The sequence below is a fragment of the Neopsephotus bourkii genome, unplaced genomic scaffold (genome assembly GCF_033783945.1).
Source record: "Neopsephotus bourkii isolate Nb327-2 ecotype Australia unplaced genomic scaffold, CSIRO-AGI_Nbou_v1 NB_414, whole genome shotgun sequence".
Taxonomy (NCBI): domain Eukaryota; kingdom Metazoa; phylum Chordata; class Aves; order Psittaciformes; family Psittacidae; genus Neopsephotus; species Neopsephotus bourkii.
The window spans coordinates 1,521,912-1,738,677 of NW_026900918.1; the positions used below are offsets into that span (position 1 = coordinate 1,521,912).

The window sequence follows — 216,766 nt, forward strand, 5'->3', positions numbered from 1 at the left end:
TGGGGTGCCTTAACGCTGCCTGTCAGCTGCGCCTGAAAAGAACAGGGCAATAAAACAACAGCCGCCTCTGTCTCCCTCGTTAAACACGGCACTAATTGGATGTTAATTTCTCCTTGCTCTTCTCGCTGCTTGATTGTGAGGGCTCTGCCGGGCTCTCTCCCTCTCGCGCTTTCCTTTCTTTCCTGTTGCAATGCTCTTGGCAGCTCCGAGGGACTCCGGACTGCGCGTTTCCCCTCCCGCTCGTGGACTGGAATAATTCAGGAGCTGGGAGAATTAAAAGAGACGAGGCGCGGGGGTGAACGGGGCAGGAACGGGGCGGGCGCGATGCATTTCCAGAGCTACGCTAATCTCCCCGTTTCCCATGCATTGTCCTGGCGACTTGGAGCCATTCTCTTCCCATTTGATTTCTGTTTTTCCCCCCCTTTTCTGCTTCGTGTTGGGCTGGGGCTGCTGGGCAAAAAAGAAATATATATATATGTTTAAAAAAAAAAAAAAAAGGGAAAAAAAGCATATAAAAAAAAAGCAAGCATGGTTCAATGACGACAAACCCCCAAACCTCCTCCCAGCTCCCCCCGTCTCGCCGCACCGCCTAACCCCTGCGTGGAAACAGGCGTTTTAGGGAGCCGGAGCAGGAAGTTGTTGTTGTGTGTCTTGCCCAGGTCATCCTGACAGGGTACGTGTGGCACGGCGGTGGGCGAAGGGGCTCGGTGGGCACCCAGCAGCCATCAGCAGCCGCCCTCCGTGTTGCCCCTTGGCCGCCGAGCGGCGCGAAGGGGGAGCAGGGGCCTGGGTGGTGTTTTTGGGGGGCCCAAGGGACAGGATGGGTGGGGGAGCGGAGGGGAGGGAGCAGGAGGCGGAGGTGGGGGGAGAAAGCGGGAGCCGGGGAGTAAAGTCCTACCTGGGATCGGTGCCAACTTCCTGCAAAGGGTTACAGACCCGCGGCTCGGAGAGCCCACCAGAGGCGAGTGCGCTCTTGTCACGCGTCCAAGGCGAGATGAAGGCAGCGGGAACAGGTACAGCAGATGCCGAGTGGCCTCGTTTGCCCGCCGAGAGCGGCTTCGGCTCCGTTTAAACCTCGCCGACGCGGAGGCTTCGGTGCTGCCGCCGGTGGGGGCCTTCGCCATGGCCGCACGAGGCCGGCGGGTGCCAAGGGTGGGATGGATGCATGGGTTGGCGGTGGCAGCGTGGGGGGGGGTGGGGGGTGCATGGTATCAAAAGGGGGGGCCTCTGCTGCTCGATTGCCTCCTCGCCGGTTGGATTAACATGCGGAAGATGCGCCTGTCACTTTGCTTACTGTCAGCGCTGGCTCGGGGCTGGGTGACGGCTTTGTTCGGTGCAGCCGGGGGAGCGGTGCCAACTCGGACTTGGCAGCAGCAGCCGGGTGGGCAGGGAGAAGGGGGCCGAGGGAGCGGGAAGCAGAGGGACGTGGCCGCAGGCCCATGCCGGAGCGCAGTGGCTCGCTCCCGGCGCGCGCTTCCCTCTCCCTCCCTCTCCCTCCCGCGCTCGCCCGCGCCCAGGCTGGTGCAGGCGAGATGAAGACGTGTTTTGTTTGGGGCTTTTGGCATCTCCCCAGCAGCGCTGCCAACGCCGGCTGCCCCCCTCCTCGTGCCTGCCCCAGCCCGCTGCGGCTCCCCTTGTACAATCGCCAGGACCCAGGTGCCAGGGCAGCAAAGGGATAAGGCCAAACCCACCCCCTGGCACCCAAAGCACCCCCAACAGCCACCCTGGGTGGTGGCTGCTCCAACCGCCCTCCATGGCGGGTGGGTTGTTGTTTGCGTGCAGGGTTTTTTGTCCCTTTCTGATTTCCTCCCCGCCATCGGCTCCCTCTCGCGCTGGGTGTGTGTGCTCCTATTCAAGCACCCGCCGCCTCCTGTCGTGCTAAAACCAGGAAGGAGGGAGCCCAGGGCTCGTTTCTGCCTGGATGTTGGGAGCGGCGATGGAGGCGCGAGGAGGGAGGAGAGGGACGGACGGGCGGGAAAAGGAGGCCGGGGGGGTGGGAGAAAATAATTCACCTCCCCAGGCCTTTTGTTTAACCTGCGTTGATGCAAAGGAAGGTCTTGGGGGGGGGTTCCCTCCCCTTATCCTTGCTTTCCCCTCTGTGTTGGACCCTTCAGGGTGTTATCGAGCCGAACGGGGCAACTTTCCGGAACAAGCAGTGTCGGAGGTTGGTTTGCTGGGAGGTGTCGGGGCTCATCCCGAGGGCGCGCGGCTCCCAGTGCAGGAATTCCTGCCAGCTCGCCTTTGTGCCAGCCTCCGTTGGCCTTGGGTGTCTCGTTCGGATGGAGCCTGGCATCCAGGCACCGCCCATTTCTTGGCGTTGAGCTGCGAGGAGAAGGAAAAGGGGAGAGAGCAGAGCGAGAGAAGGGAAAAAAAAAAAGCTGTCTCACTCAAACTGGCCTTTCTCGGAAAAGGATCCTTCCCCGGTGATTGTCCGGAGAAAGCGGAGCTAAACCCAGCCACCACTCCACAACAAACCCGCTCTCTTCCACGGTGCGTCTCTTTGCTGCCTTGGTACGAACTCGAACCTCACTCTTAATTTTGCCTTTTTAGGGTTTTTTTTTGTCCGTGCGGTTGGGTTTTTCTTTTTTTTTTTTTTTTATTTTTTGCCTTTGATTTGAAATAACGTTTTTTTTGCTCCTCAGTGGCTTTGTTGTTGCTGTAACCTGCCTCCTCCCCCCAAAAAAGCCCCCTTCCCATCGAGGCCCGTGGTGCTAAACCAGCCGACTTTACAATCGGTCTCCTATAGAGAGGGATCTATAGCAGAGAGGCAGGTCCCTACGGGCAGTGCTCGGAGCAGGACCGCAGGGTAGTTTCAGTCCCTGCCCTCACGCCGCCACCCGGGATGCCCCCAGGAGCCACCCGGGGCTGGGTGCGTGTCCTGTGGGTGCTGCTTTCATTCTCCAGCGGCCGAGGGGGGCAGAAAAGATGTCGAATCATGTCGGGTTTGTGATTCAACATGGCAGCCGCCGCTAGCGTGGTGGGAGCACGGAGCAGCCCGGCACACGCGTGCTCCAGCCGTGCCAGCGCAGCGTGGCGGCACGGGAAGGGTGGAAGGAGGGAGGGAAGGATGGGAAGGATGGGAAGGAGGGAGGACGCTGGTGAGGGCAGAGGAGGTGGATAATTTCATTTCATTTTGGGGGGGTGAATTAAACGAGGAGCGGTTGGGGAAGGTGGGAACTCCAGCGGGCTGGGTTTGGCAGCGTTAACTGTTTAGAAGCTGGCTTGTTTTCCGTGCTGGCAAAGCGTGCCCGGGCGGGCAGCACGGATGGGGAGATGCCCAGGAATGGGGTGGGAGGTTCTGCTGGTCCCAGCGGGTGAAGCAGCGCTCTGGAGGCCTTTAGGCTTCGGGAATGGCTTCAGCCGGGTGCTCCCGGGAGGAAGCTGCTTTGGGAAGGCATCGGGATCAACAGGGCTGCTCAGGGCCTGCAGCACCTCCTGCCTCGTGGAGGTTTGCGCCTCTCCTGGGTGAGACTGGAGCTCTCTGGGTCTGCCAGGCTGTAGCCGAGCCCAGGTTTGATCCCACTCTGTGTGAACCTGCCCTCCTTCTGTCCAACTGAATTCAGGCCCATTAGGGACACAACAAAAGCAGGTTGTTTGTAGGGCAGGGTCCTTCTGTCCCACCACCGTGTACTTGGCAGGCGCTCCAGAGCCATGAGAGGTGCCCTTCTTCACTAAATTCTGCCTTCTCTTTCCCCCTCTCAGCTTTCCCCTTCCTTCTCCCAAACCCCCTCTTTTAGTGAGTGACACATGGCCCTGCAATAAAGCCTTTGACCTGGCCACAAGGCACCCGAATGCCCCAGCCCTGCTTTGCCTCACATCTCAGCTGCGCTCCAGAGACATTCCCAAATCACCTTGGCTGCCCCTTGCGGCCCAGAGATGCTGTCCTGGGTGTTGAGCATCCTTCCAGCCCTGCAGTGAGCTGTGTGGCCTCGTGCACCCAGGTTGGGTGGCTGGGATCTGCCTCTGGACCTTGCTGCTCACTGGTGTGTCGTTCAGCACAGCCACAGGAAGGTTTTCCCAATACCCATGGCTGGTTTGGAAGCTGAAACTCCCATGTGGGAGCTGGGGCTGTGTCATTTGTGGGCTCTGAACCCGAATGCATTGGGGGGCCCTCTTCACTGGGGCACGTTTACACACCAGTTTATATCCAGACCCTTTATGCCAGTGAGAAGGCAGCACAAGTGTTTTGCTCATCAATCCAGCTTTCTCCTTGCAGATTATTTGTACAAGCAGGGCTGGGATAAACCCAGACCTTTCCCAGTTTGCTCCCAATCCCTATTGCTTCCCTGCGAAAAGCTGGTGGAGGGTGGATAGAAAAATCCCCCTAAAGCTCAGTGGGCAGCTCCAGAGGAGAGAAAGTCTGAACCTCAAGTAAGACACTTGTGACGTGTCCTAAGCAGAACATCTGGCACCCCTGGAAGAGCCACCCAGCCAAGGGCTGCAGCTGCTTTATTCCACAGAGCTCACAGCAAAACAGGGCTCGTGCTTCCAGAGCATGGCTCAGCAAAAAGGAGGAATTCTTGAAACTGGGAGCTGGATCCTTCCGCTGTTTATTGCCTTTGAATCCCAAGTGTGCTCCCAGGCTGCTCTGCTCCTTCTCCAGGAGGGAGACCAGGAGCCTTCCCCCAAGTCTTGAGCCCCATGCGGCTGCTATAACTGCCCCCAGCAGTCAGCAGAGCCACTCTGGCTTTGCACTGACGTTCCTGGGAGCAGGACCGGGCCTCCAGGGTTGTCGAGGGTGGCTCTGGGAAATCTCCTTTCCTCAGAAGGGCCAGGTCTGGCCAAGCAGGGTTTAGATTGGGATTTCTTATTTCCTTTCCCCATTTTTTTAGGTAACAAGCTGACAAACAGAAACCAGCCTCCAAGCAAAACACGTCCTGGTGAAAGCTGCCTGATTTCAGGTGCAGTAAACACTGTGCTCTGTGTCCACAGGCCAGGCACCAGCTGCCCCCATGCTGCCCCATCCCTGTAATCAGCTTTATCACTCCACTGACCACTTCTGGTGGGCAAAGAGGGTGTAAAAGGCAGGGAGACTGAATTTGGCCTTTGTTGACCTTTCCTCTAGGCATCCTCAGCTTTTCCACTAATTCTTCCAATGGATTTGGGGGCACAGGTTTAACAGGATCCACGTAGAAACACATCCAAAAGAGAGCTGATGCTAGTGGCTTCATGCACTGTGGGGGACAGTATCCAGAGGTACCCAGGTCTGATTCTCCTTCCATACCACCCCACCGCTGGTCCCCAGAAGAATCAATATAGTTTGGTTTCCTTCCTGCTTTTCTTTTCTCTCTTCCATCCCTAATTTCTCTCCACTTTCTTCTGTGGCACTGGTTTGTTAATGTGGAGCTGCTCATAGCTCCTGTTTATCTTTGATGTTACTTGGCTGCTGGGAAAGGTGAGGTCTGGGAGGACAGAGCGAGGTGGCCGGTTTGTTGTTGTAGGGTTGCTCATGGGCACTGAGCTGTGCTGTTTGGCTTTGCAGTTGGAAAGCCCAGGAGATGCACAGGGTTAATGCACGCTGGGGTTGGCATGCTGGGGGAGTCCCGGCCATGGACAGTGTAAGAGAAGTATCCCAGCAAAGGGCATGACCACCATGCTGCATGAAGTGAGGTCTGTGCAGTCCAAGAGGTAGGTGTTGTATTACTGTGGTGATGACACCCAAATATCACCCCGTATGGAACACGCTGTGGCTTTGGGAGGTCCACAGCCAGGCTGCGGGGTGGTGGCTTTGCAAGCACCGCTCCTGCTCATTCCCATCAGTGCTCTTCTGTCCTGTGGCTGCTGCCAGCACATCAGTGTCCCAGTCCTGCTGGGCTTGGGGACTAAGGAACAGCCCAAGGCAGCCCTGGCCTGTGCAGGTTTCTCCTCACCTGCAAGACAATGACAAGTGTTGTGCTTCCTCCTCCTCCTCCTCCCAGCTTGGGGGCTCTGTGGGGCAGCCATGACTTGATTGACTGCTCAGTCAGGATGCTCAGGGTCTGGTTTGAACTGGGATGGCTCGTGCTGATGTTTTAGTGCCAGGCCTGGGGACATGAATCAGCTTCAGCTGGGCAGGGACATTCTGGAGGTAACACCAAGAATTCAAGGAGCAGTTCTCCTCTCCTTCAGTCTTTGCTTGCCCAGTGCTGGGCACTGGCTCTGCCAAGGGGAATGGAGGTCAGAGCGGCAGCTTGGGATGGCTTGGGTGCAGGCAGCAGGATGGGAGGAAGCTGCTTTGCTTGCCCTAAAGGTTAGCAGTGAAGAAGATGCAAGGAGACTGGGTCCCAAAACGCTGAACTTGGAGCAATGGCTTGGGTCATAGCATTTGTCAAGCAGGCTGTAGTCCTCGTGTGGAGCCTCCACCAGAACTCGGGGGGGTCCTGATACCAAGATGATCAATAGCTTGAAGTTCTGAAATCCCCCAAGGCTCCTGTTAGTGGAAGAAGGATTAGGCTAAGACCCTGGGAGCTGAGCAGCCCCACAGGGAAGCTGCCTGGGATCATCCCTCTGCACATCACTGCAGCTGGGATGGATGCAGAAGGACACGGATAAAGGGGTCTAAGAGGGTTTTGCTCCTTTCTCCCAGCTGGCACTGCACAGCAGGCGATGAAACCCAGCCACTCAGCATGTTTCAGTCTCCCCGGAATAAGAACACAGCCAAGGTCTCCACCAGCATCACCTCCCAGTTCAGTCTGGCCAGTGGTCCTGCAGTGTGCTGGGAGATCACCTCTGCTGGTTTAAATCTGCTGAAGCTCCAGCAGCCCTGTGCTGATACACACACACTGCTCTCCACCCCAGAAGCAGCTGCATCTCAGCAGAGGTGTGGAGACACACGCTGTGTCGAAGCCCATTGCAGCCTGTGTTGCACAACCTGTTAGCCCTGAAATCTTCCCTGCTGTTCAGAGAGGCAGTGGCAAGAGAAGAGTCCAGCAATGAGCTCCCAGAGCAGGGAAACTTGAGCCGGTGGAGCCTGGCTGGGCTGGAGCTGACAGCCTGGATAGGGCCCTGGCTTGCGGCAGGATCCGGCCATGCCTCAGCGCTGTGGGAGCTCCCATCTGGATCTCAGCTCTGCAGTCAGGGCCCTCCCCTGCCCAGGGGATTAGCGGAGACGTGGTTCCCAGGGCGGGGGAAGGGGCTAATGAACAGAGACAGGATAACGAAGCAGGTAAGGGCTTCCTGTACTTTAGGGTTCAGGAGGAAATCCTGCAGCTGGTGAATCTGGATACGATTAGTGTCCATTTCTCCCTGTGTAATCAACCCATCTGCTCATCCCTGCGCATCGACAGCGCACGCCCCGTTGCAGGCAGATGCCTCCTGGGCACTGCTTTATCCGTGTCTGCCGTGGTCTCTCCTGGCGTCTGCTCCCTCTCCCTGCGGGGCTCAGGCCAGAGGGAGCCCCAGGAGACCAACAGAGCGGCTGCGACTGCTGCAAGCAGCAGCACCAAGCCCACGAAAAGCCTTCTCTTTAGAGGGAGGGAGAGCGGGCGGGCGGCTTTGAGCACAAGTTCAAAGTGATCTTTGTAACGCGCCGATAAGCTCAGCTCTACTGACGCTCCCTGTTCCTCTGGGCTCTGCTTTACCTCGGGCAGGTAAAGGTGGATTGCATTTGGCTGCCAGGGTTGTGAAGTCGCTATACAGTCCCCGCGTGGTCATGGAAAGGACTGGGATTTCAGCCCTGGTCTGTAGGGACACTGGTTAAAGTCGATAGGTGCTGGTGCAGGGTCCTTAGGGTTCAGTTCCACCTTCTTTTCCTCGGCAGCCTTGTCCAACTATGCAAAATGCACGTGGTAGCTCTGCATTTGCTTGCAAATGCCAGGCCAACATGGGGGCTTGGGCTGAAATGAAGGAGCTGATGTGTGGATTGTGCTCTCTCATAATGCAGTGGCTCAAGCTTGCATGGGTCTTCTGAAAGGTCAAGCTTGGTGACAGAGGGTTATAATTCCCAGTCCTGGTGCCCTATAGACTCCTGTAGACTGTGACAGCCTGCACCTGTATTAGCTCTTACTTGTGTCACGTTTAGTCATTGGAATGTCTTGAGGGATCCATTGTACCAAGTGCTGTCCACACACGGAAGATAAGGATTGTTCCTACCTGGAGCAGTTTCCGTGCTCAGCCCAGCTCTCTCCTGTGTGTGGTGTTAAGTGATCCAGGCACCTGAGCTCCTGCCATTTGCAGAATGCAAAACATCATTGCCAGCCAGAAACAATTTGAGGCATGCAGCACAGATTAAACATTTCATTTGCTTTCAAGGGCTACTTGTTGCTTAACTTCTAAATGCAGCCTGTCTTCAGCCCCTATTATATTGCTCTGGACTGCTCTTTGGATCCTAAATCTTGTGATTTTTTATTTGGTTTGGAATGCACTGATTTACCACTAAGGAATAAATGAAAAGCAAAAGAAAACAGCAGTACTTGTTTGCATAGGCCCTACATTGTTCTGTGTTCTGCTGCTGCTGAAACAGAAGTGATAAATCCTACTCCCTGGACAGAGAGAGGTTTTTGGGTGGTGCCTGTGTGCAAACAAGGCCAGGGAGGATAAACAAGCAGAAAAATCCTGGTTTTAGGAAATGGCAGTTGAGGATGGGCCAAAGCCAACACACCGTTAATTAGCAATGACATGTTGGTACTGTTTCTGCAAGGCATTTCTGCATCCACAAAGAGGGAAGAGAGATGGATCTGTATGATGGTGTCTGTGGTCAAACTTGGCTGCAAGCAGGAATCCGTAGAGGTTCTGTGTTGGAAAAGGCGTTTTGTAAGAGCTCTTCCTGTAGAAAACATGTCCACAGTTCCAGATGGGCTCAGCCAAAAGGGTGGTGGAAGTGTGCCTGTTGGTGTCATCATCACAGCTGCTGCAGGTGGGAGCATTCACTAAGCTTGCTTATTTTAGGGGGCCTGCTTTCAGCAGCAGCTCAGTTCTGAAAATGCAGCTCTGAAAAGGCAGCCTAGAGTACCTCAGAGTAGACAGAGAGAGGGATGCAGAGACTGGAGGTTCTTGTCTCCCTGGTTATGATTTTCAGCTTCTGTAGATTAGGCCTGTGCATTGTGTAACTGTGACACAGAAGAAACAGCGGTGCCAATGCCTTGAGTTTTCTTTTCCAGCTGGGGAGGAACCCAGCTAAGCCCTCAGTTTCTGAGCTCGCAGAACTCACGTGGAAGGAGAATTTAGTTTCACATTTGGAAATCAAACTCAACCTCGGTTCCCTGGGCAATCAAAACTGTCACAATTTCTCTTCCGCCCAGCCCGTGGGGACAGTCTCACTCTTAAAGGGTATCCTTTGGCACCCTGATGAAGTGCAGGATCTAGGTGGATTGCTGGGTTCATGCCTGAGTAAGGCAAACAACCTTCATCAGCTCCAGTGGTTGCATCTTTGTTGGAACCTTTCAGAACCAGGTTACAGCCTCCACTATGGGGTTTGGCTTCACTATTCAGGTGCTTCCATAGACATGTCTTTGGATGAGCTCAGGACTGGCCAAAGTCTAAAACAGTTTGGCTTGCAGGATTTGTTGCAGCTGCAGCTTCAAATCCAGTTTGGGATGGGTCCCAGTGATGTGGAAAGCGAAATGCTTCTCACTTCAGCAGGCAGAGTACTCTCTACTTCCATCCATCTTCTGGAAGAGAGAGGAGAAGCTGCCTTGGGTGTGTGCAGTCCTCCAGAGCAAGGTGGGATACGGGTCAGAGCCAGACTGCTGGGCATTGAGTAGCAATCCTGCCAGAGCCTTAGCTTGGTTTTCTCTTGTTTCCTTGGCCTGGGGCCTCAGAGCTGCGTCTGTGAGAAGAAAGCCAGTTTCATCTTCATCCTTGGTGGAAGAAGCAGGCAGGAAAGAGCTTGGATGGACTCTGGCCATTTGTGCTTCAGATATGTTGTGGCAAGAGTATGAATAATGCATGTAAGTTCAAGTCTTTTCTCTGGCTGAGGGCAAGCTACCCCAGCTGGTAAGAAGTGGAGGCCAAACCTTGTTAAAACCAGTATTAGACTTAGACCTTCATGAGAGCTAGTGCCTAAAGCGATCCCTTTGTTCAAAGCACACTCGGTTAATTAGTGTATTAACTAATTAACCTTCTCAGCATCCCATGTAGGGTTGTCTCCCAAAGGAGGAAACAGAGGCAAAGTGACTCACTGAGATTGGATGCAGGAGCTCAGCAATGCGGCTGTTTAACTCTGTTTTTTTCCCTTCCCAAGTGATTTTGTTGTTGCTGCTGCTGCTGCCTTATGTACATAGCTCCCCTGAGACAGGAATAGAGGAGTCCAAAAGACTCCCAAGAGAGTGCTCAGGCACAGTGAGAATGGTACCACTGAACAAACCTGGAGAAGAATCCACCCAAGTACCCAGAAAAGGCAATTCAGTTCACCCACATGCTCGCACCAGCTAAGGGAAAAAAGCTAAGACTGTTTATCCTCCTTCACAAGGGAAGTTTTTTTCTCACCAGCAAATGAGTAACCCCCCTTTGCTTCTTACATTTTCACCCACTCTAAATTTCATGAACCAGAAGCAAAAGGGTCAGCGTGGGGAGGTCATGTGAGAGGTGACAGTGGGGCTGTGTTTGTATGGGCTTACTGGGATGTGAACAGATAGGAAGAGTAAGACCTGAAGAGACTCCAGCAAACAGCCAGAGGGGAAGCTCTGATGTCCACCACCTCAAACACATGATGATGAGCAGCTGATTTCCACAGCTTTACAATGTGGTAGGCAAAACCAGAGCTAAAGCACAAGGATAGAGCTCTTCGGTTTGCAAGACTCATGACAGCATCACAGGCCCTTTCTTGTGAGTCCTGATCATGACCAGGAATGGGAGTCTTGTTCTCCTCCTGCAGCTCTGATCTGAAGTCAGACAGCGTGCTTTGCTCTACCTGCTATGCAATAGCAACCCTTGGCAGGAAGTGTATGTGCATAGAAGAATGAGAAGCAACTCCTGCATTCAATGATTTGTCTCCGAGGAAGACAAATGTGTCTCTGGGGCTTAAGTGTGGACCCATGTACCTTACCAGTCCTCTGCTGGTGGCTTTCAGATGAGTTTTGCCCTTCACAATACTGGAGGCTTGAACATAAGTTGGGAGTGTGCCTTGAATGAGACCTCTGGTGAGGCCACAGCAGCAGCACCTGAAAGCAGAAAGCAGCAATTCCAAGCAGCCTGCCCTGGAGAAAGGACTCCTTTCATGACCACATTTTAAGCTACCCCCAGTTTACCAAGCCCAGAATGGAGGCTACAGAAATATGCCCCTGCTCAGCACCTCCTCCCTTGTCCTTTGTAGAGCTCCAGCGTTTTGATCATATTCACACCTCCCTCTCCCAGCACAAACCATCTCAGCTCTCTCAGGAACCTTGGTGCACAAAACCTGTGCATTCACAATCTCCTTCCCCTTCTTTATGTGGTCAGGTATCTTCTCCTCCATGCTACTAAGCCTGCAAAGCACACACGCCCTCTTGTTTATTCTTATTCCCATCTTTCGTGCCATGCACACCTCCATTTGACTAAGATATACTGAACAAGAAGCTTGTGCTGAGGGGCCTTCTGCAGTTTTGGGTGTGCTGATATTATCTTCAGCCCCATGTATGTCCCTAACCCCTGCTGCTGCATCTCAGGACCCACCAGGAAGGAACAGCCTGGCAGATCTAGGGACCCTGTTAGTGGGGAAGGCAAAACACCCTGTCTTACAAATGCCTCTTGTCCTGCCTTGTTCATAGCGAGTTTTCACTTAGAATAAGGATAAAAATAAAGTTCCTCAGTTTGTCAGGGCTTTTCTAGAAGAGAATATTCAGAGCAGAACTTGTTTCTTATTCCTAGTTTCAAGCTAACATGCCGCATGTGGCCATTGCTTGATCTATTGCTACAGCCATCTCTAGAGCCCTTTGGACTTCATTCTGCAAAGCTGCCTTGCTGTTTTTCCTGGAAGAGTATTGCACAAGAAAATGCAATATCCTTTCAGTGCAAAGTTTTCAAGTGAGCCTTGCCTTCCCAAATCCTATTAAAACAAACCAGATTTGGAGCTTTCAAATAACTCCCAAATTCCCACACTACAAGGTTAGTATGAAGTGCACAGACCTACCTCCAAGATCACATGGATCCCCACCAAGCCCCTGTGAGAAATTAGGACGGGCATTGATAGAGTTTACTACGGGTGATGCGTGATTTCAGGGCCATTTGAAGACTAATCCATCACAGCCCATTGCTGAGCAATAAATCCATAACGTTTCTCACCTGGAGATCTTAGGTTACTTTGCTGAAAGTTGGTGAGGAATAATGGTTATTAAAACCAGCTTCAGATTTTAGGTTTCCTCACAGGGTAATTCAAGCTGTTGGCATCACGTTTCTGCTCTGAATTACTCTGCAGAGAAACTGCCCTCACATCTAACGAGATAAAGCTTAGCAGGTCCAACCTCCAGTGCTTAAATTTATCCCACATGAATATGCCACAAAGTGCCTTGTCCAATTAACAACCTTCCTCATAGGATTTTCCTGCAAGATCTGTAACAGCTTCAAAACTATGCGAGGTTTGGGCATTTCCAGTTCCCTGCATCCTTAGGGGATAGGGCTTGAGGCTGGGAGCTCTCACCCATCCTAAATCCTGGGAATAGTCCTGATTTACATCGCTTGTCTCTTCTACAGAAGCAGAAGGCCCAGGATGTGTTTGATTTGTGTGCTCCTAAGGGTCTTCCTATGCTGGCTGCTCTCACACAAGGTCACAGGGTGCTTGCCTTGCTCTATAAAACCGGTTTTGGTCAGGACTTGAAGGGACTTCACCTGAAAGCGGAGGGTAGGGCTCATCTGTGCAGCTTGTTGGCTTCTTGAGGAAGGCTGCTAGCTCGGAGCTGAGCCCTGTGCTCTGGGGAGAAGAGGGGTGAGTGATGCTTCCCTGGTCCCCAGGCCGTGGGCTGCAGGGGTCATTGCGGTGTTGGTTTGTGGAAGGGCAGAAAGATGAAAGCCATGGAGCTCAGGAGGCGCTGAGCAGGCTGGAGCCCCGTCCTCCATCGCTGCACAGCCTCACACTGCCTGGAGCGCTTGGGAGTGCAGAGACATCGCTGCAGGGCAGCCCAGAGCCTGCACAGGCCTCGGCCATGCGGCTCCGCTGCTGACACAGCCTTGTCCGGATGGGAGCAAGTGAGGAAACCTCGATCACTCCTCCCTCCTCACCGCAGGTGCCGGAGGGATCCGCATTGCCGAGGCCATGCTGCTGCCAAGCCGCTGTCCCCAAGGCCTCCTCGCCTGCTCCGGGTTCCTCTCCCCCTCCCCGCGGGTGTTATTTACACCGTTTCCTGCCCGGGGAAGTTCAGGAGTTTGATGTTCCCGGTTGGTTTCCGCTCTCCTGCCTGGCTCCCATCGGGAGCTCTCACAGAGCCCCAGCCCTGCTGTGTGGGCGCCCGTCAGTGCCAGCGGGCAGCAGGGAGGTGCCAGCCAGGCCTGCCCAAGGAGCCGTACCCCGGTCAGGCCGCACAGCTCGAGCTCAGCCGGCCTGGGAGAGCCGGCGAACCCGGCCCCACGTCCATCCCTCCGCATGGCCGGCGGGAGGAAGGCAGGACGCGCCCGGGCATCGCCGCCGAGCTTTTGGGTTCCTGCCGAATCGACGCCCTCCCCTCTCCCTCCCTTCTCCCCCCCTCGTCCTTCCCACGCGCTCCCGCCTGGCCTGCGCCTCCCCTCCCTTCCCTTCTCCCTCCCATCCCGCAGCAAACAAAATGGCTGCTGCATGGCCATTTTGTTTTCCGTCTGGAAAGGGGGAAGCCAGGACGCTGGGACTTGGCTCTTTTTTGGAGCCCAACTCTCCCGTCTCTACGTGGCACCGGCTGTAGTGAGAGAGGGGAAAAAAAAAAGCGAGAGAGAGAGAAAAAAAGGACCTTTTGGAACGAGACCAAAGTCAGAGGCAGAGAGTGGGTAGTTTTGGCGTATGTTGAGCACTGAAAATGCCTGGAATTGCCAAACTGAGCTTTTGTACTAGCAGCGTAACGGCTACCCGGTGCCTGCAGCGTCGCAGGGCTGCACGGTATAGCCGGACGGAAAGGTTTGTTCGCTATATTCAATAAAACAGCCCTCCTTTCTTCTGTGTTTATAAAGTACCAGAGAGCACTGTTGTCTCATTTGCTTTTGGACGGGCGGATGGCTTTACACATCGGCTTGGTATGATTAGAGCTGGTCAGTGCCGGACGGTAGCGTTTTAACCTGTTGTGTGTCCTCTTGCTGTTGGTGACTCTGATACCCGACCTTCCCACCGACCTGGATTTAACTGATGTGATCCGGAGGATCGGCTTGGTTTTCTGTAGCCATTTCTCTTTTGTTTATTGCCTTCTTGCCTTGAAAGTTTTCCTCTCAGGAATACAAAATCTTAATTTAAATGTTAAAAGAAAGAGCTGTTCCTGGCTTTTTTTTTTTTTCTTTTTTTTTTAAGCCCTCGCTTTTCTCACGGGGATGGAGCTGAACTGTGTTCACAAGCTGTTTACTGCACCAGCCTGTGTATCCTGCACACGTTAAGGTGTGATACACGACAGAGACGCCATCAACAGTAACATGCCTCGAAAAGTTTAAGGGAACTTGGTGCTGTTACCATAGAATTTTGAGCAGAAACGTGGCAAAAATACCACCGAAAGTGCCAAAATAAAAGTGATTTGGTGTTTGGTTTTTTTCAAGTGAATCTGCGTTTCCTGCCATAGCCTGGATGTCTTGGAGGTAGTGGCCACGTCTCTTCGTCCGCAGCCATTCGGATCTCAGTCCAGTGGCACGGGTGGGATCGGGCTCTGCTCAGGCATCGCTGTTGGAGCCATCGCCCTGCCTTCCCCTGGGGGGCTGCCCAGCCATCGGGAGAGGAGCGGACGCTCGCAGAGAGGAGCTGGGAGCAGCAAGAGGTGAAATCGCTGTTCTCGCATAGAAAGGTATTTGCTTCCGTGGCTGCTTTACCTTGACAATGTGGAGGACTGCATGGGCGGCGGTGGTCCCGGAGCCAGGGCTGCATGTGTGGGCGCTGGGCGGGCGGTCCGCATGGCAAATCCAAGGGTTTGGGTCCAAAGCTGCGGCAGGGGTGGACGTTAACTGCACCTTTTGTGGGCAACTTCGGAGCTGAGCATCGAGCAGGAAACAGGATTCATGGAGGAGCTTTATAGAGGGTTATAGGAAAGGATCTTCTTTCTTTGGGTTTTTAATGTACAGAATTGAGGATGGAGCAGGTACAGTTAAAGCAGGAAGATATTTTTTTTCTCTTACATCTCTTGATTTTTAGTATTTTTGGATATTTTTCAGTATTTTAGAAAGATCGCACTATGAAATAGCAGTAGCACCCGTTTTATGGCAAAAATTCTCGGAATTTTTTTCCCTCGGGAGTATAAATTCTCTGCTAATTTACAAGGAAAATACATGAACATTTAGAAAAACAAATGCTACCTTTGTGGCCACCTTCGTAATGGATTTATGACGGGTTAATAAAGGATAAGCCACATAACAAGCAGGTTACCGACACCTGTATTATACATGATAATACCAGATTCGCTAATGACGATCCAGATGTTTATAAATACCTGACAGGACTCAAGACAACCCCAAACAGATGAGTGGCTATTTATTAAGATACTTGCTAATTGCTTTATAGTAAATGCTTAAATGCTATGACAACGTTGATACGGAATACTACCTACGTCATGAAAAGAGCACGGAGGGAAAGCATTGCTGAGGCTATTGCAGGAATGTACTTCAAACGTTTTGACCTCTCTTTCCCTTTCCCTATGGATAACTCTTTTGCATCGTGATATTTCCATATCGGCCCCAGGATGCGGGGTCTGGAAGGACCGGTCCGCCCGGCCTGTGAGGAGTTAGAAGCGGTTTGTCCCCGTGGCCAGGCTGGCAGATGTCATTTGGTGCCTTTCCAGCGGCGCGGGTGTGCTCAGGATGGGGTTTTGGGGCTGTTTGCTGTGTTTTCGGTGAGCGGGTTTCTCGCAGCCGCGCGGCTCTGAGCACTGCTCTGTGCAGCCGCACACCGCGGCGGCACTGGGAAGCTGTTGGAAACCTTCCCCGCGCCTGTTTGGTTTCACTTATTTTGGGGTTCGTTTCGTTTGGGGTGGGGTTTTTTGGCTGTTTTGCTTTGAATTTACCCACTCCGGTGGAGCGGTGAGTGGAGGCCAGGGAGTCACCACCGGCCTCCCCACAGGCTGAGCTGAGGAAACAAAATGGCCGACAGGCAGCCATTTTGTGCCCATGCAGGCTTCGCCTTGGCCGGGCTGGTTCTGCCCCAGTCCTCCCATGCTCCATGAGGCTGGAAAAACTCTCGGCGGCTCAGGGCCCTGGTTTCCTGCTGGGAAGCCCTGCCTGTCCCCAGCATGTTTTCGCACCGATGCGCGGGGCCGTGGCTATACAAAGGCTGAAAGCAGTGTCTGCTTGTTAAGGGAGCGACTGCTGTTTTATGGTTGCCTCCTCCCCCTCCTCCTCCATTTCATTCAGTGCTTCTTAATAAACCAGATCAGCTCCTCCAAGCTCCGGAGCCTTTTCAGCTCCTCTCCAAGGCAGCCCTGTTCTAAAGGCAGAGACTTGCCCGTGCTCGAGCATCTCTGGTGTGGAGATGCTTTGAACCGTGGGGGACACCACTTGGGTCAATGGGCTGTCATCCTGAGCCCCCCTGCTGACTGAAGGACAGTCAGATCACCTTTTCCTCCCCAAAATGGGTCTGAAACCTCATTGGAAATGACTTTTCTGCCAGCCCGGAGCATCTTGCTGTGAAGAAGCATACTCATCCTTGACCTGCCAATGTGCCTCACCGCTCTAAGAGGCTCTGTGCATTAGGACTGTGCTGCGGCACATTGAGCACAGGGACCTCCCTCAAGTTCCTTGCAGACTTCAGTTCTTTTTCACAAAAATCACATTTGGTGAAGTTTGACGGATTCGTGTGAATCTGCAAGGGGCAAAGGGCAGTGCCACTGCCTTAGGGTCTACCCAGAAAATGGTGGATTTAAAACACATCCTTGTTCTCAGCAGTCAAGTATCCAAAGATCTTCAAAACCTGGGCTTAAATAACTTAGAAGGCAGTGAGAAGCTTTGGGGTGTAGGCTTCCGCCTCCTACAGCCCCTCTTGGCTGTTCTACCCAGCGGTTTCCATCGCTGCATCACATTCAGGCACTTGTAAATCCAGTGCTTCAGCAGAGATAGGCTAGAAGGGAAGGCTTTGTGTCTGGCAAGCAGGGCAGAGCTGGAATGCAGCTCTCCTTGGTGATTGCCATGGGATTTGTGCAGGGAATCTCTGTAGAGAAGGAGTTTGCACAAATCTGATGGTTGCACGGATATATGACTAATTCATAATGCGCCTCATTGAGCTGTTATCCAGAATGTGTGCGAGAACGGCTCTCCCAGGATCTGTGATTCTCCTGCAGATATTGAAACAGAACATCGTCTTTAACGTCTCCATCAAAGACAGTTGGGGGACATGGACATCAACCTGGCCTCACATGGTTAAGGCTGCCCCAGGCAAACCATTGCCCTGGCATTATGACCAGAGACTGGAGCAGGGCTTCCCAAGGCTGGATCCAGCGTCAGCTTTCCCATGGACTTTCTTTATGATCTTAGATAGATTTGCTCACCTCTCTGCTTCTCTTTCTTTCCCTATCCTGTGTCTTGATGGTGTCGACCTCAAACCATCAGGAGAGGGGCTTGCTGTCACTGCAATTGGTACAGCACGTAGCACGAACAAGAGTGACAGCGAAGCTAAGGCTAGGATGGTTGTAGGGATCCTTACCAGGTGTAGTATACCTAAATCCTCCTGTGTGACTCCTTTGTTCACAGATCCTGGCAAGATCAGGATTGCAAAGTCAGCAGCCGGGTATTCCCCAAACCTAGACTCATTAAGACAATTATTATAATTAAACCTCCTGTTTTCAGGATTACTGATCGAAGTCAGAAGGGATTTCCTTTTTTTGCCTCTCCATGTATAATTAGGTCTATGGAAACTAGGAGTTATTTAATGTAATTTCCCACCCTCAGTTTGAGGTTGGCCCAAACACCTCTTCTCTGCAATGGTAGCAAGAGTGACCTTTCAAATGCCTGGCCTATATATCTTCTATGTTTAAAATAATATAAGCCACCAGACTGGCAATCAGGAAAAATTGTTCCTCCAGGTCAGGTGCCACAAGTCTCTTTGGAGATGATGATTTCCTGCATCACCCAATGTGATCCAGACCATCCACATCCCCAGTCCTCTGCCATGGCAGCGATCATGGGCTCTCTTGCCACCATGGTCCCTTCTGGCTCAGGCCTGTGACACTAGCTTAATTCTTGGAAAGCTGAAACACTTCAGTCTAAACTCATTCTTGTGTCCCTGGTGAGGCAGAGGGGTCTGTGGCACACTGGATGGACCTTTAGGCTGTCTAATCTTGATGTTGTACGTGCTACCGAGGGATGTACAGCCTCTGTGCATCATTTTTTATGCCAGTAAAATAGCAAGAGTAATACTTCCCATCAGAAGGCTGTTTGGGATGCAAGGTACTTGGCACTGTGGATGGGCTGGGTACTTAAATGCTGTAGGAATCAGTCCTGCAACATTGATTTTTTGATGCTGTTTATACCCTGTCACACTGGGAGAGGCCTGGACCAGATGGCCTGGCACAGTAGGCCACCCTTGTGAAGGCTGGGTTTGTCAAAGGAAATTAAGAGAATTACCTGGACCGTGTTGAACACCAGTGAGAAGGACTTCAGAGAGCCCTGCAAAGGAACAGGGGCGCTTCCCAAACCTCGCTGCACAGATACCCTCCTACCCCAGCCATCCGGAACTGTCACCTCGAGGATCTCAGCTACCACAGCTCACCAGACCTTGGGGAATGTCACTTATTCAGCCTGTTGCCTGTTGGCTGGGGAAGCACAAAGCATCAGGCAGCCTCGGTCTCCTTGGGGACTTGTGCCTTAGCACCTGCCTGTCCCACCACAGCACTCAGCAGATGCTCAGAGAGCCTGGGGCCACCTCCTGCTGAGCTCCTGGGGAAGTCCTCCTTTGGGGCTCCATTGTGCTGCACACACAGCCCGCGTGATGTGCTGCATGTGGCTCCCTTTTCATTATGGCTTGCTTTCATCTCCAAGGGAATGATTTCTCATGGCAAAGAAGCTTTTTAAACTACCAGCTTAGTACCTTGCTTCTGTATTTGGGTGTACAGAGAATGAGAAAGTCTCAGAAGGTGAGCCAAGGGCTTGGGGGTTAGCCAGTCTGTCTCAGATCCATGCTAATACTGCCTGGCTGTGCTATAGCATTAAAGGGACACCAAGCCTGCATGTTGCACTCATTTGTTTAGGAAATGAGATCTGCCTTGATGTGCTCGATACCATTACATCTGCAGCCTAAAAGCTTCCTTGTAGTCAGTTATTTCTAATCCGCCCAATTCCCTGGAGTGCATAGCAGCTAAATGGATGGATTCTCTTATCTGGGCTGGCAGGTTTGTTCTAGATACAGTGTGTGTTCAAGAGGTGAGGTCAGCCTGGCTGTATGTTACTTGGCATCACTGCTGTTCCAGGAGAGCTCTGCTATCTGCAGGTATGGCCCTGGGTTCAAAGGGGAGGGCTGCCGCTTCCGTAAGCCCTTGGGTGCATAAAGTTTGTGATTGCCCAGGATAAAGGATAGCCCAAGCGGACTGAAGGAGGTTTCAAAGAAGGAAAGGGAGCTCCAGGACAGGCTGGGTATGAGACTCCTTTCCCTAACATCATGAAGTCTGATGGATTTTCACGTTTCTCTCCACAGGAGCTGCGGAGTAGCCAAGACCTGAATAAGGATCATCTCACTGCCTGAGAGTGCCGTGGTCCCAAGCTGTCCTTGAGGCTGAGGTAGTAGATTGAATAGTTGTGGAGTCCGGTCCTCCCTTTGAGCTAACTATACAATCTACTGTCTTTCCTAAGGAGACAGTCAGGTCTTCAGGTCTCATCATCTACACCAAGCATGGAGGCAGGTGGTGCAAGTAATGCAAAGCCAGTGATACGGTGTGCATCAGCCAAGACCTCTGTACTGCTCTGTGGAGGTGAGGTAGTAGGTTGTATAGTTTGGTGGGAGGGATTTTATCCCATTTCAGGTGATAACTATACAGTCTATTGCCTTCCTTAAAGAGCAGCAAAACCACCCGAGGACTGGCTCAGCCACATTGCTCCTGAGGCATCACTTCTCTCTGTTGAGGGTCCCAAAACACAGCACAGCATTGTTGAACAGCCCAGTGGCTCTTCTCTTACAGCATCCAGGATTGCGTTCTCCATGCTTCAGCCATGAGTACGGAGCCACCCTCCTGCACAAAATCAATCTGTTTCACGGGTACAAGAGAAACAACGACTTGAGCTGGTGCATCAGCTTCTGGTGTTCAGTACTGCTCTTTTTTTGCAGAGATGGGTTCAAGCTGTAAATGGTTTAAATGTGCTGCTCTTTTCTGGTCTATCCTCAAGTGTGAGGGGGAGTGGATGCTTTGGTACAAAGAGGATAGATCTGAGCACCCAGTTCTGAAGCCTGGGTTAAAAACTAGATCCAAGAGCATGCTTATCCTGTAGACTCAAAGCCTTGGGAGCCGATCCAATTTGGCTGGTTGGTCCCACTCAGGAAGCGCATTCTGGTTTGGACAAGTTCCCATCTTTCCCATGGTATAGAGTTAGAGGGTGGTTGTTTCTGGTTTGATAATCCATATCAACCTAACTCACTAATACACAAACCCTGGCGAGGAGATTAGGGCTCCTGTGTACTTACATAGGATAAGCCACTGATTCAGACTAACACCCTGTCCTAGAGGGGAGAGAGGTAAGGAAGAGATATAAGCCAAAGGGAGCAAGTCCTAATCCTTTGGGTTCTCCTAGGCAGGTAGTACTGTTGTATGCCAACAGACATGAGCAGACAGCCTGCTCCAGAGCTCTGGCACTTGACTGGGGGCAGGGAATTGTTATTTCTTCTCTTTCTTAGGAGCAGATGGGACTATCCCTCTGCTATATGCAAGAGCAAGTAGGATGGAGCTGTAACACGATCAGGGCTGCATCAGTTCTTCAAGACTGAAGGCCATCTCGGGCCATTATCACTGCCATCTCACTGCCATGGAGACGGGTGAGATCCGAGACATCGGGGAGCGAGGGCAAGCAGAGGCCACCTTCTCAGATGAAGTGGGAGAAAGAGACCTGCAAAAAGAAACTGGAGCCCTCCAATTCGACCCTGAGCAAACACACAGGGGGACCCAGACCTGACTGCTGGGGCCATGGGGCTCCCCGAAACGAAGCAGCTTGGTTAAGGCTCCTCTGCTTCCTGGGATAGGGTGTAGCTGTGGCGAGGCTGGGATGGGACTTGCTCAGGCTGGGCAGCAGCTGGTGGGTGGGGATGCCGCAGTGTCTAGTGGTGAAGGAATGCAGCCCTCACTCCATAAATCTGGCTCTTCAACAGTCCTGGCGACGTGCTGTGCAAAACTACAGCTTGGTCCTCTCAGATGCATTATTATCCTCTAGCTGCTTGCTAAGGGGCAGGGCTCCTGCCCACAAATTGCTTGGAAGGGACCAAAATAGCACCAGAAGCATGGGAACAGAGCATATCCACTTCATGTTTAACAAGAGGGAATGTGTTTAAACTCAAACCAGGGAAGTTCAGGTTGGATCTAAGGCAGAAGCTCTTCCCTGTGAGGGTGCTGAGGCGCTGGCACAGGGTGCCCAGAGAAGCTGTGGCTGCCCCATCCCTGGTAGTGCTCAAGGCCAGGTTGGACACAGGGGCTTGGAGCAAGCTGCTCCAGTGGAAGGGGTCCCTGCCTGTGGCAGGGGGTTGGAATTGCATGAGTTTTAATATCCCTTCCAACCCAAAACATGCTATGATTCTATAAGAACCAATCCTGTGTGTCCCAGGTGAAATCAGTTCAGTCCCCTCCATTGCACTGATGCTCATGCAGGGAATCTCGAGTGGTGAAGCTGCGCGAGCTGGAAGCCATGAATAAAATATTACTGGAGAGATTCTCTTCTGCAAATGAACTTGGTTTGACTTCTTTAAAACAGCATCTTTCGGCTGCCTTGAAGGGAGCTTGATTGGTGAACTGGGACATCCTGACTGTGTCACTGACTAGATTCTGTTTGACCAAGATCCTGAGCATGAAAGGGAAGCCACAGCTGGGACACGATAAGGATGTGGAACGGATTGAGTTGGTCAAGCAGCTAAGACCATTCATTTTTGGCTGTCAGTAGGTGCTTTCCTGGGCCAAGCCAAATCCTGTTGCGAAGCCCTAATCTTCTTCCTCATCCCCAGTCAGCTCAATGGGTGCAGGCTGGGCTTCTCTCTGCCTTAGGTAGTCCTTGCTGTAAGCATGCTCATAAGAGATACCACCAACAGGAGAACATGGGAACTTCAGGCTCCACCAACCCATCATCTTGTCTCCACTAAGGCACAGCTGGAGCTCAGAAACCAGCCAAGGCAATATTTACTGTCTCTAATGCTTCCTGGTGTACGGGAAAGGGCAGCCTCTGCCCAGGAGGAGGCTCAGGAGGCTTGTAACTGTGGATATATAGGACAGCCAGACTCACTGGCCAGGATCCCACAGCGCAGCTTGGTGGGGCAGCAATGCCATCACTAGCCACAATGGCAAGCAGGGCTATGTGCCTTCTTCTAGCAAAAAGAGGGGTTTTCAACCCAAACACTCCAAGGGAATTTGGCAGCCAGCATCACAGCCCCAGCTGAAACCCCTCAGGATGGGGTATGTGCTTCCCCAACCTTCCAAGTCACCATATTCAGGGGAAGCATCAGCATCCAAAGTCAAGCAACCTCTCTCGTTCAAGCAGCACCAGGCATATCCCTCTCCCTGCTGGGAAACAGGGCCCAGGGATGGGGAGAACCAAGCAGGTGGGGTTGATGCAGGAGCCAGGCCTTATGAACACCATAAATCCCCTGCTGTTAACCCAAATGGCCACAGCTGATGGTTAACACCCTCTCTTCCTCCCATCATATGTGGCCATGGGGCTGCCAGAATCTGGCAGCATCTTTGCTATGGTATTGGCTCCTTCCCTGAGGAGTTTTCTATCTGGTCACCCCAATACCAGAACATCCTTCATGCCAACTCCAGAAAATGGAGTGTCCCTTGCATGTTTTGTGTCCTCCCCTGTGCACCACACCACACCATACCCTGCCCTCGCCATGCAGTCATCTTCCGTCCTTCCCTAACCCCGCTTAATTTAGCACCCCAAAAGCCTGTGCACCCCAAAGCTCCCCAAATGCCTGTGCTGGCAGGGCTCAGCGCCACTGGGGTGTGCAGGGGGAAGAGGAAAGGAGAATTTCCTTTCTGGGGCTGAATTTTCTGTTACAAGGAACTCTATAAATAGGTCCTTGCCCAGGCGCGTGCCTCCAGAAATGGGAACCTCATGGAAACCAAACGGTAAGAGTTTTCACAAAGCTCACGAGCCCCACAATCATGGTGCAACGTTGGAATCCTGGCATTCTGCTGATGGGGCTGTGCTGATGCAGCTGCTCCCAGCCCCATGATGGCTCTCAGCAGGGTGGGGGATCCAGCACTGGCAAAAGATCAGGGGTTGACCAAATGCCCGGACTTTGCTGGGAGGAGAAATGCTTTTCTGCTCCTTTTGTCGTTTATAGGGAGTTTGTGCTATGCTCTCCTTCACCAGCTGTGGTCCTGTAGCGCTCCATCCCTGCCTGAACCCTCACCCCTCACATCAGGCAAACACCAGCTGCCTTGGCTCTATTCCTCTCATCCATCCTTAACCCAAGGCTGGATCTTTACCCTGGAAAGCAGCTCAACAGCAGGAGCCCAGCCTGCATCGAGAGCAGCCCCACTATCTTTCTCATCTGATTCTTAACTACATCTGATGCTCGGGATTCAGGGAAGCACCGAAGGGTTCTGCGGCTCGAGTTCGAGCTGCCCAGTTCTCAGCGGTGTCCCTCCCACTGCCATCTGCTGGTCCCCATTCCGCAGGGCTGGCACCGAGCGTGACCCGAAGAAACCCCGGAGGCAGCTGGTTTCCTGCGGGGAAGCTGGTGCTGCTGGGCTCCTGCTGCAGGGCTTCATGGAGAAGGGAAATGAGGAGCTGCAGGGCAGCCTGGCCAGGGAAAGCTGGGGGGAAAAGCCAAAAGCAAAGGCCTGGTGCCAGCATCGCTCCTGGGCGCTGAGTTGAAGTCTTACAAGGCCCTTTCCCAGGGTGCTGCTCACAGCTGGGGATGTCCTGCAGTGGAAGTGCTGCAGGAACAGGGAAACTGGGGACACACGCTCGCATGTAACTTCTGTCCCTGCTGCAAACATGAAAAACTGTGCTCGGGGGTGGCAGAGGCTGGGCAAACAGAACCCGCAGCTTGGATTTCCACTTTTTAACTCTGAGCTCTCTTCCTTTTGCTTTCCTTGCCCCAAAATTCCCATGGGACAGTTTTTGCTTTGCCCTCAGCTGGGCACTCGGGGAACATTCCCTACAGCATCCCCAGCCTCCTCCTCCTGCTGCTTTTACACAGGCTTCAAAGCATTAAGTTGCCCCCTTGTGAAAACTGGCTCCTGGGTGCTTTTACAACGCCAAACCCAAACCCCTGCAGCACCCCAGGAGTGATTCTGCCCAAGCTCACGACTGAGAGTGTTTCAGTGATAGAATAAGAGGGTCCCCGGCCTCCAGATCCCCCAGCGAGACACTTCACAGCCTTTCACCACAGGGTTTATTCAGTGCATGCTCTGGGGATGCACAGGACACAACATTGGAGGGGAGGACACAAATATTGGCCTTCAGGTCATTCTCCACCTCATCTGTTTAAGAAAGCAAAGGATGCAGTGACCAGAGAAGGGACTGGGTCTCCTATTCCCTTCCCACCACTCTGCAAGACTTGTCACATATTTAACACTCAGTGTGAAGGGAACAGGGACATGGAGGGGGGCTAAAACACAGTGTCCCAAACAGTGAAAGTGGTCCTGCAGCAAGTCCTGGAACCACTGGTAACCTCTGTCATCATCCCCTTGGCTCTCTCGAGCTCCAGTTTTCACCAGCACACATGCTGACTTATTTCTCCTGGACCCAGTTCCATCACACACAAGTTATACGTCAACCAGGATCTGTATCTGAATTCAAATACACTTCAGTTACGCACAGAAGGAAGCCATGCAGAAGGAAGCTCTATGAGGAGCCAGCAATAACTCTTTAGTGCTGAAGGTTTGTCTTGTGTGCATGCACAGAGGTGCAGGCACATGCGTATAACAGTCAAGGCACTGGACTAGGAGAGAGGAAGCAGCTCCAGTGCCTAATGGGGCTGCAGGAAAGCTGGAGAGGGGCTTGGGACAAGGGCCTGTAGGGACAGGGCAAGGGGAATGGCTTGAACCTGCCCGAGGGGAGACTGAGCTGAGCTCTTAGGCAGAAGCTCTTCCCTGTGAGGGTGCTGAGGCGCTGGCACAGGGTGCCCAGAGAAGCTGTGGCTGCCCCATCCCTGGCAGTGCTCAAGGCCAGGTTGGACACAGGGGCTTGGAGCAAGCTGCTCCAGTGGAAGGGGTCCCTGCCCATGGTTGGAGCTGGGTGGGCTTTAAGGTCCCTTCCAACACAAACCAGGCTGGGGTTCCATGATTCCATGGCTGTGGAATGGGTACATGCAGCAGAGAGCAGAAGAGAGGAAGGAGGCAAAGGCTGCAGCGGTGTGAGGAGGAGCAAGGAGAACATTTGGGTAGCACTGGCCATAGCTGTAGCAGAACCAGGAAGGAAATAGAAATCCTTTCCTGTGGAAAAAAGAAGAAGCCACTTTTTGGACAAGAAGGGAAGAGATGAAACTTCTCCAGAACTGAAACAGACACATCAGGAGGAGCAAAGAGTGCTGGGAGCTTATCCTGACAAACCCAACCACCATGTCTCATGTACAGACAAACAGCAGTGCCCATGTCTCAGTGCCACTCGGGTTTCCAAGTCATTCTGCTTTCCCTGGGACACGGTGCGGCAGGGCCGGCCAGCCACACGGGTGGTGGGAGAGCTCATCGCATTCCGTTTGGAAACGGACCACAAGTCCAGGCTGGCTGAGAGGAAAGGAGAAGCATCCAAGGTCATCAGCCCTAGGGCAGACACCCTCCTGCCCTTGGGTCTCCTCAGAAGGGGACCAGGTTCCTATGGGACTGCCAGCTGCCCTTGGCTCGCTGGGGCTGGAGCAGGTAAGGCAGCATAAGAAGAGAGCGTGTCAACCTGTACTGTCTATGGCATCTCCCAAGCCTACCAGGGTTGTGGAACAACCAGTGCTGAAGAAAGCCTTGGTGACCGGTGCAGGGACAGCTGAGGAAGACCATTCAAAGCAGAAAGCCCACCAGGATGACACTGGGCAGGAGGAAGAGCGAAAGCCCCATGCAGGTACTGGGGGCTCCAGCCGTGGGCTGATCCACGCTTGCCTGGTCAGAGCTTGCCTCCAGTTCTTCGGTGTCCAGGGCTCCTGCTGGAGGGAGAGGAGAAAATGGGGAGTTAGGGGGGGAGATGCGGACAGAAAAAGGAGCTCCCTCTCATGCAGGTCCATCGGTGACGTGCACCAAGGCAGGCGAGGTGCGAGGCAGCAGTGCAGCCATCCAGTGGGGCGGTTGGTGGGTTAGTGGGGAGCAGGCTGTAGACAAACCCATGCTGTGTGAAGGAGACATCCAACCGGCTCCTCTCAGTGTTAGAGTGGGGAAGAGCTGGTGCAAGAGGAGGATCCAGAGGACCTGGCTCCTCCCAAGCATTCTCCATGCTGCTTGGGGATCACGGAACGTCTGAGGGTCCATGCCAGGACAGACTCCACCATCCCCTTACCTGAGAGGGAGTTCTGGAAAGCAGGGCTCTGCCCTTTTTGGTCTTTGGCAGATGAAGTTAAGCGCAAGAAGGTGGGTTCTTCGGGGCTGAAGAGCACTGCCTTTGAGGGGGTTATGAGCTCAGCTTTGTTGAAGCCTAACTTGATCTCTGGAACTATTTGGCTGAGGGATGGAGGTGGGCTGGAAAAGGCCGATTTCTCCTTCCCATCCTCTTTGAGACCTTGATTTGTTTCTGGGACTGATTTGGGGCTGAAGGCTGTGCCCGTGCTTTCTAACAAGGCTGGATCCTCTGTAGTTAAGGGGCTAACAGGCTCTCCAGTGTCTACCTCTGCTTCTGGAGATGCTTCATAACCCAAGTGTGAAGTGGGCTCCAAGGAAAGAGATAGCCCAGTTGCCTCAGTAGGAGTGGGTCTTTCTGTTTCAGTGCGTTCTGGCTTTGTGGTTGTGGTAGGGTTTGGCTGCATCTTTGCTGTTGTGGTAGAAGCCGGTGTGGTGGTGGTGGTGAGTTTGGGCTTTGCTGATGTTGTAGCAGCAGGTATTGGCTTGGCTGTAGTAGTGGTAGGTGTTGGTGTGGTGGGTGCTGGCTTGGCTGCAGTGGTGGCTGTGGTGAGTGCTGGCTTGGTCATAGCTGTGGTGGGTTTTGGTGCAGTGGTTGTCAGCATGGTGGCCTTTGGCTTGGTAGTAGTGGCGGTGGGTGCTGGCATGGTGGGCTCTGGCACGGCTATGGCTCTGGTGGTTGCTGGTGCCATGGGTTTTGGCTTGTCTGGGGTTGGCACTGGGAGTGTGGGGGCAGGTTTTGGCTTGGCTGTTGTGATGGGGGTTAGGGGTGTGGGGCTTGGCTGGGCTGTGGTTGGGAACGTGGTGGTGATTGGAAGTGTGGTTGTGGTGGGCACTGGTGTTGTGGGTGCTGGCTTGGCTTTGCTTGTGGTGGGCTCTGGTTTGGTTGTGGTGGGCACTGGTGTTGTGGGTGCTAGCTTGGCTCTGCTTGTGGTGGGCTCTGGTTTGGCTGTGGTGGGCACTGGTGTTTTGGGTGCTGGTTTGGCTGTGGTGGGTGCTGGCGCTGTGGGTGCTAGTTTGGTTGTGGTTGATGCTGGTTTGGCTGTGGTGAGTGCTGGTGTTGTGAGTGCTGGTTTGGTTGTCATTGATGCTGGTTTGGCAATGGTTGTAGTGGGTACTGGTGTTGTGAGTGCTGGTTTGGCTGTGGTGGGTGCTGGTCTGGCTATGATTGTAGTGGGTACTGGTGTCGTGAGTGCTGGTTTGGCTGTGGTTGTACCGGGTACTGGTGTTGTGAGTGCTGGTTTGGTTGTCATTGATGCTGGTTTGGCTGTGGTTGTAGTGGGTACTGACGTTGTGAGTGCTGGTTCGGCTGTGGTTGTAGTGGATACTGGTGTTGTGAGTGCTGGTTTGGCTGTGGTTGTAGTGGTTACTGGTGTTGTGGGTGCTGGTTTGGCTGTGGTTGTAGTGGATACTGGTGTTGTGAGTGCTGGTTTGGCTGTGGTTGTAGTGGTTACTGGTGTTGTGAGTGCTGGTTTGGTTGTGGTTGGTGCTGGTTTGGCTGTGGTTGTAGTGGGTACTGGTGTTGTGGGTGCTGGTTTGGCTGTGGTTGTAGTGGGTACTGGTGTTGTGACGTGCTGGTTTGGCTGTGGTTGTAGTGGGTACTGGTATTGTGATTGCTGGTCTGGCTGTGGTGGGTACTGGTCTGGCTGTGGTGGGTGCTGGCCTGGCTGTGGTGGGTGCTGGTTTGGCTGTGGTGGGTGCTGGTTTGGCTGTGGTTGTAGTGGGTACTGGTGTTGTGAGTGCTGGTTTGGCTGTGGTTGTAGTGGATACTGGTGTTGTGAGTGCTGGTTTGGCTGTGGTTGTAGTGGGTACTGGTGTTGTGAGTGCTGGTTCGGCTGTGGTTGTAGTGGGTGCTGGTGTTGCGAGTGCTGGTTTGGCTGTGGTTGTAGTGGTTACTGGTGTTGTGGGTGCTGGTTTGGCTGTGGTTGTAGTGGTTACTGGTGTTGTGAGTGCTGGTTCGGCTGTGGTTGTAGTGGGTACTGGTGTTGTGAGTGCTGGTTCGGCTGTGGTTGTAGTGGGTGCTGGTGTTGTGAGTGCTGGTCTGGCTGTGGTGGGTGCTGGTGTTGTGAGTGCTGGTTTGGCTGTGGTTGTAGTGGTTACTGGTGTTGTGGGTGCTGGTTTGGCTGTGGTTGTAGTGGTTACTGGTGTTGTGAGTGCTGGTTCGGCTGTGGTTGTAGTGGGTACTGGTGTTGTGAGTGCTGGTTCGGCTGTGGTTGTAGTGGGTGCTGGTGTTGTGAGTGCTGGTCTGGCTGTGGTGGGTGCTGGTGTTGTGAGTGCTGGTTTGGCTGTGGTTGTAGTGGTTACTGGTGTTGTGGGTGCTGGTTTGGCTGTGGTTGTAGTGGGTACTGGTGTTGTGAGTGCTGGTTTGGCTGTGGTGGGTGCTGGTGTTGTGAGTGCTGGTTTGGCTGTGGTGGGTGCTGGTCTGGCTGTGGTGGGTGCTGGTCTGGCTGTGGCTGTGGGTTTTGGCATGGCAGCGGTTGGGGTGGAGGGCCTTGCCTTTGCTGTCACAGGGGCTGGAGTGCTCTCTTCTACAGTGGGCTCTGGTAAGAGATGAGAGGTGCAGGGGTTAGGGCTGCAGTCGCCTCCCTCAGCAGAGCCCTGTGCTGAGCGGGGCCAGCAGGACCCAGCGGGGCTGGAGCAGCAGCCGACCCCTCTCTGGTCAATGGGGCTGTCCCACCCCTGGGCTCCCAGCCTGGAGACCTCTCACCCCCCTCCCACCGCTCCCTGCTCCCCAAGGGGCATCCTCACAGGGCAGGGATTGCTGCCTGAGGGGGCTGCAGGTCCTCGTCCTCAAGGACAGGCTGCCAGCACACCTCGTGTCCCATGGTCCAGCCCTGGAACTGCTGCTCCAGGGCTTCCCAATGGCTCCAGCAGTGTTCCGAGCCTGGACCCCAATGCGGGGGTCCCGGTCCCACACGCGCCGCTTCTCTTCACCTACCACACAAGGAGTTGACGCAGACTCTGCCCTCGGGACACTGTGAACATGAGGGTCCTGCCCTGTAGGGCTTTCGGCCTTTCATATTACCCCTGCCAGGAAAAAGAAGTGTGAGCGGAGGGGGAAACACCCATCCCAGAGGAGGGGTCTGCTCCAAGTGGAATATCCCAGCCAAGGCAAAACTCAGGACTAATGTGAAAGCCAGGTCTTGGTCTCCTGCCACACTGTCAGTGCCGTTTGCTCAACAGCCTTGCACCAAGGCTGCTGAAGCCGTGGAGGCAGCTCCATGGAGCAGATCCTTCATCACCCCTAGAACAGAGCAGGAGATGGGCATCTGGAGATGAGATTTTGTCTCCCTTCTGCTCAAGACCCCTGAAGCCCTGCAGGAACCAACTGCTCTTGTTGGTGTCATCAGCTCCAAGCAAGTGGTCCCCAAGGCTGGTCCCAGGGCTTTGCAAGCAGGCACCCACCTCTCCTCCCATGTCCAACCGTTTCTGATGGTGCAAATGGGCATCTCCATCCAAGGTGACCCCTGCTGCCGGTGGGGAAGAGCGAGGCACGGCGCAGGGAGCGGCTGTTTGAGCCTCACCTACCGCAACATCAGCCCTGGGGAGCTCTTTGGGGTAACCCCCCCCCAGGTGTGTGCCAGGAGCTGACCCAGACCTCAGCAGCGGCAGTCACGGGCAGGGATCACCAGGAAACCCTTCCTGCCTTGGTGACCGAGCCAAGGTAATGGAGACCTTTCCAGGGATCGCTTTGCCCTGCTGCAAGGGCTGAAGGAAGGACATCTCCAGCACTGAAACCCCACCGAGACGCAGCGGCCCCGGGAGGAGGGGGACTTACGGGGGGTAATAGTTGCAGACGAGCAGGTGCATGCCCTCAGCATCGATCCCATCGATCTTCTCACAGAACTTTGCTCCGCAGCCGATCTGGTGCGTGCTGGCCCACACCACCTGAGGCAGAGACAGGGCTGAGGGTGAGGTGCTTGGGTGGAGGCAGATGGAATCATAGAGACATGGACTGGGTTGGGTTGAAGGGACCTTAAAGCTCCTCCAGCTCCAACCCCTGCCACGGGGAGGGACCCCTTCCACTGGAGCAGCTTGCTCCAAGCCCCTGTGTCCAACCTGGCCTTGAGCACTGCCAGGGATGGGGCAGCCACAGCTTCTCTGGGCACCCTGTGCCAGCGCCTCAGCACCCTCACAGGGAAGAGCTTCTGCCTTATCTCCAACCTGAACCTCCCCTGTTTCAGTTTAAAATGGTGCTCTGTTGGTGACCTGTCCCTTGGCACTGCTCTATCATTGCACCAATGTCCCCCTCATCCCCTAATGTGTGCCCCACATCCCCTCCTTACTTTAGCATTCAGGATCCTCTCTCTCGCCCTTGTCTGGACCACCCTGGGGCAGCAGGTTGTATATCCAAGCACCACAGCTTTCCTACTGTATTGTCTAGCCAGGTAGAGCATCCCCATCTCTACTTTGGTCCTGGAACCCTCTCTACATCCATACTTAGCAGCACCAGCTCTGCTCCTCCTTGCTCCTACCCAGCTCTGAAACCTCGTATCTCTGCCCAAGACCAGCTGGTGCCCAGGTCTGGGTAGCCCAAAAATTGCTGCAGAGCTTGTTTAAACAAAGCTCTTCTCCGAAAGGCTGGTCATGGACCATGCCCAGGTCCCTTGTACCATTATGATTCCTCCCTGGCTCCCCATCCCTTTCCAAAGGCTTTGGGAGCCCAACAGCCCCATCCCTCCACCCTGCAGCCCGGTACCTGGGTGTAGTGGCCACACATCTGCCCGGGGACACACGTGGAAGATGACAAGTTGTAGTATTTCTCCTCCCCGTTCCAGTCTTCCACAGCGAATTCCAGGTCCAGGATTGGGGCCATCGCAAAGAGGTTTTCCCCCCGGCGGCCCCTCTCCTTGTTGTGGTCCCAGATGCACTTCTCTGCATAGGCCTGAGCAAAGGCCTCCAGCTCCGCGTCCCAGCTCTGAAAGGGGCTCGGTGTCAGTGCCCAGGGAGGGATGTGGGGCTCTCGGCGTGAACCAGGGCTCACACCAAGGGCCCCGGTTTCCCCGTTCATGAGAACCTCAGCTCTCGGGTGTTAGCTTCTGGGTCAAACACGAGGTCAGTGCATCAGCATGACTGTGACAGCCCTGCCCAGAGCATACGGAGTCATGGAATGAACCAGCCTGGGAAAGCCCTTTAATCCCATCCAGTCCAACCCTTACCCCAGCACTGCCAAGGCCACCCCTGACCCATGGCACTGAGGCCTCGTCTCCACACTGTGTGAACACTTGCAGGGACGGTGCCTGCAGCCCTGCCCTGGGCAGCCTGTTCCAATGCCTGAGCACCCTCTGGGGCAGGAATTGTTCCTCAGCTCCATCTAAACCTGCCCTGGTGCAGCTTGAGGCCGGTTCCTCTTGTCCCATCCCTTGTTCCTTGGGAGCAGAGCCCAGCCCCTCCTGGCTCCATCCTCCTGTCAGGCAGTTGGAGGCAGCCATCAGGTCCCCCCTGAGCCTTCTCTTCCCCACACTGAACCCCCCAGGTCCCTCAGCCCTTCCCCATCACACTGTGCTCCAGGCCCTGCACCAGCTTCTAACATCATCATCATGGAGCATCCTCAACTTAGCACAGAGGAACCGTGACGCTGGATGGCAGAAGGGAGGAAACTCACCCTGGAACCTGGGGCCATCCCTCTTTGACCAGAGTGGGGATGGGAGGGAGCAGAACACAGCACAGAGCCTGTGAGCACACGCTCCCTGGAAACATCATCTGTCTGCTTGGATCAGAGGCATGGATGGCTGAAGGCTGCCAGGAGCCCCCTCGCCAGCTGAGCCCACCAGCCACAGGGATGTGCAGGAGGAGGAGGAGGAGGAGAGGTTTCCTCCCAGGGATGCACACAGGGAATCCTAAGCCGCAGCTGTTTGGACCATCCTTACACCATTGATGGAGACAGCAGCTCTGCTGGGAAGGCAGCCCAGCAAACACGGGATCCTAAAGGGGACCTTCCCAGTCAGAGCTAGGGATATGTCCAAGAGGGATCAGGGCATGGCCCTGGTGCAGGGCATGTCACCGTCAGGGTCTCGACGGGATGTGGATGAGCCCTTGAGCAGCAGCACTTAGGGACTAGAGGGGAAGGAAGCACCAAGGCACCTGTAAAGGGCACGGATGGTGCCTGAGCTCCCCCCATGGCCCCAGGCCAGGCTGAGGACAGTGGCAGAAACCCCCTTTGGGAGCGCACAGCCCTGGCACGGAGCTGGGTCTGTGAACAAGGACCCCCCCCTGCAGGGCTTGCCTCGCTCAAAACGAGATTGGCTTCGGGCTCTGCACCCCCCCATCACCATTTCCCCGGCCCCCGGAGCAGTGTCCCCATGGAAGCAGGGGCTGAGCTCGGCCGGGCACGGTGCCGCGCAGCTGGGAGGCAAAGAGAGCCTGAGGGAAGCGGGGATGGAGCTCTCCTGGGAACGCTCTGCCAAGGAGGTGCCGGGGCTGCTGTGAGCTCCACGCGTGCTGTGTGCATAAACCAACCCCTGCTCCGGGCCGGGAGCGGGCGCGCTGTGTGCGAGCAGGAGGGGAAAGGAGCATCCCGGGGCACAGGACCCCCAGTGCCAGCTTCAGCCAGGAGCAGCAGTCCCTGGTTCAGAGCGCTGCTGACTTCAGGACCTGCAGGGGTCGTTTCCCTCAGGCTCCAAAGCCCTCTGAGTCCTCTGTGCCTTGCTCTGGTGAGCATCCGTGGGACCGTGACCCTCAGGGTTCAGGCTCTGTGCCCTTCGAGTGTGAAGCCACTCATCAGACCTGTACCTGCACATGGCTTTTGCTTCATTTGCTCAGTGAGCTCCCATTTACCAGCCCACAAAGGTTTCATTCAGCCTGGACAACTGCTGGGGTCTGCTGCAGGCACGCTGGCACAGCTCTCTGTGACCAACAGCCGTGCTGCTCCTCTCACTGCTCTGCAAGCAGTGACAAAGCCCCTCACATGCTGTAGAACACAACAGCCAGATGTTGATCAAATCAAGGGGTGAGTAAGACAAAAAGCACCAGCTTCAGAGCTCGGGTTTGCTCCCGCTGCAGGCACACGCGATGGTGGGCACCTGGCTCAGTTTCCCAAGCAGATGGGGGAATCCTTCAGCTCCAAGAGCCACGCACAGGGATTTGGAGCAGGATGGAAAGCCCAAACAGCTGAAGGAGCTTTTTGTCATGGTTTTGGGCATGTTTGAAGTTGATGCTTCCTCCTATAGATAAAGGCAGCAGGTGATGCTCGCACAGCAGGACATCCTCCTCCATCCTCCCCATCACACCGAGCTCCAGCAGGCACTCACAGAGGGAGCTGCATCGCACTCGCACAGGGCAGCAGGGCATCCAGATCTCACTTAGGAACTTCCAGAAGTGATCATAAACATCTCTATAGGTGTGCAGAAACTGATCTCTTTAGAGGCATTGACACTTGGCTGTAACCCTACACAAGAATTGCTCTGCCTCCCCTAAAGGGAACCCCAATCCCTACAAGCATTAAGACTGAGGCTTGCACTACTCAAACCCCCTCTGGCATTCCCCTGCACTAAAAGCCACTTACCATCTTCAGCATGTCCATGGCAGGAGGAGAGACCTGGGAGCGATATTTATTATGCCCATCCAAGATAATCTTCTTTTCCTCTTCGCTCAGCGATGCTCCAGCATCAGAGCTCAGCTCCAGCACAGCGAGCAACAGGACAACAGGAGGAAGACCTGAGCTCAGCATCGTGCAGCCAGCTTCTGCTCTTCGCAAGCCCACGGCTCTGGCAGGCAGCTTTAAAGCACCTCCCCAAAGCAAGGAACACCCAACAGCTCGAAGACTGGGGAGGAAATGGCTTTCTTTATGAGAGCAGAGTTGGGAGCCACAGGAACACACCCAGCTCACATATCGGCCTTGATGGAGGAGCAGCAGCACGGCCCCTGCCAGCGAGTGCGCAGGGTCCGCTCCCCAGGAGAGACCCTGTGCCTGCAGCCTAACCCCGGCATGGGCGCTTTGCAGCCAAGCCTCTGCTGCTCCAAACCTCAGGCACCCCTGAGGCCCCCGGGTACGGACCCTCTTCCACCTCCTGTCCCGTCCCGTCCCTTCCCTCCTGGACCGCACTGAGAAGCCCCAGGCAGCCGGCAAAGCCCTGCTTTATACAAGGGTCCTCCCCTGGGCCTGGAGCGCAGCTGTGTCTGGAAGCGAAGGCAACGAGATGCAACTGCTGGGAAGGGTTTGGAGGGTGGAAACTCCCCAGGCGGGAGTCAGAGCCCCCCTCAGCCAGCCCCGTGTCTGTGAGCGGGGCAAGCAGCGAGGAACGGCCCCGGGGAACAGGGATCCATGGAGGGCTGATGCCCCCTCCCTGTGCCATCAGAGGATGAGAGGAGAGGAAGAACGGGATCCAGAGCTGAACCTGCCCCGAAGCAGGGATTCGAGGCCCGCAGCTGCGCGCAGGGCTGGCTGCAATCACAGGCACTGACCCTGCTGCGCTCCAGCCCCAGGCGGACTCCGCGGGGCTCAGCACCAGCCCCGGGGCCATGGAGCGGCCCTGGCAGAGCCCCAGCAGCCTCTTCCCCCCCATCTGCGCTGGTGCAAGCACCGGCTCCACTCCGGGAGCTGCCCTGGGAGCTGCCCATCAGTCACACGCTGCCGGCTCTGCCCCGGCCGGGCCTCACCACCTCTGGTTTGGACCACACCGATCACCTCTTCCCACAGCAGATCTCCTGCCCCCCCCTTGGCTTCACTGGGTCCAGGGTCTACCATGGCCTCGACAGTCCAATGATTCCAGCAAGCAGGGTCTGGGCTGACCTCTCAACAGGCTTTCAACTCCCAGTTTGTGCCTAAGAGCTCAGCTCAGTCTCCCCTCGGGCAGGTTCAAGACCCCCCCTGCAGCCCTGATCCAGCTCTGGGGCAGCAGCACCAGAGGGACGTGGAGCTGTTGGAGCGAGGCCAGAGGAGGCCATGGAGATGCTGCGAGGGCTGGAGCAGCTCTGCTCTGGAGCCAGGCTGAGAGAGCTGGGCTGGGGCAGCCTGGAGAAGAGAAGGCTCCTGAAGGGGAGACCTTAGAGCAGCTCCAGTGCCTAAAGGGGCTGCAGGAAACCTGGAGAGGGGCTTGGGACAAGGGCTGTAGGGACAGGCCAAGGGGAATGGCTTGAACCTGCCCGAGGGGAGACTGAGCTGAGCTCTTAGGCAGAAGCTCTTCCCTGTGAGGGTGCTGAGGCGCTGGCACAGGGTGCCCAGAGAAGCTGTGGCTGCCCCATCCCTGGCAGTGCTCAAGGCCAGGTTGGACACAGGGGCTTGGAGCAAGCTGCTCCAGTGGAAGGGGTTGGAGCTGGAGGAGCTTTAAGGTCCCTTCAATACAAACCAGGCTGGGGTTCTACGACTTTTGAAGGGAGGACAGCAATTGTTCCTGGAAGAAAGGAAGGACAGGCAGAGCTGTGGCACTAACATGGGAACCAGCCCAAACCTGACAAAACATTCCCCAAAATGTTCCTTTGGAATTTCCAAATGAAAATGTTCCAACTTTTCACTTCAAATGACACTTCCACCCAGAAAAAAGTGCCCTAAAACAGTTAAATACCCCCCAATGACTGACATGCAACATGAAAATGAACCAGGAAAGGGGAAAAAGCTGCATTAACAGTTGGATTTAATTGCAAAAAGTAAAAACTGTTTTTATTCTTCTTCCATACAAATCTCATTTATTTACACACTTTACAGGCTTTTCCCAAGTATTTACAAAGGTTGCAATATATTAAATTAGGACCATCCATAAAATTCTGCATTAAGTGCATATTTACATCCTTTTTTTCTTTTAATCCACCACTGGTTTTATAGCGTTCAGCATGAAAACAGTCTTTATGCATGTCCAGCTCGACTTCCCAGCACCCCTGAGCCCTTCTGACACAGCTCCTCTCCTTGAGGACAGAGAGAACACCAAAAGTAACCACTTGCCATGTGCTTGAACCTCCAGAGCAAAGGGGGAGTCCAGCATCTCCCGCGTTTAACTCATCAGGACAGTAAATCCTGTGCAAGAAGGAGCTTCCTGAAGAGGAGAAAGCAGAGCTCTACCTAGAATTTAGCAAGAGGTGAGAGTTTGGTTTGTGGGAAGCCAAAGCTCGTTGTGCACCCACCACAGTGGCCTCAATACAGAATGTATCCGGTTCTCCTGGGAGCCACGGGGCTAAACTCAGATCACGGAGCCTGGGATCTGCAAAATTCCCTCCTGGAGCAGCATTCCCAATGTGAACACAGGTTTAGAGGCAGGAGCATCCCTGCCTGGGATGGTGCTGTTCACAGAGCTCATCTCCAGTGGTGAGGTGCTCTGCTCCCCACTGTCTTACAGGACCTGCTGGGAGGGCAGCCACGAGAGCAGGAGGGCTCAGATCCAGCCCAGTAGAACCAGCATCTGCCAGAGTGCGGAGCGGGAGAAGGAACAGAGCTCCCAGGAAACCCATTCTGCAGGGCACTGCACAGGGATTTTGAGGCTGGGACCTGGAGAGCTGCCCTGGAGGAACTGGTGTGTGCAATGCCAGAGGGGAGGGGGAAACTAATGGGGAGCAAAAAGAGAATCAAGAGGAGCTGTCAGGCTGGCTCCCACGGGGGATGCTGGCTCCCTGGTGCTGAAGGCAGTAACACCCCGCCTTTCTCCTCCTTTCAGTTACCCTGAGTTCAGGACTGGCTGAGAGCAACAGGCAATGACCCTGCTTATGGAGACAGCTTTAAGCCAGAAGCCTCAGCCCTGCTGCCAGGTGACAGCCTGCCTTTGTACCCTGACAAGGAGAGGGATGATCCCCCCTCACCTCTGCCCACCAGGCTCTCGGGTAGTACCGGTCTCTGTGATTCCAGAGCAGCTTTGCAGCCTCTGAGTGAACAGAGCCCATGTCCCAGCTCATGGGTACAGCTCTGAAGCACACAAATAGGCTTTAAATAGCAAAGTTGCATGCATTGATTGGCACCCCCCCAAGCTGGCCAGGGTGGGAAGCGGGGATTGTCCAAACCAGCACGGACACTTGGATACAGCCAAGTGCCAAAGGGAGGCTGGAGCTGAGGGAGAGCACGTGGGACACCCCCCCCCCAGTGATTCATCTGATCGATGCCTCGATAGCTGAGGAAACAGCCACATCTCCCCCAGCTCAGCCTCAGCAGCTCACTGGGAGCTGCCAGGCTCTCTAGGGAAGCCACAGCCTCCTTCCTATAGCCCTTGCAAAGAGAAGCTGGAGCCCTGGGTGAGGAAGACAACCAAGACTTGCTTGCTTGATGGCCAAGGGGTCAAAACCTCCTTCTGGCCACCCCAGTCTTGCCACTTTGGCCTCACATCTGAGTTTTCCACCCCAGCTCCTCGCCCGTGCTGCTCCTCTGGCAGCTGAAGACAGGAGCTGCTCTAGAAGCCGTGCTACAGACTGGGGCTCAACAGTGGCCAGGGCCAAGACCGGCTCTTTATCAGCAGGAGAACGGCCCTCCTGTTTCAGTTTAGCAGCTAATTCCTTACAGCTTTTGGAAGAGGAAGAGAAAATATACTGGAAGTTTGAAAACAAATGATGTAAACCCCAAAGGGAGCACGGCTGGGACATATGCAATGTATCGCCTGGACACAGAGCTGGAAACTTATGCAGAGACCATAAAGTGCACTTGGAAAGCTGATCTGCAAACAGGCCAGATTCACCATCTTCTGTCCAACCAGCTGCAACTCTGAGGAGGGGGGAAGCAATACTTGAGAGCACTTTCGTTAAATAGGCACAAACCTGCCCTGGAGCCCTCCCCTTTTTTCCCCAGTCTAAACAGCAAGCACCAATAGATCCATTTTCTCTGCTTCTTCCCAAAGGATCCAGACAGCCACAGTGGCTTAGGTGGGACTCACAAAGCACAGGCATTTCACAGACACTTGGAGAACAGTCTCTGCAGCTTTTACAAGTTACATTCAAGGACACTTGGAAGTGGCAGCACCACCAAAGCACCCACAGCCTCCACGATCATAGGCCCAGCAGGTTTTGCCCATACGCATCTCTAACCAAACGGCTCAGGTGCAACCCCAGTGAGAGGTGAAGTCACCTCATCAGCCTTTGAATTTGACTTGAGAAGCTGCCAGAGTGTAAATAGTAACAGTCACTAACGAGGCCCTAATTCTGCCATCACCAAACCCCCAAATTTCCATTAACTAAGACCCAGGCTTTAAGAGGAGGGAGAGGAGGAGGGGGGTGTGTGTCTTGGCATGTACAGATTGCACGTAGTGTCACAAGTGGAAAACACTCCCCAAACATTAATTATACTGATGGCAATCTTATTAATCCAATTCCCTTTAATATTTTGTCACAAATTAGATCAGTCCTTTCCTGTCCTGACCCAGTCACGCTCTCCCCCTTTGGTTCTACCAGACCTGCTGTGTGTTGGTGCAGTGTTGAGGGCCATGCATCCAGACTGACACAGGTCCTGGGGCTGTTCTCATTTGTTTACAGGAGAAAACCAAGGGTCATGCATAGAAATGTTTGTAGTGTCAAGGCCTCAGACTAAAATCTTTGGAGCAGGAACTGTCCTCTGCCTTATCCTCGTCCAGGAGCCAGACGTGGTCATCCCACTTGGCAGCTTTTGTCAGAGTTTACTCAGATCAGCACAATGTTTGCTCCCATTCTCCTGGTCTCACTCAAAAGCAGAGGGTGGGCAGACAGTTTTCCAATCTGTCATTTCACATGTACCTCAAATATTTACAGAGGAAAAGGTTCCTGCTCCTGAGAACAGAGTTAACTCACTTTCAAACAAAACCCCTCCCAATTCCATATTAACAAGTGTGAGAATATGTCCTGAACCCCAGCCCTGGCCCGTGAGTTCAGCCCTGACACATCTGTAAATGATCTTCCACAACAGGATCAGACCCAAAGGATCAGACTTGGAAGAGCCCTCAGCATCCACAGCCTGCAAACACTGAAACTGAGCCTCTCTCGGGGCATTGCTGAGCAGTGCTCGAGCAACAGGAAGCAAGTGAAGGCAGCTTGGAAAGAACTCAGGAAAAACGAACGTTCACTCTGGCGACAGAGTTCCAGGTCTGGATGGAGGCGACACAAAGAAATACCAGGGACAAGGAAGTTTTCAGGTGCTCCTGTAGGTACCCTGGGCAGGGACACAGGCAGCACCTCCCAAAGCAAGGAGGAAACAGTGGAGCAGCCCTGGTGTCTGCAGAGCAGAATCAGGAGATGGAACTTGTACAGCGCTGCTCTGCCCTCAACCCCGTCTCCATCCTGAATTACGAGGGCCTCAGCACCACCAGCACAAAACTTGCCTTGGTATGTTTGTAGCAAAGAAAAAGCCCAGTTACGATTTGACTTACTCATAACCTGCTGACAGAGAAGCGCAGGAGAGGGATCACAAGACACAAAGAAGAGGCCTGAACAGATTATTTTGGTACAAGAACGATGCTGAGGGTCTCTGCCCTTAGGCTGCAGGGGTCATCTCAACCCTGGAGCATGGAGCAGAGATGGGCTTTGTGGGGCACACCGCTGAGGCACGCAGCTGCGAATGTGATGGAGATAGGGTGAAGCTGGAACACATCAATTCATTCCCTTTATAGAACTGGCCTGACAAGACAGGCTCAAAGCTTCCTCCTCAGGAGGAATGTACACACAAGTGTTACACACCCCCTCCACTCCCAACCCCCCCAGGAAGTTTCAGAAGTGCCATAGTCCACAAAGGACACAAAGTGAATCTCATCCTGAGAAATCCCTTTGCTGCAAACCCAGGGCTTACCTGACAGGACAGGGAAGGTCATAAATAGCTTGAGCTTCTCCCAAAATACATTTGGGGAAAGGCAAAGAATTACCTCAAGGGTCAGGAAAACAGTCCTTTTTAAACATTGTAAACATGCAGGGTGGCAAAGCTGCCTGCCCCAGCTCTATTCTCTTGCAAGACGTTGCCTTGGCTTCAAAGCTGAAAGTCTTCTTGTCCTGGAAGCAGCTCTGTTCTCCCACCCATGTCCTTAGCTAGCAGCTCCGTCACAAATCACTGCTGGCTCTGTCCCTTTGGCCCTGAAGCTCATCATCCAGTAATCTGCGCTGGCATAACCTTTGGGAGAGGCAATGAAGAGGCTGTATTAGATGAATCCATTCTTAATGACTGCTCCACTTCCCATCAGGTGATGCAGGTATGCAGAAGCTCTTTGGAAAGACACTGCCCTCTGTGACACACTGGGTTTGTGATACCCAGCAGAGCATCATATCTCATGCAGCCCACCCTGCTCACTTTTGACACTGAACATCACACGTATCCCAGTCCAGGATGATCTCTTTACTGGAACAAACGGGCACGCACCAGTTTGGAGGTGGTAATGGAACACAGCACCTTCTCAGGTCTCACACAGCAAAGACCCAGCTGGAAGCAGTCTCCTGACACCAAGGGATCTTCCAGACCCTGCATACTGTAACACCAGTACTCACCCAGATCTCCAGCTTCCAGCTCCACCTTGAACATCTCACAGTGTCCTCTGCACTTGTCCAGAGGTACAACAGTCAGGGTGAGCTGTCCACTTCCAACAGCAAAGAGGCTGTGCAGACTGTAGCTCTAGGATGAAAGGAGAACATTTCAACAGCTTTGCCAGCTTCTCTTGGCTCTGTCTGACCAAAAAGGGGGCAAGTCTCTGCCCTGCAGCAAGGTGACACAGCACAAACCACAGCTTTGCTGCTCTTCCCAGTTACCAGTAAGTCATACCTGAGCTCAGCTGCATGCAAGGTTCTTCCTCCCATCTCTGCCCAAGGCAATACAGGCTCTCTGCACCCACAAAACCCACAAGAAAGCAGGAGATCAGGCTGGAAGCCTCAAGTGTCACTACCTTCAGTGAAACACCTCGATGGCAGGTATCTCAGAAGGGTGAAACTCACTGCCCCAAACAGGTCCTACAGTGCAACTCCTCAATGAATTCTGTCCAACTGGGCAAAAAATGACTATCCCCTCACCCTGAAAGTGAACAGAGCTTGGACACCACTTGGGCATCTCTAACTGCTGAGGGAGATGGGCCTGGTGTACCACCTGCACAAAGCCAGACAGCTTCTGGGTGGCACAGCAACCTCGAGAAGCCACATTACACAGGGATGGACAGAACTCTAACCCCTAAACCCTTCTTGCCAGGATTGCATCAGCTGAAAATGTCCTGCAAATCCCCCAGATACTTGGAGCTACTGGAGGACAACAGTCAGGAGATAATGTCTCTGGGATGAATTTCTCCTCACCTTATTCCCCAAATCTGGGTGGCGGATGAGGAAGCAGCTCTCCAGGGACACTGCCTTGGGGAAGGACAGCAAAGAGGAAGCAGGGAAAAATTCCTGAAGAATCCGAGTTTTATTCACAGATTTGTTCCTAAACAAAACAACCCATATTAAAGAAATATCATGCAATGATAATGCTTGTGTTTAAAAGACAATTTTCTACTTCTTCACAAATACTCCTGCTTGATAAACAGCACGGCAGCCCAGCCCCAGGAGCTAGGAGCAAATTTGGCTTCCCAGCTTCTAAACCTGTGCTCCGTCCTATCTCCCTCTGTAGCAGGACCACATAAACAGGGAACAAAGATCATGATGGATGCCTAAAGTTAACTTCCCACCTTCTTCCCTTAAAATGATCTGAGTCATCAATCATATCCGTTAATTACAACGATACAGAGGTGGTACTGGACACAACCATAACTGAAACCACATGGCAAGGAGGGGGAATACAAGTCTATTCTCTAGGCCAGGGATTGTAACTGGAAAAGGCAGGGTGGGGATTGTTATTTTTCCATCTCAGTCTAGTGACATGATTAACACTCCTGTACCTGATCATCTGTCTAGCAGTGCTGCAGACAAGAAGTGCAGCAAGAAGATCCCATCTAAAGCACAGGCTCCACCATGCCCTTCTGTAGGTCTGCTTGAACCACGCTCCTCTGCTCATACAAACGTGCCAGGAGCTGCTGCTGGCTCCTGTGGAGCTCCTGCTCCATGCCAGGAGGCACCTCCTCACGTTCTCCTCACCCTTCTCCACATGAAAAGACGTTGCTGGGTTGCTCTGTAACCTTAAGGAGCTCTGAACTGTTCACATGGCTTGGAGCCACACTAAGGGCTTCGGCAAAAAGCTTTGAGTTAACAGCAACTCAGGATTAGGGTTGGCCATTTTTCCTGCACAGGACCAAACAGAAACTGCCTTCTGCTACTCCTCAGTGTTCTGCAGAAGTCATGGTATCCCCTCTGAGCCAACACTAATGGTGGAGGATTTCCACTGAGCAGACAGAGGGGATTAGAGATGTAAACCAGTTGCCTCAGGTGATCAGACCACAGCCCAGATGATTAATGTATGGCTTGAAGAACAAGACCAAGCAGTTACTGGGATATTTTTGTCTTGCAAAGGGAACAATACGTGAAGTCCCAGCCACAACACTCCATTTTTAGTGTAAAGCCTTCTCCTTGGGTTACATCAGTGCCAGCAAGCAGAGCCCATAACCCACTGCTGTTCCCCTGCTCAGTGTGAAAATTAAAGTGCAGCTCACAAGCTCCTGGTTGTTCATGTAGAATCACAGAATTAACTAGGCTGGAAAAGACCTTTAACATCATCAAGTCCGACCAAGGCAAAGAGGTTGGACACCTCTGCAGAAAGGATGTGTACCATCTATCACATGTTTGGTCTTTAACTCACCAGGGAAAGAAAAATGGGCAGCTCCACAATTCAGCTGAGTTTTCTTCTATTATAACCTCTGCCAGTTCTGGATCCTGAGACTGAAAATGTTTGAGTTCTTCATAGGAGAGATGCTGCCCTGTCTTAAATGACACAAACCAAAGATAAAAGCTGTGCACCTGATGCTCCCCCCCTGCTCCCATTTCCATCCTGCCAAAGAACATCCAAGAGGGACAGCCATCTAGACTGCTGTTTCCAACCACAGTAATTAGTCAGAGGAACAACTTGCTAAGGATGCACAGAACTCCTCACCCCCTGACATCTTTTGACTGGGGCTAAATGTTGTCTTAGATACATGTTCTACCTCAACCAGCAGTTTGTAGTTGAAAGTACTGGCCAGGGGTCTTTGGTTGGTGAGTTTGGACTAATCATCCAGCCTTACAAAGCACTGCATTACCTTGATTAGAAAAGGCTGAGGCCTCTGGAGCTTTTCTGATAGTTCTCCAAGGTCTGTCACTACCTGAAGGCTTTTCACAGCAGAACAGACTGTGCAGTTTGCAGGAAGCATAGAAGTGTTCTGCCTGCAACCTGCTGCCCACCAGTCCTGGCATTCTGGGAATGAAACAAGAGAAACGTGGTTAATAAGACCAAAATTAAATGGAGAGACTTGATGATAAATTCATTATCCCTACCATGAAACATTGAGATTTCTTATAGCTTCTAATGGCTGTAAGTTACTCAAAAAAGCAAGTTTCCCCAGGCAGGGAACTCATCACAGAATGTTTCCAGCACAGGTTGAAGATGCTGGAGATAAGGCTCAGGGTTGAGAGAAGCTTTATGGAAATGCCACTTCTCTGTACATACAGGCTAAGCTACCCCTTTACTATCAACAGAAGAGTGGCAACCACCACATATATTGCCATTCAAATGAAACAAGTCCACAGGCACAAGAGGAATCCACACATGTGATCAAGGAGACATTCAGAAGACAAAATTAAAGACCCTGGTTGAAACTCTCACAGGGTTAGCACTGGTGCCATGAACCCTGAAATCAGCCCCCTTTACTTCTGTGTTAACTTCTCTGTCCTGGGCAAAGCTTTCCCAGTTTCTGATGTGCAGAAGAAACCAGGGAATGCAGGATCTCACCAGGATGTGCTGCTGCACTTTCTAGTCACATTGACTTGAAGATGAAACAGGGAGAAAAGGCCCCTCATGAGGAACCCCTGAACCACAGCTATATTAATTTTCAACCCCAGAAATTGTTGTTACACCACAATGGGCTGAACAGGCCTATAATTCATGTTACAGCTTCAAATAGCCAGCTTTTATGTGAAACCATTACTTGATGCCTCCCTCCTCCAGCCTAACAGCCCTCCCAGCACAAACCAGTAAGTAACCATTAACAGAAGCCACATGTTGCAGCACTGAACAAACAGGACAAGAGCTGATGATGCTAAATTCCGCATGTGCTTCTATGCTAAAGGATCCCTAGGAGCAGCTAAAAGGTTGTGGCGCTAAGTTCATGACAGTGATAGCCCTGGTTCTGCAGCTTTAATCAAATGGGGAGATGTGAAGTGTCCCTGCCCATGAGAGGGGGATGGAACTGCATGATCTTAAAATCCCTTCCAACCCAAACCATTCTGTGATTCTATGATTCTAGGTTTAACTCAGGCAGTGGCAGCAAACCCACCAAAGTGGGACTGTCAGGGTGGGTCAGGAAAAACCCAAGGCCTGGGACCAAAGATCTGTCCTCAAAACAGGCCCATCTGTCCTCTATGGTGCAAGCACATGTCAAATCAGCTCATGACAAACCAGCTCATGTCTCCTGGCCATTGCTGCAGGCCACCCACTCAGAAACAGAGTGGATGGGAAAGGGAAAGGGGGGAAAGAAAAGACAGTGAAGCCTGTCTGAAAACTGAAGTTGGAGAAATGAGGATGCACAGTGGGTTTTAAAGGGAAAAAGACCCTGCAGAGCCTGTTACTGCCATCGTGGTTTCCAGCCATGCCCATGCTTCTCTGCATGGGTCATAACTGATGAACAGCACTTAACAGGAAAGCTTTTGTTTTACTTCTCCCTCTGACATCTGCAACAGACAACAAGGAACATTACAGAGGATTTAGGTTCATTGGGACATAACAACAAGGAGCAGATTGGGATTCATTTTGCTTTTTTCTTTCTATTTCCAATCTACTCCCAAATGCTGCATTTCCCACCCCACTGCTGGGATATGGACTGAAAGGGATCAGGATGTAATTCCTAATCTTTCTGGAAGACACGTCTACACTGCTTTCAGGGAATAGGGTAAAAAGGCAAAAGAAAGTGTAAAATCCTTATTGGAAGCAGAAGTCCCACTCCCATGAGAACCTGCTCCAACCTACTTTCCCTCCCTGCTCACAAGAGAAAAAAGGACATCTTTGTTCCCCTGCCTGTAAAAAGCTTCAATTTTACAACAACAAAACAACTCAACTCACAAAAAACAGCTGGTCAGGGACAGGAAACAAAAGGCTGAAAGATCTCACCAGAGGAAGGGCAGTTGCCATGAAGAGAACAAGAAAACTTATCTTATGGTCTGTTACACCGGGAGCAGCAATACTATAATTTCTCTCTGGGCAAAACTTAAGAAACCTCATCCCAGAGCATTAAGCACAGTTGTTCCTAAATTGTCTCCCTGGGCTCAGAGCAGGACCCCACGTAAGGGGATGCAAATCAGCTTGACAGTACAGAGCTTGATTCCTCTTTTGAGCCAGGCTGGGATATTTGCATTCTCAATTGCTTGATTCAGGAGGTGATTTCTTTGCCCCATGAATAACCCAAGCAGAACACAGTTGAGACGCATTTCAAATGCTGCAAGTGGGGTTGTGGGATCTCTTTTTTTTTTGTTGGTAATTAATCTTTTAGATTGATTGCTGAGGGTGTTAGTCTGTGCACCAGCATGTGTGTGACTGGCATAACAAGTACAGGCAGCGAGAAGCGCCTGCCCTGCCCATGCTGGGAGGGAGAAGAGACTGGGGAGAGGAGAGGGCACTCAGCTGCACACTGAGGACCACAGCAGGAGTGCATGGAGGATGCTGATTCTCTCTCCATTACCCTCCCTGCATTCCTTCTACATTATCACCCTGCCCAGACACCCTGGGGGATTGTTCCGGGTTAAGCCGAGCGCTGTCTGTCGGCACACACAGCCTGCTTGGAGACTGAAAAGATGCATTCTGCATCCCAGTGCAAGCGTCACACCACGGGGCCCATCCACTCACACTCAGCCACTGAAGTGCTGGGTGTGTGCAACCATCCCTATGGAGCTGAGTGCAGGAAAGCAGCTGTAGGACTGACACATACAACTATCCATCACGCAACACAAGCGCAGGCTAGTCCCAACTCACCTCTCCTCCCTGCTTGTGCTTTCTCACCCCCTTTTGAGGGGAACCTCAATTCCCCATCAGTCAGACCTACCTAATAGTTGCTTTTATGCTTTATTATCTCTCCAGAAGAGCTGTCTTCTTCCCTGTGTCAGGAGAGCTCCTAGCAGAGGTAGTGCTGGGGACTTCCAGCTGCTAACACAACACAGATGAAGAGATAACAGAATTCCTTAGCACACATCTATGATTCATGCTAGAAGCTTATGACTGCACTTCCCACTATGCAGAAAAATAATAATTCTCAACTTACAATCAGTTTTAAAGGAGTACTCCTCCCTTCTTGGCCATTTTCACAGAGGATTTCCCAAGTTTTTGGCTGTCCCCAGAATGAGAGGGGTGTGTGAGCACAACCCCAAAGATGCTGGGTGTGGACGATCAGATTGGAAGCTAAGAGGTTACTGAGAAGATCTGGCCCTGCTTCTGCCCATTGCAGCAAAGCAATAAACCCCATGGAAACTTGCCCACATAGATCTGAGGCTGCTCTGGTCTCTTCAGAGACCATACACAGGGTGAAATATCAGTCTGCCTCTGCAGCAGGTTCAAAGCCTTTGCTTTGAAAGGGAACCCTTCGCTCCTGCAGGATACACAGAGCCAAGGGCTGCTTCTGACCCTAATGAAGTGTTGAAATCAGTGTCCTGCACGTAGAACTGCAGGTGCTGAGGCAGCTGCTGGCTGCCCACAGAGCTGGTTTGCTTCCCAGCACTCAGGACTGCAAGGCTGAAGAAGCAGGAAGCCTGAGGAAGAAGGCAAGTGACAGCTATGTCTGCACAGGAGGGTCTGCTCCAGGGGAAGGGACACTCCCCCAAAACTTCACAGTCCCCCAGTTCTGTCCTTACCTGTTGTTGTCGCTACCATCACCCACGATAACTACAAGAAAGCTCCCCAGGGGGCTGCCTAATACATTAAGCAGTTCCACAACCTGCAATATTTGGTTCCAAATGCTCAATTCCTCTTTCCTAGGACAAAGCCATTCCCCAGTTACCACCTTATACCTCACTAGGGACCAGTGCTAGGAGTATCAAACTTCAACAAGCCCAGGATCATAGAATCATAGAATAGTTAGGGTTGGAAAGGACCTTAAGATCAACAAGTTCCAACCCCCCTGTCATGGGCAGGGACACCTCACACTAAATCATGTCACTCAAGGCCTCGTCCAACCTGGCCTTGAACACTGCCAGGGATGGAGCATTCACAACCTCCCTGGGCAACCCATTCCAGTGCCTCACCACCCTAACAGGAAAGAATTTCCTCCTTAGATCCAATCTAAACTTCCCCTGTTTAAGTTTTAACCCATTACCCCTTCTCCTGTCACTACAGTCCCTAATGAAGAGTCCATCCCCAGCATCCCTATAGGCCCCCTTCAGACACTGGAAGCTGCTCTGAGGTCTCCCCGCAGCCTTCTCTTCTCCAGGCTGAACAGCCCCAACTTTCTCAGCCTGGCTCCATACAGGAGGTGCTCCAGTCCCCTGATCATCCTCGTGGCCTCCTCTGGACTTGTTCCAACAGTTCCATGTCCTTTTTATGCTGAGGACACCAGAACTGCACACAATACTCCAAGTAAAGGATGAACTCAGGGCTCTCAAGAAAGACTGGATTGCACACTGGGTATTCACAAGACATTTCTTTGCCTGTTCTTACAGGTCCATTGTGCAAGCCTGGCTGTTCCATTAACACCCACAACACTTCTGGACTGTCCCTCACAGAATCCATTGTACCATCAAGAAACAGAAAAATACCTGTAATCAAGGTAGGGCAGCAGGAAAACCTCAGGGCTCTCAGAAAGCATGACCAGCTCTACACTGGGCAATTCAAAGGTAAGCTCAGGAGGGGGTGGACTCAGCAACTCATTTATGGTGCCACACTGACAGCCACAACCTTGTTACTATGTGCTAGATCCAACAGTGAGAAGATGCTGATCTCCACTTCTACAATATCACCCCACAGCTGCACATCTGTAAAAGTCAGGGGATTTTTCAAGTTAGATCTGGAGAAACACTTCAAAGGAAGGGGTTAAGACCTCAGCCTACCCTCTGCTATGACCATATTTTCCCCTTGGCCAAAGGGATGCTTCATGGAGGCAAATCTGACAGTCCATGGGATACCAACTTCTTCTATTTATTTTCATAGTGAAAGCCCAGTCACAAGCTGGTTCTTATGCTTACACAGGGCAGAGCTTTTTAGGAGACATTCAATCCCACCTGTAAGAGTCCCAGTATCCTGGGCTGCATCAAAAGAAGCATGACCAGCAGGGCAAGGGAGGGGATTCTCTCTCTCAGCTGCACGCTGTCAAGACTCTACCACCAGCATAAGAAAAGCCCCCAGAGTAAGAGGGACCTGGAGCTCTTGGAGTGAGTCCAGAGGAAGCCATGCAGGTGCTGCAAGGGCTGGAGCAGCTCTGCTCTGGAGCCAGGCTGAGAGAGCTGGGCTGGGGCAGCCTGGAGAAGAGAAGGCTCCTGAAGGGGAGACCTTAGAGCAGCTCCAGTGCCTAAAGGGGCTGCAGGAAACCTGGAGAGGGGCTTGGGACAAGGGATGTAGGGACAGGCCAAGGGGAATGGCTTGAACCTGCCCGAGGGGAGACTGAGCTGAGCTCTTAGGCAGAAGCTCTTCCCTGTGAGGGTGCTGAGGCGCTGGCACAGGGTGCCCAGAGAAGCTGTGGCTGCCCCATCCCTGGCAGTGCTCAAGGCCAGGTTGGACACAGGGGCTTGGAGCAAGCTGCTCTCGTGGAAGGGGTCCCTGCCCGTGGCAGGGGCTGGAACTGGATGAGCTTTAAGGTCCCTTCAACACAAACCAGCCTGTGACGAAGGGCCCACAAGATGCTCTGATGTCCAACTACTGTCAGCACAGAAAGGCTGCAGCTCTCCCTCCAGTTGGACAGATCTACCTTCCAGATGCTGTGTAGAGCTTCTCCATCATTTTAAGGACAGCAATTTGCAAGGTCTAGCCCTTAACCTTGAAGTGAAATTGCAGCCCATAACCCACTGTTACTGCTTTGAAGCCAGACTATGCAAGGCCAGGTTGTACCAGCTCCCGAGATACAAGTAGCCACTTGCCAACCTGGGACACTGCACACTTACAAATACTATACTCCTTAGGTAAATAGCTTGTTACTTGTTGTCCTGTGCCATTGCAGCAGGATACACTATATGCTTATCACCATGCCCCCTTGCTGAGATTTTACGTGAAGATAAAGCAATTTAGACATGAATTCTCGATCACAATCTATAATGTGGGAAGGTCTCGTCATTCTCACTTTACACAGACAGAAACGAAGAGCTGTAGTTACTGTATGGCACAGTTCAGGAGACATTTGGAGCACTTTGTTGCAAACCCAATGTTTCCCAAGCTCCATTTTGCTGAAATCTGTCACTAAGCTAAAAACTAATTCAATCATTTGCAATGTCATGTCAAAGTCAGGCTCAATGATGGGCTCCTGAGCAAGTCAGACAGGAATCATAAGGAATGAGTATTAATTACAGTGTGGAAGTCCTGATTAAGGAATGCATCACAGTGGGGGGTTTAAATATACACTACAAAGATGCACAGGTTCCTTGCTTCTTTCTCACATTGAACTTCTTTGTAGCTCTGAGTGTATTTAATACGTTTATGCCAGAAGAAAGCGTATCCCAGCTTGGTTCACCGCATTTTCAGGAACAGCCAGCAACAAAATAACAGCTACAAATAAACCCACCAAGAAACCTTTGTTTTTGTTCTGGGTAAAAAGTCAACAGCTCGAAGAGCTGCTCATTCATTTCACTAATGGGTAACGGCTGCTCAAACAACCAAAGGAGGATTAGTCAACCTCTAGCAAAGCACAAAAGTGATTTTGATCCAACGAAATATTGTGAAATCAAGTCTGCCTGGCCCAGCCCAAGAGGAACACAGTCCTCTGGGGTGAAAGAGCATTATTTCCAGGAGAAATCTGCACCTACCAATCTAGAGGGCAGGGACCAAGCTGTTAGGAAAGCCTCCAAAGTCCACTCCAGCCTGCACTTCTGGTTACTGCCCTGGAAGCCAGCTTGTGCTGTGCTGGCAGCGTCTGCACGAGCAGTGTGGCTCAGGGGAACAGCACGCTGCTGAAACAAATCCCTCCCACTTGCTGCCACTTGCCTGATGGTGGCTTCAGTCTGGATGTGTCTGTGTCACTAGCGCAGAGGGCTCTGCTGGGCTGCTGAGTGCCTCTGCAACAGGCCACGGATGGCACGCTCTCTTTCCAGGAAAGCAAACCCACCTGCTCCATAAATGAGGAACTAAGAAATTCTGAGAGCATCAAAATACAGAAGCAAAAGGAAGAGTTCTTCATGTTCCACATTACCACAATGATTTGCAGTTAGTTTACTGTCAGCAAATCCAAATAAACAGTCCACTGGTTGAACAGAGGCCAAAAGCAGTACATGAAACCAGCTTGGCACCACTCTGCCCTGCAAAGTCAGCCCGGTTTTTCCCCTTTGGACGAGCCAACACATGTTTGTCGGTTCCTTTCAGGCTGTATTATAAAAGCATTATTTAGACACTCATAAAAAAGAACAGATAAACTGGCAGCTGTGTGGCAATGGGAGCAAGCCCTGTGCAGTGCTGAGCCCACATCACACTCACATCCAACACTCACATCCACCTCAAAATGCTCCAGCCACCGGAGTGGGTGCATGAGAATATGCACAAACACAAGAGCAAACCAGCTTGACTTTGCTTAAGAAGAAACAAACAGCAAGATCCTTTGTGAGCAAGGGGAGAAGGTTTGCTGAAGGTAGCAAGCAGTTAGAAATCAGATCCTGCTTTACCTCCCAAGCCACCTTGTGCAACCCTTTTGTTCAGGCAGGCCTGTGCTCTTGGGCTCATGCATCACTGAACCCAGCAGCTCAGATGCAGCATGGGCTGCAAAACCCACAGGGAAAGCCCAGCTGAATACCTGGGGGTTCAGGCCTCGCTGGGCTCAAGCAGCAGAAAGTCCACCCTTGGGGAAGGCAGGCACACTGACTGCTCCCTTTCCACACAGAGCTGCATCACACTGCAGGGCTGCAGCAAGAGGGGAGGAGCGTGAGCAGCAGAGAGAAACGTGGCTGCCTGCAAGGGGTTAAGATCAGTAAGAAGACAGGACCTGGCCAGGGGCCAAGGCAAGCCTGCAGCTGAACTGAAGGTGGCCAGCCAAGAGGCAGAGGCTGCTGTCCTCTCCCTGTAACCCAGCCTCCTGTGACCTGTCCCCAGCAAACAGCTCTCACACCCACCAGGCCCCCTGACGTGACAGTCACAGACCATTCACAGGGTGCTGCTTCAACACTGCTCCTCCACAGCTCCTTTCTCCAAAATAGATGATGTATAAATCCCATAAACACGGTTTTAGCCCTACTGGTCTAGGCAAAAAGGGGTATTTAATACAAGGAATCTTCTCCAAGCTGGGGGGAACTTGCACAACACTGAGATACATGTGTGCTTGTGTCTGATTGGAGCTGTGCTGAGCAGCTACTGATCCAGTTGATTTTGAGCACTGCGGTGTACGTGGTCAGGACCAGGGCTCATTATTAGAAGCAAAGTTGGATTTTCTTCAAGGTCATTACAAACCCGTCTATCAATACACATGGAGACTGTCACGTTGTTGGACGAAAGCCTGTTCACCACCCATGACGTGCTCCACTGAGCTGCATGGAGTGAACTTACCACAGGCAGACACAGAAGTTAATGTGAGAGCAACTTCAGGGTCTGCTCATAATGTCACTACTCTGTGTGGCTGGCAGGGAACAGTCATCAACCAGCCAACACCAAAACTCAGATTTATATACTGAGAAAGCTAGAAGCATGTCACAGAGCTGTGAAGTGAAGAACCTCTGGAGAACAGAGTGACCACTACTGTGGTTTTAAAATGTCTATTACTAAAAAGAGAAAATCCCTTTTCATTTGGCTCCGATTCCTACAGACTTTGGGACCTCATTATATTTCTTCCCAATGCTTTCAGGGGAGAGGGAAGTAGCTGTACCCCTACTTTGCACCTGAGAACTGAAACACAGGGGGAATGCCATGGGCACGGATGCCTCACACTAGGCCGTGTCGCCCAAAGCTCTATCCAAGCTGGCCTTGAGCACTGCCATGGATGAAGCATTTACCACTTCTTTGGGCAGCCTGTTCCAGGGCCTCACCACACCCACAGGGAAGAACTCCTTCCTTATATCTAACCTGAACTTCCCTGTTTCGGTCTGAACCCATCACCCCTTGTCCTGTTGCTACAGTTCCTGATGAAGAGTCCCTCTCCAGCATCCTTGCAGCCCCCTCCAGACACTGGAAGCTGCTCTAAGGTCTCCATGCAGCTTCTCTTCTCCAGGCTGAACAGCCCCAGTGTTCTCAGCCTGGCTCCCTATGGGAGGTGCTCCAGCTCCTGATCATCCTCATGGCCTCCTCTCAACTTGCTCCAACAGCTCCATGTCCTTCTTGTGTCGGGGACACCAGAACTGCACCCAGTGCTGCAAGTGGGGTCTCACGGCAGCAGAGTAGAGGGGCAGGATCACCAATCTTAAAAAGTCCTTTCCATTCCAACCCTAATCATTCTATGATTTATCAGCCTGTGTCAGAGCAAAGGTTCCAGCTTACATAGGCCTACTTTCTCCTTCCAACAGCACTAGAAAACCTTGAGTTAACCCACATGCCCACCCAAAATCCAGTGTTCCTTACAGCAAGTAAAGCCCTGGGATCTGCAAACTCCTCACGTCCCTGGTGTGTGTGAAGCACTGATCCACCCGGCTCACCCCGCATGCTGCAGTGGCAAGAGGCGCTTCCCCAGCCCGGAGCAGGCAGTGGGACCCAGCGCTGGGGCTCTCACAAGCTCTGTGCAAACACAAGCTCCGGAAGAGCAAATGCAAACCACATTTCCACAAAAACTTCCCCAGCCAAAGGGACCTCGATTCCTAGTCCTGGGAAAACTGCTGAAAGAGAGGCACGAACTCAAAACCCAAGGGTCCAAGAGTCAGCTTTGAAGAAACAAAGGGCAGGAACATTAGTTTTAACATGGGAATTGATCTGGGGGAGAAAGCAGCAAACAACAGAGTAAAGAGACAGGCAAAAAGGAAATTTACTTTGGACCTAATCCTACAAACTTAACACAAGAGGAGCAGTGTCCACAAAGCACTCTCACCTCAGCTGCTCAAAGATCCACCCACCACCACCGCCAGACAGACAGCCCTCATCATCCACAGCATGGCTCTTGGGGTGGAAGGGATGAGGGCGAAGAGTGAAGGCAGATCACCCTGAGCTGGAGGGAGAAGGGAGCAGTACCCTGCAGCCCCGCTCTTCCCAAAGCCTTACCATCACTCTAACATGGAGCTTTGCCTCTTGGAGCAAATCAGGTATCCGAGCTCCCCTTGTTCTGCAACACAAACCTGGCTGCTCAGCCCACACCTACCAGGGGAACCAGCTCCACCCTGCAATCCTGGAGACAGGAAAGCTGCTCCAAGCCTGAGTAGGCTCAGGAGGGACAGCACAGCCCCAGGCCACTGCCCCTGCCTGCTCAGGCACTTGGAGGAAGTGAACTGGACCACCCATGTGCCCACACTCACTATGGCTGGGCTCTGTCCATATCGAGCTGAGTGGCCAGGGATGTCTGCCAGCACTGCCGGTGGGCCAAGGCAGCCTTCAAACTGCTACCAGGTGGCTTTCAACAAGAACAGCTCAAGCTGGATTTGAACTGGTGCCCAAGCACAGAAAGCTCCAAGTTTAATCCTCAGCCCCCTCAGAATCTTCATCTCCCAGGATCTACACAGAGAAAGGAAGAGGAGTCTGTACAGTGAGTCCTTTCTTAGCAGTTTTCTCTGCTGTTCAGTCTCTTGCACAGTGCCTTCTCCTGTGCAGGAGAACCCATCCATTTGACACCTTTGTTTCTGGGACCCAGTTGGGGCTGAAGGCTGTGCCTGTGCTTTCTAACAAGGCTGGATCCTCTGTAGTTAAGGGGCTAACAGGCTCTCCAGTGTCTACCTCTGCTTCTGGAGTTTCCCATGAAGAAAGGTTGTCTGGTGATCCCCGTGATTGTGACCATGGAGGTCTGGTTCAGCCCCTGGTACCTTCCCAGCCTTATGCTCACATTAACAAACAGGATGGCAAGATGTAGCTTTACCCCTTCCCTTCAGCAGAAAAAGCCAAAATTAAGGGCAAAATATTTCATCATGCACAAGGCAGGGCTGAAAGAGAGCTTGGGAGATCACTCAGCCCCATGACATGAAGCTCCCTCTTCCAGATCCCTGCTGGCTGCAAGCTGTGAAGCTGACACCAGCGCTACTGGGACAGCCCTGGTGGCCGCAGCTGCCTGCAAGAAGCCGGCACATGAGGGATTCCCACAGGAACCCAACCAAGGTTCAGGCTGGGTGCTGCACTCTTCCCTTCCACTAGCCAGGGACTAGCCCAGTTCCTTTCGCTGAGGCAGGGTCAAAGTCACGCCAGCCATCCCAAGCAAATCTGTTAACTGGGACACGCTGTTTTCCATTACAACCTAATACTATCAGAAAAACAGAGTGGGAACTGCCTTGTCCCCTCCTTTCCCCAGGGCTGGCTTGCTGCCCACCCTCTTGCTCATCACTTCAGAAGAGTTCCAGGACTCATGGAGGCATGGGGGATTTTATATACATTTAAACAACCTTGCAACCTTCCTCTCCATCCATCCTGCTGGCCCAAGGAATCTCCCTGGGCTCTTCCCATCCAAGGGGGCCCTGCAGCACCTGAAGGAAGAACCTGTGAGCTTTCTCCACAAAATTTCACTGAATAAATACAAGCATTAAAGTGCCCATTGATTTGCTTCCCCATACAAAAGTGGGGGGGTGTTCACTTGTGTCAATGCTGACATGGAGTAAATAAGCAGGCTAGTAATGTCAAGTGGCTATCAGCCATCTCATTGCCTTTGTTTTTTCCTCCCTGTGAGAGATCCCAGTGTATAAGGAAGGAGAGGAACAATGGGGATACCCCATCCCACCCCTACGACCCGAATCAACAGCAATCCCACATGTCAGCGGAAGAGAGGGAGACACAAGAGAAAGCACAGAACAGCACCGGCACTTCAGGGAGCCCTTTTTAGCTCCAGCAGGAAGGTCAGAGCCAGCCCAGACAACTCGAACACAATGAGCTGCCCAAGCTAAATATAAACCCATGGAGGGCTTGGAAACAGGAGTTTGTTTTTACAGTGAGCTGCGAGACGATCAACACTGTGCCACATCTCTGCCCAAAATAATTCACAGCTTTATCATTACTGACAGTCTTTGTGTTTTATCAGAGAGGCTGAGCCCATGCTCACACCCTTTTGCCAGCCTAAGTCAGTGGAAATGATTAACTGAGAACAAGAAATACTCAAACTTTTCCATTTCTATTACACCAGTCTAGGAAAATCTATTATGTTCCTGTCCCATGATGTGTCCACCTCAATAGGGAGCTGCTTATCTCCCTTCCTCACACACACACAACACATTACCCTTAATCCTACATTAACTGCTATAAACACTCTGGCTTTCAAGCCCACAGTCCTTTCCCAATACTCCACTTGGCAAAAACTACTTTTCCTTAAACCCGGGTCACATGCTGAGGTTTCTACCCTTTGCTCACAGATATCAAGATCTGGTTGATAAACTAGTTTTGTTTGCTTACTTAGAAATAGAAAGGGTGACATTTACCCAGCATAACTATCTCAGATTCTCCAAACTGCAGAGATTTTTAGAGGAAGGGGGACTCTTGTGGAAGAAAAAACCCTGAGGTAAAGAAAAGCAGGGAAAAGAGAATGTGCAAGAATAAAATTGTGAGGGTAGAGATCAAATATACCTCAGTGAATGGAAGGAAAAGAGCCCTAGCTAGAATTCAGGTTGCTATTTTTAAGTACAGTGGTAGGAAGAGAGAAAACCATGGTGCCATGCCAGTAACACATTTGTTATTTGGTGCTCAGGGAGACACTCAAACGATCTGCATGGCTGATATTTCACTTGGTATTTCTTGCGAGGTTTATGTTAGAGCAGAGAAATCATTTCCTTACTCTCAAGCATGTACTTCTTGGCAATAGGCAGAGAGAGCAGCCGGATATGACCGATGAGGGAGCCCCAGGCATGGGCTCTGGAGAGCGGAGCTTCAGGCGGCAGCGGGCTGTATGGCTGGATCACAAAGTAAACAGTCAGCAACACCAGTCCCAGGGTGAGCAGGCCCTAAGAGAGAAAACAGGCACAGAATTTATCACAGTGCAGCCAGCAGATGCATCTTCAGAACAGGACACACCTCTGGCTGCTATCAAAGGCTTGTGGTTGTGCACCATAAGATGAACACTCCAATTTTTGCTGTGGCTCCTCATTCAACTGCAGTGCTATTTATGTACACAGTTGTCACTCTTGTTTTATTGGTAGGGCTCTCCAAGGACAAAATCAAGCAGCCTTCAAACCCAGCTACACAACTGTGTTCATGGATTTTAGCACTGTAAGTGATCCAGCACCAGAGCAATGAGGATTATCTACAAACAGTTCCCATTCCTCCAACCTGCTTAGATCAAAGCTGGCACTGCTGCCACCCCTCTTTGCGCTGCTGCCACCCCTCTTTGCGCTGCTGCCACCCCTCTTTGCGCTGCTGCCACCCCTCTTGCACAAGGTTTGCAAGGCTTTGTGCAAACATTCGTCAAACCTCAAACCACTTTGGCAGAGTTGGCACCACTCCCTCCTCCATATCAGAATCCCAAATAAGCCTTAAAGAGATGACATGACACATTTCTCCCCCCCCCAGCCAAAGTCAAAGTGAACCTACAACAAAAACAAGAACAGAAACTGAACGTTCAAATTATCAGTTTCCTGCCTTATTTTACAACCTTCTATAGGATGTGAGGAAGAAAGTTTGATTATTTTTTTTCGGAATAGAAACCACTGAGTTGATTTAAAGGCAACACTAAAATATTAGTGGATATTACACCAGTGGGAAGGTTGTCATCCTTGCAGCAAACAGCTCAAACTTAGCCAACAGCAGCATCCTTTCACCCACTTTGCAGAGCTTTTCACAGCATCTTTTAGTTAAGCATCTCAAAACATTTTTCTAGCATTGAGCATCACGACAACAGGTTTATTTTATAGACTAGAAGGAGAATAAAGACAGGTAGAAGCTCGTGATAGGGTCAGAAACAGAATCTGTATCTCTTCATTATTCAACCCTCAATTTCCTTCCTTCCTTCCTCACACTTCCTCTGAGGGTGCTGACACTGGGAATCTTTGCCTGAAGGATCAATGCAAGTCTCCTTCTTTAATAATTTCGGGAGAGGAAGGTGTTGACATGTTAAATTTTCAGCACACATGAGCAATTTCAAAGCTCAGTCAGCTGCCTTCTGTCTTCAAACCAGCTCAAGGGATGCAGGAAGCTACACTTCACAGCTTTTTAAATTAAGAACTTGGGAAAATTCATCAAGAAAATGCAATGGGAAGTGAAAGGCTCAGGTGCAAAAGGAGAACTCCAACCCTCAAATGGTCTGTGCATACACAAAAGACATGGAATCATAGAATGGTTTAAGTAGGAAAGGACTTTAAGATCATCAAGTTCCAACCCCCCTGCCATGGGCACCTCACACTAGACCATGTCACCCAAGGCCCTCTCCAACCTGGCCTTGAACACTGCCAGGGAAGGAGCATTTACCACTTCTCTGGGCACCCTGTGCCAGCGCCTCAGCACCCTCACAGGGAAGAGATTCTGCCTTAGACCTAACCTGAACTTCCCCTTTTTCAGTCTGAACCCATCACCCCTTGTCCTATCGCTACAGTCCCTGATGAAGAGACCCTCTCCATCTTACCTTGTAGAGAGCCACCAAGACAGGATACCGCGGAGGTCCCCTTTGGGGTTCATTCCTTTCCAAGAGCTGCCTGATGAATTTCTCAATGGCTTTTTCTGACATCCCACACTGGTGGCCAGTCTGCCTCACCAGATCAATGGTCTCTGAGAGCTTGTCATAAATGCTGAGCTCGTTGGACAAAAGCTCCATGGCCTCCGATGAAAAATCCCTGTGGAGAGATCCAGTACGTTAACAGAAAACACACTCCAGCTGCACAGCTCAGCACCAGCATGTGCAGAGAAATCACAGGAACATCCCAATGCCTAAGCAAGAGGAAGGCAAAACCTCTTCACAGCTAAAGGCAGACCATTTAGCTGCAGTCCCAACAATCTCTGCTGGCCCTATATCTCCTAGGGACCTAAAGAAGCCATGAAATTTCCTGACAAGAGGAGAACTGCCTGAGATTCACAGCTTATGTAAATGAACAAAGCTTCTCAGAAATCAGTGGAACTCCAGTTATTCATCTATTCCAAATGAATCCATCCTATAAAGTGATTGCTCACCAAGTACAAAAGCCAGCAACACAAAGCTGATCGTCACACACAGCAGCCAAGCTAAGCTCTCCTGCAGCGCAATGTTAGTCGCTTAGTTTAACATAGATTTGTTTTCATTAAATCCCCTGTCAGCAATAGGACCAGGAGAGGGAAATAAACAATATGTATGGGGCAAAGTTCAACAATTTAAAATTTGTCTCCATTTTTGCAACCTTATGTCCAAGCCAACTGATTATTGAGTAACGGTAACATGATAGCAGCATGCTCTGCAGGCAGGGAAAGCTCTTGGGCTCCTCTGAGTTTGCCTGCAGGACGTTCACATGCACAAATGCAGGAGGAATTGCATTGTGAATCCAAGACAGAGACAAAACAACATTTGACAGCAAGTTATTTCCCACCATGAAGCTTGTAGGAACACATCTATGAGCAATCAATATTAAGATGCCAAAAAAGAAATGAGTTCCTCTACCACTCCCCTCCTCATGTGGCACCAAGAACAGCAGATGGGCTGAAGAAAAGATGCAAAGAAACTGCTGGACAAGCTAATAGCCACCAACGTGAGAACCCCATTGTTAGAGAGACATTTTGCTTTGAAAAAACACTGCTGGGGAAAGGAGCATCTGTGAGGTCTTGTTTTGCCTCTTGTTTCTAAGCTGGGAAAATCTGAACCTGATCAAACTGGGACAACAGAAACTTTCTGGGGAGCAGAGTTTAGCAAGGCATTGCCCTCGAAGCTCAGGCTGAGGACCAGCTTCTAAACACACAAGCAGCATAGAATCCCAGACTGGTTTGTGTTGGCAGGGACCTTAAAGCTCATCCAGTTCCAACCCCTGCCACGGGCAGGGACCCCTTCCACTGGAGCAGCTTGCTCCAAGCCCCTGTGTCCAACCTGGCCTTGAGCACTGCCAGGGATGGGGCAGCCACAGCTTCTCTGGGCACCCTGTGCCAGCGCCTCAGCACCCTCACACGGAAGAGCTTCTTCCTTGTATCTGATGATATAGATGATTCATACGCCTAGTTCACTGTTGAAAATGGTAACCAGGCCCCTGTCCCCCTTTTACTCTAAATACTACCTCACACCAGGAGCCAGCTCCTGAACACTTTGTGCAGCTTCACCCAATTCACCGACTTGCTCAGTGAAGCCTGTTACTGCACCATGGGAACTGTATAACTATCTGCATGGGTCTGCTCTGCACACACCTCACAGTACAGCATTTAAAAAGCAAAGATCCATTTGGCTCACTTGAGAACAAGCTGATAAGTGCTGCATAACGTGCTACCTAAACTTCAGTTTGCTGTGCTGTAAGTCGCTCTGACTGCTCCCACAGCACAAACCAGACATAAATGTATGTATGTATGTATATATATATATATATAAAGAATAAAGTTTTTCTTGTTTGGCAACCAAATTTGAAATATTATCTGCCTTAAAAAAACTGGAGGACAGCTTCCCCCCTAACCCATGGGTTCCTACAAGTCAGAACTCAAACAATGGTATTTTTAATACCTTTTTTCCTGCGATGCTAGGTACTATCATTAGAAACCAAACCCACTTTTCAACAGAGCTACCAGCTTCAGCAACTCTCTTCCCCCCTGATCAACTCCCTGTTCTGATTCTGCACATTTGTTTATATGATCCCATGGTGAATCAGATCACAAAAATTATGTGCCTGAAAAATAACCCGTTTGCTCGGCCCGCAGCTGCCTGAGCGCCCAACTCAAGCCGCTCGTGTCAGATGTTACATCCACATTAGTGTCAGATTTCTAGCCACAGCCTTAGAAAGGCCAGGAGAGTAAAATGCCAAATTAAAACCTCACCCCAAGCAGGCAAGGAGAACATGCTGCACTGCTTTGCCAGGTTAATGAGCTACCGACATTCCTTGCGTTCCGCACACGTATTTGTCCCAGATCTTCCCACCTGAGCAGCCCCATGGGCTACCAAAGCCGCCCCAAAGCAGGTTGGATCCTAAGTTCTCCGAGGCAGAGACCTCTTCTTGTCTGTAAAGCACCTGGCGGGCACTTGGCTCTGTAAAACATGCATTGCTTTTCTCCTTCGTTCATGTAATGCCGTGATTCACACAAGCAGGGGCCAGCACATCTGCAGGATATTAAGCGCCTTCTTCCCCCCAGCTTTTGCGATTGCTCTAGTTGCCTTGACACTGCAGCTGGTGTGCTCACTGGGCTGAGGGGTTATCCTGTTTCCTCTGGCTGCCGTGTGCCAATGCTTTCGCCTATGAAGCTCTCCCGTGTGGAATTCCGGCAGATTTCACAAGCTTCCAGGCATGCAAGGTCTGCCTGCTCTTGAAGCAATCACCCCATACAGAAATGGTGCCAAGCACAGTGATTTCCCCCTTTCCGAACAGCAGAAACATCCTATGGTGATGAAATGCTGAGGTACGTCCCAGTTCTCCCACCTCTGCATTTGTATTCAACACCTTTGTGTTCAATCCCTGCAAGTCACAGACGCTAAAACCCCAGCACAGCCCCTTGACAAACTCAAAAGTAACCCACATCTTCAGCTAGGAGATCAGGCATTACGCTCCCACATTGTTTTGAGAACAGATAAGGCCTTAAAAACCAAATAACAACCCATTATTTCCCTTCCTATCGCCACAATACAGCCGACAAAATAATAACAACAGACTACTGTACCCTCTTCACCATTACACACACATACTGAGCGAGCCTTATCCCTTGCAAACAGCAGCCCCTCAGAGCCAGGCCTCTTCAACTCGGGCACCCATATGCTACTGTATTCCCTTATGGACTCCACCACCCTGGCAGGAATAAGCAGCTCTCCACACACATAAGCAGCAGCAGCTCTCAGCCTGAAGGGTTTCCACCCAAGGGCCCAGCTCTTGGCCCCGATGTGTGGTGGGTATCAGAGCCAGGCTTTGGAAAGCTGAGTGTTTAGAGAGAAGCGCTGTCGGAGGAGTCGTTAGAAGGGAAAGGTGCTCGCCTTGCTGCTGAACCTGAAGCAGCGACACAAACACGATCCGGTCCCTGCTTTAGCATCGCTTGCGCGGCCTCCCTCAGCCCTGCTCGGGGGTTCAGGTCCCAGCTTCAAGCCCTGCAGAAAGGGACCGGCCCCGGGAGGGCCCTCGCTTCTCTCAAGCGGCAGCTCCAGCCGGGATGATTATATTGCTTTATAAGTCAATAAACTGCAGCAAAAACCAGCGCCCACCCGCACCGCCGGGCGCCTGCCGAGGGCCTCACTCAGGCCCGGGAGCCCCTCAGGCCCGGGCCCGGGCCCGCAGTGAGAGGCCGAGGCCCGGCCGTGCCCGCTGCTCCGGGCATCCCCCCCGCCTTCCCGGACCCCCGCCCAGTTCCCCCCCCCCCCGCTCCTTCAGCCGCCCCCGGCCTCACCCCGGCACCGCCCGGCGGCTGCCCCGCTCCGCCGCCCGGCTCCGGGCTCCTCCCGCCCGCGATGGAGGCGGGACACGGGGGCCGGGCCGCCGCTTCCTGCTTCCGCCATGGCCCGGCCAGGCCCAGCGCCCCCCGAGCCCCCGCACCCGGACAGCCCCCGGTGGCACTGAGCACCCCCAGCAGCCAGGTACCCCCTCCCCGGTGGGCCTGAGACCCCCCCCAACACCTACCGGAGCCCAGCGTGCCCCTGCAATTCCCAGCTCCCGTTTAAGCCCAGAACACGGGGACCCCCGGCCCTGTATCCCTGCGGCAACCCCCCAGCACTTACCTGAGCCCAAGGCCACCCTTAACTCCCCCAGCACCAGCCTGACCCCCCCCCCATTAGCCACAGACACCCCCAGCACCCTAACGCACCCCGTCCAGCACCCACCTGAGGCCATGGGTACCCTCAACACCCCCCAGCCCCTGCCTGAACCCCCAACACCATCAGACCCCCCCCCACACACACCTGAACCCCCAGCACCAGCCTGATCACCCTGAGACCTCCCCAGGACACCCCCCCCCAGCACCCACCTGAGCCCATGATCACCTTGAGACCCCCCCAGCACCTGTCTGACCCCCCATTACCAACAGACCCCCCCAAAACTGAGTTCTCAGCATCCTCAGACCCAAATCAGCACCTTCAGACACCCCCCCAGCACTCCTGAGACCCCCCAGCATCTCCAATGCCCTTTCATAGCCAGATCCACAGCACCCATGACACCTCTCTACCCCCCAGCATCCCTCCACAGCACCCACCCCTCAGCCCTTACACCCTCCCAAACCCTACAGCAGCCCCACCAGGCCCATTTACCCATCCCCATGGGGATGTGGGTGTCCATTCCCACAGCTCAGTGACAAGTGGTGACCATGCACGGGGTGTTAACCCCCTAAAAAGCATGGGAAAGCCCTAAAATGTATGGGAAAGACTTGCAGGAGTAAAGGGCTGGCGGATGGAGCAAGAGGAGGTCTCCAAAGCCATCCCTGACATGAAAAGCCTGGAAGAAATGAGGATTGAGGGGTCTCAGCCTTACCCAGCACCCCGATATGGGTGTCAGTCCTTAACTGCAGTTAAATGCATTTTCAGTCGGTGGTCAGTTGGGGCTGTGAGGAGCTTTTCTCGTATCTCCCCAGTCCCTTTTGAGCCTTGTTTCAGTTCTTGGCCTCAACAACTTCCTGCAGTGATGAATTCTGCAGTTGAATTAAACACTGCAAGAAAAAGTACTTCCTCTGATCAGGTCTGAACTTCCTGCCCCATCCATCCCAGTGCGGGAAGCGCGATGCTCTCTGCATCCTGATTTCCCTGCCTTTCAAGGGGAATGGGGTGAGATTCAGGGAGACGCTGTTGGGTGAGACCCAAAACCATGGGGCTGGGACACTGGAAGCTTTGGCCGATGATTTGTTCTGACTTAGCAAGAGCTCGGCTGGGTTCTCTGCTTTCAGTGGAAGCATCCAAGTGGGATGGAGGCAAACGCCTGCTGAGCTTGGGCCGGTATCCAAGATCTTCTGCAACCTGGGTTTGGCTGGGGCAGCTCCTCTGATTCCTGTGGAGTGCCTCGAGCTATTACAAATGGCTCGAAGGGAAACAGCCTGATTTTAAACCAGAATTCCTGTGGTCCAAACAAATACACATTTCCCTCTTGCTATTAATATCTCAACCCTTGATCTTCCTCCAAACACTCATGCATGCGTTTACCAGCTTGCAGAGGAGCGGTCCATTGGATTCTGGAGTGGGAAAGTTTACCTGGATTATGAATTATTGAAGGTGAAAGATGCTTGCAAATGCAGTGCCCTGGCCATACTTCCCGACATCCTTCATCGCCTTCCTGGCATTTCCCTCAACCTGGCAATGAAAAATCCATTTCCAGGTTTGGAGGGGAGCTCTGGAGAGGTGTAACACTTGTTTTATGCTTTGGGCACAAACTCAGTCCGTAATTTCTAGTGGAATTAGACAGACATTTCTTTCTGTTTGCTCTTCTGGGAAGCTTTTGTTTTGCAGATCTCTCTTCTGGGCCCTTTCCTACCTCCTCGTTTCTTTCTTTGCAGAAGCAGTGCTGCAGTTGGAAGGTGTTGCTGCATTTGCTGCCATCTAATGGGAGAATCAGGTTGAAACAAGAGAGACTGAGCTGAGCTCTTAGGCAGAAGCTCTTCCCTGTGAGGGTGCTGAGGCGCTGGCACAGGGTGCCCAGAGAAGCTGTGGCTGCCCCATCCCTGGCAGTGTTCAAGGCCAGGCTGGACACAGGGGCTTGGAGCAAGGTGCTCTAGTGGAAGGGGTCCCTGCCCATGGCAGGGGTTGGAGTTAGAGGAGCTTTAAGGTCCCTTCCAACACAAACCAGTCTGGGACTGTATGAATTCAGCTTTGGCAAAGTGTGCTTGGAGTTATATTATTTAAAGACAAACCAGCAAAGCAGAAATAGTGAAGATGGGCCCAAACACCAGTAAAAAAAAGCCAGTAAGATCCCCCAGATACTGAAGCCAGGCACAGCTCTCAGCTGAGGAACTCTTCCTGAGGAGCTGTGATCTTCAGGCTGCTCCATCAGTAAAATACCTCAATAATGAAATATGGTAAGAACTGATATGGAATGGGGGTGTAAATATATTGCATTAAGAAAAGAGGGTCTTTCAACAACAGAGCCAAGGGACGATGGCTTTTGGTTAGGAGCAGCCAGGGGAAGACATTTAGGGGATGGGATGGGAGCTTCGGTAGTACAGAGGCAACACTGAGATGGGGCAAGCGGAGGAGATAACTCATCTCAAAATGACTCATCAGTTCCTGCATCACTGCAAAGGTGTACCCTACCTGGAGAAGCTCATAACCCTGATCTTTCCAAGCATGAGCTTGATCCATCTGCATCTAGAAATCAGCATTGTTTCTACTGAGCGCTTTTGGGTATCACACAGAGCTGGCCCATTTTGAAGAGGTAATTCTGTGAGCAGCAGAACCAAGAAGATCTGCTCTCACCTGGCTCTGTGCCCTGCAGGTCTCTCCCGTGGAGATTTGTCTTGATAGAGATTAATCTTAAACTGCAATGTTTCCATCAATGGGGGTATTAATTAGTCTCAGTTAATCAGGCCTTTATTCACACAAGTCACAACATCTCAGAGCTTTGCAGTTGCTCCCCAACAGGGACTTTTGTACCAACAGATACAAATACACAGGCAGCAGGAGCTCCTAAGCCTTGTTTCCTGGGAAAGCTGAGCTATAACAGTCAGAAACACACAGAATGATATCCTTTTCTTTAGCATATAGTGTTATTAGGAAACCAACACTTGTCACTGTATTGTTATAAAGCAGAAACTGGCTGCTATTCTCCTCTGCCATAATGTACATATAGATAATAATGTCAACTAAAGGCAAACCCATCTGAGCAGAACTATTTCCCCCAAATTGCGTGAAAGCATGGTCTTTAAATACTTCTCCTTGCTGGAGGACAGGGCAAAACCCGTAACACAGAAAACCACTAAAACACAACAATTGTCATTTTATTTATTCAGTCTCTGTGTCTTTCTCTGCAAAAAATACAGTTCTCTGCATGAAGCTGTAGAAAGAAAAATAATTAAACCCCCCTTGAAATGTGCTTGTTTAGGTTTTTCAAACTGGGTTTCTTTTTGACCCCAATTCAGTACTTCATACAGCAGTCACCTCAGTGCAGAAGGGCAGGGTGCAGCAGCTTGCTCTGACCGCCTCACCCTGAGATCTGCAATAGTGCAAATATCTGCTCTGAGGGGAATGCAATGAAAAGGGCTCCTGCAAGCATTTACTTGCTCATACTTCCCACCACCCCAATGCTCTTTCTGTTATCCTGGATGTGGCTTGGGAGGTTTTACATTTTGTTTAAGCAGTTTTTAGCAGTTTTCTGTCAAGACCCATTGCTGTTCACTGGCACAATAAACCAGGCAAAAGAAAAACTTAACTTTACCTTTCCTAACTGCAGGGAGTTAAAAGTGCATTTAGGATATATTCCATATTCCATTGTTCCAGATCGGATTGCAAAGCCAGAGCAAAAGACACCACCTCACAGCAGCACCAACAGCCTTAAACCCCCTGTTTTACACACCAGCCTTTGGTGACTCCTGGTATTTATGTCTTTCATCCCAAGACTCAGTTTTGCTCCCTGCTGCTTCCAATATCATTGCAGCGTCTTGGATCCATCTAATTTCCTATTCTGCCTCTTTCCATAGCCCATTTTTTGTCTCCAAAAGAAAGCAGAAGAAAGAAAGTTTCCCAGCAAGTATTTACAAGGGCTCCTGTCCTCTGGGATGGTGGCAGGAGATGAGCAGGGAAGGGGATGGGTAACAGCCACTCCTCCACAAAGACTTTTGCTCTCAGCATCTGAGGGACATGAGGCCAGGTAGGCATATGGGGAGCAGAGATGGTGTCTGAAGGCTATTTTTATGCTTTTCTGTCTGTCACTGCAGTTTCACATCGGGGGGGGGGGGGTGTGGGGGGGTGTGGGGTGTGGTGTGTCTCTCCATCACCAGCAGCAGCTCTTTTTCTTCTGGGGTAGCTTTGGTACCTCTTCTGCCTTATTTTTCAGTTTATCCTCATTAACTTTGAGCAACCTGGGAGAAAAGGAAGCAAATTAGTCAAATATTTCCCCCATATTTTGTATTTCTGTGCTATTTGCCTTGACAAGCATTGTCAAGGGGGGCTCAGCGCAAATGAAAGGATTTAGGAGCCTTCAAGCTCAGTATGATTTGAGAACCATGGACTCTGCTAAAAAAGCCACCCTAAATCAAGCCACAGACAGAATTTATTGGCTGTCAACCAAGAGAGAAATCAGCAGCATCCTGAAAAGGGTTTTATTGATCTTACTAATTCAGGACACATCTTTCAGCACTTACCTGCAGCTCACCCCAACCATGCACATGCTGTTCTGAATTTTCCCTGAAAATGGGCACGTGGAGTCTCCGGTGACACAAACACACCAGCATTTGGACTTAAAAAAGTAGCAAGGGAGCCCATTAAAATCAGGAGAGATGGCAAATCCAAGCACACACCTCACCTGATCAAGCTGACCATGGACTCGGAGATGTTGTGGCCCGAGGCAGCACTGCATTCGTAAAACATGAGCTGATGCTCCTTCAAGACAAAGAGCACACATAGAAATGTAAAATTCTTAACACTTGAATAGCTTAATATGGGAGTAAATGAGTAATAGCCACAGGACAGTCACAGGGGAAATAGGAGGGACTCAAGGAAACAAATGACTCAGTAACTTATTTACAGGAATATGAGGGTGAAATCCAGCTTTTCTGGTAGCTGCAAAACCAACTTTTAATACCAAGGAAAAGGCGGACAGAATGTGATGTGATGCCCTTTAGTTAGTGGAGCAAATACGGAGATGTAACTGCATGTTCCCAGGTCTTTTGTGCCTGCCAGTGACTGCTTTGGGGAAAAAAGCATCTATCCCTTGTCCTGCTGTCTTCATTTGTGAAATCTGTAAATTCTCCCCCATGAGGGTGCTGAGGCGCTGGCACAGGGTGCCCAGAGAAGCTGTGGCTGCCCCATCCCTGGCAGTGCTCAAGGCCAGGTTGGACACAGGATACTGGCCCAAATCCCATAAAATTTAAGTTGATAAATGTGAGATTGTTCTCACCTTATTTTTTATTAGCCATCTACGTTGGAAGAGATTAATTGTACTTTAAGCATTTCATACCATTAAACCAGAATAATTTGGTGGTTTTATAATTTGCATGATGCTGGGAAGATCTGTGACACTTTACAGCAAAGAGAAGCAGAGCTGAAAATGTTTTCATTTATAGATCCAGCTCCATAAGCTGTTTTACTGGAGTGGTGCTGAGTCAGAACTAAGATGACAAGGAGAAAGCAAGGCAGAGAAGGGTGGAAGATGGGTTCAGAGATCACCTTTATGATGACCAATGCATGACAGGTAAGTTAAGGACTTTAGCCTTTCTCTGTGTCCCCAGACTGGTGGAATCCACCCTTAGCTGTCCTTGCCTAACTTGGGTGGACACGTCCTTTAGCAGGGCCATGCACCTACCTTGGCCAGGCGTTCCCCCTGCTCCATAGGGACCTGTCTCTCTGCAGCACAGTCAGTTTTGTTCCCAAGAAGCAGAATAGCAACTCCATCTTCTGCTCCTTCCTGGCAATTAAAGAGGGTAGGATCAGGAGCACATCTCAGCCTCCCTTGGTTCACAGCCGGCCACACTGTCTAGACACATCCTGGAGCAGTGTGAAGGATGCCCACAGATTTGGGCTGATACCAAAACCTTAAATTCTTAAATGAGTTTAACAGCATTTAAGAAAGGGATTTTATTTTTGCTATTAAATCATCGGACCTGGTCTATTAAAGGGCAGAGCATTGGAAGAGTTCACTTTGTGTTCAACTCCAGAGATGCTCTGGCTGAACAAGGTGACATCCTGTTTTGTTCTGGTGTTTTTAAACACTGATTTTGTACATGACTGGAAATCTCTGACAAGCAGTTTGTAATAAGACACAAGTTACCTCCCATTTCCCAGGACTCAAAGGGGACTATTCTTGATTTATAAGTGTTATCAAAATCACTTTCAATCCTCTGCAGTGCTTTTGAATTGAAGTTGATCATTATCATCATGTTGCTATTAACAAATTACCCTAGGAAACAAATGTGGGAAATGTGAAACTGTCACTATTTGAATTTAAATCCTCCAAGAAAAACTATTTTTAACCAAAACCAAAGCAGAATGCTCTTTACAAAGGGTTTGGTCACCCCAAGATGTCCATCCCTAACCAGTGGCAGAGGGAGAAAACACTGATCTCAGAGTCACCTCCAGTTCCAAGACCTTGGGGACAGGACGAGGTTTCCCTGCTTCACCCACCTGGATGCAGCTCAGCCAGTACTGCACATCCAAGAAGGAATACTCGGATGTGATATCGTACATCAGCACAACCCCATCCGCCTTCCGGAAGAACTGCTTGGTGATGCTGTGGTACCTGCGTGCATTTAAAATGGTCATTGATATGGTCTGAGGAGGTTTTCCCTAGAAGAAATATGGAATCCCAGTGGAAAAGCACATGTATAAAAAAGGCAACCCAGATTTTGCTCCTCTGCTGATCATAGAGCCAGCACGAGCAGCCTGATGCTTATTTTTATCTTAATTACTTCCTTTATTATGCTCTATCACACCACGTACTGTACAGAGTCTGTCCTTAAACAACCCTCCTTTGCTTAGCAGAGCCAAGGACATCCATATCCTCCAAACTACCAGAATGAGGAATACCAGAGGTTGCTCTCTGTAAGCAGACAACTCAGCACTCACCTTTCTTGACCAGCTGAGTCCCACAGGCGGAGAGCAAAGCACTTGTTGTCCACGATAAAGCTTTTCACCTGATAATCCAGTCCTAGGAGACACAAAAAGGGATATCTCTGTACTATAGAGTTCATTCCTATGACAGGAGATGAATGGAGAAGGCACATGGTGCAGGTATGACCTAAGGTTGCAGCACAAGGGGGCTGGTCTCAAGTGAATCTCTGGCTTAGATCTTTAATGGCTGGGGTTTGGAGAAGGTCTCTGATCTCATGATGAATAAAACCAGGTTGCTTAAGAAAGGAGAATAGAAATGAAAGGCCAAGCAAAGAGAAAAGCACTAGGGACACTGGTATTGGTGCCCTAGAGTGAGCAACAAGGACCAGCATCGCCTGCTGCAGAGCATCCAGGTGTGTTAAGTCAGTGCTCCTATTTGGTCCTTGGTGACAGGTTGTGTAGCACACCTGATGTGAGCTGTAACATGCCTGTAATGATCACCAGGAGCTTGTGGAGTGGAGGAAAGGGAATTGCAATGGAGACCCAAGCGGGTGCAGAGCTGTGCTGGAGAGAAGCTGGAGGAGACCTACCTACGGTGGCAGTGAGGTGCGGGTTGAAGGTGTCGGCATGCAGCCGGTACAGGAACGATGTTTTGCCCACATGGGAGTCCCCGACAAACAGCACATTGTAGAAGTGATCTGGGTCCAGGGGGGCTTTAGGAGAACCCCTTGAGGCAGCTCCTGCCCCACCTGCAGTGACAGTCCCTGGCTCTCCTGGACTTGGCTCGCCTTCCTGCCTCGTTTTCCTTCCAACCTCCTGCTTCTTCCATTGATCAACATCGAGGTCTTTGCTCTCTTCTCCCAACGACTGCCTTTGAGGCTGCATGCTGGCTGCATCCCCCAGTGAGCTGCCTCCAAGGACCGTCCCCAGCTGATCATTCCCAGCATCTTCTTCCTGTAGGACCCTTGTGTGAAGGGGTGATGCTGGTGCCACCTCTTGTTTTGGAAGCTCAGCAGGCCCAGCAGCTGCATTCTCTGTTTCCATCATGTGTGGTGGCTTCTCTGCCTGTGCTGAGACCTGCCCCTGGAGCTCGTTTTGGGCTGCCTGTCCTGAAGCACCCAACAGCTGCACATCTGGAACGAGAACATCCTCCTGCATCACTGCTTCCAGTTTTAGTGTGCTGATCTGTAATGGCACCTTGGAGACTGGGAAGGTTGGTGCAGATGCACCATCATCATGGCCCTGCTTTAGCCCTAGAGCCTGAGTTTCCACTAAACTCCTCCCCCCTGCCTCCAGCCTCTCTCCCTGCCCCACTTCCAGACCTTGAGCTCCATCCAGAGGTCTCCCCTCTGCAGCAGCCCACTCTCCCTGTGGTAATTCCAGTGCCTGGGTATCCTCCAGGATCTGCCCATCAGGACCAGTGACTGCTTCCCGCTTCACTTCCGCACCAGGAGCTTTGGGAGCAGTGGCACGCTCAGGACACGAAGTGGCCTCAGCTGGGGGGGACACATGAGCACCAGCAGCTTCCCCACACCCTTCTGCAGTGTGAGCTACATCTGAGCCTGGAGTGCGGCTCTGCTCCCCTTCCCGCATCCCAGCTGCACCCGCATTTGCCTCTGGGCTCCCTCCTGAGCTTGATCTGAGCTCCTCTGGCCCTGTCAGTGGCTCCACACTCATATCAGTGCTCTGGGCCTCCAGCCCATCCAGGATTACAGCCTTGTCCTGTGCCTGCACACCCGCAGCAGCCCCCTCTCCCTGTCCAAATCCTGCTCCCTGCCGATCAAGCACAGAGCCCTGCTGCAGCCCGTGTTCACCCTGCCCTTCTTCCCCATTGTCATCCTCTTCCACAAGCTGCATGGCTGCATGGTCCCACCCTCCCTGGGCTGTTTCTGGGCTGTGACCCCCATGCAGCTCCATGTCTGCCCAGTCCTCTGCCTCCCTTTCCAGTAACTCTGCTTTACCGACCTGATCCAGAGGTTGCACATCTGGAGCCACGCTCCCTCCCTGCTCTGTATCCAGGGAGCTGACCTCACTCAGGAGCTGCTGATCTGCCTCTGGGGTCAGTTCGAGCTCATCCACTTCTGCAAGAGTGGCAGCAGTGCTCTGAGCCTGCAGCGTGTCCAGGATTGCAGCCTCTGCATGGGGCTGCACACCCGCAGCAGCCCCCTCTCCCTGCCTCACCGCATGGGGGTGAAGCACAGGCTCCTGTGGCAGCCCACTCGTACCCTGCTCTTGTGCACCATCCTCAGGCTCCTCCATGTGCTGTAGGGCTGCATGCCCTCCCCCTCCCTGGGCTGTTTCTGGGCTATGGCCCCCATGCAGCTCCATGTCTGCCCAGTCCTCTGCCTCCCTTTCCACTAACTTTGCTTTACCGACCTGATCCAGGGTTTGCACATCTGGCACATCTGGAGATACGCTCCCTCCCTGCTCTCTCCCTGGGGAGCTGACCTCGCTCCAGAGCTCCAGATCTGCCTCTGTGCTGCCTCCTGGGGTCACTTTGACCTCATCCATCTCTGCAAGCATCTGCACACTTGCATCAGTGCTCTGGTCCTCCAGGCTGTCCAGGCTTTCAGCCTCCTCCCATGGCTGCACGCCTGCAGCAGCCCCCTCTCCCTCCCTGATGGCCACTCCATTGGGGTGAAGCACAGGCTCATGTGGCGGCCCACACTCACTCTGCCCCTCTTCCCCATCCTCATCCTCCTCCACAAGCTGCAAGGCTGCATGGTGCTCACCTCCATGGAGGGTTTCAATACTAGGACCCCCATGCAGCTCTACATTTGCTGTGGAATCCTCTACCTCCAATTCCACTAACTCTGCTTCATCCACCTGATCCAGAGGTTGCACACCTGGAACCACGCTCCCTCCCTGCTCTGCACCCAGGGAGCTGACCTCACTCAGCAGCTGCAGATCTCCTTCAGTGTTCCAGCCTGGGGTCTCTTTAACCTCATCCATCTCTGCAAGCACCTGCAGACTTGCACCAGTGCTCTGGTCCTCCAGCCTGTCCAGGCTTTCAGCATCCTCTTGTGGCTGCATGCCTGCAGCAGGCCCCTCTCCCTGCCCAAGTCCTGCTCCCTGTGGATCAAGCACAGGCTCCTGGGGCAGCCCATGCTCACCCTGCTCTTGTGCACCATCCTCATCCTCCTCCAGGAGGTGTACCACTGTATGACCCTCCTCTCCCTGGGGTGTTTCTGGGCTGGAACTCCTATGTAGCTGCACACCTGCCCAGGAGTCCTTTGCCTCCACCATTTCCAGTGCCTGAGCCTTAACTGGGAAGAGCCCACACAGGTCTGGGCTCCCCAGAGACGCTTCTGTTGAGGAAGGACCCTCGCCATGCACCACAGCAGCACCCATGTCCTCCCCCAGCCCCAGCTCTGATCGATCTCCCTCCTCCAGGGGCTGCACATCTGGAGCCACGCTCCCTCCCTGCTCTGTCCCCACGGGGCCAGCCTCAACCCATGGCTGCAGAGCTGCCCCCCCCTCTGCCCGCAGCTGCACATCGTCGGCTCTGCTGCTCTGCGCCTCCAGCGGTGGCACATCTGTTCCTGCTCCCCCTTCCAGCACCACTGCCACCGGCACCTCTGCACCGACACCCCCGCCTTGCTCCGCATCCCCCCGTGCACGCTCACCCTGTGCTGCTTGCACCTCCCTTTCCTCAGGTCCAGCTCCATGCTCAGCTTGGCCTGGCAGCACCTCAGCACCCAAGGGTTCTCCTTGGGGCTTCGCCTCTGCGCTGACAGGATCTTCCTCCAGCATCCCGGGGCCAAGAGCCGCAGTCACCTCGGGATGGGCGCTGTGCCCCTGGGCTGCTCCTGTTCGTGCCTCACCCTGGGGTGGTGGCTCTGGCTCCAGGAGCTCTCCTGCCTTCATTTCCAGTTCCTTGGAGAGCCCCAGTGGTGGCTGAGCCTCTTCCCCCAGCCCCGTGCCCAGGGGCTGAGCTGCAGCTGGGTGAAGCTCATCCATGCCAAGGCACTGGTGCACAACCAGACCTGCCTCCCCAGCCCCTGCTGACCCCAGACCTGCCTCCAGGGTTTCTCCCTGCCTTAATGCCACTTCCTCAGCTGCTCCCAGGAGCTGTGCCTTTTCCCAGCTAGTTTTTTCCTGCATCCATCCTGCTCCCTCCACCTCCATCAGCACCTGCTCTGCTGCCTCCGTGTTCTCTCCCAGTGCTCCCTGGAGATGCTCTGCCACCTTTAGCATCGCCTCCTTCACACCACCACCCCTTCCTTGTGGGAATAACATCCTTTGTTCCTCCTCTCCCTGCTCTGGCTCCTGAGCCCTGTGGTGCCCAGCTCCCGTGGACGCACCAGCCTGTGGCACATCTGGACCTGTGCCTGGTCCTTCTTCCATGTCTCCTTCAAACAGCTTGTGACCGGTGTGACCAGAGAGGGTCTCCTGTTGCACCCTGGGGGTTGTTCCATGTGCTGTGCCTCCCTCCAGCCCTGTTTGGGGCTCAGCATCATCCTGGGGGTGATGTGCGGTGTTTGCTGGAGCAGGGGGTGCACCTGGTGCCTGTGGCTTCAGCTGTTTGCTCAGGGCCGCTGTTGCATCATCCACCTCTCTTAGCAAAGAGCTCTGGTCAGAGAAGCATTCCTCTTTCAGACATTCTGGGAAGGGGTCCTCTTCCACAGAGCTCGCTCCCTGCGGGGCTCCCAAAATGCTTATTTCTGCAGGCAGCATCTCCCAAACCCTGGAAAGGGCAGAAAATGGAGAGGGTCAGCTCAGTCCCCAGCTCCCTCTCATACTCCTGGGCCAGTACCAGGGGGCCTCTGCTCTGCCACCTCACCCCATCCCTCTCCAGACCCACTTTTATGGGGATACTGGAGGCTTGCACAGGCAGTGATGGTGACAGGGGAAAGGGGGATGCCCACTCAAGGAGCCAGATCCATCGCCATATCCTGTCTGGGAAGTGAGCCTGTCCCTTCCCAGTCTCCATGTTCACATCACTGGAGATGAAAAGGGAACTTTCAACCAGATACAGCAAGTGCCTGAGCCAATGGAGTGATGCAGGGTGACAAACTGGGGTCAGCTCGCTTGATGCTGCGAGGGCTGGAGCAGCTCTGCTCTGGAGCCAGGCTGAGAGAGCTGGGCTGGGGCAGCCTGGAGAAGAGAAGGCTCCTGAAGGGGAGACCTTAGAGCAGCTCCAGTGCCTAAAGGGGCTGCAGGAAACCTGGAGAGGGGCTTGGGACAAGGGCCTGTAGGGACAGGCCAAGGGGAATGGCTTGAACCTGCCCGAGGGGAGACTGAGCTGAGCTCTTAGGCAGAAGCTCTTCCCTGTGAGGGTGCTGAGGCGCTGGCACAGGGTGCCCAGAGAAGCTGTGGCTGCCCCATCCCTGGCAGTGCTCAAGGCCAGGTTGGACACAGGGGCTTGGAGCAAGCTGCTCCAGTGGAAGGGGTCCCTGCCCGTGGCAGGGGTTGGAGCTGGAGGAGCTTTAAGGTCCCTTCCACCCTAAACCAGTCTGGGATTCTATGAAGGGTCCTGATCTCCAGATGGCTGGGAGGGAAAGGAACACTGAAAGGACTGAACATGGTGTTTGCCTGGGGCAGGAGGAGGACTTGCAGACCTCGGGGGCACAAGCTGAAGCAGCAGGCGTTACCCAGGACCCCTTACACTTGGTGGGTGCTCTTGGCTTTGGGCTCGCTGCTCTGGGAGTCCCTCCTCATCTGCATCTTCTTGCTCTGCTCCAGACTCATCTGCGGCAAGCAGGGTGGGAACAAGAGAGGAAAGTGCTTGATGAGGGGGTGCACCCACCTGAAACAATGCCAAGCTCCCCAGCAGGTATCGAGATGTACCCACAAGAAACCTTGGGGGTGCTTTCCCCCCCTCCCTTCCCACACATCTCTATGGCACCATATTGACCCAGTGAGAAAGCTTTTAGGGGAGTCGCTCCCCTGCTGCAGAAGCACCCCGTGCTCTTGGGCTTCCCAATGGTCCCAAACCAAACAGCACAATGCTCTGGAGCATGGACACCTCACCCCATCCCCACTGAAGACCCCAAATCCCAGCTGAAGTACCTGGGGGGACGCGGGTGTCTCGCTGGGCAGCTCTGCCCCTGCTCTGTCCCTGCAAACACAGAGCACAGGGATCAAAATGGCAGTTACATCCTCTCCACCACATCCACCCCTGCCCCAGGCTGTCCTCAGCCCCACAAGCAGGGGTGGGCTGGAGCAGGACAGCTTTTGGATCAGTGCTGGTTAGGTCTTTCTGAGTAGGGACATCCCCATCTCTGCAGGCACTGCCCTCAAAGAGATATGGTCCTGATAGACCTGGCTTTTTACTGATGCTTTTTGCCCCAAGCCATGGCTAAGTCTTCACAGACCACATAGATGGGGCCCTCAGTGACATGATTTAGTGGTGGCCTGGGGAATGGTTGGACTTGATGATCCTAAAAGTCTTTTCAAACCTGGCTGATGCTATGATGCTGTGATCATACGCTGCACTGTGGAGACCACTGAAGCTCTGTGAAGCCTCAGACCCATCAAACAGCACTAACCCCAGGAGGAAACCACGTGTGTGCACACGGTCACTCAGCCACTCACCCCGGCTCCCCCATGTGCTCCCAAGCCACCGCAGCCCTCACTGCCCGCAGGCGCCCGTGGGTCTGCTGGAGCTGCTGGTGGAGATGCTGAAGGTGCTGCTCCAGCACTCGCTTGCTCTCCTCCAGCTGCTGGTTCTCGGTGCTGGCAGCTTCCTGCGAGCTGCAGAGGCTGTGGCACCGTGTCTCCAGCTGTGGGATGGCAACAAGGACACTGAGACCTGCCAGGACCCCCGGGCAGAAAGGGAACTGATGGACACCCAGCTCCTCTAGACCTGGGGCCGTGGGGAGAAACCCAGCCTGGGTCCTTTGGGGATGGAGAGGAGCGTGGGGATAGGAGTGGCAGAAGTGGTGATGGAGGTTCAATGTGAGAGCTGCATCAGGAGCTGGTGGGGACAGACTGGGCTCAGCTCTATAGCACAGTGCTGCTGCTGCAGCCCGGCCCAGAGACCCCGCATGCAGGAAGGGGGACAGGGAGCTGGGGCCGGCTCACCTCCAGCTGCGCTGTGACCAGGCGCTGCACCTCCTCCTCGCTGGCATCCAGCACTCGCTGGAGCTCCGCAGCCCGCTGGGGGCTCGGGGCCGCGCTCTGGGACGGCAGCAGGGACATCAGCACCCGGTGACCCGCCTGGGAGCTGCCAGGGGGTCTGGGGGAGGGGAGGGGAGCGGAGCGGAGCAGCCGGGACCCACCTCCTGCTGCAGGCGCTGCTGCTCCCGCTGCATCCGCTGCTCCAGAGCCCCGAGGAGCCGCTGCACCTCCCGGCCGTGCTCGGCCACGCTCCTGCCGGGGACAGCGAGTGCGATCAGAGCCCCCTGCTCTGGGTGCCGGCCCCTGGGCGCCCACACTGCCCGCAGGGGCTCCCCCAGCAGGGATGTGCCCCGCAGCCGGGTTCCAGCGCTTTGGCCGTCCCGTGTGTGACTGCAGAGGGAGCCCGATCCCAGACGGCAGCTCCCTGCGGACACTGCTCCAGCCGCTGATGGAGCTGCTGGGAACACCCAGGGTTCTCCCTCCTTGGGTGGCCCTGGCCCCATCCTTCCCGTCCCACCCCTCCCTGCTGCCCAGGCCTGACTCACTTGTTCAGGGACTCCTCCAAAGCCTCCTTCTTGCTCCTCACTTCCTGGATGCGGTGCCTCACCTTGGCCACAAAGTCCTCCTGGTTGTCCAGGAGCTGGGGTTCATCCTGCCGGAGCTGCCGCCAGAGCTCCCAGACCTCCTGTCTGCAGGGAGAAGGGTGTTCTGTGTGAAACTGCCTCAAACTCCCCCCCAAGCAGGCCAGCTATAGGGCCCTGGGTCACCATGTGGGGTACTGAGTGCCCCTGCACTGGGCACTGGGGAGGCCGCACCTCGAATCCTGTGTTCAGCTCTGGGCCCCTCACTACAGGAGAGACCTTGAGGGGCTGGAGCGGGGCCAGAGAAGGGCAGCGGAGCTGGGGCAGGGCCTGGAGCACAGTGTGATGGGGAAGGGCTGAGGGACCTGGGGGGTTCAGTGTGGAGAAGATAAGGCTCAGGGGGGACCTGATGGCTGCCTCCAACTGCCTGAGGAGGATGGAGCCAGGAGGGGCTGTGCTCTGCTCCCAAGGAACAAGGGATGGGACAAGAGGAACCGGCCTCAAGCTGCACCAGGGCAGGTTTAGATGGAGCTGAGGAACAATTCCTGCCCCAGAGGGTGCTCAGGCATTGGAACAGGCTGCCCAGGGCAGGGCTGCAGGCACCGTCCCTGCAAGTGTTCACACAGCGTGGAGACGAGGCCTCAGTGCCATGGGTTAGGGGTGGCCTTGGCAGTGCTGGGGTAAGGGTTGGACTGGATGGGATTAAAGGGCTTTCCCAGCCTGGGTCATTCTAAGATTTAGCTGACACTGTTAAGGATGTGTGGTCCTGGGGGACAGATGAGCACGGGGGTGACCATGATCCTGTCCTGGGGCCAAAGGCACCTCCAAGTCACTTCTGGGCTCACTCCCTCACTCCTGCCCAAGCCTTTCCCTGTCTACCCCCTTCCTGCAGGACACCCATGGGTGCTAATCAGGGCAGCTTACTCCTCAGAGATGTTGTCCGTGCCCAAGTGGCCCATAAAGGCAGAGAACTGCCTCCGCTCCTCACTGTCCCCCTCCTCCAGCGCCGGGCTGGGAAGGACCAAGGGGACCCTCCGGGATGCTGTTTTCTGCCGGCGATGGCCCCTGACAGCTTTCTGGGAGCTCAGGAACTGCCCTGTCAACAGAGACCCCAAACCCTCAGTGCCAGGCCAGGCTGACAGCAAAGCCCCAAAGCCAACACTTCCCACCCCGTGGCTTCGATGAGTCCATTCTGGCACAAGAGGACCTCTCACCAGGGAGCCATGGGATGAGACCTGGATGTGGGGACAACTTTTGGGCCATCCTTTGCCACCCAGCAAGGGCGGTGTTTCAGAAATCCCCTGGGAAAGCACTAGGGCCATGTCCAGGATCAGCTTGGAGGCGTCATGCCGGCACTTACAGAGTCCAAAAGTGAATTCCTCAGTCCTCAACCGCCCGTTGCCGCCCGCATCCAGCCCATTGAAGACGAGCTCCAGCTCCTCCGTGCTGCATGGGAGATCTTCCTCCTGCAATCTCTAAGAACAAAGCAAAGCAGGGAACACCCCTCCCATCACCCATTCTCCATGCACCCCAGCAGCATCTGACCTGAGGAGACATCCCCATCCCTTACCTGTATGTCCGAGCGGGTGATGAACCCCTCCTGGTCCTTGTCCTGCTCCCTGAGGAGCTCCTGCACCCTCTGCACTATTTCAGCTGCCCATGAGGGCTCCTTGCTGGGGCTGGGGGCTGCTGCCGGGGCCTCACCAAAGCCCTTGCGTCGGCTGGAGCCCAAGCGCCGGCTCTTGGTGCCTGCCCGGCGCTCGGCCATGGGCCCCAGCTCGGTCCTGTCCCGGGGACACTGATGGTCGTTGACCCTTGGGCAGCTCCTCCTTGCTGGAGACCTTGGCAGGAGATGGTGCAGTGGGATTGAGCTGGAAACGCGCTTTATCTGCAGTACAGGGCCCCTGGGTTCGGCAATAGGAAGAGCAGCGCAGCACAGATGGAGCCTTGACCAGAGCGAGCAACGGCTGCGAGCCCAGCACCCACTGGGTGAGCGCCTCCTCCTGCCCCCACCCATCCCACATTTCCCATGGAGGATGCGCAGGGCACCGGCACCGGGGGAAACCCAGGAGGTGGCACCAGTGAAGGAGCAGCCACAGCGATGCTGGGCACAAGGGGCCGGTCCCAGCCGCCTCCTCAGAGCCCAGCAGCAGCCTTTGGTCGTCCTCCCCCAGCCTCCACAGCCGTGAGGCACCTGGGGAGCGGTGTGAGAGCTGGGGAGGCCTTCAGGAAGCCTGGGTGATGGCAGCGGCACCAAGAGCCGCTGGGCCCATGAGGGGCTCTCTGCATGGCAAAGCCAAAACCCAAGGGAAGGAGCCCACAGCTATGGGGAGCTGTGACGCAGAGCGGGGCCATGCTGCAGCCCCACTTTCTGCTCCCAGCCTGGAGAGACCCCCGGCTGCTCCAGCCCTGTGCTGAGTCCCAGCCTGCACTGGAAACACAGGAATAGGCCCCCAAAACATCCCCTTAAATCAAGAGGGCTTTGTGGAGCTGCTGGAGTCCCACAGGATCCTTGTGTGGGGGGAAGAGGGGGTGGACAGAAACCATCTGCCTTTATGGTGGTGCCAGCTTCTAAGAGCAGAAGTGGGAGCTCGGGGGGGCACTGGGGCTGTTTGGGGCATGCAGAATCCCCCAGTTACCTGCTCCAACCCAGCACAGCCCCAGCAGAGGCACAGAACAAGCAGGGAGGGTGGGATGGGAAGCACGCACCCCCCCGCCCGTGGCATCACCGACTCCCAGGGACCTGATCCCATCCCCATCACCCCACGCTGCTCCCAGCCATCAGTACAGGCCCATCAGCCACAGTCCCCCCACAGGCAGCAGAAGCAGCCCATCCGCAGGGTCACCAGCATCCCAAGCCCCCCAATCCCAAAGCAGCTCTGCGAAGGCACCACTGGCATCATCGGGAATCACAGCCGACATCCCCATCCTTTCCCTGCTCGCAGCGGTCTGGAGGGTGTTTGGGGCAGGGGAAAAGCAGCAGAGAAACAGCAAGTGGTATAAGAGGCCAAATAACCCAAAGGACAAGACTCTCTCTAGCCCACATATACAGCATCCTACCTACAGGACAAACCTGCACACACCACAACCCACAGAGGCTCTTGAGCCCCAGTGGTTGGAGCTCATCCCACTGTGCTGCTCACACTGGTGGGTTTTCCAAGGCTCCCTTTGGAATCACTAACTGGGCTTTAAAGCCAGCACCAAACCCACTGACTGCCCATGGCTTGCACCCACTCTGGTGTGCAAGGGGACAGGGGAATTAGGCAAGGTATGAGCATTTTTGCTCTCCTTTAGCTGCAAAATGGGGAAAAGATCCCAACAAGAGGAAATCCAACCAATAACTTTAGGTTATAACCAGAACTAAGCCCCGAGCTCCCAGCACAGGGCTGAGCTCCCAGGGCAGGAGGTGCCTGTCTCTCCCCATCTAAACTGGTTCAGTCCCTTGCTGGGAACCGGCTGCACCAGTGCCCTGCCCCATCGCACCCACAGCCACAGCCCAGCCCTGCTCTGCTGCTCTTCCACCTGAGGAAGCAGCTCAGGTGCTGCTGCTCCTCCTGGGTATGACCCAGCCCTGCAGTGCCAAGAGCCCTTTTCCCAGCCCCAAGGAGAAGCCAAGCAAGCCTTGGGGTTGAATACAGGGGGGAAAGGAGGAGAAGAACCCAATCCTCCTCTCAGCCCCACCGTGTGAACCCGAGCATCCTTGCTCCGTGCTGAGGCTGGGATGGGAGAGCAGCAAAACACAACCTGGAACTGCAAGCTTTCCATCCACTGTCAGCTGCAGGAAGCCCATCACCACTTCATAGAATGATACAATCATAGAATAGTTTGGGTTGGAAAGGAGCTTAAGATCATCCAGTTCCAACCCCTCTGCCATGGGCAGGGACACCTCACACTAAACCATGGCACCCAAGGCCTCATCCAACCTGGCCTTGAACACTGCCAGGGATGGAGCATTCACAACCTCCCTGTGCAACCCATTCCAGTGCCTCACCACCCTAACAGGAAAGAATTTCCTCCTTAGATCCAATCTAAACTTCCCCTGTTTCAGTTTGAACCCATTACCCCTTGTCCTACCACTACAGTCCCTGATGAAGAGTCCCTCCCCAGCATCCCTATAGGCCCCCTTCAGACACTGGCAGCTGCTCTGAGGTCTCCCCACAGCTTCTCTTCTCCAGGCTGAACAGCCCCAACTTTCTCAGCCTGGCTCCATACAGGAGGTGCTCCAGCCCCTGATCATCCTCGTGGCCTCCTCTGGCCCTGTTCCAACAGTTCCATGTCCTTTTTATGCTGAGGACACCAGAACTGCACACAATGCTCCAGGTGAGGTCTCACGAGAGCAGAATAAAGGGGCAGGATCACCTCCTTGGACCTGCTGGTCACACACACAGTCCTCCCCACTGGGAGAGGCTGTGCAGGGCTGGAGTCACCCATGTGGGTGCAAACTCCAAACCTAGATGCCAAGCTGCCTCCTGCACAGCAGAGCCAGAGCTGGGCTGCGCTCAGAGCCCCCCACACAGGGACCAAGGGGTATTTGCTGATTTATGTGTCACTTCCTCCATTGTCACTGCTGTGACAGACAGGAGGTGACAGCAGAGGGGGCTGACGTAAGGGGAAGAGATTAAAAGGGCTAAATCTGGAGGGCTTGACTCAGCAGCAGCTAAAAGGCTGTGTGATTGCGCTCTGCAAGCATCTCAAGGGGCACTGGCATGTGTGGGGTCACCCAACACAAGTGCAGAGACTTGAGGGATCCTAGGTTGAACAATACACAAGGTTGTTACCATCAAAGCTTTGTATTCCCCTGGATCCTCTGCAAATGAGGGCATTTATGGGTCTGGAGCAGCTCCTGTATGGAGCCAGGCTGAGAACACTGGGGCTGTTCAGCCTGGAGAAGAGAAGCTGCGTGGGGAGACCTCAGAGCAGCTTCCAGTGTGTGAAGGGGGCTACAAGGATGCTGGAGAGGGGCTCTTCATCAGGGACTGCAGTGACAGGACAAGGGGTGATGGGTTCAGACTGAAACAGGGGAAGTTCAGGTTGGATCTAAGGCAGAAGCTCTTCCCTGTGAGGGTGCTGAGGAGCTGGCACAGGGTGCCCAGAGAAGCTGTGGCTGCCCCATCCCTGGCAGTGCTCAAGGCCAGGTTGGACACAGGGGCTTGGAGCAAGCTGCTCCAGTGGAAGGGGTCCCTGCCCGTGGCAGGGGTTGGAGCTGGAGGAGCTTTCAGGCCCCTTCAACCCAACCCATTCCATGATTGCTCCCATTAGCCCTAACTTGATCTCACAGCCCACGTACAAGCCTTGCTCTGCCCTTGGAAGCAGCAGCTGATGGTGGGGGCATCCCTGTCCCCCAGAGAATCCCAGCCCCAGCAGCAAATTTCAGTCCCACGCAGGGCTCGCTGTTGTGTGTTATCTGCAGTGCCTCCGCCTGTGCTTGCTTGTCCAGGTCCCACAGCACAGGTCACTCACTGGCCTGGGCACCCAGCCCTTTAGAGGAGGAGGATGTGACCAGCTTGCCCATAGCTAATGGCCATTTGCCCCATAAGACAGTGCTCTGAGGGCTGGGAGCAGCACTCCAGCATCACATCAGGGAAAGGGAACAGCAAAGGCAGCAGAGGAGCCTGCATTCCCACAGTGAGATCCCACACAAGCAGCAGTGGCTGCCACTGGGTACATGGTGCAGCACCACGAGCAGGGTTAAGCACATGCGTTGGGATGAGGTTTTACCCCTCTCAGCCCTCACCCAGCTCCTCATCCCCCTGCTCTGACCCTTCATGCTACACCCAAGGCTGTTCCCTTTGCATGCTGGCTGCAGCCACCCCACTCCCAGCACAGTCATTCCCATCAACCAGAGACACCAGTTCCCATACACAAGGCAAGTGTTTATTCAGAGTCAAACAGGTATTTTCCCTTCCCCCACATAGTTAATAGCCTTTTTTATATAAATAAACATTAAGTGCTGGGAGCTCGCCAGCTTCACCGACAGCAAAGTGCATCGTGGTGCAAGGCAGGAGGTTGACCCTGGCCCTTTTCTACCTGGAACCATCTTGCACCGGTTTCCAGAGTCCAAACCCAGCAGAGCAGGGGATGAACCCTGTGAAAGTGCTGAGACCTGACAGTGTCGAGTCCCCTGACCCTTCGGCACTGGAACAGAGCAGCCCTCGCTCCAGGACATCCCTTGGTCCCAGAGGTGGCCGAAGCCACTCGCTCTGCAGAGCCAGGTGAGGGTTTTCTCCCCACCCCAGCCCCAAAGGAGGAAAAAGTCCAGGAAAACAGGCAAAAAAAAAAAGCTACAATTTCTTCTTTCAGTATCATCCCTGCTGGGGAGCAGGACCCCGTCCTAGAGCAAGCCAACAGCAGGAACAGGAGCTCCCCAGCGCAGTGTCAGTGTTGAAAGAGGCAGGAACACAAGGGCAAGCAGCACCACTCAACAAGGCAAGGACAGGAAGGGGAGGCTTGGGTCAGCAGCATCCAGGGGACCCCAAAGCCTCCCACAGGCAGCGTTGGTCCTGCACTGAGCGCAGCACTGGGGACCTCCAGCAGCTCTGTCACTATCTGCAGCCTGTCCGATGGTGACACCAGCAGTGAGTCACCCCAAGGAAGGGCTGTCCAGGGAACAGTTTCCTCTCCCAGGCAGCCCCTACATCACTCTTGCACACATGGACAAGGGCTTGACGCTGCTGGGTCCATCCTGCTGGGAAGAGGGTCACCACCACGTGCCAGCAACTGGGGTGTCCTCTGGCCAGGCTCTCGCAGAGCTCTGCAACCTACACCAAGGACCCTTTCTTGAGGATACCTGGTGCCACCAAGTGGCTGGGACACAAGTGTCCCCCATGGCCAGCCATCAGGCAGGAGAAGGATCACGGCTGGACAGGAAGATGGTGCGAGGATGATGCTTGGTCCCACCAATGCTGGGCAAAGGACACACTTCCTTCTCTGCAGGCAGGGTAATGCCTTAGTGCCATCAGGCCCCTTTCAGTTCTCCTCCATCCCCTCTGCTGTAGCTACAAGCCACAACATGGGCTACTCATACATTGCACACAGTGAAGGTCCCTCGGGACCCCAGACTACTCATAAATAGGGAACTACAGACTCTACATTGCTTCATAGACAGCTTACACAGTACAGAGTGGGGGGAAAGAGCCATGGACACCCCCAGGGAACATCAGCAGCTGTCCCCGATGGCAGAGGAGCCGAGCACCACGTCACGGCTTGGGCTTCTCAGGGATGATCCTTCGCTTGGAGCTGTAGAAGTCTAGAGGGCAGAAAGAGAGGGTTGGGAAGTGCCTCCAGCCTGTTGGAACCAATGGGGCAGGAAGAGGGAGATGTTCCCAGGGAAGCTCCCCAAAACCCAGCCCGGGTGGGCTCCACCTTACAGCCACCCCCCAGAGACCCCTCAGAGAAGAGCTGGCCACCCTCACTTCTGTTTGGTCTCGCCTGCATTTCCACTCCAGGCCCTGATCTTACAGGACAGGATCAGACCACGGCAGCTGAAGGTGAACAACTATTTTGAGGCACCCACAAGCCCCATATGAGGGCCCTGCCTAAGCCCCAGCATCCAGAAGACACCCAGTCTGCATCCTTTCCCCTTGGCAGATGGGCTCTACTCGCCCAGGAGAGGTGCAGTGGAAGCTGCTCCCTTCCCATGCCCAGGAGCCAGGCAGGGCTCCTGCACCCAAGCTCCCCCATCCATCCCTATCACAGACCCAACCGCAGGGTGCCCCCCCCCCAGCACTCACCTTTGATGGTGGCCTGCCCACGCTTCAAGCTCCGGGGGGCACCAGCCCTGTGAACCCCCGAGCTCTGCTGAGATCCCTCGGGACAAATCCGGCCAAGGGGCTCGCTGGAGGGGGCCAAGGAGCTCCTGCTCTTGCCGCTGGTGGCCCTGACCAGGCTGTGGAGCTCCTGGGGCGGCTCCTCAGGCAGGAAGACCCTCTCCCACTCGAAGCATCCTTCCAAGGGAGTCTCCGTCTCGAAGTCAAAGTTCCAGCGCTGCTGAGCTTCCTCCAGGTTCTGCTTCAAGAGGCTCTCCAAGTCCTGCTGGAGCTGCTGGTGGTCCACGGGGCCAAAGAGGTTCCTGCAGACCTTGCTGTTGCACGGCATCTGCCCGGCCTTGCTCTGGGACAGGGGCATCGTGGTGGCTAGGAGGGAACAGAGCAAGTTACTGGGGTGCTGGACACGCCACCAGCAAGCCCGAGGGCCAGCGCGTGGTCCACCAGAGCAATGCATGCAGTAAGCAAGGTGGGACAATGAGGGCTGGGCTCTGCACTGAGGCAGCGTGGAGAGAACCCCCATCTGCCCAGGGCTCCTCTGGGGTTTTGGTGGGGTCTCAGAGGCTTGAGCATGCCCGGGGTCAAGCACAGCCTGGTACAGAATCAAACCAGGCTGGAAAAGACCCTTAAAATCATCAAGTCCATCATCACAGGAATGCTGCAGGAGGATGGGGAAGGAGCACATGCCGATGGTCCCCCCTCCAGCAGGTAAAGCCCTGCCAGGGCACAGCATCCAGCATCGAGGCTGCAATCGGTTCCATCACAACCTGCTCCATTCCCCTTCCACACAGGCACAAGGCAAGTTGGCACATGGGCGAGTGAAGCAACAGGATGGTTTTCTAACTCATTTCTTCACCTCCAGAACCCAGGCTCAGTGGCAAGGGAGCCTTTGAGCAACTGCAGGAACATGCCACAAGCTTGACCACTGTTAACCACCCTCCTAATCTGCAAGAAGCTGTTGGGTAACCAGAGACACAACCCTGCTTGGGTTTGGTTTTGTTTTGCTTCAGATCAGTGCCAAAAGCCTTGACCCTGGCAGCGAGCGGCAGAGCCTTCCCCCCAAAGCCCCCGCTGCCATGAGGAACCTTGTCACAGGGCAGAGCAAGCAACGCTCTGGGATGGGGCAGCTTTTGGAGCCAAGGCTTAACCCTGCTTGGCCAGCATTGAATCTGGCACAGGGTGCCCAGAGAGGCTGTGGCTGCCCCATCCCTGGCAGTGCTCAAGGCCAGGTTGGACACAGGGGCTTGGAGCAAGCTGCTCCAGTGGAAGGGGTCCCTGCCCGTGGCAGGGGTTGGAGCTGGAGGAGCTTTAAGATCCCTTCTAATGCAAGCCATTCTGTGCTTTAAAACCAGATTCACAAACAACAGCATGCAAGACCACCTTCCTTATGGCCCACTCAACCCAGGGCCACACCAGACTCCCAGGCTCGCCCCCAGCCCCAAACATCCCCAGGGATGGGGGCTCAGCCTCCTGCAGGAAGGATTCTGCCCTGGCTCATTCCCAGACATGCCAGTGGACACTGGAGAGCCTCCAGCCCGGCCAGGACGTGCCCCACATCCATCCCTGCTGCCACCCGGCCCCTCTGCCCTGCCCCAGCCTGGCCCCGCTCCCCACCCAGACGGAGCATCCCGGGTAAAAATAGAAATCCAGCTTCCTATGCGGTGGCAGGCGGAGCACAGGCAGGGTGACCTCACTGCGGGGCAAGTCCCAGCATGTCCAGGCAAGCCCTGGCAGAGAGCAGGCAGGGGATGGGCTCTGACACCCTGACCAGGCACCCCGCAGCCCTCCCTGGCCTTGTCAGGCACCAGGCTCCTACTCCTCCGATGCCACCTGGAGCCCCGAGACAGCAGCTTCACCCCGGCTCATGGCTGCAGACCGCCGGGGCCACCCCAAGGGAAGGCACAGACCCTGGGCACCGTCCCCTCCATGGGCCGGCATCACCTGCAGCAGCCTCTGCAGAGCTGCGAGGCTCCCCCAGCTCACCTGAGAGCCCCAAGGCTCCATCAAGGAGGTGCTGCAGGTGCAGGGCTGTGCGGGAGCCTCGCCCCGATGAGGGCACGCCCAGGGTGGACCATCACCACCCCGCAGGCACCTGCAGCGACCCGGACCAGTTACACCAGTCGGGGAAGGGCCGGGTGCAGGAGGAGCCGCAGCCGCCGAGAGCGCCTCTCTCACGGCACCGATGAGCCCGCGGGGGGCCCGCAGCGGCTCCGGAGCCCCCCGCAGACACCGGGGATGCTCCGCGGCGGGGCCGCGCCCGCTCCGCTCCCGCACCGCCAGGGGGCGAGCACGGCCCGGGGCTCCCGCACCCCCCCCCCCCTCCCCTCCCCTCCCCTCCCCTCCCCACCGCGGCCCCGGCCCCGCTCCCTCCGCAGCGCTACGGACGCGGCCACCGGGGCGGAGCCGCCGCCCGCTCCCGCTGAGCGCTTCCCCCGGGCCAGCGGCACCCCCCGGTGACACCGGCACGGAGGGAGCGGGGGAGCGGAGCCGCGGCTGCCCCCGCCCAGCCCCACCGCACCGCACTCACCGTCGCGTCGCGTCTCCCGGCAGCCGGTGCTCGCCGCCCTTCTTTATACCGGCCGCGGGGCGGGGCCTCGCCGCTGCTCCCCGCTCCCACCGGGCCTTCCCCGCCCCGCCCCGGCCGGTCCCTGCCCCCTGAGTCCCGGCTCCCGTTCTTGGGCAGGGGGGGGAAGTGGGGAGAGGGGAGAGCCGGGACCCCCCTCACCGGGGAGACAGGGACCCCCGTGCTACGGGGTGCAGGGACCCTGCACCAGGGGGTACAGGGATCCCCCGTTGGAGGTACAGGAAACCCTGCACCAGGGGGGTACAGGGATACCCCGTTAGGAGGTACAGGAAACCCTTCCTGGGGGAGGGTGCAGAGATCCCCCCATCAGGGGGTGCAGGGAAGCCCTTCCGAGGGGAATGAAAGGACAGCAGGGGATACAGGGAACCCCTTCCTAGGAGGGGTGCAGGGACCTCCCCCATTGGGGATACAGGGAGTCCCTTCCTAGGGGTTGCATCGACCCTCACATCAGGGGATGGAGGCACCTGCCCCTTAGAGGATACAGGGACCCCTCGATCAAGAGGTTCAGGGGTGCCCCCAGGAGCCCTATAGAGCAGCACTTTATCTGGCTGGAGGAGGGGGTATTCCCCCACCCGGGCTTTCCTGTCTACTGGGCCCCTGTGGGAAGGGGTGACGCAGCCCCTTTGGGTGCCCACCCCAGGATGATGCTCCCCTGTCCCATGGCACTGCCCTGGCCCTATGGGCTGCTCTGGTCTCCCCCGGGTTTTCTCCCCAGGGCCTGGCTCTGCTTTTCCAGCTGTGGCCAGAGCAAAGTGCTTTGGGAAGGAGCTGCTGGTCTCAGCCCGGGCAGGGAACAAGCCCATGCATGTCCTGCAGGAGCCCGCAGGCAGGATCTGGGGGGGGATCTGTGGCTTATCTGGAACACCCACCCGAGTCCACAGGCGGGGGTGAACCCGGAGCGGCTTCTGCTGGGGTTCACCTGTGGGGCTGGAGGGCACCAGCCCCTGTGCCTGGTCCATGGGTCCGTCCCTGCCCCGCAGAGCACAGGCTGGTGGCCTCGGTGCCAGTACACGGAGGGGGGGGCTGTGCTCTGCATCCCCCTCCCAGCACGGCATAAACTGCCCGGGTACCGCGGGCATCACCCCCCCAGGGCTGCAACCACAGCGAGCTCCCTGGAGCACCGGCAGTGACGGCTCCCTCCCCGGGGGCAAAGACCCGGTTGAAGTGGTCCCTTGGGAGTGCGAGGCACCCTCAAAGGCCCCTGGAGCCGCGGCGCTGAGCAGGACCCTTGGCATGCACCCACCCCCGGGCACTTCCCAGCTGGACCAGCAGCTTCCCACCGGCCCCAGCAGCTGGAGGATGCGTTCGGGCATGTCTGGATGGAGGTTGCCGTGGGCTGCAGCAGCAGTTGCCATCGCTGGCCACAGCTCATGGTGCTGGGCCAAGGTGCTCGTGTTTGGTGGCTGCTCGCTGCCTCCGGATGGGCACGGTGCTATGTGAAGGGGAAAGGAGGATGGGGAGTGTGAAAACATCCTAGATGAGGATTACACAATGCAGAAGACCCATACTGGGAAGCTGAGGTCTGGAGCCAAATGCTCCCAAATCCCTCCTGGTTTTGCATTCATAACACACAGGGAGAGGAGGGGGCCCGCTGGAATAACCCTTTCCCACAGCGGTGTTCCCAGGAGGGAATGATTTTTCCTCTTGGTCGCACAGAGCAGCTTTCGGAGCCGTACTGTGGAGGGCTGGATGTGGCGCTGCGCAGGGATGGATCATTCCCTCATCACCAACCCCCAGCGCTGCTCCCGCTGCAATTCCCGCTGCAATTCCCCGCTTCGCTCCCTCTGGATGCGGGAGGATGCGACTGGCACCAATGAGAAACCCAGCTCCATCGCGGGGACATTCACAGTGCTGTGGGCATCTCCCCATGCTCCGTGCAGCCTCCAGCTGCACGCTGGGGCTCTCGGGTGAAGCAGCTTTCGCTAAGAGGATGCTCAGTGCTTAAAGCAGCTCTGTGGGTGGGATAAAGGCCCCTTCCCAACTACGGAGAAGGGAATGGGGCTGTCAGACCCGGCAGCTTTTCAAATGGGCGCCCGAAGTGGCGGGAAGGAGTGGCCTCGGTTGTGCAACCGCAGCCAGCCCCAGCCCCGCTGATGCAAGAGCAGGGCTCCAAAGGAGAAGTGACGTGACACAAACCGCCCGGCCCAGGGATGGGAATATCCCCGCTTACACAGGGATGCCTCATTGATCCCAGGGCAAAACCAGGGAGAAAACAGATCAGGCGCAGGTTTTCCCCTAGGGAAACAGCTCTGTGATTGTCCTGTGATTTCTGGGGGGGTGAAGGTCCCATCCCTGTGCCCTGCATGGGGGGATGCAGGTTTCTGGTGGGTCTTGCTCCTCTTCCCCGGAGCTGGGGAGCTCTGGCTGCAGATGCAGACCCGCATCGGTGCAAAATGAGTTACTGGAAATGGGAAGTGGGTAAAGGATGGAGCCAGGGTCTGGGTCAGGGAGTCCGTGGTTGGGTCTGCAGCAGCATCAGCAGGAAAAGCAAAGGTGGGGAAAAGAAGCGTGATTAATACCAGGCAGTGCAGGAACTTTAAATAACCAGTCCCAGGGTGACTCATCACATCCAGCCCCAGCAACACAGAGGAGGAGGAGGTCAGAGGAGCAGGACCGGGGACCAGGACCTGAGGGTAGATGGGGTGTTCCCTTCTCTGCCTCTATGGTCACAATGTGAAAGCTGCCACATCTCCCACTGGCTCCCTCCCCAAGGGGTGTCCCAAGCCCTCACCAGGAGAGGGGTGGTGGTGGGAGACTCCATCCTTGCTTGGAAAACCCATCCTGATGCCTGGAAGCAAAAGGAACATATTAATAACGTATTCATAGTGTATTTCATGGCCTTCAAAGCAACCTCCTTCCCAGCAGCTCAGTGCCAAGCCTTGCCTGGGGAGCCCTCAGGAGCGTTTCCTTCCCAGGGGGATCTCCCAAGGCGGGACCCTCAGATGCGGAGCGGGGAGGAAGCCACTGCAGACATGGCGCATATTATTCATGGTGGGGAGTTGGCTGTGACTCAGCCCATCCTCAGCGCTCCATCGGGGAACGTGCCCGGGCACATCGCCTCTGACACCAAGTTTCATCCTCGCCACAGGGACACGGGGAGCACCAGGAGCTCCCACCAACAAGGGGATGTGGGGATGTGGGTGGGAGCTTCCGCACGGAGCTGGGGAATGGCTTGAGTTGGGTTTGGATTTGGAGGAGGGCACCAGAGCTGGAGCAGGGCCTGGAGCACAGTGTGATGGGGAAGGGCTGAGGGACCTGGGGGGTTCAGTGTGGAGAAGAGAAGGCTCAGGGGGGACCTGATGGCTGCCTCCAACTGCCTGACAGGAGGATGGAGCCAGGAGGGGCTGGGCTCTGCTCCCAAGGAACAAGGGATGGGACAAGAGGAACCGGCCTCAAGCTGCACCAGGGCAGGTTTAGATGGAGCTGAGGAACAATTCCTGCCCCAGAGGGTGCTCAGGCATTGGAACAGGCTGCCCAGGGCACGGCTGCAGGCACCGTCCCTGCAAGTGCTCACACAGCGTGGAGACGAGGCCTCAGTGCCATGGCTCAGGGGTGGCCTTGGCAGTGCTGGGGTAAGGGTTGGGCTGGATGGGATTAAAGGGCTTTTCCAAGCTGGTTGATTCCATGATTCTAAGGGAAAATACCAGAGGTTGTCCCAGAACTAGGAACTCTCTTATTTTGTATGAAATGAGGTTGGATTTTCTGAGGTTTTAAATAGCTTAGTTCTGTCCTCTGTAGATATCTTCCAAATTACTAAAAGTGGAGTTTCTGTGTTCACTTTTGCTATTTGTGGGGTGGCTTCTAGGTGACATGATGACATTATTGATGAAAAAAGACACCCTAACAGAAGAAGAAACCCAGTTCTACATAGCTGAGACCGTGCTGGCCATTGATTCTATTCATCAGCTGGTTTTAAAGGGCTTTCCCAGCCTGGTTCATTCCATGATTCTATGAACTCAGGATTTGAATGTCCCAGGCTTTGATGGGACGGAGAAGAGTGGGGAAACATGGCTTTGTGCAGCCACATGCTGTAATCCTGACCACAAAATGAAGAAGCAAACGTTCCAAGGAAGGTTCTTGACACGTTTGGAGGGAATCACACACTGAGGCCCACCCCATGCCCATACAGCTGTTCTAAATGCACACAAATACCTGCCTGTAAGGACTTTATAACGGCTGAATATAAAATGTCACTCGTAAATAAAGGAAATGACCTGGGAGCGTTTTCCCAGGTGGAAGCTTGTCAGTGCTGGCTGCAGGAATGAAGGGATCCACATGGCTCCTTACCCAGCCCTGCCCAGCAGCAAGGGTTGGAGATCTGGTAGTCAGAGGGGTATGGGAAGTTTGTGTTTTCTGGGGGGTACCTCATAGATCAACCTGTGTAGGGGGATGAAACTGGAAAGGGGCAGGCGGGTGAAGCATCCTTCATGTCTGTGGGGCTGGCGCTGGTGATGGAGCTCAGGGCACGCTGCTGTTTATCAGCATGGGGTAAATTTAAGCTCTGTGAAAACCCGGATTTCCACCCAAGGAACCAACCTGGGAGCAGGGGAAGCACCACGGGACCCCCCCAGCAGTGAGAGCAGGGACCAGCACAGGGGGTTGGGGTTCACTGCTGCAGAACCGACACCCCGAGGCCTGCCCGGCTGTCACCCACCTCTGCAGGGGCACAGGGGGACTCCTGCAGCCCTCGAGCAGGAGGGAACACCCAGTGCAGGTGTGAATCCCCTGGGCTCAGGCCCATGGGCAGGGACTGGAGGTGTCCATAGCTCTGCTGGGGAGAAAGCCCTGAAGCAGAGCCCCGTGCCCGCTCCGGCAGGACCCGAACCTCCGCGCCGGGGGCTGAGGTTTTCATTATCTCTCCTAACAAGCGTTTTTCCTTTAAGCGGGAATCGCGAGGGCCCTTAATGCAACCCTCCCGCCCCAGCAGAAGCCTAAATGGAGCCAGTGTTCGGCTGCACGGCGCTTCCAGCCCGGCAGAGGCTGTTTTCCCATCAGCTCTTTGAAGTGCCCAATTAAGTGATCTCCTGCTAATAGGATTTTCCCAGGAAAGAAAGGCAAGAATGACAAAACGCTGGATGCTTCATTAACTCTGCCCCTCAAAGAGCCGGGATCGTGTTAATCGCCTGGTTCCCTGCCACATACAGCCCTTGTTTGCTCCATTTATGAAGGCATTTTGATGAGACACCGGAGCCAGCAGAGTGGAAACCGAGTCCCAGTGAGCACAAATGGGGGATGAGACAGTCCCAGGGACAAGGCTTTTGCTTACTGGAAATATTCCTGGATGCGGGAGCCGGGCTATGAATCGGGCGCTTCATTCGGCCCCTCATTTCCATCCAAGGCTGGGTTTAGCCCCGTTCACAGTCATTAACGTAATTGCTCCACTGATGTTCCATGAGGAAGCTTTGTGGGTTGGGGTTTCTCTGCTGGCAGCACAGGACCTCATTGTCCAGCGCCCACTGAGGATGGCAGCGGGTACCTGGCTTCCAACCCAGGCTCCTTTGTCTGCATCACCCCGTTCGCTGTGACCCAGGAGCAAGGCAGGACCATGCAGACAGCTGCGGGAGGGCATGGATGCTCCGTTGGGAACCACAGCAAACGGCTTCCAGCCTTTGGCAAAGCGCCTCGTGGGGAGGAAGGTCCTTCAAAAACGTCCACAGGGTGTTCTTGCAGCCAGCTCTTCCCTCCTGGTGTCTCAGCAAGGGCAGGGGAAGATCCCATTGGGTAGGAGCAGGCAGGGAAAAGACAGGAGCAGCTCTAGGGCCTTCCACAGGATTCAGCACGTGGGTGGGAATAAGTAAGTGGAGTCTGGAGCAGAATTCCTCCCATCCATGCGGTGTATGGGGTCCCCAGCCCTCGGCAGCTCTCAGTGCAGCCAGGCCCATGGGATGCTGTGAACCCATGTAACTTCTTCCCAGTGGATGACACAGATGGCACAGTGCAGGGATGAAGGTTTTGCTGCTGTCCTGGGCAGCCTGTTCCAATGCCTGAGCACCCTCTGGGGCAGGAATTGTTCCTCAGCTCCATCTAAACCTGCTCTGGTGCAGCTTGAGGCCGGTTCCTCTTGTCCCATCCCTTGTTCCTTGGGAGCAGAGCCCAGCCCCTCCTGGCTCCATCCTCCTCTCAGGCAGTTGGAGGCAGCCATCAGGTCCCCCCTGAGCCTTCTCTTCTCCACACTGAACCCCCCAGGTCCCTCAGCCCTTCCCCATCACACTGTGCTCCAGGCCCTGCCCCAGCTCCGCTGCCCTTCTCTGGCCCCGCTCCAGCCCCTCAAGGTCTCTCCTGTAGTGAGGGGCCCAGAGCTGAGCTCAGTCCCCACCTCCCGGCACCCCCGGGCTCCTGTCACAGGTTTCAGGAGCGCTGTAACCTGGGCGAGGGTGAGTGTGGGTCAGGAATTGCTTTGTCCTTGTGCTGGGGGAAGAGGGACGAGGCCGAGCTGGGGCAGGGCAGCCCCATGGCCCCAGGAGGAAAGAGCAGGCACCTGCAGGAGGGCAGTGCCCAGCGAGGGCACCATGGGCAGACAGCCGCTGCCCTGCTCCGTGACTCACACGGGTGCCGAGCTCCGTGCGGAGCAGAGGGAATGGGAGGGGACAGCTCTGTGTGCACAGCTCCAATAAAGCAGTGGCGTCGGGATGGCCGCCACCGCCCAGACGCCGGGGTAAGGGTCGGTTGTTTCCCTTCCACGTGTGGGTCACGCACAGGAGGATTTCCTGGAGCTCCCAGCCCGCACTGCACCTCCTGCTCCCTGCTCAGAGCTGTGCTGGGCCGGGTGCTGGGGATGGACACGGTTCACACACCACGGTGGGGCAAGGCTTGCTTCCATCAAACAGGGGTTCTGTTGGGGAGCTCAAGGCACCAGATCAATGCTTTCTCTTTGGGTTCCAGCCACCCTCATTGGTTTTTGCCTGCCTGGCCCCTGAGAATCCACACTGCACCACGGAGAGGAAATCTGCTGCTTCTTGCTGCTGTGTTGGTGCAAGAGAGGATGGAAACAGGTTACAAATGTCCTGTCATTCAGATGCCAGCAGCGACGTGAGCCAGAGCCCTCCCCACCTCCCGCAGCAAACCTGGGCTTTGCATAAGACCAAAAGATTCTGCAGAGCCACAGAACCCCAGACTGCTTTGGATGGAAGGGACCTGAAAGCTCCTCCACCTCCAACCCCTGCCACGGGCAGGGACCCCTTCCACTGGAGCAGCTTGCTCCAAGCCCCTGTGTCCAACCTGGCCTTGAGCACTGCCAGGGATGGGGCAGCCACAGCTTCTCTGGGCACCCTGTGCCAGCGCCTCAGCACCCTCACAGGGAAGAGCTTCTGCCTAAGAGCTCAGCTCAGTCTCCCCTCGGGCAGGTTCAAGCCATTCCCCTTGGCCTGTCCCTACATCCCTTGTCCCAAGCCCCTCTCCAGGTTTCCTGCAGCCCCTTTAGGCACTGGAGCTGCTCTAAGGTCTCCCCTTCAGGAGCCTTCTCTTCTCCAGGCTGCCCCGGCCCAGCTCTCTCAGCCTGGCTCCAGAGCAGAGCTGCTCCAGCCCTCTGGAGCCCTCATTTACTGCTGACCAACTGTAACACGCCACAAGGAGAGCAGGAGACAGACACTGAGGGAGAGGGATGCTGTGAAACAGGAAACAGAAACCCCAGAAGTGTCAATAGGGCCAACAAACACCCTCCAGTCCCTGTCAGAGTGACCCTGGGCGAGGGGAACTCTTGGCTCCAAATGTGAACGTTCAGCCACGAGTTTCCAAGTGGGACATGTCAGCCGGGCAGCTGCAGGAATTCCTATTGGCAGGAGCAGCAGCCTGAAGCCTATCTCCAGCTGGGGCAGCCTCCTCCCAAAGGGCTCCAGCAGCGCAGTGTGTGTAAAGCTGATGCATCCACTGTTTGCCAGCACGGGCAGCGCGGCAGCCCGTGGGTGTTCTGCAGTGACTGGTGGTGACTGACAAGGGGTTTAGTCTTCTAAGCCTGGAGAAGAGAAGCTGCGTGGAAACCTCAGAGAAGCTTCCAGTGTCTAAAGGGGGGTACAAGGATGCTGGAGAGGGACTCTTCATCAGGGACTGTAGTGATAGGACAAGGGGTGATGGGTTCAGACTGAAACAGGGGAAGTTCAGGTTGGATCTAAGGCAGAAGCTCTTCCCTGTGAGGGTGCTGAGGCGCTGGCACAGGGTGCCCAGAGAAGCTGTGGCTGCCCCATCCCTGGCAGTGCTCAAGGCCAGGTTGGACACAGGGGCTTGGAGCAAGCTGCTCCAGTGGAAGGGGTCCCTGCCCATGGCAGGGTTTGGAGCAGGAGGAGTTTTAAGGCCCCTTCCAATACAAACCAGTCCATGACCCTATGAAACGGGCGACTCACAAACGTTCCATAGCACAGGCTACCGCCAGCGCTCCATCAGCAGCAGTGGGGGAAAGGCTGAGCATGGAGCTCCCTCACCAGGGAACAGTGCCCAGCATTGAGGGGTAAAGCCGAGGCTGCGCAGGGCGCAGATAATGGACCTGCCACAGCTGGTGGGAGCGATCCCCAAAGTGACAGTGCGGGGACACGGTGCCCCACGCTGATACCACGGCTCCACCCTGATACCGTGGCCCCCGAGGGAGGGTGGCAGCTCAGCAGGGCCATGGTGCCTGGCTGCGGCGCCCGGCTGCTTTGTGCGCTCGTGCAGTTGGTCCATCGCCCCGTGTCCGCCTGTTGTCCAGCCAAGAGGACAGGACAGTCTGACTGTGACTGTAGCAGGGTGAAGCCTGGGGAGCCACGGGGAGGGTGTGGAGTGACAGCCCTGCAATCGGTGGCACGATCTAGCTGGGAAGGATGCACACGTTTCCCATTCCCAAGTGAGATGACTCCCACTGAAAATCCAACAGCTGAAATCCCCCAGAGGAGCGGGCAGAGCCGCCGCTCGGCTCAATGTGGAGATTTGTTCAGCTAGAAGCTATGTCAGCTCCTAAATTATTAAATAATAGCTGGATGAATCACTTGGGAACATAGCGTTCCTCTTGCACAGCCCATTTTCTATCTGTCTGCAGCTCGCGTTTATTTTAATCACAACAGTGTTTGTTTGAAGTTACAGAATGTAACCAGCAGCGAAACTTCAGAAATGAAACAGAAAACAGAGGCAGTGACAGGATTTCTAGGAAGCCAGAGCGCTTCTTGCATGGGCTGGGCTGCTGCACCTCCAGCACCGCTGCCCTCCAGGGCTGCCAAGCCAAAACTGCTTTGGTTTTGCTTGCTTTTGCCTGGTTTTGGCAGGTTGATGTGGGAAATTGGAGCCCAAGGCCCATGTCTTTGTGGCAGGTCTTGGATGCTACGCAGGATCTGAGGTTGAACTGGAGCTACTGGAGATGCTCTCTGGTTTGCAAAGGGGGTTGATGCTCCAGTTACTGCACTTTGCTAGCTAAGCAGCACCAGAGGAGGGTGATTCCTGATGTAGCCCACGTTTTGGGGTGGTGTTTTGAGGGTCTGACTTGAACATGGGTGTGGGGACAGGGGTTGAGGCCAGTGGAAACAGGAAGAAGTTTGTCCAACGTTCAGCTGCTTTGTGGATGTTTGTGTCATTGCAGGGCCATGGGCTGGGGAGCCAAAGAAGGGAAAACTGGAAACTGGAAGCAGGGATGGTACCGGCAGGGGATAAAAGCTGCAGAACCTCGGTCAGTGGCTTCCAGGGGTGAGTTCTGCTGGCAGGTCCCTCCGGAGCAGGAGCTGGTCAGAGATAAGAGCGTGACCCACCCTTCCGGGTGCTGCGGGGAGGTTCCAGTGCACAGAGCAACGTCACTGCTGCCTCCTCTGACTTCAAACGACAGTGGTGCAAAGGCAGCGAGTATGGAAACCATCAGAATATGTCTGAGTTCTCAGTGTGCCTGGAAACACATCTGGGCTGGGGTGAACTGCAGCAGCTCCCCAGCAGCAGCTCAAGCAGGGCGTAGCTACAACCACTGCTGGTGCTGGGTAGGGTGGCAGCTTCACACCCATCCATGACCCGGGTCAGCTGAAGCTGTCACAGGGTTGGTGGCACATACCCCAGGGAAAGAACGAACATCTTCAACCTCTCCATTTTCTAAGTGCAAGGCACATTCTCACAATGATATTCTTTGTCATAAACAAAGTGCAGCATGTACATAAAAAGGAAATGAAACCTCCCTTTCTTTGCAGAACCATTTGCACACAATGCTCTCCCCGGGGACAGTGTGGGAAAAGAACACCCTGCACATCAACAGAGGGGAGTTAACGGTGCTTAACGGCTGTGCCCATATGCTGCAGAGATGGGCGTCTAAGGAACTCAGTGCTAGCCTCGGGATGCTTCTGCTGGGCAAGAGCAGGGGCAGCTGGAGCTCTCCTGGGTCACCAAAGGAGCTCAGCACCTCGGTGTGAGAACCATGAAACCAGGCTGAGACAGCTCATGAGCACAGGCAACACAGATCCCATCACTGCTCAGAGCAGGACTGGTGCTGAGCATGGAGGGGGAGCCACCCCCTTGTGCCAGGGAACCACTGACGAGTGTGTGTCCTCCTCTGGCCAGGACAGATTGCTGAGCAGCTCTTCCTGGTCTGAGGATCTGTGGGGAGATGTCAGGGATGTCTCTGGCTCCAGAACACAAACATTCCTTTATCACTTCGGTTTCAGAGGAGCTTTTCAAGCAGAAGCTGCATCACTCTACCTATGGAGCACCCCAGTGCTCCCAGGCTGGCCACCCTCTCCTAGAAGCAATCCGGAAGCCCCAAATCCACAAACATGCCACTGCCCTGAAACCACAACATGGTAACAGCCCCCTGCGAGAAGGGCTGGTCACAGCCAGTGCTTACACAGCTCCCATCTTCCTTTAGAAGCTGCTGACTTTGCTCCCCATCAACTCCCCACCCGTGCTGTGCAGAAGCATTCACCTGCTGGGAAGCAGCAGCTCTGCTCCACGCCAAGGTCCAACTGCTGTGTTTGGCTGAGGAGTGAAACACGAAATCACAACCCCAGACCGGAATCACCACCTGCTTCCCCACCGGGTACTGCCTCCTGTACTTCAGCTTTCCTTCTTTCTGCACGCTGTGTCCCTCCACACCACGTAACCACAAGGGGAATGGTGGTGCTGCCCTTCCAGGATCAAACCCTGCAGGATCACGGGTTAAACCCGGGCACGCAGCTGCACACAGTACATGACATCATCCCAAGCCTTTCATCGGGTGCCCGCGCTCCCGGCGGGACCAAAGCCCCTTGGGAACCAAGAGTCCCACTGCAGGTGAGGCCGCCCTGACCCCTGCTGGGCAACCGCGACAGTGCGGCCACGGCTCTGCTGCGAGCCCGGCCCAGCCTCGTCCTCCGCGGGCTGAAGAGATCCTGGTTGGGCAAGGGTTGGGGATGGAGGGCCATGCCCGGCTGCACACACAGCACCTGTGTTTAAGGGACAGCACAGTCTGGGCCAGGGGCTATTGAACTGGTGGCCAAGGGACCCACAGGACCATTGAAGTTAAGAGATGACCTTTAAGACCATTGACTCCTACCATAAGCAGTACAAAACAGTTAAATAAGGAATAAATCAACATTACCTCAGCAGGCAATGCAGTGACTAGACCGTGCCCACACACCTCCTTCCATAGCCCCTTTGCAGGCAGCACAAGGAGGAGCAGCACTGCGTCCATCACAGATTTGTCTTGAACTTGTCCCAGCCTAACCACTACAAAGAAATCAAGCCACATGGCTGTTCAGCATGACAAATTTGATCTAGGTGCACATGATGTAAATGGATGCAGCTCATCTTCTATTGGATGCTGGGGGGAAAAAAAGAAGCCAAGAGGCAGCTTGGGAGTCACGACCACACTTGAGCCACACTGTGGGGCTTTATGATCCAAGGGGAATCTTCACACAAAGCTTCAGCTCACACTCCAGATGATTCAAAACTGAGATGCAAGGAATAGCTCCTGTGTTACCAACCCACATCCAGAACACCAAAACCATTGTGAACCTTTCAATCTCCAGCTGGTTTTCCAAGTCAGCATCACAGAGCTTGCCAACAGATTATTAGTGAAGCCAGCACTACCTAAATTCAGCTTGGCACCATCAGTATTAGACCCCTGTGGCAGTGACAGGTGCGTGACACCTCACTCCATCCCACAGGGCACATCTTCATGTGAATTCAGAGTTGCATCCCGAGCCACCAGCACCCATTCTATGATGCAAGTGTATTAGCAGGTACTCAAATCAAATACTGAACAACAAGTTGTAACCAAAACTTTAATCCCAAGGATCTCACAAAAGACATTTTACAAGTGACATGAAAATTCTTGTACAGTAAAGAAATGTTTAAATCATAGCTTTCCCAATGTACCATTACACACCCAAGACATCCACTCCAGTTGTCAGTTCTGCTGTGTATTTGGTCTGTTCAGAGGTTCTGGAATAGATGGGCAATCAACAATCACCTAGCTGAGTACTCTAATGACAAAGTACAAAGTCAACTGACCCTATGGCTACAAGTTTATATCTCACAGAATATAAAGCAGCTCCGATCCAGGTAATGGAAGTCAGAACCAGAGCTCTGGATACAGCTGCAGCTCCGTCATTCCCTCCACACACTCCCTGCTCCTGACTGTTTGACAACTCTCTATGAAGCATCTACACCTTTTTCAGCACAGACAGACACCGCTCCCGGCCACATGCACACAGTGAACACCTCTTCCTTGCTCCCCTCCTCCCAAGAGCTGAACCCTAGCACAACCCCCACCCAGCACATCAAGACCTGAAGCATTCTTCTATCCACGTAACACACACTGCCTAGACTCGGCACAAGCACACCCTGTGTGTAATGGTACATTGTAAAGGGCTTATTACAAATCATATGATCTGCTCAGAACCATATACAGATTCACATCTTTACATTTGCCACCTGTTACAAGATACAAGGAACAAAGCGAGTTCAACAGCTAAAACAGTTTAAAAATGCACCAAGCTTTATGAAGTTTGAAAACAAAACAATGTTCTGTACATACTCCTCCTGGCCTCAGATCTAAGGGCTTCCTGTACACAGCTCCTTCTCACAGTCCTATTTCCTCTCGTTTGACCTGGAACGACTGTAGGAGAGGAGACATGTTAGTGCCCAGGTGCTGACAAGAGCAGTTTACCTTAAAGGCCCCAACCCAAACTGGTGGAGGACATTTATGCATTTCAAAATATCCTCTGCTTAATAAAACTCAGTCTTCGAGGTGATGAACCTCCTAAGGCACTGTAGATGATTCTCCACCACAACCTTCTCCAGTATTCCCAAGACATGGAAGCATGCATTTTCCATATTAAATAGCCATTGTAAGATTCATCCTACCTGCGAGACCTGGAAAAGGAACGAGAGGGCTTGTGGTTCCTCTCCCGTGAGAGTGACCTCTCTCTTCTTCTGTCTCTGGAGAGGGACCTGTTGAAGATTACAATGCAAAATGACTACAGCATCAAAGCAAAGCTGAATCTGGTTATCAACAGCAGCTTCCCTTCAGGAAGTGAAGGGTTTGAGTAATTAAAAATCTTCTTAAAAACCCTCCTAAACCCTTTTAACTACTCAACCAGAGAAACCTGTTGAAGGTAATGCTATTTGCCTTTCCTTCAGGTTTGAATAATCAGCTTGAGCCATACAATGTGCCTTAAGTCATGCTGTGAACAAGTATCAACTCCTCTGCAGCGGTCTGTTCGGAGTCTTGACTGTGAGCACAGGCACCTCTGCTAACACGCTGTGACCATAGCATGTACACAGCAATGACACAGCCTGTAGAGCAATGCTCATCCTATGCTACAGCAATCCAGGAAGCTGCAGAGACCCCACTGTTACACCACTGTCACCTAACAGCCTGCAGTGTGACAGCAAAACAAGCTCCTTGCATTCAGCATCATCTACGGCTGCATCTGGCAGAGGAAGCACACTAACAGAGAAACTGATGAACTGGCAGGAGCTTTGGACAGCTACAGAACTCACTGGTTCCATTCTCTACATCCTTCCACTGACAACCCGTGTGGAATACGCTCAGGAGAAAATTAACTCCATCCCAGCCCCGGAATCTCAAGTAGCTGTGTGAATATATTAACTCCACACAGCAACATGACAGAAGCAAACCCAGTCCCTCCCCTCACTGAATCACCATGCCAGCACAGGTGGTCTACTGGTTTGGCTTCTCTTTTAAAACCTCCCAGCCAAAGCAGCCCATGCTGGAATTAGCTGATGCGTACCTGCTGCGGCTACGAGAGAAGCTTCTCCTTCGTGGTGATCTAGAACCAGAAAGAGAAATGTGAGGCTTTTGATCACTTTTTTTAGCATTAATGGGGTGAGGCATTTCCCAACTTGTCAAACTCCCTGTTGGGCCCAGGGAACGTGCCAAGAAAAACTGGCATCCATCATCCAGTAAAAGGCATGGAAAGATTAGGCAGTAAACCAAAGCTCAGTGTGAACAGCACGTTTCCAACCAGGAATTCACTTTTAACTAAAGAACGCTTCAGAGCAAGAGTTGTCCACTGCAACACTTCCCATTTCAACTAAATACACTGCCCAGAACACCACACCAAAGTCCCACGAGTGGTTCCAAACAAAAATAGATAGCACAGAGCAAATGTTTTGGAACCCATGCAAGCCAAAAAAGTCCAGAACCAGACACAAGAGATATCAAGTGGGAGAAAAAAAAAAGTGAAAATGCGCTCAGGGTCAATACTGATAATGCCATTAAGTGCTACATTAGAACTGCATATTTGTGATTGTCATTTTTAATGCCATTGAGTGTGTTTAGACTATTTTTAATAATAAAAAATAAAAAAGAAATAAAAAAAAAATAACCTTAGCTTGGCCCAGTTCATCCCAAAAAGTCATTGTTTTAAGTTTTGAAAACTGTTAGTAAAACCATTTAAAGGTGATAGGATTTTTGTCTGGCAAGGAAAAGCTAGGTTGGTTAGAGCTTTATTACAAATTTAGTTTGGCATCTCACATGCAAATATACTGGTTTGTACGTTATTCACAGTGTAAGAGCTTCCATATCACCCTTAAAAGTTTTCTCAAGCAACATATGTACGTTACCACTCAATTATGCACAGCCAGCCTTTGATTGAGAAAAGTAATTACTTATAAGCCGCTTACTCCTTATTTTAACCAGCAGTAAACTGTATAAGCAGGAAAAACTTACTAGTTTTTGGTTTCAACAAGCTAGAAATGGTGAGGTGAGGCTGCCGGACTGACTGCCAAGAAGAATTTGCTGAAAAGGTTTTGCCAGATGTTGCGTTGTATTTAGTTGGTTGGCGGAGGGGGTGTTGTGGATTTTTCCTGCTTTTTTGTTAGCCGAAGGCTGCTGCTGTAGTTGTTGTGAAGACATTTGGTAAATAAACAGCTGAGCTGATTGGCCGGGAATTGGGTGGGCGGTCGAGGTGGCTGCTGCCGATTTGGTTAAGGTTGGAGAGAAGGCTGAGAGAAAACAGCATGCTCGGGAACCAAAGGGCGGTGCAACCTGACGACTGGCCATGCCTGGGTCATGTGAAACGACACCAGCCAAGCTGCATGGGGCGCGCTGGTCACATGACGCTGAAAGGGCTAGTTGACTGGCTAATGCAGACTCAGAGGGTGGTGAGAAGAGACATGATGGTGACTCTGTAACGGGTTCATTTTTATTAATAGATGGACCAAAAAAAGCATAAAAAAAATGAAAAACAAGCCATCAGTACAACCATCTAGTAGCTAACAAATACTCCTAATGTGTTATTTTTTTTTTTAAACAGCTCCAAACCCTGACTTGGGAGGACTTCACTCACCTGCAACAGGTAAATTCAGTCCTGCAAAAACCACCTTGTAGTCTTATACCACCAGACAAGGTAGTCTGGGTCCAAGAATGGGTCAGCTCCCAAAAATCCTGCTATATTTTAGAGCTGGGTTTGTAAACCTCAAGTGACAGGATGGTCACACGAAGTTTTAATTGCAAACTACCACTAAAGTGTAAAGATTCAAGATGTTTAGAGCAACTGTTGTTACTTGATCTATTATTAAACAGCTGCCTACTTGGAAATGATTTAAACTGCACAAACAAAGCAGAGAAACAACATCTGTATGGAAATGCTAAGCTGCTGTATGTCATGTTTTGCCATTATGGAATAAAGGAAAGGAACAGCCTAAGTTGAAGTATGGGGAAGAAAGGGAAAATGTGACTAGAAGATGAGCAGATTTTAGGAGAAATGAGGATAAATCCAGGACAGAGGGCGCTGACTACCAACTTGCACAGTGACCTACGGACAAAAGCCAACATTCAACACAAGTTCACCTCCATTTTGTGGGGGCTTGGGGTTTTCTTTTAAGCATTTGCCATCTCCAAATTGGGATCAGATAGAGGAACGTTATCCATCAACATGCTTTTAAAAAAAGCCTGCTTCTAGGATGCTACGTGGTAACAGTGCCAACAGCTCTATGAGCGTACTGTGCCCCCGGGTACCTGCGGCGGGGAGGAGGACTCCTCCTGCGGTAGTCGTCTCGAGGACGTCGGCCCCAGGATGGGGGTGGACCACGGTTCCGACTCCGCTTCTCACCGTTGGAGAGCTCCACTCTGACACGACACCCACAGAGGGTTCTGGGAAGAGAGATTGACATCCATTAGCATGGCCAGGGAGAAGGCTGCGGCCAGAGGGAACCTAGGGAACGGAGAGAGAAAAAAAGGAATAGGCAAGCACACAGTATTTAGTCTAAAAGTGTTATCTCCAGCATGACAGACAGAAGGTTTGGTCACTTCTAGAGCTCACCATACTATTAAAGCAGGCAAAGGAACCACGGAGAAGGTCCCTGATCAGCTTTGCCTCTTTATAGTAACACTATCCTTAATTTAACTGATGCACACCAGGACGTCCAACTCACATCTAACTTGGGATTCCAGCTCCAAAATGTAAAATTAACTGTTCCAAGGCTATTCCTGCACCATTAAAACTACCCTTAACACCACATATATACATACTGCTTAACAAGTGCGTCAAGTTTATTTTTGCCGCTTGAAGCTTCCTAATTTAAGCTGTCACTACCCACAAACTTATTTTCACCAAGCAAGCCAAACAGTCAAGAAGCACATTTACCTTCCATCTAGTTCTCTTACTGCATCAGCTGCATCTCGTGGATCCTCAAACTCCACAAAAGCAAAGCCAGGAGGATTTCGTGCCACCCATACACTGCGCAGTGGTCCATAGTAGCCAAAAGCTCGCTCTAGCTCAGTTTTGTTGCCATTGTTTCCAAGGTTACCCACGTAAACCTTGCAGTCCAGCGGACAAGAATCACGATGCATCGCTAGGATGAAAACAAAATATAAGTTCATGCATTTTTAACACACACCATGTGTTTATTCACTTACAAGGAAATTAATTCTTTTGGTTGTTTTTCTTATAAACTTCCAACAATTGTATGCTCGGATGATAGAAATGCTGTGAAGGGGGGAAGGGCGGGGGGGGTGCCGGGGGAAGGTTTAAAACCAAACAAAACCCCTAGCTGCGATACCGTAATCGTGACTGAATTTCAGTACTTCAGAGGATTTGGTTTACTTTTAAGCCCTCTATCTTTAAAGGAGTGCTTCTCTCGACCCGCACTACGGCGGGGGGGGGAGCGGGCCTGCAGGGGGAGCGCCGCGTGGGAGAAGGGCTCCATTGTTCTCGGAGCGGAATCCGGAGGAAGCTGCACTGGCTAAAGGCAAAAGCAGCGCCATCTCCGGCGGAGTCACGGGGGGAACGTCCGGGGAACCCCTCCAGAGCGTCTCCGCCTCAGCACGGCGGCAGGAAGCAGCGCTCCGCCAAGCGGGAGGCAGGGAGGCAAGGCACCACGGCACCCCCGCGGCACGTCCCGCCCCGCCGGCCCTCGGTGGCCACAGAGAAAAGGCGGCGACCGAGCTCTTCAAGACGATCCGCGGCCTACCCGCGGCCTCCCAACCCGGCTTTCTTCGGCGCAGCTGCAGCCACCGCCCGCGGCCCGGAGTTACAAAATGGCGGCTGCTCTTTGTTTGCCGCCATCGGGCGCCGCCGCTTCCGTCCGGCCCAGGCAGGAACCGAGACCACGGGTGCCGCCTTCCCCCCCCACCCGCCCTCCGAGGTGAAGCTCCTCACCGATGCTAAGAGGGAGGGCGCCCGAAGGGAGCCCGCGCTAAGCTCGCAGCCGACTCGACCCTCAGCGAGACTCCCGCTCCGCTTTTCCTCACTGGACAAAATGGCGGCAGGCACCGACACTGTCTGCCGTTATATACGGGCAGCCCACCTCCCACGTGACGTCATGCGCAGCAAATCAGAGAGCGCCGTTCTGATGATTGACAGCTCTCCTCATCCCGCCCCCCCGCTCGGCCCAGGCGGTGGCGGGAGCCGAGGGACCGCTCCTTGCGCTGTGCGCCTGTTTCGGCCCGGAGCATCCCTTGGCTCATGGAATGAACCAGGAATGAACCAGGAAAAGCCCTTTAATTCCATCCAGTCCAACCGCTCCCAGCACTGCCAAGGCCACCCCTGACCCATGGTACTGAGGCCTCGTCTCCACGCTGTGTGAACACTTGCAGGGACGGTGCCTGCAGCCCTGCCCTGGGCAGCCTGTTCCAATGCCTGAGCACCCTCTGGGGCAGGAATTGTTCCTCAGCTCCATCTAAACCTGCCCTGGTGCAGCTTGAGGCCGGTTCCTCTTGTCCCATCCCTTGTTCCTTGGGAGCAGAGCCCAGCCCCTCCTGGCTCCATCCTCCTGTCAGGCAGTTGGAGGCAGCCATCAGGTCCCCCCTGAGCCTTCTCTGCTCCACACTGAACCCCCCAGGTCCCTCAGCCCTTCCCCATCACGCTTGTGCTCCAGGCCCTGCATCAGCTCCGCTGCCCTTCTCTGGGGATTAACTCACTCCAGGGGTGCTGCTTGGGATAACAAACCCCTGGTTTGTGTTATCAGCTCACAGGAGAAACCCATCCAGGGCTGTTGCTGCAATAACTTTTCCAAGTATCACTTCACAGCCTTGTCTGTAGGTTTCACCTATTGATTCAGGCCAGAGAAGACAAATTTATCTGGTAGAAGGATGATCAGCAATATATTTGAGTGATATTATGTGTGGTGGGGTACAAACTAATACCCAAGTACTGTATTTTTCAAGCAGGAACTGTGCAGAGGATGGCATGTCAGTCTACCAAAATTCTACCAGCATGTACAGAAATAACTGGAATCAAACCAACCATGGAAATTTGTCAAAACCTTTTGCAGCATCCCTTATTTATAAGAGCCTCTTCTCAGTAAAATCCTCCCAAGAATCAAAATTGGCCAAGAGACAAAGAAACAACAAGGGTTTTAAGTGTTGCTCTAAAGTAGCCTTATGTGTACAGTTAGGTGACAGTTACCTGCTTTTAATTAAAGAAATCGAACGCATTGTAATGGAAATCAGCTGAGAGTCAATTTCCTGAGGCACCACAAAGGAAATAATTGGAAGCTGAAGCGGGGTTTTTCAGCCATTTCACTTTATGTCTTGAAGTGGTGATTTCCCATCCTCACCTCCCTCCCCCATTGGGGTTTGCGCCATCGGCTGGACCCTGCCTCACGCCACATAATGTACAAACATGCTTTAAGTTTTGCAATAAGGAATATTAACTAAAACGAAATCAAAACACACCAAACCTAAGTTAGAGAGCAACAAGCACATCACCCAAACGCCATCCGTTTTCACTTGGCGTGTCACTATGACAAAAGGCAGAGGTCAGACTGGAGGCAGCTGTATTCAGCCAAACCCCCACACCCTATTTCCACAGCTGGTTTTAGGCTGCCCTGACCCAGCCACACAGCACTGGAGTAATTCAGGACTCAGCATGTGGATTGTGCTCCCAAAGATGATACCTTGAAACAGCCCTGAGCAGCATTCTATATGTGTACACATACACACGTCAAGCTCCAGTCAGTTACATCACTTTCTTCCTCATTCCAAATTTATAGTGTATATCTCTTCCTTTTGGAGAAGAAATGCTATTCATGTCCAACATCTATAAGATGTACAGAGCTTTTACATTCATCCCTCCATCAAAGGAAAGAGAGATCACTGACTTTAAAACCACAACCAGACCTACTCCTAATGGATGAGCCAAGCCTAGGCTTAAGAGGCTCCTGATGCCTCATAGTTACAGAGGAGCATAGTCACTATAACACAGCCAGACCTGAATCCATGACCAGACTGACAAGAAACACAGTGTTACAGTCAAGCTGCTATCATTGATCCAGAGATTTAAATCTCATGTAACAAAATGAACATACCCCAGCCATTATGATCTGGAAGAAACTTCAGCTGTGTGAGCCAAATTTAAGGGATGCTTCAGGAGACAGCCAGTATTTACTAAAGAAGACTTCTGTCAGCAAATAAGTTGCTCACAAGCAAAACAAGACATTAGCAAAAATACTTAGTTACTGGCATGACCATATCTACAGAAAGGGCTTTTGCTTGGAAGCGTCATTACAGGAACACAACAGGACTGGTCTGAGGGACAGGCATTTGCTTCACTCAGACAAGTGACTGCATGCAGTCACACTCAGCTGGCTGCTTGGGATGTTCTTGTGGATTCAGCCCATTTTCACACCCTGACAACAGACGAATCTTGATGAAGGCTATTTTCTGAAGAAACAGTGACTTAAACCTGCCTCATCTTTCGCGTAAGCTTATTCCTACCACGAGCGCTCTTCTGTTTACAGGGTACAAGCCCTGTTCTTTATTCCCTCAGTATTAAAATACATTCATTTTTGCACTGTGACAGCCTTCAGCTCAGCCTCAAACCTTAAGTAAAGGCAGAGTGAAACAGCAGACTGTAGTTTATACATAATAGACCCAAACTGAGACAAGCTCTGCATCCAGCACAGGGGCACAGCCATGTCCCGAGACTCAGCGCTGGGGATTAGCTAGCACAAAGTCCATTTACTTCAAGGACAGACACATCATTTGGTGACTCAGCAGTCATCCCCACCTTTCCATGTGTGAGCCTTCTGCTGTTGGTGGGGTCCAACCTCCATCACATCTACGGGCTGGGTGCTGACCACCACCTTTGCATGGTGGCAGACTGATGCACTGCTCCCCTCAGGACCAGTACACCACTTGCTGGCACTATAGAGACATAAGAAATCCAAACCAGACATTGGCCAGTTTGGTCCTTTAGGAAACACCTTCTTAGTCCTACAGACATTAGCAACTGGGCATCCCCTCTACATAAAGCCTGGGGACAAAAGAGCTGATCCACAGGTAACCTCAGGGCTCCCTGGCTTCTCAGGCAGGATTCAGGGCTGCCCCAACTCACCTGGCATTAGCACCTACCTGCCCACCTCCTCCCTGGCCAGCAAACCCAGGTTTGGGTGCTGGATGGCAGCATTCCCCTCTCATTCTCCCCTTTGTGAGGGGCAGCCCCAGGGCCCTGGGAGATGCCTCTCCTTGTACCTTGGTTTGCTTTTAGAATCATAGAATGGTTAGGGTTGGAAAGGACCTTAGGACCATTCTGGTTCTGCTCGGTCGAGGTTCTCAGCATACTGCTCCAGCCATGATGCAACACCACGGACCCAGGAGTAAGCTCTGAGAGCCCTGTGGGGGTTCCAGCAGCAGCACAAAGGGACTTGAGGCTTTGTCTCAGCTTCACCTGAATTTGTTTTGCACGCAGAAAATATTCCGGATGCTATTTGGGAAGGGAAGGAAAGGGTCAGCCCCAGGCTTGGCTCCAGGGCTGGCTGTGCAGCACAGAGCCCCTTCCCTCACTGCTGTGTTCAGGTAGAGCTCAGGCAAATCTGCCTTGGAATCAGAAAACGGAAAATTACCACCGAGCCTGACTCACTGCTGTGCAGCTCTGATTCTGATCCCCTGGAAGACGGGAGTTCTCTCCGGGATGATGCAGTATGGAGTGGATTAGGGCAGGATTTAAAGCTGCCCATGCAGCCCTGCACAGAATCACACAACAGTGGTTTCTTACATCTCTGCATTGCATGCGACTGCCGCCCCCAGCATTAAGGTGCTGCTACATGAGCACCCAGACCGAGGGGAGACCGGCAGCCTGCGCTTTAGGAGCTGAATTCCATCCCTTTCAATGGGTACCGAGGCGCTTGTGCTGCTCCTTCCTGCCGGGGCGGCGGCCGGTGAGACCCCGCATTGCCACGGGGGCAGCGATGCAGAAAGCCCTGCGGGCCTCCGGGTGTGCAGCGAGCGGCCGCTTCCCCTCCCCTGGGCATCAGGGAGGCCAGGAAGGGAGCAGCCGTGGAGCTGCTCGGAGGAGCTCCGTTTGCCGTCCCAGCGCGGTCAAACCGCTTCCTCCGCGCAGGGTTTGGGCTGGGAGGAAAGAAACCCGACAAACCCAAACCCGTTTGTACAGGAGGGAAGCGCGGAGCCTTCCGCAGACCCCCCCGCCTGTTACTGGGAGTAACGGAGAAGAGTACGTGGAAAACAAGCATCCGAGCTGTGGGTCCGTCCCCCCGCAGACAGGAGCGCACTGATGCGGCACGGTCTGGTTAATGAAGTTTTCAAACCCGAGGGAAGAGGCTCCCCTCGCCCGACCGAGCCTGTTTGCACTCTGGCTTTGTGCACACTGGCTTTGCTTTCTGCGCCCTCCCCCTATTCCTTCTTCCCCTCAACGGGGCCTCCGGGCTTTCTCTTCCCTTTTCAGGCTCTGCAGTAAGCCCCATTCCCTTCCTCTCCCACCTGGCTCCCAGGGGAAGAGGCCTGGAAAAAGCAAAACAAAAGAATCACTCACTGGGAAGCGGTGACTGGCACAGCCCTGCCTTGCTCAGACACTCCTGCCTACAGGGGACTGCACAGCAAAGCCACCCTCGGATGCAAAGTGAGGCCTGAAGACGGGGAAAAGCCACAGGGTGGGAGCGAAGGCTTTGGAGCAAGGCTAAAACCACTGGAGGCTCCAAGTGTGCTTTGAGGGAAGCCCCAAGGTAACGCAATCCCGACATCCCTGGCACAATGGGCTCTCAGTCTGCTGCACGCTGCTCAGGCGCTCGCAGAGATCCATCCACACCAGCTAAAAATACCACCCGGAGCTGCTGTTTGTACAGTTTCTCACTGTGACATTAGCAACGTTCCCATAGAGTTGGAAATGTATCTGCTGCGTGTGTGGCTGTGGGATAAGCTGAGCAGTCAACACGGTTTATACTGTCTTTAGAAAATGTTCTTGCTGCTGACTCCAGGCTGTGTGGTTTACTTGACATGCTGGAGGGAAGGAATGGGATCCAGAGAGGTGGGATCATGAGAACTTCATGGAGTTCAGCAAGGCCAAGTGCAAAGTCCTGCCCCTGGGTCAGGGCAATCCCAGGCACAAATACAGAGACTGGATGGAGCAGCCCTGAGGAGAAGGACTTGGGGGTGTTGGTCGATGAGAAGCTCCCCATGACCCAGCTTCAGTGAGCGCTTGAGCACAGAACCCCCATGTGCTGGGCTGCACCCCCAGAGCGTGAGCAGCAGAGCAGGGAGGAGATCCTGCCCCTCTGCTGTGCTCTGGGGAGACCCCCCCTGCAGCCCTGATCCAGCTCTGGGGCAGCAGCACAAGAGGGACCTGGAGCTGTTGGAGCGAGGCCAGAGGAGGCCATGGAGATGCTGCGAGGGCTGGAGCAGCTCTGCTCTGGAGCCAGGCTGAGAGAGCTGGGCTGGGGCAGCCTGGAGAAGAGAAGGCTCCTGAAGGGGAGACCTCAGAGCAGCTCCAGTGCCTAAAGGGGCTGCAGGAAAGCTGGAGAGGGGCTTGGGACAAGGGCCTGTAGGGACAGGCCAAGGGGAATGGCTTGAACCTGCCCGAGGGGAGACTGAGCTGAGCTCTTAGGCAGAAGCTCTTCCCTGTGAGGGTGCTGAGGCGCTGGCACAGGGTGCCCAGAGAAGCTGTGGCTGCCCCATCCCTGGCAGTGCTCAAGGCCAGGTTGGACACAGGGGCTTGGAGCAAGCTGCTCCAGTGGAAGGGGTCCCTGCCTGTGGCAGGGGTTGGAGCTGGAGGAGCTTTAAGGTCCCTTCCAACCCAAAGCAGTCTGGGATTCTATGAAATATTGCAAGTGATGGAAATCAATCCCTGCAGCATCTTTCCTACCATGCTGCTGGTGCCCATAGTCTTTGTGCAGATGCTTCTCAAAGATAAATCATAGCTGCAGCACAGCCTCTCCTCACATCCATCTCTCAGGGACATGTTACAGAATCACAACCAAGGTTATTTTGACTACTTCCGAGTCCTTGGGTAGGGAGAAATACCTAGTGGAGGAGTGTAGACGAGGCAACGTGGTTTGGCCAGCACAGAATGCGTCAAGTGCCCATTTACCGACCCCATGTCAGTCTCTGTCCTGTCAGCAGCCACTCACATCACCGTGGGATTAGTTCTTCCTGCAGAGATGCCAATAACTGCGTATGGTAAAACCCACTGCATGGAGACTCAAAAAGTTCAAGGATGAATTAGACCCCACGTTTTGGACATGACTTTGGCCAGTGCTCATTAGTCTTTGCAGATGTAACTAAGAAACCTTGTTTTCATGGGCCGATATTCAGTGTAACTGCAGCGTAACTGCTACCCTGGTAACCAAGATGCGAAGCAGGCCCCTGTTTTACCAGCATTTAATAAATGTCATCTTTAATTGGTAATATATTTCATTCTCTTTAATGAGTGACACTTGTTAACTCACGTAAGGAACTCAGGAACATTATTTGATCGCTCTGAAATAGCAGGGCTCAAAATAACCCGTCCTCAGGAATATAATCAAAGCAATTTGTTGTGCACAGAAGCTGTGAGAATGGAGGAGGTCGTGTGGGCACTGTCTCTGTCTGGACAACGTGCCTGCATTCACCTGGGACTGGGCTGAACTGGAACGTATGGCTGAGACTATGTGAAAGGAATCAGTAGTTTCTGGTAACACTAAATCAGCTTCCCGATCTTTCCCCCAGACATGACAAATACATTCACTTGCTTTTACTTTGAGAAACAGGAACCAGTGTCCTCTTAAGGAGTGCTTATGCCCAATGGTCCAGCCACACCCTGAGTATCCAAATCCTATGGCAGTTACCTGGTTAGAGATTGTGAAGTGAGCCTCAAGCCTCACACGACATCAGCTCCTGGGGTTTCACAGCATTTGGCTTTTTGCCTGAGTGCTTGGCAGTTGCTGACTGTATGACTACTGGCACTACAGAGCTCACTGTATTGTTGATTTAGATACCTATGAGTAAGTCCATGAGGACAGCAGGGGAGGGGGATCTCATCAGACATTTTTCCTGATGAACCCTGCAACAACAGGTTTGAATATGCCTTTTCCGTCACCTTGGGGCACAGGAACACTGTGTTAGAATAAAAAGTGCTCACAAGACAACATCCTGGGTTGAGGAGAGACAGCAAAGGAGTAAGAAGATGTCCATAAACGTGTGATCTTTCCCTTAGTCACAGAACATGTCAGAATCCAAGATTTATTCTCGCTGGAGTCAGGGAGCTGTCTCATTTCACTGCCACGAGAGGCAAGGTCTTAGTCACACCGTGCTGTGGAGCTCATGTCTATTGTTTCTGGGCTGCTATAAAAGCAGGTGAAAGGCACTTGGTGTCATTGCAACTGGGAGGTTGTGACAGGACTGGGCAGGAGACACGTCTGTGCAGGGCAGAACTTCCCTGTGGGCTCTGCAGGATCACCAGTAAGTAGCTAATGTTACTTTTGGAACTGGAAGATGCTTTTTAATTCATACATAGCTTACAATAGGAAAGTATCTCTTACCTACTGTGTATCAGCAGGAGTTGTACCTTAGCATAACCTAAAATATCACCCACACACATCTATGTGTATATTTATGTGTATATATCTGTATTTAATACAGCTATCTTTACTCAGAACTTATATCCATTTGTTACTTTATATATATCTAGTTTAATGTGAACATACTGTCCAAGGAAGTGACAAATTAGTGGAGTAAATGTATAAGAACAAGCCAAATTTTTGCACCCAGGTGCTTAATTTGCCTTTCTGTGCAGTCATTGAGAATTCAGCATTCAAGCTAATGTAAAGAAAAGCCATTTGAGGAGCAATGCTGGTCTTTGTGTTAAATTTCTGCCAAGTTTTTTATCTTGCCAGTTCTAAATGAAATCTCCTTTGCTTGCAACTGGACAAGAGTGGGAAACTGAAAGGCAGTACTGGAAAAGGAGAATTAGGACTGTTAGCAAGGAAATGAGAACTATACTGTGAAATCTGCTCGTTTTTCACTGATTTGTGTTACATATCCACACATCCGATGCTCTGGGAGCTCCTGGGGTGATGTACCGCAGTACAGCGCTCCCCTTCTACCAGTGCTTCAAGGCTGGACTTCATTTTGTCAGGTGAAAGAAAGACTAGAAAATAAAAGATTTGGATCATACTGTCAGCTTCTTGTCCCGTGGAGCAGGTTTGAAGAAGAGAGAAGGAAGATGTTCCTGCCCCAGAGATCTCTGCAGGTGGTTACACTGCTGGCAGTTCTTTCTTGTTTTGCAACATGTCAAGACACTGCAAAGTAAGTAAGCACTATCCTTTTACTAATGCCATTAGAGGTCTACCTGCCTTTGATTTAATGGGCTGTATCCTAACTGCTGTCAGTCATTCCAGAGTGGAAGAAAATGCTTATGGATTTGATGCAGAAACATTTTACATTGCTTTCCATGCAGTATAAAATTAGACCAACTGCATTTTAGATGTGGAACGCTCACCACATTTCAGTTGATGCCTTTCAGCACAGTGTAATGAACCATGTAGGGCTGTTCAGCACAAGCCATGGGAATGGCACATGCTGAAATTCCGTATTTAGGTTCCCATTCCAATCTAAATCTGCAGTGGGAGCCTAGAGCTGCAGTTGGGTGTTACCTACAAAGCCCCAGATCCAGCAATATTTGCATCCTGGAATTAGCCTGTCCTCCTCAGTCAATATTTGGCTCAAAGTTTTTGGTATATCCAAAGAAAATAATGAGGTTCCCTGCCCGTGGCAGAGGCTGGAATGAGATGATCTCTAAGGTCCCTTCCAACCCAGACCATCCTGGGATTTGGCATGTCATGGACACCACTGATTCCAGTTAAATTACTCCTGACTTACAGCTGTGGAAGGAGAGAAAACCCATCAATCCTAGAACGTTGAGGTCATAAAAAGGGAACTTAATTCTGGTATTTAAACCTCTGAAAAGACCCCAGATTTAGGAAAGACCAAATCTCTAACAGCAATTTTAAGCCTCCACATCGTGGGCAGGCATTACCAGCGCTCCTTCCTCAGCTTGGAAAAGCATCTAAGATTGATGGCTGCAAACCACGTTTGAAATAGGAGCATAGATCTGTCTGTGCCTGCTTCCTCAGTAACTGTTTCTTGTTTCAGTAAACGAGCAGTGACCGAGCACCAGCTCATGCATGACAAAGGGAAGGAGTTTCAAGGGCTGAAGCGCCTGATGTGGCTCCACAATGCCCTGGGCAGTGTGCACACAGCCAGCAGCAGGGATATTTCCCTTTCAAATGCCATGTGGGATTCACCGAAGAGCCAAGATCCCTCAGATCTCTACAACAGCATCAACAGGGACAAGACTTCAAGCCTGATGAAGCAGCTGCTGGAGCTGATGGAAAAAGAGCAGGGCTTCCCCCCGTTAAAGCAGCTGGATTTGCTGCAGTCTATGAAGAGCCCAAAGGGTAACTGGAACCTGCAAGAGCTTTCTGGCCTCCTTCCAGTCAAAGAGCTAGGCGGCAGGAGAGATCCTGGCAGCCAGGCACAGAACTATTCCCACTAGGCTCAACCCTCAGTCCCTCCATCCCTTCAGACGTGTGATGGTGTAGGGAAAAGCTCTGTTGTAAAGGTGAATTGCAGAAGAGAAATAACACCCATGTGTTCCCCTAAGGACCCCTTGCTGTTGAGCAAAGACCCTCACAACCACTGAGGTTCCCTCCCTCGCAGGCTGTCCAAGCACTGGGACTGGGATGGGTTGTCATGGACCAGAAATGTCTCCTTCATGGCAGGGTCCTTCCCGGTTCCTGTGGCTGCTCTCTGGAGCTCTCGCAGCCCCCACACAGCAGGATGTTGGGGTCATTCAGCTGCGTGTTCACCAGCTCTCTTGCAGTCTGATGTTCAGAGCCCTGAAGCAGCAGTTGCCTCCTCACATGGACCCTATTTCACTGCCCTGCTCTGCAGTAATAACAACTTTTTTTATACTTTAGGTCCAAAGTTGTTTCTCCCCCTTCTTCTTCAGAATGTAGAAAGTTTTAAGCCTCTCACCTCTCAGGTTTTCCTCCTGGCCATGAAGCTAGCCATGATTCCCACCCCTCCCAGCCACAGCATCAGACATTCCCCTTGTTCTGCTGGTGGAAGAGATGAAAATCAGCTTCCAGGGTCCCTGTTTGAGCCTTTTGAATCAGGACTTCCCTTTGTTCATGTGAAATCCTCTCCACAGCTCTCATAGCACATCAAGTTTTCTCAGCAGAAAACCAGCTTGAGGAGGCCACCCATGTTTCCTGACAGGTAGCACATGCTTCTGCTCTTCACCTTTAACAGCAAACCGAGCAAAGCAAGGTCCAGTTTAATTGCAGAAATGAAATGTCATGCGTGTTACAAATACATCAGTGTCTCCATCACGCAGGGCCTATACACACTGCTTCAAACCCTGTTAGTCCTGTGCTGCTGACAGACCTCAACTGCCTGTGCAGAAGGTATTTGTCAGGGACTGAGCCCAAGGACTCCTCGGTGTTGTAATAAAACCCTTTTCACCCTGTGAATTGCACTTTTTTTTTCTTTTGGTAGAAATGTAAATAAAATGAAGCAAAATCCTCATTCCACACAGGGCTGAGTAGGACACGGGGGTGTTGGTCAGTGAGAAATTGGACATGACCCAGCCCAGAACCCCCCCCCGTGTGCTGGGCCGCATCCCCAGAGCATGAGCAGCAGAGCAGGGAGGGGATTCTTGCCCTCTGCTGTGCTCTCCTGAGCCCCCACTTGCAGCACTGGGTGCAGCTGTGGGGGTCCCAGCATAAGGACATGGAACTGTTGGAACAGGTCCATTGGAGGCCATGAGGATGCTCAGGGCCTGGAGCAGCTCCTGTATGGAGCCAGGCTGAGAACACTGGGGCTGTTCAGCCTGGAGAACAGAAGCTGCGTGGGGACCTCAGAGCAGCTTCCAGTGTCTGAAGGGGGCTACAAGGATGCTGCAGAGGGACTCTTCATCAGGGACTGCAGTGGCAGGACAAGGGGTGATGGGTTCAGACTGAAACAGGGGAAGTTCAGGTTGGATCTAAGGCAGAAGCTCTTCCCTGTGAGGGTGCTGAGGCGCTGGCACAGGGTGCCCAGAGAAGCTGTGGCTGCCCCATCCCTGGCAGTGCTCAAGGCCAGGTTGGACACGGGCTTGAAGCAAGCTGCTCTAGTGGAAGGGGTCCCTGCCTGTGGCAGGGGTTGGAGCTGGAGGAGCTTTAAGGTCCCTTCAACCCAAACCACTCCGTGATTCCATGCTTCTGTGACCACTGGTGGTGTGGTACCCTCTGTCCCTGTGGTCACTCCTGCGGACATCCCCTCACAGAGGGCCGGGCAGGGAGATGAGGCTGACATGGGAACCTCGTTCACGGCGCCGATGTGGGGAGGCGGGATGGAAGCACAACAGAGCTCTGGGGGGAGGCAGGAGGCAGGCGGGCGGGCGGACGGGCAGGCGGACGGGCAGACGGACGGGCAGGCGGACGGGCAGGCGGACGGGCAGGCGGACGGGCAGGCGGACGGGCAGGCGGACGGGCAGGCGGACGGGCAGGCGGACGGACGGACGGGCAGCAGCCCGCAGCTCACAACGCAGGTACCCGCAGCAAGGCCGGCGGCGAAGAAGCGGCGGCTGGAGCCCACCCTCCGCACCACCAGCACCGCGCCAGGTAGGGACCGCCCCTCCGCCCCCGCGCATGCGCTCTGCTGCCTCTAGAACTCATCTGGGCGGTCCCCTCAGGGCGGTCGCGAAGCAGCGCGCGGGGGCGGGGCGAAATAGCCCCGCCCCGCTGGCAGGGGGCGTGGCCGTGGATGGTGGCGCATGCGCGCTGCCGCAGCGATCCCCTCGGCGCTTGTCCCGTCCGGGTCGCCGTTGGCGCGGGGGGCGGTGGCGGTGCACGGGCTCCCGTAGTCCCGGTTCCATTTCTCCCCTTCACCCGTCAGCGCTGCCCCGGCTTCACCTCGTTTGGCAGCCCCGGGATCCCGCTGTCGCCTTCAGTTCCTCGCCGCCCCCCTCCCGGGGGGCTCCGGTAAGAGGCTGCCGCGCCCCGTGCTCCGCGTCCCCTCCTCGTCCTCTTCCTCCTCCCCGGGGCCCTTCGCCGTTCCTGGGCTGGAACAGGGGGCGGCTCTCCCCGAAGCCCCTCGGGTCCAGCGGGGCCTTTATGGGCGATGTCCCCTTCCGCGGGAGCGGCCCCGGGGTCAGCGAGACCCCTCCTCCCCCTCGGTGCGGGGCCTGGGGCCCTTTTGTCCGCTCCCGGTGATGCTGCCGGGGCCGGGCCCCTCGAAGGGCCGCGACCGGCGCTAGCGGAGCCCCGGAGCATCCTGCCCGCCGCCGCCCCATTGGTGTCGGTGAGCTCCGAGCGCCGGTGCCGTGGGAATGGGGGCACCCGCCGGTGGTTTGGCTCCGCTGCTGCTGCTTTCCCTCCCCGTCCCCTTTCTTATGCGCGCCCCTTTGTAACCTGCTTGTGGCCGGGGGCTTTCACTGTTCTCTAGGAGGTGCAAACCGGAGGCAGGGCTTTAGCACCTACTTGCTGATAGCGCAGGGATGTGACACACCATCTCCTGCGTGGAGACTGCCACTTGTGTGGGGTCCTTGAGAGCGGCTACCCCGCAGACGCATAACTCCATCCCCAAACCATCTGGCTGGGGGTTATTACCGGCTCCCATGTTACCTCTAAACACAGCAAACAAAGGAGCTGGTGTCAGTTGAGGATGTGATTCCAAAGGCCAGCAGTGATGGTTGAATCTGACCTGTGCTGGTCAGAGCAGCTTGTAGTGATTGTTGCAGAACTTGGTTACATGACCATGAGTTGTGGCCAGAGCTGGACCAAGAGGTATTTTGACACTTGAAGTCTTTACGTTTTAATGTGTTTTACAAAGTGGAGCAGGTCTGTCAAATATGCCCTGCAACAGTGCTGCTGCTTTGAAGCAGTATAATATGGTACTTAACGTGCTGGTTTCTCTTGAGAAATCATGTAGGATATTTACACTGGGTTGTTTTTTAACTACAGCTTGTTCAAAGCTGGGCTCCTCTGGATTTTGCCTTTATGAAAGCATCTGGTAAAGGAGAGAATGCTTAAGAGCAGCTGAATGCCTTTTTCTTTCCTTCCTCAGTTGCTCTGGTTTTGGGCTGCCTTTCAGGATTTGATAGATTTCCCAGCAGAAGGGACAGCAGGGAGCTGCTGGAGTTGTTTCTGCCAGAGTTCCAGGAGGAGAAACTTCTGGATGAGATGCTTCAGAGTGATATTTCTGAGTTTTTAACCTCTGTTAAAGATAGGATGTATTGGGAGAAACAAACCCTTGCAGGACTGCCTGAAACTGCGGTTTTTTGAGGCATCGTGTTTCTTAAGTTTCCTTCCCTCTTATTTTCAGATCAAAAATGTTCAAAACAGGAAGTTTGGCTTGTACTTTGTAAGCCCTTTCTCTGCTTAGTCGTAGCTTAGGCAGCTGTTGGCGTTGGTAAAACCTGAGCTCTGTGATTCAGCATCACTTCATCGATTGCAGCTCTTGGAAGGTTATTTGTTATTTCTGACATTAAGTGTTTCCTCCCTTTTTCTTTCGTAACAGCCATGGCAATGACGGGCCCCACGCCATGCTCCTCCATGAGCAACCACACCAAGGAGCGAGTTACAATGACAAAGGTGACGTTGGAAAACTTCTACAGCAACCTCATTGCGCAGCACGAAGAGCGAGAGATGAGGTAAAAACCTTCCTGTCCAAACTGGTTCACAGCCAACAAGACGCAGAAACTGCATTTAGATTTCTGGGGTCAAAGCAAAACTAGGGTGGTTTTGCTAAGTGTGTGCCTGGGCACCTGGATGGGGCTTGGTATGAGTATCCAGGGCTGCTGGGTCTCTCTGTCCCATGGGAGTTTAGGCTGGAGCTGTTTGAGTTTCTCCTGAAACATGCATGTGCAAAAGTGATGTGGCTGTTACCAGTTTAAGAACCCCATGTATTTGATGGCGTGACTAAGGAGAAACTAATTTTAGGATGTGCTTGGGATCGTTAAAGTACAACTCTGAAGTAAAGCCAGTGTTCACAAGTGTTTGTCTCGCCCCTGTTCTGCTGCCTCTTCCCAATCTGTGTCCTTAGTTGTAGTATTTAAAGCTGAATCTAGAGCATCACATTCAGTCTGGATTATAATGTGGCATCAAGTTGACTGATAAAGGAAGATAATCTTTCCAGAGACAATGAGGGATTGATGCTGTAAGGACCAGATGCTGGTTGTCTCTGTGAGTTGACTGAATCTATGACCCCAGAGTGAGCAGGTTGAGGGAGGGGATCCTGCCCCTCTGCTGTGCTCTGGGGAGACCCCCTCTGCAGCCCTGATCCAGCTCTGGGGCAGCAGCACAAGAGGGATGTGGAGCTGTTGGAGCGAGGCCAGAGGAGGCCATGGAGATGCTGCGAGGGCTGGAGCAGCTCTGCTCTGGAGCCAGGCTGAGAGAGCTGGGCTGGGGCAGCCTGGAGAAGAGAAGGCTCCTGAAGGGGAGACCTGAGAGCAGCTCCAGTGCCTAAAGGGGCTGCAGGAAACCTGGAGAGGGGCTTGGGACAAGGGATGTAGGGACAGGCCAAGGGGAATGGCTTGAACCTGCCCGAGGGGAGACTGAGCTGAGCTCTTAGGCAGAAGCTCTTCCCTGTGAGGGTGCTGAGGCGCTGGCACAGGGTGCCCAGAGAAGCTGTGGCTGCCCCATCCCTGGCAGTGCTCAAGGCCAGGTTGGATGGAGCCTTGGGTGATGTGGTCTAGTTTGAAGTGTCCCAGCCTATGGCAAGGGACTTGGAACTGGATGATTTTAAGGTCCTTTCCAACCCTAACTATTCTATGATTCTATGACTTGAAGTTACATGTGGGGGTTTAGCAATAGTTGTGTCTGTGGATGTTTGGTTTGGAGTTTGAAGTGATGCTGACAAAATCCCTGCTGAAGTGCAGACAGGACCTTTTAAGGATATTTGGGGGCATTTCAGTGTCACTCAGTCATGCTGAGCTATTTAATTCTGCTTCAATTCAGTTGTTACTTGCTTCTGAAGTTGCTTTTGAGTGTGAAATGACAGAGCTCCCTGGGTGCTTAAAGAAGAGCAAAGCCATTTAAATGGGCCTGATTGTGAATGTGATAACCCCAAATACTATCGTGTGGCAGCAGCTGCGTGGTGGCACAGGAGACAGGAAGAGGATCTTGCAAAGAATGACTTGCATAAAGAGAAGGAATTTTTGAGTATATTTTTAATGTTCTACCAATAAAACACATGGAGAGGGAAACCAAACCAAATGGCAACCCCTGTTCAGCCAGTTATTAATAGGATTGCTGTTGGGAAGAAGTTCCCAGAGGATGATGGTTACAGTTGTCCCCGAAAGCCATTCCTCTTGCTGAAGTCCTGATTCCTTTTCTTTTCTCCCAGATAATCTCTTTGTATTAAGACTGTAAATATTCCTGATTCTTTAAGGGCACAATGTGGACAGACGTGTTCTGGCTTCCCAAAGATTCTGTTTTTCTCTTAGGAAATGCCAAGTAACTTCTCGTTTTGCATCTGATGAGTTTGAGATGCAGAGAAGTTGCAGACCCACAGATGTGTTGAAATAGCCAATTCACCCTGCAATAGGTGAGGCTTTTTGGTGTTTAAAGATTTATTACACCTCTGGCCTTAAGTGACTTACCCAGCTGTCAAAGAGAGACAGGAATTGAACCCTGATCTTGATCTACATTCATATACAATGAAAATATACACTTGAGCGAGCTCTGAAACTTGAGGTGGGTTCAGATTGTCAAAATTAGAGAGGGCAAGGCTAGAATGGTAAAGATTCTTCAAGATTAACCTCATGCCTAAGTCTCCCTTATATATCATTTACACTTGGTACTTGCTGGCATTTGCTTTCCAGCAAGCCTAGACCAGATGTGTTGCATATGTGAATGGGATACAAGAAACAGCCTTAATGATTCATCTTTCTACTTGTCTCTGCTCTAGACAGAAGAAGCTAGAACAAATGATGGAAGAAGAAGGCTTAAAAGATGAAGAGGTAATGAATATGGGAGAACTATCTTAGTGCTTAAATACAAGTGATTTTCTTTCATAACTGGAGATCTGGGAGTTTGGAATCTCTGCCAACTCCATGGAGCCCACCTGCAGAGGTCTCACTGTGGTTTGTTCTTTTGCTAAACCCTAGAAAAGAATCAGGAGATCAGCACATGCACAAAAGGAAACAGAGTTTCTTCGCTTAAAGAGAACAAGGCTTGGCTTGGAAGACTTTGAGTCTTTAAAAGTCATAGGCAGAGGAGCATTCGGAGAGGTAAGTCCAGGAAAGATGACTAACCTCGTTTTTGAATGACACTGGTATTTGTTAAAGACTTGCATAGTTTATACAAATGGAAGATATAACAACCACACACTGATTTTTAGCTTAACAGTCATGTGCATCTGTCTTTATGCCTAATAACTGCTGTTCTAAAACCAGTGTGTACTTTAAAGGAACATGAATGCTGTTGAGAAGGACTTCATAAGTAAGCTCAATACAGGCTTGGCAATGCGTCTTCTTTGTGGCCTCCTGGGCTGGCCTTGGAGATGGGGAGCCACCTGCAGTAGTGTCTTCTGGTGGCCTTCTTCAGTGAAAGAGGCTTTGCACCATCTGCTGTAGGTGTCCTAGTGCTCAGTGTGTTGTCTCTGGTAGAGATTCCATCTCTTACCCTTGTTTGCCATTCCTGTGCCTGTGTTGATGGATTTTGGCTGTTACCATCTGATATGATTTCATTAAATGAAAGCCAGGTGTGTCCAGAGCTCTGGTGACAGCGCTGTACCTGATTCAGTCCTTTGCATGTTCCCAGGTGAGACTTGTCCAGAAGAAGGACACGGGGCATGTTTATGCAATGAAGATCCTACGGAAAGCTGACATGCTTGAGAAAGAGCAGGTGAGTGGCCACCTTGAGTACCAGCACTGCCATCGTGTTTCAGGTGACTCTGGGAGCTCATTGTGATGTGTAGAGAGGGGTAACAGGCAACTGTGGTTTAGGTTTATTAGCCACAAGACTGCGTTGTAGGGTTTTCTCCCCTTTCTGATGGAGGATTGACCTTTAATGCCTTGCTTAGTTGTAATGGAAATTGCAGTTGTGACCCCTTTATAAGAGGTTCTTCAGTCTGAAGCAGAGTAGGACTGAGCATGTTTTCTGCTTGAAAACCAAGGGAAGACAAGTGTTTTTTAAAGGACTAGGTTTGTCTTTCTTCAGTGAAAGAAAGGGGCAGTTCTATGTGTCTGATATGTGTTCCTCCTCCTCATTTTATGCCAGTGTGTTACACATACACACGTGCAAATGATTCAGCACAGACTTCAAGATGGGTGTGTTACTGCATTCCTGATTTATGGAATTGGATCTAAACATCAAAGTGATATGACTGCTGGAATTCTGACTCAGAGAGACATAAAGTAGCAGTGTTTAATATTTTTAAGGATTTCCTCTGTTAGCACTTCTGGGAAGAGAAGGCTCCTGAAGGGGAGACCTTAGAGCAGCTCCAGTGCCTAAAGGGGCTACAAGAAACCTAGAGAGGGGCTTGGGACAAGGGCCTGTAGGGACAGGCCAAGGGGAATGGCTTGAACCTGCCCGAGGGGAGACTGAGCTGAGCTCTTAGGCAGAAGCTCTTCCCTGTGAGGGTGCTGAGGCGCTGGCACAGGGTGCCCAGAGAAGCTGTGGCTGCCCCATCCCTGGCAGTGCTCAAGGCCAGGTTGGACACAGGGGCTTGGAGCAAGCTGCTCCAGTGGAAGGGGTCCCTGCCCGTGGCAGGGGTTGGAGCTGGGTGAGTTTTAAGGACCCTTCCAAACTATTGTATGATTTATTCCATAAACAGTGCATCTGATGAAAGACAGGTTTGTAATCAATCAGATCCATATGTGTATCTCCAGGTTGGCCATATCCGTGCGGAGCGGGACATTCTGGTGGAGGCCGACAGTCTGTGGGTTGTGAAGATGTTCTATAGTTTCCAGGACAAGCTAAACCTCTACCTTATCATGGAGTTCCTGCCGGGAGGTACCTGCCTGGAATCAGGCTGCTTTCCTTTCATTTCCTTTCCTTTGGTTTGTGGATTTCTTAATAATAAATGTTATTAAGAATGGATAACAAATAATTTCTTAATAACAAATGTAGTCTGGGACTAGACCATATGTGGGTAGTGTGCAGGGGTGTTACTTTGTGGGGAAAGAAGTCATTGTAAAGCTTTCTGCTTTTAGGAGTTGGGGGCCTGAGGTCTTTGGGTCAGGCTCGAGGTTATTGCTCATTTCTTCTAGCTGCAGATCATTGAAATTGGCTTTAATATTCTGTGAGTTCTTCACCCTCCTGCATGCTGGCCGTGGGTAGGACCATGACATAACCAGGTTTTGATTTTCCAACCTTTTGCTTTTAGCTGCATTGCCACAGAAGTATCATTTCAGGTCCTGTTTCATTCCAGAGGATGATGATGTTTGTCCTTCAATGTTAATGCTACTGTAATTCAAGAAATAAGTTATACTGAAAGCCTCTAATATGTGGGACTAATGAAAGCACAGGGATGCTTTCTGAGATGCAGAGATGCAATCTGTTTTCTGTAACAGCTCTGTAGCTGAAAGCATCTATTTTAATCTGTGATTGAGCTGTGTAATGAGCAGGGCAGCCCAAAGCTGACTCTTATTTCAGGGATGCTTCTGTACTGCTATTTTATCTTTATGCTGTTTGGCTGTGTTGATAAGTTTAAGGCAGCTACAATAGAAGCCTTTCCACATATAGTGATACCTGGGCTCCTCACTACAGGAGAGACATTGAGGGGCTGGAGCAGGGCCAGAGAAGGGCAATGGAGCTGGTGCAGGGCCTGGAGACCAAGTGTGATGGGGAAGGGCTGAGGGACCTGGGGGGTTCAGTGTGGAGAAGAGAAGGCTCAGGGGGGACCTGATGGCTGCCTCCAACTGCCTGACAGGAGGATGGAGCCAGGAGGGGCTGGGCTCTGCTCCCAAGGAACAAGGGATGGGACAAGAGGAACTGGCCTCAAGCTGCACCAGGGCAGGTTTAGATGGAGCTGAGGAACAATTCCTGCCCCAGAGGGTGCTCAGGCATTGGAACAGGCTGCCCAGGGCAGGGCTGCAGGCACCGTCCCTGCAAGTGTTCACACAGCGTGGAGACGAGGCCTCAGTGCCATGGGTTAGGGGTGGCCTTGGCAGTGCTGGGGTAAGGGTTGGACTGGATGGGATTAAAGGGCTTTTCCAAGCCAGTTGATTCCATAATTCTAAGGGAAAATACCAGAGGTTGTCCCAGAACTAGGAACTCTCTTATTTTGTATGAAATGAGGTTGGATTTTCTGAGGTTTTAAATAGCTTAGTTCTGTTCTCTGTAGATGTCTTCCAAATTACTAAAAGTGGAGTTTCTGTGTTCACTTTTGCTATTTGTGGGGTGGCTTCTAGGTGACATGATGACATTATTGATGAAAAAAGACACTCTAACAGAAGAAGAAACCCAGTTCTACATAGCTGAGACCGTGCTGGCCATTGATTCTATTCATCAGCTGGGTTTTATCCATCGAGACATAAAACCAGACAACCTTCTTCTGGATAGCAAGGTATGTGCTAACCAGGGGCTGGGTGGTAGTTGATAGGTCTTGTCATTTCGAATAGTGACCTGAACTGGTGTTAACTGTTGTGAAAGGCAATGGTGCTTCTTTCCAGCTTTTGAGGGCATATCGACTGGGGGGGGAAAGACAAAGCAAGCCAAGGCAGAGCCCTTCTTCATCTCCAGCTGCATTCACACCTCACTGAGGAGCTCTCTTCTGGCAGTTGTTGGAGCTACTTTTGGTTATTTCAGCTGCAATATAAAGCTCAGTTTCAGTTCTCCCCTTTTAGTCAAAGATGCTTCCTTTCGGTCTCACACCTGTAGGCTCCCACTTGCCAGCTCTTGGGGTGGATGATCATATCCAGTGTGAAGGAGGTAGCTGTTCCATCAGATCTAGGTGTATTTCTGAGGCTGGCTGGGTTACCTGAGTGCCTCCAGAAGGTGTTTGCAGGCAGTTGGCAGAAAGCTTGGCCATTTCAGTATCCTCCTCTTGCTCACTACAAGACGCTTTACGTTTAGCTCACTTGGTAAAAGGTAGTCAACAGTAAATACTTTACCACTAGCCAGGTAATGCGCTATTGGAATTACTGAGGTAATTCCATACATCTACATCTAGATGTAGGTAAATGAAGGGTTTTGAAAAGGATCTGTGTTTTAGATACACATCTAAAAATTGCACCTCTTTGGTGTGGTGGTTATGCACTAAGATCCAATCACTTGAGTTTAAGGTGTTAATCTATGGGGGTCAATGCACAACCCAGGGACTTGGCTGCCTCTGCAGATATTTGCTGTCGCTCTGAAGGGGTCAAAAGCTTGCAGGAGCAGAGGCTTCTTGAAGTAAATAGCTACTGGGTTTTCTCTGTGTTGTAGTGCTGAAAGTATTGATAGTTTGATTCATAGGATCACAGAATCAACCAGGCTGGAAAAGCCCTTTAGTCCCAACCAGTCCAACCCTTACCCCAGCACTGCCAAGGCCACCCCTAGCCCATGGCACTGAGGCCTCGTCTCCATGCTGTGTGAACACTTGCAGGGACGGTGCCTGCAGCCCTGCCCTGGGCAGCCTGTTCCAATGCCTGAGCACCCTCTGGGGCAGGAATTGTTCCTCAGCTCCATCTAAACCTGCCCTGGTGCAGCTTGAGGCCGGTTCCTCTTGTCCCATCCCTTGTTCCTTGGGAGCAGAGCCCAGCCCCTCCTGGCTCCATCCTCCTGTCAGGCAGTTGGAGGCAGCCATCAGGTCCCCCCTGAGCCTTCTCCACACTGAACCCCCCAGGTCCCTCATCTGCTCCTCACAGGATGTGTGCTCTATGTACACATCCAGTCTTAGGCTAAAACCAGCAATACAAAAGAGTGCATCCATTTATTATACAAAATAAATGGAGGGGAAGAAGTAGAACAGTTTATTGCTAATTATCGTACGATGTGATCATTTCTCATATTGGTTTTGTGTTTTCTTTTCTTGGTGTGTTTTTTGTTTCTAGGGCCACGTAAAACTCTCAGATTTTGGTCTATGTACTGGCCTAAAGAAAGCCCACAGAACAGAATTCTACAGGAACTTGAACCACAGTCTTCCCAGTGACTTCAGTGAGTGCTTTGGCTTCAGAAGGTGTTCTGTGTACTGACAGCCCCTCTCAGTGTGAGGCTCCAAGGCTGCAGTGAGGGGTCTCATGACCAGTATTGCATCTTGAGGTGTACTTTTCATTTTCTGGTAGCAATTTCAGTTCCATTTAAACAAAACCATCTTCCTGTTGTCTTTGAAATAGAGTCTGCTGCAGCCCTTCTTTCTATGTGAAATAAACCTCGAATGAACACTCTGTGTGAGTTGGTAGATGGTGGGTCTATCTCAGGTGATATTTAAATGACTGAGCGAGCACAAAGTCTCTTTGAAGAGTCAGTTGTTTTCTCAAGGGGGATAACTTTGATCATGGGCTGCTAATGAAAAGCTTGATAAAATTTTATTGCTACTACATAGGTTTGGAACTTGCTGGTGGGTTGAGGGTATTGACCTGGGTAAGGCCCTGGCTGCCTTTTTTGTTGTCAAGAGCTTTAGTGTAATGGTTTGGTGGTAAAAGTATATTGGGGGACCAGTGGGATTCAGTCCCATATATCCTGATCTCTTTCAGCTTTCCAGAACATGAATTCCAAAAGGAAAGCAGAGACTTGGAAGAGAAATAGACGGCAGTTGGTAAGTACATTTTACCTGCTTGGTGTTCTCTGCTGAGCTGTTGCATTCAAATAGCATGTATTTAAATGACAGCTATTAATCCAGAGTTCTGAGCAATGCTGAAAGAATAATTCAGAAAGAAATAATGCTTTCTCTTTTAGAAAGAGGAATGACTCTTGTTTGTCCTTCATCCCTCTGCTGAACAGCTGGTGACATATGTGCCTGAGGTAGCGCTGTCATCATTATTTACATTGATAGCTGATGCCTCCCAGCTGAAACAGTTCAACCCTGGTTTGTGTTGGAAGGGACCTTAAAGCTCCTCCAGCTCCAACCCCTGCCACGGGCAGGGACCCCTTCCACTGGAGCAGCTTGCTCCAAGCCCCTGTGTCCAACCTGGCCTTGAGCACTGCCAGGGATGGGGCAGCCACAGCTTCTCTGGGCACCCTGTGCCAGCGCCTCAGCACCCTCACAGGGAAGAGCTTCTGCCTAAGAGCTCAGCTCAGTCTCCCCTCAGGCAGGTTCAAGCCATTCCCCTTGGCCTGTCCCTACAGGCCCTTGTCCCAAGCCCCTCTCCAGCTTTCCTGCAGCCCCTTTAGGCACTGGAGCTGCTCTAAGGTCTCCCCTTCAGGAGCCTTCTCTTCTCCAGGCTGACCCAGCCCAGCTCTTTCAGCCTGGCTCCAGAGCAGAGGTGCTGCAGCGATGACCCTTCCAAGATGTATATTAACAGTGGTACCATTCCCCTGATGGCATTTTAAGACTCCTTCACATGAACATGGTGATTTTTGTCTTTCCATATCTTGAAAAATGCTTTAAATAACTTTGCTAAAGAATTTCGGAGACAACCTGGTGTCTTCCTCAAAATAGGCTCTGTTGCACAAGTTTCCACATCCGTATGAAGCAGCTTTCTCTAATGATGCCTGACTGATGGTGTTTGTTCCAGGCTTTCTCTACTGTGGGAACCCCAGATTACATTGCTCCTGAGGTTTTCATGCAGACTGGCTACAACAAGCTTTGTGACTGGTGGTCGCTTGGGGTCATCATGTACGAGATGCTCATCGGTAAGAGATGCAGTGCACAGGTTTTAAGCAGGAATTGTGTAGGGTATCAGCTGTATCTGTGTGCTTGGGCTCAGCTGCTCAAAGCATCCACTCTTAGGTAGTTTGTGAGGTGTGTTCTGGCTGCTGCATCATAGGCTTCAGTAACAACGGGAGCTGGTTCTGCTTTGGACAAGGTTGGGTTTTTCTTTCTTTTCAGGTTATCCACCCTTCTGCTCTGAGACTCCTCAGGAAACATACAAGAAAGTCATGAACTGGAAAGAGACTCTGACATTTCCTCCAGAAGTTCCAATATCTGATAAAGCCAAGGATCTTATTTTAAGGTGCCAGGCCTATGGTTTGTCAGTTAATAGAGTACTTTCTTGTCTTGTCAGCTGTATTATATGCCTCTCATAGCTTGCTTCACATGAAAACCCTGTGATGCTACATACTGTTACACACATGCATCAAGTGCTGAACTCCCTCGTCAAATACATTTGTGTCTCAGAGGTCATTTAGTGGTTCCCTGACTAAATGTGCTGAAAAGCAGCTCCCATGTAAGTGCTGCTATTCTGGCAAAATACAAATGTTTCTGCTCTTTATTTTGTCTATGAGCTTCTTACGAAGCAACTTAAATCTTTCTGGTCGTGTAAGCAGAGCTTGCTGCTTACCCTAGCAATGGTTTTGCCATTGTAAGCACTGGCGCATACAAATGTATCCCAGTGCATGCTGACTGCTACTCTTCCATTTATATATTCAATCACTTCTCTATTTTCAGGACAGAAATATAAATGTCTAGCTCTTTAGGCTTTATACGTTCTCCTGCTCTGCACTGGTCCTGAAATAGAAAGGGCACATTATCCTCTTGGGAAAGAATACCACGTCTTAATTGTAGCATTTGATGCAACGTTCCTAAACATAACTCTGTGTGTTGGTTTTGCTGTGGGAGTTCTTAATCTTCTCCATTTATATGTTAAGAAACCATAGCAGTACCAGTTCGGAAAGCTGTTCCATTGTGGGATGGAATGCTTTCGTTTTCATTCTTCCTTCATTGTCATTCTTCCTTCCGTCCCAGATTTTGCTGTGAATGGGAGCACAGAATTGGTGCATCTGGTGTGGAGGAAATAAAGAGTAACCCATTCTTTGAAGGGGTTGATTGGGAGCATATCAGGTAAGATGCTTCGCAGCAAAGCAAGCTGCTCTGCTCTATGGGCTGCTTAGAGCCAGTCCCCTTCAACAGAAGGGAGCAGCTTGGTTGGCATTTGTCATATCCAGGTGTGGGTGAGAGTGTTTTGGTCCCTGTCTGAAGCTTGCCAAGGTTTTCGTACCTTCAGTCTTTGATTCTGTTAAGAAATGGGAAGTGGCTGAATCCTGCTTTCTGCTGCCTTTGAAATCTCATTGCTGAATCTGCTCTTCCTGGCAGAGAGAGGCCTGCTGTGATTTCCATAGAAATTAAAAGCATTGATGATACCTCAAACTTTGATGAATTTCCAGAATCTGATATCCTTAAACCAACAGGTAAATGCTTTGATTCTGCATGTAAAGAATCCTTTTTCTCCAACAGAATAACATAAATTTCCTGTTAATCAGAGAAAGGATCTTACTAGATACTGGCTTCTTTTATCGTGATCACATTGTTCGCTTGGTAGCCTTGTGGTGCAGGGGTGTGCAAGCTGTAATATGGGGTTTGGGAGATGGGATGCAGACTTGTAAATGATGCAGAAGCATCTGAGGGCACCTCTAAGAGGCAGCAGAGCTCAAGTCTCAGCAGGTCCATGAGCCCAACCCTGCAGTGTCCTTTGGGACTGCCTAATTCTTGCTGGTCTAATGCTTAGTGTAGGGGGTAAGGGTATGGTGGGACAAGAGGTGAGAGGTTTTGGTGTAAATCTCTAAAGGATCCTTGTGTTTATGTGTCAGAACATCAAAGCATCATCACACGTTTGCTCCATATGCTTAAAGAACATGTTACAGTGGCTTTTGACTGGGGTTGAGGAATGGCACACTGAATGCCCAGACTTATGGTTATTTCTTCATTTAGAAGCACTGTGCCCTAGTCGACATCCAGTGTTCTGTAGGAAACTAAACTCTGCAGTCTTCAAAGGGTAACTTTGGTTTTCCCATGTCTTAGCAGTGGCCACCAGCAACCACCCAGAGACTGACTACAAGAACAAGGACTGGGTTTTTATCAACTACACCTACAAGCGATTTGAAGGTCTGACGGCCCGAGGGGCGATCCCATCCTACATGAAGGCAGGAAAGCAATAAATCATTACCTGGGACAACTTCTGAGCCATGGAATTCTGCTCCCGTACTTTGGGTCTAGACCCCCACAAGAACTACTTCCTTTTTTTAATGCAAACTTGAGGGCTGTGGACTCTCAGAGAAGACTTCAGGACCCGGTTTTGTTACACACCCTGCTTGTTACTGAGGACTTTTTCTACATCATTGGATGTTTGTGTCATCTCTGCTACAAGCACGTTTTGCTGCTTCAGAAGCACGAGTTTGTCTGTTTGAACTCCTTGCCAGTTGTACACTCTGCTGCGAGAGCATCCCTTCCCTTGGACATGCAAAGCTCTTCATAGGGACTGCTTTGCCAGTCCTGCATGAAGTGAAAAACTCAACTTGCCAATTCTGCCAGTGCTGTCTTCCCTAGTGGCAAAGGACTTCAGTACAGAGGAAACAAAGCAATAATGAAAGCTTGAGACAGAAAACTCTCCAGTAAACTATGTAGTAGAACACAACTCAGATTGCCTTAACCTTAGCTTGTAGTGCTGGTTTTTACTTGGAAGCCTCTCTAATGGCATTTCTCAACTCTGGTGCAGCAGCCTCCAGTTGCAGTGCACTTTACTTTTGGTACTAAGACAGGATTTGACCCTCAATCCATTTAATGTTGTTCTAAACTGTGCAACACTTTCTTTATTTGGCAGTCTTAGGAGAAACGGGCCAGTTCCTCAGCAAGCACCAACAGTTTTCACTTACTGTATGCAAGGATGGATCTCTCAAGGCTGCAGATAATGCAAACTTCAGCTGGTAACCCAAGTGGATCTGGAATTAGAGCAGAGAGGAAAGGAAATGCATTTAACCTGAGCCTTGCTGGGGATCTTGTGCGCAGCCTGGTCAGCCAGGAGGCTTCCCGGTCCTGCTGCTGCCATCTTTTGGCCACTTCTAAGATCTGCTGCATCTTCACTGGTTCTGTGGCCTTTCTGCTCTTGGTTTTGAGCAAACAGCATCGGATTCGTCCATGAGTCTTGCTGGTGGAGGCCTCCCCGGCTTTTCCTGAAGGAGTTTCTCTTGCTGTGTGAACCATCAGTCCCTGTAGTCTTCCAAAGAGACAGTGATTATGGGCTCAGTGTTGGGGCAATGGAACCCACTTTTCCCCTCTTTTCCTCTCTTTATCTTATTGCCTGGTGTCATTTCTACAAGTACATTCAGTTATGGTCAGGTTGCTCTCCAGGAGAGCTGGAAAGTGCCTTGCCTTGCCTGGGCATCCCAGAACATGCCTGCAGTTTGGGAGGGAGGATTCTGCCTCAGCTGAGCTTTTGCTAATCCCTTTTTGCTCCACTTTGCACCTATTTTGTAGTTAACTCTGCAAAATGCCTCTGGTTAATGGGTCCAGGGGCAGGAGGCATTAACCTTTGGGCCTGCCTGGTTCCAGTCTTTAACTTGCAATTAGGTCTACGAATACGTGTATAAATGTGATGAGGTTTCTAAAAGCTTGTATCAATTTGAATTGTCTTGGATTCTTGCAAACTTCCTGGTGCTGAATACTAACTGCATAGCACAGACAGACAAAGCTGTTCAGAAACAAAGCCAGAGCAGTGTTTCAAGGTCAAAGGAAGCTCTCAGTTATATTTAATCCTAATATTCTAGATTAGGAGGTGAAAGAAATTGAGTTTGTTGTGAAACTTGTTTTAATATGTGCTTTTTAGGGGAATTTTTACCTAGATGTCTTTTGAATTGAGTGCCATTGTGAAGGACTGATTGGGGGATTGGAGTGCTGTATATAGCTAACAGTGAGTGATAACTGCTTAGCATCCTTCCCCTGACCACTCCTTGTGCTTTTTGTATGTATCCTAGGAGTTGCCATAAGCAGTGTAGATACCACTTGGATCCTACAGAGCTGAAATGCAAACATAGCCTTAATCAGAAGTCCCAGGATCACTGCAGTGAGCAGGGCTTACTCCAATGAATAAGGGCTAACTGAAGCTATGAGTTACAGGGTCAGGATTTTCATCGGCTAGTCAGTAATAGCATCTTCTGCTCCCTTTTCCCTTTTTATGGAGGACTGATTCCAACTTCCCAGATTGCTCCATCTCCTTATCCTGCAGGCTTTTTCCAGCCATGTGAAAATGTTGCCTTACAAACCATTGGGAAACTCTGAGATGTTAATATCAAACCAGTCTTAAACCTTCCTAACAGCTTAGTTACTGCCTTAAAATAATGATAATTAAAAACTCTAAGTCCCTTCAAGCTGCTGTGGCTTAGGAATAAATGATTTTTGGGATAGTAGCTGCATTATTAGCCCTTTACTGAAAGGGACTGGCATTTTTATTTCTAAATACCAAAGATGAAGTGAAGCAACTCAAACTTGTGATAATTTGCTGTAAAACCAACCCTTTATGGTAACGTGGACTGTGCATTTTTAGTGCATGTGTGTTTGGAATCCTCTGGTTGTTACTTTTTGAGTTAAAGGTCAAGTTTTCCAAAGGCACAAGGAGCAGTTGTCACCCTCACTCCTGTTGTATTATGGTTGTGTTGTGAGCCTGCTTCCTGCTACAGCAGAGGCAAAGAGTACAGCATCTTCTTTCCAGGATCCAGTTTTCATTTCATTTTCAGATGAATGTTTTACTGTGCCTGTTCCATGTTAGCCAAACATTTTCCTTAGCTCCCGGCTCGTGTATTGAGGTTGTATGTATCTCCTAGCTCTAGTTTTTACATAACCTGCAAGCAGTTGCTGGCCTTGCAGGAGTAATTCCAATCTGAATTTCCAATGGATCTGACCGTGAGTGATGCTGCCTTCATCTCCGTATCATGCCTAGCACAAAACTGCACTAAGTGTTTCTTACCACTGCGCACTGACTCTGCCTTAACCTGTAAGTCAAAAGAAGCATCTGTAAATGCTTCAAAGCTGTTACAAAACTGCACTGTACAATGGGGCAGGGGGAGTGGGGGTTGCTTTTTATGGGACGATCTTTGTATTGTGTTGTGTAAATAAAATCCTCTTAGGAAGGGAATCTCTCGGGTTCTTGTTTCAGACTTGAAACTCATTTTAGAGTCAAGGGCTTGGGGGTGGGAATGCAGCAGCAACCCACGGGCTAAGGGACAGGCTGAGAACATTGGGGCTGCTCAGCCTGGAGAAGCTGGGGGGAGACCTGAGCAGCTTCCAATGTCTGAAGGGGGCTACAAGGATGCTGGAGAGGGACTCTTCATCAGGGACTGCAGTGACAGGACAAGGGGTGATGGGTTCAGACTGAAACAGGGGAAGTTCAGGTTGGATCTAAGGCAGAAGCTCTTCCCTGTGAGGGTGCTGAGGCGCTGGCACAGGGTGCCCAGAGAAGCTGTGGCTGCCCCATCCCTGGCAGTGTTCAAGGCCAGGCTGGACACAGGGGCTTGGAGCAAGCTGCTCCAGTGGAAGGGGTCCCTGCCCATGGCAGGGTTTGGAGCTGGAGGAGCTTTAAGGCCCCTTCACCCCAAAGCAGTCTGGGGTTCTGTATTTCCTATAGATGCACATCAGCAATGCACACCCTGTTAAAGTGCTGTGTCCAGAAGAATTAAACCTTTCTGGCAGAGTGCAACTGGCCTTCGGGCAAGGGTGGACAATCCTGGCCTTACTCGTGCCTATGTGGCTGCAGTGTGTAAATGTAACTTCATTTTACCAGCTTCAGGACAAGTTGGTTTTCATCTCTCCTCTTTCTGTTTTTAAAAGGGACAATAAGCAGTGGGCACATGGCACTGGAAGCAAAGCTCTGACCCCTCATTTTCCTGCCAGTCTGTAACATGCCAAAATGCACTGTGGTTCTTAGTTCATCGCTTCCCCCTTGTGACAGCTCCACTTGTGAGTACAAGTTCCTGTCATCATTCCAGTAACTCTGTTGGTGGCCTTCTGAAGCCTCATCAAGAAAACCCTTGAAGTACATCCACCACTGAAGATGGGAATAAAAGCCAGACCTGCCCCAAAGCTGTTTTCTTCTGCAGCTGGAGTAGGCAGAAGTGGAGAGTGCCTTTCACATCAAAAGCAGCACTCTGACCTGGTGTAGATGCTGCACAGCTGTTGGGTTCAGTAGTGTTGCATCATTCCTGCACTATGTGCTGCTTTTAGAACATCACTGCAATGAGCTGGTAAACTCCAAGTAGTAATGCTTATGTGTGGGTGCTGCACAAGCACCCATGCTGCCAAACCATTTCTGTGTCTTCGGGGTCCCCAGCCACACTTACTTATGAAGGAAGAAACAAAACTTTCAAGTAACAGATCCCCTGCCCGTTCTTCTACTCCCCATTTAAAATGAGTTTTAGACGAGCCAAACAAGCCAGGTATAATTTATACTTTAATACAGAAAAGAAACCATACAGCTGTAGTTCACACACACCACAGGTAACACTGCAGTAGATCTAGAGGAAGACAAAACTTGACATACCTGAAGTAGGTGACCATGAGAGGAGAAGCAAAAGCTAATGCCTGTTTTTCACTTTGATTTAGTGTTCCAATAGAATTCACTCTACTAAACAAAATAAAGCTCATCTTAAACTCCTTGGAAAAGCCAATAAATTGCAGTGGACTTTTGGAGGGGTAAAACCTGTGTGGAAATGATGGGTGCTGGATAACTCCATCCATGCTGAAGGTCCAACTGATTACCCAGAGTGCCAACAAGCTTCAACAAGGCACTGCCAGTCTCCAACTCTCATGCAATGGCCTGTTTACAGTTAAGTCCTTATGATACTAAACTGGCCAAATCCTTCCAGAGGTTTGTTGATGCTAGGCTCAGGGGTGGACACTGGGGGCATTTGTTTTGGTACTTGGCTGTCAGGTCCCATCGAAGTCAGATGCCTTGACACAATCCTGTAGCTCACCAACACACACATTTCAGGTCCATAGAACAGAACCATGTGTAATCTCCCATTGCAAGTCAGCTGGTCAATACTAACAGACATTTACTTCAAACTTACACAGCTGGAAAAACAAATACACACAGAAAAAAAGAGAATTCATAGGTCCTAGGGCCAAGCTCCATCACTGCTGGGCAGTCTCACCAGTGCCTTCAGCTTGCAGAAATGGCAGGCAATGGGCTTGATCTGGCCCTTAGCTGGCAGGCTGATGGTCCACGTGTCTTCCTTTCTCTACTACAAAAATAGAAATTCACCTAGAGCAAGAATGGGAAGTGACTGCCACCATCTCTGTGCTGATCCTGAAGGACACTTCTCTATCCCGATCCACTGACACACAGGGAGGATTCTGCAGAAGTCATCAGGTGGACCCGGGTGTCTGAACCACTGAGACCCCCAGGAGGTCCTGAAGTCCTTCTGGAAACCTTCCCATAGGCACTTAGAAAAAGAAGAAATCAATTTGCTGCACTTGGGAAAGAAGCTAAGAACAGAACCACTGCAAAGAATAGAACTGTATCCACACAAATGGGAGCTAAATATATCAGCAAGTTGATGCCTTGGCAGAGATTTTGTTACTTGCAACTAAACTCATAAACCTTCAGGAAAATCTGTGCTTGAGATTGTTATGGTACTTACACCAAAAACCCAAACATCCTTAGCAGCAAACAGTAACTTCAGTGCTGTGTCTACCATACACTTTGCAGACAGATGGAGAACATGACAAGATTTGCTTTGTAACACAACCCTGGCAACAAAGAATTAAACCTTCCAGGGGAGAATACCTACCTCTCTTTTGCCAACTATGACCAGGTAACTGAATGTGTAAGTGGTACAGGACTCAACACAGCCAACTGCAAGAGAACTAACCTGAACTTAACAACCTTGCAAGGGAGCTCTCTCCCTCCCTTTGAGAGAGTTTCAGCTTTTCTTTGCACCACATTTAATTCTGCTTTGGGTACATAAAACCTCTACACAATCATCAGAACAACCAAAAGCCCGTTATGGTTGATGTGCTGCTTGGCTGTGGTGGTTCTGAACTCACTGTGTGCTACTCGGGGTTAATGAAGCCTACAGGTACCTCCACACTGGAGGAACAGGACCATATGGCTTTGATATAACTCAGCTAAACCAGCCTGGAGCGTGTCTTTACTCACAGTAAACCCTGTTGTCTCTGAATCCAAAATGAACAGAGCCTTAACCACAGACTAGGGTACTATAATCAGAGCAGCAGAGAAGTGTTGCTCCCAGGTATGTGTATTTTTCTCTGCTGAAGGCTGGTTTCTTACCTGCCTGATAGCAAAATGGTGCAGTCACTTCCAAACTGGGAAGACAGTAGCTGGCCTTTTCAAGCTGCAACAGTGGAGTGCTCCTGGGAGAGTCTACAGAAATACTGACCAAGGGGGATGAGACCAAGGAATTTACTTAGGGAGTAAACTGTCTGTACTGGGAGCTCCTCCACTTCTGTCTTAGCAGGGGGATGGAGGAGACAACTGATAGTCTTTAGCATGCAGTCACTTCTAGAAAGCTTTTTACACCTATTAGGCTACTAAACAGATTTACTTTGTTGGTAAAATATCAACTACAGTCTCTTCTTTATTTTCTTTTTCCTTCAATATGATCTACTCATTTTGCTGAACTTAACAGACAACATCCCTAAAAACAACGATTCCATCCTATGGAGAAGTATATATGGACAATTCCTGTCACCTGTCAACAGGGATATACTTCCTATTGAGCTAGTTCATCCTTGCCCAGAACAGCAGTACAACACTGGATGCAGAGCCAGGTGGCAGTGTAAACACATTCCTCCACACTCAGGATTTTGCTGTCCCAACTGTGCTACATTTCTGCTGGTTGATGAAAAAGCATCATCTCTCCTGCTTTGATGTTGGGTCCTTTGTAACTGATATATCACAAAAGCAAAGCTAAGTGCCTAATGATAAAGGAAAGCTTTGTCTTGACAGGCCCAGAATTTCCTCTCTCATGTCAAACAAGATGTTTCAAAATGCTTCTAATCTTCTTTTAGAAGTTCAGGTAAAATATTCAGCACCCACCAATCTGGAAGCCTTTGAAGTAGAAACAAACAGCATCATTTCTTCTTCTTTGAGGAGATGTTGCTTTTGGTTGCACAATTAGACCAGAGTGTGGCTCTTTATTAACATGCTTGAAGTATGACAAGGTAGTAAGAGCAGGAACGAGGATAAAGCACCCTGCAAGAGTCTGTGTTCCACCACCAGGGATGGAACTATGCCGAGACATTCCCACATCAGCGGGACCATGACCCTGAGCCACCATTAATCTGGTAAATCATTCACAGCCATTTGGGAGAATGGTGCATTCAGCCTGTCCAGTTCATCTACCTGTGGGGGGTGATGCATTATAACCTCCTGGTCCTCTGAAACATCATCACCCACAGTGACAAGGTTTGTGAGGGATTTGCTCCGAACACACTGGAAATCAACGTGACGGCTTTTGCCCTCTTCCTTCTCCCACGACATCTGGATGAAAGGCCGTTGAACGTAGTTGTAGATAACCTCTGAGCGGCCACCAGGCCTCCTCTTCACCTTCTCTTTGCAGGTGGGATACCCTGAAAACACAGCCAGTCAGTCACGTTACACAGCTCTGATATGCACAAAGGGACAAGAGGATCCCAGAACAGACAGGTAGGAATGACTGGGGGGTAAGGGGGACTTAGGAGATGAACACCCACGTTTCACATTTACCGTTGTTGGTTTGCAAAACTGTTCTTTTTTTTCCCTACAAAGAAGTCCAGGAGGGCTGGGCATTCCAGCCTGAGGGACCTGGGGGGTTCAGTGTGGAGAAGAGAAGGCTCAGGGGGGACCTGATGGCTGCCTCCAACTGCCTGAGAGGAGGATGGAGCCAGGAGGGGCTGGGCTCTGCTCCCAAGGAACAAGGGATGGGACAAGAGGAACCGGCCTCAAGCTGCACCAGGGCAGGTTTAGATGGAGCTGAGGAACAATTCCTGCCCCAGAGGGTGCTCAGGCATTGGAACAGGCTGCCCAGGGCAGTGCTGGAGGGATTGAGCATATGTGCAGATACAGCACTTTGTGACATAGCTTAGTGGCTGCTTTGGCAGTGCTGCTGAACAGTTGGATTCAACGAACTTAAAGGTCTTTTCCAACCTAAATGGTTCTATGAGTCTCTAAAAAAGAGAGTGCAGCTCTGTGTGTAGCTGTATGATCAATGGCTGAGAAGTGCTGGCTGGTTTGTGAGCAGACAGAGCGACTTTAAAAACAAGACAGTGTCCCAGGACAAAGCACAATGTTCTCTAAGCTCCCTAAGGGAATGCCTGGATCAGCAGGCAGAAGTTTTGGGACTCCTGTTTCCTGTTTACTCACTCCTACAGAGAACAGTCTTACTGCTCCATGCTACGTATCTTTTACTTTTCTCTAACATTTAAACCGCCTGACCAATTTCAATGTAATATGATAAAGGTGAAGGAACATGTCCAGCTTGTGATAATTCCATGAAAATAAACACTAGTAAAACACAGAGCAAAGCAGGAAATGCCTTGAGCCCAGAGGAAACCAGGCTTTAGTGTGGAGCCACCTGAAGGAACACTTTACCTTCAATGCCAATGCGAATGTTCTTCAAACCCCGCTCCTTTAAGACAGCTTTTGCCACATCACGGTTCTCGATGTACTTGAAGAATCTGTACAGCTTGGAGCTGTAAAGGACTGGAGGAATAAAAAGGGGGATTAGAATCTACAAGGAGGGACTTTCTCCCTGGTTTTGACATTCTACAATGTGGAAGTTCCTAGAAGGGGACTACAGGAAACCTGGAGATGGGTTTGGGCAAAGGCCTGAAGGGAGAGGCCAAGGGGAATGGCTTGAACCTGCCCGAGGGGAGACTGAGCTGAGCTCTTAGGCAGAAGCTCTTCCCTGTGAGGGTGCTGAGGCGCTGGCACAGGGTGCCCAGAGAAGCTGTGGCTGCCCCATCCCTGGCAGTGTTCAAGGCCAGGTCAGACACAGGGGCTTGGAGCAAGCTGCTCCAGTGGAAGGGGTCCCTGCCCGTGGCAGGGGTTGGAGCTGGAAGAGCTTTAGGGTCCCTTCAACCCAAACTGGTCTGGGATTCTGTGAGGTGTTGAAAACCAGGTCTGGTTTCCAAGAACTACTCCAGCTGTCTGTTCCCATCACTAGGACTAACTGCACTTCCTTGGTGGGAGGGCAGTGATGCACACTGCAGGCTAGATAGAATGGGTGGTGATGGGTGTGTAAAGCAGAGCCAGGAAAAAGCTGAGGGGGAAGCAGCAAATGAAAGGAAGATGCAGTGAATGGTGTCATTACCAATACAGACGGGTCAGACCAAAGCTCTGACCAGGCTCTAGCAGCAGTCAGTTCAGAAGGAACATACAAAGCAGTGTCTCTTCCTTGAGGAAGACTGCTGTTTGGGCAACTTGCCCTATCCTTATAGCCAGATGTTTGAGTGTGTGCTGAACATGGAGCCAGGAGCACCAGTGTCGAGCCCTTACTTTGTGAGTACTCTTCTCCCATTGGAGGTGGATGATCTTCATCCCAGTCCACGGTGTCTTCATCTGTCAGCACCACAATGTGACATTCACGTTCCCCTTTCCTTGCACTATCCACCATTATAGGCAGAATGAGCTCCTCCAGGTAGCTGTCAAACTGCTTGTGAGCACCATCATTGGAGAGCTCATGTAACAGAGCACCTAATAAGACAGACATCATATGATGAATTGTTTTACACAGCAAGGAAGTATGTCCCAGCTCTACACTTTCCATATACATTCAAGAGCACAGCCTGCATTCTTCTTTACACAAACTGCTTAACACATGTTCAGATGCATCAACAGTCTCCACAGCTCCAGAACTGGCAAAATCAGAGGCATGAGACCGTATTTCCAATGGCATACAGATTACACTGCCAAATCATTTTGTCCCTGCCCATGGCGGGGGGGTTGGAACTTGATGATCTTAAGGTCCTTTCCAACCCTAACTATTCTATAATTCTATGATCATTACACTACCATTAAAAGAACACCAAGGTCCAATCAATACAGTGGAACAGCTATAGAATGAATTATTCATTACTAAACCTGAATTTCCAGCACCAACCTCTGTCCTTGAAAGCACATTTTCTGCCTTCTCTGTGATCAGAAGAGAGAGTTGGAAATTCCCCCCCCAGCCTGTGCTGTGACGCCACGTACACCACCCCTCTACAGTCCCTTTCACAGCCTATGTTAAAAGTACTTTTTTTGCCAGCATTCCCACCAAAAAGCTGCTCCCAGTAGGATCCCTTCCTGACTAGGAACTCTCCACTGCTTTCCAGCTTTGGTGTCCTTGGTTCCTGCTCTGCCCATCACCCTTTAGCTTAAATGATTCATGACTCGCTGGTATATCTTAGACAGCAGTTATAGCCCTGCTTTTAGCCTTCATTTTGTTTGGCTGTAACAGAAGGTCTTCTCAGCCTCTGTTATAAGAAGAGTCTATGATTTTAACAAGTTCAATTTGCTTTTTTGAGCAAGGCATCTGTGATTTGATCACTTCTCTCTGGACTGATGCAGCACAAAAAGGAAGCTGTTTAAATGCAATGCATGGATGAGTCTTAGTGAGTCCACACCTCCATGCTAAACTAAAGCCCACAATAAAGAATTGCACTGAATCAGGATCAGAGTGCTCAAACCCATGCAGATGAGCTCCTAAGAGCCAGTTTCTCTCCATACTTACTTAAATCTTGACATTTGATTGTGTTGAAATCAAAGTTTATGCAGAGGTAATCACATGTGTCTCGAAGGTCTGGGATGGAAATCCCATCAGGGCAGTTAATGATCCCGGTTTTGTAATAATCCTGCAAATAAAAGGACAATTTTGGGAATGAAAAATTAACAATATCTTGGACCCTGACAACTTTTCATTACGTCTTTGTTTTGTTAACCAACATTTGAGAGTTACAGAGGTCATTTATAGCTCTGTGAACAGTAAAACCACCCTCCTTGTCCGAAAATTTACACCCCTCTGTCTCTTTGCAGATCCCCTTGGGTCTGACCAACAGTGAGCTCCAGCTAAAACCTTTCCCATGGCAGAGAGTTTCATAACAGCTCATAGGTTACAACAGTGTGACACAAGAAAGGTAAAAGGCAACATCTGAAATGTTGACTCATACCAAAGAGTTTTAATACAATCACAATGCAGAACAGGAATAACAGAACATGGCCCAGGCAGCTGCATCCCCCCTGGGACATGGCTCAGTTTGGCACAAACAGATTGTTTTCTTCCATCTGCAAGCATGTCCTTACCAGCACAGTCCGGAACACAGCTGAGCTGATTCCTTCTGCGATTTCATATTCCCCCTTTTCATTTGGCCGCGTGAAATTGTATTCTCTTCCTGGTCCAAACATTCTGAACAGATAAAAATCTATGTAAGGGCATAAGTATATTGAAATGCATTCATTCTAGAGATCAATAGGTACACTGAGGTTAAACAAATCCAGCAGTGACACATATATACAGTAACAAACCCCACATTTAAATCTCTCACATGGTAAATAAGCACGAGAGCTGTCTCAGCTCAGTCATCCTATAACTGGACTCTTGTTACATCTACTGGATTGTATGAAATAAGCCACAGCTCCAAGGGAGAGCTCATTCAACTCCGGGTCAGAAAATACCCCAGCAATAAAGCCCTTTCACTGACACTACGTGAGATACCCACCACATGCTTTTTGATTCCTTGTTTTACACAACAGCCTCCACAAGGGTCAGTAACCCATTTCCTTTGGTCAGAGATGGGTGAAAGCACTGGCAATACACAAAATGAGTGCTTCCTATTGTGTCAAAAGGCTCCAATCTTTATGCCATGCTACAGGGAGCTGAGTGAATTCTGTCTGGGGAGAGCATCAAAAGATAACAGCAGAAGGGGGATGGAACATTATCATTTCCCCCATTCTGGAAGGGAGGTTATCAGCTGGGAACAGATGCACTGCTTACAAACAAGGCAAACACTTAAACAGAGGCAAAAGGAGACCAGGTCTAGCTAAAAGCACTCATTGTTTGAAGGGAACAGAAAGGAGAATGTTACCTAGAGAACTACCAACTTCTCCTACATATGGGCATGTCTTCAAGCCCTCATAGCCAAGCTCTGAATGAGGTCAACCTGCCTCGCTTGTGTGTACAGATGACAAACAGACTTTTGGAGTTTGTTCCACTGTAGCAAACATTTAATCCCCTTGAGGTATTTTGAAAGCAGTGGCAATGACCCACCTTCCCAGCATGGTGTCAGGGTGAGCAGTGAAAATCTGTGGATTCACTGCAAAGCGAGTGCCATCTACCACGAGCGTCACCTTCTCTGAAGCCACTGGCTGGGAATTGCTGCTTGAGGACAAGGTGCAGCACCCATGGCGTTCCTGGGTGTTAAAATATTCCAGCTGTCTCTTATTTCCATCTTGGAAATGGCAGTTGTGAGTGTCTTCAGGAGCAGGCAACATGCTACTGAGCTGGGGACTTACTGGACAAGGAGTGTGTCGGCATTCAGGATCTAAACCTGAGAGAGGCAAATGAATATTGCAAGAGTCAGATATTGAGGATGCTGAAAAACATCATTTCACTGTAACATTGTAGTAAGAAAACTGAGTCACCCAGGGATGTCAATATATGTAGTGTTATACGTCATAAACTGAGTCATACAGGGATGTCAGGGTAATGTTACATGACATAAAAACACACTGCATTTTAAAACCGAGCCAGCGGTTGGATTGTGAATAAGAAAATTCCTGATGAACTATGATGCTTAATGCTCCTTGTTAAAGCAAGGAGCTTCAGTGTGTAAGAGCAGGAGCCCAGGAATACAGACACAGAGTCCCAGCACTGACAGCTACTCTTACAACAAAGCAGGAGCAGAAGCACACACCACACTAGAGGTGGTTGATGCTGCTCCATGGTGGGCACACAGCTCATCAGGAATGTCCAGCTACCTCCAGTTAATGTGCTCAGGAGGAGCTGCAAGTTGGCCAGCCAGGGTGTACCTGTGTGATGTTCTTGCTAAAACAGCAAGACCCCAAACTCTGTGGACCACTGTCCTTTAGTCCAACCTGGAAAAGGCAGGATACATATCCCCCACGGCAAACTGCCTTGGGATACTGGATTTTTCCCAAAACACAGCACTCCCCCTGAAAAACAGAACAGCTCTAAACCCCTCTCACTGCTAAGGACAATGCTAAGAACATTACCCTCAGTCCTGGGAGCTGCAGCTGGGCTGTGACCTCCTAACACCACGTTACTTGCTTCTGACTCCTGGACTGCTACCGTTGTGCTCCCCACAGAACAAGTGGACTCTGGATTTCTTGGCCAGTCTGTGCCAGCAGCACAGTTCACATTCATGCTGGGCCTCCGTGACGAGAGGAGTTGGCTGCGTTTCCTAAGAGAAGAGCTAGGAGAGAAAACAGCAGGTTGTTGGTTTCGGAAGAAACTCCCAAGCAATGCATCCCTTGTACCTGGAACAACAAGCAAAGCCTCCCAGGCTCAAAAGGTGTTTCTTCAGACACTTAGCTGTGTTTCAGAAGGCTAATGATGCTGGTTGTGGCCCTATGCTTACCTAAGGTGAGGGAAATAAAGCTGTTATAGTAATCAGGGGTCTATTTAATCTATAAACCTTTGCTTATTAAAAAGTAAGTCTAAAGCCACTGATGCCTTCAGAGAACACGTGTGATCCTACAACTACCTCCCTGGTAATTACCTCACCTCCACACCACATCTCTCTGGATTCCCAGCACTGACAAAATGAGCTCTGTAACATAGCTATAGCCCAAACCCCAGCATTTTCCCAGTTAACAGCTCAGGCATTGCCTCTTAACCCCTCTGAGGTCTGAACGAGGCTCCCTGGTCACAGATACTGCATTGTGTGGTCTTCCCTTCTTGATTCATCACCCTGTTGTCATATAGTGCTCATCCCAGTGTTTAACCCAATAGAGTCACAGAATCACAGACTGGTTTGGGTTGGAAGAGACCTTATGATCATCCAGTTCCAACTCCCTGCCATGGGCAGGGACACTTCACACTCGACTATGTTGCACGACACACACGACAATTGAACCAATGCCACTCAAATCATAACTGCTCTTTCAGCACATGCAAAGACATCTTCTTTGGTCACTTTTCCCTCCTTTTTCTCTTCCTACAGATCTCCTTTGCTGTCTCTTTCCCTCATTCTCCCCTTGGCATTGATGTTTTCCTGCTACTGCCCTGGACAAGACACCACTCTCCTTTCTTGGCTGGATGCTTTCCTTTTCACTCTCCCAAACACCAATTTCCTCATGAATGAATGTTCCCAATTTCCCCCCTGCAGAACAATTGTCCTGTGTCCTTTGCTTGGCTGAATTCAGACTCCAGAGCCCGTGGGTGCCATCCATGGCAGAACACTGACAGGGCTGGACACAAACCAGATGCAATCCAGCAGTAACAAACCACCAAAATGCCAAATGAGAGTTGGAGAGTTTGCTGGGCAGGACCTGCTGAGGATGAAGGTCTTAATGAGCAGTTCAGTGCTGGGTTTCCAGTCAGTTACTGCCATTTCAGTCTTAATTGGAAACATTCAAAAGCAATAACAATTCCTTCCTCTTGCCCCATCAATCCAACAGGAGTTGCCAGCATTATCTGTATATAATATAAACGTGATGCTTACACCTCATGCCAGGCTCATCAGAAGGAAGATTCCTGGCAGCAGCAGAACCCTGTGAAAAGCTGCTGTATTTTTTCTTTTCCAAAGGCTGCAGCAGCAACACAAGGAGCCTACGAGGGTCATGGGAGCTCCTGCAGACTCAACAGTGTGCAGGGCATCACCATCCTCCTCTCCCTCTCCCTCTCCCTCTCCCTCTCCCTCTCCCTCTCCCTCTCCCTCTCCCTCTCCCTCTCCCTCTCCCTCTCCCTCTCCCTCTCCCTCTCCCTCTCCCTCTCCTCTCCCCAGATACCCAATGCTGGATCAGAAACTCCCTCTCCTGACACGTTCCACGTTGGTTTCTTGGACCCTGGAGAGACCCTTCACCAGTCCCACCAGAAACCCACCACACACCATGAATACTGCTTTGTGTTTGGTCACACATGAACAAATCCATCCCCTTCTGCCTGAGCAAGGGGCAACACAACGTCCCCATGAATAAACCTGTGCAACATTCTGCCCTCTTCTCTCATGGGACAGACCAGCAAGGTAGTAACAGGCCAGTGGGCTGCTGGGTGAGGAGCCCCTCGGATCTAAGCAGAACATACCAACTGCCCCACTCTTGCAACTTCAGGACATATCTCCTGTCCCGGGAATGATCTATGTTAATGGACAAAGGGGAATAGCTTCAACCAGAGGGGAGACTGAGCTGAGCTCTTAGGCAGAAGCTCTTCCCTGTGAGGGTGCTGAGGCGCTGGCACAGGGTGCCCAGAGAAGCTGTGGCTGCCCCATCCCTGGCAGTGCTCAAGGCCAGGTTGGACACAGGGGCTTGGAGCAAGCTGCTCCAGTGGAAGGTGTCCCTGCCTGTGACAGGAACTGGATGAGCTTTAAGGTCCCTTCCAACCCAAACCAGTCTGTGACTTTATGTCAAACAGCATGAAAAACCCCTACAGAGTGCATTTTCACAACTAGCTGGGTATGCTGAATGTTGCCGTGCCTGTTCATCACCTTCAGCTTTGACTTAAACACACGCACAGTTCTAGAAACCCTGTGTGCCAGTCAGCAGAGTCCTCTACTGTAAGTTCTCAGAAACTACTTGTAGAACTACCATCTCTATGTCTTGTAGCTTCACATGAGCAACAAAACATGAATTTCCCCTGATCATCCCCCCCATCCCTTTTCTGCTTCATCTGTTAAGCAGGATTTTAGGGCAAAAAGCCCCACAACTTTAGACTTTTTTCTCCTCATTCTTTTATGTTACATAAAGTCCAGCACCAGCGAAAGGTGTTAAAAGCTGCAGTGATAGGAAGATGCAGAAACACCAATGCTCTTTGCAATAGCTGTGGCTGTGACCAGCATCAGATCTGAGTTTCCTCATTAAATCTACAGGAAGCCCTGTTGATAATCTGCCCTGGGCCAGGCTAATGCTATTTCCCTGTTCCCTCTTGGCATGCCCAGATCCTACACATTATGCGTCAGCAGAATTGAGGTAAATGAGTAAGGATTCCTTTAGCACAGCTGGCTGGGACAATACAGATCCAAAGTAGTCATTTTCCATGACAAATACACTGCAATCATACATACAACCCAGCAGGGAAACCAGTACATAAAGACTTCAGAAGGTTCTACTCATGCCCAACCAGCTTACAAATGTCCAGGTTTCTTTTCATGGCCAGGATCAAGGCGCACTACCCATAGTGAGAATAAATACCTATAAATAATAATTAGCACTATTCATCTTCAAAGCTTCATACAATTATGAACTGCTCCTTCCTCCTGGCAGCCCTAGGAAGCACTGCAGGGAAGTCTTTTAGGAGAGAAGGACACTGAGAAACATCATCTTCAGGACTAGCCAGAGCATTAGGCTCAGTGTTACACTGACTTGCAGCACGTTCACTCCTCGAGCTCATCAGCAATTACCCTGTGGTTAGCAGGGCAAACACAAGCAGGTTCCCATCTTCTTTTGAGGTGTGTTTCCATGCACGTTTCTACCCTCTGGTAAGCATCAATTGGCTGGTACCACAGAACTGATCATGAGCAACCCCACTTCTTAGCTCACTTCTCAGGTGCTTGTTTGGATGCTCAGATCCTGAAGAAGCAGGCAGGGACCAGCCTGAGCTGAAGACTCAGGATTTGTGGGCAGCTGGATTTTGGGAGCTGGGAAGTCAGGAGTAACAAAAGCCCAATGTCATGCTCAGCACTAAAGCTCAGAGAAAGAGCTCCTCAACAGGCTGGGATTTAAAAGGAAATCAGTGTCACAGTCAGAAATCAAACCTCACATCTGACTCTGGCCACTGGCTCTGCCTAACTTGGAGCACGTGGGTCCCTCCTCCCTCCAGAATACGACATTAAGAATAAGCCATGCAACTGAGGCAGCATCTCTGCACCCCAGTCCACGTGCTGGTGGTCACAGTGAAGTCATCTTTATTTGAACTTGTTTTGAGCCAACACTTTTGCTGAGAGAAAAACAGGGAAGTGAGGTTGCTTTTCTAAACACAAACTGGAGACAGATTTATTTAGCAATGTCCTTGGCACAATCGGTTCATGCTGCAAACCTTTTGCAGAGATAGAGAGGCTGAGCCTTGTTCTATGCAACTCTTAAGAAAGAAGGAATTGTACTGGGGTATCTTTAGCACATTATTCTTCCCCACCCTAAGGAATCCAAGGCTCATCCAAGCTTCCCAAGGTATACAGTCATTGCCTGGCTATTGGAAGGAACCAAATGGCTTAACTTGCACACAATGACCAGTACATCAGTGATGTGTGTGTAGAGGAAACGTTCCAACACAGTAACACATCCATTAGAGAAAACCCCTTTAAATGCAGGACATTTTATGGAGCAAAAGGTAACAAAAGTATCTCAGACTTGCTGGTTTCCGACTCTTGTGTTACTTGTTCCTTATTATCGTTACCCTTGGGATTTTGTATTAAGAACCATTATAAATTATTTCAGGTATGAAGATTCAAGAACTTCACAGAAATATCAAAAACAAAACAAAACAAGAAAACATACAAAGCTGAGGTGGCAAAATCCATTGAAGAGTAAAGCCCTTCCCTGTAACATCTGACAGCATATGCACTGCTTCACTGGCATCCAGCACAGAATCCCAGACTGGTTTGGGTTGGAAGGGACCTGAAAGCTCCTCCAGCTCCAACCCCTGCCACGGGCAGGGACCCCTTCCACTGGAGCAGCTTGCTCCAAGCCCCTGTGTCCAACCTGGCCTTGAGCACTGCCAGGGATGGGGCAGCCACAGCTTCTCTGGGCACCCTGTGCCAGCGCCTCAGCACCCTCACAGGGAAGAGCTTCTGCCTTAGATCCAACCTGAACTTCCCCTGTTTCAGTCTGAACCCATCACCCCTTTGTCCGGTTCCTACAGCCCCTGATGAAGAGTCCCTCTCCAGCACGACAAGGAGGAAGTGGTAAAAGAGTAAAAATAGTAGAAGTAGTGACCTTACTTCACTGTTGGGTTTGTGAGTAGCAAGGAACAACCTGCACTGAGTAAGTGAATCAGAGTTACTAATCCTTCCCTCTGCCTGAACCACGGCGTAACCGTGAGGACTTAAATAAAACTGCAAACAACTCCTTTCCAGGGTGACAACGCTGCTTGAAACCTCCAAACCCATTCCCATGTCCAATTATTTTCAGAAATGTGAGCAAGCAGGAAACACGCATCCACAGGGTGTGCCTGACCTATTTCTGCAGTCAGACACTCCAGAACAAGATGTACTTCTAATATAAATGCATGCAACCAAGAAAAGCTTGGAATTACTTTAATTTCTGTTGTGCCTTAACCTCAGATGGCAACTGAGCCCCACAGAGTCACTTGTTCACCCCCCAGTGGGATGGGGGAGAGAACTGAAGAGAAACTGGAGGCCAAGGGGAATGGCTTGAACCTGCCCGAGGGGAGACTGAGCTGAGCTCTTAGGCAGAAGCTCTTCCCTGTGAGGGTGCTGAGGCGCTGGCACAGGGTGCCCAGAGAAGCTGTGGCTGCCCCATCCCTGGCAGTGCTCAAGGCCAGGTTGGACACAGGGGCTTGGAGCAAGCTGCTCCAGTGGAAGGGGTCCCTGCCCGTGGCAGGGGTTGGAGCTGGAGGAGCTTTAAGGCCCCTTCAACCCAAACCAGGCTGGGATTCGACGAATTCCACGGGAAACAGCAGGTTCATTCCCACACCTTGGGAGTCCCTGAAGATTATAAAAAATAAATGGGGAAATTATGGAAAGGAAACGGCCCAGAAGGCACTGGATAGACCCTGCTGTGCTGCACTTATGATAGGCTCGACATAGCCTCCCATCGCACCCTCTGCTTTGGTCACCTCTGCATTCCCAGAGGGAAAACAATGCCATTAGGAAACTGGAAAAGACAAAATAAGCATAAAAGCTGCCTACTAAAACACATTTCCACTATAAATTGTATAAAACTCCAAGTTTAAAACACAAGAAACTGCCTTTCCCTTTCCAAGTCGCTTGGAGCAAACACAAGCCTGTTGATTCTCTGTCAAGTGATGGGCCTGCACTTGTCAGTACTGCAGCTTACAGCCAAGGAAGGGCACCTGTAAGGCACTGACACATCCAGCTTTTAATTCCTGCTCCCTGCTTTTGATCAAATTCCACAGTCTTTGAACATTTCAGGATTCCAAGGGTCTCATTCATTAACAGGTGTTTGATTTGGGGTTTTTTCAAGCATTTTTCTGGTTGTCAAGTACAAAAGTGGTTCCTCGCTTACTCTTCTCTGTAAGTCTCATCTAGGAACTCAGTTTGTATTCTCTCCCAGGCAGCAAGGGGCCACGTGTGACACTTCACATGAGCAGGGAAGCTGGTGTCACAAGCCTGCCCCAGGCACATGCAGCTTCTGCCACAAGGGTCTGAGACCAGGCACTGCCCCATGCAGCCGCATCCTGTTTCAAGCTGCACCAGGGCAGGTTTAGATGGAGCTGAGGAACAATTCCTGCCCCAGAGGGTGCTCAGGCATTGGAACAGGCTGCCCAGGGCAGGGCTGCAGGCACCGTCCCTGCAAGTGTTCACACAGCGTGGAGACGAGGCCTCAGTGCCATGGGTTAGGGGTGGCCTTAGCAGTGCTGGGGTAAGGGCTGGACTGGATGGGAGTAAAGGGCTTTTCCAACTTGGCTGATTCTGTGATCAGACAAGAGATGCTGAAGGCAACACGAGACCTGGCAGGTCTGAGGCTGGCCACGCACTGGCACCTCCACATCTGCCTGTGCCACAGGAGAATACCTCAGTAAGTGCCATCACCCAGATTGTATCAGGTACAAAATCCACCCAGAGCCTTTAACATGCTTTTCTCATACCTACAAATGATCGTTCCATTTTCTGAACATAAACAGACAAGAGTAATTTATAGACTGAACTGGCACAAGCATATTAGAACAGGCTCTTCCCTTGTTCTATCAATATAAGGAAGACTGATTTTCCATTTGGCTTCAAATCACAGCTGGAAAATAACATCCAGCAGGCCTGATGCAATGCAGGCCAACCTGCGGAGCCTGGCAAGAGAGAACAAGGAGGCTGATGAAATGCTGGAGTGTTTGCTCCTATTCTGTGCATAGAGCTTTACTGTAAGCAGGGTTTACAGACCTGCTTATTGAGCCTTAAAAATCCCTATTCCTCAAACTCAATTCAAGCCTACTGTGTTTGGTTTGTATGGCTCAACACTGCCCATCCCCACCCTGATGTAAGACTCAGGGCTCAGGAGTCCTCATGTAACTGCCTGTGCCTGGGTCATACGCTGAAAGCTCCCACCACTGCCGACAGCGCTGCCCCACGTCACTGCCTCACACTCACAGCATCACTTCCTTTACCAACCTATAATCACCAAGCCTAATACATGGCAAAAAACCACTGAGATTTGTTAACTTGTAGAAATTTATTACAGGATTATCCAAAGCAGGAGGGGTTATGCTGTGGCTGCCTCATCAACTGGAATCAATGGTGACCATCTAATAATGTGCATCCTATCACTGATTGTCTCAGAGGGGAACAAAATCTCTGAGTAAGGCAAGAGGTTAAAGCTTTGCTGGGGCTATTTTCCTCCATGCAAGGCTCAAGGCACTAATGTTAAAGAGCACAATCAAGCAACATCTAAAGGCTATTTCCACTATTCACGCTATGGGGTTAAAGACAGTCATTTGAAAAATTATAGTTCTTATATCTGATCCTCATAAAGACCTGCTTAACATTAAAGTAATAGCAGCTTTGCTGGTGCTGTTTGATTAAATTCAGTCATCAATTTAAATAAAGCCTGAAGAAGAGAAGGCTCCTGAAGGGGAGACCTTAGAGCAGCTCCAGTGCCTAAAGGGGCTGCAGGAAACCTGGAGAGGGGCTTGGGACAAGGGCCTGTAGGGACAGGCCAAGGGGAATGGCTTGAACCTACCCGAGGGGAGACTGAGCTGAGCTCTTAGGCAGAAGCTGTTCCCTGTGAGGGTGCTGAGGCGCTGGCACAGGGTGCCCAGAGAAGCTGTGGCTGCCCCATCCCTGGCAGTGCTCAAGGCCAGGTTGGACACAGGGGCTTGGAGCAAGCTGCTCCAGTGGAAGGGGTCCCTGCCTTTGGCAGGGGTTGGAGCTGGAGGAGCTTTAAGGTCCCTTCCAATCTAAACCAGTCTGTGACTCTATACCCATATAGAACACCTGGCTCCTTCCTAGGCAGAAGGATGGATGCAAATCTTATCAGGGTAAGGGGAAGACTGCCACAAGATGAGCTGTTTCAAATACAAGCAGATTATTCTTCTCTAGAGACAGAAAAAACAAATATCCCTTTAAACCCACAATTCTGAGCTAAATAAAGTGTTAAACCAGGTGACACCCATGAGTTACACTTTGTCTTCACCAGCCTTAGATTAAGCTACAAATACTTACACCTAAAAGCCTGCACCAGAAGCAACAGCAGCAGACAACAGGGTTGTGCCCTGCGTCCTCTTTTCGTTTCCTGCAAAACTACTTAAAAAACCTTTCAAAAGAACAATAAATGTTTCAATGTTTAAAAGCAAGACCCACTTTAGCTCTTTAGATATAAAAAGGCTATTTTCTTTCTCAACTTTTCTTCTTAAGAAGTTAAGTTCAACTTGGGTTTCAAACCCACACCATTCCAACTCCTGCAGCTACACACCAAATGCAACTTCTCAATTCTAAGCTATAAAAAAAAGGAAAAGAGTGTTTCTGAGAAAGCTCCAAGTCTGATTTACCTGCACCTATCAGAACTTCTGCACTCCCATTTCCTACTGTAACCCTGAAGCAAACCCTGTGCAAACAGCCCCTCTCAAAAAGCACAGCTCTTACTTACTGGCGGCTCATACGTTCTCCGTGCTACAAGCACCAGCAGCCCAAAATCCGCCTGCAGGAGAGGGAAGCACCAAGTCACAGCAGAGCTGCCCAGTTTGAACTGTTTGTGCCCGATGGTCACTCCCCCAGTGCCTGATTCATATAAATGTTTCAGCTTAAAAGTCTCCACTCTCTCTTCCCCCCCCCCCCGCCCTGATTCATGACCTGTTTGAATATACAAACCTGAAATAGCTTTATTTTAAGGCTCCTCTTTTCCAGCAAAAGTCCCCTCAAAATCTCTCTTTCCCCACAGATTCCTGGTTCTGCCTGTTTTGGACAGAGCCTTGGAGCAAGCTGCTCTAGTGGAAGGTGTCCCTGCCCGTGCCAGGGGGCTGGAACTGGGTGATCTGAAGGTCCTTTCCACACCAAACCACTCTGTGATTCTCTGAACTATGTGGCAGACAAGGCACGCTGTTATCAAACCCTTGATGCTCTATGATCAAAGACACCCACCCACCGCACACCCCTCACACAGGCAGAAAGGAATGAACTCCCAGGATTTCCAGTATGCACATAACTATGTGCATGTGGATTCCCAAATTCAGAGATCCCGGATGTGGGCCCAACGAAATTTACAGTAACTGAGGATAAAATGAGTTAATTTGACATGCCAGTGCCTGTGTGATGCATTGCTACTGAGCCCAGTAAGAAGGACCACATTTGCTCCATGCTCTTATACACCACACCGGAGATGTGACCCTCTCTCAGTTCAAGTAATAGATCAATCTACTCTGTCGTTCTTAATGCTTTTCCCCTAAGATGTATCTAGCTTGCTTAAACACAATTTCATGAAACAGGACTAAATATATCCCAGATCATCAATAATACAGAATTAATGCAAAGAGAACCTGAATAAGTAGGAAACTATTTTCATCCTGACTCAAACCTGTGATAAAGCATCTGTGCGTGTCTGCTGGCAAGTTATGCTAACAATCCAAAGCACCTAAACAGCTTAATGAAAGATGCCTTGAGAGGTATCTTCAAACGAAACCAAACATATCATGTTATGTTGGATATCACATCATTAATGTACAAACTTGTGTTTGCACTATACGTATGTACCATGCATTGCAAGCATTACCTGTGGCTTGGGAACAAGCTTTTAATTCCTTAATGCCCGATTATCTGGTGTGTCTGGACACAATAAAGAGACTGGGGGGAATGTAAAGGAAGAGCAACAGCTTCTAATCACTTGAGGCACATTAACCCACACAGGGGGAGGCAAGCTGCCATCATTCAGGAGGATGCAAAGCTCCCCAGAGCATACAGTGCTCAAGCTGAAGGCAGCACACACAGTAAAGCATAAACCCTCAAAATGAGCAAGGAGCAGACAGCAGGGGACAAAGGAACATTTCCGCTCACACTTGAGGGACTCAGCACCAGACATCCGCTGTCTGCTTCACCACAGTGGTCTCAGGACAAGCAGTTTCCCAAGGCCAGTCCCTGGAGCCATTTCTGCCACCACCACTTGCAATTTCAGCCTGCAACACAGCATCCCAGCACCTACACCCAGACTGCAGCACCATAGTCTCAATAAACCACTCTGCTTTCAGCACAAAAACTATCCAGTGTGGATGCTCCTGAGATGAGGATCAGTGTATTAATCAGTGTATTTTGAAGTACACAAGAGTTTTAATACAAGTGGATTATTTTACAGCAGAATATCAGTAGAGAGAAACATTCAGATCACAGTAAAATTCCTCTTCTCACTGAGCTTTTCATCTCCTACAAATCACAAGTTGGTGTTTCACCCATAGCAGAAAGCCCTTACTTGCTTTGACTCTTATTTTAGAAAGGCCATGAGCAGCTTCAAACTCCACCTTCCTCCTCTGGAAGAGATCCCGGTAAGTAACTGCTCCCTCATTCCCAACTCCAACTGCCATTCATTTTTAACCAATTGCATAGCTTTCCACTCTGCTGCCAACAATAGATTTTTGAAAGTTGAATGTGGTCACACTTGCTGTTCACCAGAGAGATTTCAGAATAATAGTTACACAACATCACAAAACCAGCTGCAAACTGCTTATTGACATGCAATTACATTTGAAAGTAAATATTCCAGTTTTGAAAAGGCATCTGTGCTATGGTCAGGAGGAGCTCAGTGCTCACTGAGGTACTTCAATAATCACAGACTGGTTTGGGTTGAAGGGACCCTAAAGCTCCTCCAGCTCCAACCCCTGCCATGGGCAGGGACCCCTTCCACTGGAGCAGCTTGCTCCAAGCCCGTGTCCAACCTGGCCTTGAACACTGCCAGGGATGGGGCAGCCACAGCTTCTCTGGACACCCTGTGCCAGCACCTCAGCACCCTCACAGGGAAGAGCTTCTTCCTGTTTCAGTCTGAACCCATTACCCCTTGTCCTATCGCTACAGTCCCTGATGAAGAGTCCCTCTCCAGCATCCTTGTAGCCCCCTCCAGACACTGGAAGCTGCTCTGAGATCTCTATGCAGCTTCTTCTCCCCAGGCTGAACAAGCCCAGCTCTCTCAGCCCGTCTCCATAGGGGAGCTGCTCCAGGCCCTGGTCATCCTTGTGGCCTCTTCTGGCCTTGCTCCAACAGCTCCATGTCCTTCTTACGCTGGGCACACCAGAACTGCACACAGTGCTGCAAGTGGAGCCACACGAGAAAATAAGCTCTGATGTCCCCTTACACCTCTGCCCTAGGGCTCTGCTGCCACTGATGAGAGGTCTGGCTGCAGTTTGTGCCCTGTGTGGAAGAGCAGAACCAGGCTTGGTAACACTCAGGTGTCATAACCCAGCACAGGAGAGCTTTACCTCACTTTGGTAGGAGACAGGTTGGCACCAGATCTCTGCTGGGGGATTATCGGACATCCCCATTGCTGTATCTCACCACAGGGCAGCAGAGTGAGGTGCTGGAAGCTGGGTCAGATAAAGCCACCAGAGCTACAGCTTAGCTACCCAGGTGAAGGGCTGAGATGAGCTGGGGCACAAGCAGAGTAAAGCTGATCCACACTGGCTGCAGAATCAGCTGCACTGCTCCAAATTAAGTTGTTTAATTCACATTAAGATCCAGACAACAACAAAAAGCAAAGCAAACATAAGCCTACCTTTTAGAGTGCAGCCTCATGAGTAAACTCTGCAAGTAACACTGAAGCAACCCAAACGCTACATAAACACAAGCATTCTATTTAGCACACTGCAGCTCTTCAGGAAAACACATCTTGATTTATTTTTAGGGAGGCAAAAGCAGGGGCTAAAATGTCCCTTTGGTGAGGCCACCCCTTGGCACCCTCAGTTTGTGTCAGCACAGAACCTGAGACCTTATTTTCAAGAACTGAAAACCACATTGCTCAAGGTTTCAAAATAACTCAGGTACCTTGGCAAGAGTTAAAGTTCCTCCCGAGCTGTTTATACGTGTGGGTAAACAGTTCACAGGCCAAGCACAGCTCTAACACTTTCTAAGTATATTTCATAACATTCTTCTGTGACTAATACTCCTTCCACAAAAATATATTTGCCTGTGTCACATTTCTGCTGAATGAGGCAGGAACCAGAGCCGTATTTTGTGGAAGTTTAAAGAAAGGCAAAATACCACTTAAAAATACAACACAGAAAAAGCAGAGGTGATGCTTATGCCAACACATGCACCGAGGTGTTTGTGCAGGGGTAAGGTGCCCATTTGGGCACTGAGTAAGGTGGCTCTTAAAAGGGGAAGTTCTAAGATGCAAATGTATTCCAGACCAGTCCACTCCAGCTCATTTTTAAGTTCATGAGCAATTCTGGCCAAAACTGCAGCTGCTTTCATGGTTATCTCAAAGACAACAAGCAAAAGAAAGGCCAGGATTTGTTACAATTGATTTATTTCAAGGGAATTGTCCTCAAAGGCTGCCTTTGGGAGGAATATTCAGCTGTTCTCCTGAATAATCCAAGACCTTCACAAAGAAATTAACATATGCCAGTAGTGGAGCTTATCCATGCGTTTAATAAATCCTTAACAAGAAGTGGAGTCTTACTGCAGGGCCTAAAAGGGTCTATTAATGTACAAAGCAGCTCTCTCTAAGCCCAGGATTTCAATTCAATCCTGATCAGATGTGACCAAAGCTTGACAGTTTAGAGCTCTCACCATACACTGCAAGAAACAAGTTTGCTGTTGTCAGTCTGGCTGCCAACTAAAGACACTTCCAAGAAACCATCAGCACCAAGTGAACCTCTTGGTGGTAAACCTGGACCAGAACTCACATGGGCAGAAGCCTCAGCATACTCAATACCAGTGGGGGATGCTGCTTCCAGCCCCATGGCTGGGGCAGCACAAGGGTGCTGGTGTGTCCATGTCAGGGCTCACCACTGTCAATCTTTGGTCTCAGTTCACAGTGGTTCTGTTTTCAGTTGACAGTCTCCTAACTAAGGATAGCAGCAAGACACAGGGCGAGAGACTAGAGAAGAGTCTATTTTGTGCATTAATAATAGTTTCATCTTTCAGACATGCAGCAATTCTACTGTACAAGTGGTGAAATGGCATTTCCCATAGCTGTCCACACCACCTTTAAAATGGTCTTGGAATGACTTAACAGCACAAAGTAAAGGCATGGATACCCCAGCCGTGGCATATTAACCAGTTTCCTCAAAACAATTTAGATTCAAAAACAGCTTTTAAAAGGAGAGGCTCATCCCATGATCTTGGCAAAGAACATGCTGTTACAGGGACATCTGACAGACAGGGTACCATTTAAATATAGCACAGCCTGAGTGCACCGAGGTCTCCACACCAGTAAACAGAAATCCAGCTTCCTCTGGCTCAGCCAACACTAGAGAACACACAGAATTAGACTGGTTTCACTTTAGTATCTTACACAGCATATTCAAAGCCAACCACCTGAAACCCAGCTGTTTATCACAGCTCCTCAAGCCTGACAGCAAACCTGCACATGAACACAGCTCCTCATTACCAAGTATCTTCATTTAAGTCTTTCTGAAAGCCACAGCATCCAGCCCTGCAGTGGGACTGCACCTCCAGCAGCTGGGAGCAGTGACACTGACCTGAGTCACAGCAGCCTTCACATTGCTCTGCAGTTATGATGACAACAGCCTCACCCATATATTTGAAAACAGACACATTGCTGCAGGGACAGGGGTAACCCCAAGCTCAGGAATCCCAGAAGGGTTTGGGTTGGAAGGTAACTTAAAGCTCATCCAGTTCCAACCCCCTTCACAGGCAGGGACCCCTTCCACTGGAGCAGCTTGCTCCAAGCCCCTGTGTCCAACCTGGCCTTGAGCACTGCCAGGGATGGGGCAGCCACAGCTTCTCTGGGCACCCTGTGCCAGCGCCTCAGCACCCTCACAGGGAAGAGCTTCTGCCTAAGAGCTCAGCTCAGTCTCCCCTCGGGCAGGTTCAAGCCATTCCCCTTGGCCTGTCCCTACATCCCTTGTCCCAAGCCCCTCTCCAGGTTTCCTGCAGCCCCTTTAGGCACTGGAGCTGCTCTAAGGTCTCCCCTTCAGGAGCCTTCTCTTCTCCAGGCTGCCCCAGCCCAGCTCTCTCAGCCTGGCTCCAGAGCAGCGCTGCTCCAGCCCTTGCAGCATCTTTGTCAGGAAACAGGGAACTGTTCTGGGAGGTGAGAAAGCTCTTGTTCCACCTGCAGCTCACACGTGCCCAGGAAAGACTCATGATCTTCATGATTCTTCTCCATTAGTACAGCATTCAAATCAATGGCTTTTGATCGCACTCAAAAAGAAGGGTTTAAATTGCTGTGCAGCCTAAGCCACAGATAAGCAGAATTAAGGGTAAAAGCTGAAACCTGTCTAGTCTAAAATTACTCAAACATTATACAGGGTAAAAAAGGATCTCATAAAAACTATGGATATGAAAAAAACCTTCAGGTTTTGAGGCGCTTTATACTAAAGCTGAAATGTTTCACAGATCTCCCTGAATCACCTGAGCTGGAGATCCCTGAAGGACATTACAATTCTTCATATTTGCAACTTGGACTGCCTGAATCGAAAACCAACAAAGTAGATCCTATAGAAAACAGTCCATAGAAGAAAAAAAACCCAAACATTGTGTACATATATTTGAGAATCTCCATAGATTTAACAAATCAAATTGTAACAGCAAATTGCACTTTTTGACATTTAAATAACCAATATTTCTTTTCTTTTCCTGAACAAAGTTACAGAAATTAAGCAAGTTTTGAAACTGCTGAGGATTCCATACCCAGCACATGCAGTAAAGTCTTTTTCTAACTCCCCTATTTGTATAAAGGGCCTTTGCTATCATAAACTTCCACCTTCTGAGCCTGTATCGGTCAGTCACCCCTGACGAAGTGACTTCTCCAAACACAACAGACTACAGGGAGGTTTGTGAGTGCTGTCACAACTTTTATGTCAATGGATTACGGAGCTCATTCACAACTCCCAACTGCAGCAGCAGATAACACTCCAGGCAGACGTCACCTTCTCTGTGGCTACAGATTGTGCAATGCCATGTTTAATCCACTCACCCAGAGGAAGAAGACATGAGCTACTTTTCACGTCAGTTAAGGCTTCCTTGTTCTGTTTTTCTCTGGTATGTGTCCCAGTTACGTGGAACTGGCAGATGGCATTAACTGCACAAGAACAAGAGACCTGTAAAATCAACCCTATCCATCAGGGACTACAGTGATAGGACAAGGGGTGATGGGTTCAAACTGAAAAAAAGGGAAGTTCAGACTGGATAAAAGGAAGTTTTTTCCTGTGAGGGTGCTGAGGCGCTGGCACAGGGTGCCCAGAGAAGCTGTGGCTGCCCCATCCCTGGCAGTGTTCAAGGCCAGGTTGGACACAGGGGCTTGGAGCAAGCTGCTCCAGTGGAAGGGGTCCCTGCCCGTGGCAGTGGGGTGGAACTGCATGAGCTTTAAGCTCCCTTCAACACAAACCAGCCTGGGATTCTGTGCCTCAGCTGATTTCCAGTCCTACCAGAAACTCTGTTGCTGTCACTGCTACAACACAGCGGCTGCAAAGAGTTTTCCTGCCTTTTCCTACTCACCTCCTTTATGGACATTTCACTGTGTTTTCTCCAAGTTACTGGAACACCTCAGGTGAGAACTAACTGCTGTCCTTCAAGTTACAAACCAGACAGCACTTAAGAGAAAAATATGTCAACTGTGAAAATAGTTGAAGCTGGGGTATGTGCCTAACCATGAGTTAACAGGACATCCTCCAGCATCATGTGGACTCATGGACTGGTATCAGGAAACATGATGCCCATGGCAGGCGGGTAGAACTGGACGATCTTAAAGTTCTTTCCAACCCAAAGTATTCTGTGATTCTATGATCAGCTGTAGTCCCAGCAAAGTGAGCCATGGGGCTGGACTCCAAGAGACCCAGGACACTACCTAGATCCAAAACTGTATTTATTGAGGAAACCATCTTTTATTAAGCATGGCCTCATTATTTTTGCTTTCCTCATCTGTTTTTCAAAGCCACGTTGCTGAAACTTCACACTCAAGCAGCATTACCTACCAGCAGCAATCGATGATGATTATACCCCATGTCTTATTGCTGTCACAGAGCTGGCTACCAGGGGACCTGCATGTTCTCACACTACTCATGTGATGAGTATCAAGCACAAGGTTCAGTTCTGCTCTTTTCTGGCTGCCAACCCCTGCTTCCTTCTGAGAACTCTCTGATTCAAGGCATTAAACTACTACAGCCCAAAACGTGGGACAGGGACATAGCACTATTTCATGAGAAGTAGTGGGACGCTGCATTCACTTCCCAGTTCTTGCAATACATACTTTAGACACTGAACGTATGACTAAGAAATTTTAACCATAGAATGGTTTGGGTTGGAAAGGACCTTAAGCTCATCCAGTTCCAACCCCCTGTCACAGGCAGGAACACCTCAGCCTAGACCATGTCACCCAAGGCTCTGTCCAGCCTGGCCTTAAACACTGCCAGGGATGGGGCAGCCGCAGCTTCTCTGGGCACCCTGTGCCAGCGCCTCAGCACCCTCACAGGGAACAGCTTCTGCCTTAGATCCCTCCTGAACTTCCCCTTTTTCAGTTTGAACCCATCACCCCTTTGTCCTATTGCTACAGTCCCTGATGAAGGCCCCTCTTCAACAGCCCTGTAGCCCACAAATTACAGGAGCAAATCTGACACACAAAAGGCTGTGCTCTCATCTCTCTATAAAGACAGAGATTTAGTTTCCTTTATCCCCTTTTTTTTTCTTGCTTCTTTTGGCTCTTCCAGTATTGGATCCCAGGCAGTTTTTATCCTCACAGTAAATTGTGACTAGTTCTCCGGTCACTGACAGTGGGATTCATATGACCTGCTCCAATTTATAGGTCACTAGAGTGTTATGATATTTATCTGCTCAGCAGCAAAACTGATGCAATGATTGAACATTCCCAAACTCAGGAGCAATCAGTGGATGAACACCACTTTTAATAGCTGGGCATAACACATTTGGGGTTGTTTTGAGTGCAAAAGCCAGGGGAGAAACAATCCCAATCATTGCAGATGGAGTTATTGAACATTGAACTGCAGTGACTATAGCCCAGGTTCAATGCTGTTTCTAAGACTAACAGCCACTGATTTTAGTTCCCAGTTTCAGACTTGGCGCTCGTGAAACCTTCAAAAGTCCCCTGACAAAGGGAGCCAGAAAAACAGTCAGGCCAGCACACAGCCTCTGCTCAGGTCAGGACACATCACAAACTGCAAATTAGACCTGCAACAAGAGACATTAGGAGAAGCAGCTATGAAAGCTGATGAAATGAGACCTAGGGAAGGCAAGTCGCAGGACTTCAGTTACACTGTCTGTAATTGTTTCTCCTCAAGCACACCCATGTGAAGGCTCACTTGCATCTGTGGTTCTACATTACACCCAGCCTAGTGCCATCACCAGTCTGCTGTAGGGGAATCCCAGTCACCCAGGTTCATGAGTCCAAATACTATCCTGGTAAAAAATAATCTCCCTGCTACTTCTAGACCTGAGACTACAGGGCATATTCCTCACCTCTGCACTCCTATTGTAATCCCATTCCCTGGAAAGCTGCATATCCTTCAACCCACTGCCCCTTGGCCTCTCCTCCTGTCATGCACAGATACATCCAGGGCTCCATCTTAGCTGAGCTGCCTGAGCCTCCCTGGGGAGCACTTTCTATTTACTTTCTACTAAGCAATTAATTAAAAACTCAGGAGATCCGTTAGGCAGTTGCAGTGGCCTTTATCAGCATTTTTCCTGTCAAGAACGAGCTCCTTACCCACTGACTCCCCTGGGATCTCTCTGCAGAGTGCAGCAGTTCCAGAGCACATTCCCAAGTGTCAGGGAGAGTCACTTTGCATTTGACAGGCAGGATTTTACTTTCTAGTAGGAGGAAATGTCTGACACTGGCATTGGCAGGAACATGTAACCAAGAGCCTGCCCAGGTACGTGCTGTTGCAGGCAGCTCTTCTCTCAGTTCTCTGGCTGCTGAATCAGCCTCCCAGCACAAAGCCACTGCCATAACAGCACTGCAATGTGTGATGCAATTACTAATACAGAACCTCATCTGCCTGCTCCTTGGCCAATATTCCTTTATGGTCACAGCTTCTGGCAAATGGGGACAAAGGTGGTGGTAATTGCTATACAGTATGAAGTCTGACAGCAAATTCATTACAAAGGGTGAAGTAAATAATAATAATAATGATAATAATAATAATAATAAATCTTTCTTTACACCCAAATTTTCTACTTTGGACTTTTCAGGTATTTAAAGTGGAGTTAAAAGCATTACTTTATACTTTATACAATATTATACCCTGATTCATTTGACTACCCTGCTACACTGTGAACTAAACACCTGGCTGCCGGCCACGGGCACATGGAATGAGTTCAAGATGAGGTCGAGTGACAAACATATCCCAGCATGCCCCAAACTTTGCTGAAGGCATCAACTAATAAACCCAGATGTGATTCTTACTTCTCATGGCCTGTACAGACAGACTGAATCACCACATAGAAACCAGGTTTACAATAGCCTGAGCAGAAGACTTAAAGCAGGTGGTTATGAAATCTCCTGGATGCTGAGAAGGCTGAACTTTGAGATGTGAAGGCACCTCAAAAAGACTGAAGGAAGATCGGATTTGTGATCAAGCCAGCTGAAGTAAGAGGGTTTATCAGTTCTGATGGTTAAAAATACTTTGGGGAAGGAAACAAAGATTGCTGCTGTGTATAACTCAGGTAAGGCCATGTCTACAGCACAGGAAAATAAAGTGTAACATTGAGTTATTTTATACTGGACACATCCAACAAACCTGGTCACATCCATGTGGATCTCAGACAATACATCTCTGTTAGCACAATTAGGACCAGTGATGAGGCTTCCTGCTTCTGAGGCTCTGGAATTACTACCTTACCTTCCACTCAAAGAACTATCACAAAACCTTTCCAGATAAAAAAGCCAACCCCAATAAACCCCCAAACCCCAATCACTTTCTCTGCCTGTAGGTACATGCAATCCATATCAAACAGCCCAAATGCCATTGCTATAACTTGTTTCTAACCCCTGTTGAGAAGTATAGAAATAACCAGTTTAGTCTTTTCCACTACAACTGCTCCCAGGTAGCCACCTGCAGCTTGACTGGACTCAATGAGGTTCACTCAGCTCTACAAAGAATAGCTAGAGAAGGCACCCCCAAAATTATGTGATGAACTCCTACCAGAAGGATCACTCCTTTTAAGCCGAATTCAAACAGAAAACTCCCCTCCCCCTCCCCCCAATTCTAGCAGCAAAAGACAGTACTGAAAGAGATCAAAAAGGATCATATGTGCTGCAAATGACTCGTTTTGAAACAAACACCAATTTAGCCTACCCAGCACACACCTTTCTCTGTGAGAGCACAACTTTTAACATGTTCTTAAAAGCTTAGGTTTGGACAGTTTTCTGCACAAGCTTCACTTAGGATTAGTCTAGACAAACTACTCCATTTCAACCATAAGATCAGACCATAGAAGAGCCTCTAACATGGATGGTATTATAGAAAACAAAGACAATTGTGACAACATGAGCAAATCTCATAGAGGCTGCTTTGCAAAAGAGCATTTTTTAAAGTGAAATAAGTACAAAGAGGTTATTAACAGCATCAAGTCTATTTTACTAAAGGGTGACTGTCATCCTAAATAAAATCACTCCATTGTAACAAAGGCATGTGTAAATCCAGTGTGAAGAATAACACCTCTCACAAGCAGCTTTGTCTACAGACTAAGCCACAGTTTTTGAACCCAATAATTCACTCTTGTGATGCTTACATCACTGAAAGTGCTTCGGTGAACTGAGGGCAGAAGTATTTATAACCCTTAAATCCAGGTGACTGTCAGCAGTGCAGTGTCACAGTGCCAGCACCGGGGTAAACAAGGACACACCTCAGAAGGGAGAGCTGAGCCTCTCTGTTGATCCCCGAGACACAACCTCCTTGCGATTCACAGGTCACGAGTCCAACGCCAGCAGGAAGGAGTGTGATGATAAGGCAGACACAGAGAACACAGGTGAATTTTCTGCCTTACAGCCATAACTGACTGCAACAACAAGGTTTGTGCTTGCAGCAGAGGCATTCAAAACACTCTTCCTGCAGAGGTGTGTTCCGAGCCTCCCAGGTTTATACCCAAGACTTGGCATTAGCATTACCCCTTCCTTGAAGGGCCTAAGGTCATTGAGAAAACAACACAGGGAATCCAACAGCAGGATCAGAGACAGGGAAAGGCATCACACAAAACGGCGCCTATGAGCAGAGGCAGGCTGAGGTCTCACCTACTGCACCCATATAGGGGAAAACCCCTCAGAATGCTCCCTTTCAAACCACAGCAGGGCCAGATAGGAAGGAGGAAAGGGAAGGTGTAGATTCAAACCTAAAAACGTACAGCCTCCAACAGACCACGCACAAGAGGGCAGTGTGACCAACCAGCACCCTGAGAGGAGGATGCTTCCTGCTCTGGAGGTGGTGGTCACAAGTAGCAGCCTCACCAAGGAGCACTGGGTAAAGTCAAGCCCCCGAGGCCTCTTACACAGTCCAGGAGAAAGGTCCAGTCCCCTGCCAGGCAGTGCAGGAGAGGCCCCAAAGGTCCCTCTCCAAGTAAACACGGGGTAGGTGGAAGCACCCCCTCAGTGCACACTAAGACCCCACACGCACACACCACAGAGGGGCAGGTCTCCCTCTACCTCCTCCCCGCCCCACAGGCCCCTCTAGAACAGCGGAGTCACTGCGAACCGCACAGACACCCCCTCAGCGCTCGCAGAGGTGGGGGAAGACCTCGAGCTCCAAAGGCCTCTTCCGAGCCGTGAAGGGCCTCAGTCCCCGCGGACACAGAGCACAACCGGCGGCCCCATGCCCGTAAATCACCCTCAAAGCATTAAGAGGGGCCGGGAAGGCTCCTAAAGCTTCTCCCCAGCTCAGAGAGCGAGAAAGAGCCCCCACGGTGCCTTAAGACCCCCAGGAGAAAGGGCAAGCCCCACCAGGCCCCGCACGCCCCTCACCCGCCCTTAGGCCTCACTCACCGCGTCCCCGCCGAGGCCGCTCCCTCCGCCTGGCAGAGGGCGGGGTCCCGCCGCTAAGCCCCTCCCCTTCCGGGCCGCTTTCTGATTGGCTCCGCGGTCAGAGCCGGCTGGCCAATGGGAACCGAGAGATGCCGGTGGGGTGGCGGGTGCGTGGGCCTTGGTACCGCCGCTCCGTGCTCCCGGTCCGGTCCCGGTCTTCATCCCATGGGGTGCCCGGTCCCGCCGGGCCGCTCCCAGTGCCGACAAAGGATGACACCGGCTGTTCGAGCTGTGCCCCGGCATCGTCCCGAGAGCGCTCCGTCCTCTGCGGCTGGATGGGACCCCGGGAGAACCGGTGCTGGCAGCGAACGGCGCCCAAACGCCCCGGTCGGAAGTGGCGGCGGCTGTGGTGAAGGTGACGCGGGGCCGCAGCACCGGGAGTGGGGCGGGGGGAATCCCCGGGCCCTGGGCGCTGGCCCCGCCGCTCTCCTGCCTCCCGCCGCTGAAGCTCGTTTCGATTTCGTTTCCCGGAAGGATCGCGCTGAAGCCGCAGCGGCCACAGGGACGGGACCCGCCCGCGCCGGACACCGGGGGGTACCGCGGTGGGCACCGGCCGCCCGCCGCCACCGGGGATGCAGGTAAGGGCTGCCCCCCCCCGGTCCCTATGTCCCCGGTTTGCTAACCTCAATGGGGGCTGGAAGTTGTGGAAGTTGATGCTGGGAAGCGGGGTGACCCCCATCCTCCTCCAAATGGCCTCAGGGAGCCCGGAGCAGCGGGGGGGGCTCCATACCCCCCATTTGGGACCAAGCAGAAAGCGGCTCTCGCCGGGGGTTTGTTTTCATCCCCTTTTCCTTGCTTTTCCCCCTCAAACCTTTCCAAGGATAACCCTTCCTCACAAAGCAGGGAAATGCTGGCATGTGGAAGCAGCAAAGCAGTAAAAAAAGCGAGAGCAGGAAACTGGTGTAAAGTGATAATATCAAGTACTAACAACTCAGAAGGAATCTCTTATTCCCTAGAAATCTTTAGGAGCAGGAAAAATACCAACCACTCGTTCTGTTTTTATTGTAAGCCTTATTGTAAGGGAGGCACACAGATGGGAGGAAACTAAAATATCTTTTATTAGAGAAGTTTTAGGCAAAATACTCCACTAATTTCTTTCACTTTGATTTTCCCCTGTAGCTTATTGCTCAAAATGAATCTGAAAGGTCTCTTGTGTTCCTGTTCAAAGTTTAAACTGGATTTTCACTGGTTTCCTGTGTGTCACAGAGCTGCTTGTGCTTTGCTAAACCTCCCAGCCAGGCAGCAGTCACTCCTGCTAGCAGGGAGTTGAGGCACACTCATCCTCCTGCTGAAGAAAACCCCTTGCCCATCACCAAACTCCAACATTCCTCCTGCTGGAAGGGTCACAGGGAATCAGAATGAACCAGGTTGGGAAAGCCCTTTAAGCTCACCCAGTTCAACCCTTACCCCAGCACTGCCAAGGCCACCCCTGACCCATGGCACTGAGGCCTCGTCTCCACGCTGTGTGAACACTTGCAGGGACGGTGCCTGCAGCCCTGCCCTGGGCAGCCTGTTCCAATGCCTGAGCACCCTCTGGGGCAGGAATTGTTCCTCAGCTCCATCTAAACCTGCCCTGGTGCAGCTTGAGGCCGGTTCCTCTTGTCCCATCCCTTGTTCCTTGGGAGCAGAGCCCAGCCCCTCCTGGCTCCATCCTCCTGTCAGGCAGTTGGAGGCAGCCATCAGGTCCCCCCTGAGCCTTCTCTTCTCCACACTGAACCCCCCAGGTCCCTCAGCCCTTCCCCATCACACTGTGCTCCAGGCCCTGCCCCAGCTCCGCTGCCCTTCTCTGGCCCCGCTCCAGCCCCTCAATGTCTCTCCTGTAGTGAAGAGCCCAGAGCTGAACACAGGATTCGAGGTGCGGCCTCACCAGTGCCCAGTGCAGGGGATGGTGAAGTGTTTTCCCCGGGAGGATGAGGCACTTTGCTCCTGTGCTCCTCCTTCTGGGGACACCAGCTCTGCGTTTAAAATACATCCGGCACCATCTGCTTTCCCACTGCACATCCTGATGTTCTTCAGCCCTGATTTTCAGGGGGGCTCAGCTCATCTGACCGCTCTATGCACTGAGGAGCTCTGGCTGCTCTGACCGCCTCCAAACATCCAGCTGAGCGGGTGTTGGAGCTTCAGAAAATGCTATTTGTAGGCTAAACTGTTAATTTTCCAGAGAATGACGCTGATAAATTGCTGGGATTCACATTAATAGACTTTTGAAGGAAATCATTATCTGCCTGGCTGGCAGCAATATTTCAGGATCTAGATGGGGCGGAAAGGATGAGAGCTCCCTCCTGGCTCACGTGCTCCGGGTGAGATCTGGAGGCAGAGATGCTGATGATGGGGCTGCTTCTCCTCCCAGCACAAACCATCTTCCCCATTCAGTGATGCTGGAGGGGCTCTTTAGTGAATAACCAAGAGGAAGGAGTAATTCTTGAGGTTCTGGGATTTCATGGCATGTGAGCAAGATGAGCAGACATCTCCCTAAACTATGGGTTGGCTATTCCTATTTATGCCCAAATGGTCCCTGCAGAAAAAGTTAGATATCTCTTCATACAGTGATATTAAGACAAAAATCTAAGCTCTATTACCAGTTTTACTTTATTTTAATGACTCTAAAGAATTGAAGGGCTCTCCTTAACCCTAAGGCATCCAACAAGCACCTGAGGGTGCTCCAGGAAACAGGAACCAGCACAGGCACCTGGCTCTGCCAGGTTTGGCTCCGTCTTTTACTTCCCTGCAGTCATGGAGCCCTGGGGATGGATATCCCACATCCAGAGCCTGGATGAGGGCAGGTACTCAAGGAAAGGTGCTCAAGAGCTGGGGAAAGAGTGGGGGATCTCTGCTTACTAATGGTGTCTTGGGCAAGCAGAGATTCATCCTGGGGCTGACAAAGGACCTAGACCCAGTGTGGAAGAGCAGCACACAGCACATCATGCTGCTGTGAGAAACCAGATTGGAGCAGTAATTACTGTGGTGGAGCCATATCCAAAGCAAAGGCAGGACCAGAGCTGGGAATTCCCCCCACTGATGTGTTTGATCTCTTTTCCCAGGGTCAAGCAGCCATCAGCTCTCCCAGCTCTGTTGTCACAGCTTCGATACCAGCCCCATCCCAGGCCAGGCACCCACCCAGCAGCGAGGGGGAGATCTTCACGCTTCCAGGCGGGCTGAGTGAGTCGATGTTGAGCAAGTCAACGCTGCTTAAAACCCCACAAGTTCCCACAGGGTGGAATATTGTGGGTACAGCCGTGGTGTCCCACCCAGAGCCCACTCCCTGTGGTCAAGGGGCACAAGATGGACCAGTCATCAGGGTTCACTTTCCCTCTTAGGGGTGCTTTTGGCTTGAGTTCTTAATCTAGAGGGAAAGTTTGGTGATAGAAACGATCAGCATCCCGCCTTGCCCTCCCCCCCCCCCAGCAGTTTTGGAGCTGGAGACTTGAGTTGTTTCAGAGAATGCCCCTGGTTTCAGGAATCCAGCCCTCCCTGTGGAGCAAGGACGACGTGATCCACTGGCTAAGATGGGCTGAGACAGAGTTCTCCCTTCGGCCAGCTGACGACAGCAAGTTTGAAATGAACGGCAAAGCCCTGTGCATCCTCACCAAGGATGACTTCAGATATCGAGCTCCGAGCTCAGGTTAGACTCAGTGCAAGGGTGTTTCTGAGGCCCACCCAAGTACAGCACAAGCTGGGTCCCAGCAGGCTTTAGCTCTGACCAGTTGGGTGCTGGAGACAAGGACAGCCCTCTACCTTTAATATATCTGGACTGTAAATGCTTTGGGATGGGAACAACCTCTTTGTGGCACAGAAATCTAAGCAACAACATCAACTGAGAGAGACTGTAACACCAAGTCATCTGAGCAGACTTCCCTTCCCTGCAGGTGATGTGCTATATGAAATACTTCAGTACATTAAGACTCAACGCAGAGTTCTGGTGTGCAGCCCTTTGCTGAACTCACCCTTCAGAGAAGCCAGGAGCACAGAGAAAGGTATGATGGAGAATGGCAGCTGTCTGTCAAGCAGAACTTGTCCTCAGCTACAGTGGGTTGCGTGCATCTGGGGTTTGAAACTCAAGCAGCTAAATCCATCCCATCCTATTTCAGGGTAGCAGGACAGTCCTGGAAGTGGCAGCCAGGTCCAACAGAGTCCAGGTCATTAGGAAAGCTTTTAGTGATGAAGCAGGTCTGATCAGATCAAGTCTAGGTGGGTCCATGGTGGCCAGGCAAGGCTATAGCTACATTAGGAAGTCTATCTATGGATTGAGATCTGGATCAGAGGGTTGATAACCAGGCAGAGGCACAACCCTGGCTAGAAACCAGTCCTCCTGCAGCATAGCTGGGAAAGGAATGGGGATCCAGGGCTGAGCTTAAATAGAGCTTCTGGGCCAATGGGGAGAGGCCCAGGTGAGGCTGGTCAGGGCCAGTGAGGCTTATGTGTGCCCATAAGGGAAGTGGCTTTGCACTGAGGTGGCTCTGGGAGTGTTTTCCTCAGTTCTTTTGTCAGTTCAGCTGTAGGGTGATGAGCATCTTAAGCCTCCACAACAATTTACAGTACAAGAATCTGTATTCTGGTGCAATCACCTGTTCCAGCTTTTCTTCTGTATCTGCTCCTCACTCTCCTTGGCATCTCCATTAATCCCCCTGGACCTCCTGCTGCTCTTGCCTTGGGAAAATCCCATGGTTTCCTTAGGATCCCTGTCCTCTGTCTGGGCTGATAACCAGCCTGGGCTGTCCCTTCTCACTGATTCTGGAGCTTTGCAAGATCTCCTGGTACCTGCTGTCGTGCACCACAGGGTTGCTTTGGCTTTGTTTTATTTCCAGGGATGGGCTGCAGCGCTGAGGCTGCTCCAATGGCTGTTTCCTCCTGCCTGGGTTGTGCAGAACAGCCCATGTCCTGCAGCCATGCAGGGCCACTGAACCTCTCCTATCACAGCTCGGAGGGCAGCTGCAGGGCAGATGCCAGCTGCTCCTTTCCTACAGCCCTGTCAGCCCCAGTGGATGGGAGAATTGCAGGTAAACCTGAATTTATAGCCTGGTTCCGGGGGGCAGTGAGCTTGTGCTTTGTCCTGTCTGCCCATCTGTCTCGCCTTGGTCTGTTCCATGCGGCAGTGGGTGCTTCCCTGCCTCAGCTTCCTCACCGGAAAAACTGCAGTTCCTGTTAATGCTTTGAGATCATGGAATCCCAGACTGCTTTGGGTTGAAGGGACCTCAAAGCTCCTCCAGCTCCAACCCCTGCCACGGGCAGGGACCCCTTCCACTGGAGCAGCTTGCTCCAAGCCCCTGTGTCCAACCTGGCCTTGAGCACTGCCAGGGATGGGGCAGCCACAGCTTCTCTGGGCACCCTGTGCCAGCGCCTCAGCACCCTCACAGGGAAGAGCTTCTGCCTAAGAGCTCAGCTCAGTCTCCCCTCGGGCAGGTTCAAGCCATTCCCCTTGGCCTGTCCCTACAGGCCCTTGTCCCAAGCCCCTCTCCAGGTTTCCTGTAGGCAAATAATCCATCATAAAAAGTGCTGTGCATGAGCTCTGGGCTCTTCTCTTCATTACCATTGCTAGCACGTGCAGTTCTGTTGCTGACTCACCCTCACTGGAGCCTTAGTGGGAGCTTTGTGCCTATTTATTCTCCCCCAACACTCAGACTGCAGGTTGCTGTGGGATTATGTGTACCAGCTCCTCTCTGACAGCCGCTATGAGCCTTACATCAAGTGGGAAGATAAGGAAGCCAAGATCTTTCGGGTTGTGAACCCTGACGGGCTTGCCCAGCTCTGGGGCAACCACAAGGTAAATGCAGTTGGGAACCAATCTGTCGTTCCTGGGCTTCTGCATGTTGCTTTCAGGACCTGCTCTCCAGAGCTGATGGTACAGGGATTGGGAAGGGTGAGACAGTGGATGCAGGGCTGGTGAGAGATGCCAACCTCCTGTGATTAAGGAGGGAGGCTTTCTTATCCCCTAGGAAGCAAACTGTAATGGATATGGACCCAGCAGCAAGGCTGGGTTGGAGACCCATGCTGCAGCTTGCAGTGCCCAAGAACCACCTCAAATGCCTCATGTGTGGTCCTGCTGCAGACAGACCCAAGCCACGTGTCAGTGCTTTTATACAGATCTCCCAGTTCTTTTCTCTTTCCAGAACCGGATGAATATGACCTATGAGAAGATGTCACGAGCACTCAGACATTACTACAAACTCAACATCATCAGAAAGGAGCCAGGGCAGAAGCTGTTATTCAGGTGAGCTGGAGCAGATCAGAGGTGCCTGGGGCACGGGAAGGTGATGGGCTCCAGATGTTGGCAGCTGCTTCATCCAGCAAGATCCCCAGTGACACCAGGTCTGAAGTTGACCTCCAGACAGAGGAAGGGGTGAAAATAAGCCAAGGGCCTCTTGGTTTCAGTGCTGGCTGCTTCCTTGGGACTGGTTTGGAGTTAAAATGCCAGCCCTGGACTGGTGAGTACTGAGCTTTGTCTTCCAGGCTTGGTGCATCCTGGGTGCAAAGCAAGAGCTGGGATGCTTAGCAAAGCCAAGGATGGCAGATACCCTCTGGCGAGGTGCAGAGCTCAGCTGATGAGGGCAAGAGCTCCAGGATTTAGAGCCTGGTTTGGGGTGGGACATGCTCTTAAAGCCACTCAGCAAATGTATTACAGGTTTTTGAAGACTCCTGGGGAGATCATCCATGAGAAATCCATCAAGGTGGAGCAGCTGGAGCAGGAAAGCGAGGACCAGGAAGACTTGAAAGAAGACCCACTGGAGGTTTCACCATAGGAAGTCATTGATGATGGCACTTGCAGTGCATCACAGACTTGTGCTCTGCTGGGGCATGCTGGTGTCTGGCATCTCCTGGACACGAGGCCACAGAGCTGCTCCTGCGTCTCAAAACCCACCCTGAGCCAAAGCAGTGACACCTCTGGGGCTTCATTAGCAAAACACACCCAGAAGCTGTCCCTCAGCCCCAAAGTGCAGGAGAACACTGGCTCGTCTCCTGCTCGCTTCTTTTCTCTCCTTTGGGGAGGAAGCCTGACATTTTTGCTGTGTAACTTTGGTTGCTTGCCATTAAGGTTCAAACTTGCTGGTAAAGACCATTCTTGCAGCGAGATGTGCTGAGTAAAGAGCACTGGGGCATGTGCTTTGGGTTGAGCATCTACCCCAGTGCCTTTGCAGTGAGCGGTGGCCTGGAGCCTGACCACACTGCTCTGGATCTGAGCCACTTCCCAGTTTGAGAATGGACTTCCACTGCGGAGACTGCAGTCCCACTGTCCTGTGGGCTTGCTCCTGTGGTTAAGGGTGGGATTGTGCTGAACCATCTGCCTGCATCGGGCCTGGCTGGAGATCCAGGCTGCATGGATGCCCTAAGCTGGGTCTTGTTTTAACTTCTTTCCTTCTTCATTGCTGTTTGTAATTAGCTGTGTAAGTAATGAGAAGAGAAACACAGCCAGTAATGAACGTTACTCATGGTCAGAAATGTGGTTACTCAGGGTCAGAAATGTGGCTTGAAGTCGGAAGCAGGAATGCCAGCCACCCCCTGGCACTGTCAGTGCCCTGCGAGGAACAACTGTGTGTGTGAAATCCAAAAATAGCCACTAATATTTTCAGATGGCTTTTCCTTGAGCAAATAAACCTGGGGCTGTTTAAGGTTGAAAATCCCTCTGCCTGCTGGTTGAAGGCCTGAAACTGGGGAAACCCAAACCTTCCTCATTGAAAACCAGCTCCTTTGCGCACCCAGATCTTGTCCCCAGGCTTGGCAGCCCTAAACCAGAGTGCAGCAGCTGAGCATCCAGGCTGGGAAAGCCCTTTAATCCCATCCAGTCCAACCCTTACCCCAGCACTGCCAAGGCCACCCCTAACCCATGGCACTGAGGCCTCGTCTCCACGCTGTGTGAACACTTGCAGGGATGGTGCCTGCAGCCCTGCCCTGGGCAGCCTGTTCCAATGCCTGAGCACCCTCTGGGGCAGGAATTGTTCCTCAGCTCCATCTAAACCTGCCCTGGAGCAGTTTAATCGGTAAAGACAGTGCAAACACGTGGTGAGGTGACAAGCGCAGGTACCGGTTGTGAAGCAGCATTTGTGGCTTATAGGAAAAGGTGGGTTCCTTCCAACCCTGGTTTTGCAGCACTGCAGAAATGATCCTGCTGCCTCATACCCGCTCCAGACCCTTTCCCAAGCCCAAGTTACAGTCTTGGGGCTGCAGCAGCACCAACGTGGGGCAGTGATGCTGTGAGTGGGTCTGGGAGCTGTCTTGTGAAAAGCTTTGGTGGGGATTGGTGACTAAGTCTTTCATCAAAACTGGTTGGTGCCAACCTGAAACTGCAGCCCCCTTTGCTGCAGCTGGTGCTGCTCCTGCAAAACTGCTTTACAACCGTTAACTGAAGCCTGGGGATGCTGGTGGGCTGTAGGTGGTGGGAGATGTGAGTGCTGGTTGCCAAAGCTCCAGCAGAACGACATCTCCAGAAACACTGCCTGGGTAGTTCTGCTTGCAGAAAACATCACCAGCTCCTTGCAAAACCCAAGTGTTCGATGAGGAGAGAGATGGAGGAGAAGGAAGTGAGAAGCTCGAGTGGGTAAATGAGCAGTGACACAGGGCTTGGGAGAGCCTGACGAGGAGAAGGGGCTGGAGGTTACCCAGCACCCAGCCAAGCTGCAGCCTGGGGATGGACCACAGCAGGAAGGGGCAGTGAAGCACCAGACCACTTCCTTCTTTCCGCCTAGGGCAGAGGAAATCCAGATCTTTTTTTGGGTGAAACCCAGCAGAGTCAGCGTTAAGACCTGCCCAGGCCTGAGGGACAGCTTTGGGAATGCAGACCCTTCCTTGGTACCTGTCCCATCCTGTTCCTGTGCAGCTCTTGGAATACGCACCCATGGATGTGTTTTTCCTAACACAGATGTCCTAACTTATCCTAACAAGACGTTCCCGTGTTTTCTTGCTATGGAAACAGCCCTGAGGGCTCCTGAGCGTCCCTCACTTCAGCCTGTGTGGTTTGTTTTGCTGGAGCAGGTGACAGTTGGTGACCCCAGTGCTCTCTTCACCTGCTGTTCCTGCTATGGGTAAGGATCCCGCTGGACTTGGATGGGGATTTGGCTGCCAAAAGCCCTCAAGTCTCCTTGTGCTGAGTAACAGGGCTCCAGAGGCATCTTGGAGGGTGCAAATCAAGGCTCACCTTTGGAAGGATGGGCTGCAGCGATAAGCTCTTTCCATGCTCTCAGGAAGCCCTCGTGTCCTTCCTGGCACGATGTATCTCTTCCCTGCAGTAAACAGAAGCAGGAGGGCTGTAAACCTGCTGCTTTCCTGGAACACAGACCCATCCCTTTGGGTAAACAGCTGAGTAACAGCTGCTTGTGCAGGGTATTGGTGTGGGGAGGGAGAGCACGCAGCAGTCTCATGGGGACTGTCACCATGGCTGGAGACCAGGGTGGTGGCACACGCAGGTGGCTGCCCCATAGGGCTTCTCCAAAGGTCTGCAGGTTCTTCATTCCCTGGAGGTCCCCATTTGTGCTTCATCAACCCCTGGTCCAGTGGTGTTTGGGTCAGGGTGATGCACAGCAGCAAGCTGGATGCTGGAGAGGGCCTCTTCATCAGGGACTGTAGTGACAGGACAAGGGGTGATGGGTTCAGACTGAAACAGGGGCAGTTCAGGTGGGATCTAAGGCAGAAGCTCTTCCCTGTGAGGGTGCTGAGGCGCTGGCACAGGGTGCCCAGAGAAGCTGTGGCTGCCCCATCCCTGGCAGTGCTCAAGGCCAGGTTGGACACAGGGGCTTGGAGCAAGCTGCTCCAGTGGAAGGGGTCCCTGCCCGTGGCAGGGGTTGGAGCTGGAGGAGCTTTAAGGTCCCTTCATCCCAAACCAGTCTGGGATTCTACTGTTCTGAGAACATTCATGCTCATGTGTGCCTGCTGCTGCCTTGCATGGCTCATCTACTGAGGAGAGCACCTAAAATCAGTTGCAGGGCTGGAGAAAAAGAGTTGGATCTGGGGGCTGGTGCCTGTCACCCTCTTGGGTCAGAGGAACTGGGCTGAGAGGTTTCCACCAAGGCCACATGTTGGCTGTGCTGTCTGTCCAAAGCGTGGCTGTTGCCACAGCACCACCGTTGTGGGTCACATCTGAACCTCCACCTACCTTTGTGCCCAGGAAGGGATCTCTGTGGTCCACCGAAAGCACATCTGCCTCTAGCACCAGTTGGGTTGGCCATGGCTTTGGCTAGCCACATGTTGAAGACCACCAAGGATGGTGACCCCTGTGGACACCCGTTTGAGGTTGTCTCACCCTCCTGCATAGGAGGCTTTTCCTGATGTCCAGCCTCAGCCTGGAGCCTGTCTGCCTGGTTCCAGAGAGATCTGGGTGATCTGACTCCTGCCTTCTCCTGAGCCCACTGTAACCCCTATGCAGGGAATGCCGCTCCCTTGGCTTTTCCCATCTTTTGGAGCAAGTTCCTGTAAATAAACTGGTTTTCCCCTGCTTCCCTGTTCATTCAGTTCTGCTTTTCCAGCATTGCTGGCCTGAAATACCAGCCTCCCATTGTGTACTCCCTCCCCATAACCCCATTTCGAGTTCACTTTCTCATTCCCACCCAGTGCTGGAAATGGGCTTTTGCTTTGTCCCAGGGCTCTTGCAAACATCTTTTTCTTGTGTTTCTCTCCTATTAGGATCGAGCATGTCCCTAATCCCAAAAAGGTTCTAAACCTGGATCAAGGACAAGATCCAGAATTACAGTTCAAGTTGAGATTTTTCCTGGAGTCACTATGGGATCCCATCTTTAGGCTGTGTCCAGAAACGCTACTACAAAGAGGAAAAGTCAACACTGATTCCCAGTCTAATCCTGAGAAGCCCTCCATGAGCAGGGACAGTGTTTGGACTTGGCCTTGGGTGCTCTTCAGTAGCAAGGTCTCCAGACTGGAGAGGACCAAACTGTGCCCCATCACCAGAGTGGATTTGGCTTTTCATTTTGTGGGTGCTACAGAGGAAAAACCCACCAACATGGATTGTGAAACTCCTCATGGACAGGAATCGACCTGCTGATGGAAGGACGTGCTCATATGCCAGTTAGCACCCAGCTCCTCATGGGTTAATTATTTATCAGGGGTAGATGGCGATGCTGAAAAACAAAGCCAGGGAATTCCTGATCAATACCAGGCTGACTCATCTGCGGAGGCTCAGGAGAAGTGCAGGGGAATGAACTGGATCCCTCACACTTATAGGACATTATGGCACAGAAAGTTTGTGGAAAAAGTCATGCCGGCCAGTTTCAATGGGATGCTGAACCCTTATCAGGAATAGACCATTCTTATCCAGGGGGGAGCTGGATAAAAGGGCAACATCGTCCTGAGTGGAAACGAGAGAAAATGAAGCAGTGCTCAGGAGGAGCTTTCCATCTGCATCCAGCACCATCCCGCAAGGTGCAGTGCAACATATTGCCATCAGATGGCAAAATAGCGATGGGGATGGTGGGACACGGGCACAGGGGTGCAAGGGGATGGCTGTGGGGCCAGATGGATCTGTGGTTACACAGGTGTAAAGAGTCGCTTGGCCCAGGGGCAGATGTTGAGTTGTACAACCTGGGAGATGCTCTGTCCCCGGGCAAGGCTGAATGGAGCTATGGGTGTGCAATAGATCCAGGTCCTGTTTCACAGTTTAGGGTGGGTGCATGGGCCTGTCTGAAGGACCCCAGGAAGGGTTTCAGAGATGTTGTAGTTCAGTCATAGACTCAGAGTCACAGCCTGGTTTGTTCTGGAAGGGACCTTAAGGCTTCTCCAGCTCCAACCCCTGCCACGGGCAGGGACCCCTTCCACTGGAGCAGCTTGCTCCAAGCCCCTGTGTCCAACCTGGCCTTGAGCACTGCCAGGGATGGGGCAGCCACAGCTTCTCTGGGCACCCTGTGCCAGCGCCTCAGCACCCTCACAGGGAAGAGCTTCTGCCTAAGAGCTCAGCTCAGTCTCCCCTCGGGCAGGTTCAAGCCATTCCCCTTGGCCTGTCCCTACAGGCCCTTGTCCCAAGCCCCTCTCCAGGTTTCCTGCAGCCCCTTTAGGCACTGGAGCTGCTCTAAGGTCTCCCCTTCAGGAGCCTTCTCTTCTCCAGGCTGCCCCAGCCCAGCTCTCTCAGCCTGGCTCCAGAGCAGAGCTGCTCCAGCCCTCGCAGCATCTCCATGGCCTCCTCTGGTCTCACTCCAGCAGCTCTGTGTCTTTCCTGTGCTGAGGACTCCAGAGCTGGATCAGGACTGCAGGGGGGGTATCACCAGAGCAGAGCACAGGGGCAGAATCAGCTCCCTTGACATCATGCACTGTGCAGTGCAACAACCTGGTAGCACTGTGCCCCAGAGCATCCATGGTTCCATAACACCCCCCAACATCCTCTTCCCTGGGAGCTGCTGAGGTATAAGTGGGGCAATCTGCTCGCTGCACTGAAACCCCATTTATTTGACAAACATATGGCTTCTCCTTACAAAAACAACCCAGAAACTCCCATAAATGGCATCACGGTCATTAAATACCCACTTAAACAAACTAAACCCAATGGCTTAGGAAGCTGATTTCAGAGGCCAGTGCTTACATCAGGTGACAGGTGATTTTTATGCTGTTTTGCTGCTGATTGTCATAAGGAAATTGCTTTCTCCTCCAGCGAAACTCACACCCACGAGGGAGGTGATAGCGGGATCCCAGGCGGAAGCATTGGCCGCTCTGCTACCTGAATGGCTGCTAAAAATAGGACTTAGTCAGTCACCAGCCCTGGGTATAAAAAGTCACCCCCAAGGAGAGCCTGACAACCCTTAGTACCTGTGGCCGAGGAGCTTGTCTTGACCTGTGTCCAGAGGGGCAGAACTACTGATGGAAAGGTAAATACTGAAAGAGCGAATCAAGAAACTGGTGTGGCCGATGGACTGGAATGAGTCCAAGTGGGATGGGGGTGGTTGTTTTGCTGTGTTTAAATGATTTCTTATTCAGTGGCTGGGTGGCTTTGGTGTTGGCTTGGGTGAAGGGAATGGGTCTTCTTGATCCAAAACTGGGCCAAGCTGGGGTGGGTGGGTGTGCTTGTGTGTTGTGATGCTGCTCATCTAGAGTGAGCAGAGGCTGTGAGGTGAGGGATCCCTGCTTGGAGCTAGATGATCTTAAGGTCCTTTTCAAGACAAGCCATTCTATGATCTATGATGCTGGGCTCCGGGGTGGTTCGAGCAGCTGAGTGCGCTGGGTTTGTATTGTTCAGTGGTGGAGAATGTCTGGGTTGGGTCTGGGTCTCTGAAGAGTAAAATTGGGTTTGGAATTAGTGCCAGCACAAGGCACAGCTCTGGTTTTTCAATAGCAGCATCTTCTGTGATAGGAAAGCCAGGGCTGGGTGCTCTGAGCACTGTTCACAGCCCTGTGAGAGCTCCCAGAGGAGCTGTGTCATTGCAGGGTGCTGGGACAATATTGACTGAGGATATTTCATAGAATCATAAAATGAACCAGGCTGGGAAAGCCCTTTAATCCCATCCAGCCCAACCCTTACCCCAGCCCTGCCAAGGCCACCCCTAACCCATGGCACTGAGGCCTCGTCTCCACGCTGTGTGAACACTTGCAGGGACGGTGCCTGCAGCCCTGCCCTGGGCAGCCTGTTCCAATGCCTGAGCACCCTCTGGGGCAGGAATTGTTCCTCAGCTCCATCTAAACCTGCCCTGGTGCAGCTTGAGGCCGGTTCCTCTTGTCCCATCCCTTGTTCCTTGGGAGCAGAGCCCAGCCCCTCCTGGCTCCATCCTCCTGTCAGGCAGTTGGAGGCAGCCATCAGGTCCCCCCTGAGCCTTCTCTTCTCCACATTGAACCCCTCAGGTCCCTCAGCCCTTCCCCATCACCCTTTTAGTATTTGCAAGAGCCCATGTTGCCCTTGGCCTCTGCAAGGGCTGGGAGCACCCAGCCTTGCTGGGGAATGTGTGGGAATTGAGGAGATTCAATACTTTAAGGGCAGATAGTAAAAAGCCTGGGTTTTGTGATTCACCAACAAGATGTTGTCCTCGTATGTAATTTGTCATTCTAATATGGGAAGTCGGAGTACCACAGTGTCTGGATTTATTTAATCCACCCTTGCTGTATTAAACGCACTGGAAGTGAACCAGGCTCTCTCAGAAAGACATGGCCACATCTCCTCTCCCCGCAGTTTCGCTTCCTTTATCATCATTTCGCGCCTACAGCCCATCATAAAACCCCACTCATGCCATCTATGTAAGCAGCTTTCCCATAACCATAAAAAGGGTTGATCATTTACTGGGAACATAAACAGCCCATCCTTGCGTGCCAAGCGGGAATGGTTCCCACCGTGCCCAGCCTGACTGCGCAGTGTCCAGGGGAAAGCAGCCCTTAGGCTGAACTCTTGCTCCTCTCTGCAGCAGCATGCAGGCTCTGGCTGCGGAGAAGCCTCGGTGGGACGTGGCAAGGCAGCCGTCAGGCAAGATCCTCTCACTGGACAGGCAAGGGGCCAAGAAGGTGCTGGAGATCTACGTCAAACGCTCCCTGAGCTGCTGTGAGAACCCAAAGAAACCACTGCAGGCGAGAGGTGGTGGGCGCGGGAGGAAGGCAGGTGAGCTGCAGCGGTCAAAAAGTGACTTCTGCAAGTATTCATGCGCCAGACACAGCCCCAGGAAGGAGCAGGAGGATGGACCCAAAGCACTGGGCCTGGATGAGGCATTGGATGATGACAGCGAAGCTCCTAGAGAGGTCTCTAAAGAGGAGCTGGAGCCCAAGAGGAAAAGCACAAAAAACTCTTCCCAAGGCAAAACCCAACGCACCTGGTTCAAAACTGTCTTAAATTTCCTCTTCAAGAAGAGCCCCGAGGACCAGAAGGAAAACGTGGGGCAGAAAGCAAAGGAGAAAGATGCCAAAGCTCTTCACAGCTCCAAATCAGAAGGGGTGAAAAGAGCCACAGGGCACTCCAGCATGTCCCCGTCACCAGGCAGAGCCTCCAAGAGGAGAGCCAGCCTCAAGAAGGTTTTCTCCTTGAAGAAGCACACGGAGGAGGAGAAGGGAGAGACAGCAGCGGGGGCGAGGGCCAAGAGACCCAGCTGCCTTCCCCTGCGGCACGTCCAGGCTCTGGCCACAGCAGGTAGGACCCCACCACCCCTAGCCCGGACCCTAAACCAACCCTACTGCCAATGGGACCTCTGTTGGGCTTCTTTTGGGTTAAACTGCTATAGTGTTTAGAGATGTTTTCTAACCTAAGCATCACCCTCCTGGCGCTTGCTGAGGTTTGGAAGAGCTTTTGAGGACTCCAATCTCAACCTGCTACCCCAGGAATGGATCAAGCTGTCGGTGCTCTGAGCACACAGCATTGCTGCAACTTATGCGTGCAGCAAGTTCCTCCCAGCCAGATGCTTGGCAGTAGCTATCCAAGCACAGGCTTCCCCCTCTCTGACATGGTGGTTTAGTTTAAACTTGTATTTGAGACCTGCAGTTGAACCTTAAGCCTCTCCAGGGCCAATGTTAAGCTACTTTTGATTTGCTATGGGGAAGGGTGCTGGCACAAGGGTGCGGGACATCCTGTACCCTCACCGCAGCCCTTCCCCTGTGAGAAAGCCATGAGAGGATCTCCTCAAAGCTTTGGTGGATCTGGGGCACTTGAAGCAACTTGGTTACAGTTCAGAGAGCTCAGCCCCATTGTTCACCAGCACCATGCACTGATCCAGGGTGGGCATGAGCACCACATGGATGCAGCCAACGCTGCGGCTGCTTTTCCCTCCCAACCCATGGCGAGCAAAAAAATAACCCTCGATTCTGAAGCTGTGTTCTTCTTGCAGCAGATGAGGAGCAGCCTGATGGTTATTATGCACGAGTCTCAGAAGAGATTGGGCTGATCGTGCAGGGCAGTGAGAGCCAGGGGAGCAGAGCATGTGGATGTGAGGAGCCACCACGGCCGGCCAGCACCAATGGGGTCGGTGAGTGTTGCCCTTGGGAGCTCTTCAGAGCCTGCATGGGACCCAAACCCTGCTTCAGTCCTGACCTTGGGGCTTACATGACTACTATGAAGACTCTGGGGGAGATTTTCAGCATCAGGGCTTGTTTTGGGGAGAGTGGAATTTGAAGTCAAGGGGGCGGTTTTGCTGGTTGAGGTTAAAATAGGCTGAGATGGGATTTGGAGGGGATTGCTCAGGGGATTTTTCCTGGGGGCTAAACAGAGCATTGGATGTGAGGCTTGGAGAAAGGGCTGGAGATAACGTGGGATCTCTCTCTGCAGATGAAGCCATCTGGAGAATTGTGGCCCTGCTCCAGAGTGCAGGAGATGAGCTGGACAGGCAGGTGAGAGCAGAGCTGTGCTCAGCTGGATGGGTCGAGGGAACGTGGGCAAAGCAACACCATTGTTTTCCCTGGTGTAGGGAAACAGTAAAGTCAAGGAAATGGCATCTTCTAATTCCCCTACTGGGTGTGATCACGTCTGTCTGTCTGTCAGTCCTAACGTGGAGTGAGGGCATCAACACAAGGATGACACACCGAGTTATTCATGTGTATTCACTTGCTTCTTAACCAGGTGAAGGAGGACGCACGGCTACGGACGTTCTTCAGAGACATGTCCTACAGCTCCTTCAAGAACCTGGCCGATGCCTACGTCCATAAGGAAATGACGACCAGCAGATCCAATGTCAACCCCGAAGAGATCCAGTTTGCCTTCACAGTGCACCTCACCGCCAAAGTGGCAGGCATCTGCAACCAGGCAGTGAACAGGATCATGGGCTTTGGCACCCGCTACCTGGAGGATTCCTTTGCACCCTTGTCCTACAGCAGAATTCTCCAGGTAGGGATGAGGATGGAGTCTGGGGCTGAGCTTCCAGCACAGACTTAGGGCAAGAGGTGTAATTTTAGGGTAACTCACAGACCTGGGTCATGCTGGCTTGTACAGGGAGGTGATGGGTGCTGGATCTTGTCCCGTGCTGTTTGGGTTGACTTTACCTTCCCCAACATGAGCACGAGCCATGAGCACACAAGGGCTTACTTGATGCATTGCAAGATGCAGCCAGGAGATGCTCCACAGTGCTTGGCATTGCTGCAACCTGGTGTAACCGCAGCTTCAACAGGGAGAATTTCCTTCTCGATGCATCTAGCAGACCAGTAGCACCAGCTCAGGTTGGGAAGGGACCTCACCAGTGCTTCCTTCTGTCTCAGCAGAACAGAGAAGAGCTCAGCAGAGACATCTGCGAGAGCCCGGACTGACATGGGATGCTCCAGAGAGCCAGTGGTGCCTGGGAAGGATGTGGATCTACTGATGGAGGTCACTGCATCCTGCTGGTGACCTGGATTTGGGGTGATTTTCCAGAGCTCTGGATTTAAAAGCTTCTAAGGAAAAGCCCAGCGATAGCCGCAGCAGTGTGATATGCTTAAACCTCACCTGGCTGGAGGCGGAGTAAATCAAGCAAAACCCAAATTTCACCCTGTATTTGCATTGTAGCTGTCACCAAGCGCGTGTGTTGAACCTCTTGGTTGGTTTGTGTCTGTTTATGTGTATTTATTTGCCTACTTTTTTATATGTATCTGGGAATGTACAATGTAATTTTTGTAGCTTCTGCTCTCAGCCCAGCTTCCAGTTCAGGAAAGAAACCCTAAAACTCCAATAAAATGATCCCTAAATTATAGCCAGGCTTGATTAATGGGTGATGTGTACAGTCATTGTACATGGGATAATGTTTGTTTTGCTACAGCTGCTCCTTCCAGTGGCACAAATGGAGTCTTACAGCAGATACGTGGTCTGATCCTGCCACTTTTTACTATTTATAGCCATTCCCTTCCCAGCAGCAGGAGCTTTATTCCCCAAAGCAGCTTGATGTGACACCAAGAACTGCGCAAAGCTTGCTCCCGCGTGGTGCAGGAGCAGCCCTCCCTTTGGCTCCCTCCAGGACTGAGGGGATTTACGGCTGTTGCTGTCTCACCTACAAGGTCTAAGAAGATGTGAAATGTCAAAGTGATTAAAGCCTAATCTCTGGGAGTGTTCCCAACTAATCTCTGCCCAGACCACTAAGCCAGGCCATGGATTAAGGCGGCTCGGGGCTGGGGGGGATTGGCAGTGCTCAGTGCGGTGGCACCAACAGGAGCATCTCTTTTGCTAGGGTTGGACTCAGCCTGGGATGAAGGGGTCAAAATCTGGAGGCTTGCAGTGCAGGAGAGGTGGGATGATCTAGTGGGTTGGAGGAGATGATAGTGGTGAATCAACCTGTTGGTCTGATTCAGTCCGGGCATGGGGTGATAGTGCAACGTGGGCCACCAGTGACAGCCTGTGGTTGCCCAGTGCTTCCTCTTCTGGGGAACCTGAACTTCTCGGTCCTTTTAAAACCCTAAGTAAAGCAAAATGGGGAAGCAGACACCTCAAAGGAAGGAAGTAGCCCTTCTCCACACAGATCAACATCCCCATTTGCAAAGCCTTTAAGGAAATGTTTGGTAGAGACAAAGAGTTGAATCACTGAAAAGCCCCAAGGAGGGGGGACACGTTGGAAAAGCTCCAACTGATCTAACCCAGGGTACTTAGGTCTGTGGAAACCATCAGATCCCACTCCTGGGTCCCTCCCAGTGATGCCAGCACCAAGCACAGTGCCAGCACTGTTTCCTTTTGGCTGGGAACCAAAGAGGGAGACTTTTACTGCAGGAGAAAACAAAACTGCTCTCGCCTGTTTGCAACCATCACCATCTTCCTGTCTCCTGCCTGGAGCCCAGGACACTGCTGGGGCTGTGACCGGGGCTGGTGCTTGGGATGTGGTGGGGACCTGGCAGGAGGATCATGAGATGCTCCTGTTTGTTTTGCATCTGAGCTCTTGTGGTGCCACTTGTGGGCTGGGGTTTGCATGGAGCAGAAAAGGGTTTTGTCTCCTTGATGACTTCCTGGAGGACATCGTCTGCCCTTGGCATGCAGGAAAACACCAGTGAAGAAAACATCTCATCTCTGCCATTCCCTTCCTCCTATCAGGTCTGAAACAAATATCCCTCTGTGGTCACTGAACCTTTTCCCACCCATCAGGTCAGTGGTGCTGAGGAAATAAGGAACAAAACCTGCACAGCCCCTTGCACACAGTGCTCCTGCTCCCAGATAACCCAGCCCAAACCCGGGATGCTCCTCCAGCCTGGTGGGCTGTCCTCAGGAGCTGCTGTTAGTGCAGCACCCCAGGGCTGTTGGATCTGGGAGCCCAGGTCCCTTCTTGTGGGCAGCTCCAGCATCTTGGTTTAATGTCTTGATCATAAAATTGAGAACCATGACTGCCTGTGCCCACTGCAGATATTAAAAGTGTATTAAAGAAGGGCAAATTATTAGCCCCAGGGGTTTGATTGGTTTCCAGCTCATGGTATTACCTTCATCCTCTCCTCTGTGGCTTCAAACCACTAAGACAATCTCTTCACCTGACAATCCATGGGATCACGGACACCGGCCATCTGGGCACTGATCCTGCTGGGGAAAACACAGCCTCACACCCCACACAGCCCCCTGCCTGCCTGCTGCCCAATGGGACCCAGGGGGGTCTCCTGAAAGCATCTCAGGCTGCTTCTGGGACCTTGTGTAGTTAGTCCCTCTTAATCCCATTTTCCTGAGTGCCAGGAGGGGGAGGGTGGCTGAGAAACCAGCCCTTAATGAGCCAGTTAATGCCCAATTCCCTGTCTCTGAGAGGATGATGACAAGGTTTCATCTCACGGGAGCGTGGCACCGGACCAGGGAGGATGCTGCCTCCTGGGATGCTGCAGCACGCGAGGGTGCAGGGCACAGTTTTTATGCCCCCTCCCTGCCTTGATGAGCCACTGTAGTTCATCACGGGACAGGGTGATTTGTGTGCTGAGTGATGGAGCTGAACAGGAGCAGCTTGTGCCCAGGCAGCCAAGCAGCCCCCAGCATCCTGGCCTGTACCAGCACCAGTGCGGCAGCAGGGCAAGGGCAGGGATTGAGCCCCCGCACTGGGCACTGGTGAGGCCGCACCTCGAATCCTGTGTTCAGCTCTGGGCCCCTCACTACAGGAGAGACCTTGAGGGGCTGGAGCGGGGCCAGAGAAGGGCAGCAGAGCTGGGGCAGGGCCTGGAGCACAGTGTGATGGGGAAGGGCTGAGGGACCTGGGGGGTTCAGTGTGGAGAAGAGAAGGCTCAGGGGGGACCTGATGGCTGCCTCCAACTGCCTGAGAGGAGGATGGAGCCAGGAGGGGCTGGGCTCTGCTCCCAAGGAACAAGGGATGGGACAAGAGGAACCGGCCTCAAGCTGCACCAGGGCAGGTTTAGATGGAGCTGAGGAACAATTCCTGCCCCAGAGGGTGCTCAGGCATTGGAACAGGCTGCCCAGGGCAGGGCTGCAGGCACCGCCCCTGCAAGTGTTCACACAGGGTGGAGACGAGGCCTCAGTGGCATGGGTTAGGGGTGGCCTTGGCAGTGCTGGGAATGGTTGGACTTGATGAGCTGAAAGGGCTTTCCCAGCCTGGCTGATTCCATGAGTCTATGATTCAGTGCTGTGATGTGGCTGTGCACCCCCTCAGATGAAGAACCCCAAAGTATGCCTCTGAAGCCTGGCTGTTCTTGGGCTTTGAGGGTCCCAAGGGGATTCCAGGGTATCCAAGCATACTGTAAAGTCCTTGCAGGTTAGAGCTGCTGCTTTTGAGGTGCTGCTTGCCCCTTGCCAGGTCAGTGTCTCCTGTCCTTCCCTGTGCATCCTGCCTTGCCTCCCTGCCCCTCCCCAGGGCTGGCCCTGCCTCGGCATAGGGCTGAGCTGCCTCCTTGTTGGGGACCTTCTTGCATTCACCATGCATCTCCCACTTGTCTTCCTGCAGGGATAACAGCTTCTTGGTGTCCACCACATCATCCTTCATTATCTGGCTCTGGAAATGGAGAATCCCATTTAATACTTTACTTTGTGGCAGTGGCAAGGACAGAAACTATCACCAGGTGCCCAAAGGAGAGTGGGGTCAGAATATGTCCTGGCTCAGCTCCCTTGGGGTTTGCACTCACAACGTGATCCTGGAGCATCACATTTTGTAGCAAGCTCAGCTCCTTGCACTGTGCCCTGGATGGAGGAACCGGACAGGTTCAAGGCCAGGTTGGATGGGGCTTGGAGCAACCTAGTCCTTGCCCATGGCAGGGGTTGGAGCTGGATGAGCTTTAAGGTTCCTTCCAACCCAAACCAGTCTGGGATCCTGTGAATGTGTTCCTGCAGGTCCTATGGGATTGATTACACTTTTCCCAAAGCTTGGCATCCTCTGGGGCTGAGCTTGGTCAAGGAGGTGCAAGTCCATGCAGTGCCTGCTGAATTCCCTAGCTTCTGATGCACATAACTGGCTGGGTTAATGAATAGAGAACATGGAAACAATTCTTCCCGGTGTGTCAGCTCTCAAGCATTTCCAATAGGGATCAATCACAGTGAGAGATCATAGAATCATAGAATAGTTAGGGTTGGAAAGGACCTTAAGATCATCAACCCCCCTGCCATGGGCACGGACACCTCGCTCTAAACCATATTACCCAATGATTCCTTTTGCCCTTCATGTTTGCCAGTGCAGGAAGGAAGTCCTTTAAATGAAGGAATTTGCTTTCCCAAGGGATGGAAAAGACAGTGGCATGAATCACACAGAGCACAGCTCAGAGATCACTGGAAAGGCTGGAACTCATGGGAGACTGACCTAATGAGGGGCTGAAATCTTCATCCCAGGGACACTGTCTCTGCACCTGGTTATCACAGTGAATACAAATGTTATGGTGGGGACTCAGTGATGGCCAAGGAAAAATGAAAACGGGGTGAAACAGCATTGCAGAGGTTGCACGAGGATGCTGGGACCATCCTTTGTGTTCTTGCATTGTCCTGTCCATGCTGGTGCACCAACATGGGCAAGGAGAGCTCTCTCCTTCAGCCTCTTATTGTACACATGCCCCTCTCGTGTACGTATATATACACAGCCTTGAAGGTAACATATGTAATAGTCACACAGTAGTGTGCACACTCCATGGATCTGGACAACAGAAGCAACGTAATATTGAGTAATATTTGTTAAATTCATCTGTTTAAAACGCAGTTTGCATCCTGCTCGCTGGCAGCAGCATCGGGGTTCTGAGGCTGAACAGATACTGAAATCTACTGAATTTCTCCCTGTTTTTTCAACTACCACCCAGGCAATGAAGAAAGCCCAAAGGCAGCTTGAGTTTGGCTCAGTAACCCCAGATCTGGGGAACAGGGTGCATCCTCCTGGGGCTTTACAGAGTGCTGAGGGGGCAGAGAAAAGCAAATCCAGCTCCTTGTTTTTCCCTCCCAAAGGAGATTCAAGAGTCAGGCAAAGACAAAACCATGCCAATAGGGAGCAATTCTAAGCAATGCTAACTAAACCTAACCCAACTCAACACCCTGCATCCACCCCTTGTGTAACACCCTCTGGCTTTAAGTGTCTTATACAAGCCTTTACTCACTCAGTGCTGAGCTGTGCCTGAGCTGGGATTGATGGAGAATCCTATATAGGAAAACACCCTGCATGTAGGAAGCACAAAGCAAAAGAGACAATTTTACATGGATGTTTCCAAATGTGATGGGCACAAGAATGTGGGGCCCATCTCCAGGAGGGCTCCTGGGGTGCTCCAGATTGCTTGATAGAACAGGGGAGCCTTGAGTCAGCCCTGAGCACATGATCTGGCTGTGGCCGAGGATTACAAGAGCTGTTTTGATCAGGGGAAAACGTCTGTTTTTAGCACAGGCAGCAATTAAAATAGCTCACGGATCTAAACGCCTCGGGGAGCTGTCATAGAGGGAGGTAGAAAATCCATCTCACGGTCTCCTGTGCGGCCAGAGATGAGTCTGGAGGAAGCAGAGGAGAAGACAGCTTGAGGTTCAGCTGGTGATAAAGGACAGCCTGAAACGGGTTCTCGAGATGGCTGAGGAGGATCTCCGGGGTTTGAGAACCCCTTTCTCACTCTCCTTTTCAGGCAGTGGCTTTCTCGCCCTGTACCAGGTTGGGGTGGTTCAGTCCCTCCTGGAGCTGGCTCCCGAACTCCTCAAATCCGCTGGCAAGGTCTATGGATCATCCGCCGGCTCGCTCATCGCCGCGGCCGTGGTGTGCGGCATCGGCCTCGGTAAGAGGGTGATTCTCCAGGTTTCCTTATTATGGGGGGTTTATTTCAGAATAGAAACAGAGAAGCCTTAAAACAGCAGCAGCACTGGGGATGTGGTACTGGTGGGACTCATGCTGCTTGTAAGGCATAAAAGAAACCTGCATATGTTTAGCAGCCACCCTGGAGCAATTTTGGGTGGTGCAAGCTGAAGAATCTGGTTATTACAGTCTGAATGTTATCTGTCTCAGATGGACAGGCAGATACTGCATGGGTAAATCTGAATGCATCTGCATTTTATTGCCTCATTTCCCTTCTCCTGATGAAGGAGCAGATCTTTTCCTCTGCTGTGAGGTCTAAAGAGTGCTGGGACGTGTTCCAAAAGTCCACATGGCTGTGGTGGGTGGACATTACAGAGTCATGGATCAGCTTGTATTGGAAGGGACCTTAAAGCTCCTCCAGCTCCAACCCCTGCCACGGGCAGGGACCCCTTCCACTGGAGCAGCTTGCTCCAAGCCCCTGTGTCCAACCTGGCCTTGAGCGCTGCCAGGGATGGGGCAGCCACAGCTTCTCTGGACAACCATGTAAAACCCCTCTGTCCCCTATGGGTCAGGTCCCTTGGCATCCTTAGCTACAAAAGGACACACGTGGTAGTCACACAGGTATCTATAGAACTGACAGCCTTGTTTGCATGTTGCTTTGGGTTGGCCCACTCGACCTCCCCAGCACAAGGGAGGATGAGGCATGATTCCAGTTTCTCTATAGCCAAGCACCTTTCCCTTGGGATAAAGATCAAGGGCTCATCAGCAGGACATTAGATGAGCTTGTAGGCAAAAGCTCTTCCCTGTGAGGGTGCTGAGGCGCTGGCACAGGGTGCCCAGAGAAGCTGTGGCTGCCCCATCCCTGGCAGTGCTCAAGGCCAGGTTGGACACAGGGGCTTGGAGCAAGCTGCTCCAGTGGAAGGGGTCCCTGCCCATGGCAGGGGTTGGAACTGGATGAGCTTTAAGGTCCCTTCCAACCCAAACCATTTCATGATCGTATGATTCTATGACATGCCCAGGGAACAGCAGTGCTTGGTCCAGCCTGGGGCTGAGGTTTCTCTTATTGCTGCAAAAGAGGTTTTATTCTGAACTTCTTCAGACAATGTGGAAACAGCCCCCCAGGTCATTAAGTTCTATGTGTAGAATTAATTCAGAGCAGTTAATCCACTTTTAATAATCACATTCTCCCATATTTCCAATTAGTGTCCATGTGTAAACAAGTGCACACAAGACGTAAGTCTTCAAAAGCTGATCCAAGCCCTGTGTCAAGCAATGGAGACATTTAGGGGTTTAGGGTCCAAATAATGATGGAGGAAGCAGAGAGGAAATCAAAACTTTGGCAAATGTATTTAGACAAAGCAGAAAAGAACCTTTCTGCATATATGGGGATGAACCCGTCTACAAATCAGCAATGGCCCCAAAGCTGTCCTCTCTGATTCCTCATCCCGGTGTAAATGGATGGTGCTAGGGTCTCCACCAGGTATGAATCAGTTTGGTAACTGCTCTCTCTGTGGGCACTGGTGCTGAAATGGGGATCTGCTTCACTGGGGGTGGTGGCACCGTCTACTTGGAGGAGCTGAGATGATCTTGTGCTCAAAACGTCTTCCCCAGGAGAAGAAAAGACATTTTGTTCAGTGGTGACTCTGGTTTGCTTTCTAATAAGGAAAATGAGTGTGGCACAAAGTCTGTCAAATTCCCATTGAGAGGAAGGGGGGGAAAAGGGTGTTATGTTTGGCTCCTGATGGTGTGCACCACAGCCCGAGTAAGTGTCTCTCTGCTCCCCAAGCCAGGCTGTCCTCTGCCACCCCACAGGTCACCTCCTGCTTGTCACTGGCAAGCTGCTGCAGGCAGGGATGGTCACAGCATTACATGCCAGGGTCATTCCACCCAGCCTGAGTTGAAGCCCTGTCCAGAGCCAAAGCCCCCAAAGCTGGGGGGCTCTCACCTCCTGCCCACCAGCCTGGGGGCAGTTTCCCCAGGTTCTTCCCCAGTTCCAGGATGCAGAGCACCAGGCAGTGGTGGCGGGTGCATCACCTGCCTGCGGTGTCTCTGGCACTTTCAGCACCCTGATGACCCCGTGTAAACCCACCGTGCACTAATCATCACCCCGCATGGCCTGACCATCCGCTCAGATGTTTATAACCCCTCTTAATACCTGTGGTGCTCCAGCTGACTTGAGGACACTCCATCTAATCTGTCTGTGCTTTTAAAGCAGTCTCACGAGACAGCCTGGACACCTTTGCCCCTACAAAGACAAACCCATGGCTTTGTGCCATGGCCACCCAGGTGCAAGAATGGCTCTTGGCAGCACTGAGGAACCTGATGAGGTTTCATCTGCAAGAGTTTAACTGCCAAGCATGGGGCACTCATAGAATCCCAGACTGGGTTGGGTTGAAGGGACCTTAAGATCATTCAGCTCCAACCCTGCCACAGGCAGGGACCCCTTCCACTGGAGCAGCTTGCTCCAAGCCCCTGTGTCCAACCTGGCCTTGAGCACTGCCAGGGATGGGGCAGCCACAGCTTCTCTGGGCACCCTGTGCCAGCGCCTCTGCACCCTCACAGGGAGGAGCTTTTGCCTTAGATCCAACCTGAACCTCCTCTGTTTCAGTCTGAACCCATCACCCCGTGTCCTATTGCTACAGTTCCACCAAGTGAGCTCCCCAGGACCAGGCTGGCCACAGGCTTTGCTGCACCCCTCTTCCCCCCATCATCATGCAGCCTTTCAAACCTGGTGTCTCCTGAGCTCTTGGCCATGGCTCTGCAGCTCTGCTCCTTTAATCCAGCTTCTGGGATGTGCAGACACACGTAATGACTGTTAACACTGGCTGGGAGGTCACCAGTGGTGTGCCCCTTGTCCTCACCTTTGAGTTGTCCCAGCTGCCCATGTGAAGCCCACTGTGGAGCTGGCACTGCCACGTGGAGGGGGAAGGCAGGAATGTGTTGTGCACCTACCTCTTCCCAGGGCTCTCTGGAGCCTTTCCCTAATCCCTGCCCAGGCTCTTCTTGAGCAACCACCTCTGGTGCAGATGGGATTTCACCACTGAGCCTGTGCTCAGCAATACATTGCTCTCTGAGGACATCCTCCCCTTTCTCTTCTCCACAACATCGCCCACTGTAGCAGCAGTATCGTGCAAAAGGCTTTATTTGTGGGGAGTGTTTAAAATAGGATAAAACTCACAACTGTTTGGGCAGCCGTTCCTGACTTTCTCTCTTATCTTTCCCTCCAATCTCCGTGTTAGATGACCTAAAGGAGTTTTTCTTTGCCATGGCAAAGGAGGCCAGGGAAACCATCCTGGGCCCCCTCTCTCCCAAGTGCAGCTTGCTGGCAAATATCAAGGCTGTTCTGCAGAGGATGCTACCAGAGAACTCCTACCAACTGGCTTCGGGGCGGCTGCACATCTCCCTCACGCGGGTGGTGGATGGCCAAAACGTCATGGCCTCGGAGTTCAGCTCGAAAGAGGAGCTCATCCAGGTAAAGGGACCCTCCTTGGGTGCTGTAGGAAGATCTCTGCCTACTGCTTGGGGTGGAGGTGCTCAGATATCGACGACTTTAACTGCATCCAAATGGGAAAGTGTCAGGGTGTCATGGTCGCACCACAGCGAGCTCCATGAGGCTTGGAGGGAGGGTGGAAGATGCTGTTAGATCCAGAAAGCAGGTTTATTTCCAGCCTCAAAAGGCTGCAGCTGTGTTGGCCAGCTCTAGGAAGTGCCGATGAGTCTGCATAGCTGTTAATGCTAACATGACCCCCCAGCTTTCTGGACCGGTCTTTCCTCAGGGAAGTCCCATTGGCAGTGATTTTCCTCCTTGCCTCAGCACGTCCCTCGAAGGAAAAGCTGGACAAAGTGTCTGTGGTGCCAAACAAGCAGCAGATTCACCAGTGAATGAGCTGCTGGAGAAAAGAAAGCCAGGGTCAATCCCTAACAGACCATGAAGTCATGGACTTGCTCATCCCAGGGAGACAGTAGAGGATGGCAAGTCCATGGATATGTTGGAGTTCACCCTCTGGTGCCTGCCCTAGGTCAATCCAGGGGCATAGGATGCTTATTCCAAGGTCATGAGATTGGTAGAAAATGGTTGTGAATGGCCCAGCAGTGGCTTTGTCATGGACAACCCCAGCAGAATGAAAATGCACTGGGAGGAGGAAGTCTTGGTGCTGTCCCAAACCCCTCAAACATGAAAAATGACCCCAAAGCTTCACCTTCGCACTTTCAAAGGGCACTTTTGGACAGTGATATATGAATTATACACCTGTAATGTTGCTGGCAGCTCAAAACATGAGAAACTGAAGCGCTCTGCCCTTCCCAAGAGAGGTGTTTCCCCTTCATTAACACCTTTATTCTTGTCACAGTCAAATGCAAAGTCCAGGTGGCACCGACAGCCAGGTCAAGCCTGGTTTTGCAGGCATCATGTCAACAGCTTTTGTCCAGGACAAGTCTGACAGGGCCATTTACTTCTGCAACCCCTCTCATCCCCCAGGCTCTCCTCTGCAGCTGCTTTCTTCCCATCTACTGTGGCTTCATCCCTCCATCCTACCGAGGTGTGGTGAGTGCTATTGCATGTAAAACTTGTCCCAGCAGTATGTTCTTGGGTTTATGTTCTCTTGAGCAGAGAGGGATATATCAGCCTAGGATGCTGCTTAGCTAATGGAGGATGATGAAGCCTTCTATCCTGTTCTTCATCCCATCCTGATGATAGCTGGGTGGAATATTAAATGCAGGAGCCTGACTGCTTGAGCTCAGGACTTGAAATCTATAGGACACTCTAAATTCAGTGATGTGTGAGTTGGCCAATGACCGTCAAAGCATCTTTAGAAAGCTTTGTGAATCAAAATAACTCTATTTCTGTTCTAATAATCACTGTGGATCACAGCAGCTGGGCGAGGAGCCGCTGGGTGCCATAGGCAGGGCAGCAGAAAGAGCTGGCAGAGGCCAAGGTGAAGAGCAAGGGGTAGGAAGAGATGTATTTGCAGATGGGAAGAGAGAGGACATGCTGGGATGGGTTCGTGGCAGGAGGTGTTGCCTTTGCCTGCTTTCCCCTCAGTGACACTGCCCTCACTCCCACACACACCGTAGCAACCCCCAGAGCAAAGCCTCCTCTGCTCTTCCCCTCAGCGATACGTGGATGGAGGATTCACTGGTCTGCAGCCTGTTCCAGCTTGGAGGAACCTGTGGTGGGCCGAGTGTCCCATTTCACAGGAGAAACCGATCTCTCTGCCCAAGGGATTGTCCTGCCATCTTCTACTGCTTCCAGATCTTCAATGGCAGCATTCAGATCTAAATAGAAAACCTCTAGGATTAGCTATGCTCTCTTTCCACCCAGCACCATGGTAAGCCAGCAGCTTTGTTTTGGTTAAAACAAACTGGTGCTGGACCTGCCTTCCCAAGCTTTAAGGTTCAGCTCCATCTCCATCCGTAATCAATCAGATCTCACACGGAGGGTGCAGTACCTACTGGTTTTGCAGTGCATTTATTTGGTGGGCACTGCTGACGGGTGGCCAACCTGGAACGGGGTCCACCCTGGGTTAATAACGCGCAAAGGACTACAGCTTTGGTTATTGGAAGCCAGCCTGTGCTTGCTGCCTTTCAATTGCGCCACCCCAACCCTCCACAGCTGGGCAGATCCTGTCAGTGCCTGGATGGAAAGCTCTTTAGTGACCTCAAGTGTTTCTGCTTGCAGGTCTTCAACAAGCATCTTCTCCCAAGGGTACCAGGACACTGCCCTATTCCTGTACAGGAACAGTAAGTGATAACCAGGACCTGAAGGCTGGCCTAGATGCACAACACACACGCAAACCTCATCCCTCTCTTTCGTGTCCCACAGATGCCTTTGGCTTTAACTACTGCAATGGGGATTTCCGCTTCACCAGCTCATGTGGGAAGAATGACTTTGCCCCATCCAAAAGGACGTGCTCTGGCCTATGCAAAATGGAAACACAGTGCCCAGCTCCTTGCTTCCTGCCAGGTAGAAGATTCGGGGTGCTCATCCTGGGTTTCGGGGCCTCTGAGGACTGGTGCAGTCTTTGAGAGGCGCAGCATTACCTTAAAGACATTACTGAGTTAGTTATTATAGGAAATATTCCTGTATCTGCAGTAGCTGCTCTTACACAGAAGCTTTGTAAGAGCAGCTCAAGCTGGATTCAAGCCTGGGCTTCAGTACCTACAGGCTGAGCTGCAGCAAGAGCTGCTGGACAAGAGGAATTATTGCATTTACTGGGTTAGTTTGAATTCCTGGTCTTTATTTGCTTCTGTGTTGTCATCCGTGGGTACAGGCTTGGGTATGCGGCGGAAGGAGCAGCTCTCTGGACTTCAGGATCCACTGTCAAAGGTCCTGTTGCAACCATACAGACTGCCAGCTTTCTTCAGGAAGGGGTAAGAACATCTTGGTAGAGGCATTGAAGCTGAAAGTGCTACAGGAACGAGTGGCCGTGGGTTCAGCAGTGCTGAGATAGCTGCAGGGACACAGTGCAGGATTAGCATGCATTGAAGTGTGCAATGGGCTGCAGCATCTTTCAGCTGCTGGAAACACATGGGGCAGCCTCTGGGGCAGTGTGGGCTGACGGTGAATCCCTTCTGTTCTATGGACCAAGGCACATCTGCTGGATCAACATGTGTAGCAGCATCCCCTTACTCTACAAGAGGGTTTGGTATTCCTTGAAGGCAAGCTCTCAGGGAGAGGTTATGGGTAACAGGAACACCATAGGATTGCTTGGGTATGAGGAGCATCACAACGTGCATTTCCCATTAACACCCTCCCCTGTTGGCTGCACTGAGTGGTCATCAAACTCAGGCTATTTATTTTGGGTTTGCAGGCTGGGGAAGCTGTGGGGGCTGCTGGATGGTATCAGCTCCATGGTAAAATGGTTCCAGAAGCTCTTCCAAACCGTGGTGCCTGGATTGCCCAAGAAAGCCACAGCCAAGAGGTGAGGTGCTCAGGGGATGCAGACCCTGAGCAGGGAGAGCAGGGAAACCCTGGGGGACCTCAGCCATGGGTCACTGATGCTGAGTGTGACTAAAAACTCCAAATCCTGGCTATCCCACATTAAAAATAGCTATTTCCCCCCTCCCTCTGGTATTATTGAGTGATGTCTCAAAGGAACTGTAAACCAGCTTAGTGCCGCTTGCCTATAGCAACGTTTTCCTGTTCCAAAGCATTTATCTGCTGGGCTCTGTCCTAGCAGGACATCAGGCATGTTCACCAAAAGCCTGAGTGCTGTTTTGGTACCAAACTCTCAAGGATTTGAGGCATTTAATTTGCCACATGGATAACTTTAAACCAAACCTCCCCAAAACCTGCTTGCAAGTTACTTCACATGCAGCTGGTGAGGAGGCTTGCACTGCCTGATTTCACCCAGTGACGCAACTCCTCAGCTAGGAAAAAGCCCTTTGGTATCAAACACCCCTGGGACTACTTGTTCCTGTTGGTTCACCCACCAGGACCCAACTAACTGCCAGCTTGTTCCCTCAGGCAAGCGGCCTGGATGGGCCCTGGGGGGCTCTGATGCGGTGGTTCTGCTGCCCTGGGAAGCGGTGGCTGACTCCGGAGCTCATTCCGCACAGCGGCTTGGATCCTTACGGAGTTCTGGGGAGTGCGGCGTTGGTTTTCTTTTTCCACTGGTGGAAACTGGCTGATTCCATTCCCAGTGCTGCTGCCACAGTCCCCCTGCCCAGGCCTGACCTGCTTTATCATGGTGGCTGCAGGGAAAGCACCGCAGCGCTGCATCTGCGGCCCAACCACAGCCTGCGCAGGGCAGACCGAGCATCCTCACCTGCATGTGTGTACAGCCCAGCCACCAGCTTCCCCAGCCACCCCAGCTGCTGCTCACCAGCAGCATCCCTCCCCCTGCTTTCATGCAGATTGCAGGACAAGGGTTTGCAGGAAATGTCACGTTTCAAGTGTTTTCCTCCCACTCCAAAACTTGCAGAGAAGCAGAAAACAGAGGGAGGGAGACGCTTTAGGGAGCATCACACTGGGCAGGAAGGATTTTTTTGCCCACTTCCCTGAAGTTATTTTACCAATTACCTATTCTTGAGCTTCATACGCCCTTGGAGGTTGGCTGCTCCTGCCAGGGGAGGTAGGCACACCTTTGGACCCCTCTGAATGTGCAGCTGTGGAGAAGGATGGAGAAACATCAAGATTAACCTCCCCTTACTTCAAAGTAATGCAGTCTTGCAGAGTTCATCTCGTGCTGCATCGGGAGAGCTGACATTTCACACATAGTTCATTAGTTGCATTAGTACAAAGGAATCTCAATTCCTTCTGCAGGTGACCTTAGGTTGGTGAAAAGCATTGCAGCCAACCTGCAAACCAGCGACTGAGACTCCTGATAGCACAGAGCCTGCCCAGCCTCCAAAGGAACCTGGTTCCTGTTGTGTTGCTTTCAAAAGCTCCATGCAGTTCAGACTGATGAAGCCTTTAAAACCAAGCATGGGAGCGAACTACAGCCTAAGACTGTGCCCTGCATTTCTAGTGTGGGTCCCATAGAGTTGTCTGTTCTCAATGGAAATACCTTCTTTGCTTTCATTTTATGTATTTCCAGCTTTTAGTTCTAGATCTGGAATGGTACTAGTCCTGTTCTTTCCCCTTGATGTTCCTCATTTGGTGTGGTCCTCCTAGATATGGCACAACAGCATTTGGGTCTTTTTTCACCTTTTGTTTATGTGGCAACATTTTAAAGCATCACCATGTTGGAAAAACTGTTTTCCTAAGTTCACAAATTCAGAAATTCTGGAAGACTCAAAGAGAGAAAGAAAATAAATAATAAATGGAGAAGACCCGCCTGTACTCCTGCACAGGCTGCTCTGCGTTCTCCTAGTAACAAGAAGACAAAGTGGAATCTGAAATGCTGAGGGTTCACCGGGTTTCCATGTCACAGCTGAAAAGGGAGAGGGCATTATTTTGCAGAGGATTGCAGAAAATGAGAAGTTTGGGATTTAAACCTGCCTTATGTTGCTTAAAAATGATACATGTAGAGGTTCACCTGCAACTCGAATGGGCTTTTCTTGCCCTTCAGTGTTCACATGTGGCTGCACATCGAGGTACTCAGTAGAAACCCAGCTCTGAGCATTGAGACACTGCTCCTTCCTTCACCCTTAACGAAAGCATGTGTAGGTAGAATCTGTTTCTACCTTACATGGTGAAGAAAAGTCTTTGTTCATAGAAAGAGCTGCTTCTCTGAAGAGCCCTTCTAACCTGGCCACACTCTAAGTCCTCCGTCCACCCAAACCAAGCTCAACATGAGGCTTCACTAATACCTAGTGACCCAAGAGGGAACCCTCTCACATTGCTCATGTTCTAACTACTGGAGCCTTCAAATCCTCAGCCAGCCTCTTTTGTCAGTGAGAGCCCTGGGCAAGTGTCATTTAGCTAATGAAAACTGATGGGGTAAAGAAGTGCTGGTCCTCTACCTTTCTGATGGTGGAGAAGGTGGTGGGAGGCTTCCTCTTCCACTTCATCTGCTGCCCGGATGGCCCCTGGGTTCTCTTCTGTGTCATCCTCAGGGTCTGTGGCTCTGGAGTGAAGTACTCTTGTTTCTGGCTTCCAGTGCAAGGTCTCTTCACCTTTCTGACACGATTCATTGGTGAATGGAAGCATAAAGTCCTCATCAAGGTAATTTATACCAAATTCATCTGGTGGGAAAAGAACCCATCTCTTACTGCTTGTTGCTCAACTACCAGGTCTCCAGCAATGGAAAGGATTGATCAGTTTGACCAGGGTGTACTGGAAAACAGGGGGACCGATGCCCACAGTGCATGGCTAATCTGAGTTGGGTTTCTGGGTCAGGAGTCACCGAACATTGCTGCTTTGTGCATCAGTAGGTTATCAGGCTAACATCACACAGGGCACCTGAGCGTATGCTTCTGTCTACCTGTTGGGGACCTGCATTCCCTGCAAAGCTCTATCGTGCCTAGTGTGGAAGAGGGGACCTAACACGGTCAGAGGGGAAGGGGTGAACAGGGAGCTCCAGGAGAGGCATCACAGAGGATGGGACTCAAGGGTATTCTTGCAATGCCAGGGATGCTGGGATCTCTCTGCCCTGGTCACCCTAGGAGCACTGGCAGCATCTCTTACCTTCTGTCAGCAAACCAATAGTGAGAAGCACCCGGCCTGCCTGCTCCTCACTCCCAAGCACTTACTCAGTCTTTTTAGGTAGGAGACCGTGTCCTGGTAGCCACAGGCATAATACTGGTCCAGAACCTGCAAAGGGTGAGGTGGCGGTCAGGGCAGATGGGCGAGCTATAGGGGTTTTGTGGCTCTGGGGACCTGTAGAAGCAGCTCACTTGTTCTGTAGGGCAGTAGAAAATATACAGAATACGGCTGAGGTTTCTTTTGGAGATCTGTAAAATAGAATCAGAGAGCTGGAGGGTGAGGAAGGGAGCGGGGCAGTCTTTGGGACAGATGTCGTATTCGCCGGCGAAGGCAGACACGGTGATGGTTGTCCGGGACACGAAGTTGGAGCGCCACATCCCGATCTCCCCATCCATGTAGCGCTAGGAGAGAAAACAAAGAACCCTGAGCCTTCCTCCTTCTAAGGAGAAGAGCGATGTGTTAGAGCATAGAATCCCAGACTGGTTTGTGTTGGAAGGGACCTTAAAACTCACCCAGCTCCAACCCCTGCCACGGGCAGGGACCCCTTCCCCTGGAGCAGCTTGCTCCAAGCCCCTGTGTCCAACCTGGCCTTGAGCACTGCCAGGGATGGGGCAGCCACAGCTTCTCTGGGCACCCTGTGCCAGCGCCTAAGCACCCTCACAGGGAAGAGCTTCTGCCTTAGATCCAATCTGAACTTGCCCTGTTTCAGTCTGAACTCATCACCCCTTGTCCTGTCACTGCAGTCCCTGATGAAGAGTACCTCTCCAGCATCCTTGTAGCCCCCTTCAGGCAATGGAAGCTGCTCTGAGGTCTCCATGCAGCTTCTCTTCTCCAGGCTGAGCAGCCCCAATGTTCTCAGCCTGGTTCCATACAGGAGAATCTCCAGACCCTGAGCATCCTCGTGGCCTCCTCTGGCCTTGCTCCAACAGCACCATGTCCTTCTTATGTTGACATGAGAACTGCCCCCAGTGCTGTAAGTGGGGTCTCACAACAGTGCATTAAAGGGCACCTCCCTGCCCTGCTGCTCATGCCCTGGGGATGCAGCCCAGCACAAGGTGGGTTCTGGGCTGTGAGCGATCACTGAAGTTCAGTTTCTCATCAGCCAGCACCCCCAAGTCCTTCTCCACATGTGCATCATTTGGGGTTTCTTCCCCACCCAGTCCTAAACTAGACTGAAGAACTGGGCTACAGAGATCCCCTTCCAGGCAACAGCCCTCACCACTGACCCACAGACTCCAGGTCTACACCACCACCTCCTCCTTTCCAGCAATAGAATTAGTGTTTAATGAAATGGGGGGAAAATGCAGGAGAAAGGAATTGAGATGAGGATGAACGATTCTGTGAGCAGGTCAGCTCTGCACTGAGGTCACATCGTGGGGCACCTGAGTTCACTTCTTCCCTCTGCAGACACGGTGTGAACACAGCACTAAGCAACTTTGGTGGCAAACACAGCTACAAACGTGCTTAATGACACCACTGGACAAAGGACGCAGTCTAGATGGGCCCTTGGCTTGATAGTGTCTCCAAACCATAAGGCTACTCACCACCCCACGGTACATAGGAGGTAAAAGTCCAAAATAGAAAGGGATGAAGCAGCTGCAAAGCAGGACCTGTGGGTGAGACCAAAAACACAGAGGTGAGCAGAATGCCATGATAACCTGTTACCTTTGGGATGGCTCCTTTGGGAATGGTGCTCATGTGTGAACGCCACATTCCCACAGCTGGGTTATCTGGCAGCACTTAACTATTGTGGATCAGACCATGTCTGATATGCACAGCCAGGACTGGGGAAGTAGGCAGGTAACCTGTGGAATGGCTCATAGTGCTCTCTGCATACTCAGGCCCTGCAGGTAGTTGGAAGGGCTGATTTTCACAGTGGCTGTGATTTCAGCTGCCCTCGCGGGGTGGCTGTGGCTGCTCTCACCTGGATGAGTTCCTCCTTGGATGCAAACTCTGACACCAGCACGCTCCTGCAGTCGCGCACGCGGGTGACGATGACGTGCAGCCTCCCAGCCACGAGCTGGTGCGCGTTCGGGGGCAGGTGGTCATTTAAAATACCCTTTACCACATTCAGGATTCTTCTTCCAAGATAGAGAGACCAGAAAGTGGGTTTGAGACCGTTGTAGAAGTGCATCTTCATCTTGTCTAAAGCAAAGCAAAGCAATGCAGTCATTCCACAGCCCTTATATTGTTATTACTGATGTACATTCTAGTCTGCCCTTCCACCTGGCCAAGAGGCATTTTACCATTTAATTTGTTGAAATTTAAACAGGGCAAGTTCAGGTTGGATCTAAGGCAGAAGCTCTTCCCTGTGAGGGTGCTGAGGCGCTGGCACAGGGTGCCCAGAGAAGCTGTGGCTGCCCCATCCCTGGCAGTGTTCAAGGCCAGGTTGGACACAGGGGCTTGGAGCAAGCTGCTCCAGTGGAAGGGGTCCCTGCCCGTGGCAGGGTTGGAGCTGGGTGAGCTTTAGGGTCCCTTCCAACACAAAGCAGTCCATGATTCTATGCTGGTGAATGCTCATATAAAGCCCTTATTTCCATTAGCACTGAAGTTCTCATGAGTGGGCCAAGATTTTCCAAGGACCGTCAATACTGCAGGAAGCAGAAGCATTTCTCTCTTCCAATTTTTCTCCATTTCCTCCCCAAGACATCTTAAATGTTTTTTTGGCAATATAGAAAACATTTGATGGGAATCTCAGTCATCTTTCTTCCTCTTGGCTCTGCATTTATGCCCCTTTATATATTTCCTTTCCCCTCTGAGTTTTGGGAATCTACCAACAACAGCAAAAGCATCATTAAGGAGGGCACTTCTGTTTCTTATCTTAAAAATACTTAACATTAATTCAAACTAAGAAGATGCACTGACGTATTTAATATCTCTATCCAGTCTATTTTCTCATGGGTTAATTTAGCCACATTTCCACTCTTAAAGAAGTCAATGAAGTCAAATTCTGAGGAATTAACCACATATAAAGGATAATTAAAAAAACCCAAGCCAGATCTTTTGCAACTCCAAAATTTCCAGCTATCTAATCTCTTTAAATGCAAAAGAGTAAGTGGAAGTGCAGAGCCCTTACCTAAGTCACAGCCACACAATCCAAATGTAGCTACAAGTGATCCTGAAGAAGCCCCATATATCTTGGATGCAGATTCCAGCATGTTGGGTGACAATTCCTTCAAAGCAGCTAATACTCCAATTTCATATATTAGCAAGGTACTGCAGCCTCGAAACAGGATAGAGAAAGGTTTTCTCTCATTTCCATTCCTGTTCATCCCCTCTGCTAACACCAAGCACTCAAGCCACAAGAAAGCTGCTGTCCAGAACACGTTTGGAAGGCTTTTTTCTATACTGTGCTGTGGCTTTTCCCACCCTGCTTCTGTTTCTGACCACACTCTTGCTGTCTTATATCTCTCTGATCCCTAAGTCACCCTTCCTGTGAAACAGTGGGCAGCAGGGGATGACGTGACACCTTCATTCCTAAGGCCACTCATTAAAATCAAATGACACCATTGCATTATGTTTCTAAGCTGTGCACTGGGTAAAGGCTCCAGGCCATGTGGACATTCCATGTCTCACTGAAGTGCTGGGAATCAGCCCAAGGGAGGTCAGCAAGGCCTTCGGAGTGAGTTCTCCAGAGCAAAAAGTTGCTTCTCCATGCTGGTGGGTACCCAGTGGCACCCTGGGGTCCCAGCCTAAGTTTCCAGGCTCTTGGGAGATAGGAATCAGCAAATATTCCCTGGGACACAAGAGTCTTGCATGATGCTGCTCAAGACTGTCTTGCCCCATGTGTATCAGGTTACCAAACCCTGTCCCAGGGACTGGAGAAGGTGTTTGGGTTACTAAAGAAATCTCCAGCCAAGATGTCCTCCTCGTTTCACAATTCCAGGGTTGAGTTTGCTTACAAAAGGGTAAAAAACAGAGTCCAGGTAACAACTCGTGGGTTAATCTGTCTCTTAAATGGCTGAGGTTGCAGTAGAGCAACAGGTCAATAAAGAAGTCAAGAGGTGGGAAAAGAAGTCAGATAAACACAGTGATCTAGTGATTATCCAACCAGAAATGCAAAGCCTTCTTAGACTTGGAGCTAGGTGAGACACTGGGAAATTGCTATAGGGCAAAGCAGCACTGAAAGCTGGGCAAGCAGAAGCAGCTGTAACAGCAAGAACTTGGACATGGAAATCTACCCAGTGTCTTCAGCTAAAAAGGCTTCCAAACCCACTCAGGGTTTGGATGATGCTTCTCTTGCCCTTGCAGTGTATGGAGGCAGTGCTGGGTGAGCTTTGTGGCTGGATGCAGCCCTGATCTAGGCAAGTTTTTCTGAGCACCAGCATTAATCCAGCCCTAGTTCCACATGGGAGCAGTGGATGTCACCACCCTGCTCTACCCAGAAGCCAAGACACTAAGCTCCTTGCACAAAACTTGCATGAGCGTTGCAGATCCCACTGCTGAACTGCAAGGGAGAAAAGAGCAAAGAAAAATGAAGGACCCAAGAGAGAAGTTACAGAATCCCAGCCAGGTTTGGGTTGGAAGGGACCTTAAAGCTCCTCCAGCTCCAACCCCTGCCACAGGCAGGGACCCCTTCCACTGGAGCAGCTTGCTCCGAGCCCCTGTGTCCAACCTGGCCTTGAGCACTGCCAGGGATGGGGCAGCCACAGCTTCTCTGGGCACCCTGTGCCAGCGCCTCAGCACCCTCACAGGGAAGAGCTTCTGCCTTAGATCCAACCTGAACCTCCTCTGTTTCAGTCTGAACCCATCACCCCGTGTCCTATTGCTACAGTTCCACCAAGTGAGCTCCCCAGGACCAGGCTGGCCACAGGCTTTGCTGCACCCCTCTTCCCCCCATCATCATGCAGCCTTCCAAAACTGGTGTCTCCTGAGCTCTTGGCCATGGCTCTGCAGCTCTGCTCCTTTAATCCAGCTTCTGGGATGTGCAGACACACGTAATGACTGTTAACACTGGCTGGGAGGTCACCAGTGGTGTGCCCCTTGTCCTCACCTTTGAGTTGTCCCAGCTGCCCATGTGAAGCCCACTGTGGAGCTGGCACTGCCACGTGGAGGGGGAAGGCAGGAACGTGTTGTGCACCTACCTCTTCCCAGGGCTCTCTGAAGCCTTTCCCTAATCCCTGCCCAGGCTCTTCTTGAGCAACCACCTCTGGTGCAGATGGGATTTCACCACTGAGCCTGTGCTCAGCAATACATTGCTCTCTGAGGACATCCTCCCCTTTCTCTTCTCCACAACATCGCCCACTGTAGCAGCAGGATCGTGCAAAAGGCTTTATTTGTGGGGAGTGTTAAAAATAGTATAAAACTCACAACTGTTTGGGCAGCAGTTCCTGACTTTCTCTCTATTTTTCCCTCCAACCTCCGTGTTAGATGACCGATGACTCTTTGCAGAGCTGTTAATGCTAACATGACCTCCCAGCTTTCTGGGCAGGTCTTTCCTCAGGGAAGTCCCATTGGCAGTGATTTTCCTCCTTGCCTCAGCACTTCCCTGGAAGGAAAAGCTGGACAAAGTGTCTGTGGTGCCAAACAAGCAGCAGATTCACCAGTGAATGAGCTGCTGGAGAAAAGAAAGCCAGGGTCAATCCCTAACAGACCATGAAGTCATGGACTTGCTCATCCCAGGGAGACAGTAGAGGATGGCAAGTCCATGGATATGTTAGAGTTCACCCTCTGGTGCCTGCCCTAGGTCAATCCAGGGGCGTAGGATGCTTATTCCAAGGTCATGAGATTGGTAGAAAATGGTTGTGAATGGCCCAGCAGTGGCTTTGTCATGGACAACCCCAGCAGAATGAAAATGCACTGGGAGGAGGAAGTCTTGGTACTGTCCCAAACCCCTCAAACATGAAAAATGACCCCAAAGCTTCACCTTGGCACTGCTGAAGGGCACTTTTGGACAGTGATATATGAATTATACACCTGTAATGTTGCTGGCAGCTCAAAACATGACAAACTGAAGCGCTCTGCCCTTCTCAAGAGAGGTGTTTCCCCTTCATTAACACCTTTCTTCTTGACACAGTCAAATGCAAAGTCCAGGTGGCACCGACAGCCAGGTCAAGCCTGGTTTTGCAGGCATCATGTCAACAGCTTTTGTCCAGGACAAGTCTGACAGGGCCATTTACTTCTGCAACCCCTCTCATCCCCCAGGCTCTCCTCTGCAGCTGCTTTCTTCCCATCTACTGTGGCTTCATCCCTCCATCCTACCGAGGTGTGGTGAGTGCTATTGCATGTAAAACTTGTCCCAGCAGTATGTTCTTGGGTTTATGTTCTCTTGAGCAGAGAGGGATATATCAGCCTAGGATTCTGCTTAGCTAATGGAGGATGATGAAGCCTTCTATCCTGTTCTTCATCCCATCCTGATGATAGCTGGGTGGAATACTGAATGTAGGAGCCTGACTGCTTGAGTTCAGGACTTGAAATCTATAGGACACTCTAAATTCAGTGACGTTTCACAGTATCACAGTATCACAGTATGTTAGAGATTGGAAGGGACCTCAAAAGATCATCTAGTCCAATCCCCCTGCCGGAGCAGGAACACCTAGATAAGGTTACACAGGAACGTGTCCAGGTGGGTTTTGAATGTCTCCAGAGGAGACTCCACAACCTCCCTGGGCAGCCTGTTCCAGTGCTCTGTCACCCTCACTGAGAAGAAGTTTCTTCTCAAGTTTAAGTGGAACCTCTTGTGTTCCAGTTTGTACCCATTGCCCCTTGTCCTATCATTGTTTGCCACTGAGAAGAGCCTGGCTCCATCCTCGGGACACTCCCCCTTTATATATTTATATACACTAATAAGGTCACCCCTCAATCTCCTCTTCTCCAAACTATAGAGACCCAGCTCCTTCAGTCTCTCCCCATAAGGGAGATGCTCCACTCCCTTAATCATCTTAGTTGCCCTGTGCTGGACTCTCTCCAGCAGGTCCCTGTCCTTCTTAAACTGAGGGGCCCAGAACTGGACACAATATTCCAGATGAGGTCTCACCAGGGCAGAGTAGAGGGGAAGGAAGACCTCTCTCGACCTACTAACCACCCCCCTTCTACTACACCCCAGGATGCCATTGGCCTTCTTGGCCACAAGGGCACAGTGTCGGCTCATGGTCATCCTGTCGTCCACTAGGACCCCCAGGTCCCTCTCCCCTACACTGCTCTCTAACAGGTCGTTCCCCAGCCTATACTGGAACCTGGGGTTGTTCCTGCCCAGATGCAGGACTCTACACTTTCCCTTGTTATATTTCATCAAGTTATTCCCCGCCCAGCTCTCCAGCCTGTCCAGGTCTCTCTGGATGGCAGCACAGCCTTCTGGCGTGTCGGCCACCCCTCCCAGCTTAGTGTCATCAGCAAACTTGCTGCTAGTACACTCAATTCCCTCATCTAAATCATGGATGAATATATTAAATAATACTGGTCCCAGTACCGACCCTTGAGGCACTCCACTAGATACAGGCCTCCAACTAGACTCCGCCCCATAGACTACAACTCTCTGGCTTCTCTCCTTCAGCCAGTTCACAGTCCACCTCACTACCCGATCATCCAGACCCCACTTCCTCAATTTAGCCGCAAGGATGCTGTGGGAGACCGTGTCAAACGCTTTGCTGAAGTCGAGGTAGACCACATCCACCGCTCTGCCATCATCCATCCACCGTGTTATTTCCTCATAAAAGGCTACGAGATTGGTCAAGCCTGACTTCCCCCTGGTGAAGCCATGTTGACTGCCCCTCATAACCCTCTTATCCTTGATATGCCTTAAGATGGCACCAAGGATAAGGTGTTCCATCACTTTCCCAGGAATGGAGGTGAGGCTGACTGGTCTATAGTTACCCGGGTCCTCCTTCTTGCCCTTTTTGAAGACAGGAGTGACATTTGCTTTCCTCCAGTCCTCAGACACCTCTCCCGTTTCCCCAGACTTGGTAAAGATGATGGAGAGCGGTCTAGCAATGACCTCCGCCGGTTCCCTCAGCACTTGCGGACAATGTTTGAGTTGGCCACTGACTGCCAAAACAACTTTACGAAGCTTTGTGAATCAAAATAACTCTATTTCTGTTCTAATAATCGCTGTGGATCACAACAGCTGGGCGAGGAGCCGCTGGGTGCCATAGGCAGGGCAGCAGAAAGAGCTGGCAGAGGCCAAGGTGAAGAGCAAGGGGTAGGAAGAGATGCATTTGCAGATGGGAAGAGAGAGGACATGCTGGGATGGGTTCGTGGCAGGAGGTGTTGCCTTTGCCTGCTTTCCCCTCAGTGACACTGCCCTCACTCCCACACACACCGTAGCAACCCCCAGAGCAAAGCCTCCTCTGCTCTTCCCCCTCAGCGATACGTGGATGGAGGATTCACTGGTCTGCAGCCTGTTTCCAGCTTGGAGGAACCTGTGATCACCGTGTCCCCATTCACAGGAGAGCTCGATATCTGCCCAAGGGATTGTCCTGCCATCTTCTACTGCTTCCAGATCTTCAATGGCAGCATTCAGATCTCAATAGAAAACCTCTGCAGGATTAGCTATGCTCTCTTTCCACCCAGCACCATGGTAAGCCAGCAGCTTTGTTTTGGTTAAAACAAACTGGTGCTGGACCTGCCTTCCCAAGCTTTAAGGTTCAGCTCCATCTCCATCCGTAATCAATCAGATCTCACACGGAGGGTGCAGTACCTACTGGTTTTGCAGTGCATTTATTTGGTGGGCACTGCTGACAGGTGGCCAACCTGGAATGGGGTCCACCCTGGTTTAATAACGTGCAAAGGACTACAGCTTTGGTTATTGGAAGCCAGCCTGTGCTTGCTGCCTTTCAATTGCGCCACCCCAACCCTCCACAGCTGGGCAGATCCTGTCAGTGCCTGGATGGAAAGCTCTTTAGTGACCTCAAGTGTTTCTGCTTGCAGGTCTTGAACGACATCTTCTCCCAAGGGTACCAGGACACTGCCCTATTCCTGTACAGGAACAGTAAGTGATAACCAGGACCTGAAGGCTGGCCTAGATGCACAACACACACGCAAACCTCATCCCTCTCTTTTGTGTCCCACAGATGCCTTTGGCTTTAACTACTGCAATGGGAATTTCCGCTTCACCAGCTCATGTGGGAAGAATGACTTTGCCCCATCCAAAAGGACGTGCTCTGGCCTATGCAAAATGGAAACACAGTGCCCAGCTCCTTGCTTCCTGCCAGGTAGAAGATTCGGGGTGCTCATCCTGGGTTTCGGGGCCTCTGAGGACTGGGGCAGTCTTTGAGAGGCGCAGCATTACCTTAAAGACATTACTGAGTTAGTTATTATAGGAAACATTCCTGTATCTGCAGTAGCCGCTCTTACACAGAAGCTTTGTAAGAGCAGCTCAAGCTGGATTCAAGCCTGGGCTTCAGTACCTACAGGCTGAGCTGCAGCAAGAGCTGCTGGCCAAGAGGAATTATTGCATTTACTGGGTTAGTTTGAATTCCTGGTCTTTATTTGCTTCTGTGTTGTCATCCATGGGTACAGGCTTGGGTATGCGGCGGAAGGAGCAGCTCTCTGGACTTCAGGATCCACTGTCAAAGGTCCTGTTGCAACCATACAGGCTGCCAGCTTTCTTCAGGAAGGGGTAAGAACATCTTGATAGAGGCATTGAAGCTGAAAGTGCTACAGGAACGAGTGGCCGTGGGTTCAGCAGTGCTGAGATAGCTGCAGGGACACAGTGCAGGATTAGCATGCATTGAAGTGTGCAATGGGCTGCAGCATCTTTCAGCTGCTGGAAACACATGGGGCAGCCTCTGGGGCAGTGTGGGCTGACGGTGAATCCCTTCTGTTCTATGGACCAAGGCACATCTGCTGAATCAACATGTGTAGCAGCATCCCCTTACTCTAAGAAGGTTTTAGTTGTATTCCTTGAAGGCAAGCTCTCAGGGAGAGGTTATGGGTAACAGGACCACCATAGGATTGCTTGGGTATGAGGAGCATCACAACGTGCATTTCCCATTAACACCCTCCCCTGTTGGCTGCACTGAGTGGTCATCAAACTCAGGCTATTTATTTTGGGTTTGCAGGCTGGGGAAGCTGTGGGGGCTGCTCAATAGCTCCATGGTAAAATGGATTAAAGCTCTTCCAAACCGTGGTGTCTGGATTGCCCAAGAAAGCCACAGCCAGGGTGAGGTGCTCAGGGGATGCAAGACCCTGAGCAGGGAGAGCAGGGAAACCCTGGGGGACCTCAGCCATGGGTCACTGATGCTGAGTGTGACTAAAAACTCCAAATCCTGGCTATCCCACATTAAAAATAGCTATTTCCCCCCTCCCTCTGGTATTATTGAGTGATGTCTCAAAGGAACTGTAAACCAGCTTAGTGCCGCTTGCCTATAGCAACGTTTTCCTGTTCCAAAGCATTTATCTGCTGGGCTCTGTCCTAGCAGGACATCAGGCATGTTCACCAAAAGCCTGAGCGATGTTTTGGTACTAAACTCTCAAGGATTTGAGGCATTTAACTTGCCACATGGATAACTTTAAACCAAACCTCCCCAAAACCTGCTTGCAAGCTACTTCACATGCAGCTGGTGAGGAGGCTTGCACTGCCTGATTTCACCCAGTGACGCAACTCCTCAGCTAGGAAAAAGCCCTTTGGTATCAAACACCCCTGGGACTACTTGTTCCTGTTGGTTCACCCACCAGGACCCAACTAACTGCCAGCTTGTTCCCTCAGGCAAGCGGCCTGGATGGGCCCTGGGGGGCTCTGATGCAGTGGTTCTCCTGCCCTGGGAAGCGGTGGGTGACTCCGGAGCTCATTCCGCACAGCGGCTTGGATCCTTACGGAGTTCTGGGGAGTGCGGCGTTGGTTTTCTTTTTCCACTGGTGGAAACTGGCTGATTCCATTCCCAGTGCTGCTGCCACAGTCCCCCTGCCCAGGCCTGACCTGCTTTATCATGATGGCTGCAGGGAAAGCACCGCAGCGCTGCATCTGCGCCCAACCACAGCCTGCACAGGGCAGACCGAGCATCCTCACCTGCATGTGTGTACAGCCCAGCCACCAGCTTCCCCAGCCACCCCAGCTGCTGCTCACCAGCAGCATCCCTCCCCCTGCTTTCATGCAGATTGCAGGACAAGGGTTTGCAGGAAATGTCACGTTTCAAGTGTTTTCCTCCCACTCCAAAACTTGCAGAGAAGCAGAAAACAGAGGGAGGGAGACGCTTTAGGGAGCATCACACTGGGCAGGAAGGATTTTTTTGCCCACTTCCCTGAAGTTATTTTACCAATTACCTATTCTTGAGCTTCATACGCCCTTGGAGGTTGGCTGCTCCTGCCAGGGGAGGTAGGCACACCTTTGGACCCCTCTGAATGTGCAGCTGTGGAGAAGGATGGACAAACATCAAGATTAACCTCCCCTTACTTCAAAGTAATGCAGTCTTGCAGAGTTCATCTCCTGCTGCATCAGGAGAGCTGACATTTCACACATACATTAGTTCATTAGTTACATTAGTACAAAGGAGTCTCAATTCCTTCTGCAGGTGACCTTAGGTTGGTGAAAAGCATTGCAGCCAACCTGCAAACCAGCGACTGAGACTCCTGATAGCACAGAGCCTGCCCAGCCTCCAAAGGAACCTGGTTCCTGCTGTGTTGCTTTCAAAAGCTCCATGCAGTTCAGACTGATGAAGCCTTTAAAACCAAGCATGGGAGCAAACTACAGCCTAAGACTGTGCCCTGCATTTCTAGTGTGGGTCCCATAGAGTTGTCTGTTCTCAATGGAAATACCTTCTTTGCTTTCATTTTATGTATTTCAAGCTTTTATTTCTAGATCTGGAATGGTACTAGTCCTGTTCTTTCCCCTTGATGTTCCTCATTTGGTGTGGTCCTCCTAGATATGGCACAACAGCATTTGGGTCTTTTTTCACCTTTTGTTTATGTGGCAACATTTTAAAGCATCACCATGTTGGAAAAACTGTTTTCCTAAGTTCACAAATTCAGAAATTCTGGAAGACTCAAAGAGAGAAAGAAAATAAATAATAAAATGGAAAAAACATGCTGTACTCCTGCACAGGCTGCTCTGCGTTCTCCTAGTAACAAGAAGACAAACTGGAATCTGAAATGCTGAGGGTTCACCGGGTTTCCATGTCACAGCTGAAAAGGGAGAGGGCATTATTTTGCAGAGGATTGCAGCAAATGAGAAGTTTGGGATTTAAACCTGCCTTATGTTGCTTAAAAATGATACATGTAGAGGTTCACCTGCAACTCGAATGGGCTTTTCTTGCCCTTCAGTGTTCACATGTGGCTGCACATCGAGGTACTCACTAGAAACCCAGCTCTGAGCATTGAGACACTGCTCCTTCCTTCACCCTTAACGAAAGCATGTGTAGGTAGAATCTGTTTCTACCTTACATGGTGAAGAAAAGTCTTTGTTCATAGAAAGAGCTGCTTCTCTGAAGAGCCCTTCTAACCTGGCCACACTCCAAGTCCTCCGTCCACCCAAACCAAGCTCAACATGAGGCTTCACTAATACCTAGTGACCCAAGAGGGAACCCTCTCACATTGCTCATGTTCTAACTACTGGAGCCTTCAAATCCTCAGCCAGCCTCTTTTGTCATTGAGAGCCGTGGGCAAGTGTCATTTAGCTAATGAAAACTGATGGGGTAAAGAAGTGCTGGTCCTCTACCTTTCTGATGGTGGAGAAGGTGGTGGAGAGCTTTCCTCTTGCCACTTCATCTGCTGCCGATAAGCATGGGTTCTCTTCTGTGTCATCCTCTGAGGGTCTCTGGCTCTGGAGTGAAGTACTCTTGTTTCTGGCTTCCAGTGCAAGGTCTCTTCACCTTTCTGACACGATTCATTGGTGAATGGAAGCATAAAGTCCTCATCAAGGTAATTTATACCAAATTCATCTGGTGGGAAAAGAACCCATCTCTTACTGCTTGTTGCTCAACTACCAGGTCTCCAGCAATGGAAAGGATTGATCAGTTTGACCAGGGTGTACTGGAAAAGAGGGGGACTGATGCCCCCAGTGCATGGCTAATCTGAGTTGGGTTTCTGGGTCAGGAGTCACCGAACATTGCTGCTTTGTGCATCAGTAGGTTATCAGGCTAACATCACACAGGGCACCTGAGCGTATGCTTCTGTCTAGGTGCTGGGGACCTGCATTCCCTGTGAAGCTCTATCGTGCCTAGTGTGGAAGAGAAGAGGGGACCTAACACGGTCAGAGGGGAAGGGGTGAACAGGGAGCTCCAGGAGAGGCATCACAGAGGATGGGACTCAAGGGTATTCTTGCAATGCCAGGGATGCTGGGATCTCTCTGCCCTGGTCACCCTAGGAGCACTGGCAGCATCTCTTACCTTCTGTCAGCAAACCAATAGTGAGAAGCACCCGACCTGCCTGCTCCTCCCTCCCAAGCACTTACTCAGTCTTTTTAGGTAGGAGGCCGTGTCCTGGTAGCCACAGGCATAATACTGGTCGAGAACCTGCAAAGGGTGAGGTGGCGGTCAGGGAGACGGGCGAGCTATAGGGGTTTTGTGGCTCTGGGGACCTGTAGAAGCAGCTCACTTGTTCTGTAGGACAGTAGAAAATATACAGAATACGGCTGAGGTTTCTTTTGGAGATCTGTAAAATAGAATCAGAGAGCTGGGGAGGGTGAGGAAGGGAGCGGGGCAGTCTCTTTGGGACAGATGTCGTATTCGCCGGCGAAGGCAGACACGGTGATGGTTGTCCGGGACACGAAGTTGGAGCGCCACATCCGATATTCCCGGGAGGGCTTGAGGCATCGAGAAAACAAAGCCCTGAGTTGTCATGACTCCTTCTAAGGAGAAGAACGATGTGTTAGACCATAGAATCCCAGACTGGTTTGTGTTGGAAGGGACCTTAAAACTCACCCAGCTCCAACCCCTGCCACGGGCAGGGACCCCTTCCACTGGAGCAGCTTGCTCCAAGCCCCTGTGTCCAACCTGGCCTTGAGCACTGCCAGGGATGGGGCAGCCACAGCTTCTCTGGGCACCCTGTGCCAGCGCCTCAGCACCCTCACAGGGAAGAGCTTCTGCCTTAGATCCAACCTGAACTTGCCCTGTTTCGGTCTGAACCCATCACCCCTTGTCCTATCACTGCAGTCCCTGATGAAGAGCCCCTCTCCAGCATCCTTGTAGCCCCCTTCAGGCAATGGAAGCTGCTCTGAGGTCTCCACGCAGCTTCTCTTCTCCAGGCTGAGCAGCCCCAATGTTCTCAACCTGGTTCCATACAGGAGAAGCTCCAGACCCTGAGCATCCTCGTGGCCTCCTCTGGCCTTGCTCCAACAGCTCCATGTCCTTCTTATGTTGAGGACACGAGAACTGCCCCCAGTGCTGTAAGTGGGGTCTCACAACAGTGCATTAAAGGGCCCCTCCCTGCCCTTCTGCTCATGCCCTGGGGATGCAGCCCAGCAGAAGGTGGGTTCTGGGCTCTGAGCGAACACTGAAGTTCAGTTTCTCATCAGCCAGCACCCCCAAGTCCTTCTCCACATGTGCATCATTTGGGGTTTCTTCCCCACCCAGTCCTAAACTAGACTGAAGAACTGGGCTACAGAGATCCCCTTCCAGGCAACAGCCCTCACCACTGACCCTCAAACTCCAGGTCTACACCACCACCTCCTCCTTTCCAGCAATAGAATTGGTGTTTAATGAAATGGGGGGAAAATGCAGCAGAGAGGAATTGAGATGAGGATGAACGATTCTGTGAGCAGGTCAGCTCTGCACTGAGGTCACATCGTGGGGCACCTGAGTTCACTTCTTCCCTCTGCAGACACTGTGTGAACACAGCACTAAGCAACTTTGGTGGCAAACACAGCTACAAACGTGCTTAATGACACCACTGGACAAAGGACGCAGTCTAGATGGGCCCTTGGCTTGATAGTGTCTCCAAACCATAAGGCTACTCACCACCCCACGGTACATAGGAGGTAAAAGTCCAAAATAGAAAGGGATGAAGCAGCTGCAAAGCAGGACCTGCGGGTGAGATGGAAAACACAGAGGTGAGCAGAAGGCCATGATAACCTGTTACCTTTGGGATGGTTCCTTTGGGAATGGTGGCTCATGTGTGAACGCCACATTCCCACAGCTGGGTTATCTGGCAGCACTTAACTATTGTGGATCAGACCATGTCTGATATGCACAGCCAGGACTGGGGAAGTAGGCAGGTAACCTGTGGAATGGCTCATAGTGCTCTCTGCATACTCAGGCCCTGCAGGTAGTTGGAAGGGCTGATTTTCACAGTGGCTGTGATTTCAGCTGCCCTCGCGGGGTGGCTGTGGCTGCTCTCACCTGGATGAGTTCCTCCTTGGATGCAAACTCTGACACCAGGACGCTCCTGCAGTCGCGCACGCGGGTGACGATGACGTGCAGCTTCCCAGCCACGAGCTGGTGCGCGTTCGGGGGCAGGTGGTCGTTTAAAATACCCTTTACCACATTCAGGACTCTTCTTCCAAGATAGAGAGACCAGAAAGTGGGTTTGAGACCGTTGTAGAAGTGCATCTTCATCTTGTCTAAAGCAAAGCAAAGCAATGCAGTCATTCCACAGCCCTTATATTGTTATTACTGATGTACATTCTGGGCTGCCCTTCCACCTGGCCAAGAGGCATTTTACCATTTAATTGGTTGAAATTTAAACAGGGCAAGTTCAGGTTGGATCTAAGGCAGAAGCTCTTCCCTGTGAGGGTGCTGAGGCGCTGGCACAGGGTGCCCAGAGAAGCTGTGGCTGCCCCATCCCTGGCAGTGCTCAAGGCCAGGTTGGACACAGGGGCTTGGAGCAAGCTGCTCCAGTGGAAGGGGTCCCTGCCCGTGGCAGGGTTGGAGCTGGAGGAGCTTTAGGGTCCCTTCCAACACAAAGCAGTCCATGATTCTATGCTGGTGAATGCTCATATAAAGCCCTTATTTCCATTAGCACTGAAGTTCTCATGAGTGGGCCAAGATTTTCCAAGGACCGTCAATACTGCAGGAAGCTGAAGCATTTCTCTCTTCCAATTTTTCTCCATTTCCTCCCCAAGACATCTTAAAAGTTTTTTGGCAATATAGGAAACATTTGATGGGAATCTCAGTCATCTTTCTTCCTCTTGGCTCTGCATTTATGCCCCTTTATGTATTTCCTTTCCCCTCTGAGTTTTGGGAATCTACCAACAACAGCAAAAGCATCATTAAGGAGGGCACTTCTGTTTCTTATCTTAAAAATGCTTAACATTAATTCAAACTAAGAAGATGCACTGACGTATTTAATATCTCTATCCAGTCTATTTTCTCATGGGTTAATTTAGCCACATTTCCACTCTTAAAGAAGTCAATGAAGTCAAATTCTGAGGAATTAACCACATATAAAGGATAATTAAAAAAACCCAAGCCAGATCTTTTGCAACTCCAAAATTTCCAGCTATCTAATCTCTTTAAATGCAAAAGAGTAAGTGGAAGTGCAGAGCCCTTACCTAAGTCACAGCCACACAATCCAAATGTAGCTACAAGTGATCCTGAAGAAGCCCCATATATCTTGGATGCAGATTCCAGCATGTTGGGTGACAATTCCTTCAAAGCAGCTAATACTCCAATTTCATATATTAGCAAGGTACTGCAGCCTCGAAACAGGATAGAGAAAGGTTTTCTCTCATTTCCATTCCTGTTCATCCCCTCTGCTAACACCAAGCACTCAAGCCACAAGAAAGCTGCTGTCCAGAACACGTTTGGAAGGCTTTTTTCTATACTGTGCTGTGGCTTTTCCCACCCTGCTTCTGTTTCTGACCACACTCTTGCTGTCTTATATCTCTCTGATCCCTAAGTCACCCTTCCTGTGAAACAGTGGGCAGCAGGGGATGACGTGACACCTTCATTCCTAAGGCCACTCATTAAAATCAAATGACACCATTGCATTATGTTTCTAAGCTGTGCACTGGGTAAAGGCTCCAGGCCATGTGGACATTCCATGTCTCACTGAAGTGCTGGGAATCAGCCCAAGGGAGGTCAGCAAGGCCTTCGGAGTGAGTTCTCCAGAGCAAAAAGTTGCTTCTCCATGCTGGTGGGTACCCAGTGGCACCCTGGGGTCCCAGCCTAAGTTTCCAGGCTCTTGGGAGATAGGAATCAGCAAATATTCCCTGGGACACAAGAGTCTTGCATGATGCTGCTCAAGACTGTCTTGCCCCATGTGTATCAGGTTACCAAACCCTGTCCCAGGGACTGGAGAAGGTGTTTGGGTTACTAAAGAAATCTCCAGCCAAGATGTCCTCCTCGTTTCACAATTCCAGGGTTGAGTTTGCTTACAAAAGGGTAAAAAACAGAGTCCAGGTAACAACTCGTGGGTTAATCTGTCTCTTAAATGGCTGAGGTTGCAGTAGAGCAACAGGTCAATAAAGAAGTCAAGAGGTGGGAAAAGAAGTCAGATAAACACAGTGATCTAGTGATTATCCAACCAGAAATGCAAAGCCTTCTTAGACTTGGAGCTAGGTGAGACACTGGGAAATTGCTATAGGGCAAAGCAGCACTGAAAGCTGGGCAAGCAGAAGCAGCTGTAACAGCAAGAACTTGGACATGGAAATCTACCCAGTGTCTTCAGCTAAAAAGGCTTCCAAACCCACTCAGGGTTTGGATGATGCTTCTCTTGCCCTTGCAGTGTATGGAGGCAGTGCTGGGTGAGCTTTGTGGCTGGATGCAGCCCTGATCTAGGCAAGTTTTTCTGAGCACCAGCATTAATCCAGCCCTAGTTCCACATGGGAGCAGTGGATGTCACCACCCTGCTCTACCCAGAAGCCACGACACTAAGCTCCTTGCACAAACCTTGCATGAGCGTTGCAGATCCCACTGCTGAACTGCAAGGGAGAAAAGAGCAAAGAAAAATGAAGGACCCAAGAGAGAAGTTACAGAATCCCAGCCAGGTTTGGGTTGGAAGGGACCTTAAAGCTCCTCCAGCTCCAACCCCTGCCACAGGCAGGGACCCCTTCCACTGGAGCAGCTTGCTCCAAGCCCCTGTGTCCAACCTGGCCTTGAACACTGCCAGGGATGGGGCAGCCACAGCTTCTCTGGGAACCCTGTGCCAGCGCCTCAGCACCCTCACAGGGAAGAGCTTCTGCCTTAGATCCAACCTGAACCTCCTCTGTTTCAGTCTGAACCCATCACCCCGTGTCCTATTGCTACAGTTCCACCAAGTGAGCTCCCCAGGACCAGGCTGGCCACAGGCTTTGCTGCACCTCTCTTCCTCCATCATCATGCAGCCTTTCAAACCTGGTGTCTCCTGAGCTCTTGGCCATGGCTCTGCAGCTCTGCTCCTTTAATCCAGCTTCTGGGATGTGCAGACACACGTAATGACTGTTAACACTGGCTGGGAGGTCACCAGTGGTGTGCCCCTTGTCCTCACCTTTGAGTTGTCCCAGCTGCCCATGTGAAGCCCACTGTGGAGCTGGCACTGCCACGTGCAGGGGAAAGGCAGGAACGTGTTGTGCACCTACCTCTTCCCAGGGCTCTCTGAAGCCTTTCCCTAATCCCTGCCCAGGCTCTTCTTGAGCAACCACCTCTGGTGCAGATGGGATTTCACCACTGAGCCTGTGCTCAGCAATACATTGCTCTCTGAGGACATCCTCCCCTTTCTCTTCTCCACAACATCGCCCACTGTAGCAGCAGGATCGTGCAAAAGGCTTTATTTGTGGGGAGTGTTAAAAATAGGATAAAACTCACAACTGTTTGGGCAGCAGTTCCTGACTTTCTCTCTATCTTTCCCTCCAATCTCCGTGTTAGATGACCGATGACTCTTTGCAGAGC

General features: G+C 51.6%; 11 protein-coding genes and 2 long non-coding RNA genes across 25 annotated transcripts; 7 read left to right on the forward strand and 6 right to left on the reverse strand.

Moving 5' to 3' along the window:
- The first annotated feature begins 13,590 nt into the window (after nt 1–13,590).
- On the forward strand, nt 13,591–21,915 carry LOC133210253 (uncharacterized). Its single transcript, XR_009724897.1, has 4 exons — nt 13,591–13,972; nt 14,596–14,837; nt 19,664–19,937; nt 20,023–21,915. It is a non-coding gene; the product is annotated as an uncharacterized LOC133210253 (long non-coding RNA).
- A 3,486-nt stretch (nt 21,916–25,401) lies between these two features.
- PI16 (peptidase inhibitor 16) lies at nt 25,402–34,501 on the reverse strand. 3 transcript variants are annotated; one of them, XM_061349498.1, is made up of 5 exons: nt 34,210–34,501; nt 31,405–31,623; nt 30,484–30,593; nt 29,644–29,732; nt 25,402–26,302 (listed from the first exon to the last, which is right to left on the reverse strand). In XM_061349498.1, exons 1-5 carry the CDS (start codon nt 34,372–34,374, stop codon nt 26,160–26,162), a joined length of 726 nt encoding a protein of 241 aa, XP_061205482.1. In that variant the 5' UTR covers nt 34,375–34,501; the 3' UTR covers nt 25,402–26,159. The 3 variants fall into 3 exon arrangements, with proteins under 3 accessions (XP_061205482.1, XP_061205481.1, XP_061205480.1); XM_061349497.1 differs by lacking the exons at nt 29,644–29,732; nt 30,484–30,593; nt 31,405–31,623; nt 34,210–34,501 and adding an exon at nt 26,650–27,528 and having other exon boundaries at nt 25,402–26,299; XM_061349496.1 differs by lacking the exons at nt 29,644–29,732; nt 30,484–30,593; nt 31,405–31,623; nt 34,210–34,501 and adding an exon at nt 26,650–27,528.
- Nucleotides 34,502–38,906: 4,405 nt separating this feature from the next.
- Nucleotides 38,907–62,443, reverse strand: CUNH6orf89 (chromosome unknown C6orf89 homolog). Of its 2 annotated transcripts, none has more exons than XM_061349493.1 (8): nt 62,332–62,443; nt 58,433–58,640; nt 56,654–56,819; nt 43,712–43,866; nt 43,276–43,397; nt 41,841–41,967; nt 41,052–41,175; nt 38,907–40,680 (listed from the first exon to the last, which is right to left on the reverse strand). In XM_061349493.1, the coding sequence occupies exons 2-8, from the start codon at nt 58,619–58,621 to the stop codon at nt 40,595–40,597; spliced, it is 969 nt and encodes a 322-aa protein (XP_061205477.1). In that variant the 5' UTR covers nt 58,622–58,640; nt 62,332–62,443; the 3' UTR covers nt 38,907–40,594. The 2 variants fall into 2 exon arrangements, with proteins under 2 accessions (XP_061205477.1, XP_061205476.1); XM_061349492.1 differs by lacking the exon at nt 62,332–62,443 and adding an exon at nt 58,975–59,411.
- A 2,985-nt stretch (nt 62,444–65,428) lies between these two features.
- Nucleotides 65,429–79,379, reverse strand: RAB44 (RAB44, member RAS oncogene family). Its single transcript, XM_061349562.1, has 16 exons — nt 78,833–79,379; nt 78,623–78,737; nt 78,187–78,358; nt 77,227–77,370; nt 76,843–76,933; nt 76,646–76,741; nt 76,157–76,344; nt 75,557–75,680; nt 75,228–75,310; nt 72,068–74,306; nt 70,210–71,647; nt 69,635–69,716; nt 69,194–69,308; nt 68,376–68,477; nt 67,377–67,453; nt 65,429–66,933 (listed from the first exon to the last, which is right to left on the reverse strand). The coding sequence occupies exons 1-16, from the start codon at nt 79,277–79,279 to the stop codon at nt 66,846–66,848; spliced, it is 5,601 nt and encodes a 1,866-aa protein (XP_061205546.1). The 5' UTR covers nt 79,280–79,379; the 3' UTR covers nt 65,429–66,845.
- A 4,960-nt stretch (nt 79,380–84,339) lies between these two features.
- CDKN1A (cyclin dependent kinase inhibitor 1A) lies at nt 84,340–87,699 on the reverse strand. Of its 2 annotated transcripts, XM_061349503.1 has the most exons (3): nt 87,553–87,699; nt 84,993–85,394; nt 84,340–84,508 (listed from the first exon to the last, which is right to left on the reverse strand). In XM_061349503.1, the coding sequence occupies exons 2-3, from the start codon at nt 85,384–85,386 to the stop codon at nt 84,459–84,461; spliced, it is 444 nt and encodes a 147-aa protein (XP_061205487.1). In that variant the 5' UTR covers nt 85,387–85,394; nt 87,553–87,699; the 3' UTR covers nt 84,340–84,458. The 2 variants fall into 2 exon arrangements, with proteins under 2 accessions (XP_061205487.1, XP_061205486.1); XM_061349502.1 differs by lacking the exon at nt 87,553–87,699 and having other exon boundaries at nt 84,993–85,725.
- A 12,090-nt stretch (nt 87,700–99,789) lies between these two features.
- SRSF3 (serine and arginine rich splicing factor 3) lies at nt 99,790–105,809 on the reverse strand. The gene is made up of 6 exons (XM_061349504.1): nt 105,651–105,809; nt 104,637–104,844; nt 104,009–104,143; nt 101,778–101,816; nt 100,888–100,974; nt 99,790–100,639 (listed from the first exon to the last, which is right to left on the reverse strand). The coding sequence occupies exons 2-6, from the start codon at nt 104,840–104,842 to the stop codon at nt 100,612–100,614; spliced, it is 495 nt and encodes a 164-aa protein (XP_061205488.1). The 5' UTR covers nt 104,843–104,844; nt 105,651–105,809; the 3' UTR covers nt 99,790–100,611.
- Nucleotides 105,810–112,966: 7,157 nt separating this feature from the next.
- LOC133210212 (parathyroid hormone 4-like) lies at nt 112,967–115,733 on the forward strand. The gene is made up of 2 exons (XM_061349373.1): nt 112,967–114,007; nt 114,854–115,733. The coding sequence occupies exons 1-2, from the start codon at nt 113,925–113,927 to the stop codon at nt 115,254–115,256; spliced, it is 486 nt and encodes a 161-aa protein (XP_061205357.1). The 5' UTR covers nt 112,967–113,924; the 3' UTR covers nt 115,257–115,733.
- Nucleotides 115,734–117,650: 1,917 nt separating this feature from the next.
- On the forward strand, nt 117,651–131,331 carry STK38 (serine/threonine kinase 38). The gene is made up of 14 exons (XM_061349520.1): nt 117,651–117,726; nt 119,264–119,396; nt 121,655–121,706; nt 121,854–121,976; nt 122,509–122,592; nt 123,579–123,702; nt 125,103–125,257; nt 126,726–126,828; nt 127,368–127,429; nt 128,349–128,466; nt 128,663–128,786; nt 129,518–129,613; nt 129,866–129,960; nt 130,574–131,331. The coding sequence occupies exons 2-14, from the start codon at nt 119,266–119,268 to the stop codon at nt 130,705–130,707; spliced, it is 1,401 nt and encodes a 466-aa protein (XP_061205504.1). The 5' UTR covers nt 117,651–117,726; nt 119,264–119,265; the 3' UTR covers nt 130,708–131,331.
- Nucleotides 131,332–131,637: 306 nt separating this feature from the next.
- Nucleotides 131,638–133,676, forward strand: LOC133210275 (uncharacterized). Its single transcript, XR_009724898.1, has 2 exons — nt 131,638–132,682; nt 132,771–133,676. It is a non-coding gene; the product is annotated as an uncharacterized LOC133210275 (long non-coding RNA).
- A 3,268-nt stretch (nt 133,677–136,944) lies between these two features.
- On the reverse strand, nt 136,945–165,088 carry KCTD20 (potassium channel tetramerization domain containing 20). Of its 5 annotated transcripts, XM_061349525.1 has the most exons (9): nt 164,970–165,010; nt 158,332–158,449; nt 143,751–143,950; nt 142,786–143,065; nt 141,822–141,924; nt 141,253–141,373; nt 140,037–140,234; nt 139,131–139,241; nt 136,945–138,130 (listed from the first exon to the last, which is right to left on the reverse strand). In XM_061349525.1, exons 3-9 carry the CDS (start codon nt 143,899–143,901, stop codon nt 137,838–137,840), a joined length of 1,257 nt encoding a protein of 418 aa, XP_061205509.1. In that variant the 5' UTR covers nt 143,902–143,950; nt 158,332–158,449; nt 164,970–165,010; the 3' UTR covers nt 136,945–137,837. The 5 variants fall into 5 exon arrangements, with proteins under 5 accessions (XP_061205509.1, XP_061205507.1, XP_061205510.1 ...); XM_061349523.1 differs by lacking the exon at nt 158,332–158,449 and having other exon boundaries at nt 164,970–165,088; XM_061349526.1 differs by lacking the exons at nt 158,332–158,449; nt 164,970–165,010 and adding an exon at nt 163,841–163,926.
- Nucleotides 165,089–165,251: 163 nt separating this feature from the next.
- Nucleotides 165,252–172,428, forward strand: ETV7 (ETS variant transcription factor 7). 3 transcript variants are annotated; one of them, XM_061349528.1, is made up of 8 exons: nt 165,252–165,586; nt 168,050–168,167; nt 168,466–168,630; nt 168,875–168,982; nt 169,814–170,005; nt 170,627–170,769; nt 171,116–171,216; nt 171,614–172,428. In XM_061349528.1, the coding sequence occupies exons 1-8, from the start codon at nt 165,581–165,583 to the stop codon at nt 171,633–171,635; spliced, it is 855 nt and encodes a 284-aa protein (XP_061205512.1). In that variant the 5' UTR covers nt 165,252–165,580; the 3' UTR covers nt 171,636–172,428. The 3 variants fall into 3 exon arrangements, with proteins under 3 accessions (XP_061205512.1, XP_061205511.1, XP_061205513.1); XM_061349527.1 differs by having other exon boundaries at nt 165,254–165,586; nt 171,628–172,428; XM_061349529.1 differs by lacking the exon at nt 168,466–168,630 and having other exon boundaries at nt 165,255–165,586; nt 171,628–172,428.
- A 4,807-nt stretch (nt 172,429–177,235) lies between these two features.
- On the forward strand, nt 177,236–182,547 carry LOC133210265 (uncharacterized). Of its 3 annotated transcripts, none has more exons than XM_061349507.1 (6): nt 177,236–177,799; nt 179,321–180,033; nt 180,728–180,862; nt 181,162–181,223; nt 181,453–181,716; nt 182,085–182,547. In XM_061349507.1, exons 1-6 carry the CDS (start codon nt 177,792–177,794, stop codon nt 182,130–182,132), a joined length of 1,230 nt encoding a protein of 409 aa, XP_061205491.1. In that variant the 5' UTR covers nt 177,236–177,791; the 3' UTR covers nt 182,133–182,547. The 3 variants fall into 3 exon arrangements, with proteins under 3 accessions (XP_061205491.1, XP_061205489.1, XP_061205490.1); XM_061349505.1 differs by having other exon boundaries at nt 177,240–177,799; nt 180,725–180,862; XM_061349506.1 differs by having other exon boundaries at nt 177,244–177,799; nt 180,725–180,862; nt 182,088–182,547.
- Nucleotides 182,548–187,329: 4,782 nt separating this feature from the next.
- PNPLA1 (patatin like phospholipase domain containing 1) lies at nt 187,330–207,748 on the forward strand. The gene is made up of 6 exons (XM_061349530.1): nt 187,330–187,985; nt 191,242–191,474; nt 192,480–192,545; nt 206,392–206,604; nt 206,955–207,015; nt 207,098–207,748. The coding sequence occupies exons 1-6, from the start codon at nt 187,784–187,786 to the stop codon at nt 207,298–207,300; spliced, it is 978 nt and encodes a 325-aa protein (XP_061205514.1). The 5' UTR covers nt 187,330–187,783; the 3' UTR covers nt 207,301–207,748.
- Nucleotides 207,749–216,766: the final 9,018 nt, after the last annotated feature.

Excerpts from the sequence above, each read along its gene's own strand:
- PI16 (XM_061349496.1), bottom strand. The coding sequence starts at position 27,397 with ATGGCACCAGCAACCACCAGAGCCATAGCCGTGCCAGAGCCCACCATG. Across the intron at positions 26,303-26,649 it reads TTTCCAGAACTCCCTCTCAG|CAGGAGCCCTGGACACCGAA; the intron begins GTAAGGGGATGG and ends CTCTCCCTCCAG.
- STK38 (XM_061349520.1), top strand. The coding sequence starts at position 119,266 with ATGGCAATGACGGGCCCCACGCCATGCTCCTCCATGAGCAACCACACC. Across the intron at positions 127,430-128,348 it reads AGAGAAATAGACGGCAGTTG|GCTTTCTCTACTGTGGGAAC; the intron begins GTAAGTACATTT and ends TGTTTGTTCCAG. Across the intron at positions 128,787-129,517 it reads GCCAAGGATCTTATTTTAAG|ATTTTGCTGTGAATGGGAGC; the intron begins GTGCCAGGCCTA and ends CTTCCGTCCCAG.
- PNPLA1 (XM_061349530.1), top strand. The coding sequence starts at position 187,784 with ATGGCTGAGGAGGATCTCCGGGGTTTGAGAACCCCTTTCTCACTCTCC. Across the intron at positions 191,475-192,479 it reads CGAAAGAGGAGCTCATCCAG|GCTCTCCTCTGCAGCTGCTT; the intron begins GTAAAGGGACCC and ends CTCATCCCCCAG. Across the intron at positions 207,016-207,097 it reads CCTATTCCTGTACAGGAACA|ATGCCTTTGGCTTTAACTAC; the intron begins GTAAGTGATAAC and ends TGTGTCCCACAG.
- KCTD20 (XM_061349522.1), bottom strand. Across the intron at positions 143,066-143,750 it reads TGCAGCTCCCAGGACTGAGG|GTTTAGATCCTGAATGCCGA; the intron begins GTAATGTTCTTA and ends TGCCTCTCTCAG. Across the intron at positions 141,925-142,785 it reads CCTGACACCATGCTGGGAAG|AATGTTTGGACCAGGAAGAG; the intron begins GTGGGTCATTGC and ends TTATCTGTTCAG.
- CDKN1A (XM_061349502.1), bottom strand. The coding sequence starts at position 85,710 with ATGTGCTCCTTCCCCATCCTCCTGCAGCATTCCTGTGATGATGGACTT. Across the intron at positions 84,509-84,992 it reads TGGGCAGGCCACCATCAAAG|ACTTCTACAGCTCCAAGCGA; the intron begins GTGAGTGCTGGG and ends TCTGCCCTCTAG.
- SRSF3 (XM_061349504.1), bottom strand. The coding sequence starts at position 104,842 with ATGCATCGTGATTCTTGTCCGCTGGACTGCAAGGTTTACGTGGGTAAC. Across the intron at positions 104,144-104,636 it reads GTAAGAGAACTAGATGGAAG|AACCCTCTGTGGGTGTCGTG; the intron begins GTAAATGTGCTT and ends CTCTCTTCCCAG. Across the intron at positions 100,640-100,887 it reads TCCTTTTCCAGGTCTCGCAG|TCGTTCCAGGTCAAACGAGA; the intron begins GTAGGATGAATC and ends CCTCTCCTACAG.
- RAB44 (XM_061349562.1), bottom strand. The coding sequence starts at position 79,279 with ATGGGTGGGGGCAGGAGGAGGCGCTCACCCAGTGGGTGCTGGGCTCGC. Across the intron at positions 76,345-76,645 it reads TGGTCACAGCGCAGCTGGAG|CTGGAGACACGGTGCCACAG; the intron begins GTGAGCCGGCCC and ends GCCATCCCACAG. Across the intron at positions 69,717-70,209 it reads GCACCTCACTGCCACCGTAG|GACTGGATTATCAGGTGAAA; the intron begins GTAGGTCTCCTC and ends TGTGTCTCCTAG.
- LOC133210265 (XM_061349505.1), top strand. Across the intron at positions 181,224-181,452 it reads GAGATGAGCTGGACAGGCAG|GTGAAGGAGGACGCACGGCT; the intron begins GTGAGAGCAGAG and ends CTTCTTAACCAG. Across the intron at positions 181,717-182,084 it reads CCTACAGCAGAATTCTCCAG|CAGAACAGAGAAGAGCTCAG; the intron begins GTAGGGATGAGG and ends CTTCTGTCTCAG.
- CUNH6orf89 (XM_061349493.1), bottom strand. The coding sequence starts at position 58,621 with ATGGAGCTTTTGTCCAACGAGCTCAGCATTTATGACAAGCTCTCAGAG. Across the intron at positions 56,820-58,432 it reads TCTTGGTGGCTCTCTACAAG|GGCCTGCTCACCCTGGGACT; the intron begins GTAAGATGGAGA and ends TTTCTCTCTTAG. Across the intron at positions 40,681-41,051 it reads GCTGGAAGCTGGAGATCTGG|GTTATGCCAGCGCAGATTAC; the intron begins GTGAGTACTGGT and ends CCTCTCCCAAAG.
- LOC133210212 (XM_061349373.1), top strand. The coding sequence starts at position 113,925 with ATGTTCCTGCCCCAGAGATCTCTGCAGGTGGTTACACTGCTGGCAGTT. Across the intron at positions 114,008-114,853 it reads ACATGTCAAGACACTGCAAA|TAAACGAGCAGTGACCGAGC; the intron begins GTAAGTAAGCAC and ends TTCTTGTTTCAG.
- ETV7 (XM_061349527.1), top strand. Across the intron at positions 170,006-170,626 it reads AGTGGATGGGAGAATTGCAG|ACTGCAGGTTGCTGTGGGAT; the intron begins GTAAACCTGAAT and ends CCCAACACTCAG. Across the intron at positions 170,770-171,115 it reads AGCTCTGGGGCAACCACAAG|AACCGGATGAATATGACCTA; the intron begins GTAAATGCAGTT and ends TTCTCTTTCCAG.